This window comes from Marmota flaviventris, chromosome 5 (genome assembly GCF_047511675.1).
Source record: "Marmota flaviventris isolate mMarFla1 chromosome 5, mMarFla1.hap1, whole genome shotgun sequence".
In the NCBI taxonomy this organism is placed as follows: Eukaryota; Metazoa; Chordata; class Mammalia; order Rodentia; family Sciuridae; genus Marmota; species Marmota flaviventris.
In genome coordinates this window covers 130075572-130322232 of record NC_092502.1, presented here as the reverse complement: position 1 = coordinate 130322232, position 246661 = coordinate 130075572, and the positions used below count along the sequence as shown (strand labels likewise).

At 43.0% G+C, this 246661-nt stretch overlaps 3 protein-coding genes and 1 pseudogene across 3 annotated transcripts; all 4 read left to right on the top strand.

The window, feature by feature from the left end:
• The first annotated feature begins 14347 nt into the window (after positions 1–14347).
• Positions 14348–146839, top strand: Retreg1 (reticulophagy regulator 1). Its single transcript, XM_027954385.2, has 9 exons — positions 14348–14755; positions 54168–54274; positions 61520–61550; positions 136913–137039; positions 139277–139361; positions 141180–141317; positions 142059–142123; positions 142356–142482; positions 144625–146839. Exons 1-9 carry the CDS (start codon positions 14442–14444, stop codon positions 145116–145118), a joined length of 1488 nt encoding a protein of 495 aa, XP_027810186.2. The 5' UTR covers positions 14348–14441; the 3' UTR covers positions 145119–146839.
• Positions 146840–151067: 4228 nt separating this feature from the next.
• Znf622 (zinc finger protein 622) lies at positions 151068–167219 on the top strand. Its single transcript, XM_027954391.3, has 6 exons — positions 151068–152390; positions 153644–153904; positions 154145–154307; positions 158360–158472; positions 165643–165786; positions 166953–167219. The coding sequence occupies exons 1-6, from the start codon at positions 151766–151768 to the stop codon at positions 167078–167080; spliced, it is 1434 nt and encodes a 477-aa protein (XP_027810192.1). The 5' UTR covers positions 151068–151765; the 3' UTR covers positions 167081–167219.
• A 21485-nt stretch (positions 167220–188704) lies between these two features.
• On the top strand, positions 188705–189266 carry LOC114107096 (EKC/KEOPS complex subunit TPRKB). Its single transcript, XM_027954411.2, has one exon. It carries the CDS (start codon positions 188705–188707, stop codon positions 189230–189232), a length of 528 nt encoding a protein of 175 aa, XP_027810212.2. The 3' UTR covers positions 189233–189266.
• Positions 189267–221449: 32183 nt separating this feature from the next.
• LOC114107080 (akirin-1 pseudogene) lies at positions 221450–222029 on the top strand (annotated as a pseudogene).
• Positions 222030–246661: the final 24632 nt, after the last annotated feature.

Here is a 246661-nt window from a genome sequence, read left to right as displayed (position 1 = left end):
CAAATGATATCATCTTGAATTACTAAAATATGACAAAGACAACTCCTCCCAAACAGCTTGAGCTCCTGGATTTGTTCAGCACAGAGGAACAGGAACACCTTAGTACTTCAGCTACAGCCCATATCCATTGTCCACGACCCAAGCTGTACTCTGAATACTCTATATATACAATCTCAAAAGCCTAGATGGTTTTTCCTACCTATTCATCTTTTCCTGTTTTCTTTCTTTTTTAATTGATTTTTTATATATATGACAGTAGAATGCATTACAATTCATATTACACATAATGATTAACTTTAAAATCAGTAGACTTCGAGTAAATCAGAGATCCCTCTGTGATGAGGGTGGGCTACATCCAACCAAGTGAAGGCCTTGAGAGAGAGAAAAGACTGGATTCCTCTAGGAGAAAACTCCTCTGAGAAGAAGAAAGAAATCTGTCTCCAGACGACTTTGTATTCAAGACTACAGTATAATCTCCTGCCTGAATTTCCAGCCTGCCAGCTACCTGGTAGGTTTGGGATTCGTCCATACTCAAAATTGAGGGAGCCAGTTCTTTAAAATATCTCTCGAGAGTGGGGTTGTAGCTCAGTAGTAGAGCACTTGCCTAGCACGTGTGGGGCACTGGGTTCGCTTCTCAGTACTGCATGTAAGTAAATAAATAAAATAAAGGTTCATCCGCAACCAAAAAGTTAAAAAATAAATAAATAAATAAAATCTCTCTCTCCTTCTACACATACACTCACACACGTGCACACATATTGGTCCTCGATATCCAGAAAATCCTAACACAGGGGTTTTCTTTGTGGGGCCTCCTCCTCTTCCCGGCATTTCTTCTGTCTCATGTCCTGCTGTTGCAAGCTGTGAACACAATCCTGTGTCCACTCTGTCTCCACTTCCCCACTCTTGCATTAGGCCCTGCATCTCTCAGCTGGACTATTATAAAAGTCTCTTACTCAGACTCACTGCCTCGTTTTCCAAACCACCTGCCACTCCAACAGAGTTACCTTCCTAAGATAAACCTCTGATCTGATCATGTCACTTACCTTCAGAGTGTCCATATGGCTGCTCATCACCCGAAGGATACAGTTTGTTGTAGTTTAGATATGAGGTGTCCCCCCAAAAGCTCATGTGTGAGACAGTGCAAGAAGGTTTAGAGGTGAAATGATTGGGTTATGACATCCTTAACCTAATCACTGGATTAATCCACTTGAATGGATTAACTGGGTGGTAGCTGTTGGCAGGTAGGGTGTAGCTGGAGGAAAGGGTCATTGGGGGCATACCTTTGGGATATATATTTTGTCCCTGGTAAGCTGAGCTACATATCTCTGCTTCTCGATTATCATGTCCTTAGCTGCTTTTCTCCACCACACTCTTGCCATGATGTTCTGCCTCGGCTTAGGTTCAAAGCAATGGATTTGGCCATCTATGAAGGAGACCTCTTTAACTGTGAACCTCAAATGAACTTCTCCTCTAAAATTGTTCTTGTCAGGTCTTTTGGTCACAGCGATGAAAAAGCTAACTAAAACACAGCTCAAACTTGCACATATAACACGAAAGCTCTTTATCAACTAGCCCAAGTTAAATTCCTAGCTTCATCTCTCCTATTCCCTCTACAAGTACTCCACGTTCAAGCCATAATTAACTAGTTGTCAGTTCCCAAATACATCATACTCATTTCACACATTTAAGCTCTTATATATTCTGTCTCATTTGTTTGGGATACACAAACACACACGCACACACACACATACACACACACATATACACATATATTTGAACCCAGTGGTGCTTTAACACTGAGCCACTGAGGCTGGCTTTGAACTTGAAATCCTCCTGCCTCAGCCTCCCAAGTCACTGGGATTACAGGTATGTGCCACTATGCCCAGCTGCCTACCAATTTTTCTGAAAGCCTTTTGAACTACTCTTTAAACCATAGCTCAGAGTTACTCTTTGTTCTAAAGCTGTACTGAATACTTGGTTATAATTTTTTGAAAGTGAAAAAGGTCTTTTCATAAACCTGATATGTTGAAGTAAACATACTCATACTTCCCAGAAGCAGAGGGATTCTCAATTGGTCCCTTGTCTTATTCATAGACACTTAGTCCCAGTGTTCTGTTTGGCTCCAGTGTTTCTTGAGTGAGTTTTGTGGGTTAGTTTCTGCCCCTTGGTGGTAGAGAACATAATGTTTGTCTTTGCACCACTTATCTTCCAGGATCCTGGAAAATAGCTGACTCATAATATAACAAATTTGAATTTAAGTCACAAACTTCTGTTCTGGAGAAAAAAAAGACATCTCCTTCCTTCTTTCTTTCCTTCCTTCCTTCCTTCCTTTTTTTATTCCAGGGATTGAACTAGGGGCACTTAACCACTGACCCACAACCCCAGTCCCTTTTTCATATTTTGTCTAGAGACAGTCTCACTGAGTGCTTAGGGCCTTGCTGAATTGCTGAGGCTGTCTTTGAACTTACATCCTCCTGCCTCAGCCTCCCAAACTGCTGGGATTACAGATGTGCACCACTGTGCCTGGCAAGATATTCCTTTCTTGTTGCTGATGGAAATGTCAGCCATCACTGGATTCCCTGTTAAGGGGGCTCATGATGATTTCAGTCAAACAAGAGCTCACAAAAGGAGAAACCACTATCACCAAGGGGACAGTCTTGGGGAAGAAGGAGAATAAAACAGTCTCTTAAAAAAATGTATAAGAATTATCTCTTTCCTTCTGAATAACATTTTTTGTTGTTTTGAAATTTTTCAAACCCACAAAAGAGTTGAAAGAACAATACACTGAACACCCGGATGTCCCTCTCACAGGTTCCCCGACATCTTACCACACCTACTTCCTCTGTCTCTGTCTAGACACACACACACACACACACACACACACACACACACACACACACACTTCCCTCTTGCAGGAAGCAGGCAGCAGCTGTCATAGCATTTGATCTTAAATTCATCTTGCGCCACTCAGAACCAGGACTTTCTATAATGCCTCTTGTAACACCATTATCACCCTAAGAAAATCAACATTAATTTAACAACATCATCTGACATATGCTCTGGGCTCAAATTTCCCTAATCATCCTTCAGAATGTTCTTGATAGCTGCCATTTTTTTTTTTTTATCCAGAGTCGAATCGAGCTTCACTCTGACTTGGCTAATTTTGCTCTTCATTCTCCCCACTCATTGTTCCTGACGTTCAGCTCTTTGAAGACCAGGGCTGGTTGATCTGCAGAACATCCTACATTCCAGATTCCTCTCTTATGTTCAGGTCAAATGTTCAATTTTGTCACATGGTGTCCCTCCCATGACTGATTTCTGTGCCGTTTTGACACAGATTATTTAGTAGTCTGGGAACACGTCTTTGCTCTCTGGCACACAAGATGTTCTGAAGTCTGACCTAGGATCAGCAAATTCTCTAAGGAGTTCTGGTTCTTTTGGCAGGAAGCCAATACCTAGTCCCTAAATAAGCTTATTGCTGTGGGTTTATCGTTGATTCTAGGTTTTTTTGGTGGACAAAGTAGGTCTTTATCTTCTACTTGCTGATGGCTCCCATTCAGGCCCTAACACAGGCTTCTCCATCCCTCCCACCCCACTCCATGCCCTAGCTCACTTCACTGAAAACCCTCATTAGTTCCAAGAGCAAGACTGCAGGACTCAAGTATGGTCCTTCTCTGTGGTGGCTGAGTTTCTCACTAGGCCTGGCAGCAGGGGGAGCAGCAAGTGCCCTGAGTTCAATCCCCAGCACCACTGGCCAGCAGCTGGACTGTACCCAGGCAGTTGGCTGCCGGGGCCTTCTTGGAGTGGGCAAGCTATACAGGAGGACAACTGTTCAATTGGACATTATCCAAACACGCACCTGTGACCTGATTCTTCAGAAACGGACCTGTGGACTTTTTACATAACATCAGCTTTTGAAGATTTCCTACTGAAGAATAAATTAAGGACAAAGCTTCTTTTGTTTTTCTCTGTGAAGATGACATGTTTCCCACAAAAAGCTACTTCCTCGTTTTCCCTGGAGCAATGTCCCCTTGGTGAGTCCCTCCAACAGGGTTCTTAGTATTGTGGTTAAACCACCGCTGTGACTCAGACTGGTTTCTCTTTCTGACTTTTCACACTGCAGAGAACTATTGTGAAGTTCCATTATTGTACCAGCTTTGGTACCTGTTGCAGGATTTTCCCAAGTGGTTCAGTTAATCACTACAAAACAGCCAGGAAGAGAATCCAGATTCCCACAGGGATACTTCCACCTTGAGTCTTGATGGCTCCCATTCAGGCCCTAACACAGGCTTCTCCATCCTCCCACCCCACTCCATGCCCTAGCTCACTTCAATGAGGGTTTTCAAACCCTCATTAGTTCCAAGAGCAAGAGGTAAAATGACCCTGCAGGACTCAAGTATGGTCCATCAATTCCCACAGCAGGCTTGGGGGTTAAGTTGTCACTCCTACCATCCAGACAAGGGCATTGAGACTCAGAGAGTTTGTGTTGTGACACAAAGTTACAGAGCTACCACACTCCTCTGGATGCTTATGTTTTTAATCAACATTCCATTTCGAAGTATGTTAGAATGGGGAGGAAAAATAGGTCTCTTAAACTCAATGAAACATAGTAGTTTGTGGAGGAAGGACATCTACGGTCAACTCCAGATCTTCCTAAGAAGCCCGTGTTCTTTCTACTTATCAAGGGGTGTTGGAGTAGGTCAGAGCTAAGCAGCAGATACCCAAGGGCATGAAGAGGTTGGGAAGATGGGGAAGGGTTTCACAGCATCAGCAATATCATGGATGGGAAAATTTCCTTGGCGTGGGGCTCAGGACAGCGAATCCCACTTCAGTCAATTGTTCAATTAGGAAGCAGTGCGGAATGCTGCTTCTAGAAAGAGATTGAACCAGAGATCTGAAAGGTAGCTCATAATTACTTAGGTTTATAGTTCTAGAAGACTAGGCAAGGCTAAGCACTTGGGGGTGGGTGCTATGAGCTGAAAGCCGTGTTTTAAAGGAGAAGCACCCAGGAGGGTTAGAAGAGGAGACAGGAGGCTGCTGCCCTGCAGACAGGCTTGAACTGGAATGGCCACCTAAGACCCTGAGACTGAAGAACATGGGCTACATAGGATGTATGTAGCATTCAAGAGGAGTTCTCAGCAATTGTTGACAGATTGGAGAGAGCAGGGAAGCCCGTATAATTTAACATCCACCCCGGGACAGGTCTGAGAAAGAGAGTGAAGCACCATTAATAACCATGCCAGATGGCAAGCACCACGACACTCACCCAGGACAGCCCTGACCCATGGTTGGTTACTCCAGATAGAGGGGATACAAGGGAGTCCACAACCTCTCTGGTGATTGCCCTCTCACTATCTCTTTTTCTTGCCCTTAGGACTACAGGTTCTGGTGTTCACAGAGTCATTGTCCATGCTACCTCTTTTGCAAGGAGAGTCTCTTTGTGACCTTCACTTGTCCTCCCCTCAGAGCCTTCAAGAAGTCAGACAGCCCCACATAAATGGGGGAAGGAAGAGGTTTTGGGGGGAAAATTGGGAGGCCGAGGTTCAGTAGGACATTTCCCTATACTCCTAACCACTGTGTGCCTGGGCAGGATTCTCTCTGGGGTCAACTAGGGTGACATTTCTAAGGGGGAGCCCCTCCCATCTCATTCTCTGCTGCTTCTCTTCCTTATAGGACAGGAGCAAGAACAGCCTTGCCATGACCCCATTCAATGCTAACAGTTTGCAGAAGTTTTTTTTTTTTTTAAAGAGAGAGAGAGAGAGAGAGATTTTTTTAATATTTATTTTTTAATTCTCGGCGGACACAACATCTTTGTTTGTATGTGGTGCTGAGGATCGAACCTGGGCCACACGCATGCCAGGCGAGCGCGCTACCGCTTGAGCCACATCCCCAGCCCTGCAGAAGTTCTTTAGGGAATCCAGCTGCCTACACCTGGGAAACTTGAGGGTCTGTGAGAAGCTGTCTGGGAAGGGAACCATTGAATCTGGGAGACCCTGCTTTCAAGAGCATCTCTTGTCCCATGGAAAGGAGAGAGGCCTCTGTCCCAGACAGGCCCTTGTCTATACCCCTTGGGTGAATGCTCAAAGCCACTTCATGGGAAAGTTCTGCTCCTGCACCAGAGCACCTGGTTTTAGGTCTGCAGGGCAGGTGTGAGGGTGCTAGTGGAGTGATGTGATATCCTGATGTAATAATAAATATGTCTTCACTGTCTGTTCCTGGCACCAAGCTTCTAAATACCTTGGGAATTTCTGAGTGATAAGGGAGAGGCATATATTTTATTCACCATGAGCCCCTCTCAGCCCTACCTGAGCTTAGACTAATGAGGTGATTCTCTGTGGGCCCTAGATAACTGCAGATGGGGCCTGTAGACAGAGGAATGAACCATGCTGTTAGAAGTTGGCAGTTTCAGCCCTGCCCCCAGCAGACTCTGGGGAAGGAAATGGGACTGCAAATGAATCCATCACTACTGGCCAGTGGCTCAATCAATCATGCCCACATATTGCAAGCTTCATTAAAACTCTCAGTGAAGAGGTTTGGGGTTAGTGAGCAAATGCTTCCAGTGCTAGGAGGGTGGTGTGTGTGCCAGCTCCCCAGAGGAGCTTCTTCTGGAGACAGATGCTCCTATGTTTGGGACAATTGGGACCTTACCAAAGTATGCTGATTTGGATCCCTTATAATATCCTTTATAATAAACCAGTAATAGAATATAAAGTGTTTTCTAGCTGTTCAAGCAAATTGTCAAACCTCAGGAGGGGTCATGGGAATCCCTGATTTATAGGTGATAGGTCACACCTGGTGGGGGCCAGGGACTTGTGACTGGCATCTGAAGTGGAGCAGCCTAATGGGATGTAACTTTAAACCCATGTGTTCTGATGTTCACTCCAGGTAATTAGTGTTAGAATTGTTGGTCCTTAGTGTCTGCAGAGTTAGAGAATTGGTTATTGATATGGAAAATCCTACTTATTTGGTGTTAGAAATGTTGTAAGCAAAAAAAGAAAATGATTTAGAGGAAGAGAGACAGCTTCAATCAGTCTTTCCTTCCTTCCTTCCTTCCTTCCTTCCTTCCTTCCTTCCTTCCTTCCTTCCTTCCTTTCTTCAGTGCTGGGGATTAAACCCAGGGGTGCTCTGCCACTGAGCTATATCCCCAGCCATTTTCATTTTTTACTTTGACACAGGATCTCACTAAGTTGCAGAAGCTGGCTCCTGCCTCATACTCCCTAGTTACTGGTATTAAAGACTTGGTGAAAGCTTCAATTTTCAATGAATTATCCTACAAGCTGACATCTGTATTGTCAACTACAATAAATACAATCTTAATATTTCTTCAGTGTTTTAGGAAGCATTTGAATCTTGCAATGTTCTGACTGTGCAGAAACACCTGCTCTGCATAGCCCAAGATGCACGTGTCACACCAGCTAACTGCAGGCCTGCAGCCCTTATCACAACCTGAAATGCCACCAGATTTTGTGCCTAATTTCTAGTGAACTAAAATTAGAAACATGTGACAAGCCAAATACACACTTTGAAGGGTTGTTTGTGGGTTGTAACTTGCATAGTTATTCCACTAATCTAATTTTAGCATAGGAAATACCTCTAGAGACTGGAGGCCTGATTTGGAGACCTGGATTTGAAGATAGTCACACCACTGTTTTGCTTAGATGGTGGATGTCAAGTTGGAGTTCCAGGGACCTCAGGAGACTGGTAGTTTGATCCTGTCACTTCCTTGGGAAAAACAAAAAAAACAACAACAAAGAAACCACCAATCTCCAGAACACTCTACAGCTCATAGGACTCCCATCTAAATCTCTATGAATGATACTCAAAACTTTCTTTATCTGATCTGTTTATCCTTTCAAGTACAGAGGCTCCTTGACTTACAACGGGGTTATGGCTGGATAAACCCATCCCTGGTTGAAAATACCATTAAGTAAAAAATGGCTTGAATACGCCTAGCCTGCTGCACCTCACAGCTGAGCAACACAGTATGCCACACACTCTGAGTCGTTTCCCTTCATGATCATGCGATTGACTGGGAGCTGCAACTTGCTGCTGTTTCACACATTTCCAGCCAAGGAAAAGATCAGAAATCAAAATATGGATTCTACTGAATGCATATTGCTTTTGCATCATTGGAAAGTTGAAAAACCCTAAATTGAGCTATTGCAAGCCAGGGATTGTCTGTCCTCTGCCCCATGCAGTCACGCTGAGCTGGCCAGCGCCTCAGCGCCTTCATCTTGGTCATGCTTCTGCCAAGTTCTCATACAGCCCATTCCACCTGCCCAGATCTGTCTCTTGTTCAAGACTCCTGCTGGTGTCTGAGCTGCAGTCTCCTGTGTGTAACGACCTAATTGACATTTCCAAAGATAGCCCCAAGGAAACAGCCTCCTTCCCAAACTGGCTACATCTCTCCCTTCTCTTAGTGAATGACAAGGGAAAAATCCCCAGTGGGGTCTTACCTGCCTCGGGCTCTGTTCAAGCCAGGCTCCAGAGATATTTTTCTAAGACACACTAGCTGGGTCACATTAGAGTCCTGCTGCAAAGGCTCCTAAAGGCTTCCCTTGCTTTTGGAACAAAGACCTGGAGGCCTGAGCTGGAGGTCAGGAACATCCTGGTTTCTTCTGAGGGCCAGGCTGCTTCTCTCTTGCCTCCACGCGGAGCACCTGACTACCTTCTTCAGGTTCTTTTCTTCCTATGAGGGAAACCAGCATTTGGTTCATCTGACCATAAACTGAAAACCAGCTTCTAATGCATGTTTAATGATGTGAATGAAAAAGTTAAGAAATCATGAGCGAATGATATAGATGTGCAAGAGGCAAAAACAAGACCATAGAAAACAAACAAACAAACAACTGTAATAATAAAAGGGCTGCAGACTAGGACCACACCAGAGCTTAGGCTACTGACTCAGTTGTAAATGATAGGCCATTGCGAAGGGTTTGGGAGTTAAGGCACAGCATTGATCATGCTGTGTGTCTGTGTACTAGTAGATAGACGGGTGTCTTTTTGGGACACACTCATAGAGTGTGTTTAAATATATCCTTTAAGGTACATGTGTCTGAAACTTAATCCCCAAATTCACATGTTGATGGTTATTTGGGGGTGGGGCTTGGAAATTAGGGTTAGATGAGATCAAGAGGATGGTTCCCCCTGTTGAAATTATTGGCTTTATGAGAAGAGGAAGAGAGACATAGGCTGGAATGTTCCCTTCTTTCTCTTTCTCTGACATTTCCACCTTAATAATACAATAGGAAGGCATCAGTTAGATGCTAGCACAATGCTATCGGACTCCCCAGCATTTAGAACCATGAGCCAAATAAATTTTTGTTCTTTTTTTAAATTATTGTTTGAGTTGTAGAGAGACACACAGTATCTTTGTTTATTAATTTATTTTTTTGTGTGGTGCTGAGGATTGAACCAGTGCCTCACACATGCTAGGTAACTACTCTGCCACTGAGCTATATATAGCCCCAGGCCTTACATTTTTTTTCTTTATAAATTAACTGGTATTATGTTGTAGCAGTAGAAAATGGACTGACAGTGTGACCTCAGTTCCTTTTCATTGGCTATTTGAACCCTTAAAAAAGCCCTTGTGGGTATTAGGGAGCCATATACAAATTGGATACACAAATAGATGTCTGGGTGGCCACCTTCTTGGTGTGAGGTTGTCATTTCTGGGAAGCATATCCTTTACAGAATGCTTGTCAAATACAAGCTACTCTAGTTTGGATAGTCTCATTTGTATATGAACAACAGACATTCAACTCAAAACAGAACTAGTGAATTCCTTTTGAGGGTCAGTCACTGAGCTAGGCCTTGGAAATTCATCTGGTCAGAGGATCTTTAGAGAAAGATATAATCTTCCTTCCTATTTGCTCTGTCACTACTGTTGGGTGATGATCTTATTTATACTTAGAGTGAGCTATTTAGGGTTTCTTGGCTCAGTAAGAGAAAAATTAGGAAAAGTAAGGATAAGGAATAGAGGGTATGTAAGAGGAGGAAGGTGAAATGGCTTTAATAAAATTGTCAACACACAAAAACTCCACCTGTAGGACTGATAAACAAAGTAGCACATATACCTGGCTTCTTTCATTCAAGGAACATGGGCCTATTTAGGATCCACTATGAAATGTGTTAAGAAAAAAGTAATGATACTGTTATAAATCCCTCTCATTCTAAGGCTTAGCTTGATTTTGCCCCATGAGACCTTCTAGAGTGGGAATTAATTATTCATTATTTTCTCTCCTATTACAAGCTTTCTACCTACTTTTAGAAGAGACAGGTGAGTGGCCTCTTCTGGAGAGTTCGTGTGTGTATATGTATGACTGTTTTTTTTTTCTTTCTGCAGCTGTATTATTTCCTAAACTGTCTCCTTGACTCAGAGTTCACAAATATTTTATCTCATTCTTGTTTTTGTAACAAGGATGCACTTTATGCTTTGACTATATCCCTTTTTGCTCTAAAACTGACACTTTTTTTCTTTTTCCCAAACTTCTTCTCCCTAATTGTCTTTTCCCTGACCTTCTCCTCCCTCATCTTCTTTTCCCTGAACTTCTCCTCCCTGCTCTCCTTCCTAATCTCTCCTCCCTAATATTGGAAAACGGGATTTCTCTGATTCACCTTTAAAAAAAAAAAAAACCCTGCTCCCTTTAATGGGGAAGAATCACAGCCTCTGAGACAGGAGCCCCCTGTGTTTCTCCTTTGCTAGGAAAGAAATAAACCTTCTTTTTCCCCTTTTCTCAAAACCTTGCTTCATCATTGGATTGGCATCAGGGGTGAGGACTAAACTTTCTGTAACATCTTCTCTCAGGTATATGCCAAGTTTCCTTGCTTTTCTTAAATCTATATTGTCAAATTGTCTAGTTTATTAGTGTTTATCACTTTGTTCTCAACATACGGCAAAGCAAAATTCAGGAGGAAATCTTAAATGCTAAGGTTACCAACAAGAGTTTACAACACCCCTTGAAACCTGGGGACGAGGTTCACTGTAGTCAGCATTGACATCATCTTTCAGTTGTCTCAGTGCTGAATAAATTATTCAAGCATCACAAAGATAATTAAAGGGAAAAAACCACCCAGTCGCACCCATTTATGCATCTATGCCAGTGTCTACTCCTTCACACAATTTGTCAGTACTTATTAGAGGTCAGAGGTGAAAAAGACAGATTAGAGCAATTAGTCCAGCCTTGTATGCAAAACCATTTTGTGCAGCCCTTTCTCCATAGTAATTTTAAGACAGAGGAAGAAAACACTTCACAATGCAGATCCGTTCATGGGGAGATTTATCATTAAAGGGAGATAACAAGTGTTACAAACCACAGGTAGCTACCGGAACTCAGCTTTTATGTATCTTGGTTGCCAACAGCTTTTACTACTTCAATGGATCTTGACGACAATAATTAGAATTCAAGGGGAGCAAAGTAACATGCAGAATCTTGCAAACATGTTTCTGAAAGCACATCAACTCTGGCCTAGCCAGCGGGGATGCCTGTTTCCCATCTCCTCTGCCCTGTGTTCCCAGGACCAGCAGCAGCACAGGGTGTCTGGAGATGAATTTCAGGATGTCATAATTCTGAGTTGTCTCAAGTGCTAACCAAAGACCAAAGCATTCAATAAAGTATATTTATCGAAATTTCCTCCAGAGGGAGGACCTACATCTGTGAAAAGAGTCTTTGGTGGGAAAAGTACTTGAATGTTTTCTACATTGTTTTTTCATTTCAGTTATCATGTGGCTACTCCTAGGAAGGCAAGTTGGAAATGTCAGATATTCTGCATTGCCTTCAGGTTAACCAAATCTCCTGTCGCTAGAGGATCATTCAAGGCCCTGGGCTAATACGCTTGACCAACAGTGCAACTCCTCCTGCAACTCATACCTTCTCTCACACTGAACTCCCAATAGGAATTATTACCCCTACTCTGCCCCACCTCCACTGTACTTCCCTGTGTCTTACAAGTCAAGGCAGATGCCAGCTATCCTCAAATCCTCCAGAAACCTGATTACTCCACTACTTTTCTAATTTTTTTAGCTTCAATTAAACGTTTTTTGCAGTAGTGAAGTTTGAACTCAGGGTCTCATGCATGCTAGGCAAGTGCTCTACCCTTGAGCTACACTCCCATCCCTCCTTCTCCATTTTTTTTTTTTTTTTTTTTTTTGGTACACTGGGTTGCTTAACCACTGAGCCACATCCCCAGACATTTTTTATATTTTATTTAGAGATAGGGTCTCCCTGAGTTGCTTAGGGCCTTGCTAAATCTCTGAGGCTGGCTTTGAACTCTTGATCCTCCTGCCTCAGCCTTGTGGGATGACAGCCATGAGCCACAGTGCCCAGCTCCTTCCCTATTTTTTTTTTTAATTTGTAGTTGTAGAAGGACAGCATGCCTTTATTTGTTTAGTTTTTTATGTGGTGCCAAGGATCAAACCCAGTGCTTCACACATGCTAGGCAAGTGCTCTGCCACTGAGCTACAGCTCTAGCTCCTCCTTCCCTATTTTTTTTTTTTTTGAGAGAGAGAGATTTATATTTATTTTTTAGTTTTTGGTGACACAACATCCTCATTTTATTTTTATGTGGTGCTGAGGATCGAACCCAGCGCCCCGCGCATGCCAGGTGAGCGCGTTACTGCTTGAGCCACATCCCCAGCCCCTCCTTCCCTAATTTTTGATGCAGAATTTAAATAAGAAATCTCTTAACATTTAGCAATGCTTTTGATCACAGCAGTTATCACAATTGTAATTGCTGCCTTTTTGGATTGTGAGCCTCTGTAGGTAGAAGCCGTATCCACAGAGCTTAGTAATGCATGGGCACACAGTAAGTGTTTATAAACCTTTGAGTGACCTCAAAGGGCATATATCACTTTTAAATGCAACATGTTTTACACAGGTAAGAGCCCACATCTACACTGCACAGATCATATGCATACACAGAGGTATATAATGACCATCCAGATGAGCATGAGCATTATAGAATATTACCCAGACTCCTTTGTTGAAGTAGTATGTGTGTGTGTGTGTGTGTGTGCGTGTGCGCGCGCGCTGGTGGAGATTTAACCCAGCAAGGAGGTCTACCATTGAGCTACACCCCCACCCCCCAATCTTTTTTTGGTTCTTATTTTAAGACAAGGTCTCTCTAAGTTGTCCAGGCTGGCCTTGACTAGCCTTCCCATTCGGTGGGATTACAGGCCTGTGCCACCACCCTGCTAATGGGCGTTAATTGCTTGGGAATGAGCCCAATTCTATCCATTCTGTGAAGGCAGGCTGGTACAGGGGAGGACGTGACATGCCCTGATTCTTCTGCAGGTAGAATTCTCAGGATTGAGGAAAGAGTACTTTATTCTAGAAAAAACCAAGAACGGGATCACAGAGGAGGCGATTTTCAACATGCAGACGGTGAAAAGTGAGCATTGAACAATTATTTTGCTTTCCCCTTTCACCACACTCTCCCAGGAGTACCAGCCCCAGAGAGACCTCTGAAGAGGAGGTTTCAGAATTCTGTGTCACCTCCCTGATACCCACTTGACGCCGAGACCATAGTGACTCTTAAGTAACCACCGTCCAAGCTTACCACACCTAGCTGGACACGTGCAGAGAGTTCAGAGCACCACGTCCAGGCTACGAAGAAGTTTCTTGCTTCTCGGCTACCAGCTCAGTGTACTTTGCACAGAGTAACCTGCATTTCTGACCCAAATCATAGCCCCAAGCTAAGAGGAGGAGCACCCATCACTGAGGCCTGGCGTTTCCTAACTAGTAAAATCAGAGGGCCGGCAACTCTTTAATTGACCCTAGATGTTGTTGATGTTTTTTTCTTCCTTTTTAAATCCAACATTTGTATCGGCTGTTATTCCTAGGGTGCAGAAGACCTTTGCTATGGTTATGGTTATGCATGCAGGCGTCCCAGAAAGGACACCGGGCGGGGCTGGGGCTGGGGGATGGGTCCTGGGGACTGGAATGAGCTGCCAAGAAGGGAGGGGAGTTCGGATAATGTCCTCAAAGACCATAGGATGGGCGATCGGTGGCCCTGGCTTGAGAAAGTGAGTGTCCCATTTATTTGACCCGTAGCCCGGACTCCCTTTTAGATAAGCAACCCGGCAGCGATCCTCTCCTTGGCCCTCCCCCGCCGCTGGAAGGGAAAGGGGGTTATTTTCGTCGGATCCCGGCAAGGCTATCCAGGGGACTCGGGCTCCCCGGGGCCGCCGCCCAGCCAGCACCCACCGCGCACAGGATGCCGCCCGGCCCCTCGGCGCTCGGGCCCCGCCCCTGCGCGAACTTGACCGCACCCACTTCCCCCGGGCTGCGCCCCCGCCGCGGCCCGGGCTGACGTCACAAGGCACCCAGCCGCTGGCGCCCCGCGGCGAGCACCCCGCGCCCGGACTTGCCGCCGCCCGCCGCTCTCTCGTGCCGACAGCCAGGCGCGCGCGTCTCTGTCCCCGCCTGGTAGCACCGCTGAAGATGGCGAGCGCGGCGCCCCAGGAGAACGCCGAGGAAGGATGCCCGGCTCCGGCTGCCGGGGAGCTGGCACTACAGCGGCCGCCGCCCCAGGCTCCCCTGGAAGAGGAGGCGCAGGAGGAAGCCCCGGAGGAAGGCGCGGCGGCAGCCGGCGCGGGGCCGCAGGTGGAGGAGGCCGCGGGCCGGGTGCCCGCCGCGGTGACCTGGCTGCTCGGGGAGCCGGTGCTGTGGCTGGGCTGCTGCGCCGAAGAACTCCTGAGCTGGAAGAGGCCGCTGCGCAGCCTGCTCGGCTTCGTGGGTGCCAACTTGCTGTTCTGGTGAGAGCTCGGGCTGGGTAGGGGCGCCAAGGAGGGCAGGTGACCTTGGGGCGCCCGGGCAGGGAAGAGGGGGTGCCCAGGGCCGGGTGCGGGGCCGAAAGCCGTATACTGCGGTGGACTAAGTGTCAACCCTGCTTCACTTTCTCACCCAACCTTTCTCAAACAGGTAGATACTTCAACTTTCCTCAAAGACTCACTTGCCTGTACAGAGTTGTCACCCCCGTGTGTGCATCCAGGCTCAGAGGCGAGGTGGTCTGCAGTCCACACGCACCTGTACCTACAGATGTTCCCAGCACACTTGAAAACTTAGGCTTTCTGAAACTCACAGGTCTTGACCTGCTCTTCCATGCATGCAGGAGCAAAGGTGTTTGAACTTGTGTTCGTTCTTGCACGCCAGAGGCATATCTGGACCAGCTTAGGTACACTCTCAAGACTGCTGGCTTTATCAGCCACCAGGGATGGGCACTGAATGATTTGTTTTTCCTTCCCCTCGAGGGTTGGATTTACTGTCTTTGCTCCCTGGTGAGAAAATAGGAGGCAAACAAACAGGTGGATTATGCACATCACCCCCCCCCCCCCCAGGTGTGCCCAGTGTGGAAAACAGTCATATTTCCAGGTAAAGTCCCAAGAGAATACATGGGCATGTTCTTTTAATAGCCCTGAACAATGGATCTGTTTCTCCAAAAAGCCATCTTCACAGGTGAGAAGGGAAGTGTCTGACATGGAAGGCCCCTCTCATCTGTTACCTGTGTGACTGAGGGCAGAGAAAAGCTTTCTTTGCAAAGTGCAGAGTAAGCAGTTTTACTAACAAATACCTTGTTACAGGACATAGATTTCTTAACCTTAAATTGGGAAATAAATAAATGCACAATAGAGACATAGGCTGTCATTTTTCTAGATTAACTTGATCACTGTGAAGATTTTTCTGCAGATTCATGCTAGCCCTGGTTTTCTCTTAAAACAAGCTGTGTCTTGTCAGGGTTCCTGAGTCTTCTAGCCACTGGTGTTTCTCCAGTTTATTCCAGGTCTATTCTATCCTCTTACAAAGTTGCCTGAACCCTCAAATAAGGAGGATGTGCTGTATTGTGCTAGGCTGGACAGTGGCCAGTAGTCTTAGGGCTGTGTCTTACTCATTGCACCAAAAAACACCCAACATTTGAATTTTTTAAGATTTTCTTTCTTAATTAAAAAAAATATATTTATTTAAAAAAGTAACTAATACAGTTCCTCAGTTAAAAGTTCAATAAAAAAGTTTACTTTTTTATTTATTTAAAAAAGTAATCAATACAGTTCTACAGGTACAAAAGTGTAAGCATTTTGAAAATGTCTTTCCCACGCTAGTCCCAGGCCTCCCATTTTCTTCCAGTGGCAACCAATGTTGCCAGTTTCCTGAATATCTTTGCAGATAAGTTCATATTTCAGCAAATACACAATTTTCTATGCAAATTATGGAATGTCATATGGGCTGCTACTCTTCTTTCATGGTGATCCCTTCCATTTTCTTTCTCAGATGCATAGAATTCTTTTGTTAAGTATGTCTCAAATATTTAATCTGTGTCCTATGGAGTCACTATGATAATTTCCAAGCTTTTGCAAATCCATTGTTAAAACTAATGGTCTTTTTCATACATCATTTTGCATGTGTACAAGTGTTTTTGAAGGTTAAATTTCCAGAAGTGAAGCTGCTGCTTCTGAGGGGTTGGGCACTTGTAATTTTAAAGGATCTCACCATATTGCATTTGCTGGGGTTTTACCAGTTTATACTCCTACCAGCCGTGTGCCTGTTTCTCTATACTCTTGCCAAGAATATTTTATGAAACTTTTTGATCTTGTAAATCTTACAGGTGGAAAAGGATATCCCAGCATGATTTTTAATTTGCATTTCTCTGAGATCAAATATTTATTTTATTATGTTCAGGAGCTACTATAATTATGTTTTGACTACATTATCTGTTTATAAATAACCTTCATCTATTTTTCAATTGGGCCATTTGTCTTTTTCTTATTGACTTTTAGAGCTCTATTAATATTAAAGACTGTAGCCTAATTTCTGTAACTATAAGTTATAAACATTTTTCTGTGATGTGTTCTTTTTGTTTGCAGTGCTGAAAATTGAGCCCAGGGCCTGGTGCATGCTAGGCAAGCCCTACCACTGAGCCGTATCCCAGCATTTATGAGGCATTATTTAATAACACCTATTGAAAATAATGGTTTTGACATAAAATAATTGAAAGGCATATTTGGTATTATGCAGTGATGTCTTCCATCTGTATACATATATTTTAAATAAAAACTGTTACAGAGGCAAACAATGGCCAGACATTCAACCTAGTTATAATCTTATTTGTTTTATTTCTTCTTCTATTTACAGTATCTGCATTCCAGGTGTGTATTTTCTTTGACAGAAAGATAGCAATACTGCTCTTTAAATTCTTTTTTTTTTTTTGTACCAGAGGTTGAACCTAGGGGTGCTTAAGCACTGTGCCATATCTGCATCCCCTGGCCCCTTTTTTAAAAAATTTTTAAATTTTGAGACAGGGTCTCTTTAAGTTGCTTAGGGCCTCACTAAGGTGCTAAAGCTGGCTTTGAACTTGAGATCCTCCTGCCTCAGCCTCCCAAGCTGCTGGGATTACAGGCACATACCACTGTGCCTGGCCTGCTCTTTAGATTCTGAAATATTTGTTGCTTTTGTGTCATAATTCACTGGAGTTTGATTTCATTAAAATTTTGAAGTTTCCCCTCCTTTATTTGCCCATCCAGGTTTAAAAGGCTATTCAGAGTCGAAAGATTTTTTAAATAGTGTATTTCTTATCAAATGATCTTAAATTGTATAATACTCAAACATTTTTTTCTCCTAGGAATTCTAAAGCTTGCATTTTCTGTGAGAATAGAAAAAAGATCAATGTTAGAAATATGAAGAACCCAAATCCTATCTTGATCAACAGTGATTTTTTTTCACCTTAATTGGTGTTGTTTCATTTTTGTGGAAATTAACTTTTTAAACATATAATTTTTGAATGATTTAGTGCCTGTGCCAGCAGTTACTGGAAGGACTTTCATCACCTACCCATTACCTGCAAGATTTTAGTGCCAAGCACTAGAAAGACAAAAACTGAGACATCACCATAACAAGAGGCTGTAACTCAAGTCAGCATGAAGCAAATGTGGTAGAAGCTTCTGGAAAGGACAGTTGTGGGGACTTTATAAGGAGATCTCTTCATGAGGAGATCATGCTTAAACCAGACCTTAATGGACAGTAATGGCTTGGGTCGACTTGGTTCATGGGCAATAGTGGTCCAGCCCTAAGGAATAAAACCAGGGGGAGAGCACCTTGAAGGTGTGCTGAGTATTTCAGCCATAGCACAAATAAATGGATGTGATGGCCACATGAGCTGGCAGAGAGCAGTGAGGGGACAAGGGACATGAGGCTGTCTAGGTGACAACAGGACATGTTGGGGGGACAGTGGTGCCTGAAAAGTTGTGCCGAGTGTTTGGATTTATTTTTGCAGTAGGTGATGGGGGCAATAAAAAATGCCTTGTAAAAGTATGGAAAATATTTTTTAAAATATATTTTTAGTCATCAATGGACCTTTATTTATAAATTTATTTTTATGAGGTACTGAGAATTGAACCCAGTGCCTCACACTTGCTAGGCAAGTGTTCTAATGCTGAGCCACAACCCCAGACTGGAAAATATTTTAATGACTAAGTAAATGGTTTGTTCATTTCTACCATGGATTGCTGTAGAAGAGTAAGATAGACAGTAACTGAAGGCAGCCACCGTGGGCAGATTTTACAAGGGTTATTTGGGGCAAAAGAAGCACAAAATAACATTAGCAGAATGATTCTTTTTTTTTTTTTTTTTTGAGACCATGTTTCTCTATGTTGCCTAGGCTGACCTTAAACCTTAAACCCCTGGGCTCAGGCTGTCCTTCTGCCTCATCCTCCCAAGGAACTGCCTAGCTGGCACTGTAAGTGAGCACACACCACACCCAGCCAGATGATTCAATTTAAAAGTTTAAAATGTCCAAAAAGTGCACAGAATTGATTAAGGATACATCCATAGGAGATAAAACCACCAAAATGATTGATCATTCTTGAACAGATATACACACACACACACACACATACACACTTATCTATGATATGTTTATGAAAAAGCCTAAAATATGAAAAAAAGCTAAAACATTGATATTCACTCACAGACCACACAGAGTGCCCATCTCAAAAATCAGGGTTTCCGCAACTGGAATAGATCCGGTGACAAAGAGTTCCTCAGTCCCAGGGCAGGCAGGGCCTCACCCGTTGCTGGGAATTGGTCCGTGGGAACTGGCAACTGGTCCCTATAGATTAGATTTGTCTTTCCTAAAGTCTCTGTAAGTGCTACCTTGCAGCCTTATGCTGTTTGTTCCCGGCTTCATTAATTCAGCCTAACATCTTGAGATTCACCCCCTTTGACTGCTCAGTAGTGTGCCACTTCAGGATTACAACACAATTTGTTTATTTGCAAGGTGGCTTTATTGACTATTTTTATTATTGAAGCTGTGGGGAAAGTTCAGGCATAGATCTTGGGGTGAAGGGTAGGTTTTTGGTAAGGGAGTGGTGAGCTCTAAGCCATGCCTTGTATGGTCATGTGATGATTGCCTCAGACTGGCAAGGAATGGAACAAAAGGTCCATCTTCTAAGGCTTCTTGCTGATCATGACTTTGAAATTTAAGGGCTTATGATTCAGCCACTCTTTGGGGGTACATTGCCTCTGTAGCCTAGAAAGCTACTGATGTGATGGAGTTTGAACTCACTAAATGCAGAGAAGCCTATGCATGGCCCTTTTCCCCAGCCCATCTGGCACTCATGACCATACTGCCTTCTATTTGCCTAACTGTTGGAAATGCAATGCACTGATTTGCCTGCTGTGACTACAAAGGGACACGCCTGGCACCTCTGGCTTTCGAAGATCTAGATTAGGCTGGACACTGCAGTGGGAACACCAATGGGACCCTTGGAGCACCATCTGTGAAGTTGGTTTGAAAGGTTACAGGGACCCACCTCCCACTTGGGGTCCAACGCCCCTTCTCTCCCAGTGCTGGTGGGTCCTCCAGCTTGTGTTTCTCCTCACAGTGTCCTTCTAGACCCAAGACATTGACATCTGCATCATCTGGGCCCCACCCCACACCTACCGAACCAGTATCTCTGGAGGTGGGATTGAGACACTTGGGTTTTCCCAGCTCTCCAGGAGATTGGATACACTGATGTCTGGGAAGTGCTGTGTTTGAGCTCTTTCTGGGGTCATGAACTCTCTTCCTCATAAGGCAACGTTTCCTTTGTAGGACGATTCTTAACTAATCCATGTTTTCTATTTGTTGAGTTAGTGATTTCTGGAGCTGCCTAAGGATTCAGGTCCCATCTGAGAGTAGTTCTCTGTTTGTTTCAAAATTCATCGCATTCTTTTCCCCAGCTGAGAAATCCTGGACTCCATGACTGCTGGATTCTTAGATGGCTTGCAGATTCTTCTGAGCATGGTTCTGTTTCTCTCCATTCCTTCTTACATGCAGCAGGCTTCCCTGGGAAGGAGCACTGGATTCTTCTGGCCACATAGCCTAAGATAGCATTTCTTATTTCAGTTACAGTAGCACACTTCAACAGCCATATTATTGTTGCTTGTGAGACACTTGCCAAACTATGTAATTATCCTTTTAGTAGTTTGTCAAACTTCAGTTACTACATTGATCAATAAGGATGTTCACATTTTGCATTCATAAATCCTATAGTAACCCAGTGAGTTATGTGTTCTATTTTGCATGAAAGGAAACTGAGGCCCATAGAAGGTGTTTGAACTATCAAAGATGACTTCAACCTGTCATGTTCCATAGAATATTCATGATGGTAATTATTGTACATTTTCCTTGTCTGGTACGGTAGCCAGTAGGTTCTAGTGACTGTTGAGCATACAAAATGTGGCTGGTGTAACTCAGGAAATACATTTTTACTTTTATTTCATTTAAATTCACATTTAAATAACCACATGTGGAGAGTGGCTAGAGTTAGCACAGTCCTAGATAATAGGCATGGGGCCAGCTCATGAAGCCATATCCATTTTCCATAAGTTCAGTGTTTTTTTGGTCTACTCTAAAGAACACTAGGAGACATCCGGGCCTTACATTTTCTAATATTACAGAATCCTTTATGATTCTAGCATTGAGTAAAAATAATTATGTTGGAAGAGGCATTGCTTCTTTTTTTATTGTCACATTATTATTTATTGGCAAAATAGTGGGATTAATTGTGATGCATTTATATATGCCCACAATATAGTGGGGTCCATCATTACCCAGCACCTCCCCCTTTTCATTCCTCATCCCTTCTCTTATCTCTTTCCTCTACTGGTCTCCCCTACCCACGGCCCCCCTTTTTTCCATGAAATACTTTTTCCCCTTCTTTTTTTAATCTTCCACATATGAAAAGAAGCATGATCCTTGGCTTTCTGAGGCTGGCTTATTTCACTTAACATGATGTTCTCCAGTTCCATCTGTTTTCCTGCAAATGATATAATTCATTCTTCTTTGTGGCTGAGTAAATCTGCATTCTGTAACTACCCCACATTTTCCTCATCCATTCACCTGCTGTCAGACCCTGAGGCTGGTTCCATAACTGGACTGTTGTGAATCAAGCTGCTATAAACATGGGCTTGCATGTTCTGCTATAGTCTGGTGACTTCAGTTCTTTTGGATAAATACCAAGAAGAAGTACACCTGCGTCATATAATGGTTGTTTTTTGCTCTATCATCAATCCAGTCCAGGTTTCTTATCTGTGTTCCATTTGGGTAGTGGGCAGATGTGGATGAGTGTCTACTCCATGTTCAGCATGGTGCTGGGTGCGTGGAATATACCAGAAGTCCAGAAGTCTAAGGTCTGGACTTGTTTCCGAGAACTAACTCTCTGATTTAAGAGACATGACTGGTTCAGGGGATTCTGAAACAATATATCATCATGGTTCTGAATTGCATATCCCAGTCTCCAGAGTTTTGGGGTGTAGGATGAAGAGGATCTGGGACTTTGGAATTATTGATGAAAGCTCTGTGCGATTTACTGATAGATTTAGAAGAAAAGGTATAATTCTAAAGTGAGTTTAATGGCAAGGGCTTCCACAGAGGGATGAACCCAGGAATAAATGGTGGAAGAACTCTGAGCACTGTAAGAATAGGGAGGCTCACCCACTCCCATGGGGAATAAGTTTTAATGATCAAGGAATCAATCTGGTTAGTGTAGGATTTGAAAGGAAGATATTTAGAAAAGTTTGGTGAACAGAGTTGAAATGGAGAGCTTCCTCTAGCCTAAATGAGGTAGGAAGGTTTGCAAAATAGAGAGGACTTCATTCATTAAAAGTAACTGTCCTCTTCTGTACTGAGTGGTAGCCTTGGGTGCTGACTGTCAGATACCAAGGTTCCCCATGAGTTCTCACATGGGCTGTTCTCTCCAACGTTAGTCCTAGCACCAAGTGGAGGACCCAGGAAACAGCTGTTGGTACAAGTTGAATGCTCATTCTTAAAATTCTTCAGGTCTTCCTTCCTCTCTGCTGTCAAAACTGTAAACCTCAGAGCCAACTCTCAGTCCAACTTAAGGAACTGCACAGTTTTATGGTTGTGCTATTTGGGCAACAGCTTTATCTCAGCTTCATTTTGCTATCCGGTCTTCATCTTTTTATCCTATTCTTTTTTTAAAAAATTATTTTTTAGTTGTATTGAACACAATATCTTTATTTATTATTTATATGTGGTGCTGAGGATCGAACCCACGGCCCCGTACACCCTAGGCAAGCACTCCACCGCTGAGCCCCAGCCCCAGCCTCTTATCCTATTCTTGTATATTAATGTTGCCCAATTGATGCCAATGAGTAGAATAAATGAGGTGTATCATTATTCCCAGTTGCTGAGAATTAGTGATGACTAGGACACATTCAGATCCCTGGAGAGAGAAACGGGTTAGTAAGCAAATAATTTTAATATGATTGTGCTTTGAGTGCTAAACTGACAATTGGAGGCCAACAAGAACCAGTGTGATTTCCTTAGGCAGCAAGTGAGCAGTCCTGTGGCTGGAGTGTGTCCCCTAAAAGTTCATGTGTTGGACACTTAACCCTTAAATTTATGTTGGTGGGAGGTAATCATATTAGATGAGGTCACAAGGGTGAGACTCGTCCTTCTAATTGCATCAGTAAGAAGAGGAAGAGAAACCTAAGCTAGCATCCTTGCTGTGCCTCACCCTAATGCAGCATGAGGCCCTCACCAGATGCCTTGACTGTGAACTTTAGTTTCCCAGGCTCCAGAACCACAAGCCAAATAAACCTCTGTTCTTTTTTTTTTTTAATTTTATTTTTTTATTAGCTACACATGACATTACAATGATCTTGGCAATTCATACATTTAAATCATTGGGGTATAATTTCTCATTTTTCTAATTGTACAGATTGCAGAATCACACTGGTCTTAGAGTCACCTATATACATACAGCAATCATAATGTCTATTCTATTCTGCTACCTCTGTACTTTATAAATGATCCTATATGTGGTATCCATGTATAGCACAGAACACAGACTAAGACAAAGACATATGGGGATTGGGGAGGAGTCAAGATGGTTAGAATGTGAAAAGTAGGAGAGCTAATGATATCGAGTAGCTAATATATAGTAGGTCTTCAGTTAATCTATGGCAGTACACAGAGGGTAGACAGTATATTCATAAATATCATGTATAGGACAGACAAAGACAGAGAAATACAGTAGTTTTTGTGCTGGGGAGTTACAGAGATGAGGTTAGAAAGAGAAAGGTAATTGGGACCAATTTATGAAGAGGTTGTTGTTGAATCATGCTGAGACATTTGGCCCATATCTAATAGGCAATGTGGACTTTATATCTTATAGGGTATCTAAACTTCCATTAAAAGTGTAGCCAATGGGCTGGGGTTGTATCTCAGTGGTAGAGCACTTGCCTAGCATGTGTGAGGCACTGGGTTCAATTCTCAGCACTACATAAAAATAAAGATTTATCCACAACTAAAAAATATATATTAAAATATATATTACATATATATAAGTAATGGGCTGAGGTTGTGGCAGAGTGCTTGCCTAGCATGCGTAAGGCACTGGGTTTGATCCTCAGCACCAAATAAAAATAAAATAAAGATATTGTGTCCGCCTACAACTAAAAATATATATATTGAAAAAATGCAGCAAGTATTTACTGAATCTCTATGGTGACACTGTTCTAGGTGGTAGGGAGACAGCAGTGCACAAAAAGATAAGATCCCTGTTTTCATGGAGATTGTGTTCTGGTGTTGGAAGTAGTAGAAAAAAAGACAATCAACAAATATAGGCAAGGTGAGGAGGTGCTAGATGTGAAGAAAACTAAACCTGGGGCAAGGAACATAGAGTGACAAGAAGGTGTGACTTTGCCAAGGGTCATCAGGAAGTGACCTTAAACAGACACACCCAAAGGATAAGTCAGGGAGTGATCCTAGTGGATAATTCTGGAGTGGGATGTTCCAGGGAAAAGAAATGGCATGTGCAAAGGCCCTGGGTTGGGAGTGGGCTTGGGGTGTTTATAACAAGATCGGTGTCTGAAGCCAGGTGAGCAAACAGGAGACAGCATTAATGTAGCTTAGAACTTTGTGCCACAACCCTGCCAGATTCTGCTTGTCAGTTTCTATCAATTCTTCCAGATGAATTAGAGGAGCGAGAGCTGTCAGCCAGGGACCACCAACTAGGATGCCACTGCAGGAGCACCTGGTGGTGAGCAGGGCTGACTGAAGGTAGTGGCAGTAGGGATGGGGAAGAGGAGGTGGATTCAGGGGAGACTCTGGCAAAACTGGAAGAGTTGGTGGATGGGGGAGTGACTCAGACCATGAGGGTAAATGACAGGTGGCTGGGACTGTTATTATTGAGCTCCAGGGTCACAAAGTTGTAGACGGAGCTTGGGGGTGGAAGGTGAAATGCCCAGTGTGGGGGATGCTGCATTTCTGGGTCACTGCCCACGGGGTGATTGGGCACAAGGTCGCTGCAGGGTTGGTGCTGTAGGCTGCCGTGCAGGGCACGGGTTGAGTGGTAAGGTGCAGTGAGATGCTGGGTTTGGTTCTTGAGGGAGGGTGGAGTTTGCTGGGGAGCATTTGTTGGGGACAAGGAGACGAGCAGGGAGGGAGTGTCAGGGAGGCTGACATGACCCAGGTGATGACTAGAAAGAGAACCAGAAAGCAAGGAGAGGCAGCGTGGATGTGGATGAGCCCCTGGAAAGAGGTTTTCTGCAGAAGCCACAGAGCTACTGCTGATGTCAGCGAACATCCAACTTGCAATTACTGCTCCAACATGTGGGGGAGTAGTAGGAAGGTGCCATCCTTGAAACAGGAAGGGAACCCCCACCAGAAAGACTCCTCAGCTCCTAGAAGTGTAAGAAATAAATTTATGTTATTTATAAGCTGCCCAATTATGAGATTTTTGTTACAGCAGCACAAACCAACTAAGACATTCTCCTTGATGCTGCCCGGCTTTCATGCCCAATGGAGTGCCATATTTTGAATGTCAGGATCTTTCTCCTTCTGTAGGGTCCTCCCCACTCCTGCACCATGACATTCTTTCCTCTTTCTCCAGAGTCCTAGAGAAGTCAGGATAAGGACTTTGAAGGACAGTGGAATTTCTGATGAAGGGGACAACAGAGAGACAAGATTGGTGACACAGAGGAGGGGATAGAGGAGGGGATAAGTGACAACATGAGGCTCTAGGAGAGGCTGAAGGGGAAGATTAGAGGTCCCTTTTTTGTTTTCTTTTTTTGGTACTAGGGATTGAACTCAGGGGCACTTGACCACTGAACCACATCCCCAGCCCTATTTTGTATTTTATTTAGAGACAGGGTCTCACTGAGTTGCTTAGTGCCTCGCTTTTGCTGAGGCTGGCTTTGAACTCACAATCCTCCTGTCTCAGCCTCCTGAGCCGCTGGGTGTGCACCACCATGCAGGGCAGAAGGTCACCTTTTCCTCTGATATTGAGGAGGAGGGGAAGGACAGTGTGCTTGTGAGTTTGTAGGTGAGTGCAGGACATCACATGCTGCCCCAGGGTGTGTGCTCTCTCTGAAGGAGGACAATGGCATCTGCCCAGCTTGGCAATGAGGCGCCTGGCTGTGGCTTTCGTGGGGAGGAACATCAGCAAACCACACAAGCTAACTGGGGTGGTGGGGTGGTTCGATTACCCTGTTTTCTTGACCTGCCTATTGTTGGCCATTTTTTCAGTGAATAGGTTTTGGATGAGGTTCCTGCGTCTTCATCTTTGTCCTCACGGACTTGATTTTTTTCAAGGAATAATTTTAATGGAAAGGCATGAAATGTCGTACTCCGGGACCCCTATTTATATTTGATTTCCTGTTGCTAAAGGTGAGCTGAGTCCTTGACAGCCACACATCACTTCAGGTGTGCTTTCAGAAGCCTGCAACTCAGGTATTTGCAGAGATCCTGTCAAATGACTCAGGGCTGTGCTCCTTGTCCTGCTGGTCTCAGTTTATTTGGAGAAGTTTTGGGGTCTGAGCTAAAGAAAGCAGTACCTGGGTGAAGATGTGCTGGGTGAGGTGTGGCCACTCCCATGCTCCTGAGGGTGACCTTAGAACCAAGGGGGAAGAGTGTGACCTACCCATGGGCAGTGGCCTCCTTCTCTTCCCAGATGTAGAGGGACCTCCCATTGAAAGACAGACTCAGATGACACACAGAACTCCCTCAGGCTGTGGCCATGTGGGATCCTGGGTTTCTAGTAAACCAATTTGGCTGCTGGGTGGTGAGCAGGTCATCTTCTGGCAGATTCCCGGGCCAGCGTTCTGTGTGATTTCTCCTCTTGACTCCTGCAGCGGCCATTGATAATAGCAATGACCGCGTATTGGGCTCCACTTTGCTGGGCACTTGGTAGCATCGTCATTTAATTATTAGCAGCAAAGTGTCTTTGGCCTATTTGACAAAAGGGATATCGAGGCTCAGGGTAGGTAAGTAACTTGTCCCCCAGTAGCAGCATGTGGCGAGTGGGGATTCCGACCTGGTTTCCATAGGCTCATCCCCCAGTGAACTGCCCTGCAGGGTGGGGGTGCAGTATACAGTGACAGCAGGACTCCAGTGGCCCTTCACTCTGTGCCCAGGAGGACAAAGTTAAGTCACTTCTCAAATTAAAGCTTCAGCTGTCTCCTGCATAACTTGCTTTCTCTGTCTACTTCAGAGAAACAGGTCAACTGATTTTTCCGACTAAAATTTCAGCACCAGCCCCAGCTCATCGCTGCTGAGGTGCCCCTGCCACCTGTTTTTTTTCTGTTCTGGGCCTTCGTTTTCCAGCCTGGGTGTGTGCATCTTTGAGTTGTCATGTGGCCCAGTTTCCTATCTCACTTCCCCTTTGCAGCTGCCCTCTGACCCAGGGTGGCTCTTCTTAGGTGAAAAATCTCACAGATCCCTGCCTTTCGCAGATGGCTGCACGCTGTGTGGTGCACGGTGGATCGTGAAAGATGTGTGGTACAGGATGCGGGCCTGGGCGGCCCTCGCGTTTTGGGAAGTGACCTGTTGACTTTAAGGAGGACATGTGCGCACTGTGGGTGGAGTCGGGCAGCCAGGCTGGTGTGCGTGAAGTCTTTATTGAAGAAGCACCAAGGGAAGCAGGAGAGCCCATGTCAACTGCCTCTCCTTCTTGTTCACTTGGCAAAGCCAATGAGCCCTTTTCAGCTCCTTTTGCCCCCTGGGCCTGCACCCTCCTCTTCTAAGGCCCTGGTGTTTTCATCTTCCCTTCCCAGCTTCCTCTTTGTCCTTGGGTCTTAACACTCACATCCTCAACAAGGTCATCCCTAGCCACCTTCCTTAGATCTTGCCTATTGCCCGAGTCCATTTTCTGCTGCTATAACAAAATACCTGAGACTGGGTAATTTATAAAGAAGAGATTTATTGGCTCACATTCAGGGGTCTGGGAAGTCCAAGGACATGGTGCCAACAGCTGGCCAGGGCCTTTGTGCTGCATCACAGCAACATGGAAGGTAGAAGAACAGGAGCGAGGCCAGCAAGGGAGGGAGGGGGCCAATCTCGCTTTTATATCAAACCCACTCCTGTAAAAAGTAACCTGAGATAACAGTGTGAATCTGTCTTTGAGGATGGAGCCTTTGTGACCAAAGTTGCTTCTTATTAGGCCCCAGCTTCCAACCTTTTGCATTGGGGATGAGATTTTCAACACACAGTCTTTGAGGGACTACGTTCACACTGTAGCCCCTGCAGATTTCAATGTCGGAGGTTCTGTGTTCTTCAGAGAACTTGGTGCAATTGGAAGATATTGTGGTTGTTTTTTTGTGTGTTCATTTTTCTAATATTTAGAAAATTATTAAAACTCTGTCATATATACCACTTGGGTCAAAGGAAAAAATAAAGAAAGAAAAACTCACACTGCAATTCCAGAACATGCAGTAAGTGAAACGCAAATATTTCACGTGGAAATGAGCCCCTTCTTACCTTGGTATCAACTGAGTCCACTGGGCCGGCACTGAGAGGCAACTCTGGTCCTGTCTCGCCTGCTTCCCAGGCGTTTTCACAATAACCCCTGTTAATGTTGATGCTCTTAAAAAACTTTAAGACTTAAAAAATAATAATCTTGAAATGCCAGGTCATGACGTAGCCATCTAAGACATTAATTTCCTCCTCACTCCCTAATTCCACGAACCCTTCCAGTCGTACTTCTGCTTTTATGATATCACCGTTTTGGTTCGATCATCATGACTGTGTAAATACTACTCATACCTGAACTAAGTAGAATGCCTTGTTTATATTTTCTTTCTCATACAATTTTATTTTGTTATCACTCTTAGCATTTTTTTTCTTTTATCTTTTTAACTCTCTAGCATACCTGAAAAATTCCTTTTGATAAAGGACAAATATCAGGACATGTCTATCTCTCTGACCCCCTCGACCCCTTGCCTTCAAGAAGCCCTCATTCTTTCTTGTCCTATAGTCCCTTGGGCATGCTGTCCACTGAGGACATCTGTATCTTTCTCTTTTTCCTTCTCTCCTGTGTGGGAGCCTCTAAATGGACTCAGACTGAAATTGGGGGACAGGAGAAAGTCAGCATCTTGAACAGGGAGGCCCCATTTCCTCTCCTGGAGAGTATTCATGATAACTTAAGGGTTTCCTATGATTATTCTGGTTCCTCATTCCTGTGTGTTTTGCAGTCTGGTCGATGTTGGAGGCAGTGTGAAGTATTGAAGGGGCCCTTAGAGTCCTGTTCCTGTTACAGTACAGCAACCCAGGCTGACTGGAGTGCCGTGTGCCGGCTGAGGTGTGGCCACTCCATGGGATCCCTGTGGCCCAGCAGATGAGGCCCCACCCACACAGGGAGCCCCAGGGTGGGTTTTGGGGATTGTCTGGTTTTGGCTGACATGCTGACATCTCTGTGGTGGGCAGGGCAGGTGGGAGGAGAAGCCTGACTCTGTGCCAGGAGCTGACCTAGAGGGTGGCAAGGAGGCAGGAGCCCTAGTCTTCAGCTGTTAGCTGTACGGTTGACACCACCAGAGGCTGAGGCCCTCTGCTCTCATCTCTGAGAGTAGGTGGGGGTCCTCGCTCGCCCTCTTTGGGTGGGTGGGGAGATCTCAAGTTCTAGGGGTTGTGAATTTTCAGAGTTCTCTCTTCAGACCTGTCCTCTCCCAGGGCTGTCCATTCGGAGATGCTCTGGGGTCTTCAGCACAGTGGACTTGCTGTGAGAAGGACTTACCTTTGTGTCAGTGATGGGCATGTGGGTCTGCATGTTCTTACCCTGCCTGCCGACTGGGTTGTCAGCCTGAACCTGCCCTGTCTCCAGAACCGTGCTGCCGTCTTGGCTGGCTCCTCCCCCGCTTCCTGTCTCTTTTGGGTGTGTCTTTGCTCTTATTTTAGCTTATTCTAGCCTGGTGAGGGGATGGGGGAGAAAGCCGTGTTCAGAGTACCCAGCTGGACCACAGGGAATCCTCTCCCACCTCAGAGCTGCCTCCAGGGGTGGCATATGCTAGGTCAGTGGCTTTAGCTGTGAGTCCCCAGCACTGTAGCATATAGTAGGTGCTCCATAACTGAATGGGTGAGACCGCAGTGACTCTTTTCAGCTTTTTCATCTGTTTCCTCATGATTCCCGTGATATGGGAGACAGGTGTGCAGTCCCGCAGGTACCTCCCTGGAGAAGGGTAAATCTGCTTTTCCCGTGTTCTTCTCCACATACTAACTGCCATCATGAGAAAGCTTCCCAAATCCAAGTACAGCACTTTGTAGATTTTATATTAAAACCTGGCTTGAATGGTACTTTATTACTGAGCAACTCATATCTAGGATATGAATTATTTTTTTTACAAAGTATAATATTCATGAATAAGGTATGTCAGACTAACTAGTTTTATTAGCATGAAAATGGCACTTTACGGCATATTATTTTATTTATAAAAATTTTTTAAAAAACTAAATAAGTAGAACACGATCTGGTACCTAAAGGGGCCTCATATATCAAACTCCAAATCCCAGGTGTCTCTGGGGCACTTGGTGGGATGGTGAGCTTCAGTGTCGTGGGTCCAGATGACTCAGCAGGGTCTGTGGCTACGCAGGAGTGGGCAGGATAGTTCAGGTCCCCCTGCCACCTGGGATCCACCAACAACAGTGGGTCTTGGAACTGAGAGTCTCTTGGGAGAGGTGACAAGTGAGCAGGAAGTACCCTGGCTGGTACCGACGTGGCAACAGGGTTTCCTCCGCGAAGGCGCACTTGTGCTCAGCGTGGGATGATGACAAGTGGTTTGGGTGAGTGACGGTGGGAAGGCCTTCCAGGCCGAAGGAGTGTCAGAAAGCGGATGGGGGAGATGGGCAGTGGGAGATAGGTGACCGTCAACGACGCATCCCTGGTCCTTTCCATTAGCAAACACTCACCAGGGACAAGGATGAGTCAGTGGAAGTCGCCTTGCTGAACTGGGACGCCATGCCTTCTTCCCTTGTACCCTCCCTCGGGGGAAGAAGCTGAGGTTCGAGCCTTTCTGGCCTGTTCCCGTCAGTGCTGTGCCAGGCTAAGTAGGTGGCATGGTAGTGCAGTTGGGGCTAGGAAGGACCTAGAGGGGATGTTGCTTGAGCTGGGACCCCATTAGGGGTTGGTGGGAATGAGCTGGGTTGCCAGGTGTACAGGGGCCAGGGTTGTTCTAAACCCAGTAGCGCAGCACATGGGAATCCAGAGGGAAGGGCATCTGCTTGGGGAGCAGTGCAGGGTGAGGCCAGGCAGGAGAAGAGACACCCGAGTCAGGCGGGCAGTGACGGAGTGAGGGCCAGCCCCAGCAGAATCAGGGTCTGCCCAGGAGGCCCCTCCATAGTTCCTTACCTCCAGAACAAGGAGATGGTGTCTGGCAGGGCAGGAGCTGAGGGGGCGGAGTTGTGTCAGGACCCAAAAGGTCTCAGGCACTAGACCAGGGACAGGGAACCTGCAGGCCCGGGAGCCAGTGGGGCCTGTAGATAACTCTGGAGCTCACATGGTACATTCTGTTACAGAAAAGGCAGGGGGCAGGAAGGAGCGGGTGTGGGTGGCCACTTTGGCATCTGGAGAGGACAGAGTGAGGAAGAAGCCTGTGGGGACCCCTCATTCCACAGGGACCCGCTGGTCATAGTTACCCAAGGTCACCTGGTGGGTGGGAGAGGCCAAGGGGCACTGCTGGTTTGAAGTGGCCTTCTTCCCAGTGTAGGGCTCTGACAGAGTCTGCAGCCAGGCCCAGCCCTGGAAGCTCCCTGGGGTATGCAGAGTCCAGCAGAGAAAGGCAACAGCATTTTTTGGCACCCAGGTTAGGGCTTATCAAGATTTGGTAGATTTTGGCTTTAACGATGAAGACCCAGTGACAAACCTGTGACTCACTAATGGGTTAACTGCTTACCCTGTTTAGGCCGTTCCTCTGGAGCATCTCTGGTGAGGAGGTGGCATCCTCACCACGTTCCCATCTTACAGAGGACACTGAAGCCCAGGGCGGTGAAGTGACTTGCGGAGGCCGGTCATGGGGGAATGTCTGCAGAGTTTTCCTTGACTTTTTGGCTCCTTTTGTCCCCTCCTCAGGGTTGGCCAGCCCACTTGTTCAATATTCTCTCTCCGTCACGTGGTAAAGATGAACTGCTCTGTAGTTGGTCTAACGCTGACTTACAGCTTCTAGAGTCTGAGGTATGCAGAAATCATGCTGTTATTTTTCATGCTTGAGCTCTTCAGGGCAAGCTTACAGCGTTTCTTCTTGTCTTTTGAGCACCTAAGACCCCACTCTTGCTTGCCGTGTGCAAGGTGTATTTTAATTTCCACGGTCTATTCTTGAGGAGGATGGAGTTTGCTTGGGGCTTCTGTGCTGTACATCCACAGAAAACAGCACTCGCGGACCCCCTGAGTGGTCAAGGAGGCCGCCCTGGCTGGGCCTGGTGGGCCTTGCTGGGTTGTGCCCTGGGGGTCAGGTGTCAGACCGGGCAATTGGCCTGGCTTTGGGGGAACAGTGTGGGATTCTAGAGTACGATGTGCCTAAATGAACAAAAAAGGCTGAGAGAAACTCATGCCCCGCCCTTGGTGGCACGGTATTCAAGACAAATATTCTCATCTGTCACTGACCAGGATACAACCAGCTGAGATCACGTCGTTGCTATTTACATTTTAGGCTGGATTTGGAGCTCAAGGTCATAGAGGTGTCAGTATCCCCTGTCCGCTTCCAAAGGCTACCCTGGCAGTTTCTCTCGTGTCTTGTCAGTCTGTGAAGTGCTGAAAGAAATGTGTCTGAGATAAAGCCGATTTTAGCTGAAGATTCACAGGAAGAATTAAAATCATCTGGGACCCTGAACTCTGCCCAGTGCTTTGCAGGTACTAACCTGTTTCCGGTATTTCAGCCTGGGAGATACTTATTCCTGTGATTCAGTTGTACCAGTCTGGACCTAGTAAATCAGGTTGTTTGTTTTGTGGGCAGCTAAATCCTTAAAAAAAAAAAAAAAAAAAGACATCCGCATGATGAAATAAAAGAGAGGAAATCTTTGTTCCAGTTTAACAACCTCATTTTATAGCTGAAGGAACTGAATTCAAGTTCCTTGTCACCCACAGTGAGCTGGTGACAACATGGCTGGTGTCAGAGTCTCTCCATGGTGTTTCTCCGGTTGCTCAACTGTGTCTTGGGGGAATCTTCCAAGGGTCTGCAGTGGGTGTAGGGACAGATTTCCTGAAGCTCTGCCAGGACCTTTAAAAGCTTTCAAGCATAATCCTCAGACTTTTGCCTTAGATGTCACCATCCCTTGCTACTTTCCTGAAAAGTGAGCCAGAGTTTGTGAAAAGTTGCTTCAATAAAAGGAGGCAGAGGAGGGCTTCTGCTTGCCCACAGTAGTTCTGACTTGCGTTTGGCCACATCTGCTTGATATAAGGTGTTTGGCTAATGGTCATACAGCCTTTCAAATGACAAGAGTGACTACGTCCTAGGAAATCTTTCATGGAGGGGATTCTTGGCAGTTAAAAATTCATTTCCTGTTCACAGGAAACATTTTTATGTGATCCTTAGTGAGAAATCGATACTGGCGTTTTATACTAAAACACCAAGACCTGTTAAAATGGACATGGTCACTTTAATAGTTGTATTAGTTATCATAACACAACTTTAGGAGATCTCTCCAAAAGAGCATTTTACCTTTTGTCATTAAGAATCATCCCTAGCTATGACACGCATTACAGGTGTCTGCAAACAAGAAAACATACATTCACTCAGTGCTCAAACAAATCAGAACTTTGTTGTGAAATACAAACAAAATTTAAAAACAAGAGTCAGAGGATCCATTAGAATAGCATGGTTTAGGGCGGTATAGGCTTGAGCTCACCAGCACCCTGCCAGGGGAGTTTCACCAGGATTCAGAAGGTGGCTTCATGGACTGAGTCATAGTTGCTCAGAGTTGCATCAAATCAAATCCATCTTTGTAAGTGGAAGAAATGGCTCACGAGCTAAAGGAGGGGCACCACGACTGTCCTCATGTAGTTGATTCCTGTAACCTGAGTGGGTAATGTCTTGGGGCATTGACTGTATTATGGAAATCTTACTTCATCTGTTTCTTTACCTTTATGGAATGAATGTATATCTTCTTGACTTACCTTTTTTCTTTTTGGGAGGGGGGGAAGCTACTGGTAATTGAACTCAGGGGCACTCAACCACTGAGCTACATACCCAACCCTATTTTGTACTTTATTAGAGACAGTGTCTTACTGAGTTGCTTAGTGCCTTGGATTTGCCGAGGCTGGCTTTGAACTCTCAATCCTCCTGCCTCAGCCTCCTGAGGTGCTGGAATTACAGGTGTGTACCACCACACCTGGCTTGGCTTACCTTTGAAATTAACTTCCAAGTGCCTTTGAACAAATTAAAAATAGCTTGCATCATTATGTCATCTATAACTTCAAGAATTTTTAGGAGAGACTTTTAACCAGTTTATTATCAGAGACTATGAAAAATGATGTGTTAAACTTTTAAGTTTTTTTAATATTTATTCTTTAGTTGTAGTTGGACATAATACCTTTATTTTATTTTTTATTTTTATGTGGTTCTGAGGATCAAACCCAGGGCCTCACTCTTGCTAGGCGAGCGCTCTACCACTGAACCACAACCCCAGTGTGGCTTAACTTTTTTTTTCTTATAAAAGTTATCTAAATATTGAAAGATATTTAACAATGAAATTTCACTTTTTGCTCAAGTCCTAAGTTTATTGGAATAGATTTTTAAAAAATATAATTGAGTGGGAATGAAAATGTGATTTTAAAACTGCTTTTCTGTTCTTTTTAATTAACCAGTATACACAAATGATAGCTTTTGCTTATCAAAATGGAAATTTGGCTTCAGGAGAAATTTTATTTTTAATAACAACATTGAATATAGCTGAAAAGTTCAGCCTGCTTATCTACTATTCTGTGTATGATGGAGATATTTAGTTCTGTGTATATTCCATCTTTCAGCTCTGATGTTGCCCAGAAAATCTCTGCTGTGCGGGGGTTTTGCCTGAAGCAGAAAGGTGGATATCTTAAGACTTTTGAGACCATGTTCTATGACAGTCTTGCCACCTGCCTGTGACATTCAAGAGCATGGCTGTGGCCAAAGAACCTGGGCTACAGAATGTCAATGACGATCTTCGGCTTTTAGTTAATAAAAGTATCAGATGTTTGGAAAGACGCCCAGACATGTACATTTACACACACACACACACACACACACAGATATAGTATATATTATATTTATATAGTATTGGGGTGTTTTTCACAGCTACAGAGCTACAGCTGCATGTTAGCTACAGCTCTGCTGGTGATGAGTCGTGAACCCTGCCCTCTTGACCTACCCAGTTGCCACATAGCTTTAGCATGGGGCAAATTAGGGAGAGCTAGATTAACTTTTTGTGATGCTGTAGTCTGAATATGATTTGTCCCCTCTGAAACTCATTGACATTTTATCTTCATTTTGAGATATTAAGAGGTGGGACCTGGTGGGATCTTTAAAGGTGATTAGGGCTCTGCTCTCAGGAATGGATTAATCTACTTATGTGCTTAGTGGATTAATGGGTTAATGAGTTATCTGGAGAGCAGATAGGCTATAAAAGCCAATTTGGCTAGGACTCCCAAGATCACATTTCCTGTCTTGCTGCCTGACGCCCTGAACTGCCCAGGGACTCTGCCATCAAGAGGGTCATCAGCAGTTGCATCCTCTTGACCTTGGGCCATGACTGTGACCAAAATAAATCTTTGTTTATAACTTACCCTGTCTATGGTATTATGTTATTAGCAACAGAAAATAGACAAGAAGAATGGGTAATCAGAAGCTGGTGCTTCTGTTAAAGAAGAAATAGTCTAAGGCAAGACCCAAGGGCCTCTCATGTTGTGCATTGCTCCCCACAATGTCTTCAAAAATAATATGGAGCTGGTATGGTGGTGCATGCCTGTAATCCCAGCAGCTTGGGAGGCTGAGGCAAGAAGATTGTGAGTTCAAAGCCAGTGTCAGCAACTTAGTGAGGCTCTAAGCAACTCAATGAGACCCTGCCTCTAAATAAAATATAAAAAAGGCTGGGGATGTGGCTCAGTAGTTAAGCACCCCTGGGTTTAATCCTCAGTATAAAAAAAAAAGAAAATTGTAATTTTAGTTTTACTTATTTTTATTTTTAGTTGTAGATGGACACAATACCTTTGTCTTGTTTATTTTTATGTGGTGCTGAGGATTAAACCCAGTGCCTCACATGTGCGTGATCTGGACTACATCCCCAGCTCCAAAAAAGGAAATTTTAATGTTCCCTGTACATTTTTTTTTTCAATTTTGCAAGTGGTTACTGTTATGATAGTGTGCTGTAGAGAATTCACAATTAGCCATTACATTGATTACACGAATGATTAATGAATGGCTTAACTGAATTGTTCACTCACTGAACCCTGAATGACAACCCCAGTGGCCCAGGGCTGGGGTGACACTGGCGAACAGGGAAGAGTGGGTCCTGTCTTCGTGGGAATGCCTACTTTTGAATGGAAGGAGTGGTAGTAGACAGACGAACAGGCAAGCAGACACCCAGGTGGGACTCCAGAGTGTTGGGAGCAGAAGCATGCTCTGGGAGCCAGGGGAGCCCTGGTTGATGGCAGGCTGCCACCAGCCTCGGTTGGGTCTTCCTTGCTCTGCTGCTGCCAAGCTGACCACTATGTGTGGGGTGGTCAAGAATTGATTGCTGTCCCTTTGCCAAGCCTTTGAAAACAAACTCCTTTTGCCCAAGAACCAAGGTTTTCATTTATCAAAATGGGCAAGGCCTTTTGGGCATATGGATTTAAAGTTCTGATATAGCTGAATGCATGATTTGGGATTTTCAGCAGATTTGTTCCACCAAGGGCATTCCTCTGTCATTATTTGTAAACGGTTTCCCCTCCCATCCCCTCCTCATCTGCTAGAGATGTAAGCCTGTGGTTGGAATGAGGCCAGGTTCTGGTTCTGATTGTGGAGTTGAAACTCAAGAGGAGATTTCTTGCTCGTGTTTAATGTTGAGTGTTCTAAAGACTGAGGCTGTGCTGCTCACGTGGAGAGATGAATGAGAAACCGTCATCTTCTGTATTGTGTAGTCTTTTGTTCCTGTTCCCTGTATTGTTTTCCCTGGGCTTTGTCTGCCTTGCTTGGAGAGTTCATATGGTGCTGGAAGTCTCAGGTGGAATTATCTAGAGAGGCATATGTTTTCCATTGGAGCCCAGTTAGGGCCCGTGCTAAGGGAGGGCTTTGTCTCCCTTGTTTAATTAGAGAACGCTGTTAGGCTGTTTGTGCTGCTGTGTCCTGCACATGTGTGCACACGAAGGGGACAGAATTGGAGAGCCTGCTGAGCCAAGGTGGCTTCTCCTAGCAAGCGCACGTCAGCTCTTACACAGTGCGTGTTGGAGGGGATGACTGTGTTCCTCCCCGGAACACTTCTAACCACCATATCTCTTGTTCGGTCCTATTTTATAGCTGATTTTTGGCAAACAGTGAAAAAAAAAAAAAAAGACACATTAAAAACCAAGCTCCCCAGAGACTTCCTTTTAGCAGGTCAGTGTGGCCTCGCTGTTTGGCTCATGATTCTGCGCTCAAAGTGAGCTGGGGTTGGTTGTCTGTGACATTCACTTATTTTATAGTCTTGCTGCGCTTTATTGATTCTTTTTCTACTAAGAAGATGTGAAAACTTTCCCAGTGTTATTTTATCTTTTCCTATTGAGCTAAAAGAGCGTTTGACAATCAAGTTCTTACCCTGAGGGGTCATCTGGGAACCAAATTAGTGGCTATCTTCTTTCATTGTAACACATGGCTTGAATTCTTGAGGGCTAAATTTCAACTTGAGTCATCCTCTTTTCCTTGGTTTATTTTCCCTTTACCCAATTTCCTTATTTTTTAAAGGATCTGCTGTTTGTTGTCATTGTTAAGGTCTCCATTGTGGTTTGGACTGAGGTATAGTAGAAATGAATGCTTCTGGAGGCAGCAAGGATGTGTGTGTGCACAAGGTATGTGTTCTTGTGTGTGCACATGTGCGTGCAAGTGTGTGGCTGGTGAGGAGGGGTTTCTGGGCACAGGTGAACCAGCTTGCCTAGATGAAGCCAGTCCAGGGATTAGATCTTCTTGAGCTGTGGTTTCCCCTCACAGAACAACAGCGAGGCCCCGGGAGACAGGCCTTCTCCTGCAGCTCTCCTCCAGTGTGTGGGTGCAGGCCTGTGCCCTCACCCCAGGGTGCTTTTTAAGAAACAGTTTCCAGGGTAGGGGTATAGCTCAGTGGCAGAGTGCTTGCCTCGAATGTGTGAGGCACTGGGTTCTATCTTTAGCACCACATTAACAAACAAACAAACAAACAAAAAGTAAAGGCATGCTGTCCATCTACAACTACCAAGAAAAAAAAAATTAAATAAAAAGCAATTTTCAGCTTCAAGATGCATCATTATTTTTTTTTCTTTTTGTGCCATTTACTGAATTTTACTTTAAAAATAAAATACAACAAGATATTAAAATAGAAATAAAAACACTTTTACGCCTCAAAGGCAGCCTGGTTTGCAGTTTAACTTGTGCTTTGAGGTCTAGGTTCAATACTCTGTGTGCAGGGTTGTGGATAAGACCACATTTCGTTACCGCAGGAGTGGTCTCTCCTGAGGGCTTGCTCACAATCTCCATCAGTGTGGGCGATATAACCTGTGTGAGTGAGGGGACTGAGGCTGGGGACCCTAAAGAGTTCACAGCCTTTGAAAGTCCATTCGCATCCTCATCTGCTGAAGATGTAAGCCTGTGGCTGGTCCACTTGTGGTTTAAAATGTTCTAGAAATGTAGCCATCTATGGAGCTTAGAGGAGTGGGGTTCCGGAGGCAGCTAGTTCTTCCTCATGCCTATGCCCACCTCCCCATTTTGTCTTGTCTTTTAATTAGACCTATAGGAAAAACTCAGTGTTTTCCTGCCTGGAAGGAAAGAACATACTCTCCCTGGCCTTGAGGTGGCTCTGCCAATCAAAGTCCAACTGGAAGTTGGCCGTTGGCATCAGGCCCAGAGTGCCATTCCTGATATCTAGAATTAGATATTGGCCAACACTTTGTCCTGTCTCAGGGTTGGCCACAGAACAGCAGGCAGTTGCGGGTCCCCATGCACTGGAATTGAGGGGCCGTGGTTCTCCCCTTCCGTGCTAGTATCTAAAAGGATGTCCCTGGACAGTCCACAAGCTCTTATTTTTTCTCTTGATATCATGGATTGAACCCAGGGAAGCTTAACCACTGAGCTACATCCCCAGCCCATTTAATTTTTTTTGAGACAAGGTCTTGCTAAGTTGCTGAGGCTGGCTTGGATCCTCCTGCCTCAGCCTCCTGAGTTGCTGGGATTATACGTATTTGCCACCACACCCAGATTGTATGGTTTCCTGATCATTTCAGCATTAAATAAGATATAAAGGTGGGTGATATTTTCCAGCAATGCCTACTGGACATGGTATTCCAGATATTAAAGGGCTGTCTGTGCAGGAGGCTGCTCACACATCCAGGGAAGCTGTGCTTGTGCACAGAGGTCTGTGCTCATAAATGTGACCAGGTCAGCTCTAGTGGGCAGTGCAGCTCCATTATGTTGATAAAGGACACTTGATCTTGGCCTTTAGAAAAATGGCCCTCCTAAAATGATATAGTTACTGTTTACTGCTCAGCATATTTTATATTTTGAGCTTTTAAAACAAATTACTAGCTTCTTTGTGTCATGTGTTCATTTAGATCTTAAGTATAGTGACCATGTAATTTATCATCCAAACCTAAGTAGGTCAGGATGCTGTGTAAACTGGGCTATTATGGCCTCTCTGATCTTGAGTAAACTGTTTGTTCTAATCTGCAAGGTTTCTTATGACTTGTCCAGCTAGTCCAACTATGTTCTGGTTTTGTTTACTGTGTGGAGCAGCCAGAGAGAAGGGCTCCCTTCCTAGCAGGGAGTTTGGGAAGGGAGGGGATGGTCTTCAGTATCGTGGGGCTGGAGGGCCCATTACGGGAACTTGTTGACTTGGACACTGGAGTAGACCTTGGAACAGACAGTTGAGTGACCCAGGTATTTGGTGTCATAGCCTGAATTTTGTCTTCCCCAAATTCACGTGTTGAAGTCCCAGCTCAAAATACACCTCAGAATGTGACTATATATGTGGAGATGGGACTGTTAGAGAGGTTGAATGAGGTTGTTTTGCGTCCTCATCAAGACCAAGACACCTGGGATGAATCCACTCAGAGGAAAGACCCTGAAAGGACACAGTGAGAAGTCAGCCATCTGCATGCTGTAAGAGAGGCCCCAGAAAAAAACAAATTGCTGGCTCTTAGATTTTGGACTTCCAGCCTCCAGGACTGTGAGAAAATAAATGTTAAGCCATCCAGTCTGTAGTATTCTGTTATTAGCAAACTCAGACCCTTGGCCCAGGAGATGTAAAAAGCCTTAGACCTGGTTTTAAAAGTGAATACAGTGATCCCAGACAGAACGTGTGAGAGTCTGGGCAGTGTGGAATCTTACTGGTGAGTCCGGGGACTTGGTCAGGAATGGTCGATAACAGTAGGTCTATCTGACAGGGCTGTGATCTTGGACACTGGGTTATTTGGTGTTTTAGTCAGCATTTTTTTTTTTTTTTTTTTTTGGTCATGGTAACCAAAAGACCTGACAAGAAAAATATAGAGAAAGAAAAGTTTATTTTTGGCTCATGGTTTCAGCTGTTCAGTCCATAGTCAGCCAATTTCACAGCTCTGGGCCTAAGATAAGACAAAGCATCATGGCAGAAGGGCATGGTGGAGAAAAGCAGCTCAAGACATGGAAACCAGGAAGCAGAGAGTTCTTTGCTCACCAGGGACAAAATATAAACCCTAAAGTCACACTCCCTGTGACCTATTTCCTCCAGCCACACCTGCCTACAGTTACCGCCCAGTTAACCCATCAGTGGATTAATCTCCTGATTAGGCTATACTTCTCAAAATCATTTCACCTCTGCAAATTCTTGCATTGTCTCACACATGAGTTTTTTTGGGGATACCTCATATCTAAACCCTAACAGGATATGACCAAGATTCACTTACCTGGAAACGGGTTGGCTGGATCTGGGTAAGCAGATATACAACTGGTGAGGAGGGGAATGAGAGGGAGCAGGGGAGGGATGGGCTGGAGAACCAGGCTGAACAGTTGAGCACAAACAAGCAGGTGCCATGTGCATATGTTAGGGCCAAAGTCCTGTCATTTGCATCCTTGGTTCTTTTGGAGTGAGGGAGGAATCTTCTGTGGCTGTGGCAAAGCCATCAGTCTCAGAACTGAGGAGTGACTGAATTCCTTTTGTGGGACTCCAGACGAGGACATGTACATTGGAGTAGGCTCTTGAACAGACTGTGAACATGAACAGCTGATGGGTACAATTGATTGGAGATCGGAAAGGCAGGAACCAAGTTCAAAATTGCTTTTTCAAAACTGCCTCTAGAACATTCTGGTACTTTAATATTGATTGATGAAAGCATGATGCCAAGGGATTTCACAAATGGTTGTAAATAGAGTAGTGAACTTGGAGTCAGGAAGACTCAAGTTTATATCCTGGTTGTCACTTATAGGCTTCATGATTTTAAACAAAGTGTTCATCCTCCTCTATTTATGGACATATAACTTCCACATACCTAAGTCCATCATATTGTTTAGTGAGATAGTATTCAATGCCACAGGCCCTCATTATACATCAACTTATTTCTTTCTTGGGCAGGCCTGTAAAGGTTCACTCAGTTCATTAGTGTGTGCCTTGCTCCTCTGCTACCTGTCCCCAAGGGCTATTCTTAGAAGACTCTTTTGGCATCTGTCATTATTCTTTACATCCAGTTGCAATGAACTTTATGTTTATGTCCCTTGGAATTTTTATGTTGAAATCTAATCTCCAGTGTGATGGTATTAGGAGGCAGAGCCTTTGAAAAGTGATCAGGTCATGAGGGTGTAGTCCTCATGAGTGAGAAAAGAGGCCTGTGGGGGAGATCACACCCTGTGCCATGTGAGGACACAATGAGGAAGTGCTGTCCATGAACCAGAAAGCAAATCCTCACCAGACACTAAACTTGCTGGGACCTTTATTTTAGACTTCTCAGCCTCCAGCACTGGAGAAATAAATTTCTGTTGTTTATAAGCCACTTGGTCTATGGTATTTTGTTATGGCAACCCAAATGGACTGAAACACCAGTAAAGGTATTTATTTATTTCTGCAGGAAGAGGCTCCTAGTTTGATATTTGAGTCAGTTATACGGCAGTCCTCTAGAACTAGGGTCTACGGACTCATAAAATGTTTGAGTGAGAAATGCCCACAGGGGGCTTTGTAGTCTAGTGGTCCATAAACCTGGCTGTTAACATGTGGGTTCTGCACCTCTTGGCTGAGAGTTCTGACCTACAAGGTCCAAAGTGTGGCCTAGAAATCTGTATTTTTAAGAAGTGCCTCAAGTAATTCTGAGGGTGATTCATTGAACTCTGATAATTCTTGCGGGTGCCTCAGTTTATACATGAAAATTCTGAGGTGGAGGATAGAGTGCTGTTTCAGCCATCTGGCCTCTGTGCACAGCTGTAATTTGGGCCCCAAACCCTTCTGCTCCTATGGGAGGGACACACAGAATATCTCCTTGTCATTGAATGAAAACCCCAAAAAACTGACTCAACTGTCGTCCCCGCCTCCCACCTTTCTGCATTTCTTTCTTCTCTCTTCTTTGCACCTCTTAATCACCTTTCCCCTTTACCATCCTGCTCTTTGTTGAATGTGTGCCTTTGACTGATATTCTTTTTTCCCTCTTAACTCCTTCCTACGACTAAATCTGGCGGTTGGTGTTAACTTACTGGGTTGCAGAGGGTTGCAGCGGGTGACTCACCTGTCCCTTGTTGGTGTCTCCTTGACTGTCATGACCCTGCTGCAGGTCAGTATTTGTGGGCAGGTATTCAGCTTTTCCCTGGGATGCGCCTGACTTGACTTACCCGTGGCTTTTCTTACAGTCCCAGTGCTGAGTAGTAGACGGTGCCCGATGGTGCTCTTCCTGCCCTTAGATGGGCTCGGCTCCACTCCAGCCTTGCCCTTGGCTTCTCCCCTTCACGGGCTCAAGCCTGCACACAGCGCAAATCCCCTCTGCGCCTCCCGCTGTCTTGTCTCTTTCTCCACTGCGCTTGCTGACCTGGGCACATTCCCTGAATTCACTGGATTAGCCAGACCTGTTTCTGCTGGAAGGAGCCCTCCCTCCTCCGCAGCAGCAGATGTACTGGCAGCTCTCCCCAAGTTTTCTGGTCAGTAATCCTGGGAGATTCTTCATCTCCCTGCAGAGAGAAGCCTGCTTCCCCGCCCTCCCCCCAATTCTTCTTTCATGCTTCTCATTCACTTTTGTGGTCATTATGACTAAGGAGGTGCTTCTCTAGGCCAAAAGATTTCTGGGTTTCATTTGATATCTGGTTTGTAATAATTTTTAAAAATTCTTTCTTTATCTTGCTCAATTTTACCATTAACTTCTTTTCAAATTATTTTAAAATGTTATATTTTGTTGATTTTTTTTTATTAGGGCATTATACATTGTATTTGGGTTCATTTTGACAAAATAATACATGCAAGGAATTTGATTTCAATCCACGTTCTTCCCCTTCCTTTTCTCTTCCCTTCTCCCTCCCCCTAATCTTTTGTTGATTTTGAAGAAAGATATCCCCTCTTGCCGACACAAGTGCATATTTTAAGCAGCTCTGAAAATGAGATGTACATTTCAATTCAGAAGGTCATAATTTATTTGGCAGCACTTTTTTTTCCTTTATGGTACATAAGTCATCTTCAGTCATTAATTTTGCAGGATTTATATAAAAAGATTCAGGATATTTCTGATATTAAGGTAGATGTTTACCAGTATTCCTAACTCTTGACAGTTATCTTCCAGTAGATCATTTCAACTCTCATATCTGGGGAATCATTACATCTTATGAGACCCTTCTTTCTTTTATGATTAGAGACACCATAATATTAGATAAAGCTGGCATACGTTAAGGACTCTATGTCGGCTCAGTCTACAGCTAGAGTTCAGTAAAGGAAAGCAAAATCTCACTTTTAAATCTCTATATTGAGAGTTACAAAGCAAGCAATGCAGATTAATATCCATATCAGAACTATGCAGGGCCCAATGCTCATATCCAGAGACCTTCTTTCTCTGAAGACATTGTCACCGTTCATTTCATAGTATAGAGAGGGCTGCGCGTTACCCAGAATGAATGTTAAGTGTTTTACACACGGGAGAACTGAGTATTGTCCTTTGCATTTATTGTCTGAGAAATTTATTCTTTTGCTGTGTGTGTGTGTGTGTAACTGAGGGGGATGGGGACTAACATTATTAGTTCTTTCTTTGCCTGAAAAGAAAAAGAAACATGTACCATGGAGTCATGGGATTTGGCCTTGCAAAACTCATCATGGAGTAGGAAATGTAGACTTTTCCTTGTCAAATGGATACACAGCTAGTCAGAAACATCACTTACAGGTAGCCATGGAGTGGAATTCTATAGAAGGCTGTCCTGGAATTTTGACCTTCCTTTTTCATGGAGTAAATCATCCACATAGCCCAGGGCCTGTCCCCACACCCTGACCAGCATGGCCACTTGCTTTGCTGTGACTTCCTCCATTGCCCAGTCTAAACAGTCACCACCAGAGCCCTTGTGTATGGAATGCTTGAAAGTCAATACAGGACCAAGGAATAGCAGTGACCTTGGCAGGTTCCTGAGTGATTCATGCACAGAGACCTAAGGCTGTGTGTTACCCAAGAGCAATCTAGTTCCTGGCCTCACTTTCTGTGTTGAGCATCCTCACGGAACGCCTGCCCTGACTCTGCAGTAGCGCAGGAACAGTGAATGCTGACTAGCTTCGATATTAGAGTCTGTGGTTTGGTAGGAAGAATCTCTGCTTAAAATTGTTCATTTTTGAAATAATATAACCATTATATAGGCCCCTTTGTTGACTTTCCAGGCTTTGAATCTTTCTCTGGATCTTCATCTGTTTTCCTTTATCTCCGAGTATGGGGATGGGGTATCATTCTTAGCTTGACCCAGATATAATGGACATCAGTTTCATAACTATCCCAGCAATGAAAAGTGAGAGAAGGCAGCTGATTGCTTGAAAAGAAGATTAAAAGCCAAAATAATGTTACTGAATCTGGAAATGGAATAGAAGAAAGTAGAAGAAAAAAACCAAATGGACAAATTAATCCAAAATGAAAATGAATCAGAAATGATACTGTCCAAGCATGGCTAGAAATCATCTGTGGGTTGAGATAATCACATCTGGGTGATATGGCATGTTTTGAAAGCAGTCACCACATTGGGATGGAGAAATAGGCCACATCTTGCTAAAATAAAGAGTTCACAGTAATTTACAGATCTGTGCTTTTCCAGTGACAGCTAAACCACACAGGGTGTCTTTGTAAGATAAATGAGGTAGTATTATACACAGACAACTTTATGTTTTTACATAGCATATAATTGTTATTTGTAATGTTTGCTTAGCACAATATATATGTATAAACATACATATATACATATTATGATCATCATATATAATATTAGCTTGTCTTGGTTTTCTAAATGTGAAACATACATTGTCAGATAAAAGTAATATTTTACATCAGCTAAAGAAAAATGTAACTTTTTTTTTCTTTTTGGTACTGGGGATTGAACCTGGGGACACTTTACCACTGAGTCACATCTCCAGACCTTTTTATTTTTTATTTTGAGACAGGGTCTTGCTAATTTGCTTAGAGCCTTATTGAGTCACTGAGGCTGGCCTTGAACTCATGATCCTCCTGCTTCAGTCTCCTGAGTCACTAGGATTATAAGCATGGGCCACCACACCCAACAAGAACATGTAGCTCTTTTGGTAAACAATTGATATTTTAATTAAAAAATGTGTACTTATTTATTCTTTCAGTTGATGATAAGAAGCTTGACAATTAATAGAAAGATGTTTCAGAGAGCTGGAGACTTAAGCTGGTGGAAATGGCTTCTGAATTTCCTTTATTCTGGGACCCATTGATGTGTGATCATGGATCCCTAGGCTAATTTGGATAAAGATGAGTGTCAGTGATTTTTTTGTGTGTGTGTGAATTTTAATAACCATTATTTTAAGCAAAAGAAAAGCCTTTGTTGATCACTGTGCTGGGGACCTTATTGAGGGCAGGGCTGGCTGTGTTGGGAGAGTGACCTGCACAGCTGCATGGAGTGGGGACTTCAGAGGGCCCACACTGGGGTTCATGCACTGGTTGCATCTTACAGTTCTTAATACTTTCATCTTCGAATCTGTTTTGTAAGTGAAGCTCAGTGGGCTGATGGAGCTGTTCAGGGGGCTTGTGGACTTATGCAGTCCTTCCTGTCCAGGTTGGGTTATGGCTACCTGCTCCTTGTCACATGGTGCCCAGTCCCTCCCTCTCAATCTCACTCTGTGTGACTGTCCAGGGCAATGGCTGATTGCAGCAGTGGGGAAGACTTGTGTCCCACTGTGGCTGTCTGCTCCTCATTGGGACATCTGAGCATGAGGGCCTGTGTTCTTCACAGCTGCAAAACAGATGGTGAGCATCCTTGTCGTGGCTGGCAGTGATGTGGGTGCATTCAGGGTGATTGGGCGGGGGCTTCTCATCCATCTTGGATTCACATTCCAGAAGTGGCCTGCAGCTAAGGAGCAATATGTTTGGGAGCTACTATTTGTCTGGGTTAGGGCAAGAGTAGGCTGGGAAGGGAATATTGACTTCTGCAGCCCTGATGAGGTCTCTGCATTTTCACTTTGCCCTGAGTCTTGAAAATTTATGAAACCCCCTGTGTGAGGATAGTGCACATCCACAGACCCTTCCCTTTAAGGTCTGCTCTCACGACCTCTTGGACACCCTCTGTTTTGACCATAGACCCTCTTGCGATAACTGTTTTGTAGCACCCAAGAACCTCCTGACAGCCTGTGTGCCGCAGAATTCACCCGGGCCAGGTGTTTACCACATGCTTCTGTGAGTTCCGAAAATGGGTAGATGGGCAAGGTCACCCTGGGCCTTTGGCTCAGGACATGCCCCATGATATTTTGGGTCTAATGGTATTTAGTTCCTCTACAGGGAACTATCACATACCTCAAAGTAGTTCTCAGCAGTAGCCAAGCCAATTAACACTTTTAGACATTTAGACCTCAGGATTACAGCAGGTCTCAGCAGAGTGCTTACAAAAATCTGTTCTTATGGAGTAAGCTGCATGGTCTGTATTCATGAAGTGCTGATTAATGAATCTAGGTTACTCTGCTAATGGGGCATGACAGATTCCAGTGCTGATCAGTATCTTTGATCAGTGGTGAGAATGAGGACTGATGACATGCAGATATGCCATGTGTGGGTGTCCTGGAGCTGGACAAGAGAGCAGAGATATGATCGATGCCACCATTAAGGTCTGTCAGTTTGAATGACAGGCTGTGTCACAAAGAACAAATTTGATAGGACATGCTTAGATTCAAAACTGCATGTGAAGAATGGAATCCTTGGGGGTTTTAACTGTCTGTAAATTGAATATAAGCCAGCACGATGATGAAACTGTTTTAAAAAGTCTGTCTTGAAATGAGTTGGAAATGTGTGTGTACAAAAAAAATCCTACATGTGAATGTTAATAGCAGCTTTATTCCTAATTGCCCCAAATTGGAAGCAATCAAGATGTTCTTCAACAGGTGAATGGCTAAATTTTAATAACGTACAGTGGAATATTATTCAGTGATCAATAGAAATGTGCCCTTGAGCCACACATGCAGAGGGATCATCAATGCATCCTGCTAAGTGACAGAAGTCACTGGGAAAAAGCTGCACACTGTGTGATACCAACTATGTGACGTTCAGGAAAAGGCCAAACTATGGAGACAATACCAAGACCAGTGATTGTCAGAGGCTTAAGACAGGAGGAATGATAGATGGAGCACAGGGGATTTCAGGGCAGTGAAACTATTTTATATAACTCTATAATGGTAGATACATGGCATTATGCATTAGTCAAAATCCATAGAATATATGTCACACAAAGAGAAGACTAATGTAAACTAAGAATTTAGTTAGGAATCCCATATCAGCAGTGGTTCATCAGATGTTAGAAACGTACCATATAGTAATGCAAGATATTAATAGAGGACACAGTATGTAGGGGAGAAGGTACGTATGGGGTCTCTGTACTATCTATTTAATTTTTTTACTGCTCTAAGATAAAATCTAATAATTAAATGTGAAGAAAGCTGTGAACTGATGACACCCAGCCAAGCTTTTTCATGTGATAGTGGCAGACGTGGAAGAAGCCTGCACTCATTGGGAGGCATTTGACAGAGAGGTGAGAAGAGATCTCTGGGCCAGGCTGCCTGCCTCACTACCCGGTCCTGCCTGTTCCTTGTCTTGCAGCTGGGGCAGGATTCCAAACCTCTCCTTGCTCATCTGTACATCGGGGATATTGGCAGTGCCTTCCTGGTGGCTTGTTTCAGGGGTAAAATGAGGAATACGTATGTAAGTGCCAGTGCCCACAGCAATAGAGCTGTTTGATTCACCTGGTGCTTGGTTCTGTAGGCCAGGTCAAGTGCCTGCAGGGGCAGAGGGCCAAAGATTTGGGGTGGACTCCTAAGTCTGAGACTCAAGTCTCATTTGCTTTGTATACGCGGCTCCCCCATTGGACCTCAGGTCTCTTTGCCACCTGGCCAAATCAAACGTCTTCAGGAAGTCAGAGTTTGGAGGCCTCCTCGCTGGAGAGCTTCCTCTGACCTTGTGCAGTTGGCAGCTCTCTCCTGCTCTCGGGGCTTTCTGAACAGTCTGTGGTTCAGGGTGGTACTTTGCCTGTGTGTTTTCTGGGGCAGGCTAGGATTCAGCCGTCGGTGTCTTCCCAGTGTTGGACACTCTTGTCAATGGAGAGAAAGTGGTGACAGTAAAATATCACAGGAAACTGGATGCAGCAAGGCCTGTTGGTCTTCCTGGCTGAGCAGTGTTGAAGGAGAGCTGGGCGACTGCACCTCAGGGGTTCGCAGATCAGATGAAAGCACCTGAGCTCCATCCAGATGGGTGATTCTGTGGCAGCAATAGCGTTTCTCTGGATGGTGAGAGAGAGCCCCCATGTCCAGCTAACAGGGATTTTTTTTTAAGTGTTCCATGTGACAGTTTTCATATAAAGATTAATTCAAACCAATTCATTTAGTTACTTAATAAAAAATAAATTTATTTTTATTAAAAAATAAATTTTTATTTCATAAAGTTCCAAATTCAAAACCCACATATTTTCTTTGAGCTCAGTTTTAACTGACAAAACATTACTTTGTTTATAAATCTGGCAAATTTTATCAAGCATTTTCAAGAGAATTTTAGGTGAATGATTGGTTTCAATACAAAGTAAGTAGTGCCCCTTTGGACATTTCAGACTGCATTTGTAGATTTTATATTTTCTTTTTTTTAATATTTATTTTTTAGTTGTAGTTGGACACAATAACTTTATTTTATTTATTTATACGTGGTGCTGAGGATTGAACCCAGGGCCTCACATGTGCTAGATGAGTGCTCTACTGCTGAGCCACAGCCCCAGCCCAGATTTTATATTTTCTATGTCCCTTTATAAGTACTTCATTATCAAAGATTACTAAGGTTGTCCCTAAAAGGGCTTAGGAACCACTAGCCAAGATGGAACAGATTGAGGGTAAGGCTAATGCTACTGTGTATTGAAACCATGAATTTTCAGATTCTTAGTTCTTAATAGCACTAATTTTAAAAAAGGAATGAAGAAACAGCCTAGTTTCCTTTGGAGGGTACTAGGAGATGCCTCATTGTCTTGAGGGGGAAAACCTGGTAAATAAAAGGAGTCAAGGCTTGATCCTGTCTTTCTTATGAGCTTTGTCTTCGAGGCTAACCACACATCACCGAGGAGTGAGACCTGATATCTGGAGCAGGAATGAAGGACCATCACTCCCAAGTAGCCCCCAAGGAGTTAAATGCTAGGCAGTGACCTTTGTTGGCTGCTCATGTCATCAAAAATAGACCCCAGACACCCCAGTAGTAATACATACCTCCTGATGTACACATACACCACCACCTGTTAGGGGGTTTTACAGGAAAAAGCAAGGAACCTAAATCTAATCCAGCCTCCATATCCAACCTCCAATTTTCAGGCTATACAAAAATACAGGAAAATATCAAACTAAGCCACAAGCATAAAATGAACAGTTCCTAGAATCTGGAATTTAATTTTAATTGGTCGAATGAGTGTTTCTTCCACAAAAAATTCCAAGAATTAAAAAAGAGAAGATGCAGCAGGTCTAGAGAAAACAATAAACAAAATACCCATGGACCGATTTCAGTGTGTGACTTTTCAGATGCTGTTTCATTCTGTGTATATGTATGTGTATACATGAGTGTGCAAAGATGAATGAGAAGATATGGACAGTGAGGATATTTGATGACGTTAAGAGTGAAACTATTTTTCAGGTCTGTTGTTCCCTCTGTTAAAAAGACTTTTTTGGGGAGGATAATTGGCAATATTTGCAGATTAAATTATATGCTATTTGGGAGTTACTTCAAATAATCTAGCTGGGGAGGGAGGGAGGGAGGAGCTTAGTGGGTGGGAAACTAGAGAAAACAAGATTGACCATGAATGGAGAATTGTTGAAATTGGGTTCATTATACTCTGGCCTTCTTTTTGTGTATGTTTGAAATTTACCCCAAATTTTTAAAAAACAGCTTCAATTGTAACAGCTCAAGCCTTCCCTAATATTAGGTAGCTCCCCTAATACATGTAAGAAGACGCAAAGGATTTGACTCTACTTTGTGTACAACCAGAGATATGAAAAAGTGTGCTCTATATGTGTATAAATTGTAATGCATTCTGTTGTCATATATAACAAATCAAAATTTAAGAATAAATAAATAAATTTTAAAAATATATTTTTAAAAATGTATTTAACTCATAAGTGTTTCTAAGATTGTAATTACAAATCACAGGTCTGAATTACTCCACTATGTACTTTTAAAGTAGAACCATGAGACAAATCATCTCAAACAGTATTTGAAATTAAAATGCCAAATACAGATTTTTCTAAACACAATTCTTTTTTTTAATATTAAATTGTATTTTTTTAAGAGAGAGAGAGAGAGAGAGAGAGAGAGAATATTTATTTCTTAGTTTTTTTCGGCGGACACAACATCTTTGTATGTATGTGGTGCTGAGGGTCAAACCGGGCTGCACGCATGCCAGGCGAGCACGCTACCGCTTGAGCCACATCCCCAGCCCCACACAATTCTTTATCTCAAGATTTGTATCTCAAAACATTTTTAACTTAATATTTGGGGCTGAAGGTGCTCACCTACCAAGTAAACAGCCAAGGAGCCTACAGTTTGGGCATCATTTTCCCAAGCAATTGTTGGTGTTGCCTTACCAGCAATGGTGGACTCTTAATGACCAGTAAGACCCTTGGCAGAGAGGCCAGCTGGGCCCTTGCCCAGGACACAGAGGGGGGACATCCATGGTGTTTGTTTGAGTTGCTATGTCAATGACCTCCCAATGAGGTCTAAGCTAGGTCTACAGGTTGAAATCCTGTCATTACCTAATTCGGTCTACTGGAAATTTGGAACTTCCATTAAGAGAATAACTAATTGCTTTCACTTCTTCAGTTGATTTTGTGTTTCTTTCCTTCTTTCTTTCTTTTCTTTTTTTTTTTTTAAAGACACTTAAATGGCTTTCTGGCTGGCTTAAAAGACCTTTAAACTTAAGGGAACTTTTGTCTCTTCTAGGGCTTTACCTGACTCTACAAAGGGGGCCATTCTAGTGACATTAATACTTGCAGGTTTCTTTGAATGTGGTGTGAGCCCATCTGTGACTTGCAGCTCCTCAGTGGGTCACAGTCAGCAGTTAATCAGAGAGAGAGAACTGAGTGGAAGATATCAAAAGGCATTATAAGTTGTGAAGATGAATACTGTTTTTCTGAGACTTTGGTTTCATTTGTTTTTTGATGTGAATAAATATCTTGCTGTGGATCACTGTCAATGATTTAAAAATTGCCACTTTAGTATATGATGTGGAAGAGCTGGGACAGCCGAGCATATGGATAACAGCAAGAGTTAATCATAAACTGCTGGTAAAGAGATAGGCCCCCAAAGAAACAGCCCAAAACACACCCTGGGCTTAAACCAACCTAAAAGTTTAAATCAGTCAATCAAGCAAGCAACTATGCGGTGGCCCCTTAGTGGAAGGATACTTTTTTGTTGCTGAAGACGCAGAGGTTGGCATGGTGGATTGTTTTTTGGTGTCCGTTCCTTCCCTCCATGCTCCTTATTCACCATTTATTGCCTTTTGGTAGCTCAGTGTTTGGTCTACCGTAGGTAATACATCCATATTTATCAGGTATAAATACTAGTAGTCAAGACACCTGTTTCAGAGAATTGGGGAGGAGAATTTTTGTTTTAACAAGCTTTCCATGTAGCTAACCTGGTGGCAGTTGCAGACCATTATTTAGGAAGCATAGACCTAGTCCATCTGCTCATTCCCTGGCCCAGGTCACACATGCTGTTAGCATTTGAACCATGCTAAAAATCGGGTCGCTCCTCTTCTGGTGGAGGGCTTTACCTACAACTCCTGGCATCTCTTACCAAGTTCTCTAAAAACATTCCATGGCATTCTAGGAGGTGGCATGGATTCCATACTCCTTTCTACACCACCACATTCTCCCAAATGACTCATCATTTTATTTTCTTGCTCTATAGCTTTGGCTTTCTTTCTGTGGCCAGTAGCAGAAAGACATGGAGCAGCATATCATTCAGAACCCACCAGCATCTGTTGCCCTCCTGTCCCTTCTGTCTCTTCTCTCTCTTCCAATCTCCCAACTCTCTCCTTCTGCTTTTACCTCCTGCTGGGGCCACCCCAGGCTACCCGGGAAGCCACAGACAACTAACCTTCACCAACTCTGGTCTTCTGTTCATATGTATCCACCAGGTGGAACAGCCTCTATTTTTCTCTGAATAACGTCCACCCTCCCAAACCAAGTTCAAGTGCCACTTTTATAAAATCCTCCTTGATTTGGAGTTAATCACTCCTTCCTTGATGCATCTTGCTCTTTGTCCCTATTCTGCTACAGCCCCTAAGAGTGCTGTAGACTTGTTTATCTTCACCCATGTTTGATGGGAGAGTAAGCTCATAGAAGGCAGTTGTTACTGGAGTACCCAAAGGTTCCTTGGTTGAAGGCTTGATCCCTAGTGCAGCCATGTTCAAAGGTGGGGTTTGAGAGAGTGATTGGATCCTGAGGGCTCTGACCTCATCAGTGGATTAACCTTTTGAGGAATTAAAAATGTGAATGGACTCAAGGTGGAGGTGGAACAAAGTTGAGGGGGCAGGTCCCTGGGGACATATCCTTGAGGGCTGTATCTTGTCCCTGTCCCCTTCCTGGATGCCATGAGGGGACAGCTATCCTCCACCATATACTTCTGCCATGGTGTTCTCTCATCTCAGGCCCAAAGCTATGGAGCTGGCTAATCATGGACTGAGACCTCTGAAACAATGAGCCCAAACAAACTTCTCCTCCTTTACGTTGTTTTTCTCAGCTATTTTGTTCCAGCGACAAAAAGCGACACATCATGCATGTGTCCTTCACTTCACTGTACACCCTTGTCACCATTATTAGACGTTTGTTGAATTGATTTTTGTATGAGTTCTGATGACACCAGTGTTAATATTAACGGGCAGCATGGCCATTTAACTTGTGTGGAGTAGGAGCTTCAGCCTCCAGTCTCAGATGAAGGCTCGAGGCTGCTTGTGACTTCACTGTCATTCCTTTTCTTCTTAAACCCAGCCAAAGACAGTCCTGCCAGGTTTGCGACCTATTCATGGTAAACAATATTTAGTTTGTTTTTCTTTGGAGACAAGGTGGACAAGGAGGCTGGCATCTTGAAGAGGAAGTATTAGCAAATCTGATCCTCAGTGCCATTTATAAGAGATGGGAGAAGGGGAACTCAGGGCATAGACGAAAAACCTCAGAGAACTGTGAGACAAGGGTGTCCAGCCATCCTGTCTGTGGAACATCCTGCCTCTCAGGCTCTTCAGCCAGCACAAGAGTGCTTCAGGTCACTACCGAACGTACCTGCTGAGGGAGAAGCTTGTCACTGAGGGTCTTGCTGGCTCATTCCCAGGAGAGCAAATCTCCTGCCTGAATTAGAGGTGAGCGGAGAAAGCCCAGCGCAGGATGCATGTGGATCAAGGGTGTTTATTTTGCTGGCTTTGGTATTAAATAATTTTTGTGCAGTTACATCGGCGTGGTTTTTGAAAAGAAAAATCATTATTGAATGCATTTTTTTTATGTTGTTTCGTGGTTTTGGACAGGCAGAAAACCTAATTCTGTTAAAAATGAGATGAAAATCCTCACATTGAAATAATGATGTTTCTATGTTACAGGTTCCTTGCATTGACTCCATGGAGAGTATATCATCTGATTTCGGTCATGATCCTTGGGCGTGTTATTATGCAAATAATAAAGGATATGGTTTTGTCTAGAACAAGAGGTAAGAACACTCAAGATTTAATTTTTATGGCATTTAATTCTCTCAACTCTGAATGTCTGATTCTTGTGAGGGCACACTAACCAATTATTCCTTTGAATATTCCTTTGAACAGGAAAAGCAATAGATTGTATAGGTATTGATTTTGCTATTTTCAATATAGTAGTTTATTTAACTGATTCATAGCTTCAACTACTGCCTTTCTATTGGCTCTAAGTGCCATTTCAAATACCACTTTGATATGTAAGTAGGCTGCAGTGAGGATAGCAGTTAAATATTTATTACATCCTACTTGATGAAACTGGTCCACTGGAAAATGGACACGTTTATATAAAATTTTTTTCTGCCTCAATGAAGAAAAACAATTGAGGATTTAAAAGCAAATGATAGAGAAAATTTTAAATGAGTAAACGATCATGAAAAATGAATAAATTTCAAACATTAATTTTAAAAGTGAGAACTTACAGTATTTTAAATTTTGCTTAAATTTTTGAGTAGGTTAACTATATTATAAATCAAGCTATCCATAGTTGGAGAATGCTCTTCCATGAGTGTTTGAGCTATTTTTTTGTAAGTGGACAAAAATCCCTCCTGGAAGTAATTGAGTCCCATGAAGCCAAATGGAATAGATAGATTTGATCAAAATTAGCCCAGAGGAGATTGTAATCAGGCATTTAATTTCACTGAATATACCCCAACTGGAGACAGAGTTTTGGTTGAGACCCATGTGGACCAATGTGTTTAAGAACTGCCCAGATGTCTCATCCTGGTGGAGATATTGAGGTCCTTTTTGCAGGAGGCATGTTCTGTTCCCTAACACCCACATGAAACCAAGAATGCACACAGTTACAGGTTTACCATTGAGACATTCTGTGGATTTGCTTTAAATCTGGTTTACTTAACATCTTTCTTTTCTTAAACTAAATCATTGTGAAAACAATTTTTAGGAAGTTTGCTTTACATTAGTGTGTTTCCAGATTTGGAAGCAATTCCCTCTTGCTTAGCATCTTGGAAGGTGAACACATTTGTTTTTGTTCAGTTAATGTGTTTCATGAATCTGAAGATTTCGATTATACTCTTGTACACATACTTCCCTTTCTCCCTCTCTCTCCCTATCCCTTTCTCTCAGAGAGCAGGCACTGAACTGCCTCAGCTTCAACCTGAGCAGGTGCTCACTCTGATTCTTCCTGCTTGCCACATATGCACTGAGGTCACCTAGAGGCAGAGCATCTATTTCCTTGATTTTGTGCAAGGCTTTGTTGGGTGGTCTACAGCAACCCCTTTTTTCTTAACCATTTTCTCAAATAAACTTTTATAACATGTTCCCCCTCTAGAACCTCTGGGAGGGGAATCCTAGAAGTTATAGCCAGTTGCAAGTTTTTTCAGCAGCCATATTATCTTGGTAGACCCAGCTGATCCACAGAGGAAACTGAGCATCTTGGTGCTTTGAGTTGTATGACAAATCTGGTCCTCATCTGGGCACAGGTTATAAATTGTAGACAAACATGGAAGACTAAGACTTGATCTCTGTGTGAGGGGCCAAGTGTGAGAAAAGGGCAGTTAGGGTGTCTTTCTGCTTCCATTCTGTGGACCTACGAAGATCTTAAGTTTCTAGTTTGACTTCCTGACTTGATGGGTTACACAAAGGCAGAAACTTCCTTCTCATGAATTATAGGAAAGCTGTACATCACAGAGATTCAGTCCTTTAAAATATTATGGAATTGAAAGAATGCCAGCCTAAAGAGTCTAATTCTCATACTGGGTCACTCATTTCTAGCTGTAGAGAAGCCATATAACAGACTGTGTTAGTTTCCTGTTGCTGCTGTAACAAAATACCACCAACACTGTGGCTCAAAACAAAGAAAGTTCTTCTCTCGCAGTTCTGGATGCCACTTGTCCAAGTTGGTATTGTTGAACCAAAATCAAGAAGTCAGAGATCTGGATGCCCTCTGGAGGCCTTAGTGAAGAATCTGGCCTCTCCTAGCTTCTGGTGGGTTCTGTCTGTCATCTATCCTCCTCAGCCTGTCTCTACCAAGTGCACTTGTGATTGGATGGCCTTTGGTGCCCACCCGGGTGGCAGGTGATCTGCTCATCTCACATTCCTTAACCCAACCACATCTGCAAGGCTCTCTTTCTGTATGAAGTCACATTCCCAGATTCCAGGGATGAAGATTTGATATCTTCAGGACGGTGACTCGGCCTACTTTACCACCAGAACCTCTTTATCCTGCTAAATGGGGGAACCATCCTCACACCAGGGGGTTGTATGAGGGCCAGTTAAGAGCATGGAACAGAAGTACTTTTGGCACAGTGGCCTCTCCTCTGCTGGCGGACACAGATTCAGGATAGCACGGTGTCTGTTCACTGGTCAGTCATTCTGGGTTGAGTTCCTTCTCTGCCAGGCACTGGCTTCCATGGGGATCCAGACACGCCAGGCTCTCTGCCCAAGCAGAGCCCTTATGGTCTGCCCTGGGGGACCTGCCTTTGTCTCAGGCCTGTCTTTCTCTCAGGGTTTTCACTGGGTGACATTGCTTTGAATATAGCATTTCTCTGCAAGAAAGAAGAAAAAGGAAGATGGAATTCATTACTGTGCTTTCCCAGAGCTCCCCAGTCTGCGACTGAGAAACCCTGGTGACTCCTCAGACTCCTTTAGAGAGTCTTTAGGACAAAGACCCCATTGAGCTGGTGAATGGCTGGCTGAGCCTGTCGGTGGGGGCTTCCAGCACAGCGCACTGCCATGATGCCCAGTCCCAGGGAGGCACAGAATCACTCCAATGGATGCAGATGTGGTTCTGGTAGTTCCATGGCTTCAGTCAGAGCCGTCAGCCACTCTTGGCAGATAGCTGGCTTGTGTCCACCACAACACCGGGGAAGACTAGGCCGCAGGGCCACCGGGCAGCTCTGCTACTTCCCCCTCTCTCAGTCACATTTGTGACTGAAGATATTCACGATCTTAATTGAACTCCTCTCCCAGTTGTTATCTTCTTTAAACCCTCTGACCAAATTTTCAAGTGCCGTGTTATTACCTTGGTGCATGTTGCATAGCAGCTCTGGCTGGGACTTTTCTTGATGACTGAACATCTGCACCTAGTGACTAGTCCCCCATCACCTTCCCCCTAGGACTTGGCAACTACCTTTCTTTCTTTTTCAAAAATTTTTATTGGTGAGTCTTAATTATACAGATTGGTGGGTTTTATCGTGGGATGTTTGTACATACATAAAAATGTAATTTGATCAATTACCACTCTATTTTCTACTTCTGTGAGTTTGGGTACTCCTAGTTATTATGTTTGGTACCATCCTAGGTGCTTAATATGAAATAGAAAGCAGTTGGGATGGGGGAGCAGAGTTATCATCAAATGAATGAGCTTTTGTGAAACCTAAGGGAACCCACATCCTATTGTGAGTGTCTGGTCTGAGTAGGCCATGCTCTGCAGCAGATCTCTCTCCTTTCTCTCTTTAACAGGCTCCTTGAGCACATGTGCCCCTGTGTTAATCCATCATTTCCGCTCTGGGGAATTCTTCTGTGCCATGGAGAATTCTTCTCCCATTCCTAAACTTGATCATGACCACCTTTTCTTTCTCCCCTTTGCAGTAGAACCAGCCACTTCCACCCCAGGCTCTCTTTAAGATCTTTAGCTACAGCTCTGTGGATAGGAAGAGGGCTTAGCCAGTGTTCCCCTCACTCCCCAGGGCTACCAGTGGGAAGCATTTGCAACCACTATCCCTTTAGGCCTTCTCCCTTCTGCAAAATCTGGACTATCTGTTTATGCCACTTTCTGAGCATTCTTGCTGCTATGGAATAGGGATATGTAGGGCTTGTGGTCCACTTAGATCTTCATGTACTTTCCATTGATTGTGGTTCTCTCTGGCTCAGATGATGGCTGGATGGTCACCTGCTAGGTAGCTTCATCTTTGATCTTAGCCTTTGGAAGTACTGTATGTCCACCATTTATAAAGTCTGAAATTCCATTGCCACTGCACCCTCCACCTACCCTCCCTGGCCCCTTGCTCCTGCTGAGCTGGCTCGGGGACTCTTGATTTACTCTTCCTGCTCAGCCCCTTGCCTCTCATACACTGTCCCCCAGCCCCTTCTCTGCTTATTTCCCCAGTCCATGCTCAAAGACTGTAGAGATTCTGACCTTGCTATTCTAAGTGTCCTTGTTCTCTTGTCCACCAACCATACTTATTCCGCTAGGTTAAATAACAAGACAAGCAAAGCACTGTCTGCCTTCCCGACTCTTGGCTGCAGAGTTGTTATGGAAATGTCATGTGTTAAGGTGTGCTGATGTCTGTAGAATTGAGTCCATCCAGCTCCCAACTCTAGTTGGGACCTCACTATTGCTCACAATTGCCTGGGTTCTCTTGAGTTGTTGTTGATTTGCTTTTATATGCCACCTAACTCCAAAGAGTTTGAAGGGACATAAAACATAATGCTGTTTACAAGAGGTCGATGAGAGGAGCAGAAGTCTAACAGAGTAACATTTCTGAGCAACAGGTTTATCCCTTTGCTTACAGGCAACCAAGGCAAAAAGGAAATCAGATTAATTGTTCAGTTCTCCCATGTAAGTACTAACCAGGCCTGACCCTGCTTAGCTTCTGATATCAGACAAGATGGGGCATGTTCAGGATGGTAGAGCTGTAGACTTAATTGCACAGTTCTGGTGGTCTGAGGAAATGCAGAAAACAGTTTTGAGAAACTTTTTCCTGGAAGTTAACTTATCACCTGGACCTTTGATAGGGGATTGTGAAGAACATAAGGACAACACCTTTGACCCTTTGTCTGATTGACCATACAGAAATGTTCTCATGGCCATTTATTATTTTGAGTATAATATCAAGACTCAGTCACCAGGTGTGCTGGCACATGCCTATAGTCCCAGGGACTCTAAAGATGAGGCAGGAGAATCTCAAGTTTGAGACTAGCCTCAGCAATTTAGTGAGACTCTCACTCAAAAAAAAAAAAAAAAAAAAAAGACTGGGGATAACTCAGTGATACAGCACCCAGGGGTTCATTCTCTAGGGCTGCAAAAAACAAACAAACAAACAAAAAATGAGCCATTGAAGACAGTCACTGGAGATTTTAAAAAGCAAATTATATGCATGTCTATATACTTTCATTTGTGCCTAGACATAAGCTTGTACCTAAAGAAGACTAGATATAAGGTAGTTGTAATTTTGTGGATTGGTCTCTGTGTCCTCTATTCTATACCACTGGTCTACCCGCCTGTTTTGGTACCAGTACCATGCTGTTTTTGTTACTATTGCTCTATAGTATAGTTTGAAATCTGGTATTGCTATACCACCTGTTTCATTCTTCCTGCTTAGAAAAACTGGAAATCCATATGCAACAAAATGAAACTGAATCCCTTTCTCTCACCATGCACAAAAGTTAACTCAAAATGGATCAAGGAGCTAGGAATCAAACCAGAGACTCTGCATCTAATGGAAGAAAAAGTTGGCCCTAATCTCCATCTTGTGGGGTCGGGCTCCAAATTCCTTAATAAGACATCTATAGCACAAGAGTTAAAATCAAGAGTCAACAAATGGGACATATTCAAACTAAGAAGTTTTTTCTCAGCAAGAGAAATAATAAGTGAGGTAAATAGGGAGCCTACATCCTGGGAACAAATTTTTACCCCTCACACTTTAGATAGAGTGCTAATCTCCAGTTTTTTAAACAACAAAAAAACAAATAACCCAATCAACAAATGGGCCAAAGATCTAAACAGACACTTCACAGAGGAGAATATACAATCAATTAACAAGTACACAAAAAAATGCTCACCATCTCTAGCTATCAGAGAAATGCAAATTAAAACCACTCTAAGATACCATCTCACTCCAGTAAGAATGGCAGCCATTATGAAGTCAAACAATAACAAGTGCTGGTGAGGATGTGGGGAAAAAGTACACTTGTACATTGCTGGTGGGACTGCAAACTGGTGCATCCAATTTGGAAAGCAGTATGGAGATTCCTTGGAAAGCTGGGAATGGAACCACCATTTGACCCAGCTATTCCCCTTCTCAGACTATACCCAAAAGACCTAAAAAGAGCATACTACAGGGACACAGCTACATCAATGTTCATAGCAGCACAATTCACAATAGCTAGACTGTGGAACCAACCCAGATGCCCTTCAACAGATGAATGGATTAAAAATGTGGCATTTATACACAATGGAATATTACTCAGCATTAAAAAATAACAAAATCATGGCATTTTCAGGGAAATGGATGACACTAGAGCAGATTATGCTAAGCGAAGTTAGCCAATCCCTAAAAAAACAAATGCCGAATGTCTTCCCTGATATAAGGGAGGTGACTCAAAACAGAGTAGGAAGGAAGAGCATGAGAAGAAGATTACCACGAAACAAGGAAAAGAGGAGGGAGGGAGAGGGAGGGAGAAGGGGAATTGCACGGAAGACGGAAGGAGACCCTCATGGGTTCACAAAATACATATATGATGGTGGGAGGGGGAAGGGAAGAAAAAAAAGAGAGAGATAAATGTCACAGTAGAATGGGTAGAGAATAGTGATGGGAGAGGAGGGGAGGGGGGATAGGGAGGGCAACAGAATACAACTGACACTAGGATTGCTGTATGTATACACATGGATGTATAACCAATGTGATCCTGCAATCTGTACACGTGGAAAAATGAGAATTCATACCCTATTTGAATCAAATGTATGATATGTCAAGATCATTGTATTGTCTTGAGCAACTAATAAAAAAAAAAAATGACTAGATAAAAATCTCCCTTTTCCAGTCACAGTTGTCTCAGTTTGCCAGGATGGTGCCAAGACTCACCTTCAAAGCCACCTCTATTATTCATGCTCCCTGGAGCAGCCACATACTCCCCCCCCCCCGCCCCCACCCTCATGGTTACTCCTCTTGTGCGGTTCCTGCTCTGCCTCTCTGGGTTCACATTTACTGGAGCACACATTTGGTCTGCCACATATGACAGTGAAGCCCCTGAGGCAGGGACTGTGTGTGCTGGAGCGTTCCATCCCTCAGGGCACCTACTCAACTGTTTTGCATGTAGTAGGATTTCACTAACTTTTTTTTGTGAATTAACTGCCTGAATTAGTCGTGGCACCAGCAGTATACATCATAAGATCTGATAGTCTGCCGCGCTTAAAGATCTCAATGTTCCACTTTACATATCTTGTAATATTTTTAAGTTGGGAAATGCCTCAGGAGAGCACAGCTTGGTTAAGTCTCTCATTTTCCTTCTCCCTCTTGCAGGTGCACAGTTGTGGAGAAGCCTCAGCGAAAGGTAGGAGACTTTCTTTCAATGATATGACTAGTGGAGGAGAGGGTGCAGGGGAGGGTGACGGAGCTGCCCGGACGTGGCTTTGACATCATATTTTTAGTGACAGGGACCTAAGTCCTATAGTAATTTACAGGAGTGGAAAAATAAAAATACAGTGAAACTGAGAACAAGATAAAACTGGGACTCATTGTAGGAAATGCTTCATATTTTGTCTTAATATTGGGGACCTTGTGTGGGGAGTGCATCGTGCATCGGGGTTTGGAAGTGAAGGGAGGGAGGCATTTCGCTTTGGGACTTCCTTTGAGGCTTCATTTTTGGGGTGTGGACAGTGCTACAGTGGTGGGGATCGAGAACTCTGCTGGAATGTTCCTGAGGGTTAGACATGCTGTCCATCTAGAGGACTTTGGAGTGGGGGAGAAGATGGGGAGGGGTGAGCGGCTGGCAGGTGAAGCGCAGTGGAAACTGAGCAGCCGCTGACCACTCGCCTGCCACGGCCAGACCTCGACCCAATTCATTTAGCATCATCTGCTGGCAGCAGGAAGGGCCTGCTCCAGTGGACGAGGACAGGGTTGTTGCAGGTGATGAGGGTTCACTTCACCCCTTGGACACGTGGGAAGCAGGAAACTAAGGACAGTGTGGGGATCAGTCTGCAGGGAAAGGAATGTGTGTAGGGATTGGTTTTTTTAAAAACCCATTCTGCCTTAAAATACATATTTGTGTGACTTAGAAAGGATGGTTGGGGTACTGGCCTTGCGTCAAGTGGACGTCATGAACTGGGTGTGTGAAAAGGAGGACAAAATAAAGTCACAAAACTCCTACACAAAATCATTGCTATTGCCAGGTGCAGGCCCCGTTGCTGACATCTGGCTTCAGCATGGAGATAGGTTTCAGGTCATGAAGCAGAGCCTGTGTGCTCTGATGGACCTGAGTCCCTGCCTTGTTCAGGGTCCCTTAGTTCCTACCTAATGCTGCTTTGTGGTTCCAGCATCCCACGTGGGACGTCACGCTGGGCTAGCGGTTCTGTCTCCTCAGGCTCTTCTGGGCTATGATGTCTTTCAGACTTTCCTTATTTTTGCTGATCTTGATGTTTTTGAGGAGCACTGGTCAGGTACACCATAGGAGGCCTGTTGTGGTTCCCCCCAGAGCTCACGTGGAGGCGATACAAGAAGGTTTAGAGGCGAAATGACTGGGTCATACAAGTTTTAACCTGATCAGTAAATTAGTCGCCTGATGGGATTAACTGGGTGATGAGCAGGCAGGTAGGGTGTGGCTGGAGGAGGTGATCTCTGGGGGTGTGCCTTTAGGGTTTATATTTTGTCCCTGGCAAGTGGAGCTGTCTGTCTCCCTCTGCTTCTTGGTGTCATCTCCTGAGTCCCTTTCTCCCCCACCCCCTTCTGCCATGATGTTCTTCCTGACCTCTGACCCACAGCAATGGAGCCGGCCATCTGTGGACTGAGACCCCTGAAACCCTGAGCCCCAAGTAAACTTTTCCTCCTCTAAAACTGTTCCTGTCTTTTGGTCACAGCAGCGAAAGAGCTGCCTAAAACGAGGCCCCTCTTGAAACCTGTCTGCTGTGTTTCTCGTGGCTGGACTGGGGTGACATGTTTGGGAGGAGGCTGGAAGCCAGGGGCCATTTTCATCACACTGTGGCAAGGGGACATGCTGTCAGCAGGATCAGGACTTGACTTTAGCCTGATTGCCTGGCTGAGTCCTGGTGCAGCTGCCTCCGGCTGGTTCTCTGTGAAGCCGGAGAATCTATTTGGGAAGGGAAGGTTAGATCAGAAGGTGGCAGTGAGAGCACAGCCAGGGAGCAGAATCCGAGTGTAAGGACAGTCCATGGAGGTAGCTCTGGGCACACCCTGCCTCCCCAGCCTGGCCCCAGGGCCTGCTCCTAGTCTCGCGCCCCCCCCCCCCCCCCATGAATGTGCTGGGCTGTCCTGGGTCTGTATCTTAGGCTCTCTGTACCTGGGTTTTCCCATTCATCAGATGGCAGAACTGAGGCTTGTTCTCTAGTTGTGGTTGGGAGAAGGTTAGACCAAGTGAGCTGCTTGAATTAAGGATTTAAAAAAAATAAAAACAAAAAAACCTGGGGCTGGGGCTGTAGCTCAGTGGCAGAGCACTTTTCTACCCTGTGTGAGGCACTGGATTGAATCCTTAGTACCACATAATAAGCAAACAAAACAAAGACATTCTGTCCATCTACAACTACAACAAGATTAAAAAACAAACAACAAAAACCCGTGATTTTCAGATGCAAAATCCTTCCAGATTCACGTTTACTCAAATTTGGCCAGTGTCATCCCTTGATATGATTTGAACGTGTCCCTTAAAGTTCATGTGTCAGAAACCTAATCCCCAGTGCAACAGTGTTAGGTGCTGGGACCTCTTCACTGGAGGAGCCTAGGTCACAAGGCCCCCACCTCAGGAATGGCCCTATGCAGCTAATAAAAGGGCTTGAAGCTGCAGGTTCCTCCTCTTCTTCTCCTTTGCCATGTAATGACACAGCAAGAAGCCCTCACAGGATGCAGCCCCTCATCTGGTGAATGCTTCCCAACCTCTGGAACTATAAGAAATAAATCTCTGTTCTTTATAAATAACCCAGCCTTAGGTATTCTGTTATAGTAGCACAAAAGGGCCCCTGATCTCTCTCCTTCTTTCTTGGAGTCCTTGCCATCCACAGTCCTTCTGAACACACGTACAGCTTGTGTTGAGAATTTTTACTGTGTGTGTTCTTTTAATAGAGAAGCCATTTTATTATTTGATAATGATTTGGGAAAAAAAAATAGTAATGAGCACAACAGGACCACAGGACTCACTCTACTACCAGTTAGGTTTGGTCATAGAGAAATAACTCCTTTTTCTGTGTCCTTTGTTAGACAGATAATGTTTTGCTCCTTAGGGAGGGTGCTCAGGCATGACAAAGGAAATAGCCTTTTAGGAAGGGTCTCATTCACTGTCCCCTGGGTGTTTTTATCCTTTTCCCACCCTTGAGGCTACTGATCTTGCCAAGGCCCACTCCTCTCCTGGCCTCAGTTAGGAGGGAAGTAAGATTCAGTCATCTCAGATGTCCTGCCCAGGTCTATTTGCGGGTCTGTGCAGTCTCTTCCATATTGTTGTCTTCATGTTTTTCTGTGGTCAGTGACTCTCAAACTGATTTAATTTATCCTGGAATGAAACTTGTCTGTATCTGTCCTCTGTAGTCTACAACCTGAAATACCATTCTCCTCGTTGGAGGTGTGAAATTAAAATGTTTGTGCCTTGAATTGCTTTGAGGATGATTCGGTGTGTTGTGTACAGGGATCCTTAGCATCTGGCCCTGGGGAGAGCTTATGTTTTTAACAGTGAAGAAGTAAGAAACTCTTTAAGGATAGAACACAGCGGCTGATCAGCAGATCCTTGGCAGCAGAGGGAGGCGCTGCTGTGCTCTTGAGGACTGTGTGGGACCAGGGTCTTTTCACTTTCCATCTGGGATGCCCATCGGGACCCTCACCCTCACCTCACTGGCAGTAGCTGGGAATCCCCCTGCGCCCATGGGCCCAACAGCTGAGGCTCTCAGTTAGACAGCAGAGCCTGTCCTGCCTCTTTCCAGCGCTGCACTGGATCCATTTCAGCTGGTGCTGGACCATAGAGTAAGTCAGGCCTTCTGCCCCTGTGCTTTCCATTGCAGGAGGAGCATTTAAGGAATGTCAGTTGCATTAATTTCAGTTTGAAAAGTGGATCCGAGCACTGCACTCACCACTCAGTGCCATTAGAAAGCTTTTTGAATTAAAAAGAAACTTCTTCCTCCCTTCTTCTCTACAGTCCCGAGACTTGTCCTTTCACAGAGTGTTATTTATTCTTTGGGAAAATGTGCTTTAATCATCATCTAAACTAACCTTAAAATATTCAGGAAGGTGGTGACAGCTCCTGCCCAGGAAACAGCTCTTCTGGACACTTGGGGGTATCCGCAAAGTTCTCCATGTTTCACTGAACCAATACATAGTACTCAAGCCAGGGTCTGATTTCCAGTGGTCTCATCAACAATAAAAATCAGATGATTTTAATCAGATGCCATTCACAAGTCAGACTATGTACACGGAAAACTCATTTGTCAAAATGTAGCTGTCGGTGGGTGTGTCCTGAGAAGGGCTCCTGCGTGGCCTCCTTCTTCCCCAGGCACTACCAGTAGGATCTGAGCAGGATCTAGTCAGAGCCATCTGTCAGCTGAACCAAATCAACATCTTTTATGGTTCATTCCTAGCACTGACTTGAAACTTGGTTCACACTATCATAGTAGCTTTTTATTTCTGCATGAAACTACGGCAATTGATTGAAAAATCCTCTGTTTAAGAGAAAACAAGAGTGTTACCTTGTCCCGCATGCGTGTCTTCTAAAAATGTAAAATTGCCTTCAGTGTGTCCAGGTACTTCTCAGTAAGTATGAGTTACAAAGAAACATCTTCACTTATATATAACAATCATTCAAAATGACTCTACTAGTTCTTTAATAGTTTGTTCATTGTCACCCAGATTAAGAGATGGGTTGTTTTCATCTTAATTTTTTTTTTTTTTTTGATACCAGGGATTGAACCCAGGGGCACTTTACCCCTGAGCCACATCTCCAGCTGTTTTAGTCAGCTTTTTCTCTGCTGTGATTAAAAGACTCGACCAGAACAATTGTAGAGGAGGAAAAGTTTATTTGAGGGTTCATGGTTTCAGAAGTCTCAGCCCATAGACAGCCAGCTCCATTCCTCAGGGCTTAAGGTGAGGCAAGACAACATAGTGGAAAAGTGTGGCCGAGGGAAGCAGCTCACATTGATGATCAGGAAACAGAGAGAGAGATTCTACTTGCCATCAGGTGATTAATTCACTGATTGGGTTTAAGGCTCTCATAACCCAATCATTTCTCCTCTAAACCTTCTTGCATTATAACACACATGAACTTTTGGGGGACACCTTACATCCAAATCATAACACCAGCCCTTTTTAATATTTTATTTAGAAAGAGGTCTTGCTGAGTTGCTTGAGGCTTTCCTTGAATTTGAGATCCTCCTATACCTCAGCCTCCTGAGCTGCTAGGATTATAGGCATGCACCACCACACCTGGCATATATCTTATCTTATTGTTTAGTACCAGTTTACAAAAAAAAGTTTTCTTTGTGGCAATGAAATACGAAATTTCAAAATTATGGCCGAGAGCTGTGGCATTTTCTCACAGATATTCTAGATATCCAGATGCTGCTAGCAGCATGCTATCTGCAAGAAGAGGGTGGTGACCTTCCAATAGTGCAGATGGTGACTGGTGTTTGGTGGCCTCCCCTTGACTGGACTCTTGAGAGTAGAGTACAGAATTAACAGGGTAGGTCTGTCTGGGGCCAAAGGTCCAGTGAGAGAGCCATCAGCCTTTTACTCTGGCGTGGTTGAATCGCAGGAGTTCCTCCCGGCTCTCTCACTCCCAGTCACTCTCTCTCTGTGTTCTCAGAGCAGCAGTATGTGGCCCAATTCTGAGAATGAAAGGCCCTTTTGTCTGGTGGGCTTCACCCTAACTGCCAGCCAAGCATCCCGGTGCTTGTGGATTTGGAAGGGCAGAGAGAGAGGATCCAGGAATCATTGGATGTAAAATCCAAGTCCTGGTGTTGTCCCAGTGCCTAGGCCCCGGGCAGATTGGAGCCATTGAGTCAGAGGTGACTAGGACATTAAATCCCAAGGTCAGCATTATACCACCATCACAAGTGACAGCCATCTAGCCTTCACCAAATTGTCTCCTCTGAGAAGTGGAGCTTAGAACTCTGTTTTACATTCCGTCATCTCATCATTCATATCAGAACCGTATAACAGGCTGGCTGACCTGGATTCCCACAAAGAGTTGATAGCCTGAGAGCTTCACTCCCTTTCGTGTTAGTACAACAATAGTTCTGACTCTCAAGTGTTGAAAACTATAGAATTTAGAGTTTTAATTTTTCTAATGTGACTTAAAGTCCCCTTGTAACTTGCACATTGTAGGCCTGGACCTTGTACCTTGCTAGTAAGCATAGTGTGGGAAAGCTCTAGGTTTTAGTTTTATGATTGGTGACCTATAAAGAGGGAGTCACAACCATGAGTTTGTTTGTTTTTTTTTTAAAGAGAGAGAGAGAGAGAGAGAATTTTTTAATATTTATTTTTTAGTTTTCGGTGGACACAACATCTTTATTTTATTTTTATGTGGTGCCGAGGATCGAACCCAGCACCCCGCGCATGCCAGGCGAGCGTGGTACCGCTTGAGCCACATCTCCAGCCCTCTCCATGAGTTTTAAAAGGAAATCTTGTAGTAAAGTAAGCCAAATTTGATTGGGTTAAGTAGGAAAAAAAAAAAAGAAGAAGAAGAAGAAGAAAAAGAAATAGCCAGTGACCTTTGGGATCCTCTGGCCCCGGGCATAAGCACATTGTGCCTGATCTGTCTCTGGCTGGGGATGCCTGGGGAGTCCAGGAGCTCAGCACCACTTTGAAAGCCCATCCCTGTCAAAATAAAAGCTCGAATAGGCCTTTCATTCCTTTTTTAAAAAATAATAATTGAGCACAATTCTGTAGTCATCTATTGTACAAGGGAGAGTCAAAGCCCTTTTCTTTCTTCCTTACAAAAGAAGGGACCCATTCATCGGCACACAACAAACCCTTAGCAGGGCTGCAGGAATTGGGCTGCAGAGTTCCCCATCCAGATTCTGATCTGTTGCATTCATTTTTTGAAGTTGCACTTTGAAAATGAGACCTGTTGAAGATAAGTGTGAAACAAGGGACCAGATTTTAAAGCTGCTTTGGAGGAAACTGATATGGAGAGTTATACTAATTATCCCTCATTATCAATGATGTATCTCCATAAAAAATTAACAGGTTTTTAAAAATGTTTCATGCCAGACACTTAAGGCCCACACTTTTCCCTCGGAATCTGTCAGACCAAAGTCAGCACCTGCCTAGGATGGAAGTTCAAGGAAAGAGCCCTCTAGAAGTTGATGTGGATGTTCACTATGGCAATGATGTATTTCTTGAGGCGTTAAAAATAAAGGGACCCAGGAGTAGTGGTGCATGCCTATAATCATAGTGGCTCGGGAGGCTGAGGCAGGAGAATCCCAAGTTCAAAGCCAGCCTCAGCAAGTTAGCAAGGCCTTAAGCAACCTAGTGAGACCTTGTCTCAAAATAAAAAATGATGTGGCTTAGTGGTTAATGACCGACTCCTGGGTTCAATCCCTGGTACCAATGAAATAAGTAAATAAATAAATTGATAAATGGACGGATGGATGGATGGAAACAGAAGGTATATTTTGGATCACACCTGCTGTGTTGGCAAGGGGTAAGTTCTTACCCTCGTGGCTGGCTGCATATTCCCTTCACAAGTAATACATTCCCCTTAATATAGATTGATGGAGCCAAACATTGGCAGAAGACAAGGGGCACAATAAGATTTTTGAGCAAAGCCCTGAGGGAGGGATATTGAGAATCATGTCTGGGTGAAGAGAATCAAGGCAGAGGGAGTCTCAGGTGCAAGGGCCCTGAGGCAGGAGCCCTGTGTGAGAGGACTGTTGTTTTACACCAGGAGGTTTAGTTTTTTACTATTGTAGTTATGCGCTGGAAGCAGTGGAATATTATGTAGCCAGTGAAGACCACCATATAGAAGATGTTTAGGGATATGAAAAATCATCTTTCATTGCTAATTTTTATTAAAGATTGTAGATTTAAAGTAAGCACAGTGAAGTACCCGGCACAACTCTAAGCTGGTAGCTATGTCCACCCGTGGAATGTTAAGTGGTTTGAATTGTTTTGGTCCTTGATCCTCATTACATTTTTTTCCCTTTAACTGCACATGCCTTTATCAAGAAGGGAAGCAAAAGAACTTGGTGAGTGGGGATTTTCCCAGCAGCCTGGTGGCTGTGGGGAGGTGACACTGGGCCGCAGCATGGCCCAGGGATTTAGCTTGCCTTCGTGCCCAAGGGCTCTGGCTCCTGTGCTGCTGTCCAGAAACGGCTCTGGTTCAAGGAGGAGGCTGGCGCTGCCCAGTCATTGGAAACAAAGATGGGGCCCAGGTCCAGAGAAGGAGACAGGGCAAGGAAGTAAGTGCCATTACAGGTGGGGCCAGCCAGCCCCGCGCTCGACACACAGCCCACAGCACCAGGATAAGGAAAGCCGAGTCGTTCCACAGTCAGGTGGAGTCCCCAGGAGTGGCGAGTCTCAGATGCAGGTGATGGGTCCAAAGGCATGTTCTCATGATCTTAGTTATACAACCGAGAATGTTTCAAGTCAGTATTCAGAAACTGTGTGTCATCCACGGTCAGATGCACACCTCGACCCCACGCTCCAAACCGTAGACAGTTCAAACAGGAAGGAATCTGAGAGGACGCGGGGTCCTGTCTTGACAGCCTGTCGCTGACCGTGGTAGGCTGGTCTGTCTGCCTACACACACCCCTTAGTTAGAGTTTAATGATCGTGTTTGTTGAATCTACACAACACACACACACACAAGCTAAAAACACCATAATCAAGTGAATATGTATGAAGCACAACCTTGAATTTTTGTATTCTTCCTTCCTTTGCTTTTAAAAAGATCTACATCTACATATCTATTTAATATATATGTGTATATATGTAATATTTGTAATTATACACTTTTATGTAAATATTTTACATATATTTATATTTTATATTTAATTATATATACGGATTTTAATTACATATACATGTAAATAAAATTTGTGGTTTGAGGTCTATAAAAATGGTACCATATTTGCATACTCTCTTGTAGGACTAATGTCTTACGACATTTTCTAAGATTAATCATGTCGCTGTATATAGCTGTGGTTCATTTATTTTTTCTGCTATATAATATTCCATCACATGATTATAGCACAACGTATTTATCCACTCTGCTTTTGTTGGGCTTGGCGTTTTGTTTGTTTTCTATCACACTGTCCATTGTTTCCGTGGTTTCTGAGTTCACTCTGTGGCAGTACCAAAGATCAATGCAAGGAAAAGAGTAAATGCCTGATGCTTGAAGTGAACAGTTTCCAAAGCAAGAGTGCTATACATTTGAAAGGTTGTGTAAAATCTACACACATTAGAAACATTTCAGGCGTCCCCGCAAGTTTTGCTTGTGTCTTTAGACAGAGCAAGCCCAGCAGTGTTCGGGAGCTGGCTGCCACTAGGGGGAGTGGGAGAGGCAGGCAGTCTCAGCTGTCAGAAGGTGGCCACTGCACAGATACAGCAGCATGGCCCCCAAGTGGTGGTGGACTTGCACATTTTAGGAGGGCAAGAACCTTACTATTGCTCCGGTTACAAGAAGAAATCCAATTAAAGGCTCCTTCATCTCTGTGGCACAGAGATGCATGGATAATAAATCTTAGTGAAGTAGGGGGAGTGAAAAAATAGGGACTAAGAGAAGTGATAGGATCCATCATTGGAGAAAAAGAAAGATGGTGAGGGAGGAAATTCACAAACCAATGGCATAAATCAGTGACAAAGGGCTGTGCGCCCTAGTTTAGAAATGAACTAACGATTTGCCAGGCTCTTAAGAACTCAATGCCACTTTGAGTGCCGGACCCTTTTACTGCTCGTTTTTGTCCAGGGACTTATAAAGTCTTTTGAGAGTTGTTTATTGTGTATTCTCAAAAATCTTTCCTTCCACCCTTGGTCCTTGACTTGGTGTTTTTCTCTCTTGGAAAAATGAATGAAACTTCATGGATTTCTCCCCCTCCCACCCCCCAACTCTAACCTGAAATCATGATTCCCAGAAAATAGCTTTATTTGTGTGTGGTTAGATGGAGAGAGGATGTATTGGTGATTCTGTTAAATATCGACAGCAAAGGTCTTTCCTTGTTGGAAAAGCTTACAGTTCTAGTGTTTGAAGCAGCATGTTTTTAGGAATTTGGGGTTTTTAGAGTAGACTTGGTAAATACCCTCCTTCTCCACCAAACAGGTCCATATTCTGACTCCCAGACCCTGTGAATCTGTTACTTTAAATGGCAAAATGGGCCTTGCAGATGTGATTAAGCTAAGGATCTTGAGGTGGGGAGATGATCCAGGGTTATCTAGGTGGAACCCAACACTGTCCCACCAGTCCTTGTGAGAGGGAAGTAGAGGGCTGGGGGTGTGGCTGCGTGGTACAGCACTTGTGTAGCCTGCACAAGGCCCTGGGTTCAGTCTTCAGCACTGGGGGACAAAAAGAAGGGAAGTAGATCAAAGAGGAGAGAAGATACTCGGCTGCAGGCTTGGAAGATGGAGGAAGGGATGCACAGGCCGAGGAATGCAGGTGGCCTGCAGAAGCTGGAAGAGGCAAGGACATAGACTACCCAGAGCACCTAGAGGACCCAGAGACCACAGCAAGACAATGAGGAGAGTCACGAGTGGAGTTTTAAGCCATCAAATCTGTGACCATTTGTTACAGCAGCAATAGGAGACGAATATATTATTTTTTTTAAAAAAATATATTTTTTAATTGTTGATGGACCTTTATTTTATTTATTTTTATGTGGTGCTGAGAATTGAACCCAGTGCCTCACGCGTGCTAGGCAAGCGCCCTACCACTGAGCTACAGCCCCAGCCCTAATAATAATATTCTTGATTGTGTGAAAGACTTTTTGACTTTTGTTAGAAAATGTGGAGGGCAGTTTTACTAAGTCAGAACTATGTCCACCAAAGAAATGCAGTTTGACGGGGTTCATGGGGAAGTGCATCCTGAAGGGGTCAGAGTGGCGCAGGACGGAGAGGAACGATCACCAAGGCAGAAGGAAGGACAGGTAGCCATGCGTGGGGCAGGGAGAATGTTCCCGCTGGGTGGAGGAGCAGAGGCTCTGAGAAGGGAACCAGCACGGCTAAGAGTGTCCTGAAGACGCTCTTCCTGGAGGCCTGGGCAGCCGGCATGCCACCAGCTGGGAAAGGCCATGGTTGTATAAAAGCGTTTGGGGAGACCTGTGTGGCTGGTTCTCTGCGATTCTGTTGATGTGGGGGGGGGGGGGGGAAGGAGGTCTTCAGGAATGAAAACCCAAATTTTCATTGCTGTTGCTTGAACTTTTCTTCTTCTTCTTCTTCTTCTTCTTTTTTTTTTTTTTTGATAAAACACACATAATGTCAAATTTACCTTGAGTGGCACTTAGTGCATTATAGTATTGTGCCACCATCATCACTGTCCAGTTCCAGAACCTCCCATATCCAGAAAATCCCATAACCATGCACAGTCATTTCTCTTTCCCCCTCCCCAACCGGCTCCTGGCAACCAGTCTGCATTTCTCGGCTGACTTGTCCTCTTCTGAATACTCCATATAAATGAATTGCATGGTCTTAAATGTGTCTGGATTCTTTCACTTAGCATAATGACTTCAGAGTTCTCCCATGTTATTACTGTTTTTAGTACTTCATTCCTTTTCACAGCTGAATACTATTCCATTGTCTGGACATAACACTAAATGTCTATCAATGGATAGTTAGATTATTTCCATCTTTTGGCTAATGTGAATAGTGTGCAGCTGGGTTTTATCTTATTGGGTTTTGTTCTCATAATGGAGAGATGTGACCACGTGGGTGAAGGAGAAGAGATGAGCCGCAGGGCCTGCCGGGAGAGTCAGGTCTGGCTCTGGGACAGATTTCGTCTTGGAGGAGGTGGAGTGGCTTTGTTCATCAGCCATAAATCTCTACTGGAAAACTGAAGATAGCACGGGGTAATGAACAAGTGCACCCGTGTCCACTGGGGAAGTTGAAGTCCAGGAGGTATCAGTACTCCCCAGCAGCGAGGGTGTCACTTCTAAGGAAGAACCAAGAATGTGCCCTTCCTCTGTCATTCAAGTCATGTTTCCATTTTGATTTGTTTCTTTAAAGAGGAGGAATAAACAGTGTGGAAGGGTTGGTGCTGCTACTGAGAGGGCTTGGGTAAGAGGAGCCCTCGGTGGTGCAGGCCCGTGGCTCATGGCCTGTGCTCCTGGATGTTTATTAGTTCTTCTGAAGGCTATTCTTACTTGTGCCTGTTTTTAATACCTGAACAACTGGGAGAGAGAACTTATAATCCTGCAGTCATTTGGCTTGTATTCTTAGAGAGTATTTTTAAACTAAAACATTCAGAGCCATCTCGTGTCATTTAAAGACCAAAGAGCACTTACAATGTTTATTTCTCCTGATCTGCAAGCTTTAGATTTTGAATACTATTTTTTACTCCCACAGAAAATACATCAAAAATCTTTTCCTTGATATTGGACTTATTTTTAAATCAGTTTAAATCATTATCTTTATAAAAACGAGTGAGGATATTTTTCAACCATGACTCAGGAATCATCTGCTGTAGAAAGAAAACTCTGTATCCCCAAACTGATGAAGCTAAACATTCTCAACTCAGAAATGGGGCTGTTTATGTTGGCAATTTGCACATTTAGATACCCACCTACCCCCCCACCCCCGCCCCCGTGGGGTTTAAGCTGGAAGTAAATCATTTTGCTTGAAGGGACTTTTAATGGATACACCATGCTTGGGTATAATGAAGAGTTAGAAACTGAATTTTAAAATGAAAAATCATCTTGTATTTTTAAATTGAGAAACAGATCTAAAACTGATTTGGGGCTAAAAACAGTACCATCCTGGGGTCCTCATGAAACTGGAATAGAGGAGACTGCCCTTCTCAGTCAACAGGTATCTAGGGATTGAGTTAGGTCCTTTGCCAAATGGAAAGGTGAAGTGATCTTGGCTTGAGGAATGGGTGCTTTCTGTGTAGGACACCTAGAAATTACAAGTCTATCATGTTTGTCTTTGTTTCTCCTGTGGTGAAAGAATACGCAACTTGTAATAAATGAATTTTCTCATGCTGGTTAGAATGTGAGATTGATAATGCCATCAATAGCAGAAAGGCTAAGTTCTGGAGAAAGCTTCTCCTCTAGATTCTGCCACCTTACTTCTGGACTAGAAGCAAAGCTATGTTCTTGTAAACAGGTGAGTTCAAGCAATGGAGGGAGGCAGTGGGGAGGGGCTGGGTGCTGCAGGAGGCTTAACTCTTGATGTCACGTCATTAAGACGTGGGTTCCCACTGCCACTTTGCATGACTCTTGGCCTGGGATTCTCTTTGTCTTAGTTTGGGATGCTATAGTGGAATGCCATTAAGCATTAGTTTCTCACAGTCCTAGAGGCTGGAAATCTGAGATTGGGGCACCAACATGGTTGGCGCTTGTGGCGGGCTCTCTTCCTGCCTTACTGAGGGCTGCTTTCTTCTTGTACCCAATGTAGCAGACACAGGTCACTCTGACCCTTCATCCCCTTATCAGCACACAGGTTCCATCATGCAGGGCTCCATCTCCATGATCTCATCTGAACTCACTTATCTCCCAAAGGCCCTCATACCCAGATGCCATCATTGGGGGTTGGCACTTCCACATGTGAGTTGGGGGACACAGACATACATCCCACAGCACTCTTCTCTCTCTGCTCCATTTCCCCCTTTAGAATTCAATAATGAGGGTGAGTGGAGGAATTGGGTTGGGTTAATGCAACTCACAGAAATGCAGAACTACAGTCAGATGAACTTACCGGTGATTCAGCCCCTGAAGAGATCATAAGACACCAAATCATAAAGACCTTCAGTTCTGCATTTGGATTCCTGGAGAAGGCATTGTTTGCTAATGTCTTTGCTTTAATAGTTTCAGTGTTTCATGAATCCCTTAGAAATAAAGAGGAGCTGGTCACAGTGATCATGCCTATAATCCCAGTGGTTCCAGAGGCTGGGGCAGGAGGATCATGGGTTCAAGCAAGCCTCAGCAACACTGAGGCACTAAGCAATGTGGTGAGACCCTATCTCTAAACAAGTACAAAACAGGCCTGGGGATGTGGCTCAGTGGTTGAGTACCCCTGAGTTCAATCCCTGGCACCAGAAAAAAAAAGGAAAAAAAAGAAAAAGGAAAAGTTCTTTCAAATTATTTTAGATTCTTTCCCCTCCTATTACTATTAAGCTCTGGGATCCCTGAACTATGGGAGTTATTTCAAGGGTTGTTGTAGATACTTAAGTTTGGACCTCAGAGGACTTAGCCATTTCCAGTTTCCTACTCATTTATATTCTGATACCTTTGGAAGATAGCTTTGCAACTACTAACATGGGTCTAACTTTGTGGTAGGTGTTGGGTGGGAAGTGTGGGTCACATGGCCGAGTCATTTAACATCAAGACAGTATCAGAGTCAGAGCCATTAACCAATCCTGGTCAACCCTGGAGTCTGATAGATTATCGTTCTTCATTCACGTTACAGGAGGATAGAATCCAGACAAAATAGAAAAATGGCTTGTCTCTGTATGCTTCTGCTGCTGTAACAAAATACCCGACGCTAGGTGTGTTAGTTCACTTTCCATTGCTGTGATAAAATACCTGAGAAAATCAACTTAGAAGAAAGAAAGACATTTTGGATCATGGTTTCTGAGGTTTCAGTTCATAGTCACTGCTGCTTTGGGCCTGTGGCAGACGAGTACACTCTGTAGGAGTAGATGCTTGAGAAGGCTATTCATGTCATGGCAGTGGGAGGCAAAGAGGGGTAGGGGAGGGAACTGGACTCAGTGTCCCCTTCAAGGACAGGCCCCAGTGACTTCCTTCTAGTAGGCCCTTCCACTCCTTCCAATAGTGCCACAGGCTGGCAACCAGACCTTTACCATGTGGGCCTCTGGGGTCCACGTAAGGTCCAACCACAGTTCCAGGTAATTTATAAAGAACAGATGTTTATTTGGCTCCTGGTTCTGGAGAGTGAGAAGCCCAAGAGTGGGGTGTCTACATCTGCTCCACCTCTGGTGTGGCCTTCTGGCTTCCCCATTGCATGATGGAAGGCACCACATGGATAGCCAGAGCCAACATGCAGGGAAGTGAGCTCACTTTTATAACAAACCCCTCCCATGGTAGTGACGTTGACCCATGCAAGAGGGACAGCCAACATGAATCCATTTATGAAGGCAGAAGGAGTAGATTTCCAACACAGGCACTTTGGGGGACACATTGAGACCATACATTCTGTCGCTGGCTCCCCAATTCATGACCTTCTCACATGCAAAACACTTTTAGACCCCACTCTGCCAAACATGCCAATAGATCCAAAGTCTTACCTCATTTATATATAGCACCAACTCAAAAGTCCAAAGATGAGAATCTCATCTAAGTCAGATATGGGTGAGACTCAAGGCAGGGTTCATCCTGAGCCTATAAAATCAAACAAGTTCCCCATAGTTCTTCCTATGGGTAGATAGGCATAGACATTTCATTCCCATGAGTGCCTTCGCAATAACAGAGAAATCAAGCTTCCAACACATGAACTTGGGGAGGTCCATAGTGTGGAACTGTATAAAATGTCTTTGGTCAAAGCTTATAACACAGTGTTTCAAGATCCTTTAAAATTCTTCTTTATCAGCCATGGGTGTGAGACCACCAAGAAACAGGCTTGGCAATGCAGGCATCATGACCCCCTTGTTTTTCATGTATTATTGTTATTTTTTAATTGCGTAAGGACTCATTGTCCAATGTTGCTGTGTTACCAAAACCAAGTTCTCTGTGGCATAAAACGTGCTACCTGAGGCATGTTATTCTCAAGGACAAAGGCAGGAGGACTACAAGAGTTCAAGGCCAAACTTTCAAGCTCTACTGGTTCATGTCTAGTCTGCCAGAGCGAGTCACATGGCCAAGCCCCTGGTTAAGAAGGGGGAGATTCATCTGTGTGACATGAGGTCATAGTGGGGTGATAGACATCACAATGAGGCAGCAAAGAATTGTGCCTCATAATTTAACCTGGCATTGATTTTTTAAATTACTAAATGGGATTATTTTTCATGTAGTTATATAGGTTTTTATTTTGTATTCAGTGCCTTTCAAACTATTCAGCTCTTCAGAATAGTTTTTTTTTTTTAAAATGTGTGTGTATGTATACATATTTTTACTTACAGGGTATAAACTTCTGAGTCTGATCTCCCTATTGATTAATTGATTCATTTTTTTGGAAATAGTTCTCACCATGTTGCTCAAGCTGGCCTCAAATTCCTGGGTCCAAATGACCCTCTTGCCTTAGGTTCCCTGCTAGCAGGGACATCAGGTGTATACCACCAGTACTCCTGGATACCCTCCACTTAACTTTTTTTGGGGGGGGAGGGGGTACTGGAGATTGAACTCAGGAGCACTTGGCCACTGAGCCACATACCCAGCCCTATTTCATATTTCAGTTAGAGACAGGATCTCACTGAGTTGCTTAGTGCCTCGCTTTTGCTGAGTCTGGCTTTGAACTTTCGATCCTCCTGCCTTAGCCTCTCCAGCTGCAGGGATTATAGGCCTGTGCCTCTTTGAACGGTTCCATTTATCTTTGAAAATAGCTACTTTAAATACTTTTATTCTGACCCCTTTTTTACAGGTATTGCTTGAACTTTTTTGCCATGATTATAGTTTTATCTAATACCCATTTTATGGAATTTTCTCAATCTTATTATTCTTCCCTCTTTCAAAACCAGTACAGTTTTACCCACTAATAATTTTGGGATATAAAATTGTTGGCAAATTTGAAATCCTAATGATGCATTTGTGTGTGTTTGTATACTCAGAAGTAAAGGACTTTGGAATGTCAACTGCAGTGTGACTCTGAAGACATCATGTTGCTTTATATTTTTAGAAAGGCCCCATTGTACGCATTAAAAGGGAACTGAAAACACACACACACACACACACACGGAGCATAAATAATCCTGCTAAAACTTGAATTTTTTTGGGGGGGGGGATTGTAATTAAATTCTCATTATTGGTAACACTCATGGTTTTTTAGCAAAAGGTAACAGGGCCGTTAGTTCAGGGCTCTGCAGGAATAGAGTTGAAAGTGAATGTGGAAGCCAGGTTCACTGTTTCTGTTGAGCAGTTCGCCAGCGTCTGTGTTTTCCCTTGATGAAGTATCTTTTATCTTGGGCCTGACTCTGAAATTCTTCACTTGGATTTTTTGGAGATACAATTTGTAAGGGGATAAAACACTTTGTGAATGTCGTCTTTGGGGCTGTGAATAGAGAAAGGGAGGTGATGCTTTCCACAGTCACCCTGCTGGTCTCTGGTGGAGCTGCTGTTTTGGATTCCTGCTTTATTTGGGGGCCTCCTTCTTTGTGGGAGTCTGCAGCTCCAGCCAGAGGATTCATTCTCCCAGCACTTACTGAATACCTGCCATGCACGGGACGGACCCTGCAGGATGCGCAGCACCTGTGCCTCATGGTGTCAGGGCTTCGTTCCCTTTCCCTTGATGTCAGAACACAGGGAGGAGGTGTCAGGAGTCAGCAAGGTGGAGCACAATGAGAAAGCTGCGCGCTGTTGGGCTTAGTGGAAACCATGTGAATTCACCTTTCAAACCATTCTAAAGAGATTCCACTGCTGTTTGCTCTTCATAAAGAAACAGCCCGTGTCTCCAGAACAAAAATAACTGGAAGCATTACATCATCAGAAAAAGTTTTCATTGGTACTTCAGGCCTTGGGGGGAGCAAAGTCCATGGTTATATTTAGAATGACTCCTTTTTGCTCATTGAAGTGATAATTTTAAGAAAAAAGGTAGGGTGTGGGATGACTGGAGAAGGCCGCCAGCTTTATTTTGTACACACTGATTACTACTTCAGAATTGGAGTCTGGCCTTCGTTTTTATTGAAACTGCATTGTCACCTTGTTTTCTTCCTATTTTTCCATCACCTGTTATAATTAGGAAAATAGAAAACTGACTTGTTGCCTCTAGGGACTTGTCTCTTTTCAGAGGTTGAGTGTTTATCTCAGGAATTGAGACATCAGGATCTGGACAGTGGACAAACAGATGTACTAAAGGAACTTGGTTACTTCCTAGTGTTCTTTTTCCCTCCTGAGTTTCCATCTTGGTCCATCACCACTAAGCTCTCTGTGGCGGGTGTAGAGTGGACTTGCTCAGACTCTCCCATTGAGAGAAGGGGTCTCCAGCTCACCCCGCCATGCCGAGCTGCATCCTGTCACAGCTCAGTGCTGTGTCTGGCCTGGACTCCTTCAGCTGGCGGGTGGAGCCATCTTTCCTCGAAAGCTTCTGACGTCACACAACACAGGGATCCTCTCCATCTAGCATGAGGAGGAATTATTATTTGGACTCAGGACATCTCTTAGAAGCTCTGAACAAGAAATGCAGGGAACTGGGGCCAGGAAGTTACCCAGAACAGGAGCAGTTTAAATCCTCCCCAGGAATCCATGGAAAAATGGCAGGAAACTTAAAGTCCAATGAGGGGCCTTGTGGGGTGGGGAGAAGGAGGATGACGATGATGAGGATGGTAAAGAGCTCAAGCAACTGTCCTCCCTGAGAGCCTAGCCCCTGCCGGCACTGTGCCTGGTGCCTCCTGCATTAACTAATCCATCCTCAGAGAGCTCCACGAGGCAGCGATGATTAGACAAGAGCAGCAAAGCTTGGTTTCAGTGGCTTGACCAAAGTGACAGAGGGAAGACCTCACCACTCACCTATCTCCTCTCCATCGAAAGTGGCCTTGGCCTCAATGCTTCTACTGCATCCCACGTCAAGTAGCATGTATTCCACACCCCCCCCCCACCAGCCCACCCTCCAGGACATAGCTTCTTAAATAGTATTTCAGAAAATAAAGATATGGTTAGGAATTAAAAACAAAATTTAAGATGTTTTCATCACATGCCCTTGACTGGAAAGCAAGTGGAATGTAGGTGTCGTCAGCATGTAGGGAGCATGTCGTCAGCAGTGGTCAAGGCCCATGGGGACCTCAGCTGGGAGGGACTAACCCCTGACCTTGGGGCTCTCCAGATGCTGGGGAGTCAAGGGAAACTTTTTGTGAGTGACATGTGTTTGCTGTTAAAAGCTTATCTTAAGTAGGTTTAAAGCTTGCTTTCATCACAAAATGAGGCTGTATTTTTAGCAAGATTAGGTTGATCTGTCATATTAACTATTTTTTTCTTGGCATAAATTTCTCCTTACTTGTAAAAGAATCTTAGTAGATGATGTAGCACTGATGAAATAACAAAGGACTGAATAATCAGCCCTGCCCTCTAGCCTCAGTTTCCTTATTGGCTAGAACAAATGAGTAGGCTTCCTAGAACACTGTGGTGAAGATAGTGTAGCCGATGGACTAGGGTGTCTAGGAAGAGACCCCATGTACGTGACACCTGACTTTTGACAAAGGCCCAAAGTCAGGCCAGTGGAGGAAAGATGGACTTTTGGAATAATAATGCTAGAAAAATTGAATATCCAATTGTAAAAATATAAACTTTAATCTGTACCTGTACCACATATATGAATTAACTCAATAGGAAACATAGGCCTAAATGTAAACACAAATCTATAAAACTTCTAGAAGAAAACATAGGAGAAAGTCTTTATAGCTCTGAATTAGGAAGATTTCTTTCTTTCCTTTTTTTTTTTTTTTTTTGGTACCAGAGATTGAACTCAGAGATGCTTAACCACTGAGCTCCACCCCAGCCCCACTACCCCTTTTTCTATTTTATTTTTAAATTTAGAGACTGAGTCTCACTAAGTTGCTTAGGGCCTGACTAAGTTGCTGAGGCTGGCTTTTTAAAAGAATTTTTATATATTGATGGACCTTCATTTTATTCATTTATTTATATATGGTGCTGAGAATCAAACCCAGTGCCTCACACATGCTAGGCAAATGCTCTACCACTGAGCTACAGCCCCAGCCCCTGGAGGCTGGCTTTGAACTTGTGATCCTCCTACCTCAGCCTCCCAAGCTTCTGGAATTACATGTGTGTGCCTCCATGCCCAGCTGGGAAAAAATTTCTAAATGATAGGTTTGACCCATAGAAGGACAATTTGACTTCATCAAAATTAAAAATCTTTAGGAAGATTTTCTTTAAGGGAGTGGAAAGACAAGCTGCAGGCTAGGAGAAAATGTTTAAAAAGTCATATATCGAACAAAAGATTCCTGTCCAGAGCATATATAAAAAAAGCTCTTAAAATTAATAAGAAAACAACCCAATTGAAAGAATACAAAAGATTTGATGAGACACTTAGCATAGGAGAAAAATGTGAAAAGCCGCTCAGCATTATTAGACGTTAGAACTTCGAAGTAACAACAGTACAAGCCCACTGTACCTATTTGAATGGCTAAAATTTAGAAAGATTGTCAGGCCTGGTGTTGGTGGCTGAGGTGTGACTGGAACCCTCAAATGCTACTAGTGGCAATGGAGGTCAGGTGAGGTGGCACAGCCCTTCTCTAAAGCAGGCTGTCAACTTATTAAGAAAAATAAACGTACACCTACCACATGGTTCAGCTGCTTCTGCTGGTAGGATTTGCCCAAGAGAAAGGAGAGCATATGTCCACACAAAGGCTTGCACGTGAGTGTTGGTAGCAGCTTTATTTGTAATAGCCAGAAACTGACAGGTGGAATCAATGGTGGTACAGACACACAATGGAAGCTGTTAAAAAATAAAAAGTAATTATTGATGTACTGGAAAATGAAACAGCAGAGGTGAATCTCAAAGTGATTATGCTGAATGAAAGAAGCCATGTATTTATTGTATGATTCTGTATAACATCTTAAAAATGCAAATTGGTTTAGAGAAAGTAGATCAGTCTCTGCATTGGAAGGAAGGGCTTAGTGCAGGGAGGGATTATTTAACAGGAGCACTGGAAAATTTGGGGGATTATGGAGTTATTCACTGTGCTGATTTTGGTGATAGACTCATGGGTATAAATGTCACTTTAAATATATGCAGTTTATTATATGTCAATTATCTATCAATCAAGCCATTTAAAATGAAACAGGAATAGTAGTCAATATAACTACATGTCTGAGAACACAGATACTTTCTTGTTTAGAAGCTAGTAGGAATTTTGTTAAACTGTCTACAGATAATTCCAGAGCAAGTTCTGACACCTTTTCATATTGCTGTATCTTTTGCATGTGATACGGCATGTATTTCTTTTAATCAAAATAATTAAATGGGCCTTTTACTCTTGAGAGTAAATTATTTTCTCCAGATTCCCCTGGAGTTTCATAGACAAATGTAGGCCTCAGCTGTGAGCTGAGTTTATTTGGCATGGCTTTTATCTTTCGTGTTAGCTTTGTATTGCTGTGACAAAATAACTGAAGTAAAAGACTTATAAGGAGGAAAAGTTTATTTTGGCTTACAATTTCAGAGATTTCAGACCATGGTGACTTGACCTTGGAATATCATGGTGAGAGTACATGGAGGAAGAGACTGCTCACCTCATAGTAAGCAGAGAGAGAGAAAGGGAGAGGCTTGGGTCCCAATATCCCCTTCCAGGCCTCGTTCCCAGTGACCTAACTTTTTTCCCTAGGCCCCGCCTCCCAGAGGTCTCACCACCTCCTAGTACTGTGAGCTAGGAACCAAGCCTTCCACATGGGACCATTTGGGAGAGGTTCAAGATCCAAACTAGAGTGACTTTCTTGTTTTGTCATAAAAACAAAAACCAAACCTTTTGCCTCTTTTCAAGGTGAAGACTGATCTACCTTCTCTCTATAAATAAGTTTGCATTAAAATTTTTTTATATGAACAGATTCATACAATACAACTTTGCCTGGAATCTTTCATTCAGCATAATTATTTTGAGAGATTCATTTCTGTTGTTACAGAACATCCAAAATTACTGTTTATTTTTGAGCAGTTTGTTTTCTCCCTGGAAAGCCGAGCAGTGGTTGCCTCCTGGAGGGAGAGGTGGGCTGAGGAGCCTGTGGTAAGGCAGGTGGGCTGTGGTATTGGGATTGCTTGTGTCTTAATGGTGGTAGTGATTTCATGAGTGTAAACATGAGAAATGCATCAGCTTTTGTGCTTTAAGTGGACACAGTTTAGGGGCTGAGGTTGTGGCTCAGCCGCAGAGCTCTTGCCTAGCACATGCAAAGCCCTGGGTTCGATCCTCAGCACCACATAAAATAAATAAATAAAATAAAAGTATTGTGTCCAACTACAACCAAAAAATAAATATTAAAAAAGTGGACACTTATTCCATGTGAATTCTACCTTGACAGAGTTGTTATTTAAAAACTTCACGTAGCTATGCCCTCGGCCCTCGGTGACTGTGGACACAGATAGCAAGAGAACAATTGCATAATCGCATCTCTGAGTCATTAAAGACCATCTTTTTGTTGCTGTTTTCCACCACAGGCATCTCTGGGATGGGATCTCCAGGGATCTCCAGATGTGCTAGAGGCTGGGTCCTCAGTGTGGTGGGGGGCCTTTAAGAGGCGGGGGTAGTGAGAGGTGGCTGGGGAAGCCGGCCTGGCAAGCCATCAGGTGGTTCTCAAGAGAACCTTCCTTAGTCCTCCTGAGTGAGCGTTGTTGTAAGACAAGCAAGCCAGGTCCCTCCCTCTGCCTCTGGCTGCCTGCCTGGCACAATAGTCTCTCCTTCCTCCATGTACTCTGGTCATGAAACTGTCAGCTGCTGTGCCCTCACCAGGGGAAGAACCAAAGGGCTACCCAGTGTTGGACTTTAGCCTCCCAAACTGTTAGTTAAATGAGCCCCTGATTTTCACTACTATAACAAAATGCCTGAAGATGGATAATATAATAATAATAATAATAATAATAATAATAATAATAATATCCATCTTCAGGCATTTTGTTATAGTAGTGAAAATCAGGCTGACAGATATATAGATTAGTTTTTATTTTTAAACTTGCATACTATTTCTTTATAGCTGCAAAGTCAAGGGTGAAATTGAGGCGGTTTGTTTTAGGTTATTTTCTTAATCCACTTGGGTTACTATAACAAAATACCTTAACCTGGGTGATTTGTAAACAATAGGAATTTATTGTTGACAGTTTTGGAGGCAGGGAAGCCTAAGATCAAGGTACAGATTCAGTGTCTGCTGAGGGTTTGTCCCTCACAGATGGTGACATCTTTCTGTGTCTTCATGGGGAAAGGGCAAGGCAGCTCCCTTTACCATCTTTTATAGGGGCACTAATGCCATTCACCAGGGTGGAGTCCTTGTGATTTAATCACTTCCCTGAAGCTCACATCTCTTCATACTATCACATATGATAGTATATGTTGTAATACAATGTATGAAATTTGGGAGCATGCAAACATTCAGATCATAGCACTATATAAATATGAAAAAAAATGTGACTAAGGGCTGGGGATGTAGCTCAGTGCTAAACCATTTGTCTGGCACGCATAAGGCCCTGGTTCAACCCCTAGAACTGCAAAAAGTATTAAAAGAAGTATACATGTTAGTCATGTCTGCTCACACCTGGAAGCTCTGAGGACCCTGGAGGACCAAGCTGCTGTTCATCTGGGGTCTTCCTCTCCAGCAGAATAATGCTTGTCTGTTGACTGAATCCTTGCGTTGGCGGGGGGGGGGGGGCTCCCCCATTAGTTGGTCTGAATCACCACCTGACAAATCCTCTCCCCATAGTTTCATAGATGTGTGGCCAAAAGACACATGGGACAAGTCAGCCAGCCAGAGAATGTGGTCACAGTGTGTTGTGCATTCCTGTCCTGTTTTGTGCTGTGCCCAGGGGCTCAGAGGCCTGTGGTTGTTGTGAGAGGGACCCTGCGGTTTCCTGTTTGGGTCTTAGCAGGGTTCCAGGTTCTGTCTAAAGTCCTTCCTGTGCTCATTGAATTTGTATAGAAGTGAAACCACTATTTAGCCCTGGTGTGCACCTGTGCAGGGTGGGTGCTCTCATGTGACAGTAACATTAACCTGCTCTTCACCCATGTGCTCCCAGGAAGTAGTGAGTGCAGTACTGAGATGCCATCTCCTTTTCCAAGTTCATCACTTGTTGGCTTTATTGATAACTCTGCTCAATCAGCGAGGCTAATAAGATAATCAACTGCTCTCAGGAAATTTACACATGCACCAATAGCATAGAGACCATTGCCACAGAAAATGAAAGTGCTTTGGCGATGTTGGTCGTCTTGGTAATTTTGAGTTGGCGGATCCAGGCTTAATGTAAGAAATGCATTTTGGACTTCTAGATCCTCATCAAGAAATATTCCAAAAGGGTTGAGAGTGTAGCTCAGTGGTAGAGCACTTACCTAGCATACACCAGGCCCTGTGTTCCGTCCCCAGTGTGAACTCAAACAAAATCAAACCCCCAAAAAACAGTTCCAAAAGAACAACTTTTGATAGAGTCACTCATGGAGTGTGTATACCCTTTTTTTTTTTTTTTCTTGCAGTGCTGGGGATTGACCCCAGGGCCGTGTGCATGCGAGGCAAGCACTTTACCCACTGAGCTGTATTCCCAGCCCATGGGGTACGTTACTCTTATCATTGGTCGAATCCTGTGTCTTAAACAAAAAGCACTCAGGAATATAAATAAGATAATAATAAGCCTTACATTTAAAAGTTAATTTGAATGTGTTCAAGAATTCCTAATTAGGGCTAGAGCTGTAGCTCAGTGGTAGAGAGCCCACCTCGTACGTTTGAGGCACTGGGTTCGATCCTCAGCACCACATAAAAATAAATAAAGATATTGTGTCCAATTACAACTAAAAATATATTTTAAAAAAAGAAGAATCCCTGATCATTTCAACTGGGTGTGGTATCACACACCTGTAATCCCAGTGGCTCTGGAGGCTGAGGCAGGAGAATTGCTGAACCAGCCTCAGAAACTTAGCAAGGCCCTAAGCAACTCAGTGAGACCCTGTCTCAAAAATAATATAAAAGAAGGGCTGGGGATGTGGCTCAGTGGTTGAACACCCCTGGGTGAAATCCCAGGTACCAAAAAAAAAAAAAAAAAAAGAATTCTTAATTCATTTAAAATGGCTTTCCCGTTGGCTACAAGGAGGCTGTACTGCTTTAAAAATTATTAGATTTAAATCATGTCATTCAGCTCAGTTTGCATTTGCTAAGTGGAGAATAGGTACCAGTAATCTTCTGACGTCCAAATGTCTGGTGAATAAGCTCCTCATTGATTTTTGACAGTTACTGAAAACGTACTCAAGGCAAATAGAAGGAAGCCATGACAGTAGCTGCCATCGCATGAGACCTGTCTGCGGGTGTTGAGGTGGTAGCAGGGCCCAATGCCCGGACCCTCCATGGGAGGGACTCTGGGGCTCTGGATGTGACAACAGGCAGGGAGAAGAGTGAGGGGAGTGGGCAGGAGGCTGCCCCGTGGCTGGCCAGGCTGGAGTAGGGCTGCCTCTTGACCTTTCCTTGTCTCCTGGCTCGCTCTGTCCCCAGCCCTGGATTACGAAACATGTTCTGGAAATTATTTCCAGAGGGCACACGTCCCTTTGGTGACAGCTTATTTCTGGATTCCTGGTGCGAATGCCTGGACTCTGATGACATTCAGGGGTGTGTGTCCCAGCCCATCAGCTGATTAGTCACCGAATGCTCGGACTCTGCCTGCTGGCGTGGGGGTGAGCACGTGAGCACAGAAACAAAATAGCTTGTTTATTTCCTTGTTTATTTCTAGCAAGTAGGCCTCCTTCCTCCCTGGTGTGCCCCTCTGTATGGGTGTCCCTAGTCATTTAAGTGAAACTCTGGCCCTTTTCAGGGAATGGCCTCTGAGGCAGAGTTCTTTGAAATTCCTTAGTGATGTGTGAGCCACCTCTGAAATATCTGGGAATAGAAAATGAGACTGTAATGGATTCTTGGGACCATCACTCAGATTTATTTTGAGTCCAAGTCCTTTGTTCCTTGCAATTCTGAGCTTATCTTCGACTGGCCGGTGAGGTCCCCAGTGTCTCAGAAGGCCTGTGGTTGTGCTGGGGGGCAGGGACGTGGTGGTTAGGATAGACTTGAGTACTAAGAGCAGCACCCTCACTGCGCTTTGGGAAGGATTACCTCTAATCCTCCATGGGGCATTTAACACCGCGTCTGGTGTGTGTTCATTCGGCTCATTTTAGTGACCCCCCTTATCGCCGTCTGTCCTTATCCTCATTTTATTTGAGACATGAAGAGCCCCTGATCTGAAGCCACTTCCACGGTAACGGGCAAGACACCAAGGGGAACCAAGATCGAGCACTAATCCTGCAGCTGCTGGGAGCAGTCACATCACAGGCTCCTCCCGTCCCCAGTGTCTCTTCATTTGTTCCTCTGAGGCTGGCACTTGGTCCTCACAGCCAGAGCCAGGCGCCATCTGCTCCTCGTTTTTTAGACAAGATGGGTGGGGTGGAGGGGTTGCATTTCTGCGTTTCTCCAAGGCCCGGGGTTGCACCGCAGCTCTGGAGATCTCGTTCTGACTTGGGACCTACCTGGCAGATGTCCTTTACTCTCCCTTCTGGGCTGCAGTAAAATGAAGGGAGCTGGCTATGGATCCTAGTTCCTTTCCCCCTCAGATTCTTTGGTTCTGGAATAGACTTGATAGCTGAGAATTCCTGCACGACATGGGCTTTGTGCGCCTGATATTGGCTCTGACAGCTGTGGACCTTGATGCAGGATGAGAGGGTAGTCTGGGCAGGTCACCACTACAGGCTGTGAACATGGGCACCATGTGTGGGAGTGGCGTCATGCCAGGGTCAGACCCTCCTTCTGCCACCCAGAAATCTGCCTCCCATCATCCTTTTTCCTTTAAAAAGAATTAAAGCCTTTGATCTGTGGCCAAATCTACCCTGCATACACAGTCCACTTCCACCTCCTGCACTTTTACATGGGGCAATGTTTGCAGCAGGTGTCTTGCTGAGCCCCCGTGCCTGGTCCTACCTTTTAGAGATGAATCACTAACAGGATGGGCTCTAAGGCTCAGGCAGGGTTTCAACCCAGCTCTCGCTCTTGACATATACCTGACCCTGGGCAAGTCTCAAGATCTCAAAGCCTCATTTCTTCCCTTTTAATATGTGGCAAATGGTGTTTATGTCAGGTCAGAGGAAGGATGAAGTACATAGAAGCCTAAAACATGATTGGCACAGTGCCTGGCCCTTGGTAGGGGTGCCATGAGTGGGGCAGTTCTTTGATATATGCTTCTGACTCACACAGACTCTTGTTGTGGTAAAATATTGGACAGACAGGGTGGGATTGACATGGGGCCAGGCTGATCAGGTGGAGATTAGGGAGGGGACCTTTTGTTTACCCCTCTTGCCAGTGGGAGCTGTTATGGTTTGAATGTGTTTCCCTGAAAGTTCATGTTTTGGAAATGTAATCCCAAATTATGTGTTAATGGTATTTGGAGGTGGGGCTTTGGGGAGATAATTAGGGATAGATGAGGTCATGAGGGTGGGACCTTCATGATGGCATTAGGGGCATTATATGAGGAGGAAGTGAAACCCATGCTAGACCCAGACTCTTGCTCCATCTCACAATAAGATGCCTTCTGCCATATTATGATGTGGCAAATAGGCCTTCACCAGATTCCATGCTGTGCTCTTGGACTTAACCATCTGCAGAACCATAAGCCAAATACACTTCTGTTCTTTATAAATTACCTGGTCTCAGGTGTTTTGTTAAGCAATAGAAAATGAACTAAGACAGTAGCTCTTGCCAGCTATGGTGGCATGAGTTGCAAAAGAGGGCCCATTCTTGGCCTTTGAGTATGCTCTTCCCCACGCTCAGAGTCTGTCTCTGATGGTCCTCAAGCTGTTAGAAAGACATGATTTTAGTCTGCCAGACTGTTCCTGTGAGGCAAAAGCAAGAGATGAACTTGGGATCTCATAAATTCATGAAGCACCCCAACTCTAACCTCCATTTGGTCTCAGTCATCCCTTGACTTTGGTGCCATCCATGCCTTGCACCAATTTCCAGCCTGTTGGCAAATAGCTGTATCATCCCACCATGAGTCATGATTTTCCTACTCATATCTGTGGAGTTCGTGTTTCCTATTGGATGGGACCAGAGAATAAATGTCAGAGAGTTCAGAAAATGAAATGGGAGCTAGGTGTTTGTTTTGTGTCCTTGTGGCTCTTGGTGGCTCCTTGGGAAGAGAGTTAAAATGTGTTGACATGTGGTGGGTTTGGGTCCAGGAGGTGAACCAGGTTGGCAGTTCATGTTTTGTGAGGTGACCCAATTATGCTGACCATTCTTGCGGTCACCATAAGTAATTAGATTCTTGGTGTTTGCAGACATAGGAGTAAATTAGGGCTTTTCTCAACACCATTCAACTTCGGGGCATTCTGGCAGAGCTTGTCTCAGGGAGTCAGTTGGAGGGCTGTCTAGTTTCAATGCCACCTCTGGAAAAATGCAGCTTTCTTCCTTGGTAAAAGCTGGCTTGAAAGTTGTGACCAGTCTCCCTAGCACCTGCAAGACAAGGGAAGTGAGTGGAACTTAACCTTCCTCCTTCTAGGGGCAGAAGGGAGGTAGGCTCCAAAGGAGATTAGAACTCATTGAGTTCTTGCTTTGTGTGTTCTTGTGAGATGTGCCCCAGGCAATGCACATGGTAAACTCTGTGTCCGCCCAATACAGTATGCACCCAATAGCCACAGCTCCTGTGTGTGGAGGGTGCTCTCTGAACTTGGCATCATGGAGATCAAATAAAGCATTCTGATCCTAGAAGTCCATGAGCTACGGACCATGTCTCTTTTAATTACCTCTGAGTCTCCAGGGCCTACCACAGTGCCTGGTACTTAATAAAAATAATTGAATGAACCACTGATCTGGCTCTTGCAAAAGAGACCATCACTTAAAGAAGAAAAATGGTAGTAGAAGCCATTTCCTTCTGAATTTTGGCAGAGATATGTTATTTCTATAGCAATCAGTGGCACAGAGTATAATTCTGAGGGGCTTCTACTCTTAGCAAATTAGTAAAATAGAGACTAGGAGCCTCATGTGGAAAGAGGCTTGTGAACATTCAGGAAAGGAAGGTGGAAGCTGGCTGGAATTGACATGTGAGTGTTGATGGGTGCAGAAGTGCCCAGGCTGCCCCATCTGGTTGAGTCACACATTATCACTTAATTGCTCTGGCCTTGGTGAGGTCTGTTCAGTAAGGATGGTAATCTTGCCTCTACTCTGCTCTGCATGGCCTCACTCCTAGGTGAGGCTGGACAAGTGGGGAGCCCTTTGCACTTTAGGACGATAACCTTGGGGAGCTCCTCTTTGGGCTTGCCCACACCGCTCAAATCAGCCAGTCACTTTAGAGTGTGGGGATGATACGGTTCTCACACAATGTGAGTCTCGGCTCCTCTGAACATACTCGGATACTGGGGGTTTGGTGGTGGAACGTTCCTTGTCGTAAATCAGTTGGGTAGAGGGGAGCATGTGTCATTCTTTTGGCTGCCCAGATCTTCTGAAGGCTCCTTGGGAAGAGAGTTAAAATGTGTTGGGTTTGGATCCAGGAGGTGAACCAGGTTGGCAATTCATGTTTTGTGAGGTGACCCGATTATGCTGACCATTCTTGTGGTCATCATGAGTAATTAGATGTAATTAGTAATTTCCTGTGAAGAGGAACTCTCTGACTTGAATCCATGCCTTTCTAAAACAGAGATGGAGCTCACTTTCCAGCCTCCCTGGAAACAAGGGAAGAACCTCACACCCTGGGCTCTATCATCCGGATGCGTTCTGGTCACACTTGGAGTTAGAAATTGGTAATGAGAAAAGTAGGCTTAAAGGAAAGCATTTAGGCAGGAGCTCCCTGTTGGAACTCTGCTGGTCACCATGGAAGGGTCTCCATTCCTGAGCTTCAGTTGGAAAAGGCTTAGGCCTGGAGACGTTCCGGTTGGTCTGCCTTTGGACTTATTTCTTCCTCACTTGAAATTTGGCATCTCTCCTGAGAAATGGGAGAAATGGAGTTGTGATTAGACTCTTGGGCCAAGCATTAAGAGAATGTTAGATCCACCTATGGTGTTTATATTATCAACACCTAAAGTATGTATTTAAGTCCTTTGTGAATTTCCTTCAGCTCTAAAGTCTAAAATCCAGGGCAGGCATCTTCCTGAAAGGTTGTTCTTCCTGAAAGGATGTTCCTGGCTCTTTCCAAAGGGCCACATATCCCACATTAAGATAGCAAACAGTATTAATTTACATTTGTGCCTATTGGGATTTGCAATTTATTTTGAGGGATGAAATGATTTTTCTAGATCATCTGTCTTCAAAGTTGTTGTGTTAAATTTCACCAGAGTCTTTTGCGTGAGCTATGTTACATGACCTCTGATTGTTTATTAGCATCCTTGCTTTCTAAACTATCAAGGAACCCAGCTGGCCTCCCAAGACTAACTCGATTGTGGTCACTCAGACTAACTTCATGTGGAGAGTTCCTGCAGTTACCTACATGCACTGGAAATTTGGGAAAGTTTTGTTTTTGAAATGTGCAGATAATAGAGGCATACTTTGTAAAAATTAAAAATGGCATCTTGGTAATTTGCTTAGTCTTTCCCTTTTTTGCCTGCATTCCAGCAGGAAATAACCAAAAGAGCAAAAACAAAGAAAATACTATTGGGTCTGCGTTGGGTATTAGGAAATATCATTTCATTCCCATGTGTGGCTTCCCGTTTCTATTACTCGAGGAAGATTTCCAAGGCCAAGGAATCCTGGGTCCTTTTCCTCCATCCTGGCCCCCTGAGCGCCTTGCCTGGTGGGCACAGCCCCAGTTGGCCTGACATGTTCCTGGACCTCGTCTAACTAATGCTGGTGTAAAGGAACATAGAAGTGAGACACCACATCTTCAGGCCATGGGCTATGAAAGACAGGGAACCACCCACAGCCCACGGCCTGATTTGTTACAGGAATCTCCTGTTTAAGCCTGGTGCCTGGGACCTCCTGTGCCCCCTTCAGCTCTGTCTCTCCTCTCCCCACCAGGTCCTCAGATGTGCTGTGGACTGGGTCTGGCTTCTACATGGAGTTCTCCCCTTCCAAACTCAATGAATCTTTTACCGTCCCCTTCCCCAGTGACCTCACCCCTCCAAGACTGTTCTGTGCTCAGTCTGCACATTTCTGTATCCCTCTGCTTTCCCTGCTCTGATGCCCTTGGACCCTGTACTTTGTGATTGCTCATCCATCTGTCTGTGTCCCCACCAGACTCCAACTGGTCAGTGCCCCATACATCTCTCATCTTTGCCTTCCCAGTGCCTGGCCTGCAACTGGCCATGAACACATTGTTGCTGAATGAGTTTAATGACACTTTAATCAGTGAAATTAATAAGCATCTGTGAGGAGTGGAGAATTGTTCTATAAGCTATGGATGATTCAAGAGAAATAAAATAGCCATTGCTCAGCCGTTTATAGGCCCTGCGACCTTGGACTAGTTGCTTCACTTCTCTCAACCTCAGTCTTCTTCCCTGTAAAAGGGGGTTAGAACACCTTCCTCACTGTGAGGATTATATAAAACAACATAGAGAGCTTAGCACCTAGTGAGAGCACCTTAGCTGCTGCTGTTGTCATTGTCATCAAGGGGACACACTTGGGCAGCAGGAGGGAGCCACTAAAAACGAAAGAACAGGAAATCTAAGAGTGTCCCTCCTTCTGTCCCTCCCTCCCTTCCTTACTTTCTGGCTTTGCTTTCTTTCTGTTGAAAATCTGGTGGAAGTCAGAGAAAGGAAAGGTCATTGTGATAGCAAACAGCAAAAAGGAAAACGGAGGTTCATTCTCCTTCTCTCTTGGGTATTTGGTAAAGCAGACACATAAGCAGGACAGTCAGTATGCCAAGCACCATTCTGTGTTTTGCATAGGATTCCATTAACATGCATTCTATATATTCAGTCTAATTCAATCCTATACTTAATCTACTTTACATACATTTTCATGTTTTAAGTTTTCACAACAACTATAATGAAGTATAGTCGTCACCATGTTACTGGTGAAGAAACAGGCTCAGAGAGGTTGAGTAACTTCCCCAAGATCACAGAGCCAGTAGGTTGTAGAGCCAGCATCAGAACTGAAGCTGGCTAGCTCCTGGGATAACCTGGCATGCTGGGAGCACATGCACTGTGCCCACAACAGTGAGAAGACTGGAAGCCAGAGGCGCTGCCCCTTAGGGGTGGTCTGTTCAGGCAGAGTTACAATTGTACAGAGATGTAAATACAGTTTGAAAACTGAAGAGGTTTACAGGCAGGGTGGGTTCCCTGGAAGTAGATCTGAGGTAGAGATGAGCAGGGGGACGTTTGTGAGAGTCCACACCCAAGGAGGGAGGGACAAGAGGAAGAACACAGAGGGGAAGTGGAGCTGCTGCAGTCTGGCCTCCTGGGCAGGGGACTATGCTGAATGACATGGAAGGTGAAGGGCAAAGCTATTTGTACTTGGTCAAGCTGCATCAGGCGTCACTTGGACTTGACTCTCTTTGAAACAGCCTGAAAAGTAATCCAACAACCATGCAGGATGGCCCAGATGAGAAGGGCCTGGGAATAGTATTTATGCACCAAAGAGACACCTAGAGTTAAATGTCACGCTCTGCCCCATTCTGCAGTGATTTGGCCGACACAAGGTGCGATGATTCGTTTAAGGATGTGAAAACAATTAGCCAAACTGGCCAACAGAACTAAGAATCGAACACCCAAATGTTTGGTTGACACCAGGTGAAGCTTGCTGTTGAACAGTGACACAAAATAACCACAGCAGAGCCTTCTGTGGGATGGTGAGGACAATAAATCAGATGCTGATAGTTGCAAACAGCATTTCTGATTTGTTGAATTACCACATTAACAGCAAGTGCTGCTCCTTTGATATGCACCTGATATGATAAGAAGCTAATTATATGACAGGGTGACCCACGTGGCAGGGCAATTTCAGTCATAGCAACACAATATTTATTTGGAAAGCAAAGTCAAGCTGCTAATCCAAGATGCAATCTTTTCCGGAGACTCAGCCAATGCAATAAAAAACAAACCCTCTGGGTCTAGGAAACACAGCTATAAGTTATTTTCTTGTCAGCTACTGATTTGGAAATGATGTTCCAGTGACCCTTCTGATAAATATTTTCATATTAAATGGCCTCAATAACAAAGTACGACCCACAACAGGACGCACAAGCAGAGCATCCAAGACTTTGTTTCCATTTGTCAATCTTTAAAGAGAGTATCAGACTTTGTTCTTTACTTGTAGATCTTACCTGCTTACAAAAGGAATCCATAGGTAAGGAAAATTTTGAAAATAAAGCATGCCAAAGAAAGAATGATAGCATTCATCTCCATTCCTAGTGATAGGACTTAATTGAATTAATAGCCTAAGGATGTGAACAAGAAATAGCTCTATGGCTGGGATCCTAACACCCAAACGCTTGTTTACACCAAGGTTCAGCTGCTGGCAAATAGTGATGCAGAATAACCCGTGTCTCTTGGGTGGGATGGCAATACCAAATTAGATGTTGACATGTGAAAACAGTTTGAGGTATGTAGCTCCTCCCAGATAGTATTAAAAATCAGTTTCTAGATAGGCAACATGCTTTTTTTAAGTTGGTAGGAGGTGTGTATGGAGCACAGGCACAGGCTATGGTCTGTACCCATGTGTGCACGTGGCCTGTGGCTGCCCTCATGCTCTGCATCAGAGCTGGGCACTGTGACAGAGGCCATCTGGATGCAGACTGGATGCTCTTATTCTCTGGCTCTTTCCAGAAAACTTTTCAATCTCTGGATCTGTGGCAAATCTACATAAGGTGACCGTGAACATGAAATGATTGTCCCCTTAGCTCTTTCCACTGCCATGATCTAGGAGAATCTGTGGCCACTTTGAGTGTATGGGCTTCTAGGAATAGAAATTTAAAAGTCACAATTTCTATTCATGCTAATTGTTCTCTCTCTAAAATTACTGCTTGCTGATTTAGCTGTGTTTATATAAAAACACCTTATTCACATATTAGTTTTAAAATTCTGCTTTTCCTTTTATCTGTTTATGCCAGATTTATTGGGAGTAGGGCATTTTTGAGTCTTAACACATCTTCCTGAAAAAATTGTCTTCACTGTTGAGATAGAGCACTTTAAAAAAATTAGAGTTGTTAAAAATTGTACTGAACTATAAAGTATTTCGATTAATCATCGTCACATGACCACTTAGTATATCACTTTTTTCCCATTTTTTAGTAGATTATAATTCTGCATAATGGTGGATCTGTTGTTACATATTCATACAGGCACACACTATATTACTTTTGAAGAAAGTTTTGAAAGGCTTATTTATTCATGTAGCCTTTTAAATTGTGAGTTCAACTCTCCAATAATTATGAAATTTGTAATAAAATTTTCTTTTAAATTGTTATTATCATCAATTCTATCAGGTAGCCTCTGTGACATCTAAGGGCTCCCAAATTGGCACTGATTGATGCCATTTCTGCCTTTTCTCCTTCCCCAGTGCTTTCTGATTCAAAATAAATTGAATGTTCAGCCAGTCCTGGTACATGACACATTTTGTAAGGTCACAAACATGCAACCATATCTTTTTTTGAGGGATAATTTTCAGTAAAACAAAATCAGAAAAACTTTGCTTTCAGTTCATATTGATAAGATGAAACCTGATTTCCAAACAGACCTATAAAACCAGGTTTCCACCCTGAAGCCAGCTGGCCTGGGTTTGAATCCCATCTCCCACAGTTACTGGCTCTTTGCTCTTGGGCCTTGGGCAAGAGCCTTCTGTGCTTTGTTTGTCTAAGGACCCCAGGAAGCAGCTTCTGAGCTAGAGGTGAATAACTGTAGTGAGGTGTGCTTTGTCACTGTCAGGAGGGGAGGAAGAGGAAGTAGGACGGCACACTGGGAGAGCTGAGCTGTGACAGAGTCCCTATAAAGGCCTCCACTGATACACAGGGAGCCCTGGAGCTGGGACAGCCCTGCGGAGTTGTCCTCAGTTGGGGCGTGGAAGCCTGGCTTTTACACTCCTGTGCTAATCAGTTGCTGGCTGGCCCTGGATGGAGGCGTGACTTTAGGAGAGGTAGTTAGTTTCCTTTAGCCAAGATGGTACCCAAAGAGGACTGAAGCTGTAAGCTGTCCCTGTAGTGCCTCCTGCCACTGGAGGAACAACTCTTTCACCACCCCCCTGGTGGGGAGGGGACCTGGAGGCACATCACTTATCCTAACATGGGGGCAATAATTATCCCTTTCTCACAGGGTGGAGCATGATGTTTAAATGGGTTAATATAAATAGAAGCATCAGATCAGTGTCTGACTCCCAGAAACTGACATGTGTTTCCTAAACAAACTAAAATTAAAATAGTGGACCTCCTGTTTCATCTGCCATTGTCTTTTAACCAGACTGTTCTCTTAATGGTTTCTACACTCTGTTTCGGAATATGCCAATTTCCCTTCTAATTTAGGGCCCTTATAGTTATCCCTGAAACATCTCCCCTGGGTTCCACATTTTCCCAGGTCATGCAGGTAGGAGCCTTTGAGAATGGAGTCTGTAAGCCCCCTTCCTGCTTTTGCCCCTCCACGTAACCCAGGCCACTGATGCTATAGCCGGTCCTTTAACCTGTTACGTTGCATGGAATCTGCACAGAATACACTTCCAATAAATATTTGACGAGTAAATGAGGCTTTGGGTGCCGCCCCTGACCAGCTCGGGCAGCTAAACTAAAGATTGCTAAACTAAAGATTGCTAACTAAAGTGAATTTTCTGGGATACCAAATAAAACACAGACACACATTTTACCTTTAAATCAAGCTTCAGGATGCCTCAAGCTCCCCAAATGGGAGAACGAAGAAAGAGGCTGGTGAGAGATAGCTAGCATGTTCGGAAGTGAGCTTTTATTGGGGGACCCTCCTTCTTTAGAAAGTTCCATCCAAAAAAGGTTAAGAGGGGTAGGGTTACAAGGACAGGTAAGGTAATTCAACCCCTGGGGCTGCAGGAGGCAATGTATATGCATGAAGACACATTCTGCTACTTCGAGGATGGGGCAGTGTCTTAGACCATGTCACTACGAAAGTGACTGATAGAGCCTCTACTAATCACGGGAAGGAAAATGCAAGTCATTCAGCATGACAGCCCCCCACATTTGGGTTTTCTTGTCTGCTCAACAATGTGCCCATAGGTCAACATTCATTGATTTTTCTCAAAAACAGAACATGTGTTTCTACAGAATCTCCTTGATCCATTTGAAACCCACAGCAGTGTGCCTCCATGAACGTGGGAGACCACCCTAGTGTGATGGCCGAATCTGTGTGTAAACTCAGCCAGGCTGTGGTGTCGGACTCATTTGACCAAACACCTGTCAAGATGCAGCTGTGAAGATATTTTTCAGATGTGATTAGCTTATCAGTAGACTTTGAGTAACGCAGATTACCCTCCATTATGTGGGTGGACTTTCTCCTGTCAATGGAAAGCCTTTAGAGTGAAGACTGAGGTGCCCTGAGGAAGGAATTCTGTCTCTAGACGGCCTTCAGACTCAGGACTGCCACTTCTGCTGGAGTTTCCAGCTCGCTGGCCTCCCTATTGACTGCAGACTTGCCATCCTTCACAATTCCATGAGCCAGTTCCTTAAGTTAATATCTCTGTATGAAAATCCTTTTGGTCCTCTTTCCCTGAGGAGTCCTAACACACCTGGGAACTCAGCGTTTTCTCAGGCTCTAGTTCCCAGCTTTTACGTAAATTGCTGCCATGCCCACCTGGGAGACCACGGCCTGACTTCTCAGCAGGCTGCAGAAGATGCCATCTCATCTACTTATGCCTATTCCTCAATTGAGCCACTAAAGGGGAGCCTTGCTTTGCCTTTAGGGTTCGTACTTCCGGTTGTGAAAAACTAGGAACGGCCTGTTCTCCTTTTTGGGAGGGCCTCCTGGTCTGTCTCCTCACATGAGGCCAGTTGCACTTTCCTGGGGGAGGACACTGATCATTCTGCAGGATGCATGTAAACATGGCGCCCCCCCCCCCCCTTGTATCTGTCACAGATGGTGTGGACACACTGTTTTCTGGCTTCTCTTAAAGCTCCTGACACAGCATGTCCCTTTCCCTCCACTTATATTTAGGACTGAAGCAGTGTTTACATTTTAACTGCTTATGGCGGGCACAGGAGCTATGTCGGTAAGAGTCTTCAACAGGTCACCACCCTCTACAATTTAGAGCATGGTTGGTGATTTTATTGTCTCATTAAATATAATATAAAATCAAGTTGGATATAAAAAAATTCACATTAGTTATAAATAAGCAGGTCAAAAGTGGCTTCTGGCAGTGAGAATCCACCATGAAAATTTATGATGCCCTGTGTGTATGACGTTGCCATGGTTTGATTCTAAAAGTAGGTGCATGTAAAGAAGAAGCCAAGTCTCATTTCTATTTTTAAACCATGGACTTCCTCTAATACTTAAAATAGAGAAGAGACACGAAAGGTAAGGACTAATGGCATACATGCAAAGGAAATATGGACACGGTTTAAGTCTTAGAGAGTTTATCAAGGTGAGGGAAAATGGCAGCTCGTCATTCATGGCTTTCATGAGAACACGTTGGAAGTGGTTCACACTGCTCAATTCTGTGGACACTGGTCACAGTGTTGAGAGGCATACATGTGTTCCTGTGTCATGTGTTCATGGAGAGGGCTGCAGATGTGGGGCACAGACATTTGTAGTTCTGTTGTGTCCACTCACCCTACTTCTGGGTTCCTCCTGGTGTTGCTGCTTGGCTGGTACTTATGTGGGGTGGGAGTCTCAGAGAAAACTTGGGGTCCTGTAGTTCATTCAGAGCTTAGCTACAGAGGGTGGGACAGGGTCAGGCCAGGATGGGGGAGCCATGCCAAGAGTGCTGAGAGCAATACTGAGGCAGAGGTGGCACCTCCAGTTCACACCAGGGGCTGGAGCTAAAGCAAGTTTGCAGTTGGAATGACTGCAGCAACAAAGCAACCCTTGTGGGCTGGAGTAGAACCAGAGTGCAAGGTCACCTCTTTAAGAGGTGATGTTAGTAGGTAACTGAATGAATAAGGAAGTGGAAGAGAGAGGCAGACTTTCTTCGTACAGAAGAACCCCAAACTATGTCAATACTCCGCTCCTAGGAGTTGAGAGTTTGGTCCCTTCGCCACCCACTTTAACTCTGTAAGGGTGGATTGGATTGAGTGACTTGCTTTCAAGAATAGAATGTAGAAAGGAAAAAATAGTAACTCTCAGTGGGCAAACCTTGGAGACACTACTGTATCTGAGTGATCAGATTAACATTGTCAGTGAGAAGTCCTGCAGCCCCTGACGTGCCGAGAATGACACTTCTCACGGTGTTCTTCTAGCTCTTGGTGTAGTCTAAGAAAACCACCAGACAAATGCAAACCTGGGGTATCTCAAGATACTCCTCAAAACTCTCAAGGTCACAAAGACCAAGGAAAGACTGAGCAATTCGCCTAGGCCATTGGAGACTCAGTAGATTTGATGGTTGAATGCCACGTGATGCCCTGAATGGGATCCTGCAAGGGAAGAAAGGTGTTACCTGGTGAAATGAAATGGAATCCAGAGTTTGGCTCATAGGAAGGTGTCAGTGTTGGTATTTAGTTTTTACAACTGTACCATGGTAATGCAAGAAAACCAGGTGAAGGATACATAACAGCTCTCCTTACTGTTTTTGTAACTCTTCTATAAATCCATAGCTTTCAAAAATGAACATTTTTAAAACTAAAACAAGTTTGTGTAGGCTCCCAGGAGACAGGAGACAGCTGCTGGAGGAAATGTTCATAAGGCATTGTGACGGGGTCCCCTATGCAGGGGATCAGGCATAGCACCCGTAGGGGTTCACTGGACCTAGTTTCTCTGCTGAGGTTCTTTAAGATTCAAGTTCTGAGTTTGTTTTATACTGTTTTTAAAGCTCACTGATTTTTCTAGTCATCAAAGGGTGGGTGCTATGGTTTGAAGCTGTCCTCCAAATTCATGTGTTGGCAATTTAATCTTCAAGTAACAGTGTTGAGAGATGGGACCTCTTTAAGAGGTGATGGGTCACAAGGGCTCTGCCCTGGAGAATGGCTTAATCAGGGTGAAGAGTTAGTTACCAAGAGAGTGGCCTCTTGATATAAGGATGAGCTTGGCTGGCCCCCTTCCTCTTTCACTGGGGCGTGTTCTCTGTTCTCTTACCCATCTGCCTTACACAATGGGAAGATGCAGCAGGAAGGCCCTTGTCAGATGTGGGCCCCTTGACCTTTAACTTCCCAGCATCCAGAAGTAAAAAATAAGTGTTTGTTCTTTTTAAATTACTTAGTCTCAAGTGTTTGGTTATTGCAGCATAAAATGGATGAAGACAGAAAGGTTTTGTTTATAACTTGGAAGAAATGAGGCCACGTATAGGACACCTTCAAGTTGCTATGTTATTTGGAACCCTGAAGTGGCCTAAGGAGATAAGCTGCGTTGCTGAGAGTCATAGGTTGTCGGTGATGGTGGCAATAGGAAGGAATAGCATGTTAGGTTATTGGAGGAATCTGCCCTTCAAGAGAAGCACTTGTGAGGTTTCTTAAGTTAAAGCCCTCTCCTTCCCACTTTTCAGATCAGGAAGGTACCCAGCTGTTCTTGCAGCAAATCCCTCAAAGGGGCTGGTTCCACTTTGGAAATGCCTGGAGGCTGGAGGATGTGGGTCTGGGAGCATAGTTCCTAAGCCCCAGTATCCAGCGGAGAAGTTTCTTCAGCATGTGAGGATGTTTCATCCAAGGCTGGGTCAGCAGGTGGAGCTCACCAGGCCACAATGTTGCCAGGTGGCCCATGGCAAAGACAGACTCGGAGGAGGCTTTCTGTCACCTGAACCACACCCTCAAAACAAATATGGAAATAATGATGAGCTATTAGAGTTGTTGAGCTGAAAAATCTCCTTTTAGTTTAGCTTCTCTATAAAATAATGGGCAAATGTATAGACAAGAAGCTTCTTATCAGTTGCTACTCAAGGAATGAAAATTTTTAGCATTGACCTAAACAAAATGTAATAAGCAAGATCAACAAGTAACCAAAGCATTACATAACCAACCCATCATTAAACAGAATTGCCCCATGTCACATTGTGTTTTTAAACTCAAGTGATAAGGTTTGTTTTGAGCTGTATGTCATACTCATTGAGACACTCCTATCTTTACTATCCACAAAGACCTCTGTCTGTATGACTTCTGGACTTGGAGAATTTTCATTTCCTTATGCTTCTAAGAGTGGGGCAATTGGCCAGTGTCCTCTCACCTCTAGGGCTATTTGTTCTAAACTTCTTGGAACAAAAGATTCTCTGTCAAGAAACTTCACCCCTCACATACACATTCAGCCTTAGAAAAGAGCTTTCAATAGAAAGCAAGCAGGAAGATCAGGCAGGAACAGGTGTGTTCTGTGGATAGCAGCTTGGCCCAACTGGGCACTCTGACACCCTGGGAAATTTGGTTTCTGCAGGTGTCTGAGCTCCTGAAGGAGATTTACGGAAGTTTTTTTCAGGGTGAGTGTGTGAATAGGAAAAAGATGGGAAGGAGGAGAAAAAGAAAGAAATTGGCTTGTAGAAGAGGCACGTTAGCTATGTTTAAAGGACAGAAGGAGTGAGCAAGTGGGAACAAAGCCAGTCCAAGGTGACCAACAGGTCCTTCGAGAGGGAGTCACAGTCAGGTTTGTGGACAGCAAATTCAGTGCAGTGAGATGGGTCTCAGTAATCGCAGAACAAGACAAGAAAACAGATCTGTGACGCGGGGTGGCGTGTGCATGAATCTCAGCACCTGCAATTTTCTTCTCCCCTTTCCTCAAGCTGTTGCCAAGCTGCCTCTTCTTCCACTCTTGTGTCCTGAGGCTCCTCCTATACTCTGCCTCCTGTCACTTCCTGCTCTACTTCTTCATTCACTATTATTTCACCCTTCTGGAGCCACACCACTGAATGGAACAGCCAACAGCATATTGTTGGCTTTACCTCCTCTTTCGATGGACTCTATCTCCCAGACATCACAGGCCAAAAATTAGCAGCCTGCAATGAACTTTTATTAAGAGACATAATATTTGATCAGAAAGCCAGAGGATGAAGTATTCCACCACAGAGATCATATGACAAGCTATCCCTGGAAAAGACCACAGCCCTTGGAGGCTGGCGAGCTTCCCCAGGGCTCTGCTGTCCCTTTTCTCTCCCACTTATGTCTGACTTCTCCCAGGTCTCTGCCCTTCCTCACACCCCCTCCCTCCCTTCCTCACATCCTCCAGTCCTTACCTTTTCACTATATGCACTTGGCTTCTCCAGCATCCCTCTGGTAGCTGTTGTACTCTGTCCACAGCATGATTTCCACAGAGCTTCACTTCAACATCACTTCTTGGGGGAGCAGTTCAACCACAACAGGGCAGGTGAGACAATAGGTGTGACTTGGGCAAAACAGGAAAGGTGTGAAAGGGATTTAGGGACCAAACTGAGTAGTCTGTTGCAAGAATGTAGCTCCATGTGGGTCCCAATTGAGACCAAATTGTGTGATGACTGAGATGTGACAATTCAATACAAATGAACAAAATGCAAGTTCTGACAATGCAGGGTAAGAAAATGGGCATATATTGGGTTACCCTACTATGTTAGGCCTAGACAGGGGCATAGCTGAGTGTGAAAGGAATTGTTAATAGTTATACCAGAACACAGGTGTAGCTGGGAACTGTCCAGACAGAACAGGGAAGGGGAGGGCACAGACCACCTTAGTTTATGATCTGTTGCTATCACAGAATACCATGGACTTGGCAACTTACAAGGAAAGAAGTTGATTTAGTTCACACCTCTGGAGGCTTGGGAAGTCCAAGGGCATAGGACAGCATCTGGCCGGGGCCTTCATGTTGCACTGTAACATGGTGGAAGGCAGAATGACAAGCAAGCATATGCAATAGAGAAAGCGGGAGTACAGACTCAAGACTCGCTCTTATAAGAGCCCTCTCTCACAATAACTAATGTACTCTGGTAATCACCAACCCCTCCGCTGTCTGAGATTATCCCTGCAGGAGGGCTCCACCCTCTAGACCCAGTTGCCTCTCTTTAGGCCCTACCTCCAATGCTGGAATATAGGAGATACACCCAAAAAGAATGGAGGAGTTCAACAGAGCTTGGGGTGGGAAGCTTCAGAAGCTCAGTGTGTTGGTTTTAGAGTGCTAGCTATTTTGGGATGAAAAGAACTTTGTGGGAAACACTCCATGTGCTAAGCTTTAAAAAAGGTAAAAAGATAAAATGAGTAACTGGGTTAAGTCTTATCTTAATTATTATGAGAAGAGACTGAGAAAAAGGTTTCCCACTTTCTCTTTTTTTCTGGCTGACTGGCTGATCTAGGCCACTGTCATCAACCTGTTATCTTGTATGTGGATTTCCATGAATCTAACAGTGGGGCTCCTTTGGGAAACTGAGCCCACTATTCAGTGCCTTGTACCCTTCTACACCTATTAACTCTTCTTGGTTTGGTGGTGATTGTATCTTTTATATATTAAGTTTGGCATAACATTGCATTTGAAAGGGAAAACAACAACACACTTTGTATTGTTTTAAAAACCACTGATCCAGGGTAAATCTCAGTATGATTCCACCAACTGCAAAGCAAGAGAGAAGGTATCATTGCTCCCATAGTGATTATTAGTCAGATGGCGTTATTGAATGGCATTATTGATACCACATATGTATATGCAAAGTTAATCCTTTGATTTTTTTTTTATCTTAGGGAAAAAGAACATTTTCTTTCACTCAGTTTAAGAAATATGCTGGATTTGATACTAGTGCCACGCCTGCATTCTACTGTTGTGAAGTGCTTGTATAATATATACTCGGATTTTCATAAGAAACAGATTTTGGGTCAGTATCATTAGAAGACTTTGTCAGGCTGTAGGAAGGTGGAGAAGGAAAATTTTTATACTTTTGAGTAAAAATGCTGAAAGTATAAATGTCCTGTGGGCTCTTCTTTCTCCCACCCTGTTGATGCCTTCTGTATTCTCCATCTCTTCAAGGAATTCTGGAAGTGTTTCTGAAACAGTTCCTAAGATTGTATTAGCCAATTAGCTCTTGCTGCTAATTTTCATTTTGTCTAATTTAGACAATTTTGGTACAGAATTAAAGCTCTTGAGCTATGCTGCCAAAGAAATATAATGTAAGTACATATATAATTTTAAAATTTCAAGTATCCATGTTTTTAAAAAAGCAAAAAAGAAAGAGATGCAATTAATTTTCATAATTTAACCAATATATCCAAAATATTATCATTCAACATGTGGTCCATATAAAAATTAATTAATGAGATATTATCTTTCTTCTTTTTCGTACATGGTCTTAAAAATTCAGCATGTACTTTACACTTGAAGCACACCCCAGTTCAGAGTGGCCACATCTTAAGTGCTAGGTGGTTACAGGTGACTAGTGGCCACCATCTTGGGTGGTGTAGCTCGGGAGAGTCCGTGCATTTTGTAGCACTAAATGCTAATAGAAAAAATTTATTGGGAAGTGACAAAAACTCTCCTTGATTAGACTCTAGTCAGGCTCCTCTGAGATTCTTTTCAATGGGGCTATGTGCAAACAAGCTCTCAAAAGCCCAATTTTAGAAAGAATCCTATTGGGTTGGTTTAGCAAAAATCCCTTCTTGTCAATATTTGATCCTTCCTCCGTATCTGACCAAGTTCCTCATCCTGTTAATTCCCCAGATGATGTCTAATCACCCCGGCCTCTTTTCAAGACTTTTTTGTTGGTTTAACTGAATACCTCAGGCTGAGTAATTTATACAGAATAGAGGTTTATTGATCATGGCTCTGGGCCTGGGAAGTTCAAGAGCATGACACTGGCATCTGATGAAGAATTCAAACTAGTTTCCCTTGTGCTGAAAAAGCCTTATGGTGTCATGTCTCAGTTGCTTGCTTTTCCGTTCTTCAAAAATTTTTCTTCTCCAAGGACATGGGCATGGCCTAGCAGACTGTGTTAAAGGATGATCTGGGTGTGGATTCTGCAGCCACCACTTCCTGAGTGGGTGAATTTGGGTGAGGTGCTCAACCTGTCCCTGCCTCAGGGACTCCCCAGCTTACAGGGATCTTGCCTGTTGCACACCAAGCACTTTGTGTTGACCAAATGGCAAGCAGTGGAGTGCTGCTGTTTTTGTTATTTTTGGTATTATTGAAGGTTCTCTGTCAATGTCTATTGGTTGAGTGATGGGTTGGTAGGTTACTTCAAATTCTGAGTAGTGGTCAGTTGGTCAAACTTTCTAAAAAGGCCTCTAGGGGAACATTAGTTGAAAATCCCTGATATCAATATATTCAGAGTTAACAAACTCTGCTACCACCCACAGATCCTGAGTAGGCCTTGCATGTTCTGGGCCTGACTCTCCTCAGGGCTGTACCTCAGGGTAGGATGTGAGGTAGCTGCAGAGGCCCTTGTTCTCACAAAGCAAGTCAGTGACTCTTAATCCAGTGTTCACAGCCATCAGGACTGTGGTCCATGGGATCAAAACCTAACAATAGAGACTAGCTCAAGAAGGTGGGAACCTCTCGAAAAGGTCATGCAGTAGCCAGCAAAGCCAGCAGCTGGAGCCAGGTGTGCCACAGGGTGAGAGCAGATGTCTTTCCTTTACACTTGAAGCACACCCCAGTTCAGAGTGGTCTTCCTGTTGGATGTGGGGATTCTGGGGTGTTTATAGCTGAGTCAGGGAGGTTCAATCTATCCTCAAGGCCCTGTCCATTCTCATCCCCCCTCAGAGGCTGCAACCAGGTGAGCTCTGAGTGTACCTGTGCAACATGCTTTGTGTGGCCTGAACCTGGGGCCTGGTCACAGACACCTGTCTTCAAGGGAATCTCCAGGAACTTCATGCAGGCATAGGTTTGGATAAGAGCAGCTCTAGAGGATTCTCAGTCATCTCTGCTCCTTAGTGCTCAGGATTCCCAGGCCTGTCCCTTACAGTCAAGGGGATGTCCTGGAGCTTGGCTTCGATCAGGCTGCCAGCCAGCAGGGCCTCTTCTGGAACTCTTTCAGCAGTCACTGTTTTTATTGGAGACTGAACCCAGGTCCTAGTCAAGCATACTGTATGTACCCTGAAATGCATCCCCCAGTTCCCACCCCTTTTTATTTTGAGTTGCCCAGGCTGGTTTGAACTGGTAGTCCTCCTGCCTAAGCCTCCAAGTCACAGGGATTACAGGCATACGTCACTGCGCCTGGCCAGAATTCTTGAATAGGTTCCCCCTGGGCTTGAATACCTTGAACATCTTCCCTCCTTTAATTTCCCACACTTTATCTCAGATCTGCCCTCTGTGGCCCTGTATAGCAGATTGAATCATTCTTTAGCAGGAGACACTTTAAATATTTGAGTAGAGCTCTTGTGTCACTACTGTCTTTTCTCTAAGTTGTTCTTATGAAAATTATTACCTTTGTGATTTAATTCTCTGTTCTGGATCTTTTCTATAGCAGACATCTTAAAAACAATCAAACCAAACCAAACCAAAAACTCCACCGACTACTAGGATTGTCATCAGGAATCAATCTTACCATGTGGGGACCAGGCAAGGGGGGCATCCATCCTTTCATTCACACACAGAGGTTGATCTCACCTTGTGACCTGAGGTGGAAGCCTGTGCCCTTTTCTTTCTTTTTTTTTAAAAATACTTTTTTCAGTTGTTGATGAACCTTTATTTATTTTATGTGGTGCTGAGGATTGAACCCAGTGCCTCATATATGCTAGGCAAGTGCTCTACCACTGAGCTACAACCCCAGTTCTCCTTTTTGTTTTAATAGTCATTGCTTATATTTGGGGGGAAATAATTTAGTTAGGATTAATTTGGGGCACGAGTACAGTAGTCCTCTCTTATCTGTGGGGAATACACTCTGAGACCACAATGGACTCTTGAAGCTGAGAGTAGTGCTGGACCCTATGTGCTCTACTTTTTTTTTTTAAATGTATGTATGTACCAGTGATAAAGCTTAATTTATTAACTAGGTGGAGTAAGAGATTGATGACAATAACTTACCCTGGATCTTATCGACCTGAACATATAATTCTTTCCCCCACTCTTCTTATTAGATCAAGAACTTTCCCCTTTCCCCTTAAGGGAAGCACTTTGCCACTTCTTTGGCATATCTGGAACGCCGCCATCTCTACTCCCATGCTCTGGGGCCACTATTAAGTGAAATAAGGAACATAGCCCCTGCAGATGCCTCAAGAGTCAATCTGATGACCAGGACAGCTCTTGAGTGAGTAATGGGCAGGTGGTGTACACAGCATGGACATACTGGAGCAAGCTTTGGTTCAGGTCGTGCGTGGGACAGGGCAAGACAGGACAGTGTGAGATAAAACTTATGTTATTTATTTTTTGAATTCTTCATTTAATATTTCTGGCCCATGGTTAAACTCAGGTAACTGAAACCATGGGAAGCAAAACTGTGGCTAAGGCAGGACTACTATAATGGGTCTCAAAATAACAGTGACATGAGTGACCTTTATCTCTCTTTCACCTACAAGCTCAGAGGTAGAATGTGTCTGTGACTGATGACTATCCTCAACATCTGTCATCCCCAGGCTTCTTTTCTCTTGAGCTCTGCCATCTTAGTCTCCATCACACAAGTCACCTCTTCCCCAAAGTAGCTTCTGGGGATCCAGCCATCATGTTTTCATTCTATCTATCAGGAAAATGGAAGAGGTGAAGGGGGTGAATCAGGCATTCTTTAAGGAAGATTCCTGGAGTTGCCACATCCCTTCAGTCAAAATTCAATGTCAAGGCCTTACTTGGCTCAAACAAGGCTGAGAAATCTAGTCTTTATTCTGGAAGACCACACATACAGCTAAAAACTAAGATTTCTGTTAACTGGCAAAATCGGGAAGGGATATGAGGTGATACCCTGTCTGTACAATAGCATAAGCAGTTAGTTGACCCTTCATTGTTCATATTGCTCTTTGACTTGTAAGAGAAGGGGAGGGTCCATCCTAGTGTCTTCATAGAAAGTTCTAGATTGTAGAAAAGATAGAAACAAAACTTCTTAGGCCATGATTGTGTGAAGAGGAAAAGGACATCATAAAAAGGAGACATTTAGCTTTGAAATGGCAGTGATTTTTCTTAGACCATGCTCTATGATAAAATTGCAAAGAAAGATTTAAAAATTCCATTTAAAGTACATTACCAAAATCAAATGCACACTGATTTGTTAAGTGTGGACACAAAAAAGTATAAGCCACGGAAGTGTGTGCACATGGGCTTTGGCTAGAGTGTGTGGGCTCTGCTGCATCTTTGCCTGGAGGAGGGAAAGAACACTCAGTCAAGGGACGGTGAACCTGGAGGCTGCTGGCTGTCACCAACAGGATGCCTAACTTTGCTGGTCCATAGTCTCAGCTCTGAATATCTGGGTGATAGTTTCAGTGGGCTTCAGGGCTTTTAAAATTCTGAATGTCCACTAGATATCAGGTCAACAATGGTGAGGGAACCCTTAGAACCTTAGTCCCCAGCAGTTTTGGAAGGCCATGTCTATGTGCGCAAGTCATGTGTACAGCCTGGTGGGAACACGCTTAGTCATGCAGCTACACTCGGGTGTTTGTTACCCATGTTGTCCTTCCTTTCCACCTTGTCCTTGTGAATGTCACAGCTATATCTAAAGGAGAATTTGTAGTTAGAGCAAGCAATTTTGAAATGTGTGGAGTACTGAAGGGAAATATAGTGAGTGGTTCATGGTACGACTTCACCAGTTACCACACTTATCAATAAATGACAATTCAGGGGACTGGGGCTGTGGCTCAGCGGTAAAGTGCTCATCTAGTACGTGTGAGACCCTGGGTTTGATCCTCAGCACCACATAAAAATAAACAAAATAAAGGTATTGTGTCCAACTATGACTAAAAAATAAATATTTAAAAATAAATAAATAAATGACAATTCAGTTTGTGTTATCTAATAGCTAAGTTTCATTTAGATTCAAAAAGTGGTAAACATTAGAGCTTAAGAGAAACACAAGATAAAATTAAGGGGATATGATTAGACAGAGAGATAATACAATTCGTATTTTGTGCTGTTAAGGTTAAATGCAAATGTCAAGATGTTATCATGGATAATATTTTCAGTATTTCATTTTTTAAAAAATTCTTCAAACCCCTGGGATTTCTAACAACATAGAACATTGCTTTGTTTCTAGGAGGCTCTGCCTGCTCTGCCCCCATCTGCAGAACTGTATGACTGTTTCCTTTCAAGGTCTCTATATCTGGGTTCTACAGCTGAGTTCATGAACTCATAGGACCTAGGCTTTGAAGTGTCTAAAGTATTAGGTCTTGTATGAAATATGGAATCATTTAGACAAATCTCTAATTGTGATGTGCACACCTCACAAAATGGCTAGCATTTTCCAAAATAAAGCAGATAACTATATTATTTGTTGTGATGTTTCGATTCTTTAAATGATCAAGAAAACCACTTTGAGGAATATAACATGTAAAATACAGTTAAGAGAAGTATTGTGCTAGGTTTAGCAATAACATGAAAAAGTGAAAAAGTATATTATTTCCTAATAACTAGATCTTGCTTTCTGCCTCCCTAATGTTTCCCAGTCAGAGAAAGAGAAATGGTTACTTACAAGGTGTTTGTTGAATCTTTCAGGTTGATTCCTAAAAGCATCTCAGTAATATCTTTACTGGCTTTTTGGAAGCAAGAAGCTTTGAAGTGGTTTTTTTTTTTAATTTTTTTTAACTTTAGTCTTTAAAAAAGTCAGCACAGGAGAGTGGTAGTGATTTGAGAGCCCCCATGCTGTGTGGAGGCAAGTTAGACAAACACCCGGACCCACAGCCTGTTTGTGCTCTGTGTCCAGCTGCCCCTGACCACTGGGCAAGCTTTGGGGGAGAAGACACTGTGTCCACACAGCCACATAGGCTAGGATCCCTGCTCACCCTAAGTTGAGCAATCTAAATGACCCAAAGAAAGGTTTTCTTGCAAAACAATATCCCCCCAAACCCAATTGCTCAATGGACTTTGCTTTCTCTTTTTTGAGTCAGGGACTGTTTTGCTGAGTGGCCAGGCACTTCAAGTTACCAAGCGTCTGTGCTCTCACAGGTACAGCCCATTTCTCTCTCTGCTCTCCAACTCCCTCCTGTGACTTGAAGGAGGAGATCTGATAGCTCAGGGTGAAGTTGCAACCGCCTGGCAGCTGCTCTACCTTTGGTGGGTGCCCAGTCACACCAGGAAAAAAAAAAGAAAGGGCAGGCTGGCCTCGGTGAAGTCATCCTGTAAGGGTGGTGACACCTCCTCACACGACTGTGGGGAAAATGCTGGGTGTCGGGCAGAGCTTGCTCCCAGCTGCCTGTCAAGTGCTGGGAGTAAGAGGTGACCTCTTTATTTTTAGAAAGGGGCTGTCATAATAACCCCGCGCTTAGCTTCATTCAAGGCAGGTGGCAGCATTTTGGAAGTTTGTAAACACCAACTTTCGGAGTAAGGGAGGAGTGCTTTTTTTCCCCCCCGAAAAGGAAAGATCTTCACTCCTGGGGCTTTTCTCCCTGGACCCTCAGAGTTATTCTGGAAAAGACCCTGTTGTTCAGCTTCCCTGCTGTGGCAAGCAGGTGTGACAGCTGGGCCATGCTAAAAAGGGCTGAAATGCCTGAAGATGAGGACTTTGGACCAGGCAAAAGGTAATTACAATTTATACTTTCTTTACCTGGGGTGTTTTGTTTGCTATTTTTGGTCTTAAAACTATTATGATTAGTTTAAAAAGGGCTTTAAATGAAAATAGTTTTAAAAAATTAGGAATGCCATTCCTTGATTCCAGGAAACTGAATTTTCTTTGGAATGTACTGGCCTTAATGAGACAAAATTAACTTAATGTCCTCTTAGAAAAAAGTACAAAGAAGGGATGAATGGCCTGAAATTTAAAAAAAAAAAAAAGGTTTTCCAGGATACAAAGTAAAGTCTACTTGAGTTTTTCTATGTTTCATTTTTAAATTGAGATGATAGTTGTTGGAAATCTAAGCTCATGAATAGTTTTTTCAATATTTTCATTTTAAAAACTTGCTGGGCAGTTTTAAAGGTTAAATATTGGGCCAATTTTACAATTTTTATATTTCAAAACAATTTTTTTAACCACAAATTTTTATTTTTGGAGGTGTGATAGGTTGGGCCAGTGCATACTACATTAATTTTATCAATTTTTAAAAAATTATTATTAATATCTACTTCTAAGAAGTGGGGAACATAGAGGGGAAAAGATGCAGACATTAATTCCTACTAATCTGAGTCTAACTGTGCCCAAGTGGAAAGTCTCCGTTTTATCTCCATTACTGGTAACAAAACTTGTATAAATCAGGTAGAAATTTTCATTGGAATTCTAGTTGGGGTAATTGACCTTTGTATATAAAGAAGTAGAAAGGAACTTAGAAAGGGATCATTGATAATTTTATTACCAAATAAAGTAAGTGGGAAACTGGTAACCCTCTAAGAACAAGAGTACCAAACTGTATTTTTGAAAGCCATGGTTATGGGGTGGTTTGTGTATAGTAATTATAATCAATCGTAATAGCATCCTTAAAAGTTACCTTTCCTCTTTAGTTTTCTATTTTCTTCCAAATTCTCTCAGTACATGAAAAGAAACATTAGGTTGACATTTAATTCAACAATGAAATAACTTTATAAATAAAATGAGACATTAAATCAAGTACTTGAAGATGACCTTTATAAAAAGTGCCTGGAGAGGTATATGATTAGCCAACTAATTAAGAAAACATTTTCAGAGAAGGTCAAATGTTGGTTTCCAGGTGATGGGTAGTTCCTGGGTCATGGCATGGGTATATCCCCTCCTGCACAGCTTTACATTTCTGAAAGCAACACTTTCTCTTTTCTCGTGGCACCTGGGCATCCCCACCACCTCTCTGTGTACAGTTTTGCACACAGTAGGCTTTTTATACACATATTTGTTGGATGAGCTATATTGATAAGCTATTTTACACCTGTAGTACCTATCTGGGGCACCTGATCCCTTTAGGATTGAAGAGGGAGAGATTTGGCAGAAATGTAATAATAGGTTGCTTTAATGAAATGCAACATTAACAATTAAAAAGTAATTAATTGTTGATAGTAAATTATTTTGAACTAACAGTTTTGGGTGTCAACTAAGCAATTTTTTTTTATAAGTAAGTTTTACTGGGTAAAAAGAATAAACATATAAAGAGGAAAGTGTATAAATATGCACAGAGACATAAATATGTATTAGACACACATAGAATTATTATCACTAATAATATATTTGAGGGAAAGTGGAAGTTCCCTCTCACTCCTTTGAGGTAGCATACCTCTGTCCCCCTTTTTTTATTTTGATGGGATAACTTCCAGTTCTTAACGGTTGGTAGTTTTTATACTTGGCTTTACCTCATATATTTGTTTTCCTATCTGTTCAGAAAGAAAGGGCATTCTGGATGGGGGAAAGTTTAGAACCAAGTTATAAATTAAATATTTGCAATTGAGAGTGAATATTACTCTTGATAAATTTAAGATTAAATGCCTGGAGGACAAGTCCTTTAGTGCCATGTCTAAAAGAGAAATTGCTATTATAAGTCATGAATCTGCTGACAAAACGTGTTCTCAGTACTTGATTGCAGCAGGTTCTGATTGACTATCACATTAAGGCTTATTCATGTTACTTGGGTGTCATTTTTGGAATGTGGTGTCCAAGGGTTGCTCTATAACTTCCAGTGAATCTGAGTTTGGTCTTTTTAAAAAAATCAGTGGAATACGAATGATGGGAAACCTCATTATTGTACTGGGGTGTGCACTTCAGGCATCCCTGGTGCCCACTGCTTGGTTTTCTCCTGGCCGAGCCTATGGCTCCAAGGTGCCATTTTATATTCATCAGATGGACAACAGGGAGGGGGCAGGCAGGGGAGAGACCCTCCTCCCTGTCTTTTGTCTTCTGCAACTAATGAGCATGCTTAGTAAGAACCTGAGGACTGTGCCATTTCCAAGGTCAAGGGAGAGGGCAAGAAAGCCATGCTGAGCAGGCTCAGAAAGGCACAGACCCAAGAGGAAGCACTGGGGCCAAAGAAGAAGAAACAAACAACCCAATGCAGGAACTAGGAAAGCAGAGAAGATCAAGAAATAGGAGGAAAATTATACCCTGGCCTGATGCCTGGCTTGAGAGTGGCTCTATGTCCCACTTCATTTGGCGTTGTACCTTGGAGCAGCAGCAGATGGCTTTCTGAGAGGCCTTGATAGCCTGAGTGAGAGGGCTGTGGGTGGATGGCACATTACCTGTGACATTCCTTATTCCAGATATCAAGAGGGAGGTGGGCCAGCATTAGGACTGAGATCGTAATGTGGCTGTCCTAGAAGCACTTTCATAGCAGATGACTGTGTTCACCCAATGGTCTGTTCACTGGGTATTATCAGGCTCTGAATCTAAGCCAGTAGCTGTGTAGGTGATAGGGTCGTGGGTTAGGTCCCTGCTGTCATGGAAATGCAGCTGGAGTTGGGGAGACAGGCCACAAAGTAGAAAACTAGTAAATGAGAGTACTTCAGATGGTAAAGATTGAGGAAATGAAATTTAAAATGGTAATGTGGAGAGTACCTGGTATATGTGGGGGCTGGAGCCAGGCAGGTACAAAGCAAAATGGTGGTAGTTCGGGGCTGTGTGATACATTGATATTCAAGTTGTCATATAATAAGGACTTAGGAGTTTGTTTGAAAAGGCTCTATAATTGTAACTTTGTGACGCTAATTTCGGTGCTCTGGAGTGGTAAGGTGGTCAAGTACAGACTCCAAACTTAGGAGTGTGGTTCCAAGAAGTGCTTGGAACCAGAAGGGTTTTGGATTTTGGCTGTTTTAAGTTCTGAAATATTTGCATGTACATAAGGAAATGTTTGGGGATAGGAACCAAGTCTAAACACAAAATTCATTTTAGAAAGCAAATCTGAGCACAAAATTCATTTATGCTTCATATCCGTTTTATACACATAGGCTGAAATAAGTTTTATAAGATATTTGTAGCATGACTGTGTTTTGATTGTGACTTATCACAAATGAGGTCAAGTGTGCAAGTTTCCACGTGTGACATCCTGTTATTACTTAAAATACTTTGGATTTTGGAGCATTTCAGGTTTCAGATTTTCAATTTAGGAATGCTCAACTTGTTTTTGTTTCTGGATACATGAAGGGTTTTTGTATTTAGAAAAACCAAAGCAATTGCATTGAATTTTATTCCCTGAAGGTTTCAAAGAAACTTTCAGTATAAACATGTTCTGTAATCAGATGTTTTATTAATTCAGATTGGCTACATTATGGGATTAATTTAAATTGCTGGTGAGGCCTGTCCTTTGATAATATCATTTCTTTACAGTGCAGGGTGAGAGTAGAATTGCCTCACATGGACACATGAGCAGGGAACCCCAGCTCAAGCTTTGTGCACCTTTGCCTTGGGTTAAGCGGATTCCTGTGAGCACATGTATTCATGTTTTATGTGTCTGAAAAGTCTCTATGCTGCCTTGTTGTGGAAATAGACACAGAGAAAACAGATAAACAAAGGCCACATAGCCATTGAGTGAAGGAGTTAGGATTTGAAGGATTTGCCTTAGACACATGTATAATCATTGTGTGGTGAAGATGCACTAGGGTGGGTTAACATTCAGAAGCAAGGCTGGTGTGAGCTCAGAAAGGTCAGGTATGGTTAGTACACAGGAAGAAAAGGGACTGGCTGGAGATAAGTGGGAGGGGTACATACAAGCCTCTCATTTGAGCCCTGTTGGAGTGGGGTGCTGGTAAAGCTTCAACAGCCAGCTCTATGGAGGAGGGAAGTCCTGATCTGTATGTACCACTAGCTGATTCTTGTGCTGTAACTCCTTGCACTGTGGTCAATTTCAAGCTACCTATACGAGATCACTGAAAGTAGAATTGGAAAGAGAATTGCAGTATTGGCTCTCATGAGCCTGTGGAGGTCAGCCATTGTATACAAGTGATTGTAGGCCAAGATAAGAGAGCTAGCATTCAGTTCTAAAATGCTATGTCTTCTTTATCTATGTGTCTCTAAGCCATCTGTTAGTCAGCTTCCCATAGATATGACAGAATACCTGAAAAAATCAATCTAGAGGAGGAAAGATTCATTTTGGCTTCATAGGTTTTAGTCCATATCTGGCTGATTTCATTGCTTCTTGGCCTGTGATGAGGCAGGACATCGTGGTGGAATGGTATGGTGGAACAAAGGTGATCACATCATGGCAGTTAGGAAGCATCAGGTGGAGTGGGTGGCAGAGATTGAGGTGGAGAGAGGAGGAGAGGAAGGGGCCAGGGAAAAGATATCGTCCAAAGGGGAAGGGGAGTGTTCTAAGGACCTATTCCATTTAACTAGGTCACACTTCTTTCAGTATCCACCACTTCCTAGTAGTCCCCTTAGCTATGAGTCCATCAATGGATTACTCCATAATACTATCATAAGCATTCAATAAAGGTTTGTTGAAGGAATTAATGATTATTTTTCTTCCCCTTTCTCACATAGTCATGGGAAATGTCTATCAGGAATGGAAATTGTTTATCGCTTTTGAAATCCTACTTCGAGCCAGCTGGGTTAATATTTGAAACTGATTAAAAACATGTAGAACAATGCGATCTGTCCTTGTTGCAAAGAGAGTTTGTTTTGCGTGAGCTATTTCACTCACGGTTAACATGCACATTGCTTCCTAAACCTCTGCAGCTCCCAGGAAGTTCTGGGTGCACACACCCTTGGTAGAACCAATCTCTGACCTATAAGCACAGGGCACCTGATTCTTCCTAAGACTGTGATGCAGGTGTCTTTAGCGGGGGTGCTGCAGCTCTTGAGTGGTGGGCTGTGGGCAGGTGTACTCTGGTGACCAATAGAACAAAACATAAATATGTGGGCATCCCCTCACCCCCTGCTTCTTGGCCTTTTATGGAAAATTGGTGCCTGAATCCATTTGGTTGTTTTGCTACTTCTCAATACTGTGCTGATCTGGGTCCTGCAGAAGGCACAGGGGTGTGAAGGTTTGGCCAAGGGGTGATCTCATATACTCTCATTCATATTTAAAAACAACATCCCAAACAATTTTCCCACTATAGGGTGTTATAGCTGCTCATTTGGGGAAGTAAAGGTATCAGGAAGAAAGAAGAAAGAATAAAATAGAAAAGATTAACTATAGTGTATTACCCTAAAAAAAAAAAAAAGAAAGAAAGAAAGAAAAAAGAAAAAAAACATATTGTCTTCTAGTTCTTCTTGGTTGTGTTTTCTTGGCAGTTGTAAGTAAATGGTCCATGTATTTTTTATGCTGTTTTTTTTTCTCTAATCAGCATTTTCTTATAGCATTTAAACATTTCAAAAGCATTTTTAAAAATTCCTGCCAAAATATTTTATCCTTTGGATTTGCCCACATTTATTGGTCATTGTTACTAAAAATAATTTTGCCACTTATAAATGTGAGTAGGGTACATTATTGTATTTTCTTCATTTGAGGGAAACAAGAGGTAGAAAGTGGGAAGTAAACACTGCCAGCAGCAGCAACAGCTGCTGCTGCTGCTGCTCCTCCTCCTCTTCCTCCTCCTCTTCCTCCTCCTCCTCCTCCTCCTCTTCCTCCTCCTCCTCCTCCTCCTCTTCCTCCTCCTCCTCCTCCTCTTCCTTCTCCTTCTCCTTCTCCTTCTCCTTCTCCTTCTTCTGCCAGGAATTGAAGTCAGAGGCACTCAAACACTGAGCCACACCCCCAGACCTATTTTGCATTTTTAAAATTTAGAAACAGGGTTTCACTGAGTTGCTTAGCACCTCGCCCTTGCTGAGGCTGGCTTTGTACTTGTGATCCTCCTGTCTCAGCTTCCTGAGTTGTTGGGATTACAGGTAGTGTGCACCACTACCCCGGCCACTGCCAGCTTCTTAAGGACTGGGTTCCACAACCAATACAGCATAGTTCCCACCATGTTCTGTTCACCAAGTGGCCCAAGAGCCCCTATTGGAGGGGAGGGGACATAGAGCCCACCTTTTCTTGGGAAGACTGTCAAAGATTTGGGGGGCTAAGAAATGCTTAATTAATATTTGTTGTTATAAAATATTTGCCAGTTATCCAAAAAGATAACCCATAGCAAAGCTTGCACTGGCTTTCTCTGCTGAGAAGAATTGATGGCCCTTGACCTTTCTCCCTATCACAGTAATGCTCCAGTTATCTAGTCGCTTGATGAATAAGCTCATTTACATAGGATAACTCTGTGGTTCATTGAAATAACATCTTTAAGCATAAATACTTAACAATTTTAACCGTTCTCCATGGTGACCATTGTTATGGGCTCTGGAACAAAACAAAGCTGTTTTCAGTTCTGGCTGAAAATCTCAGCCTCATCATGTATTAGCTGGGTGGCTAATATATGGGCAAGTTACTTAACCTCTCCAAATTTCATTTTGTTACAGTAAAATGGGGATTCCTATTTAGAGGTTTGTTTTGTAGTTTAAATATGGTAAGTCACATTAAATATTTAGTTTAGTGAATGGCTCATTCTTTTTTTAAGATTTTTTTTTTAGTCACAGATGGACACAATACCTTTTATTGATTTATTTTTATATGGTGCTGAGGATTGAACCCAGTGCCTCATGTGTGCTCGGCAAGTGCTCTACCACTGAGCTACAGCCCCAGCCCACGAATGGCTCATTCGTAAGCACTCAAAAGTAGTAAGTAATGATATATCAGTGATCCATCTCCTTTAGCAGTACAGAATAAGTTACTTTTGAGTGAAAAACACCTCAACCCTTTGTGGTCTAATCCTTGTGCATATCAACAGACGCAGCACACAGGGAGGATCCTAAGCATGTCACAGGAAATCAGGGAGCTGAAACTCCAAAGCTTGGTTCTTGTGTTCCGATGAAAGAAAATTTAGACACCAAAAGCCATGCAAGAAAACTTTAGTATAAATGAAAGTAAAGAGAAGGTGAGGTGAAAGTAAAGTAAAAGCAAAGTGAGGCTCAAGCAGAGAGCACTCTGAGAGAGAGTGGACAGTCTCAGAGCAGAGAAAAACAAAGGAGACAAGGTTGTCTCCAGATTTATTACTGTTTGAAGAACTGGGGACCATCTTCTGTATTCTCTGCCAATCAGGTGTTCAATTCCTCCTTCGCATTAGATGGTGGAGTTTTTACCTTAGTTGGTCCTCTCTGAAACTGTCATGGTGGCCATCCTATTTAGTGGAGGGCTTCTTCTACAAGTCAATCCCATGTTAATGTGGACCCTGGGGTCAATAGCTGGTCAGAAATTACCTTAGTGCACCTGCACTACTAAAGGAATCTTCCTTCTGAGACAGATGGAGACACTTATAACTATAGTTCCTAGCTTCATACCAACCTCAGTGGACCCTGTCAAGAGTTAGTCCCATTAATCCTTTTCTCTTGATGTGTTTTCCAAATAGCTCCCTTGCTTTTGTTTATTTTCTGCATATTAACTACCACCACTTGATTTCTCGTCCACTCTTAAGATAGTTTAAAGAAGGATCCTAAAGTAATTTAAAGAACACTTTGTGAATTTGCAATGCATTTCACTACTCATTGTTAGGTACCACCTAACAAGCACTGCATCTACCCCTTCTAGATGGTGGTCTTGCCCGGGGATAGAGGCAGAGTTACCTGAAACTCTCACCCACTGAACAGCTCTGAGGAGCGTTGCTGGTTGGTCTAGTCTAGATGGTCTGTCTGCTCTTTGTGTTTGGAGTAGTGCATGCTTGGTTGTTTTGACCCTCCCTAGGATGACTTAAGCTGCATGAGCATTGGTGTTATGCTAGACTGTGTTGAGTGAATGAAGTTCAGTTCCTTGGCATCTAGAGGGATGTGTTCCAGGACACCTGGGGGATACCAAGTCCCTCATATAAACTGGTGTGGTATTTGTATCAACTTCTGTGCACCTTCCCATCTACTGTCAATCATCTAGTTCACTTAGAATACCTAATGCAATGTAAACATTATGGAAATAGTGTTGTGTGCTATATTGTTTAGGGAACAATGCCAAGGAAAAATTCTGTTCATGTTCAGTTACAGTTGTAACAGAATATTTTCAATCCAAAGGTGGTTGGATCTTTGAATGCAGAGCCCACAGATATGGAGGGCTGCCTGCATTGACCCCTCTGTGGGGAAGCAAGGATGCCCACCCAGTGCTTCTCACAAGAAGATGAAGGTTCACAGGAGAAAATTCAGGCTCAGAACATGCAAGCATCTCTCCACAGTTGGTTGGCTTGGTTTCATCTCAGGGACACTGTAAATCTTCTGAATGATTGTATTTCCATCTCTGATTGAGCCCTGTGGAAGTTTGGTGCTAAACATACAATTTCCCTCTAGCAAGTGAGCAAAACTTTCTGGAACATGCCTCTGGATGCTCTTCTTCCACATGGCTTTAAGATTGTCTTTGCCCTCTGACCACTAATCAGGCTCTGGCCCCAAGCAATTTACCCTGATTCATTTGCTAGCTGACAGGTGCCATTTCACATGTTGCACAAATGCATCCTGTGGCCAGGAGAGTAGCCTGGGATATACACAAGTTAAATGGGGGATGGGGGTGGGAAATAAGTGTCCCATTCACCTAGTTTTTAAACTTCAGACTAGGGGACCAAAACAAATTCAGTTCTAGAGGTCTGCGAAGGGTTGGAGGTATGGGGAAAGAAGTATAATATCTCAGTTCATGTTTGAAAAAGTTGGGCCTCAGCATCATCAGCAGTAGGGCATGGAAGGCTGCTTTGAAAATTGGTATTTTCTTCAGCAATCAGACTTCTCTTTCAACTCAAATCCAGTGATTTTCGTTCATTTATATGGCTGTTGGCCCCACCGCAGCTTACATTCTTACTATATAATGAAAGCCAGACAAGATCTTCAGGCAGAAATGAGTTATAAAACTCTGCTTATGTGTTCCCCCCACCCCTTTTCAGTTGTTCTTCTAAAAATACCAGCTAACTCTGAATGAGAAATTAAAAATGGCCTCACCTTGTCAGGAATATTGTGTTCAGGTCTTGGGTCTAAGTCACTGATGCAGTGACTTCTGTGAGATGAAATCAGGCAGCACAGTCTGCGCCACAGGCCCCATCTGCGTTTTTTTCTAATTTCTCTCACATACTCTTGCTCACCCTCAGGACCTCTCATCATCCTCTCTCTAGTCTCTCTCTGCTCCCCTCACACCCTCACACTTTGGAGCTGCCTCTCAAACCCATAGACCCTGCCATCTTGGAGTCCCAGATTGGCAAAGGCAAGGGGTGAAACCTGGATGTAGCAATGCACCACAATATACCCAGGTCAGAGTGTCCTGATGAGAAATTGGGAAACCTTGGGTAGGGAATGTCCCAGCTATCCCAGGAAACACAAGGTATTGGGTGCCTGAGAGGACAGTTGTGTTGCCCTGCTTCATGTGGACCAGACAACCCTGTCATCAGGGACACAGATGGAGTGATAATCCTAAGAGAGGCTCCTCAGGTCTTCCAGGCTGGGCCAGCCCACACCCTCTTTCCTGCTACAGTGTCCTTTTTGCAGAGTTGGCCTGCCTTAGGAGTAATTGTCACCCACTGGGTAAATACCATCGAGTGCTATTCAGATTTGGCTCTGTGGCCTAATAGTATCTAGGGGAGACATCACCAGACTGCAGAGTCTTTGCCTTAAAAGGGAGGACTGCAATTGTGAGCACCTGTTATGGAACGAGGTGATGGAAAGGCCAGAATGTTCACTCTGCCTGGCAGCAGTGTTCTGTGGAAGGTTCCTGCAATGCAAGTGTTTCATGGGTGGAGACTGGTGCTCCTGGAGCTGGGCAGACACCCACACACGATGGTTGTTAATGAGTGTCATGTAGTAATTACCATCATGGTGGGGCCTCCTACCAGCCATGTAAACAAAACAGGAGCAGCTGCACACCAAGTCACCCTGACTCAGGAAGTGACATTTCATGCTGGTGTTTTATGTAAACTATAAGCAAGTGCTTTATTTTGAAAAGAAAATAAACCTACCTATCAGTGGAGGATCTCAAAATTATGCCTATAGAATTATAAACTCCATTTTTAGATAAGGCGAGGGAATTACAAATGTACTTAAGTTTCTTAGAGGCTACTAATTTCTATCACTTTGAGGATTCTATGTAAGAATCAAATTATGTGCCACATGTACCTTGTGTCTGGAGTAGCTTGTAACATTAGTGGCAGATAACTTTCCCTTCACAATTGGAATAAATAGAACACAAATTCTAAAAATCCATAGTTTTTGCATTCTGAGATACTATGAAAACTTGCTCTCTATAAAATAAACAGATACATGGAGAAGTTGTAAACCTAGAATTAATTGCCTTGCTTGCTGAAACAAGAAGAGAATTGCTCAGTAAATCTAAGACACAAAAAACACTGACACTGATGATATAGGAAATAACTAATAATGTCTTCTTGGGGCTCAGCAGAAGGGGAGAGGAAGGCTCTTATGTCCCATAAGAGTCCAGGGTTTGATGGCACATGGCTTCGTTCTCTGTTGTGAACTCCTATAACCTGGAAATGGTTCCAGGAGCTCTGATAAGGATCACAAGGCCTTGTTAGGAAGTTTCTGGAAAGAATGCTGTGATGCATTATTGTATGTCCTCTGCCATGTGTGGGGAAGATAGAGTGGTCCCACTCATATCTGTTCCAGAGCAAGGATGGACTTTGAATGACTCTGCAAGTGTCCAGTGATTTTGATGGCACCTTGACTTATAAACCCCCAATTAGCTGCCAGCATTCTGACACTTAAGACCTTGGCAGCTTGTTCAGGAAAATCTGAAGGTTAAGTGCCTCCTTATTAAAACTAGGATAAACTTCTACCGCAAAGGCTATTCTTAAGATTACAGAAAAACTTTTGCTACTGTAATACTTTGTAAGCCAAATCTGCACAGTGGCTTTGCCAATGATATAGAGAGATCCCTGTGCATATGTTTCACTCTTGTTAGCTGAAGGATGATTTTTCATCCAACTTCCGAAGAAGAACATTGTTTCATCTAGAAGAGAACAGGCTTGGGAAGGTAGTGGCTTGGAGCTGCAGAGTGTGTTCTAATCCTGGTGCTGCCCCTTGGCTGTGTCTGCTGGTCATCAGAGGCATTTTTTCCACCTTGTCAGGTTGTTGTGGGGACTAGAGATAGTGTAATTAAAGCTCCTAATGTAGTTGCTGGCATCTGGTACATGCTGTCATAGAGCAGCATCTCTGCTAATGGTGACTAGATAGCTTGCTGGGTTCACCAGTGGCCTTGGTCACCTTGTATAGCCACATGTCTGAAGCCAGTGATACCATGAATGAGTAGGCCACTGAAGCTTGGAGGCCCGATCCACCCTGCAGCCTGTTTTGGTAAATCAGCCATGCTCTTTCATGTTTATATTGTTCATGGCTCTCTTCTTGCCACAATAGCATAGTTGAGACAGACCAGCCATATGGCCAACGAAGCTGGAAAGTTTTACTCTATAGCCCTTTCAGAAAATGTTTGCCTACCCCTACTCTAGAACATAATTGTTCCCACCATTGGAGCTGTGTACTTAGTTGTAGTTATTCTCACATCTCTCTGTGTTCTTTGTTGTTTTTGTGATTGTAATCACATAACTTAACTATAAGTTATGTAAATTGATGAAATAAGAGTTCCAAAGAGGATTTTTGTGGCAGATTCTTCTAGTTGCTCCCAAATACCCAGCCTCCCTTTCTTCTTTGGGGACTAGAATCCCAAGTTTTATCTGATCACCAGCAATTGAACTGTTTCCTAGACTCTCTTGCAACTAGACTCGGCCAGTCATTATGTTCCAGCCAGTGGGAAGTGGGTGGACCTTATAGGCTGTGACTTTAAAGAGAAAGAAGAATGCCCTCTGCTTCCCTTTTCCTGTTGGTGACAAGGTGGATAAGGATATCAATAGCTGCAGTAACTCTCTTGGACAATGGGGTGGCTAATTTGAGAGTATCTGAGCAACAAGATGGAAAGGGCCTGGGTCTGCAGCATTATGGAGTGCCATATCAATCCTGGACCTCTAGGCTTTGCTGTCACAGGAGGGAGAAACAAACTGTTCTCTTGTATAAATGACCATTGCTTTGACATTTGATATAGTAGGTGAGCTTGTATCTTCATATATACAATTTTTTATGTCTGTGAAAATTAAGTCAAAGCCAGCAGAGGGAGTCAGTAGAGGGATATTGCCAATATTGTATTTTTACAAAAAGTATGGAAAGACAACTTAAAAGGGTGGGATATAAAAGTTTAGGAAGATTCCAAATTTGATTGTGATTAAGTTCTTGCTCTTCTTTAAATAAACAAAACTAGAAATCATGCACAATATATTGCGGTGTGTTTTGTTCAAGAATATCAAACTGTTCCAAGTCCTAAATCAACTGGGAGTTTGATAAGTCCCTTACCACTTATACATAAGTTAATATTGATTGTACTGAATTGAATGTTCCAGAGGTAGTATTTAGTTTGTTAATCCTGAGTCATCATTTAAGTTATACCATGAATTTAAAAACATTCATACCAATTTCTTGTTAGTATGTTTTGGGATTAAAACATAATTTATATCATCTTGGATAAGGGAAGAGGGGGATGTTATCTGATACTGAAAAAGCAGGTCACAGATGACCATTACTTGCATATATATATATATATATATATATATATATATATATATATATATATATACACATTCCTTTTAAATCCCTTAATAAAGTCTGAGAAAGGAAGATATAATTGCTTGTGGGCCTAATGTTTAGCATCACTCAACTGTTTTTGGTACCTTTGCCTTTACTTTCTAACCCTCTCCCTGGGATCTCCAGCTCCATGTTTCCAATGAAATCTGAGGTCTTTGTCATGATCAAACACAGAATTTCTAGATCTCCATTTTACTGACTTTGCTAAACAAAGATAATGTGTTGATGAAGAAGGGAGCATGGAGGCCACCCTCATGGATCAGCAGGCTGAGTGTGGCACACTGGCAGGGCAGTCTTGAGGGCCAAGAATCAGCCTGAGGCATTATTAGTCCATTGTGAATGAGAGCTGAAACTCTTTATGGCTTTAAATTTCCCCATTACAGGATCACAAACATGTGCATACTGTGGGTTGGACATTTCACATTTTAATATTCTCAGCATCAGCAAATGAAAGTAGACTTAGCCTTTTCAGCTGAGTAGGAGGCCTGTTGGCTGGAAACCACTTTGGGCCTGAGCTTTGACACTCTGACAATACTTGAAGGGTCATCTTTATGTGAGAAAGTAAATGTCTATTTCGTAAAGTAGAGGACTTAAAATATTCAGTTTTGCTGGATTCAGATTTTCAAGTAAATGTGAGTGGGTAGCTCCTTCTAGAATATAACATCCTCCTACAAAAGGTGTTCTTGGTGATACTCAATACAGGGCTCACCAATATTTCATAGGGCACAACAATCCAAAAAGTGTTAGCAATCCAGTCTCATCCAGCAGATACAGCCAGGTTTCTCCTGTGGACTGGCCAGACCTCTGGCCTCCCAGTCGTGTTGGTGGAAGTCATGCTTCTGATTTGCATGTCACTGACTCTCTGCATTCTTCAACATAAATTGTTTAAAAGATGAAATTTAATTGTTCTTATGATTCTAATGAGTTTATTCGTAACAAATTTCACAGAGATGATTCATTCCTGCCCTGCCCATTTATTGAATAAAACATTTATAAAAAATTTAATGTAAAAGTTACATGAACCCAAACACAGACTCAGTCACTGACAGTGGTCTCTTCTGGCTAATAAGTAGAGGGGTTACTCAAGTGATGTTGGAACTGGATAGTTTGATTAAAGACTACACAGATTAGAAGATACCAGACTCATGTTGATGGTGAGAGAAGCCATGGCAGATATCTATCTTCAAAAACAACTACCTTTTACAAACCCAGCATTTTATTTTATTTTATTTTGGTACTAGGTATTGAACCTAGAGAAAGCTCAACCACTGAACCTAATTTCCAGCCCTTTTTATTTTTCCTTTTGAGATAGGGATTTGCTAAGTTGCTGAGGCTGACTTTAAATTCACAATCCTCCTGCCTCAGCCTCCTTAGTCACTGGGATTACAAGCATATGCCACCATGCCGGGCTAAAATTCAACATTTTGATGAGCTATTTTTTTAATTGAAAATGCATGAACAAGGGAGAAAAATCAGGAAAATGTACCATAGATTTCCTTCTGATCAAAATATAACTCAAAGGATAACATATTTTTCAAGGTAGTCATCAGGGGATATATTGACATCTCTGTCTTTCATGACATGTTATTTAGAAGAGCCATTGTTCATTAATAACAGGGGTTTTCTTTAGACCAGCTGGCCAAATTGGTTTCATTTTCACTTCCCTGAATACTCATTATAGCTGTCATCTAGAGTAAGGAGTGCCTTTATAACTGTCACCTAGAGTTAGGTGCATCCCAGTCGGTTAGGATAAAATATTTATACCACCTAATTAATCTACTTGCCTGGGTGAAGATAATCCTGGGATGCCTAGGCTCAGTGAAGTGCTACTCTACAGAAGTTCCATTCTTGTGGTTCTGAATGCTTCTATACAGGCAAAATAAATGAGGTTGATTAAAGAGCTATCTTACCCTACCACAGGATCTTATCCCATCCATTTCATGTTACTGAAATGTGGGGTACAAACAGAATTCTTATTAATCAGTCCATGTAACAAACAGAAGACATTTACAATCATGTCACTGCCTGGAAAATCCAGTAAGCAGGCCCCTCCGCAAGACAGCAGGAAAGATCAAATACCTACCATTGTACCTGAGGAACTGGTAGGTGGGAATATGCACATCACCTTCCTGTGACATCTGATTTGGGCAAATTTCTTCCTCAAAATGGCCTTGGCTGGAAGATAATCAACAATAAACTGCTTTGGTAGTCATAAAGCACAAGTAACAGCCATTAGATTCTACTGAACACCATGGACAGAATCTTGAGCCAGCTGAGAACTCTGGCAGCAGAAGTGGATATGTGGGACAGGCAGAAATAAAGGGGGACCATGTGGATGGGCAGGTGGCTCTCACTGGTCTTGTGAGTATTAGCCTGTACTATCCCAGTCTTATGTATTTTCACTGCATTCCACTTAATAAGGGGATGCTAATTTTTAAAAATGAGTTTTCCTGAGCAAATAAAAAATGTGAATGGAAATGAAATGTTTATAGAAACTCCTTAAATCATATACAGAGTATACAATGACTCTTATCCTGGTAAGTAGAAATACTTGAAGGCCTAATCCTTTTCTTTCAAATTCTGGTTTCCATTCATGTGTGTAACAAAGTAGAGGAAGTATATTCCTGTAAACAATGCTCTCTAAATCAGGCAAGCTGTATTAAGTTTTATAATTTTATTTTTCTAAAGATCCTATCATTAAGGGAAATAATTTCTTTTGGAATTTACCCTCACTCCATAATGTCAGCCACTGCTCATCCACTCCAGGAAGTCTCCTCCATGGTAAGACATTTCATATTTCTCTCCTAGGCATCCCTTGCCTCTCAAAACCTATTTCCAGACTCTTGAAGTGCTTTGAAACACAACCTTATACCGTCCTCTTTCTTGTTTGTCCCCTCTGCACCCCTTAGATGACGCCCCACCTTCCTTGCATGGTGTTGAGAATTGCATTAGGCTAGTTTGCCATTAATCCATGCACTATCCACACAGTAGCCTATTGTCATTCTGCTTTGGAAGGATGGTGATGGCACATTTAGCAAGCACTGAGACATCACAATGAGACTTATTTTTTCTGTGACTGATGAGGATGTGATCCTCTTGTTGAGGGCATATTCCTTTAAAAGCCACTAATTGCATCATGTTAAGAGAAACGAGAGATGTACTTTTTGAAGAAAGGATTAAGGTGGGAATATGGCCTCCAGTTCAGCAGTCTTGCATCTTGGTTGACTCTTTCTATGAGTGCTAGTCACACCAGGTTTGTTATACTCCAGGCTATCCCTTGTTAGTGTAAAGTCTGACAGCAGATTCTACAAACAAAATTAATTTGAATTGACCTTCATAATAAAGGCACTTTGGAAGAACTTGGCAATTCAGTCTGTTAAGACTATATATATCCCTGCTCAGGCCCACTGAGATTGGCACAATCTCTAACAAGCAAAATGAGGAACTATATTGTGAATATTGTTTGCAGTATAGAAACATGTTTTAAAATATCACAATTTTCTCATAATTAGGACAAAGGTAAAAAAAAAATCGGGGGGGGGGATATTTACTTTTGGGTCTAACTGCAGTAAATCCTGGATTATAGTTTATTGAAAATTGTTTCTCAAATAGAATAGGAAGGCTAATATTCAAGTTAGCAAATTTGCTTCACAATCACAATTTCCATTTTCCTCGAGGAATGTTTCTTGACTCTATTATCTTTCCTCAAGGATAAAGTAGAAATCTTTTCTTCCCCAGAGAAACTGTTTGGGGTAGATGTTGGCATTCACAGATGAAAGAGTGTTTCATCTTCTGCCTGTGTCAAGTAGGTGCCTGTCCTGTCTGCCGTGGAATCAACACTGTTGATGCCCTGGGCTTACAGAAGTCTAGTTATTAAAAAATTAACAGAAGTGCATGTTGTCAGCTGCTTGGCTGGCAGCTGTTCAGTGTCATCCTTCCAAAGGCTCCGGATGATTGGTGGACCACCCAGGGAAGCAGCAGTACTTACTTTGGGACAGAGGGGGATAAGACAATTGCACAAAATAAGTAACTGATCTCTGGTTCATTTCAAAGTCAGTATAAAAAGAGAGAGAGTACCCCAAATAGAACACCAAAGTACCCCAAAGAAGGTGGGGCTCAGCTTCCCTGGGCAGCAAGAGCAGGCACTCACTGGTGCCTGTCTGTCCCTGGCCTTGAGAGGAGGAGCTGCTCACATAGCTAATTGGTCTGAGAAAGTGAAAGCTTCAAATTGAGTGCTATGTAATTTCTTAATCTTGTGTTTGCTTATTTAATACTCCAGTTGACACATCCTATTTGCTTTGTCATGGTTCTAATTTGGTGAGTGTTTATGCAGAGAAGTATATCCCTGTTCTTATTTTTTCTCCTACATAAACTCAATCATGATGGAACATAATAAGTATCCAAAGGATTAAAAAAAATTCTAACACATTACACTTAAGAAATGTTAAAATCTGTAACCAGATATTAACTGACCTTTCTAAGAAAGATTCACAGGAATTAATATCAACAGATGTTCACTACTAATTGAGAGCATGAGACCCTTAGTCACTAGCTGAGAATGAAAGGTCTCTAAGCCAGAGCATATTTATAAGTGCAATGGTTGCAGCAGTTGTCTGCACAGTTACTAGGTCACAACTTAGGTTATAACAAATCCTTTTTCTTTTTTTTTTTTTTTTTTTGATATTCAATATGTGACGTTGACATAACTAACTTTCTAAAAAAATATTGTTTAGCCTCCATATCCACTACATATTTTTAATAAAATCACAAATAGTGTGAAGTAATGTATATTCTTGGGAAGTGTTATGCCAGAGATCTTATACATGTATTTAATAATGATTACTGCACTATGGATGGATTGTAGAAATATGAAAAACTCAAAAAATGACTAGAAAGAAGCTTGTGTGTGTGTGTGTGTGTGTGTGTGTGTATGTGGGGGGGGGGGAGAAAGAGAGAGAGGAAGACAGATACAAACAGACAATATCTGAAAGTGTTTTCAAGTGGAGTGAGATTGCCCTGCAAAAACTTGAAAAAATAAATAAAAAGGGACTTTTTTTTCTCTGTCCCATGTTCAGATTTGGGAATTGTTTATTTCACATTCTGATATCCTCAACTTAGGAGGGACCAGTTCTATTCTCCACTGGCACCACAAATGCATTAATACCCCTAGTACTCATGGACCAGGGATCTCACAAAGAAGTCAATCATTCAGTTTTGCCAGAAGGAATCCTACATGAATTAATGATTTCCAGTTCCAGAAAAATATTGAAACATATGAAGCATATTTCTTAATTGCCTAATTTTGAAGGTAGTTTAATTGCCCATTTGCAAAGAACTAGTTCATATAAATTAAATTTGGTTTCTACATTTTTAAGAGGACTTTTTGCTTATTATTTTTTATATTTTTATACATATAGAGAGGGATATGTACTAATTATTGCTAACATGTAATGTACAGAAACATTCAAATGAATGAATAAGGGCTGGGGATGTGGCTCAAGTGGTAGCACACTCGCCTAGCATGCGTGAGGCACTGGGTTTGATTCTCAGCACCACATAAAAATAAAATAAAGATATTGTGTCCACCTAAAACTAAAAAATAAATATATACATGACTGCATGACCAATGTAATTCTGCAATGTATACACTCAGAAAAATGAGAAATTATATCCCATCTGATTCAAATGTATAATATGTCAAGATCATTGTACTGTCATGTGTAACTAATTAAACAAATTTAAAAAATAATATATGTAAATTTAAAAAAATTTTAAAAAAGAGTGAATAAAAAGCATACAGGATGTCATTAACTACTAGTTAACATTGTTAACTATTTTTGATATTTTCGTTTTTGGATGTTTACCACTTATAATTCTTTTATTCATTAAATTTTTTTTTTTTTTTTTTGGAATTGGGGATCAAAACCAGGGCCGCTTTTTACCGTGGAGCTACATCTCCAGCCCTTTTGATTTTTTTTTTTTTTTAATTTTGAGAAGAGTCTCATCCATTTGCTTAGGGCCTCATTAAATTGCTGATCCTCCTACCTCAGCCTCCTGAGTTGCTGGGATTACAGACATGTGCCACCATACTTGGCTCATTCAATGATTTTGAGGGCCTCATGGATGTCAGTCTCTATTAGCTACTGAAAACAGATCAGCATCCAAGAATTCCTTCATGCTTCATGGAATGTGAAGTCTGATGGTGAGTCTACATTGAAAACAGCATATAAATCAGTTACAATAGACAATTGCTACAGGAGAACAACACAGGATGCTATGGAGATCAAACAAGGAGATTCTTCCCAGCTATTTTTTCTTGGGTATAATGGAGAGAACAGTAGTCCTTCTTGCAGGGTGTTGTAATGGCTGGGGGGTGGAGAGGGGATCTTAGGAAACAGTGCTGGGGTGGGGTACACTGTTTGATGTGATACCTGGTACACAATGAGACCTCAGCAAATAGCAGCAGAAGTTTTGACTGCCATGCACAAGTACAATAATTTAGGCTCGAGAAGCTGGGCTCAGATTATGAAAAGCTGATGGGCTTTAAAAGAAAAAATACGAATCTAAACTTCTGTGCCCAAGTTTTACCAGGGAACGAAGGCTGCTTTTTTGATCTTTCTTTTTCTACTTATTTAGCTTAGTTGACCCCAAACCCTGTTCATGTTACAGCTCTGAAGTTCTTTCCCTCTGATTCCTACACTCCAGTCTGGAGTGTTTTCCTGCCTCTCACCACACAGTTGCGTTCTAGTTCCATGGATCAATTCCCTATTCCATTGTGTATTAGTTCTGTGACCTTGAGCCAATTAGTCAATGAATTTGGGCCTTTATCTCATCTGTTAGTCAAGAATAATAAGTAAAACTTCACTCACAGGTTGAGGATTGATGAGATAGGAAGTTTATAAGAGGCCCAGCAGTGCCCCATGCCTGGAGAGTGAGCCATTCTTATTTCATGCTGCCTGTGACCCCCTTTACTTGAATTGTTAATAAACTGCTTTTATTTTAATAAGTATTCAAGTAAGCTGTTTGCAGCTTTTCTTTCAACTAAAAATTGCCACCGAAATGAAAGAGTCGTGCTAATTGGTGCAATTTTAGCCTGTAACTTTCTAATAGTTATCTTTATCTCATAATTAATATAAAGTTTTCCATTGTGTCTGCCGAGAAATGCAGCAATAAATATACTTTGTGTCACAAATGCCAGAAACCAAACTGCCGAAAGCTTAAGGCACACAGAAATTGACTCTAATCATGGGGGTGTTCATGGATGGATTTGCTTTTGCACCTTGCCACTTGGGCCTAACCACACCATCAGGATTCATTCATATGCTCTCTCCCTCACCTGCATCCACTTACTCCAGATTGTCTGTCTTTTGTAATTATTTTCTCAAATGAAAAGTTTAAGAATATGTGAAAGAATGTGAGCAGCCAATTTGGAAAGCGGTATGGAGATTCCTTGGAAAGCTGGGAATGGAACCACCATTTGACCCAGCTATTCCCCTTCTTGGACTATACCCAAAAGACCTAAAAAGAGCATACTACAGGGACACAGCCACATCAATGTTTATAGCAGCACAATTCACAATAGCTAGAAGGTGGAACCAACCCAGATGCCCTTCAATAGATGAATGGATTTAAAAAATGTGGCATTTATACACAATGGAATATTACTCAGCACTAAAAAATAACAAAATCATGGCATTTGCAGGGAAATGGATGGCATTAGAGCAGATTATGCTAAGTGAAGTTAGCCAATCCCTAAAAAACAAATGCCGAATGTCTTCTCTGATATAAGGGGGGGTGACTCAAAATGGGATAGGGAGGAAGAGCATGAGAAGAAGACTACCACTAAATAGGGAAGAGAGGTGGGAGGGAGAAAGGGAGTTGCACGGAAGATGGAAGGAGAACCTCATTGTTATACAGAATACATATATGATGTTGTGATGAGAAAAAGAAAAAAAAGTGTGTCACATTAGATTGGATAGAGAGAAATGATGGGAGAGGAAGGGAGGAGTAGGGGGGATAGGAAGGGCAGCAGAATAGAATAGACATTATGATTGATGTATGTACATTCCATATATGTATTATATGTCAAAATACATTCTGCTGTCATGTATTGACTAAAAAAAATAAAAATAAATCATGGCAAAAATAAATAAATAAATAAATAAAATAAGAATAAAAAATAGGACAAGAAAAAAGAATTTGAACATTGATATATTTAAAAAATATAAATTTTGCTTTGAAAAATAGCTTTCAGCTGTTTATATTACTTGGACTTTTAAATTCACTAGGATATGACTACACAATTCATTTTTCTGTATTACCTGTAAAATGTACTATAATGAAAAGATCTTGTATTTAACAGGTTCCCTTCACATATCCAATTCTCAACTTAGTTTTCAAATTTATTTTTCTTCAATAGCACTAGATACAATTAAGTGCCATTTTAAAAAGGTAAGTTTCATATATGAGAGTGTATGCACACATGCACGTTTTGAATCATGCTGGGTCACATCTAGAAATAAGTGTATTTTTTAGGGCTGTGCCTTTGTCATCTCTAAATATCTGGAGCTAGGAATGGTAACAGTTAATGTACCTAGTAACAGTTAATGTGTCTATTTATTAAATGAACAGAAATGAAGTGAGGGGATACCAAGAGACATTATTTTTCCCCTACCAACATTCATCTGTTTCAGCATCTTTTTCAAGTGCTCAAAGACACTTGGAGTGAAAGAGAGGAATCAGGCTGCTACAATATGTCCTCTCTTACAGAATGACAATGTGTTTTTAAGGAGTACAACTGTCACATTTCCTGGTTGTTTAGCTTCCTCTAATGGACAGTACTGTGCACTGCATTCTGAAACTGGACAAAGTGCCCAAGAACTCATGTGTGTAGCTATTAAACTACAGAGAAACAAATCTTTTAATACAATATTTAAACGTCAGTTTTGGTAACTGTATCTTTCAGTTTTGGTAACTGTATCTTTAAAGTACAATGATTTAAAAGAAGATACACATGAAAGAAAAAAAGTAAAATCATTCAGATCCCTATTTGACCATTGAGTTGTTTGATTTATAACAAAACCTACCACTTTGTATTCGTGCAATGTATTCATACAAATGATGGTTGAATTACTTAAAAAATAAGTTTTATTCTTTTGGGGCTTGCTTTTAAGACTTGCTAGGTGGGACCAAAGAAGCATTTAGTTCAAAACTGATTATTCTGTGCAATGAGACATGACCCTGGTGAACACTCCACCAATATCCAATGAGGTTTTCCAGTATAGTTGGTGGGACAAGGAGTCATTCTTGGCACAAGCACTGATCCTTCTGGTCCTTTCTAATGGCTTTTTTCCTGGCTTCCTGGTTCTTCAAATATGTATGCTGGTCAGTCCTCATTAAAGGCTCCAGGGGCCACCCCTGCAGATCCTGCTCTCTGCACAGCATCTACTTCCTCATCTTGTGTTGTGCCAACTCTGGTCTCTTGGGTGTTCTCTTTGGACCCTCAACTCTGTCTCCTCAACTCAGGGATCTGGTGGGTTTCACTTATCTGAGGCCTGGAGGCCTGGAGACCTGTAGGGCAGGAGCTGGTCTCAAGACTCCCTCATTGGTTTCCTGTCCCTCAGGGGTCACTGTCCTTCCTTGTATAAAGCCCAGGGTCCTCAACATCATTGCTTCATCTGTTTTGTCTGGTTTTTTCCTTTGTACGTGTTTGGTTGTTTAAGGAGGGAGGGTAAACCAGGTAGGTCCCTGCCACACCATCTTGCCTAGAAGCATGTTTCCCTACTTTTTATTTGTGAATGGGAATTCGATGATAATTTCTCTCAGGTGTTTCTCACAGTGACTTTAGGGTAAGGCACATGTGCCTCAGAACCTCCAGGATACTTGTTAAAAACGAAGGTTTCTGATCTTCACCCAGGCCTGCTCCACCAGAATCTCCTGAGTAAGGCTCAGACAGTGCTGTTTGAATAGCTCCGTGTTACACACACCCAATTTTATGAACATCACGAAAGGCCTGCTTTGGCCAAACTACCAACTAGCTGTATTCTAACAGGGATCTGCAGAAATTTTACCTGAAAGCTGAAGTCCTTTGTGTGGATGCAGTGAGGCTGCTTGCCTGAGGAGCGACCTGACTAATTTTTATTTCCTTAGGCAGGTGACCATGTTCCTCAGCCACTGAAAAAGGACTTTGCCCTGGCTTGGGTTTCTTTGGTAAATAATTGCTTATGTTGATTACAAAATGTCCTTTGTCAAAAACACCTGACCAGTTTTTCTTAAGAAGGAAAACAACCAAATGGCCTCTGCTAGAGCCTTTACTGGGAAGCATTTGCAGCTGCTGGTACTTGGGCAAAGGCCACATGAAAGCTGGTGCGGCCTTAAGGAGGCTGGAGCTACAGGAACTTCTCCCTGAGTACCACGGAAACTGGACTCACTGAGTATGATGAGTTGTGGTTGGTGGCCATGAATGGTGACTCCTGTGTCCTTATCTTGTGGCTGGAGCGTGCAGCAGTTCCCTGCTTAATGAAGGCAAGAGTGTGAGTGTGAGAGGAAGTTGGAAGGAGGGTGAACAGAAGGGAAGACCTATGAGAGCATGAGCCTCATTTCTCTTTGCACTGAAAATGATATGTCCCCTCTGAAAGTAAGGAGGCAATGTTAATAGGAAACAGGATTTTCTCCCTTAGATGAGTTTCAATCACAGAGAACTTGTACTTTTGGTTAAGAACTTGGTAAAAATCTCAAACTGTTTTGAAGGCTAAAGTGTATTTTATTTCCTTGTTACTTGGGCCTTGCATTATAGACCAATTAGTGCCAAGGATGGTGGGAAGATAGCCACATGCCATGGGAAAGACCTGCTTTCCAAATCTTGTCCAGTATTCACAAGAGATCCTTTCTCTGGTTATGTGTTTCCCAAGCAAGGCTCTCTAGGAAAACCTAGAGTCCCATTATGGAGCAACTCTGTGCGTGTGCAGACGTCATCTGTATTAAACGTCAACCAACCACCAAGCACAAATCTTAGTTTCCGCTGAGTATTTGGATTCTGCACATGAAGTGCTGTGCTTTCCTGGAAAGGGTTGGTCCTACGTGATGCCACGTTGGTCAGTCACACCCCATCCCCCCTTGTTCTAGGAAGGAGCAGGAAGAACATCTAGTGTTCCTTCTCATTCTGAATTACAATGTGGTCTCTTTGAAGGACGCCTTTGAGTTTATTGTTTCTTTGAAGAGAGCATGTTTTAAAATGAATAGAATTGTACTGGGAATCAGGAATCTTTAAAAGATACTTTAAAATAATCTTTAAAATGTTTTGATACTCAAAACCTTTCATTATGCTTTTAAATGATTTTGGTTAGAATTATATATTTGCCAAATAGTTCAGTTGGACCTTTAAATGTTCCCAATACAGAAAGCAGAAATGAAGAATTGTGGCCCACTGACCTGACCAGTAGCCAAGCCTATGTATATACATACCCATATGTCTATGCATATGTCTTCTTCCTGGAGTGGTTGTTTCTTGCTTTTATCTCACTGAGATTCTCATGTAAAAAAAAATGCAGGGACACACATAGCACGCTCAACAGGATCTCACAATGCCCCGTATTTCTGGAGTCTGTGCCGATTTGTTGTCTAAGAAGAAAGATGACAATTTAATAACTTTATATTGTCTTTGCCATGCAGTTCTTGCTCTCCAGTAAAATAAAAATCCTTTCCCATGAAGCATATATATATATAGGCAAGATTTTGTTACAGACAGTGGCTTTTTAGTCATGCATTCTTATTATTTCAGGAAGTTTGAAGTCACTAGGAATGCAAACCTGGTGCATATTTGACCACCAGTTTAAGTAGCATGCTTAGTGATTCCAGACAGGGTAGTGCTGATGCTTACACAACACTCCTGGGCAGTGAGGCAGCCCCAAAAGGTCATTTCTCATGACAGGCAGGAACTCATTTGACAAATCCCTACCTGGTGGAATAACATCATTCTGGAAAATTGATAGTTCAGTGACTCTCTGGCAGAGCATCAATTGAGGCAAAGGCAAAGGGAAAAAGGAATATATCGCCCCCCCTGCCTTTTTAAATTTTATTACACTAGGATTAAAATTTACACTTCAAAAGGAATTTTAATTAATTTGCAAATTGCTTTACTATTCAAAATATATTTAAAAGTAACAATCTATGTATATAGTTTCTGTGAGGTTGAACATCATGGGCCAAGGTCACTTTGATTTGTTTTAGAGGTATTGGGGTTGAAGCCAGAGCTCGGCCTCATCCTGATGCCCTTACAATTGTAACTCAGATGAGAGTTCACTAATAGTTCTTGGAATATTTAAATGGGTTACTATTGCAAGAATCCTTATAATTTTAGGAACTTGCATATGTCTTCTTCCTGGAGTGATTGTTTTTTGCTTTTAGCTCACTGAGATTCTCATGGCAAAACGAGTTCAGGGACACACACAGCACACTGCCTGGTCTCTGCATCACATTCAACACATTCTAGATGATGATCAGGAAAAGATACTTCAGAAATACGGGGCATTGTGAGATCCTGTTGAGTGTACCAGTTGTCTATGTAGTTGACCAACTACCATACATACTGAAAATATATTATCGGTATTTAGTATTAATAATGATTATATGCTTAGTACCTAAGTTTCTTTAAAAGTACTGTGTCTTTCTGATCTGTACAGTTTAAAAGTTTCTAACAAACATATAAGGCCTTGTATGATCTAGCTCATCTCCTGCTTCCTGAGCTTTATTTGTTATATTTCTCCTGACTTTGTTGGATCCACAGTAGGGTTAGTAGGGTGGCACTTTAGCCCTTTCCCATTCCAGCTCTTTCTCTACATATATCTACATTTTTCTATCTGAACACGGGGGTAAACTGCTAATCCATTTCAGATATGAGCTCAAAACTGACTTCCTTGGTTAATAATATCCCAAAGCCCCAACCCTGTCCTCCTCCTCTCTTCAGTGTTTCCCTTATTGTAATTAGATGATTTATTATCTCTTGGCATATGAGCTTCATGAGGCAAGTATCTGACTGGTTCATCTCTGAATTCACAGGGCTTTTCCAGAGAGTAAGGCCAACAGTAGATGCTCAAACAATATTTGCTGAAGCCATGGATGTTGAGTAAATCATCTAAAGCTTGTACTTTTTGTTAAGAACCAAAAACATTTTTTTTTTTTGTTTTCGTCTCCTTAGCTGGGAAGTCATCAATTCCAAACCGGATGAAAGACCTAGACTCAGCCACTGTATTGCAGAATCATGGATGAATTTCAGCATATTTCTTCAAGAAATGTCTCTTTTTAAACAGCAGAGCCCTGGAAAGGCAAGTTTTATAGTACAAGAATGTGTTCTAAATGTGCAATGTACATTTATCACATGCTTTTATCATAAACATTCTCTAATTCTTAATACACAGGGAACATATGGCTGAAAAGCTGGAATCAGCAAGGCTCAGTAACTTTAGTATGTGCCGGGCCGTGGTGGTACACAACACCTGTAATCCCAGCAACTCAGGAGGCTGAGGCAGGATTGAAAGTTCGACACCAGTCTTAGCAATTTAGTGAGATCTTGTCTCAAAATAGAAAATAAAAAGGTCTGGGAGTATAGCTCAGTATTAAAGCATCCCTGGTTCTACCCCTAGTACCAAAAATTTTTTTGAAATTATATATCATATACATTTATTTAGCTTATTAATTGAATGGTGATTAGTCTGTATCAGCCAAACCAAGAAGGAAAAAAAATGTCTTATTTAGAATTTCATTCATGTTTAATGGCCCATTTTCTGAGGTCAAAGGGACATGAATTGAACACACAGTCCTTTAAGGTACTTTCAGAGGTAACAGTGTGTCACTTTCATTCTGAAAATTGGAGACTTGTATGGTTTATTTATCAAATAAAACTTTTGGCCAAAACATTCCTTACGATTATGTAAGTGGAACAAGTGTTTTCCTAATTTAAGAAAAACCCCACTGGGTGAGTCTAAAGGATTGGAAAGCAATATCCTGAGCAAGAGCAAACAACCTCGGTTGTGACTGATAGTCTTTGTAGTCAGGATGAACTGCAGAACCACTGACAGGCCTTGTTAGATATTCAAGGGTGGTTGGAATGAAGAGTATAAGTGTCAGCATTTGTGATCCCTGTCATTGTACTATGTATAGAGGTCTCGTGACTTTGCTATTATTGAATAATAGAACTGTGCTTGGAAAGAATTGGAGCATATTGGAATGACAGTGTTGTCTTCCATGGGAATTTTTAATCATTGAAGGTAACTTTAAGAATAGATATCTATTAGGGGCATGATGTATTTTTGGCGGTTATTTTACTCAACTGATTAAAGGTATTTCAGAAGATTCTAAGCTTTAAACTTCTGCCCTGCATTGTATCAGTGTACCTCAGGTCCATCAACTGAAGATGATGATGCTACAAAATCTAAGGGATAATAAGAAATTGCTTTGCGAAACTCAATTCTGGATATAGTTACGCTATTATATTTGTTCCTTCAATTTCTGCAGCTCTTCCTCAAACATTTAATTTTAGAATTCCACATTTCTTCTAGGGCCCTTGATGTTTCAGAAATTGCTGTTAATTTTATTTCACAAGTAATTCTATACTCCTTTTAGCTAGTTAACTTATAAACACTATGCCAAAGAATGGAAAAACAAAGTTAGCCTGAAATTTAGACTCCTTGCTTTCTCTTATTCAGTTACTGAACAGAGATTTGTATTTCTTCCTCCCATGTCTGTTTTCCTTACTACAAAGTCCACTAATGAATTTTTCTTGCTTATCAACTTAATTTAATACCTCCATTTAAAGATAAAGACATAAGAAGAGGAAGATTTTAAGACTGGAGTGTGTAAATCAAGTGAAAACTTTAATAAGAGATTTTTTTGGTCTTGATCTTTCTAATGGGAATTAAGGAAATCTTCTGTAGATTTAAAAAACAATTTTCTTAAAACAACCAAGTTTTTTTTTTAATTGACAGAAGGAAAGTGATCAGATTCACAACAGGAGTTTCATTTCATTTGTAGTTGGTTCCTAGGTGTCCTAAAAGTGGATAAAGTCTATTAGGAAGGAGGATCACAATGACCATAGTTTATCTTAGTTTACCAGCTGTGAAATTAATTAGATTGGTGTAGATGCCTCTAATTTCTGTAACATGTTTTGCTGTGTTTATAAATTTGGATGGGCTTACAGTTGTAGTTTAAAATTGCTGACAGTTATCTGACTGCATTACTTCCATTAACTGAGGCAGAGTAAAAGAAGTTTCTAGGATAAGTTCTCTTTAGATCTTTTGCAGCTGGCAGTAACACAGTCACAGGCATGAGTAATGACAGTCATCATTTTCAGGGCAAAAAATTAACTCCTCTGCTCTCAACATGATATATTATGAGTGTTAAAGTGAACTAAGGATGTTGAATGTCTGTGTACCAAGAGTGCTGTTTGAAACCATTTGCCATAATCTGATAGGTCACATATAGATAAATGATAGCATGTGTATTCTGTGCTCCAAATGTCTTAGTTTTGTGCATAACTGTTCCCTGTTATTTCTATTACTTCTAGTTTTGTCTCCTGGTCTGCAGTGTGTGCACATTTTTTACAATCTTGGGAAGTTACATTCCTGGGGTTATACTCAGCTATCTACTGTGTAAGTATAATAGAACATTTGGCTAATTTATATGATGCACATGTCATCATTTAGAGGTCAGTAGACCTCCCAAGTTTGGAAGAGGAGGGATGAGTTCTTCCTTATAAAACAAGATGATTATCTTTAATCTCCTGCACAAAGTTTCTCTTATTTTCCCCCCTAGAAAGGTATTTATATTTTAAAATTGGAAGAATGGCTGCAAAAGCCAGGATCATAAGTAATTACTTATTTTTATGTTAAATTATGTCAGTAAAACTGTACCCCCCCCACAATATACCAACACTTTTTTTGCCTTGTATGAGTTCTGTGGTTCAAAAAAATAAAAGCACAATGAGATTTCATTGACCTCCACCAGAATGGCTAAAATTAAAAATACTGACCATATCAAGTATTAGGAAGGACACGGAGCCCCTGGAATTCTCATTAACTGTGGGTAGGTACGGTACAGTCACTTTGGATAACAATTTGGCAGTTTCTAGTGTATGACCCAGCTGCCCCACAGATAGGTGTTTATCCAAGAGAAACAAATGTTCATAGCAGATTCATTTGTAGGAGCCAAAAGTGGAGTGTAATCTATATGACCATATGACCAGATGAATGCATGAACTGTGGTATATTAGAATAAAGAATTAACTAAAAATCGATATATGAAACACTATGGATAAATCTCAAAATAATTAGGTTGAGTGGGAATTATGGTGAGTTGACTGTATGATTTTATTTATATATAATTTTAGAAAATTAAAGGTAACCTTTATTGGCAAAGCTGGTTAGCAGTTGCCTATGGTCAAGTTGTGTGACTGCAGGCAAAAGAGAAGGTTCATACAAACATGAAGGCACTTTGGGGGTAGTAGTTACGTTCACTATGGGTTGTGGTGATGGTTTCTTAGTGTACATGTATGTCAGAGCTTACCAAGTTGACAAATATCTAGCTGGTACAAGTCTTTGTATGTCAACTATATTTCAAAAGTGCTGCTACAGAAGTGTAGATTTTCTTCTTTTCCTGAAACATGAAGATCTGTCACTGCTGCCTTTTGATAGGGCAGGCACTCCCTACTTATTTTCCCATTTTATTACACTGGCTTTTAAAATTCACATGATTCCTCAGCATTGAGATATTTCCTAAGAACAACAGAGAAATAATCACTAAGGAATATAATACATTCAGTTTGGCAATCCTTTTTTCTTATAGTATTTCTAATGTATAACACAAATGGCAAATGATTGGAACTCAAATCCAATCTTCCAAATAGAACTCTCAGAAAATATCAACCACTGGATCAGCATTGTTTAGGAGGAAAAGAAGACAAGTGCTGGGGAAGGAGGAATATGGGCAAGGTATTTTTCAGAGGATTTGCACTCATCTTTTACTGCACAACGACCCAAAGCAACACTATTAGTATCAGTGCTATTGAGGCAAGGATCATAGATAACAAGAACCTTCCCATGGTAAAATGTCATTAAATAAACAGAGGTGAAGTTTAACTCAGGACACTGCCTGAAAAACATACAACCTTTCTATAGGTTTTAAGATAAAAGGATTAAGGTGAGGAAGTTGATCTGATTGCAAGTCTACAAGACAGTGCCTGTGTGTGTGTGTGTGTGTGTGTGTGTGTGTGTGTACATGTACGTACTAAAACATATTTCATGACAAGGAAGAATAGAAATTAGGAAATGAACCTAATTAGGAAAAGGCATTATCCTAAGAAAAAGAATTCTATTTTTCAATAAAGAAAACAGTATTTTGTGAAATACTAAGATGTAAACTTTTGTAAGGAAGTGCATTTTACCCATATTCTCTTCCTTCTTATATTTCAGTACTGTTTGCGTTTTTGTGTCCACTGTTTAAATGTAATGATATTGGACAAAAAATCTACAGCAAAATCAAGTCAGTTCTGTTGAAACTAGATTTTGGAATTGGAGAATATATTAATCAGAAGAAACGAGAGAGATCTGGTAGGTAAAGTTTGAATTTTAGATTCTATGCATCAAGTAAGACATTAGCAGGCTACTTGTTACAAAATTGCCTTTATACATTTCAGGGTGCATTTAGCCTTTTACTAAATATGATTATAGAAGCTAATCCCCCAAAATAATATATGTGGTCTTTTCCTATTTAGGCTTTATTCTTTTCACAAATACACAATTAACTTTGACTTTTTAATCAAAAATTTTAAGAGAGGGAGAAAAGATTTCCTTATCTTGCTATTTATTATATGTGGTGAACAATTGCAAATAAAAAAAATGCCATTGGTAGGGATAAGAGTGGAGTGAAATAACAGGGGAAGGAAAATAGAGAAAAAACCAATATGATCATTTTAAAATTTTAACTTGGTATATGACCTTATAAGTTCTCAAACTATATTGTGCATCAGAATCACCTGGACAAATTGGGGAAATATAGATTGTGGGTCCCAACCCAGAATTTGTGAATCAGTAGACTAAGAATCTGTATTGATAAAAAGTTCCTAGAGATGATGATGATGATGATTTGGTTCATGCTATGAGAACCACTAGTAGGTACTGTTTCCTTTGAAAAGCAAACACTTGCAAATATGTGAAATTTCTTAAGCAAACATTTAATGGTAGGGAGGCATTGGAGAATAAGGGGAATATGGGGTAAGAATATATGATAAAATAAATACACTAAGTCTAAGCTTGACAGGAAACTGAAAGCTTTCAAATTTTTTTCAACAGAAGCAGAAAAAGAAAAAAGTCACAAAGATGACAGTGAATTAGACTTTTCAGCTCTTTGTCCTAAGGTATTTTTGTTTAGTTTTCAATATGTTTGTGTGGTTTGGTTGTACATTTATTTACATGAATCAAGGCTGAATGATCTCCTGATAGACTCTTCCTATTTTATTTGAACAAACTCAAAGAAAAGTACTCATAACTTTGTTTTTATTATTATGGCATTTCAGGGGTTAGTGTGGGTTTTTCATAAGATTTTCCTTTGCAGTTTAAAATGTGCTACTGGTATGTCTATTAATACAGATTAGCCTCACGGTTGCTGCCAAAGAGTTATCTGTGTCTGACACAGATGTCTCAGAAGTATCCTGGACTGATAATGGGACCTTCAACCTTTCCGAAGGTTATACTCCACAGACAGACACTTCTGACGGTATGCTCATATTTCTGGATACTCTTCTTATTATGGAGTAAAAGTAAAAATATTTAACTTCTGTCAATCATGAATGGATAAATAAAATGTGTATATCTCTACAGTGGAATCTTACTGGTCTGTAATAAAGTAATGTACTGGGCTGGGGGTATAGCTCAGAGATGGAGTGCTTGCCCAACATGGGCCCCAGGTTTGATTCCCAGCATTGGGGGCGGGGGAGGTAGATAAGCCAGACACAAATGGCCACATATTGTATGATTCCATTTACAAGAAATGTCCAGAATAAATAAGTTAATATATGAGAAAGTAGGCTAGTGGTTTCTAGGGACTAACAGAGAGAAAGATGGTGTTAATTAGTAGGTCTTTTTGGAGTAATACAAGTGTTCTAGAATTAATGGTGATGATTGTACAGCTTTGTGAATATACTAAAAAAACACTGCACTGTATATTTTAAAAGGATGAATTTTATGGTATGTGAATTACATCTCAAAAATGGTTATTTTAAAGAAACATGAGAAAAAATGTCTATGCCAAAATCTGTCTTTATTTTGAAAATTATGTATATACATAGTTTTTTAAAAAATATATATATTTATATAATTTTTTTAATATATAAATTACCTTATGAAATGTCTGGCAGCATTCCTTGTAGCATTAATGGGAAGAGGGAAAGAAGAAAGCTGATTTTATATATTTGGCCCTGGTATTTATTAAAAGAGATTTAAGTATGGAGGGCAAGTTCCCCTGAGTAAAGCCAATTCCAGAGTTTCTCATGTTTATCTTCAAGGTTAATCAAGTCTCTTTGTTTTTTATATCTAGGTAAAATGCAATTTAAAGTAGTAGAGTAAAAATTGAATTTAATAATATAAATTCCATCCATAACATAAGTTGAGTCAATGCTTGTGCAATAACTTAACTTTTGCTAGTCTCATTGAATTAATTGTCCAATTGGACCTTCTTTTCAATGGTCTCAGCCATATACTGAACATATGAGCAGATTATATGGAAGAGGATAAGTAACCTGGTTTTATAATTACTTTCCCAAAATACATGTTCTATAGGAGGGAGGGAGGGAGGCTGTGAAGTGTGTGAAAGATGGGTTTGGAGGTTGGGAGACCCAAGTGTAGTCTTGCCTTGCTAGTAGCTCACTGTATGACCTTAAACAGATGACATAATTTTTGTGGACCTCAATTTTGTCGTATTTAAAGTGCATTAGAACAAGAGGAACAGTGAAGTTCACTTAAGGTCTATAAGCTTTTGGTTCTTGTTCACTCAAGGTCTGTAAGCTTTTGGTATCTACAACTGAGGTCATATTTTAAAGAAAAGAATAACAATCACTTTGTTTTAACCATCCCATCTCAGATTTATGTAACAAAAGGGACAACAACCATCCAATCAACATATAGGGATTTCATTAATAGATTTGATTTCCAACCACTTTTGCAAGGAGTTCACTGTTACACTGAAAGATTTTCTATGAAAAGTAAATCAGTCTATCCCTCATGTGACATTGCTTACAAATATCATGAATCTTGGCATGGCCAGTTTCAGCTATATTGATGGAGAGCCAAATGCTTCCATAAGCTCTTGGGTTGAACTGGAACAGAGAGGGCAGGAGCTTCTTTTCATTGCTTTAAACAGTCACAGGTTATAGATATGGAAGAAAATCTCCATGTATGAAATGCTCAGGCTGGATAATAACCAAAAGGTGATGTATCAGAATCCACGAATACCTCCAATTCACATATTTTTAAATTTTGTGATCGTGCATATTCCCAGTGGCTTAAGATAATTCCCACTTTAGGGGCAGGATGGAATTTTTACGATGAACACCTGAACTTTAGTCAAATCCTAAAGCTCATATTAGACAAGCTGAATATTAAGTGATAATTGCAACGTTTTGTGCTTAAGAGGCAAGTTAAAAGCTATAGGTGGACATACAATATTTATGGACTTGTGGAGAGCTAGTGTCACAGATTTGGGAAGGGTCCAATACATTGTTAAATTGATTTAGGTTGACTCCAGAGGCTAGATTAATGTCAAGGTTGCCTGGAAAGTTCAAATCAAAGTCAGATTTTAGACAGCTCTTATTTTAAATTTGTTTTGGTGCTTAAATACGAACTTCTATTATGCACTTCACAGATCTTGACCGGCCTAGTGAGGAAGTTTTCTCTCGAGATCTTTCAGATTTTCCATCTCTAGAAAATGGCACGGGAACAAATGATGAAGATGAATTAAGCCTTGGCTTGCCCACTGAGCTCAAGAGAAAAAAGGAACATCTGGAAAGTGGTCACAGACCAAGCAAAGAGAGACAATCAGCAGCTGGTCTCACCCTTCCTCTGAACAGTGACCAAACTTTCCACTTGATGAGCAACCTGGCCGGGAACGTCATCACAGCTGCAGTGACTGCTGCTATTAAAGACCAGCTAGAGAGTGCTCAGCAAGTACTTGCTCAAGCTGCACCCAGCCCAGGGGAGGACACAGACACTGAAGAAGGTGATGACTTTGAATTACTTGACCAGTCAGAGCTGGATCAAATTGAGAGTGAATTGGGACTTACACAAGACCAGGAAGCAGATGCACAGCAAAGTAAGAAGTCTTCAGGCTTCCTTTCAAATTTCCTTGGAGGCCATTAATCTGGGAATCAGCCTCCAGCAGCACAGATAAACCACCAAAAAATTTCAAACAAGACAAAAAAAAAAAAAAGGAAAAAAAAAATTGAACTGTGAGCTTTAATGATTACTTTAGATTTTTATTTTCCCTTCTGCAGTGAATTAATTGGATATATATCAGCTGACACTGATAGATTGATATTTCTGATAGTTATTTTTACGTAATAAGCATGGAAATGAACTTTATATATATATAAATATATATAAATACTGTGTTGTCAGAAAATATTAGGGGTTGTTTTTAAAGCATAAAGAAAAGAATACCCAAATACCAAATTATTAAGATCCTTCTATATAAGTATTCTCTATTTTTACTTATAATTAATTTTTAAGCATGCAAAATTTTGTTGTCACTGAAAAATATTAATAATTGTGAATTCATGTTGTATCCGCTCCCTTACTCCTAATACTTGCAAACAGTTAAAAAATAAAACCTGATAGACTTCAATATAAAAAAGACAAATTATCAGGATGTCTTTAGTTGAAGGATTTGGGAAATACTATGAAAATTAATTTCCTAGGAAATATTTTTAAAACATACTTAAGCGCTATGGGTAAGCTGAAACATTTCCATGTTCTCTCTGTAGAACAGAGGCTTAATTGTAAGGTGGCATTCTACATTGTAGACACAGGCTTAATTGTAAGGTGGCATTCTACATTGATTGCCATCTCTAGGCTTGCAGTGGGTGGTATTAACCCATAGAGAGTGAGTAGTTACGTATCACATAGATGGTGGTTATGATGCAAACAGAGATTCAGCTGTTTTATTGTTCAGTTTTGTCATGTTTGTAATAGGAGTGTTGTAAGTACAGGTCTATTCTGCCTGTTTAGACTTAAGTTAAACCTTCATCTTTTATATTGTTTCATAGAAAGAGTCTCCTAAAATCGTGAAACTAGTTCTTGATATGTTCTATGAGTGATGTGGTCATCAGCAATAACAAAAGTGACTTTTTCTTATTTGTTAGATAGAAGAGAGGAACTTGCTTGGCTTTAAAGTGTATTTATTTGCCATTGAAGTCTAAATATGTAATCTGTTTCTTATTGGGAAGTTAAATATATATTTTACTTAAAATTTTTTGGTCACCTATAATCAAATTTGACTTGCAGTTTAAAACAAAGGACTAAAAAGCAGAAACCAAGATAGCTTTTGTTTTTGTGATACAGACTTTTAGTAGTGTTGAGGGACCATGTCAGCAACTATCTATAAACTCATAAATCTTCAGTTAGAGCTGGCATTTCTGCAGATGCACAGACATCTGAGATCCTCAGAAAGGAAGGATAATCTAAGAATATAGGAAATCAGCATTCCCCTCCTTTCATTGTATCTCTTATATTTCTAAAAATGAATTATAGGTTTTAATGTAGAATCTTATTTATTTTTTCTTTCTGAGGTATTAAAATATCTAGACTGAATTTTGCCAAATGTTAAAGGGAGAAAAGCTACTGAAAACTTCGAACATTTGCTTTTTGTGACTAAGCTTATGTTTCATTAGTGCCTCATGACTGTGTTTGATGTCCCTTATTGATACTAAGTGAGCCTGTGCCTTCATTATCTTGCCCATTTTGGTACAAATGTCAACCTGTGTTAGAAAATCTCTGACTGTGGGTTTTGGAAGAATATACCTGAATTCTACTCAATAAGTTTCTGGACATGAAGAAAAATACAGTCACATATTTATAAAATAGTTGTTACCTGGATTCTTTTTTTTATGTGTGTGTTTCTTAAAAAAAAATTCTTGGTCATGAAGTCAAAAGGTTTAAAGGCCATTTCAATTTCTTCACTGAAAAAAAAAAAACAAGAAGAATTTAAATTTGAATATCCAGGAAATTAAACTATGTAAGTCACTGAATAAGCCTATAAGAAGTACAATTCAAGGGCTAGTAATGTGTAATGGTATGAGCAATAGATCTATAACAAAATGTTACAAACTAAAAAAGGGTTCGGGTATGGGAAGCTGGTAGGGTAGAAAAATGTGTCATCAGCACTATAGAGGAAACATACCAGCTCTTTATAGACCATAGCATTATAACCACAAATGTAATTTAATAGTATTTTTACAAAAGTATATGAATACAAATTTACACAATACATTAATGGTACTTTTTACAAAACTTTTAATGCAAACACAGGGGTGTTGACAAGGGTTTTGTGTGTGTGAATTTTGGAGAAGGGCACTTTCTGCTTTTAAGCTATAGTAACAAATAAACCCTGCAACTGATCCAGTCTTGTGGGGGTGACATATCTTTTACCATGAAATCCATAAAAGATGCAATATTTCTTCAATATCTAAAAAAAGAAAAAAAGAACTGACAAAAAAAATGGCTTGTAGTATCTACGTGGAATGAAGTCATTAAAATGTGAACTGTGGATTTTTTTCTTTTCAAATTGTAGAGGAGCTGTCAAGAAGTTTTGCTTACTTCCAACAGAAAGTGCTGAGCAAAATCATAAAAGGGAATAGCATATATTTATCACGTATTTTGATCTAAAACAATAAAGCAGTGCTCAAAAAGTTGGTTTGCTTTGGAAGCAAAGGCTTGGACAGGCTCATTCTACAATGCCTTTGCTTTTGCCTTACCCTAAAATCTTCAAAAGTGATTTTTAAAAACTACCCCTCCCTAATTTAGTAGAATTAGTATTTTATTTTATTTACAAGGTTTTTGAAATTAGCAAATATTCTCAACATATTTAAGGCATCTCACTCTTACTTAAAACAAGTGCCTTTCTTCCTTTAAAAAAGTGGCAAATGCCAGCATGTTGATTGTAGACCCAGAAGCAAAGTGACACTTAAGTGATTTTAACATTTTTATTTTCTGTTTATAATTTACATTAGTGTATTTCTTTTCTTTTTTATATATCAAGGGCTTTACCACTGAGCCATATCTCCAACCCTTTTTTCAAATATTTTCTTTTGAGCGGGTCTTGTTAAGTTTCTTAGGGTCTCGAAAAGTTGCTGAAGCTGGCTTTGAACTTGCAACCCTCCTACTTCAGCCTCCCAAGCCGCTGGGATCAAAGGCATGCACCACAGTGCCCACTAGTGTATTTCTTTATACTGTTCCATTAGTGTTAGTTGCAAGACAGGAAATCATTGTGAAAACTGTTACTGGGGGTGGGGTTGTAGCTCAGTTGTAAAGCGCTTGCCTTGCATGTGTGAGGCCCTGGGTTCGGTCCCCAGCATCACATAAAAATAAAGATATTGTGTCCATCTACAACTAAAAAAATATTAAGAAAAACTTAGTATATTTACAAAAGTATATGAATACAAATTTACACAATACATTAATGGTACTTTTTACAAAACTTTTAATGCAAACATTACTGTTGTAATATCTGTTGTCACAGATCATTTGTATCATAGTCAAGTTAGAAAGTCTCAGAATTATATTTTGTGTATTATTCCTCCATTTCCACTGCAGCATTTATGTTAGAACAGAATGTTGGAAACAGGAATTCTGGTTCTAATGTTAAATATTATGGCTCTAAAACACAATGTCAAAGTCATACCATGTCTCCAAATCATGATTCAATTTTCCTAAACATACAATAAAGAAGTTAATTCTTCCCTTTTCACACTGGGATGTTTTAAGAATAAATGGAAAAAAGTATCTGAAGTAATTTTTTTTGGGGGGGAGCTATTTTTCCTGCCTGTGTCCCAATTAAGCCAATGTTTTAAACATTACAACAAAGGCAATCAGTAAGTTTACAAGAAAATTCTGTGACGTTCTTATGATGGGTCTAGCACTATAGTGGCCTCATAGTCCAATAAATACCTGTGGAATAAATGTATGGAAATGCGACAAAAAATACCTATTATTTCAGTTAATTGGGCACAATGTGTAAGGTTCTAAACTAGCCCCACTGGCTTTGGGGCTCTGGAAAGTTCACCTAACAACTCTGTTTCTCTAATTTAACAAAATAAAGATAAAATAGCTAGGTTATGTTTGCTAAAACTGGAAAATCAGTGATAATAATTGAGTGGTAGCCTATCTCTGAAAATGGTCCTGAAAGGCCATCTTGCCCCACTCCTCTGGTATCCATTCCCTGCTGTAGTTCCCTCTCACATTCAATAGAGCTGACCTGCATAATTGCACCTTATGGAATAACTGTGTGTGACCAAGGCCAGGTCACAAAAAAGACTCTGTGACTCTACTCTGTGCTAAGGGGATACCGTACTCAAGTTGACCTAGGTCTTCCTCTTGGTGAGAAACCAAAATCTCTTGCTATCAAGTATGTAAGTGAACCATTCTTGATGGGACTCCATCAGCCACAGACAAATACTAAACCTTCAGGTGGCTTTAGCCCTGGCAGCAGGTTCACTGCAACCTCATAAGATGGAGTCAGAACTACCCAGCTAAGCCACTCATATCAAGATTTGCAGAAATTTGATGCTGAATTTTGGAGTAATTCAATACAAAGTAATACATAACCAAATAGTATCATAGAGAACTTTTATTCTGGTAAGGACTTAGAATAGAGGTGGGCACTATTTTTGACAAAGGATTTAGATAAGCCTCTCTTCTGAAGATACTCAGATTGTTACTACATGCAGTAGGGAGAGTAAGAGGTTAGGCTTTTTAGTACTCACAAGACTCCACAAATATTATAGGGTCAAGTTGGCAGGAAAATGGTTATTTGAAGCCAACTTTGAAGGATTATGGAGGAGATCTGTTTTTGGTTTTTGCCTCAAATCATCCAGGGAACTCAAGGACAAGGAAATCTTATTTTTTTCTTTTTGGTACCAGGGATTGAACCCAAGGCACTTTACTGCTGAGCCACATCCCAAGCCTCCCTGCTCCCTACGTTTTTTTATTTTGAGACAGGGTCTCACTAAGTTGCTTAGGGCCTTACTAAGTTGCTGAGGCTGATTTTGAACTTGCAATCCTCCTGCCTAAATCTCTTGAGCTGCTGGGATTACAGGCATAGGCCATAGTGCCTGGCTCAAGGAAAGCTTTCAAAAGAGGAGACAAGGGCTGGGGGTTGTAGCTCAGTGGTGGAATACTTGCTTTGCATGTGTGAGGCACTAAATTTAATCCTCAGCACCACATAAAAAATAAATAATGGTTTTGTGTCCACCTATAACCAAAAATATTCTTAAAAAAAGGCAAACAGACTAAAGGCAGAAAATATACATATGCAGATTTAGCTAGGTTATGTTTAGCCAGAGACTATATCAGTTTTAATTTACTGGGAATCTGTCAGGCCAGGGGGACCAGCCCCTCAGCCTCTATTCTTGAAATGAGGAAAAACAGAATGCAGAAAAACAAGTTAACAGGAGGTTGCCCTAATTTCAGAGAAAGTCTATTTCAAGATTTATAATGTGAGCAAGAAGATCAGAGCAGAATAACAGGAGTTCTAGAACAATACCAACAAAAGACGCTTGCTTAGCTTGTTAGAATAACATCAAGTGTCACTGTGACCAAAGTAGGTTGAGCAAGGTAGAGAAGGTTGAATAGATCAGAAGTAGGGGTCCTCCTGGTAGCAGATCTTGTAGGACCTAGAACACAAAGGTAGGTGTTTGCAAAATCCTTCAATCTGGCCTATATTTTAACAACGTGTCTTCTCTTGGTGCTATTGGCAGCTTGGATTCTGAAAAAAATCTGACTCTGGTTCTACTCAACGTGTAGATAAACCTATGAACTTCCCCAAGTTTTTAAAGTTCATGTTTTCCTATAAAACCGTGCATATATATATGTGAAGGTACATAAGCAACTGACCACATGAAATGGGGCTAGTCTAGAGATGAGCTATGGTTGCAAGATACAAGATTTCCAAGATTTAATACCAAGAAAAGAACGTAAATTATCTTTTAAAATCTTTTCTACTGAAAACTTAAGAACAAACTATATCACTAACAGCGATTTCACCCATTTTTACTTTTTTAATAATACGGACACAGATTTAACATTACAGATGTGGCTTGGATTATATTTCCATTGGACAGTGGTTTGGCTGTGCTTTGGGCACCTCGCAGGAAAACGTTTATTCGTTTAAGAGCTTCGCCTGCGCTCTTCCCTCGCCCTAAGACGAGGCTCGGGGCTGAACTCTCGGGTCACTTGGTGAATCAGTCCAGCGGGACGGGCTGGGGTGCGAAGGTCCCAGAGGGCGTTTCCCGCTTTCGCCACCTGCATTCACCCGGCTCGTGGGCAAAGCATGCGGGTGTCGAGGACCCCCGACCTCCGTTCGCCGGCCGGACCTTCCTCGAGGGTTCCCAGGACCGGGAGCAGCCCCGGGCACCCACATCACCCTCTACTATAGCCATCGCCCGGACCGCGTCACACATCACCGCACAACCGCGGAGGAAGGTAACAGAGAGGACGCGGTACCTGACAATCAACACCCACACCGCCCTCCGGCTGGCTGAGTGGATCCAGGAGCTGGTCAGACGAACTTCCCTCGCCTTCCGGGGCGTGGCCCCAGGCCAAGAGGCGGGATTTCCCTTCCAGGTGTGAATATCTTCCGGCGTGTACCGGAAGTTCCCTCAGTGAGAAGCAGGAAGTTGGAGCGCCGAGTCTGTCTTCCTATCTCTGCGTAAAGCTAATCGCTAGCGGACTGTGGGACCGGAACGCTAATCGTTAGATTCTTGGCTAGGTCGCCTCTTGTTTCTCGCCTGGCCATGGCGACATACACCTGCATCACCTGCCGGGTGGCGTTCCGCGACGCGGAGATGCAGCGGGCCCACTACAAAACGGACTGGCACCGCTACAACCTGCGGCGAAAAGTGGCCAACATGGCTCCGGTCACCGCCGAAGGCTTCCAGGAGCGAGTGCGGGCGCAGCGGGCCGTGGCAGAGGAGGAGAGCAAGGGCACGGCCACCTACTGCACTGTCTGCAGTAAGAAATTCGCCTCCTTCAACGCCTACGAAAATCACCTCAAGTCCAGGCGGCATGTGGAGCTGGAGAAGAAGGCGGTGCAGGCTGTGAATCGGAAAGTGGAAATGATGAACGAGAAGAACCTGGAGAAGGGGCTAGACGTGGACAGTGTGGACAAGGACGCCATGAACGCGGCCATCCAGCAGGCCATCAAGGCCCAGCCGTCCACGTCTCCCAAGAAGGTGTCCACAGAGGAGTTCCGGAGTGCGGTGGCCGTCGCTGCGGGTGGACGTGGAACTCACGACCGAGACCCGGCAGAGAAACCGCCCCGGCTCCAGTGGTTTGAACAGCAGGCGAAGAAACTGGCCAAGCAGCAGGGCGGAGAGAGTGAGGAGGAGGAAGAGGAGGAGGAGGACCTGGATGGAGAAGGTAATGGCCTTGTCTGGGGGCGGAGGGCCAGAGGAAGTTGGCTTCCCTTAAGTTTCCAAGTTTATACTTAAGGGGTGTGTGGATATGTGTGTGTGGGTGTGTGAAAATGATCATTAGATTTCTGAAGTGCCTTCTGTGGCCAGCGTCCTCACAAGGAGTTTTCTCTGTTTGGTTCACTGCTGTACATCCAGGGCCTAAAACTTCACCTGGAAGAGGAATAGATGTTTAGTAAATATCTGTAGGATGAATTGACGCGTTCTCTGTTTCGGATAAGTTTTTCACATACGCATAGAAAGACACGTTATTGTCACACTGGCTGCTGTAAAATCGATTATTCTATTGGACTTCATGGTTCTAATGGGTTTTCACTTAGATTTGTTGATTAGAACTGAACGAGGGGCTCCCAATCAACTAGCAAAACTGGTGTGGAGCTTGAGCTTCATGAACTATTTGGTCTCTCCTTCCCTCATGCCTAGTCCTGTTAACATTGTTAATGTATGTCTTAGTGACTTAATTCATTTGTGTCTCCATAGCAAATACCTGAGACTTGGATGGAAGTTTATAAACAGTATCATTTATTTTCCCATAGTTTTGGAGGCTGGGAAGTGTAAAATCAAGGCATTGGCAGGGCCTTCCATAAGGGAGTTTGCTCGTGATTTACTCAAATGATAGAAAAGGCCGAAGATAAGGATTGTGTCCTCCTATAGCAGAAAGAGCAAAAGGCCAAAAAAAAAAAAAAGCTACTCTCCTCCTTCCCTCACCCCCTTTATTAGGACACTGATCCATAAAGTCTCCACCTCTTAGTACTGTAACTGTGGTGATTCAGTTTAAACATGAAAGAGCACATACATTCAAACGACAGCAGCAATTTGAAGCACAATACCACCATACCACCACCACATGCATGGCACTGTAGTACTCGTGTGAAATCCTAGATGTTGTTATAGTACTGAATAAGAATATCCGCCAAATGAAACCACAGACATAGGAAAGAAGTGTGACACTAATTCAGGGATATTACCATATACTGGAAAGCAAGATTAACAAGTTTCTTACCCATACAAATTTGTCTGTGGTAAATAAATAGTTAAAATTGAGATCTTGAAAAAGGATTTTTTTTTCCCAGGGGGATGCAGTTGCCATTCTGTCTCCCCAAACATAGGTATTCCTCTTTGTGTGAATCATTGTGGTGTCTTTGATTGTGGTTACTACTCTTTAAAGTTAACTTTGTTTATCAAAACTCTGGCTTGAAGATTGGGAAGATATTGATTCTGATGAAGAATTGGAATGTGAGGATACTGAAGTGATGGATGACACGGAGGAGCAGGATGCAGATGAGGAAGAAGCTGGGCATAGCCCACCCCTAGGTGCCATCCCAGTAACGGACTGCTTATTTTGTCCCCATCATTCAAGTTCCCTCATGAAGAATGTGGCTCATATGACTAAAGTCCACAGCTTTTTTATTCCTGATATAGAGTATCTTTCAGACCTTAAGGGTCTGATAAAATATTTAGGTAAGTATAATAGTTTTCCTTTTAATGAGGAAATACCATGTTATTGGGGTGGGCAGTTGTCAAGGGAACATCAGTTTTATGTTTCTCATCAATCTTTGATTTAATTATTTAGTGAAAATTAGAAATGAATGCGGTTTTTTTGTTTTGTTTTTGTTTTTGAGTTGTGGAAATAAATGTTGAGATTTAATCTGGCTGCAAAAAACTGCTTTCGTATTTTTTTTCCTCAAATTATTTAACCAGGAGAGAAAGTTGGTGTTGGGAAGATTTGCTTGTGGTGCAATGAGAAAGGGAAATCCTTCTACTCCACAGAAGCTGTACAGGCACATATGAACGACAAAAGCCACTGTAAGCTTTTCACAGATGGTGATGCTGCTTTGGAATTTGCAGACTTCTATGATTTTAGGTAAGTCTAGGAGTTCATAATGTGAAGTGAATTGAGGTGGTATTCAACAATATATTCTTCCCCCACCCCCAGCACCAGGGATGGAACCCAGTGGTGCTTAACCTCTCAGCCCTCTTTCTATTTTATTTAGAAACTGGGGCTCTTTAAGTTGCTTAGGGCCTTGCTGAATTGCTGAGACTGGCTTTGACTTTGTGATTCTCCTGCCTCAGCTTCCTGAGCTGCTGGGATGCAGCACCACTCAATATATTCATTATATATATGTATATTCATAATAACTCTTGTAGCACCTCTGTATAGGTTAAGAAACTCAGTTTAGCACATTTAGGAAAGAGAAGATTAAGATTTCAGGCACAAACTGTAGTTTGTCTCACTTGTTTTTGTTCTTTGTAGTTAAATGATCAGGAGTTCAGTTTTGCCAATTACCTTGTGAACAGAGGTGAAGAAATTAGGTTTCATTCCTCGAGGGACCTTGAATCAAGCTGTCTCCTAAAGGAGTTGAGATGGTTGCTAAACTAGGATGATCATAATACTAGATCATGGTATTTGGTGGTGAGATTATCCCATTGATGGTTTAACCCTAACTGAAATCTCAAGTAGTTCTTACATCATGCAACAAATGGATGTTAGGTGCTCATGAAAAACTAAGATTTTATTGTCAGAATTCCTCCAATGTAGTAAAGGAGAGAAGCAGGCATATATAATCATCATACCAACCATTCATAGCTGAAGTGATACAGGAGCTCAGAAAAGTCATCTTCTGTTAAACTTCATGTTTTCTCCCTGATGTGTCCTTTTGCAATTGAGGACTTTGTAGTTGTGGGCATAAGTAGGGGGTTAGAGGTGGTGGCAGTCAAGAAGACAGAATATCTGCTAAAAGTGGAGAGCATCCTCTTACAGACAAGAGACAGTATTTCTCCCTCTCAGGTTTCCTGTCAGCAGTGTTTATTACCTTTTAACTTAGGTTGTTCTAATCAAAGTGCTCAAAGCCAATGATTGAGTCAAGAGGCTGTAGCTAGCAGCTGGCTTAGAATGCTGCAGTGTTGGTTTTCTAGCCCCCCTATCCATGCCTTCTTATATATTCAGGATCCTACCTAGTCTCATAGATTTTAGTACCTCTTGTAGGCTCATGTCACCTCAATTTTTCTCTCTACTAGAGCATTCACTTCAGCTCCAGGTTTATGTATCCAGCCCTCCTTGATGTTTCCACTTTATTCAAAATCAAACTCCTGCTGTGCTTGCTAACTTGATCTTCCTTAAGTAAATGACAGCTCTGTCCTTTTTAGTTACTTAAGCCAAAAAGTTTGCCATCATCTTTTCTGTTTTATTTCATGCTTACATTAACTCCTTTACCATTCCTGCCCCGCACACCTTCAGAATCTAACTACTTCTTACTTCCTACACTGCTGCAACCTGGATCCACGTCCCCCTTAGGTTTCACTGAATTTGCTGCAGTACTTCCCTGCCTGCTTGTCTCCTAACTTTCATTTTTACCATCCCTTACATTCTATTCTCAGAGCTAGCCACAGGGATTCTCTTAAAATATAAGTCAAATCAAATTCCCCTCAAAATCTTCCAAGGGCTTCCTGTCTTACTCAAAGCAAAAGCTAAAGTTTAATGGTCTACACAACCTTTTGTGGTTTGGCTGTCCTTATCACTCTGGTGTTTTCTGTTTCTTGCTTGTTCCATTCCTAGCTATTCTTCTTCTTCTTCTTTTTTTTTTTTTTTTTTTTTCAGTTGTTGATGGACACAATACTTTTGTTTTGTTGATTTATTTTTATGTGATGCTGAGGCTCAAACCCACTTCCTCACACATGCTAGGTGAGTGCTCTACCACTGAGCCACAACCCAGCCCTATTCCTAGCTATTCTAAAAACAAAAATTATGTTTCTCAGTTCCTTTGTACTTTCTGTTGTCTTTGCCTATAACCTTTGCTGAAATATTCATATGACTTGTTCATTCACTTCTGCAGGGTTTGGCATAAATTCCACCTTTTCAGGGTGGCCTTCTATGACCACCTTTCATAAAATCACAACACCTACCTGATATTTTTTAATCCTCTTTATTTTTCTTAATAGTTTTGCTGCCAGTTTGCATATTATTTATTTATTGTTTTTCTCCTTCTAGAATCTAAGCTTCAAAAAAAGTAAAGGCTTTTGTTGTTGTGTTGCTTACTGGTTGTTGTGTGGACTATTTGTATTAAAATTAATAACTGATGTAAATGGTTCAAGAAGTGAATTTTCTTTAATTCAAATAATGCTTTTTTGAATCTGTACAGAGTTTATTGTGTGAATTCCTAAAAATGAGAAATGGTGTGAGCCTTTATAAAAATGAATATTAAGTGGCTTATTTACATTAAAAAAAAAACAAAAGTTGATTGTGCTCAGTAAAGAAAACTTGGTAAATAGAAAGCCTTACATGCAAAGCCAGCACTGAGTACTTACTGCCTGCCTGACACTGTTTAATAAGCTCTTTATGTGGATTCACTCAGATAAAAAATGACCAGTTGCCTATAATTCTCCCTTCCTCTAAATATAACCAATGTTAACTTATTTTGGACTTAAAATTTTTTATTGAAGAATAAACTTATAGAAGGTGCATTAATGTGTGTACAGATGAGATCATAATTCACTTTGGTGAAATTGTATATGGTGAGCATCCAGATCAAGAAACAGAACACTAATGATACTCTGTCGTTTCCCTTGTGTGTATTTTCAGGAAGTATCCCTCCAGTCTTGAAGAATAACCACTGTTCTGACATAGAACTGAGTAGTTGATTTTGCTTGTTTTTGTACTTACATAAATGAAAGAATATACTCTTTTGGGTCACCTTCTTCCTTACATCTTCCTTTACACCCATACTAACTTATACAGTTGTAGATTATTGGTTCTAATTGTTGTAGAGTATTCTGTTGAATGCATCACGGTACCTCACCTACTGCTGGTGCACATTCAAGTGGTTTCTAGTTTGGAGCTATCATCAGTAATGCCCCTGCATAATTCTGGTATATGTCTTTTGGCAAAAGTATACATATTATATGTTGATATATATTTAGGAGTCTGGCCAGAGGATATACTTATGTTTAATTTTAGAAGATGATGTCAAATTGTCTTCCAAAGTGGTTATCTGTACTTCCACTTTTGGTGAGGGAGAATTTTTTATTTTAGCCCCTTGGCAGTTATGTAGTCATTTTAATTCTTCCTTATTATGAAACATGTAATTGAGAATGTTTTTATTTATTTATTTATTGGCTGTTTGGAGATCTTTTTGTGAAGTGTCTGATTAAATCTTTTGTTCATTTTTTATTGGGCTGTCTATTAATATTTTAATGTGAGTTTTCCATGTACATGTGTAAATATGAATTTATGATAATTTTTAGGAATGTAGAGATTCTTCCAGAATTGTACTGTCAATACAGTAATTACTAAGTGTTCCCTTGTGGCTATTTAAATCAATTAAAATTATAAATTAGGGTTGAGGTTATAGCTCAGTGGTAGAGCGCTTGCCTCGCAACCTGTGGGGTGCTGGGTTCTATCCTCAGCACCACATAAAAATAAATAAAAGATATTGTGTCTATCTTTAAAAAAAACTTTAAAGAATATAAATTAAAAATTTAAAAAATCTATTCTTCAGTCACAGTACCCCATTTTAAATTTCAGTGCTTTGAAACCCACACGTCTAGAGCTACTGCGTAGGACGCACACATATAGAACATTTCTGACATTACAGTTCTGTTGGATAGCACAGTTCTAGAATTTGTTTTTACAGTGGTTAAATTGACTAGAGCTCCATGTCCAGTCTGTATTATCCTCTTCCTTAGCACTTACTTGGTAACCTTCTGAAGGAGAAACAAATAAGAGGAAAAATTCTCCTGTTAGGACATTTGCTCACTTCTACTGAAAAATGCTAACAAGTTGTTTTTCCCCTAAAACCTTTCAGCTGGCAGTTCATGCAGCTGTTTTTTAAATAGCTAGCAGGTTGACCACATTTGCAAATACCATTTTTATTTTTAATTGAGGTAATGTGTTTATTAACACCTGTTCGCTGTTAATAGGAGCAGCTACCCAGATCACATGGAAGGGGAGGACCCCAGTGAGGCTGAGGAGTTACCCTCAGAAAAGAACTTGGAATATGACGATGAAACTATGGAGCTGATTCTGCCTTCTGGTAAGTGTTTGTCAAAAATAAGTGACTTGCTGCCAGTGGATTGTGAAAGAGGCATAGCTGAAGAAAATAGAACATAAATTCAAGTGTATGTTTGCATTCTCATGTACATATGAATTCAGAAGGTTGCTGCCTAGCTCTAAGTTGGTTCTTTTGTTTTAACTGGGCCAGTGTTTTTGCTCATTTCTTTTATGGTTCAGAACATTTTGATTAGGCATTTCTTTTTTTTTTTTCTTTTGGGTTTTAAAAAATATGTGGACACTTTTTATTCTGTTCATCTTTTGTTGTTATCGCTAATATTGCTTTTACTCTAATTCTTTGAACTGATTACTGTGTCTTTATGTTACTCAGACTTCCAAATGGTAGTCTTGGCAAGTATGTGTCTGACTGATATTCCCTGTGTTGCCTTTCTGTATTCTGGTTGTAGGGCAGGCTTGGAATTTCAATTCTGCCTTCTCTGGGAAATAGGATTCAGGGTGGAAATTCATCCTAGATATGAGAAGATGAAGAGTAACTACAAATATGAGAGGTGTCAACTGTTGTTTATTGTGTGGAAAGAAGGAAGTGTTGTAGGGAAGCTACAGAGGGCATACACAGAGGTAAAAGGAAAGGAAATAGTAGAAATGATAAGATCCTCATAATTCCTGATATTTACTGTGCAGTTATTAGTATGTTCAGGCTTTACAATAAGTCTTCAAGGAACTTAGAGAGGTTGAGTAATTTACCCCAAACCACACACCTAGTTAGTGAAGCCTATTTCTGACTTTCCTATATTAACTGGCGAATGTAGTAATGGTGGGGTGGGAGCAACACATTGCCAGTGGAGGTGTCTGATGAAGAAGCAACCCTGTAGTATTGCTTTCCATATGCAAAATTTCTGTGTTGGTACAGACAGCCATCTTAATTCAGAACCATAACTTTTGAAGGCTAAGGGCAACTTTAGGATGTGACAATAGAAAGAAAGGGCAGGCAGAATGTGTCTTGAAGATAAAATTCTTCCTATAGTGATATGGAAGTTAATTGCAATATATTATGTCTTTACCAATACAGAATATAAGAAATATAGTCAGTTCTCTATATCAATGGTTTTTGCATCTGCAGTCAACCAAGAAGTAAAAATATCTGAGGAGAAAATTTTGTCTGTAGTGAACATGTGTAGGCTTTTTTCTTGTCATTATTCCTTAAACAACATGGCATAACAATTATTTATGTAGCATTTACCCTCTTGGGTATTAAAATTAATCTAGAGATGATTTAAAGTATTGGTTGTATGGAAGTACTGTACCATTTTATATAAGGGACTGATATCCCTGGAGTCTGGTATTTGAAGGTAGGATTCTGGAATCAGTCCCTCCCAGATACCAAGGATTGACTATGTTTAATAATTTATTTTTCGTGACTCTTTGGCTTTGTGTCTTTTTAGCTTCCACTTATCTGTAGGATATGATAACGGCAGACCTTAAATAAGTTGAGAAAGACATCCTTATAAAGCAGTATCTGACATGTTGTAGAATCACTATACTGTTCACTTTATTTTTCATCTACTTTAGCACACTATATTGCAAAAAATATACATCACAGTGAGCATGTCATATATAAGAAATGTAGCATATTTGAAAGAAGTTTTCATCTGGACTTTAAATTTTTGAAACTTGAAAAAAATGGAAACTCCTCAGCTATATAGAAAACACGATGTCCTAGGGTGATTGAGTTTTCTTAGATTAGCCAAAGCCAAAAATGGCTATCATTTTAGGATACTCTTTTTCTCCCACATTCAGGTGATTTGGCAACTCCTAAATATCTTTTGAATACTTTTTAAATTTTTTTTCTTTTTATCTCTTTGTGACACTATTATAACTTCCTGTCTGGCCTTCTGTAATCTGTTTTCCACATGCATACCAGAACATTTTTTCTAAAACTTCAGTATACTTTACCTTCTGGAATTCCTCTGGTGGAGCTTTTGCCTGAGTTTTTATAGCTTCTGGTCCTTCAGGTGTCTTGTGCTCTTCCTCTATATGCCCACTTACAATTTGTTTGCTCCTCTGGATCTTTGCATGGTGGTGCCTCTATTGTATTCCCACTCCTCCTCTAAGACTCATCTTCTTTGGGTTCACCCCGCTGCCTGGAAAGCCTTCCCTAATCCCTCTACTGTCACTTTATTGAGTGACAGAAATCTCCTTTGTTCCCAGGATGCTTGTATATCTGTGATAACATTGACTTTACTCCTTTGTAATTATTGGTTTGCTTGCCTGTCTTCCCAGGTTACTTTTTAAAAATGTATATGTGTGTATTTTTTTAAACGGACAGAGACTAATTGTACATGTTTATAGAAGACAGTGAGACATTTTACATGTATACAGTGTGTAAAGGGGATAATTGGCATATCTGTTACCTCAGACAAAATACCATTTCTTTGTGCTGGGAGGATTCAAAATCCTATTGGCTATTTTGAAATAGTCAATTGTTGTCAACCATAGTTACCCTGCTGTGCTATAGAACCTTGGAAGTTATTTTCTCTAACCCCCAATCACTTTGGAGAACAGATTATTTTCTTTCATCTTTTCATCTCAGTACAGGGTCTCAGACACATAAAAGACAGATAAATATTTGTTGACTGAAAGGGTAGAGGTGATATTTTTAAAAGTAAAGCAAGGTTGATTCCCTGGAGCCTATGACAATAAAGGAAAAGGCAAGCAGAGGGAGTTTACGGGGGCTTAGAATCTTATTTGTCTTCATTACCCCCTAAGTCTTTGGAGAAGATTGCTTTGCCTGTGTGTAATATAGTCAAAGAAGAAAGTGACCTGAGATTAGCTGGAAAGTCCATTTTCTCTTGGTTTTAAAGCCTTTTTTTCCTTACTCACAAATATGGGCCCAGTAGTTGATTCATATTATTTTAAAGTACTGGATAATAGTCTCAGTAATTGGGTGACAGAAGTCTCCTCTATTCCCAGGATGCTTGTATATCTGTGATAACATTGACTTTATTTCTTTGTAATTATTGGCTTGCTTGGAATCTCAGATTGCTCTTTGATGTAGTCCGAGAAGCAGTGAGGTAACTGGTTTGGTAGTCTAGTATTGCAAAATACTGTACTTTTAGGCAAACTAGCTCAGGAAAGACCTAGCCAACAACCAGAAACTGTCTACTCCAAGTAGTCTTAACTAGACTGTGCCCTTTTTTTGGTGTGTGGGAGTATGTGTTTTTCTTGAGAAAGATTGTAGTTTTGTGACCTGGAGAAGATTTGGGGCCATTAATAAGAATATGCAAATACAAATCACTACTCATCACAAATAATGGTTTTGTCTAAATGGCAACAAATCAAAAAACATTGTATTCTGAAATTTTCTCCATCTGGACTGACATAGTGCTTTTAGTGTTGCCTGTACTTTATCATCTCAGATTTTAAAAGCCAGTCATGCTTTTGTCAGTCATGTTTGTAGTGATACCTGACAGTCCATTGGTTTGTTCTTGTGCCTCAATATTGGTTTAAAAGGGAGGGGTTTAAATGGCTCAAGAAAATAGGAACACTCTAAAAAAAATTGTAAAAATGTAGCAGCATCATTGTTTAATTACCTATTTATCTTTTTGAAGAACATAACCTTTCAGAAACTTCTTCAGATATGCTCATCTATATGACTGGGTTAGCATGGATGTTAGTTAGCTTAAAGCTAATTTGGAAATTATTTTAAATCTAGTTACTCAAGATTGTTCTCCGTAAAATGCAAGCTGATGATCCCAGAGCCAGTGACAAAATTATCCAGTAGAGGGCACTATTAGCATGTCTTTTGCAGATTGTGGTCTGGCAGGGTTCCTTGAATTTCTTTGTTCCTCAGTTCACTTAGAGGAAGCTGGAGTGAAAGACACATTCCTCTAGCTGCTGACTAGCTACATGAAACTGTTGTTGAATCCATAAGAAATACATAATTAGTCGCCTTATTAATCATCAAAACTAGAGATGGGGATGTTTTCTTTTACAGTATCTGTTGTTGTCAATTGCATGGCTATTTGTTAAGAAGGAGCGGATAGTTTTGTAATGTACATGAAATTTAGATGGACAGGTTGTATGCCTCACCATAAATCAGACAAAACCTATCTGTTGTTAATTGGACAGTCACACAGTCCCTAAGGATACTTTACCATGATGAAGGCTTTCACGTTGAGCTGTTCTTAGCATAGTATACTTGGTGCTAATGTCCTGTGCTCATTGCCACCAACACATCAGTAACTCTAAACACTGTTTTTACTTCTCTCCTGCCAACTATTGGAAACTGTAGAATGTATTTCCAAATGGTGTATAAAAATATAAACCAGCATTATCATATAATGGTTTAGGAATAATCATCATGCAAACCTGGAACTAGAGCACCCTGACCTAATATTGCAAATAGAAAATTACAGTGAATGATGCTGGGATTTTTCTGTTAGGCTTACACTTTAGCTTGAGTCTCTTTCCATCAGATACATCTCACTTATTTCTTGTTATTTTGGAGGTTTGTTAACTCTTGTGCTGCCTGAACAGTCAAGTTCAAGGGAAATAGTTTCATTCCTATTGGCAAAGACTAGGTCTTTGAGATGGAAGGTTCTTTTTGTCATCTCTTTGAGTATGATCATAAAACCAAAAACAAGTACTTTTCCATGTCTGTGTTGCAAGGCAGTCATTTTCCAGTGTCTTGCCAGGTATAGGGATTTAAAATAACCTGACAACATTTTTTTAATGTGAATTAAAGGTCTAGATCCCAAAAACAAATACAAGCTTGTACACATACAAGCTTCTACATTTAGTATCCCATTCATGGTCTTTCTAATCAAAAGATTCTGAAAGAAATAGTTTTACATACACAAATATAAAACTTTTTTAGAAACTATACACAAATCTCTACTTTAGCTTTATTTATTTGTTTGTTTGTTTGCTTATTTATTTATTTGGTGGTTGGTTGGATTTGGTCCTCTGGTGACTCCTTGATTATTACATCAGCTATAACATCCTCTTAATAGGAATCTTGGATTGTTCCTCTGGTAAATATCTTTTCTTCAGTTTTTTATTAGACTAACTACAGAAATTCCAAAGCTTTTGGTGGTCAATAAATTTGTTCCATTTTCTTTTTTAAAATCTTTTTAGTTGTAGTTGGACACAATACCTTTGTTTTATTTATTTATTTTTATGTGGTGTTGAGGATTGAACCCAGTGCCTTGTATCTGCTAGGCAAGCGATCTACCTCTGAGCCACAACCCCAGCCCCGGGAACAGTTCTCGTTTGAAATATAGTATTTTCCCTCCACACTGTGTTATAATTGCTGAGGGGCTTATATATACAATTTTATATTGTAATGACATCAAAATTTGTTGAAAGTTAGAAATTAGTTTCTGAAAGCTTGATTGACCCACAGAATTTTATCAGTTTTTTCTAAGTAAATAAAAATCCTCTGTAGAGAGAATTCAACTTAATCATCTTTTAAAATTCTAGTTCACTAACTGATTCACCAAATGTTTTTTATCATTTGGGAAGTAATAGGATTTTAAGCCCTGGTACTATTGATAGTTGGGTCTAATAATACTTATTGCCAGGTGCTATCCTGTGTGTTTAAAAGTTTAGGAAGTATTTCTGATATCTACCCACTAGATGCCAGTAGCATGCCTCTAGTTGTAACAACCCAAGATGTTTCCAGTCAGAGCCAAATGTTCCCTGTGGGATAAAATTACCTCTGTTGGAGAATGCAATGGAGAATTTAGGTAAGGGAAAGGTGGATTTCTATTGTGGACCCTGACTGTGGTTCTTAGGTCTAACTATCAGGATTGTTCTCTGTTTAATCTTCGTATTAAAAAAAAAAAAAAGGCTAAAAAGTCCTTATTTTCTAGGGCCCTTTTATCTGTTTTAGTAGGAGTTGCTATGGGGAGTTCTTGGGAGGCATATTGTAAGTACAAGATTCTGAAATTTTGCTGAAAAGTGATTTACCATTCTCTCTTTGTTTTGTACCAGGGATTGAACTCAGGGGCACGCAACCACTGAGCCACATCTTCAGCCCTATTTTGTATTTTATTTGAAAACAGTGTCTTACTGAGTTGCTTGTCACCTTGCTTTTGCTGAGGGTAGCTTTGAACTCGGAATCCTCTTGTCTCAGCCTCCAGAGCTGCTGGGATTACAGGCATGTGCCACTGTGCCCAGCCCATTCTGTCTTTGTTTCCTCTGCTTTGTCTTTATTTAGTAGCTAGAACACTGTTTCTTCTGACATATCCATTTTCCAGCTAGATCTTAAGGATTGATTTGGGAAAGCCCTTGCTTTATAATTCTACCTTGAAAAAACTATCCAACTCAGTGTTTAAATATTGCTCTTTGTTGGGTATAGTGGTGCATGCTATAATCCCAGTAACTCAGAAGGCTGAAGCAGGAGGGTCACAAGTTCAAAGCCAGCCCTGAGCATCTTGGTGAGTCCCTGACTCATAATTTTAAAAATAACTGAGGATAAGTGGTTAAGTGCCACTGGGTTCTATCCCTATTTTAAAAAAGAGAGATGCAACCATTCTGGAAAGCAGTATGGAAATTCCTCAGAAAACTTGGAATGAAATCACCATTTGACCCAATTATCCCACTCCTTGGCATATACCCAAAGGACTTAAAATCAGCATACTGTAGTGACACAGCCACATCAATGTTTATAGCAGCTCAATTCACAGTAGCTAAACTATAGAACCAATGTAGGTGATCTTCAAAAGATGAATAGACAAAGAAAATGTGATACATATACACTATGGAATATTACTCAGCCATAAAGAAGAATGAAATCATGGCATTTGCAGGCAAATGGCAGGAACTGAAGACTATCATGCTAAGTGAAATAACCCAATCCCAGTGTTTTCTCTGATATTCGAATGCTGATTCACAATAGGTGTGGAAGGGTGGAGTTTTACTGGAATGGACTTGGGGAAGGGAGTGGGCATGGGAATGGGAAAGATAGTAGAATGAATTGGACATAATTTTCCTATGTTCATATATGAGTATACAACCAGTGTAACTCCACATCATGTATAAGCACAAAAATGGGAAATTGTACTCCATGTATGTATCATATGTCAAAGTACATTCTACCATCATGTATAATTAAAAAGAACAAATTAAAATTTTTTTAAAGTATAACCATAAGTAAAAAATAAAAAAATATCATTCTTTTGAAAAACAGGTGCCAGAGTTGGTCATCGCTCCTTGATGAGATACTACAAACAGCGATTTGGCTTGTCAAGAGCTGTGGCAGTTGCTAAAAATCAGAAGGCTGTGGGCAGAGTACTCCAACAGTACCGAGCCCTAGGGTGGACTGGCAGCACAGGTACATCTGTTTACAGTTATTGACCAGCCCAAGAACCTGTACTTGTAGAAGGGGCTTGGGTGATATCATTTCTATTTATATTGTCATTAGAAGCCTGATTTCTTAGTTGTAGGGTTTTCATTATCACTTAGTTATAGTGAAGCCCAAGGCTCCACGACTTAAAAACTTCATATTCCTGGTATAATAACTCTATATACGCTATTAACTTTTTCAACAGACAATACTTAGAAAAAGAATTATTTAGTAATCATCCCAGGCTGAAATTATCCTGGAGGCTACACAGAAGAATTGAGTTATAAATAACTTGGTGGTTATAAATAGTTTAGGCTGTGGAGTTGACCATGACTTATATGATGTACTTACAAGTTCTTATGTGATGAACATGAGTAATTTAATTACGCTTCTTTTTCCTTGTTTATACACTGAGGATGTTAAGGGAAGGGCCTACCTTTTTGAGTTGAGAGGATTGACCTTCATAATGCATGTGTGATACAGGGTGTGCAAATAGTAAGGTTGGCTCTCAGTCCTCTTCTTATGATCTTTCCATAGAAAACTTAGAATATTCAGATAGTAAAGCTGGCCACTGAAGTTATTAAGCTTTGAAACTTCATCAATATGATGCTATTTAAATCTACTCTGATGTGTGGACTGCATAAAGCTGCTTATCTGTACATCTTCAGGGAAAACGGTCCAGCCAGAGGCACGTGGAGAGGGCAGGGGGAGAACTGCCTCCTGATGACTTAGAAAGCGCTGGTGCCTAAGATCCATTTTAAACCCTGTGTTTATATGCACCTGTTACCTTCATCATGGCTGCTTGTGAGTCATGAGGCCACTTGAATCTAGCAAAAAAAGAATTATTGTCTGACTCAATTTATAGCTCCCACCTTGTCCTCTTAGATCAGTGGAGCCTATAATCCTTTCAAGATTATAAAAATTAAAGAAGCTAATACAGAGAAATGTGTATTTACAAAAGTTCTGATCTGTGGCTGGGATACACTTTACCCTCTAGGCTCATTGGTGGGAAACCTCAAGATAGCATCTCTTCTTTAAGTATAAAAGAGCCCATTCTTCCCAAATTAACTTTGCCATTCTGTACAAAGATTGGGCTTTCACTGACCATAAATAACTGAGCTTCCGCTCATTTTTAAACTTCTTTCCAACCACAGGAGCAGCTCTTATGCGAGAGCGGGACATGCAGTATGTCCAAAGGATGAAATCAAAATGGATGCTGAAGACAGGAATGAAGAACAATGCCACCAAGCAAATGCACTTTAGGGCCCAAGTGAGATTCTGAGAGTCTGCTGGATTGAGTGATTGTCTCCTGCACGAGTTTCCTCCTTGCCTGAGGACCAGTGGAACCTGGCTTGTGGGATACGCCCTTTTGCTGCTACTTCACTTGTTCTGACCTAATAATAAAATCAGACTCATGTTGATTTTCAGGTGGCATTTGTGAACAGTGTTTTCAGCTTAATTTTACATGGTGTGTGTCTGCTGCAGTCTGATACCTGCACTGCTTCGTGGCAGTCACATTATTGCCTCACCTTTCAAGCGATATCTGGCTGTCAGCATGATAGGGGAAACTTGAGTGACTTGTCTGCTCCAAAATCAGTTTAACTTTCAAAATAACTCATGACATGAGGGCACTAGGACATATTTGAGGGGGCTTTTTGAGACTTCTGTGGGAGAAAAATTGTCACTCATTGAATATGTTGTGGTTCGTGTGGAGGTGTGTGTCTCTGGCATTGATTAAATCCAGCAGAGGTAAAGTGGGTTATTGTTAAGTTTTTCTATTTCTAAATGTGAACACATGAAGAATGATAGTGCTGGGCACTTAGACTTCACTTTCAGTGTTGCCTTTATGTGAATGGTTAGTTTAGGAGAAGAACAAAGGTAAATGATTAATATCATCTTAGAAAGACTATCTCATGATTAGCTCTCTGAAGAGATGATTAGCTTAGGTAGCCTAGAGGAAGGCACTAATAAATTGGAAATGAATCCAAAAGTGAAATCTATAGCCTTTGAAATACCTTGATGACTTTGGAAAAGTGACTTGATTTTTTACATCTGTAAAATGCAGGTCTATGTCATCTCAAAGATTGTAGGGCTAAATAAATCTGCCGAAGTTCCTAGCACTGAATTAGTGCTTGAAGTTCTCCCTTGTAGAGGAAATTGGTGGCACATAAGGCCAGTGTCCTAGCCAGCACACTATTCTGAGAAGTGTACTCAGGATGCCAGGGAATGCAGTTGCCCTCACCATGTATTAACCAGTCTTCATTTGCTCTCATCTATCCTTTAAACTTTGGATGCAGAGTCGAATTAATTTTATTTCTTTAATATACAGGTTCACTATTATCCAACAATAGAGGGCTCCCTGGTTTGCACATTGGTCCTTCATCCTCTTTCCTAACATTTCCCCACATCTTTTAAATCTGTAGCCTGAGAAAATGGTATAGTGTGTTGCATATGTTGTGGTTTTAATTTATACTCAACCAGTTGTACATGATACCATGTTATTGCTCTTCTCAGTTTCATTTTTCAATCAACATTTTTTTCAGTTAAGTAGCAATATCTAGTTTATTGCTTCTGCTGGCTAGGGTTCCAAAATGGGTGTCTACCATGTTGTAGTCATCTCCTGCTGTAGTGTCTTAATCATCTCCATTCCACATTACCACTTCAGCCCAGCACTGATAGCTTGTATCTCATATATACATGCTGTTTTAAGTGGGGGTAGTGGGAGGGTAATATATTTTCTGACCTCTAAGATACTACTGTTGCCTGTATTTGTTTTATTAGCCGTGTCTTCTAGGCTTTGGGAGACAGCTTTTTTCTAATTTTGAGTTTTTGAAATAATCTACTTTCTCACCTTATTCACATCACAATTTATAAAATTCAGTTTGTTTGCCTTTCTGGCTTGTGTGATGTCTTTCCTCCTGGGAGTATTCCTAGGACCAGATGGCTGTCACAGGATGGTTTGTCTGGCTTTAGCTTGAGTCATTGAGACTGGGATCAAAAGTGAGAGAACATAATCTTGTTCCCTCTCCGTGCATGTTGAGAAGCTCCTGGCAGCCTGGCTGGCTGGTCTCACTGCCCATTTTCAGACTAGACATGGCACTGATATATTCTTTCTGCTTTGTGTACTATGAATTTGTGTTTAACTGAATATAATCACATTTTATGATTCTCTGCTGTGAGGTATAGGTAGTATCACTGTTTTATAAATGAGGAAATCGACTTAGGAAAGTTCAATTATTTTTAAGGAGACAACAGAAAGTAGCCAGATAATTTCTGGTACAGCATCTTAACATTGCAACACATTTGTGCAGTGTCCTTAGCATCATCCCCTCAAAGGGAGAAGATGGGGCTATAAAAATACACTCAAGTCCATTAAATTTGCAGTATCTGGAAAAAAGCTCATAAATCTACATACTGTCTAATCTTCACATTAATACATGAGAGAAAGCATCACCTTGCCTTTAATGTGAACACATTTTGCTCTCAACCAGTTTTGATTATCTGTGGATTCTTAATTGTTAAGCTGTTTTCCCCTACCTTGGTTATCATTTCTAATCTATTAAGATACAATCAGACATTAATTTGGAACTCACAGTAATTCATATGCAGTAGTCCAGGTGAACTCTCAAATAGGTGGATTATTTTTTTTTTTTTCAAGAGAATTGCTGTCCTACAGAAATCTGTAAATGCTTTCAAAAACATGTCATTTGGTTCAGATTCATTTGCAGTTGGCGTCTTAATTTGGGGTGATGAAATTGGTGGAAGTTAAGGTATCTCGATTAGCTTGTTAATACTGCAAATGTTTGGATATTATAATGATAATTACTCATCATTTGTGGGGCAGACTATTGTTTCCCTAATCTGTTGTCTCCATCCTGAGAATGTGGCTTTCAGCCTGGGACTATATTTCCTAGGCTCCTCTCCAGCAAGGTGTGGACATGTGGCTCAATTTGGGCCAATGGTTGGGAGTAGAAACATCATGGATGCAATTTACTGCAGATTCCCTCAGATAAGCTGCTTTTCTAGATCTGCCTCTGTGTCTCAGAAGTTGGAAGTGAGGTGCTAACCTTGCAGATAAGGTCAGTGTCTTAGGGGATGGCAAAGTAATAGCATGGAAGGGACCTGGATTGCTAAATTATATCAAGGAGTAGAGCTACCTACCAGCCTTAGTTGATTGTATTGTTAATGTGAAATAATTGAAGCCATCATGCTGAGTTTCTGTTAGAATAGCCTAGTTTACAATTTAATAAAGTAAAACCCCATGATATTGCTAATGTAAATTGGTATAATGCAAATTTGTTTCAGATGCAATTGGCAATTGTGTTACCTTCCCCAGTGCCCTTGTTCTCAAAAAGATGGGCTAAATTCTTAGGTGAGGTTGGGTTTAGAGACATTAGGAAGTAAGTGCCTTGGAAGTCATTTGGGATTTTTTTCAGGCAACATTTTCAATTATTATTATTTTGTAGACAGTACAGACTAAAAATATTTTTATTAATCTTATAGGGCAACTTTACAATAAGCCTGCTAATTCTTTGGCACTCCTACCCTAGAGAGGTAGGGTCAGCCTCCCCTTCCCTTGGTAGTGGATTAGCCTTAATTACTCTCACAAGTAATAAAACTGCAGAAGTAATGCTGCCAGTTTTCCAGCGATAGTCAGGAACTGCAATTCAGCTCACACCTTTTCTTAGACTCTGGATCATGTGAATAGTCTGACTACCCTGAGGAGGTCCTGCATATGGACTCCCGGGCCACATGGAGAGATCACATTTAGGTTGACAGGCCCAGCTGAAGTACCAGTTGACAGCATCAAATGCCAGCATCTGAGGACACCTATTTGCATGACCAACCCAGTCAAGTCTTCAGCTCTCTGTTACTTCTGACTGCAACCTTATGACAGACCCAGGCAAGAGCTGCCCAATGGAGCCCTTCCAAATTTCTTAGTCTATAGAATTAACGGACATAATAAAATAGTTGTTTTATACCACTGGATTTACACAATATGAAGTTTCGGGGTTCTATTTACTACCTTGAGGAATTTCCCTGTTATTAATGGTAGTAAGGGCAAGGGCTTTACGTACATTCCATCATTTTATTTAATCTTTACAACACCATTAAGAAGATACAATTATCATTTTCATTTTACACCTGAGGAATAGACCAAGGTCATACTGCACTTAATTGCTATCCTATTGTCTGCTGAAAAATGAGAGCTTTCTGGAATTGTAGATTTTTAGACTTTGATGACACATTGTGACTAACTTAAATCACTTCCCACTATTCTGCCTGTACCCTCTTGTCATGATTTCATACCAGAAATGTAATCTGGTAATGACATTGACAGCTATTAAAAAAAGAAACTATTGACAGCTATTAAAGAAAATCTTTCAGTATAAACTATTACTGAGTAAATATGGTGATTTAGAGGAAGAGAATGCATCTATGTTTAACATATATCTAAACCTACATTAAAAACATTACAACTACTAAAAACATCAGATCTGTATTTCTTAAAGGAATCTATAATTTTGATTTCATTGAATAAGAACTCCAAAATCTGACCTAAATCAGATGTGAGACTCAACGCATGACTCATCCTGAGGCCAGTTCTCCAGCTATGAGCTTTTGAGATCAAAACAAGTCCTATGCTTCTAAGATACAGTGGTGGGAAATAGGAAGGACGGTTCCTTTTTAAAAGGGAGTGACAGGCAAGAAGGAAGGAGCATAAGTCCCAAAACTCAGCAGAGAAAATAATAGTCTTAAAGCTTGAGAATATCCCCTAGGGCTTCATGTCCCACATCTTGTGCACACTGGGGTGGGTGTTTGATCCCCAAAGCCTCCAGGCAGCCCTGTCCTTATGGCTTAGGTGGGTTCAGTCCACCCAGCAGTTCTCTGGACTTGAAGTCTCATGCCTGCAGCTTTCCCAGGCTACCATTGCATGCTGGTGGACCTTTTGTTCTGTGGCCTCAAAGGCTGCCTCAACTCTCAAGGTTCCAAAAGGCATTACCCTAGTGAGGGCTCTCTGCAGTGGCTCTGCCCTGTGATCTCTTTTCCTGTCCCCTTGCCCTCCAACCAGTCTGTGATATCCTTTGAAATCTAGGTGGAGATTACCATGGCCCTGTAGTTCTTGCATTCTGTACACTTGCAGAATTAGCACCACATGGTGGACTCTGGGACTGCTTGAGCCACAACTTAGGGGGCATTGATTTGGAATTCAGGAAGTGGAGAGCAATTCAGAGCAATAAACACTGATGTCCCACAGGCACCTCTCCGGATACCTTGCCCTAAAGGTTATAACTTGCCTCAAGGATCTCAAAAATGTCTTCATGGTCATTCTGTTGTTCTGTTGAATAGAACCTAATTTTCTTCTGTTCCTATTAACCCTTTAGTAAATAGTTATTTGAGAATACTACGACCTTAGTATTCTTTCCCAAACATACTTTTTTATTCTTTACATGCACTAGGTTGAGAGTTTTTCAAATTTTTCCATTCCGTTTTCCTTTTAATTATAAATTACATCTTCAAATAATTCCTCTCTTCTCTCATTTAATTTTAGTCAGCCAAAAGAAGTCATTATAGTACCTTGAATGTTTTTCTGCTTAGATATTTCTTCTGCCAAGATACCTAGTTTATTACTCTTAAATTCCATTTCCATTTAGCTCCAGGGCATGGACACAATCTCACCAAATTCTTTGCTACTTTGTAACAATGATTGACTTTACTCCAGTTTCTAATACTTAGTTCCTCATTTTCATCTCACACCAGATTAGTATGGCCATGACCATCCATATTTCTACCAAAAGTCTGATCAAACCACTTAATTCCTAAGAATTCTTAATTCTTTTGTCTTCTGAGCCTTCACCAGAGTTGTCCTTAATTGCTCCATTCACAGCAACACAGGATTTTTCTAGGTAACTCTTCCAAATTCTTCCAGCCTCTACCCATTATCCAATTCCAAAGTTTCTCACATTTTTGGATATTTTTTATAGTAGCATCCCTCTTCTCATCTTTTCTGTCTTTTGTCTATTTTGTATTGTTATAACACAGTGCCACAGATTGGGTAATTTATATAGAATTATATTTCCTAGAGAGTGAGGAGTCCAATATTAAGGTGTCAGCATCTGGCAGTGCCTTCTTGCTGTGTCATTCTGTGATGGAAGGCAGAAGGGCAAGAAAGAGAGGCCTGAACTCAATTTTATAGCAGACCCATTCTTGTGGCAACAAACCTTTTTGGGATTCATGAAAGCAGAGCTTTTATGGCTCAATCACCTCTCAAAGGTCATACCTCTCAACATTGTTGTATGGGGTATTAAGTTTTCAATTCATGAATATTGGGGGACACACAGCATAGCATACATTTTGCAAATCTCTTTAATATAAGTCTATATTAAGGTAACTGGATTGCTATATCTGCTTCTGTATTCCATCTGCTATATGAAACATGTCATGTAGACCCTGAAAACTCTTTTGTTCTATAATGGGAGAACAAGGATGAATGGGCATCTTAATATTATTACAAAAATAGTTTTGGTTTTACAAATCCCCTGCAAGGGTCTCAGGGACATCCAAGGGCCCCTGAATTATACTGAGAACATTACACTACATGTCACTACTTAGTACATAGAGAAAATGTCCTGGCTGGGTTCTAAGTGCTCCTTAAGAAACAGTTTCTTCAAGTAAACCCCAGCCTGCTGTGGAAGGATGAAGAGAAGTGGCTATTCATGGTCAGAGACTAGGGTACTACCATGGGAACACTTGGTAATTCTTGACCTTCATAATGTCAATTGTTTCTCAGATTCTTCATCTTTAAACTAGGGCTTTTTATGATTCCAAGAAATATGTCACAGGGTGACACAGGATGCCTGACCAAGGGTTGCTTTTATTTCAGATTGGCTAATGATGACCAGAGGAGGATGTGGCAAAGCCAAAGGATGTACAAAAATCTTCTGTGTTCAGCACTCTGGGGATTTGGGATTATAGATAAAATATGGTGGACCTTCTAATGCAACTGTTCCAGTACCAGTCTAGGAATTGTGACCAGTGTTAATTCATTTAATTCTTTCAACTCCTTGGGCAAGAAGCACACATCTAAGGATCCAGAAACATCCTTGTCTGGTTTTTGCCTTTCAGTCAGTTTTATAGGATCCTAGGTTTGGAGTGGTGTGTCTGACTCTGCCTGTGGCTATTGCCTGCAATTTAAAGACTAAACATGTATTTTGTTGGTGGTGGAGGGAGGAGAGTTAGACATGTGAATTATGCTTGTGGGTGTATTTCCAAATGAACCAATGGCATTAGCAGATATTTTAATGAATGCATATAAATTTCATATTAAGCTTGTTGGAAAGCCACCTAGCTAGGAACCTAATATCCTGAAGAACAAATATAAGGTGTGATGATATATTTTGAACACCAGTAAGTGCCAATGAGATCAATTACTCATTACATTTATAGGGATATAAATGGAACAAATGGCAACATTTCAAAATCTGTAAAACAAGAGCCCACACTGATTGTTTCATGTGCATAATTTCCAACTTATAGAATTTCACAGAGAAATAAACCCTAAAGTTGTTTGAAGATAAAATGTCTTGCTATGAATGAATTTTGAACAAAAAGAAAGGAAAAAAGGTGCTTGGAAGTAAATTTATAAAGAATTCATCAGAATTTGAAATTACACAAATCTTATGATGTTATGCTCAAATTCGGGACCCCCCAAAAGACCACCAGAGACCAAGATAGATGTAAGCAGCAAAGAGGTGTTTATTGCTAGCTAGCTCGGTCCTCCGCGTTCACACAGCAACTGGTGACGCTGAGAGGCCCCGAGCCCAGGGTTTGCAGCAGTTTTATACATTCTTTGGAGAAGGCAGGGACCCCCACATACATCATAGCATCTCTTAGCAAATCATCACACACCGCGGGAAAATCAAATAACAACTCTAAAACATGATTAGCACATTCACTGGCGGGAACAAGTTGGGTAGGGGTGATTGGTTACTATAAGAGGGGGATTCGTTTGAACTGATTGGTTTAGGCCAAGAGGGGTGTAGTGCTGAACTACATGGTTTCCCAACAAGTTATCAACCACCATAAACTACTGGGAGGGTCATCTGGCATCCCAGGTATTTCCCTGTCTCATGCTGATTGGTGGCTGCTAGGGGGTTGCTATGGATCCCCACCTGGCCTGACTGAGTCAGGGACACCTGGCGCAGCAGATCTCTCCTGTTATTTGTAGATAAACAACTTAGCAGGGTGGGAATGTGCCTAGGAGTGCTCTGTGGGTCTTTCCAAGGACAAAGGTGATGTCCCTTCCTTGGACAGGCTTTGCTCTGAGGTAGAGGCTGGTTTTTCAATGACAATGCTTGAAAATCTTGAGAAACCATTTCAACTATTGGTTTCTGTGATATTTTATCATCATCTATAACTTCAAAGATAAAATAATTTAAAATTACGTTTTCTAACGTTACCTACAATATCATTTAGACTATAGGAACAAATAAGTGGCATTAATTTGGGGATCTATACATGGCACACATATAATGAGCACTTAAATACATATATATTTTGAAATTGTGATAGACCTATTTAAGTTTGCCACTGTCATGGATTCAGAATATGGAAATTCTGTTAGGTGCAGGACAGGCCGAGTAAACTGTCTGCAGGGCATGCCAAACAAAGTTAGCTGCAGGATGACCTGGCTTCTCTAACCCTCCGTCTGATTCTTTATCACCTGTTTGATTCAAGCCCAAGTGCCCAAGCCCCCGCTCAGGGCTGAGCGTTTCGCCCCCCTGCTCAAGGCTGAACACTTAACCTGCTTGTGTGCCAACAAGGTAGCTTGCAAACCCAGAGACCCTGTTAGATTTAGGCAGCACAGCAGAAGGGCTATAAAAGCCTTCCCCAGCTGCCCCCTCCCACTTCTTTCCTTCTTTCTTTCCTCTTTGTTGCACTGCTGCAATAAAGATCTCTTGGTTGCTCTGAGTGTTGTGGTCATTTTTCTTTCAACTTCAAATGTCCCCTCCCCAGCCATGCTAGAAAGCAGAAAATGTGTGAAACAGAGAAGTACAGTGGTGATGTTTGCCTTGTAATCCCAGCTACTCAGTAGGCTAAGATGGGAGAATCAAAAGTTTAAGCAACATAGCAAGACCCTGATCTCAAAGGAAGGGGAAAAAAAAGCAGGGATGTAGAAAGACTGTGTGTGTGTATATTCAGTTAACTAGATGTGTCTTTTGCATTGAGTTGGGAGGACTTGAGGTTTCTTCTTTTCTCCTTTCCTTCCCTGTTTCCTCCCTTTCTTCTTACTTCCTCCCTTTTCTTTTCCCTTCTTTCCTCTCTTCTCTGCCCTCTCCTCTCTTTCACTTTTACCTGACTGTCTTCCCCTCCCCACCTTGCATTCTCCTCCTCTCTGTTTCTTTTACCCTTCAAAAGTAGGTTTTAATGTTTGTATATGCAATGAACCATTGGTACTTTCATTACTTAGAATTCCTTTAAGAACAACATGACAATAACGATTAGTTGAGCACAGATCTTCTCCCAAGATTCCATGCAAGGGTAAAACTGGGCTCCAGGTTGCCTATCTGATCTGCTTACCATGAACCTCCCCTCCCAGAGGCACTCATTCCACAGCTGCCAGGAATGCTGGCTTTTGATGCCTCACAGATCAGTTCCTGTGGTGGAGGTAACGGCCCTGCCTGGGGCCACACTCACCCTGCACTGCGGTGGAGGTTAGGGGCAGCCTGCATCCTGGGTGGCTCCTTGCCCTGACAAGAAAAAATCTTAGGTAATGCATTGGATTTTCCTTATTGCATGTGGATCATACTTCAACCTGTCCCTCTGCACAATCCTTTTCTACTTACTTGTTTGTAAATATGGGTCCTGAAAGATCTCCCCAGTGAAAGTCTTGCATGTAAGTTACATCAAAATTTGTTTTCATTTAAAACCACTGGTACCAGAAAAGGTCCAAGCAAGTGGACTTTAAAATGATACTTCGGCTGGACAGCCGTCAACAACCCCATCGCTGAGCTTGGCCCTTGGCTCCCCATTCCCTGGCCTGGCTCCTCACTTGAGCCTCTGGTGGCCCTTCTTCCTCCATGTGAGTCCCTGGGGTTTGACAGCTGGTGCCTGGCTGAGGCCACTACCTTGCTCCTCTTGGCTTCCCTGTACTGCAGTACCCTAGTGCAGCCCCTGCCTTCCTGGCCCTGCCTTTCCCTGCTCTCCCCTGGCCTGGGCCCTCCTCTAGGTCCACTGCCTGGGCTCCTTGCTGGGGTCCTGGCCCCCACCCCACCCACACCCGTCCTGTGGCCCTTCAGGCTGTGTCCTCCTTCGACCCTCCTGTCATTTCTGTCTCTGCCAGGCCCACTTTCCTGATCCCCTTCCCTGGATGCTCACCCGGGCCAGGGGACTTGACCTGGCCTCTTGGCCCTGTGTGCTCCATTGGGAAAACGTAGCCCTGCCCCTTGCCTGGGCCCTTTGGCCTCCCTCAGCTGGGGCCCTTCTCCTGAACCCTGACACCCTGCAGTGGACCTGGGCCTTGAGCCTTTCTCCCCCTGTGCCACCTGCTCCCCTTTCTCCCCTCCTGCCCCTCCCCATCCATGTCCCTTTTCATTCACCCAGGCCCAGGTGCTAGCACTTGGCTCTCCATTAACGGGCCCGGCTCCTTGCTTGAGCCCCTGGCCGTCCTTCTTGAGGAACCTGTCCCTGTCCCCTGGTTTCAGGCCTCTTTTGCCAGCCCCCTCCTGTACCTCCCCTCTGTTCCCCTCAGGCTGTGGTATCCTGGCACTGCCCGGTCCCTCCGCTCCCCCTGCTTCTCCCTAGACTAGGCTCCTCGAATGGGACCTGAAGCCCACCAACAAACCACCACCTCCGCATGTCAGGTATCCCTCACAGTACCCTCTTTTGCTCCTCCTTTGGTCCAGGTCCCTCTCTGAGGATTTACTCACCTGGGGCAGAGGGGCGAAATTGGCTGGCCTATCCGCCCTTAATGGTCCGTATAGAAAACAGAGCCCTGTCACTCACCTGAGTCCCCTTCACCGCCTGAAACATGAGGCCTGGCACTTAACGTGGGACTTGCTCCAACCCAGCCCTGAGGGATCCCCTCCCTTCCTTCCCCTGCCCTCTCGCCTTGCATGCTGCCCCTACCCCAACCCAGCCCTCCCTCACCCTGACCCTTTGTGCTCCAGTCCCAGGGCCTGGGCACTCACTTGAGCTCCTGACCACATTCCTCATATCCCTTGGCATAGCATGGAGTCTCTTCGTGTTGGGTCTGACCTGGGGGCCCTTTGCTTGGGCCCGCCAGCGGGCTATTTATGCTAGGTGCCCCTTGCGCTATCCTGGGTCTCCTGGTCCTCCTGCAGCCCCTTTCTCCCCTTTCCCTCACGCTTTCTCTTGGCAGTCATGGGTCTCCTGCTCCTTGGGTCTCTCATCACCATGGGTCGGGTGGGTTCCTTGCCTGGGCACCTGGCTTGGGTCCTGGCTCACGCCCCTCTGTGCAGCCACCCCGATCCCCCGCCGTCCCCTCCCATTGCCCTCCTCCTGGCCGCCTTCCCTTGCCAGGTGTCCTTTGACACATCCCTGGCCCTGAATTCTCATCTGAGCCAGGGCGCCTTATGGGAAACATAGCCCTGCCCCTCGCCTAGGGCCCTTGCTCTCCTTGGGTGCTTGGTCCTGCACCAGGAACCCTGACACCTCGAGGTGGCCCTGGCCTGGAGCCTGATTGCCCCCTGCTGGATCCCCTGCATTCCCTCCCGAGTCTTGTCCACTGTCCTGAGCCCCCTGCTCAAGCCCTGGCCCTTTGCTCTTCGTTCCCTGTCCTGCCTCCTCGATTGGGCCTCTGGTGGCCCTTCTTGCTCCATGATTTTCTGGGCTTGGTCTGAGGGCCCCTCGCTGGGGCTGCTTGCCTCCTCCCCTTGGCTTCCCTGAATTTTAATACCCTAGTGCAGCCCCACCTTCCCAGCCCTGCCCTTCCCTGCTGTCCCCTGGCCTGGGCCCTCTTCTAGGTCCCTAGCCTGGGCTCCTTCCTGGGGTCCTGGCCCTCACCTCACCAACACCCTTCCTCTGGCCCTTCACGCTGTGCCTTCCTTTGGCCTTCCTGTTGTCCCTGTCCCTGCTGGGCCCCTTTTCTAGATCTCTTTCCCAGGATGCTCAACAGGGCTAGGGGCCTAGAACTGGGCGTTTGGCCCTGCGGGCTCCTATTGGGAAAAGGTAGCTATGCCTTTTGCCTGGGCCCTTTGGCATCTCTCGGCCTGGACCCTGCTCCTCAAACCTTACACCCATAGTGACCCCTTACTTTCCGGGTCCTGGCACTTGGCTCTCCATTCTTGGGCCTGGCTCCTTGCCAGAGCCCCCAGCCGCCTTTTTGGAGAACCCTGTTCCTGTCCCTTGATATCCGGCCCCTTGCTCGGCCCTTCTCCTGTGCCTCCCCTCTGTTCCCTTTATACTGTGGTATTTTGGCATTGCCCGGAACCTCCCCTCCTTCTGCACCTCCCTAGCCTGGGCTCTTCCAATGAATGCTGGCTCCCCACCGACACTTCCCCAATCTAGGATCAAAAGTATCTCTCACAGTCCTCCTTTGGCCCTCCTTTGGTCTGGTCTCTCTGTGAGGATCTACTCAACTGGGGCAGAGGAGTGCAATTGCCTGGCCTCTGGGCCCTGAAGGCTCCTATGGGAAACTCAGCCCTGCCCCTCACCTGGGCCCCCTTCGCTGCCCAAACTTGACACCTGGAAGTGGAAGTGGGCCTAGTGATGACCTTGCCCTGGGCTAACCGCTGCATTCCCTCCCCTGCCCTCTAGCCTTGCAAGACACCCGGAAGCCAACCCAGCCCTCCCTCACCCTGACCCTTAGTCCCCAGGCCTGGCTGTTGGCCTGAGCCCCTTACCGCATGTCTTGTGTCGCTTTGCTTTGTCTGGTGTTTCTTTGTATTGAATCTGACCTGGAGGCCCCTTGCTTTGGCCCCCCGTAGCGCCATTCCCCTCTGTGCCCTTTGCGCCTCCCGCTGTCTCCTCATCCTAGCAACGCCCCTTTTTCTCCTTCCCCTAGTGCTTTTTCCTGGAGCAGGGGCCTCCTGATCATTGGGTCTCTAATATCTTTTGGTGGAGCCAGTCCCTTGCCTGGGCTCCTTGATTGGGTCCTGGCTCTTGCCCCTCCCAACACCCACCGCCACCCCCTACTGTTCCCTTCCATCGCACTCCTCCTGGCCGGCGTCCCTTGCCAGGCCCCCTTGGCCTTGTCTTTGGCCCTTGATTCTCATCTGAGCCAGGGCGCCTTATGGGTAACAGAGCCCTGCCCCTCGCCTGGGGCCCTTGCTCTCCCTGGGCCCTTGGAGTTGCACCGGGAAACCTGACACCTAGCAGTGGGACTGGGCCTTGAGCCTGCCTCCCCACTGCTGGAACCCCTGCCTTCCCTCTCCAGCCCTATCCACTCTCCTGAGCCCCCTGCCCCAGCGCTGGCCCTTGGCTCTCCATTCCCTGGTCTGGCTCCTCTCTTGGGCCTCTGGGGGCACTTCTTGCTCCATGCTTCCCTGGGCTTGGACTGTGGGCCTCGCTGGGGCCACTTCCCTGCTCCCCTTGGCTTCCCTGCACCTCAGAACCCTAGTGCCACCTTCCTGCCTGGCCCTGCCCTTCCCTGCTCTCCCCTGGCCTGGGCTCTCCTCTAGATCTCTAGCCTGGGCTCCTTTCTGGGGTTCTGGCCCTCACCCCACCAACACCCTTCCTCTGGCCTTTCACGCTGTGCCCTCCATCTGCCCTCCTCTTGTCCCTGTCCCTGCTGAGCCCTTTTTCCAGATCCCTTTCCCAGGATGCTCACCAGGGCCAGGAGTCTGGAACTGGGCATTTGGCCCTGCGGGCTCCCTTTGAGGAAAGGTAGCCATGCCCCATGCCTGGCCCTTTGGCCTCCCTCTGCCCGACCCCTGCTCCTCAATCCTGACACCCAGCAGTGAACCCTGGCCTTGAGCCCTGCTCTCCCTGTGCCAATAACTCCCCTTTCTCCCCTCCCCAGCCCTGTCTGTTTTCATGGGACCCAGGACTGGGTCCTTGCACTTGGTTCTCCATTCTTGGTTCTGGCTCCTTGCTGGAACCCCTGGCCGCCTTTCTCGAGGACCCTGTGGCCGTCCCTTGATTTCAGGCCTGTTGCTCGGTGCTCCTCCTGTGCCTCCCTCTGTTCCCCTTGTACTGTGGTATTTTGGCATTTCCAAGACCCTCCTCTCCCCCTGCTTCTCTCTAGCCTGGGCTCCTCCAATGGGTGCTGGCTCCCCACCCACACCTCCCATTCCCAGAACAAAGGTATCCCTCACAGTGCCCTCCTTTGGTTCTCTTTGGTCCTGGTCCCTCTCTGAGGATCTACTCACCTGGGGCAGAGGAGTGAAATTGCCTGGCCTCTGGGCCCTGAAGGCTCCCTATGGGAAACACAGCCCTGCCCCTCACCTGGGCCCCTTTGCAGCCCAACCTTGACACCTGGCAGTGGACATGGGCCTAGTGATAACCTTGCCCTGGGCAATCCGCTGCCTTCCCTCCCCTGCCCTCTAGCCTTGCAAGCTGCCCAGAAGCCAACCCAGCCCTCCCACACCTTGACCCTTTTCCCCACAGTCCCCAGGCCTGGCTGCCGGCCTGAGCCCCTTACTGCATTCCTTGTGTCTTGTTACTTTGAGTGGCGTCTCTTTGTGTGGGGTCTGACCTGGGGTCCCCTTGCTTTGGCCCCCTATCCTGCTCCCCTCTGTGCCCTTTGTGCCACCCTCTCTCTCCTCATCTTAGCGACACAGCTTCCTCTCCTTCCCCTCGTGCTTTTTTCCTGGAGCGCAGGCCTCATGATCATTGGGTCCCAAATATCTTTTGTTGGCTCAGTCCCTTGCCTGGGCTCCTTGGTTGGGTCCTGGCTCTTGTCCCTCTCTGCACCCACCGTGACCCCCCACCGTGCCCTTCCATCGCACTCCTCCTGGCCTCCGTCCATTTCTTCCGGACGTGGGGGGTGTTGGTGGGAAGCAAGGACACAATCAAGGAGCCCAGGACCCTCCCCTCCCCCTGTTTCTCCCTAGCCTGGGCTCCTCAAAAGGGTTCTGGCTCCCCACGGACCCTTGCCCCCAATTCCTAATGCAAGGTATCCCCTTACAGAGCTCTCCTGTGGCCTTCCTTTGGTCCCTGTCTCTCTGTGAGGTTCTAATCACCTGGGGCAGAGGAGTGGAATTGACTGACCTCTGCACCCTGAAGACTCCCTATGGGAAATACAGCCCTGCCCCTCGCCTGGGCCCCCTTCGCCTTCCAAACATTGACACCTGGCAGTGGACCTGGGCCTTCCACTGACCTTGCCTTGCACAATCTTCTCCCTTCCTTCCCCTACCATCTAGCCTTGTATGTTGCCCCTACCCCAACCTAGCCCTCCTTAACCCTGACATTTCGCGCTCCAGTTTCAGGGCCTGGCTGCTTACCTGAGCTCTGAACCGTGTTCCTCGTGTTGCTCGGCATCATGATGTGTCACTACATATAGGGTATGACCTGGGATCCCCTTGCTGGAGCCCCTTAGTGGGCTCCACTGGGTGCCCTTTGTACTGCCCTCTGTCTCCACATCCTAGCGCCAACCCTTCCTCTCCTTCCAAGAGCGCTTTCCCCCGGAGTGCTGGCCTCCTGCTTCTTGGGTTTCTAATGCTCTGTTGGTGGGATCGGTCACTTGTCTGGGATCCTGGCTTGGGTCCTGGCTCTTGCCCCTCTCCGCACCCACCGAGACCCCACACCATGACCTCCCATTGCCCTCCTCCTAGCCCCCATCCCTTGTCAGGCCCCCTTGGCCTGTCCCTAACCCTTGATTCTCATCTGGGCCAGGGCACCTCATGGGAAAGAGAGCCTTGCCCCTCGACTGGGCCCCTTGCTCTCCCTGGGCCCTTGGTCCTGCACCCAGAACCCTGATACCTGGCAGGGGCCCTGGGCCTGGAGCCTGCCTCCCCACTGTCGGATCCCCTGCCTTCCCTCCTCAGCCATTTCCACTTTCCTGAGCCCCCTGCCGCAGCCCTGGCCCTTGTCTCTCCATTCCTTGGCCTGTCTCCTCACTTGAGTCAATGGTGGTCCTTCTTGCTCTGTGCATCCCTGGACTTGGACTGCAGGCCCATTGCTTGGGATGCTTCCTTGCTCCCCTTGGCTACCCTGCATCACAGAACCCTAGTGCGGCCCACCTGCCCAGCCCAGACCTTCCCTGCTCTTTCAGGATGGGGCCCACCTCTAGGTCCCTAGGTATCCTTGCTGGGGTCCTGGCTCCCAACCCACCAACAGGCGTCCTCTGGCACTTCCTGCTGTGCCCTCCTTGGGGCCTCTGTCTCTGTCCCTGCCACGCCCCTTTTCCTGATCCCTTTACCAGGATGCTCACCTGGGCCAGGGGACTGGACCTGGACTTTTGGACCTGCGGGCTCTCTTTGGGAAAATGTAGCCCTTCCCCTTTTTCTGGACCTTTGGCCTCCCTCAGCCCAGGCCCTGTACCCCAAACCTGACACCCATCAGTGGACCTGGGCCTTGAGCCTCCTCTCCTTGTGCCACCCACTCCCCTCCCTCCCCTCCCTCCCCTCCCTAGCCCTGTCTGTTTTCATGGGACCCCTGCCAGGGCCAACATACTTCACTCTCCATTCCTGGGCCTGGCTCCTTGCTCGAGGCTGCCCTTCTTCAGGACCCTGTCCCTTTCCCTTGACTTCAAGCCCCTTTATTGTGCCCACTCCTGGGCCTCCCCTCTCTTCTCCTTGTATTGAAGTGGCACCCCCTTTCTCCAGAGAAAATTCTTTTTTTTTTCACCTTCTATTTTATTTTATTATTATTTTTATTATTAGTTGTTCAAAACATTACATAGTTCTTGATATATCATATTTCACACTTTGATTCAAGTGGGTTATGAACTCCCATTTTTACCCCATATACAGATTGCAGAATCACATCGGTTACACATCCACGTTTTTACATACTGCCATACTATTGTCTGTTGTATTCTGCTGTCTTTCCTATCCTCTCCTATCCCCCCTCCCCTCCCCTCCCCTCCCCTCCCATCTTCTCTCTCTACCCCATCTACTGTAATTCATTTCTCTCTCTTGTTTTTTTTTCCCTTTCCCCTCACTTCCTCTTATATGTAATTTTGTATAACAATGAGGGTCTCCTTCCATTTCCATGCAATTTCCCTTCTCTCCCTTTCCCTCCCACCTCTCATCCCTGTTTAATGTTAATCTTCCACAGAAAATTCTTAACCTGGTTTCTCCAGAAATCTTCACCATGGCTGTTTTTAGGACTGTTAACAAAAGAGTTCAATGTAGATAAACTTCCTCTTTTCCTGTCGCCCTCTTACTAGTTTTTCACAAACATAGTAGTTTCTAGAAATGTGCAAACAATGCCACTGGCATTGAGCTGGGCTTCACAGAGATATCTACATTTTTAAGATAAGTTACCAACTGGGCTCCATGGTAACAACTGGCAGGGAGAGGAAAAAAATGGAAAAGGAGCTCTCCCCTTCTCAGGTGTTGTCCTTGAAGAGGTAACTTGCCCAAAACAGTGCAAGAAAAAGCTGTTTTATGTGAACTTCTGAGCCCCTCCCCTTACATGCTGGATATAAAATTCTGAAACTATCTGAACTCGGGGTTCATGGGGTTGATTGATTACAGAAAAAGCTATGCCCTCTGAGCCTGGCTGCAGCCAAATAAAACTGTTTCCTGCTATGTTCGGTGCCTTGCCTCATTTGTCCCAACAACAGTACTGTGGTATCCTGGCACTGCCTGGACTCTTCCCTCCCACTGCTTCTCCCTAGACTGGGCTCCAAGAATGGGTCCTGGCTCCCCATCAACCCCCCCAATTCTGGACAAAAGGTATCCCCTCACAGTGCCCTCCTTTGGTCCAGGTCTCTAAGGATCTACTCACCTGGGGCTGCGGAGTGGAATTGGCTGGCCTCTGCCCCCTGAAGGCCTAGTGCCGACCTTGCCCGCCCAATCCCCTCCCTTCCATCCCATGCCCTCTAGCCTTGCATGCTGCCCCTACCCCAACCTGGCCCTCGTAACCCTGACTGTTCATGCTCCAATCTCCAGGCCTGGCCACTCATCTGAGCCCCTGATGGCATTCTTTGGGTCAAGTGGCTTCTCATAGAGTCTCTTGGTGTCGGGTCTGACCTGGAGGCCCCTTGCTTGGGCATCCTAGTGCGCTCCCCTCCTTGCCCTTTTCACCACCCTCTGTCTCCTCATCCTACCACCGCCCCTTCCTCTCCTTTCCCTAGAGCTTTCCCCTGGAAAACAGGCCTCCTGCTCCTTGGGTTCCTTTCCTCTTTGGTCAAGTTGGTCCTTTGCCTGGAATCCTTGCTTGGGTCCTGGCTCTTGCCCCTCTCCGCACCCACCACAACCCTGTGCAATGCTTTCCCATCACCGTCCTCCTGTAACTTGTCCCTTGCCAGGACCCCCTTGATTCTCATCTGGGCCAGGACACCTGGTGGGAAACAGAGTCCTGCCCCTCACCTGGGACCCATGGTCTCCCTGGGCCCTTGGTCCTGCTCCCAGAACCATGACACCTGGCAGTGGCACTGGCACTCGAGCCTGGCTCCCCCCTGCTGAATCCCCTGCCTTCCTTCCCCAGCCCTGTCCACTGTCCTGAGCCCCCTGCCCACACGCTGGCCCTTGGCTCTCCATTCCCTGGCCTGGCTCCTTACTTGACCCTCTGGTGGCCCTTCTTGCTCTGTGCACCCCTGGGCTTGAACTGCGGGCCCCTTGCTTGGAGTGCTTCCCTGCTCTCCTTGGCTTCCCTGGACTGCAGAACCCTAGTGATGCCCTCCTACCTGGCCCCAACCTTTCCTGCACCTCCATGGCCTGGGCCCTCCTCTAGGTCCCTAGCCTGGGCTCCTTGCTGGGGTCCTGGCGCTTACCCCACCAACACCCATCCTGTGGCCCTTCACGCTGTGCCTTTCTTTGGCCTTCCTCTCATCCCTGTCCCTTCCAGGACTCTTTTCCTGACTCTTTCCCCAGGATTCTCACCAGGGCCAGGGAACTAGACCTGTTTTTTGTCCCTGTGGGCTCCCTTTGGGAAAATGTAGCCCTGCCACATGTCTGTGCCCTTTGGCCTCCCTCAGCGGAGCCTACGTCTCCAACCCTGACACCCAGCAGTGTACCTAGCCCTTGAGCCCTCCAATCCCGGTGCTACCCACTTACCTTTCTCCCCTCCCTCCCCTTCCCAGTCCTGTCCCTTTTTATGCAACCCTGTCCAGGGTCAAGGCACTTGGCTCTCCATTCCTGGGCCCGGTTCCTTGCTGGAACCCCTGGCCGTTCTTCTCGAAGACCCTGTCCCTGTCCCTTGATTTCAGGCTCCATTTTCGAGCCCCTGCTGTGCCTCCCCTCAGTTCCCCTTGTACTGTGGTATCCTGGCACTTCACAGACCCGACCCTCCCCCTGCTTCTCCCTAGCCTGGGCTCCTCAAATGGGTCCTGGCTCCCCCTGACCGACACCCAATTCCCTAAGCAAAAGATCCATTCACAGTGCCTTCCTTCGATACTCCTTTGGTCCTGTCTCTGAGGATCTACTTACCTGGGGCAGAGGAGTGGAATTGGCTGGCTTCTGCGCCCTGAAGGCTCCCTATGGGAAACACAGACCTGTCCCACACCTGGGCCCCCTTTGCCGCTGGAACCCTCTCCATGCACCCCACGTCTGTCTGAGGTGCATCTTTCTCTCTTTCTTTCTGGAGGGTGATGTGGGCACTGGACGGCTACTTAAATGCAACTAGTGCAGCTGCCACTCTTCAAGACTTGGGTGAGAGGTTTCCCGGCCTAGGAAGCTCTCAATCACCTGTTCCATACAGAGCAGGCATGTTGGGTTCTGCCAAAGCCACTTCCCACTTTTCTGTCTGGGCCTGGAGAACAATTGGCGTGAGTACACAGTGTCCCTAATTCCATCTGCTTTGGATGTGTGGAGGTGGAGGAAGGAGTTTGGGACACCTGCAGAATTCCGGTTTGGGCTACACTCAAAAGGATTCCTAAGGTTCCTTTCTCTTGAACCCCCTCCTGACTGCCTTAAGGTGTATCTAAGGTGATCGGTAGATGAATGGCACTGGGGGAAAGCCCCAATTACATTTGCCTGTATATGGGCTGGGCAACACTCCCAACCCCACATCCATTCCCTCCTGGATGCTCCCCTTCCTTCGCGGGTCAGAAACACTAGCAATTCAGGTTGTAGGACTGAGAAAGATATAGGATAATTAGTAAAAAGGTGCCCAGGTTCCCCTCATGCGCATAGGTAACTTTCACTAGTCTGTGTTAAAATTTCCCATTACTGCTCCGATGTTTAAAATGTTCTGTGTTCTCTTTAAGCTGCCAGAGGGAGGCATTTTTAGAATCAACTCTTCTGGGAGTCCCTCTGATAGAAAGTGCCATATTCCTTACAACCAGTGATATCCCTCATCCCCAGGAGATTCCTTGAGTCTTTGGGGCAAAAAGGCCACAAGAAGAGTAGGCGATTCTCTTTTGCTGTGGGTTTTATAGTGGCAGGGAAGAAGGCAGTAATGCCCTTAAGTCTGAATCCTCCCAGAGTCTCTGGCACAGGGCACACTGGGAATCTAGCACTTTGCCAAAGGGGACCAGAAACACCCTTGGCAAAGCAAGGTGAGAGACAGGTTTTCTGGACCATAAGGAAGCTCAAGCTTAGGGAGACGTTCCTAATGAGAACAGTTTTCTCCAGCGTGGGTGCCTGAGTCCTGTTTTTTCTCTTCTCACTCAGATGGGAGCTTCTCTCTCCAATAGGCTAGGTCCACCACTAACCTGCATATTGAAAAATTGGGAGAAATTTGACCCATAGACACTCAAGAAAAAGCGCCTCATTTACTTCTGCCGCCAGGCCTGGCCTCAATACAAACTCCCTGATAAAGAACCCTGGCCACCGGAGGTAAGTATCAATTTTAATACAAATTTACAGCTTGATAAATTTTGCAAAAGGGAAGGGAAATGGTGTGAGGTGCCATATGTCCAGGTTTCCTTTGCCCTAAGGGAAAACCCCAAATTATGCCAACAATGTAAAGTAGACTTAGCTATGATATCTGCCATGAAGAGAGAAAATCTTAAAGAATCACCTCCTGAGGAGAAAGGATGAGGAGGACCCACACAATCTCCATCTCCTGTTGATGTGCAGCAGTGGCCCTCCTGTCCCCCATACCCTGGCCTCTACCCTGGCCTCTCTACATCTGCCCCAATAGACAGATCAAATATATTACCTCTCCAGGAGATGCTAGGAGGAGAGTTTGGACCAATCCAAGTACATACCCTCTTCTCCCTTCAAGTCCTAAGGCAGATAAAAATAGACTTAGGGAGATTTTTGGAGGACCCAGATAAATATATTGAGGTATTTCAAAACTTATCCCAGGTGTTTGATCTCACCTGGAAAGATTATGCTATTACTCAACCAGACTTTGACTTCCAATGAGAAGGAAGCAGCCCTAAAAGCAGCTGAAGAATTTGGGGATGACCTACACCTTGCTCTTGCCCCAACAGCACAGACTAGGAGCAAACCCAATTATCCATCTGGAACACAGGCAGTTCCCAGAAACGATCCTGACCAGGACCCAAATGATGAACCCAAATGATGATACTTGGAAAATTAGACATTTTCAAATGTTGGTCCTTGAGGCCCTCAGGCGAATCAAGCAAAAGCCCATTAACTATTCTAAGGTTTCAGAAATTATTCAGCGCCCCCAGGAAAGCCCTGCTATTTTCATGGAGAAACTCAGGGAGGCAATGAGAAAACACACCACTGTGGATCCTGAGTCCACAGAGGGCCAACTACTTTTAAAGAACAAATTTATCACTCAGTCAGCCCCAGACATTCGGAGGAAGTTACAAAAATTGGCATATGGCCCCGATTAATCTTTAGATAACGTCCTCCAGATCTTTCCAGTCGGACCAGGACCAGTTGGTTTTGTGCATACAATCCTGTTTATCTATGAAATGCAGTTAACATATCAGCTGGACCTATTTCCTGAATGCAGAGTGACTCTTCTGTTATTTAAAGATGTAAAAAATGCTGGAGACTTGAGAAAAAAGGCCATGGAAGGCACCATTGATGGTGCATTGATAAATCCTTCAGTGATTGTTGATCCTTTTCAGATACTTGTGGCAGCAAATAAAGCAGTTCACCTCTACAAACTGGGAAAAATGAAGACGAGAACTCTGTCTACTGAAATTATTTTCAACCTTTCCCCAAACAACAATATTTCAGAGGCTTTGAAAAAAATTGGTATCTCAGCAGATAATACTTCAATTTTAATTGTTTACGTTGAAGAGGGAGAAAAACAAGTAAATCAAAAATACCTAATATCTCAAGTAGAAGGTGACCAGATTTCTCTGAAAAATCTTCCTGAAATAACGAATATTTCTGAAGTCAAAAAGATATATAAAGTGTCTTCACAAGAAGAAAAGATTGGGACATTATTGGGTGGTATCATTAGCAGAATGTCAACAAAAGATGTTTTATAAAATGTTAGAAATATTAACAGAAATTTTCAGCTTTAAATAAAACATTGGTTTTTCTTTCCTGATTATAAAATTAAAATGTTTATAATAGAAAAAATTTTTTTTTGATCCTAGGACCTTGTGCATGCTAGGTAAGTGCTCCACCACTGAGCTTCCTTCTAGCCCTATAATTTTTTTTTTTTTAAATCACAGAATGAGATTTTAAAAAACCCTCATAATCCTATCATTTTTACTAATACTGTTACTATTCTTGTTGTCTTCTATTTGTATTCAAACATTTTATTTTTTATATAATGGAAATAAAAATTGCCAACACTTAAAAAAAAAACAAAACATCCTCCAACTTGCTACTTCCGTTTTTTATAATAGAGATCAAGAGGAAAAGAAGGAGAAAGAGCTCAAAGACAGATAAAGGACTGAAGTGCTTGTATTCACTCTTAGAGGAGTAAGCTCCCAGGGTGAAAAAGGAGGAAAATGAAATGCTCCTCAATCCACAAAAGGAACTTGTTTCCATTGCGGAGAGAAAGGACATTTCAAACGGGATTGCCCAATAGCCAAGTGACCACCCCAAAAGCCCTTCCCTAAATGTCAAGGCAAACACTAGAAGAGTGACTGTCCTCAGGGGGTAGGTCCTTGAAGCCAGACTCCTCCACACAGCCTGACGGAGCCCGGGCTCAATTCTGGCTCCCGTAACTCCTATCACTGCATGTGAGCCCCAGGTATGCTTCTCCATAGAAAGCCAAGAGGTCAACTTCCTCTTAGACACTGGTGCCAGTTATTCTGTGCTCACTTCTTACCCCAGAACTCTGTCCTCTAATACTATAACGGTACAAGGAGTGTCTGGATGGCCTATTACCAGAAAGTTTACTCCTCCACTGAGTTGTGAGTGGGACGGGATGATGTTTTCTCATGCATTTCTGATAGTCCCAGAATGTCCTACCCCTTCATTGGGAAGAGACTTACTTTCAAAACTTCAGACATCCATTACAATGAATTTCAGACTGCAAGGACCATTATGTTTGCCTTTATTAGAATGTGATATAAACCCTGAAGTGTGGGCTACTGAAGGCAAAATTGAACGGGCAAAAAGTGCAGTTCCAATCAAAATAGTCTTAAAAGATCCTTCTGTCTTTCCACATCAGAGACAATATCCTCTGCCGGGTTTCTGTTCTCGTGACTAAAAGGCTCAGGAGTCACTCTAGTTAAATTAGGCTAACTGGGCTGCACGAAATAAGCACACAAGAGACACAAATACCTTTTTCTTTGGGGTTGCTGTGACAGCTCCTCTGACCTTAAGGGTCCGCAGAAAGAGAGAGCGAGAGAGCACGCACTGACCCCTTTTATTGAGGAGAAGCTATTCAAATGAGGCAATGGGTCAGGTTTCAGGGAGCTGAGTCTATCTTCATGATGTCCACTGTCATCAGGTTGACTGATACCTGGGTAGGCCACACCCAAGGGCACAGTAAGAGGAGGGGACACACACAAGGCACTTCCATGGAAGATTCTATCCTAAACAGGGCAAGGGGTTATATTACAAAGGAACAGGTGAGCATAGCTTCACTCTTGGGGCTATAGCAAGACACAGCCATTTCTGTGACTGAGCGCCTCAGCACCCAGCTGGGGAGTGTAACTCAGTCACCCATAAGGTTGGCCTCCCACATATTCCCCCTTTCTTAATATAAAAAAAAAGAATGTAACTGGGAAATTTTCTTTCAGTCACTTGGCTCTTGGTCCAAGGTCATCACAATCTGCTATTGAAACACAAAAAGAATTAGTAGAAAACATATTATCTTTATAACAGTTAACACAATAATCTGGATTATTATTACCTTGCCAAACACTCATCAGAAGATTTTTAATCTTTTCCCAATTTTATTGGGATGCATTGTTTTTGGCCATAGTAACAGACATTTTATTGCCATGGCATTTAGGCCTCTCCATAAACCATAGAGCAAAGGGCTCACTCACATTATTCATTACATTGTCTTCTAGAACATCATTACTTAGTTCTCATCCTTCCATCAGCACTTATCTGACCATGAAGGAAGTTGGATGTAATTTAAGTCAAACATTAAGAAAATCCATACATTGTAGGTTTTAAGACATAGCCACAAAGGCCAAAATTGAATAAGCAAGGAATAATATTTAAAGTAGTCACTTTAGGGATTATGAGACCAGCAGTTTGTGTAGGTCTGGTTAATAGACATACACCTGTTTCAAAGCCTGAATATTAACTTCAGCATATTATAGTTCTGAAATATTAGCTGGCAATAATTAATGAGGCAATAAGTTGTATTTTTATAGGCTACAGGATATTTATCATTTTTTCTCTTTACTCTCATATTTAAGGAGTTAATTAGGTCTGTCAGTAATACAAATACCCTTGGAAAAATCTATTTTAATAATCTTTCCAACAATTGTCCATAAAGGTAAATGTAGTCTTAGTCACTAAAGTCCAGCATAATTGGCTGGCTTGGGTTTTTTATCTGCTGTCTAGCATAGGTTTCTGTCACTGGTGTGGTCAATTTGTTGCTCAGCTATTTGGCTACCTCGTCATGGGAGCTGGTGATAACTGACTGGTGAAAAACCTCAAGTCAATGTCCTGTAGCTCAGTTTCTTTTTGGAATGTACACAACTGTTACAGGGTTTGAGTGGGTCGTGCCTGACAATCTACATTTGTTAGAGTCTATAAACAAGTCAAGATGGCGCCTGGCATTTTGCAGAGGGAGTGGTTTGTGAAGTAATGCCAGCGAGCCATTAGTGTGGAGATTCCTTATTGGTTGACTGCTGTATCTAGTTTATGTTAATTAAGATAAGCTGTGTGGAATGTATATATACCCCTCCTGTCCTACAATAAACGGCTCCCACTCCTGTATCAATGTACACAAGTTGTTTGTCACCCCCCCCCCCCGCCCGGTTATTTTGCTGCAGCCGGACTGCGGCATACATTAGCAAGATAATATCCATAAGCCAATCATCTTCTGCCTAATGTAACCATACTGTGAGGAAACTCTGTATGCTCCTAGCTGTTAGTTGCAACTGAAGGCTTTTTTAACATTTTCTCCTCTTCTATTAAATTTATTGTCAAAGGAGAATCCTGATGAGAAAAGAAAGGAAAAGGAAAAGCATAGAAAAAAAATGAGAACCAAGAAAGAGAAAAGCATCCAGACATGGCCCATTCCTGTAGCTGCATTTGTCTCCTGCTGTGGTGAGCAGGCAGTCACTGTTGACTAGTCCTCCAGGCGACCAGCACGCTGGTTTCATTAAAGAGGTTCGTGGCATAGAAGTTAACTAGTGAGATCAAAATAAAATACACAGACTCAATTACCTTTTTCTATGACCAGGTCCAAAACGGCTCTCACCTGGAACCACCAGGCAAGCAAGGCTTACTCAGGGCTAGCAGGAGAGAGAGAGAGAGAGGGAGAGAGAGAGAGAGAGAGAGAGAATGCCAGGGAGTGGCCTTTTATTGGGGAACAAGAAATTTAGGGGAAAATTTCATCCAATGAAGGTCGAGGGGGGCAGCATTCCAAGGTCAGGGTCAGTGGTCACTCACACCCCCACAAGGACAGGCTCTCACACCTGGAGAGGGTGGGGAAAGCTCCGACACAGTTTAGCAGAGCGCCTCACACCCAATTCTGGAGGTGCCCAATCACGTGCGAGAATGGCTTCCCACAGACTAGGTCTCTGTCACTAGGGTTCTGATCTGAGCTGGATGTGGGGAGCAAAGCAGCCATGGGGCAGGAGACCTCTCTCAGAAGGGGAGAAGAATTAGGCCTTTGCACCAGTGGGAGGGTGAGGTTCTTTGCCTCATCTCTGTTGGCCCCCAAATTTTCTCCTGATGGCCCCTCTGCGACTGTGCCTGTCTTAGGTTGTCCCTCCCTTAAGGAATCTTACCCGTCATTGACTAACCAGCCATCCTCCGGGGCCAAACAGGGTGATGTGGAGTATGCATGGCATTGTCCCCAAGAGGGCTCTCTGTCTCCTTGATAGATAATGCCCCCGTGGCCTCCACACCAGCATTTACCCTAGGCTCAGCAAACTCAGGTTTCTTCTCCATGGAGGGCCCAGCTCACAGCACTGGGCTGGTAGGGATGCATTCAGGAAGGAAGGAGACAGGCCATAGACAGACAAACAGTAATATAGTGACAAAGCTGAGAGAGACAGATGAAGAGGAGATCCCTCATACAGAACTGGCCCTTAATTGGTGTTACTCACATCTGGTCCATAGCCGCCATCCATACGGATGCGGAACAATCCATTATTTCAATGCTGTCTTTTTCTCAAAAGATACTTCCAGACAGTCTGTTTACCATAGAATCAATATATAGGTATAACTGACCATTACAGTTAGGACAATTAATCTAGTTTCATGGGTGGACTTTCCAGTCCACACTGCAAGACACATTAAAGGTGGACCTGGGAAATGGGTCCATACAAGTCTTTTCATAATTTTTATTTACCTGACAAGCTCGTGAAGCTGCATGGCTATAAACTCTGTAGCTGGAAATTTACCTTCCTGTGCCAGGTTTCTCAGTCATTATAATGATGACTGGTTTAAACTCTCCTTTGATATCTGATTTAGTTTACTGAATCATGTTCAGTAACATTAAGACTCTCAATATTACAATTTAAGAAAAAACTTTTAAAGTATTTTGTAAAATCTAGTGTCTCTCTGGGATCCTATATTCCCCCTTTTCCTTATTTAATAAAATTGAGTAAAGGCTTGGCATAAATCATAGTATTATTAGTTTAAGTAATAGGTAATAGTACAAGTATTTAAATGATTAAGAATATAGGGCTGGGGATGTGGCTCAAGTGGTAGCGCACTCGCCTGGCATGTGTGCAGCCCGGGTTCAATCCTCAGCACCACATACAAAGATGTTGTGTCCACCGAGAACTAAAAAAAATATATATTAAAATTCTCTCTCTCTCTCTCTCTCTCTCTCTCTCTCTCTCTTAAAAAAAATAGATTTACCTTTTATTGATTATTAAAATTTTTTAATATAGACTACTTGATCCATCCTAACAATTTAGAAAGAATCCTCAATCTTTTTGAGAGAAGGTCTCAAAATCTCTATATTTTAGATTATCCTTTAAATAGGTATCTCTTAATTGCCTTTAAAAAATATGATTAAGGTTATTTTTTGTGTAGGGAGCAGTGTATAAATCTTACTGTATTTTTTATGGACAATAGATCTAGTCAGAGAACTTATATAATATCAATGAATTTTTTTAAGTTTGTAACCTTTATTGTTTAAAATTAATATATAACTTTAATTTGGAGAAACTTAGTCTTAATAAAATGGTTTTTTTTTAAATTTAATAATTATCTAACAAACAAAATATGTAAAAATTAGTATCTCAGTGTCTTAGAATCAATCAATTTTAGTCTCTAAGGACAATTGTTAAAATCAGGATTTAAGTTAGTAGTTAAATATACTTAATGTTTAATCAACAATGTGAATTTATTTACCAAAATTAATCTTTGTCTTAAACAGTAAGAATTATTAGGCAATAAGGATCTTTCTTTAAAGAAATAAACTTACATTTTAATAGGTGCTTATCATGTCAAAATATGGACAAAATCTTAGCTCACATTAGTATAGTTAAATTAGAAAATAGCCTGAAATACCCTTAAATTAATTATAGTTAGTTTAGTATATATAAATCTCTTTTTTAATCATTTTAACTTTTTACATCATTTGTTTAGATAATAATATAAAAATCTTTTTTACTTAGGAAAATACTTTTATCATTGAAATATGAATATAAAGACCTTGTTTTACCCAAAGATGATTTCTTTCTTCTTTTTTAGGATCCATGTGTGCTTTTTCTTTGTTGAAGCATCTTTTTCTTTTAGAAAATTTTTTTGGTTATACTTTGGAACAATTTCTGAAAACCTTAGAATCTATAAACAAATTATTGTACTTTGATAAGAATTATCAATGAAAATATAGTTAAAATCCTTAGATATTTTGTAGACATAATTATAATTATTTATCATCTTATGAGTTTGAATAGTAACTTTGAGAATTAGAAACTACTTGAAGATTGTATTTTCACTTAAAAGCAAATTTATAGTAAACACATTTATCTCAAATATCTGTAACTGAAAAGGCAGAGTATCTGATAAATGTAAATATAAAACATAAATTATGGGTTTTCTGTTGAAGAAAAACAATTAGGCAAATATATATTAACTAATCAATTAGGCATGTGCTAATTATTTTATAGATTAACAAATATGTTATCTAAATATCTAAAAAATATATTTTAAGAATAAGAACATAACTTATAATTGTATTAACTTTATGTAACCATGTGGTCTTAAAATATTTGGATCCATTTTAATTTATTTTTAACTAGGAGTGCACTCTTCTATGTGAGTCACTTGATGTAACTGAAATAAGATCCTTGAGTATACATATTTATTTTTTATAGTTAGGAATGAGAATAAGGATTTTTTGGTCATCACAGGAACATTGCTGGCTTTGTTCCTGTGGCGAGGGCGAGCAAATGCATCCTCATTACCTCCAAAATTTAAAGTAAAATATAAAGAAGCATGTTTGATATCTCTCAATCAATAGAACATTATTTAGTAACACAACTATAGAGAAAAGTCAGGTTATTTAATTCAGAACTAACTTAAATTTAGGACTGCAACATAGAAACCTGTGGAATTAAATTTTGTCTGAAAAAGATCTCTTTTGTTAGCATTTATAGGTAGGCATTCTTAAAAATACAGGCTCTGAACAGCTCCAGTAGAAATCTGAAACACAGTAGTACAGGTTAGTGGCTGGAAGGCGGGACTAGAAGTCCTGAGTGACTGTGGAAGAACCAATCGGAAGCCCGTGAAAGTGTGGGAGGTGGGACCAGGAAGCCCGCTCTTCCAGCCAGGCACCCCGTGGTTACCATGGTGATGCAAACAACATGGAGTCCACTGCCCATTGTCGGGGCAAAAGTTCCCCAAGTTTTCCTAGCGGATTGTATTTTGTTTGATTTTGTCTGCATTTTCCCCCGCCTGGCCAAGATCCTACTGTGGTAGCAGCTTGCTCTGTCTCTGCGACCTGCGGTTGCAGCTCGTGTACATCCTGCACTTTTTTCTGTAGCACGTGGGTGCTCCAAAGGTTTTTTAGCAGCAAACGCTAGCATTACCATCAGATCTTAAGTTAGTCTGTGTTTGGCATTTAGGTCAAGTAATTCAAGGGTTAAAAGCACTGCTGGAAAAAAAAAAAAAAAAAAGCACTGCTGGCCGCAGGGGCTAGGACCCCATAGCGAGCAGCAAGCAGCCGCAGTTAAGTCTCTTGTCCCCAGCAGCTGAGTTACAGCCATTCTGATTCATAGGACAATCTTGTAGTAAAAAGGTCCGTACATACTTTCTGAGTATTGACAAAAACAATAGAAAATTGAAACTTATTTCTCTCCAGGTAAACATCACAATTTCTCTCCCTTTTTCTCACTCTCCTAGCGCAAACTTCTAGAACATAAAGGCCAAAAAAATCTCTTTTTTTTAAGCTTTTTTTTTTGTGTGATGCTAAGGATTGAACTCAGGTTCCGCCCATGCTAGGCAAGCACTCTACTGCTGAGCAACAATCCTAGCCCCCTCCCCCAAATCTTTTATAAAGATTTATAAAAACAATTTTTTATTTATTTATTTTTTTTTTATAAAAACAATTTTAAAAAATCCACAAAAGTGCGCTTTCCATGGAGAGGACTCAACTCAACAACATGGCCCATCAATCATCTTAATAACTATATTTATTTAGAGTCTCTACAATTATACCCCAATATTAAAAATTTTAACGTCACAGATTTTCCTTTTGTCTAATTCACTTACTTTCTACAATTCTGCCCACAATACTCTGCAATCCTAAGCATGCTTAACTTCTGGAGAGAACTTTCAACTTCACTAACTTTCTTTAATATTTAAATTGGAGTCCCCTTAGGAGCCAGCATTTGTAGCTTTTGTCCCAGCGGCTTAAAGACCTTTCGGCCCACTGTTGGACGCCAATTGCCGGGTTTCTGTTCTCGCCTTCCACCATCCACACCATCAACATGTCACAGATATCAAGATGGTTACTATTAAATTTGGAATGGAGATTCATGGCTCAATCCCACTATTGGGCATTTAAACCAAGAAACCCCCATCTGTTGGGAACAATGAAACCATACCTATGACAAGAGGCCTAATGCTACTCGAGAATTAGGATGGACCCAGAGTCACTATGCCAACAAATTATAATTTTACAAGCCAATGATTGGTTTGGAACTGACTGGCTCTCTAGACCTAAAATTATTTGGCCAGCACCCAATGGGACTCAATGGATATGTGGAACTAACTTATGGCCCTGGCTTCCCCCAGGCTGGATAGGGATATGTACTATTGGGTACCCCTGGGTGCAGGGGAGATGGACCCCAAATATAAAACAGCCAGCAAACCTCCCCAATCTCAAACATAGATCGGGACAATCTGTGTTTCCTTGGTATGATCATCTAGCTTCATTGTTTATCCCACTACTTGGTTTGGAAGATGTATGTGGCATGTAGAGACTTTAAACAATTATACTCAAACTGCCCTCCACGAGGTTGAGGAAAGTATCTCCTTAACGCTGAAGTAACACTTAGGCCATCTTACAAAACCAGATGGCTTGGATTGGGGCTGTGGCTCAGAGGTAGAGTGCTTGCCTACCATGCATGAGGCACTGGGTTTGTTCCCCAGCACCACATACAAATAAAGATATTGTGTCCAGCTATAACTAAAAAATAAATATTAAAAAAAAAAAAACGGATGGCTTTAGATGACCTCGCTGCAGCTCAAGGTGATACTTGTGCCATTATTAAAACTGAATGTTGCATTTACATCCCTGACAATTCTGGCAATGTGACTAATATCCCTCAAGATTTACATGCTCAGATAGAAGCCATGTCCTCACCGTAGGAACAATTTCTTATCTCCTGGTTCTCTGGTACTTCCTGGTGGAAAACATTGTTAGTCTCTGTCATTATCTTTATACTCATTGGCATATTCCTATGCTGTGGCATTTATTGTTGCATTAATCTCATTCCAGTACTAATAATTTCTTGTTCCTCTTATAGAACAGCCATCACTCAAATGGTCCTCCAGCCTGTTACTTCTCAATCAGACTTCTATCATGGACCACTTGATAGACCTGATTTTTTTAAAAAAGGGACTCCAAAACCGCTTACTCAACACCGCCCCCTTTCAGCTCAAAGAAGCCAGAACGGTCATCGCCCTCTTTCCTTACAGCAGTTAGGAGTTCCCAAAATTAGAGGGGGGAATGAAGCCATCTTTAAAGATAGGTAGTTAATGTAGTTAGGTAAATCGGGTCTAATATCTAGTAAGATAAATAAAATGGAGGCCATTGCTGAGAATGGAGTCTAGGAAACCAGAGCAACACTTAGGGAAATTGAATTGTTACTCTTCCCAAGGCCCAGAGCCCATCCTAAGGAAATGGTAATGAAACAGCTCCCAGCAAACAGGGAAGTGTTAAACTGCCCAGACCCTTCCTGCCCTTATTACTCATTCAGCACACCTATCCCCCACATTTTGGGCCTTCCATCTGCATTCTATCACTGCAAGATAATGGGAAACAAAGGACAGGAGGATGGGAAAGCTAAAAGAAGACCTTAGCTATAAAAGAGGGAAGACCATGCCCTTCCATGGATTCCACATTTTGAATCCCCTTCTTCCTCCAGGGAGAAGTCTTTTCTGCTGTCCTTTAATAAAGCTTCTACTTTCCACTCTAAACTTGCCTCAGCATGCTTCTCTGGTGTTTTACTTAAGCATTCAGGGAAGGAAGGAATCCTCACCAGTAAACAGCAGTAACAGCCTCTTGGTCCTGTGTGCTCCCTTTGGGAAAACAAAGCCCTGCCCCTTGCCTGGGTTTTTTGGCCTCCCTCAGCCTGGGCCCTGCTCCCGAACTCTGACACCCTGCAGTGGACCTGGGCCTTGAGCCTTCCTCCCCGTGTGCCACTCAAGCCCCTTTCTCCCCTCCCGCCCCACCCCATCCATGTTTCTTTTCATTCACCCAGGCACAGGTGCTAACACTTAGCTCTCCATTACTAGGCCCTGCTCCTTGCTTGAGCCCCTGGCTGCACTTCTCAAGGAACCTGTCCCTGTCCCTTGGTTTAAGGCCCCATTTGCCAGCCCCCTCCTGTGCCTCCCCTCTGTTCCCCTCATGCTGTGGTATACTGGCACTGCCAGACCTTCTGCTCCGCCTGCTTCTCCCTAGCCTAGGCTCCTTGAATGGGTCCTGGCAGCCCACTGACTTCCCCCCACCTCTGCAACCAGGTATCCTCTCACAGTACCCTATTTGCCCATCCTTTGCTCCAGTTCCCTCTCTGAGGATCTACTCACCTGGAGAAGAGGAGCAAAATTGGCTGTCCTCTGGGCCATAAATGATCCCTATTGGAAACACAGCCCTGCAATTTGCCTGAGTTCCCTTCAGAGCCTGAACCTTGAAGCCTGGCAGTTACCACAAAACTTGCTCCAACCCAGCATTGAGTGATCCCCTTTTGTCCCTCCCCTACCTTCTCACCTTGCTGCTGCCCCCGCCCGAACCCAGCCCTCCCAAACCCTGACCCTTTGCTCCAACCCAGCTCAAGTCCCCAGGCCTGGGCACTCACCTGAGCCCCTGACCGCATTCCTCATGTCCCTTGGCATAGCATGGAGTCTCTTTGTGTTGGGTCTGACCTGGGGGCCCCTTGCTTGGGCCCGCCAGCGAGCTCCCCTAGGTGCCCCTTGTGTTTCCCTCTGTTATCTGGTCCTCATGCATCTGCATCCCCTTCCTCCCCTTCCCCTCGTGCTTTCCCCTGTCGCTCCTAGTTCTCTTGCTCCGTGGGTCTCATCACCATTGGACAGGTGAATCCCTTGCCTGGGCGCCTGGCATGGGTCCTGGTTCTCGCTCATCCGTGCAGCCACCCCAACCCCGCACTGTGCACTCCCATTGCCCTCCTCCTGGCTGCCTTACCTTGCCAGGCCTCCTTTGACAGGTCCCTGGCCTTGGATTCTCTTCTGAGCCAGAGTGCCTTATGGGAAACAGAGCCCTGCCCCTCGCCTGGCCCATTGCTCTCCCTGGGTGCTTGGTGTGCACCAGGAACCCTGAAACCTAGAGGTGGCCCCTCGCTGGGGCTTCTTGCCAGCTCCCCTTGGCTTCCCTGTACAGCAGTACCCTAGTGCAGCCCCACCTGATTGCCCCCTGCTGGATCCCCAGCCTTCCTTCCCAAGTCTTGTCCCCTGTCCTGAGCCCCCTGACCAGGCTCTGGCACTTGGCTCTCCGTTCCCTGGCCTGGCTCCTTTTTTGAGCCTCTGGTGGCCCTTCTTGCTTCATGATTTTCTTGGCCTTGTCTTTGGGCCCCTTAAGGCTGCTTGCCTGCTCCCCTTGGCTTTCCTGTAGTGCAGTACCAGAGTGCAGCCCCGCCTTCACAGCCCCGCCCTTCCCTGCTCTCCCCTGGCCTGGGCCCTCCTCTAGGTCCACTGCCTGGGCTCCACCGCACCCATACCCATCCTGAGGCCCTTCAGGCTGTGCCCTCCTTCAACCCTCCTGTCATTTCTGTCTCTGCCAGGCCCCCTTTTCTGATCCCCTTCCCAGGATGCTCACCAGGGCCAGGGGACATGACTTGGCCTCTCGGCCCTGCGGGCTCCATTGGGAAAACGTAGCCCTGCCCCTTGCCTGGGCCCTTTGGCCTCCCTCAGCCCAGCCCTGCTCCTGAACCCTGACACCCTACAGTTGACCTGGGCCTTGAGCCTTCCTCTTCCTGTGCCACCTGCTCCCCTATATCCCCTCCTGCCCCTCCCCTCCATGTTTCTTTTCATTCACCCAGGCCCAGGTGCTAGCACTTGACTCTCCATTACTGGACCTGGTTCCTTGCTTGAGCTCCTGACTGCCCTTCTCAAGGACCCTGTCCCTGTCCCTTGGATTCAGGCCACTTTTGCCGGCCTCCTCCTGTGCCTCCCCTCTGTTCCCCTCACACTGTGGTATCCTGGCACTTCCCAGACCCTCCGTTCCCCCTGCTTCTCCCTAGACTAGGTTCCTTGATTGGGTCCTGGCAACCCACCAATCACCCCCCACCTCCACACTCCAGGTATCCCCTTACAGTACCCTCTTTTGCCCCTCTTTTGGTCCAGGTCCCTTTCTGAGGATCTACTCACCTGGGGCACAGGAGTGGAATTGAATGGCCTCTGCACCCTGAATACTCACTATGGAAAACACAGCCCTGCCACTCACCTGAGTCCCCTTCACCTTCTGAACCTTGAGGCCTGGCAGTTAACATGAGAGGAGCTCCAACCCAGCCCTGAGCAATCTTCTCCCTTCCCTCCCCTGCCCTCTCACCTTGAATGCTGCCCCTGGGCCTTGAGCCTTCCTCCCCCTGTGCCACCTGCTCCCCTCCCCGCCCCGCCCTCCACTCCCCTCCCCACTCCTCCACTCCCCTCCCCACCCCACTCCTCCACTCCCCTCCCCACTCCTCCACTCCCCTCCCCTCCCCTTCCTCCCCTCCCCTCCCCTCCCTCCCCTCCCCTCCCCTTCCTCCCCTCCCTTCCCTCCTATCCCTCCCCTCCCCATCCATGTTTCTTTTCATTCACTCAGGCCCAGGTGCTGGCACTTGGCTCTCTATTACTGGACCTGGCTCCTTGCTTGAACCCTGGCCACCCTTCTCCAGGACCCTGTCCCTGTCCCTTCGTTTCAGGCCCCCGTTTCCGGGCCACCTCCTGTGCCTCCCCTCTGTTCCCCTCATACTGTGGTATCCTGGCACTGCCCAGATCTTCCGCTCCCCCTGCTTCTCCCTAGCCTAGGCTCCTCGATTGGGTTCTGGCAGCCCACCAACCACCCTCTCACCTCCACACTCCAGGGTGCCTTATGGGAAACAGAACTTCTCAGTACCCTCTTTTGCCCCTCCTTTGGTCCAGGTCCCTCTCTGAGGATCTACTCACCTGGGGCATAGGAGTGGAATTGGCTGGCCTCTGCGCCCTGAATGCTCCCTATGGAAAACATAGCCCTGCCATTGTCTGAGTCCCCTTCACAGCCTGAACCTTGAGGCCTGGCACTTAACATGGGACTTGCTCCAACCCAGCCTGAGTGGTCCCCTCCCTTCCCTCCCCTGCCCTCTTGCCTTGCATGCTGTTCTTACCCCAACCCAGCTCTCCCTAACCCTAACCCTTTGCACTCCATTCCCTGGGCCTGGGCACTCCCCTAAGCCCCTGACCTGGTTCTTTATGTCCCTTGGCATAGCATGGAGTCTCTTCGTGTTGTGTCTGACCTGAGGGCCCCTTGCTTGGGACCGCCAGCAGGCTCCCCTAGGTTCCCCTTGCATTTCCCTCTGTCTCCTGGTCCTCATGTATCCCTTCCTCCCCTTCCCCTCGCGCTTTCCCCTGGCGCTCTCGGGTTTCTTGATCCTTGGGTCCTGGTTATTGCCTTTACGTGCAGCCACCCAGACCCCCCACCACCATGCCCTCCTGTCGCCCTCCTCCTGGCCTCGTTCCCTTGCCAGGCCTCCTTTGACAGGACCCTGGCTCTGGATTCTCATCTGAGCCGGGGAGCCTTATGGGAAACAGAGCCCTGCCCCTCTCCTGGGCCCATTGCTCTCCCTGGTGCTTTGTCCTGCACCAGGATCCCTGAAACCTGGAGGTGTCCCTGGGCCTGGAGCCTGACTGCCCCCTGCTGGATCCTCAGCCTTCCCTCCCAAGTCTTGTCCACTGTCCTGAGCCCCCTGCCCAAACTCTGGCCCCAGGCTCTCCGTTCCCTGGCCTGGCTCCTTTCTTAAGCCTCTGATGGCTCTTCTTGCTCCATGATTTTCTGGGCTTGGTCTGAGGGCTCCTCGCTGGGGCTGCTTGCCTGCTCCTCTTGGCTTCCCTGCACTGCAGTACCCTAGTGCAGCCCCGCCTTCCCGGCCCTGCCCTTCTCTGCTCTCCCCTGGCCTGGGCCCTCCTCTAGGTCATTGCCAGGGCTCTTTGCTGGAGTCCTGGTCTCCACCCCTCCCACACCCGTTCTGTGGCCCTTCAGGCTGTGCCCTCTTTCGACCCTCCTGTCATTTCTGTCTCTGCAAGACCCGCTTTCCTGATCCCCTTCCCAGGATGCTCGCCAGGGCCAGGGTACTTGACCTGGCTCTTGGCCCTGTAGGCTCCCTTGGGAAAAGGTCGCCGATTCCCGCGCCTGGCCCCCTTGCTCTCCCTGGGCCCTTGGTCCCGCACCCCGATCCCAGATACCTGGCAGTAGACCTGGACCTCAATCCTGCCTCCCTCTGTTGGTACCAGCCCCCCCTTGTCTCCCCCGCCCTGTCTACTGTCCTGAGCCCCCTGCCCTGGCCCTTAGCCCCTGGCTCTGCCTTCCCTGGCCTGGCTTCCAGCTTGAGCCTCTGCTGGCTTTCCTGGCTCAGTGCACCCATGGGCTTTGACAGCCAGCCCCTTGCCTGGGCCGCCTCCCTGCTCCCCTTGGCTTGCCTGCACTGCCCTGTACTAGTGCTGCCCACCCAGGCCCTTCCCTGCTTTCCTCTTGCATGGTCCCTCCTCTAGGTGCCTAGCCTGGGCTCCTTGCTCGGATCCTGGCTCCACACCCCACAGTCCCCCTTCAGCACCCACCACGACCCGGTACTGTTCCCTCTTCCCTCTCTTGGCCCTTGTTTGGTCCCTATCCCCGCCAGGCCCCTTGGCTTGATCCTTTTCCCAGGATGCTCCCTTGGGCCAGGGCAGTGGAATTGGCCTCCCGTCCCTGCAGGCTCCCTAAGGGACAAGGTAGCCCTGCCTAGGCCCTTTGCCCTCCCTCAGCCCGAGCCCCCGTCCCGCAGTGGACCTGGACCTTGACCCTACCTCCCCCTGTGCTATGCCCTTCCCTCCCATCCCTCTCCAACCCTGTTTTGTTCCCATGATCCCTGGTCTGGGCCCTCCCACCCCCCACATATCTCTCCATTCCAGGGCCTGGCTCCTTGCTTGAGCCCCTGTTGCTCTTCCGGAGGACCCTGTCCCTGTCCCATGATCTCAGCCCCTATGCTTGGGCCCACTCCTATACCTCCCCTCTGTTCCCCTCATGCTGTGCTTGCACCATCCCGTCCCTCATCTTCTTTTGTTAGATGCATGGCAGGCTGAACTAAGTTGTCTACAGGGTACAGTGAATGTTAGCTGCAGGATAACCCAGGCATTCAAACCCCCACTTGGTCTTGTCTTTTATCACCTGTTTGTATGTTGTCTGAACACTCAACCCCACAAGGCTGAATACTCGACTCCCACCTGTCTGGTGCAAGGAAACCCACATCTGACCCATGGCTTTTCTGTGTGAAAGCAATTACTTATGATCCAATCACTGTATGCCAACAAGGCAGCTTGCAGACCCAGACACCCTATGAGATTTTGGCTATAACACCTCCCTCTTCTGCGCCCTCTCTTGCTTTCTTTTTTATCTTGCTCTCTCTCTCTCTCTCTCTCTCTCTCTCTCTCTCTCTCTCTCTCACCTTTGCTCTCTCTCTCTCTCTGTCTCTCACCCCCACCCACTCTCTCTCTCTCTGTTTTCTCTTTCCCTTCTCTCTCTCTCTTTCTTCTTCTTCTTCTTCCTCTTCTTCTTCTTCTTCTTCTTCTTCTTCTTCTTCTTCTTCTTCTTCTTCTTCTTCTTCTTCTTCTTCTTCTTCTTCTTCTTCTTCTTCTTCTTCTTCTTCTTCTTCTTCTTCTTCTTCTTCTTCTTCTTCTTCTTCTTCTTCTTCTTCTTCTTCTTCTTCTTCTTCTTCTTCTTCTTCTTCTTCTTCTTCTTCTTCTTCTCTTTTGCCCTGTTGCAATAAAGATCTCTTTGTTTCTCTGAATGTTGTGGTTATTTTCCTTTCTTCTGTTCTTGAAACCCAGGAAGAGTGTGAAAACCCATTTTTTGCTTCCCTCTTCCTTCGGAAGTGCCACTTACAGGACGGCCTGAACCCGTTTTCTCGACCGCCAGAACTACATCTACACCCTGGCCTTCGATTGATGAGTTTCCCCTTTCTGGAGTCCTAAACCCAATGGTGGTGTCAGGAGGATTTGACCGTTGATTGTCTGGCAAACCTCTTCACCTACCTGCAGAGAGCAAAGCACCCCACCACAGCCTTCAAGGCCAGGTGGACCTCAGGGACTCCCTCCTCCAGCAGATTCGACTCTCGGGTCCAAAATTATTTTTTCCCCTTCCCCAGCATAGGATTTATACATCATCTTCAAGGGTCTGTGTAACCTCTGGGAACACGTAACAGAAAACTGAAAATCACATCTTACCCAGCCCTTCATGGTTGTGGTGATCCTCATAAAGTCCTCTCATCTTTAAGACTCAGCTGCTAGAGATATGCTTACCCTCCCCTTCCCTTCTCTTCTTTTTGGCCCTGGGAGTCTCTGGCCCCTCCAGGAGGGGTCCCAGAAAGCCTTTGCCAAAGTGTCCCAGGGCTCCAGCCCCATCCAGGATGGGAGCCTCGAATGTCCGGATTTGGTGACGACCAATCTCTGCAGCTCGAACCTGCCACTAGGCACTCCTGATTTTTGGCTCTAGTGGGGATGCCCCTTTTGCCAATAAATCAGTTCCTTCCCCCTCTCTTATACTACATTTGCATCTCCTTCCTTCTCCCCTGTGCTGCGTCTGCTTCCCCTTTCTTCTCCCCTATGCTACCTTTTCGTCTCCTTCCCTCCCTCCCTTATACTACATTTTTGACATGTGTAATGTGTCCTCTCTGCTGGTCAACTCTCCCTTACAATGCCTTTTAGACAACCTCAAAATCCTCTTCTTGACACCAGATATCAAACCCCCTAAAATTAATCAAATATAGCACCCAGGCTTGGCCCACTTATCCCCTAGACAACTAAAGCAAATGGACCCCCTTTGGGTCTCTGGATCCCTCCATTCTAAGGGATCATAACAATTACTGTGAGCATTCAAAACAATGGGTAGAGATCGCTTTCTTCTTGCTTCAATCCAATCCTGTTCTCTGCACCTCTTGCAAACCTCTACAAATTCTTTTAGTTTGCAAACCAATCCCCCCAACCACCGATCCCCAACCTTATCCTCCTCTGGATTCATCCAATGCTTTTGACCCTGTGGGAGGCCAACCTTACGGGTGACTGAGTTACACTCCCCAGCTGGGTGCTGAGGTGCTCAGTCACAGAATTGGGTGTGTCTTGCTACAGCCCCATGGGTGAAGCTATGCTCACCTGTTCCTTTGTAATATCACCCCTTGCCCTGTTTAGGATAGAATCTTCCATGGAAGTGCCTGTGTGTGTCCCCTCCTCTTACTGTGCCCTTGGGTGTGGCCTACCCAGGTGTCAGACAACCTGCTGACAGTGGACATCATGAAGATAGACTCAGCCCCCTGAAACCTGACCCCTTGCCTCATTTGAATAGCTTCTCCTCAATAAAAGGGGTCAGTGCGTGCTCTTGCTCTCTCTCTCTTTTCTGCGGACCCTTAAGGTCAGAGGAGCCTTCACAGCAACCCCAAAGAAAAAGGTATTTGTGTCTCTTGTGTGTTTATTTCATGCAGCCCTGTTAGCCCAGTTTAACTAGAGTGACCCCTGAGACTTTTAATAGCGAGAACAGAAACCCGGCAATGACTCTGCTTATGAACCCCCACCCTATCGCCCGGCTCCAATAGTCCTTACCCTCAACCTTCTGCCCCAGCCCCTCCACCTTCTCCCGTCTCCCCTGCCTCAATAACCTGCTTTCTCCCCTCCAATTACTAGATCAAAAACCCAAACCACCGCCCTTCCTCAGACCTTTGCCCCCTTGCTGAGATAGCAGCTACTGAAGGTATCCCTCCATCCGCTCACTCCTCTCTTCTCCTGTCAGTGCCCATACCTGGTCCCACCAGGCCCTCTTACCAGCTAACCCAAAGCTCAGACGAGCTAAGGAGAGCCCTTGGACCCCTATCCGAGATCTGGTGAAAATGACTTTAAAGTTTAAAGTTGCTTTGCCATCACTGAAAACAGGTTACTGAGAATTCAAGTCCCTTACAGGCTTTTTGGGATATTCGCTCCTGTCTTCGCCTCTGCTCTACCTGTTCTACTGCTCAAGTTTTCCTTTCCCAAGTCCCTTTCCCATTATTCTATAACATCTCCTTCCTCATTCTCAGATCCACCCGAGCTGCTCTCAGCCCCACCTTCCCATCTTCCCCCTCCCTACCCAGGCCCATAGAAGAGTCTTAACTGACCTTCTCCAGAAGTCTTCACCATGGCTGATTTTAGGACTGTCAGTAAAAGAGTCTCTACAAAAAGTTTAATGTAGATAAACTTCCTCTTTTCATGTTGCCCTGTTTTACTTGGCCACTTTCCACTGGATAGAAAAAAATCAGCACTCCAAATGCTAGATACCCCTTTATTAGTTTTTCACAAAAATATGTAAACAAGGCCTCTGACCTTGAGCTGGGGCTTCACAGAGATTGCTACATTTCTAAAATAAGGGAAGTTACCAACTGGGCTCCATGATAACAGTTGGCAGGGAGAGGGAAAAAGAAGCTCTTCTCTTCTCAGGTGTCCTTGAAGTGTTAACTTGCCCAGAACAGAGAAAAAAAAAACTGCTTTTATGTGAACTTCTGCAGACTATGAACTTCTGAGCCCCTCCCCTTACATGCTGGATATAAAATTCCGAAACTACCTGAACTCGGGGTTCAGGGGATTAATTGATTGCAGTAAAAGCTGTGCCCTTTGAATCTGGCTACAGCCAAATAAAACTATTCCCTGCTATCTTATGTGTCTTGCCTTGTCCATCCCTACAACAGTATAATTCTATATACTTAAAAATTGTTTATGTTTTCATAAAATGGTAAACAGATGTGATTAGCTGTATAATGTAAATAACAAAATTTTTCTTATCAAAATGGAATAATTTACCTAAATTCGGAAATTTACAAGGATTGTTTCAAAATGTGAATAAAGATGGGAAAGAGAAATTAGAAGGTTCTAGGTATGGATTTAATAGAAGGGAGAAAAAGGTAATTCTGGATTAAAAAAAAAGTCTATATGATTAAGCAAACAAGAGGGTTTAAGTAAGTGACAAAGAAGGTCTGTGTAAGTTGGTTATATATGTGAGTTTTTTGAGCAAGTAATCTTGAAGGAATTAAGGATTATACAACTATGGGTAAACAACAACTGTTATTTTCCAATATTATAATATGTTATTTCTTTAAAAGCTAAATTTGATTAATATAAAAACATTAATGTAATGGTGGTACTATTACTCTTCTTTATATATTAAATGTGTCCATATTTTCCAGGTATATAAGTCTTTAAAGTAGAAGCTTTAAAAGAGAATTATATCAAGCTGATGTTCTCCAAAAGTTTGCATGGTAATTTTAGATTTATAAGAATAACATTGGAGATTTATTTTATCATTTAATGTTCTATAACTGGACCTGTTATCAATAATATTAATATAAAGTTCTATACACTGGGGTACAATTTAAATGTAGTTTCATATTGTGTTAGCTAGTATTCATGTGACCTCAAGCAACACTATATGTAAGCTTTATAAAATGATATTTATGAAGCAAGGATCAGCTTCAGTGCTAGAACACTTTACCTAAGATTTATAGAGCCCCGCCTTACCTGAGGTAAGGCTCTACCTCCTATCTTACTACATGTCAGAATGACTCCAAAGTAGGCCAGACTTTAGTTAAATCCCAGTACTCTTATTTTAAAACTGATGAGACTGACTTGCTAGAAGTTTAAGATCAAGACTTAAAATTAAAGTTAAATTAAAATGGCCAAGAAAACCAATATTTGGCGCTTATCCCCTGAGTCGGTCTGAATCCAGGAAACAGGGAAATTCTCTAAAGAGCTTTGCAACTCTGGGCCACATAACCTCCTGATCAGGGAGATTAATGAGAACACTGGAGAATGAAAAGCCAATCAGTGCACTTGCTGTAAATAGCGGGATCATTGGAAAAAGGAGACATCCCTGATGCTTCCAAGGGAAGCCACATGGTCAAGCAAGACCTGGACCCATCCCAGCGCCAATGGAACTAGCAGAACTAAGAAGCTGCTCTCAAGTTCCCCCAAGAGTGACCCCTATGAGAACTCAGTTGACTCTTAACAATAGATAGAAACAAAGTCAATTTTTACCAGCTTGGTCTTGAAATTAACCTAACAAAAGCAGTTAAATCAAAACACAGTCATTCCTGGGGTTAATGAAGGACAAGATCAAACAATTATAAGAATAACTAGAAAAGAGGAAACAGCAACTAGGCCAACAATTTCCATGGGAAATGTTCAGTAAAATATGGCCTTGGCTCCTCCTCCTCATAGGACCCCTATTAATCCTCTTTATGTTTCTCCTAATAAGACCAGGTTTATTAAATTGCCTACAAAAGTTCCTACAAGATCAGATACACAAATTCACCAATCAGTTAGTTGGTCAATCAACTACTTCTTCAAGACTACCAGCCCCTGATACCCAAGACGGAGACCTACGACTCATGACCAACTCCTCCAGCTCCAGACACTCTGTCCCCATCTAAAGCCCTCCCTGACCCTTTTTCCAGTTTTTACAACCCCTCTTTTACTTCCTAGGAATGAGAACTACTCTCCAGCAGGTCCAATCTGCTTATTCTGTCTGCTCTACAGTATCCCCACAAAGAAGCAACAATGTAAACTTCTCATGCATTAGATGAGGAGTCACCAGCCAGGTGAAGACTGGAAGATCAACTTCACTCACATACCTAGGCACAAAAAGCTTCACTATCTACTTACTTTGGTTGATACTTTTTCAGGTTGGATAGATGATTGCTGACACCGTCACCTCCATCCTCATCGAGCAGATCATTCCCAGGTTTGGACTTCCCGCCTCCATCTAGTCAGGCAACAGTCCAGCATTCACTTCTCAGGTCGTTCAACTAGTCTCCAAAAGCCTCAACATAACTTGGAGACTCCACATCCCCTACTGACCCCAATCCTCGGGTAAGGTTGAGAGGGCTAACAGCATTCTTAAGGATCATCTCACTAAACTTGCTACTGAACTCAGGCTCTCCTGGCCCAATCTCCTGCCATTGTCCCTCACCCCAATTCAGGCAGACCTTAGAGCTCCCTCAGGCCTTAGCCCCTTTGAGGAACTCTATGGGTGCCCTTTCTTAACTAACCAAAGCTTTCCAGTTACCCCTCCTCCCCTTGTGTCCTTCCTGCCCAATCTCACACTTCTACACAAACTCCTAAGAGAACACGCAGACCAGTGCCTTCCTGTGCCATTCATTGCCTTAATCCCAGCACAATCACAAACCGAATCAGACCCTCTTCAACTGGGTGACTCAGTATTACTTCAGGAACTGCATCCTCAATCGTTGGAACCTCACTGGACAGGACCTCATACAGTCATACTTACTACCCCAACGGTGGCCAAGCTGTTGGGCTACTCCCCCTGTTACCACGTCTCCCGCCTTAAAAAGCACCTGTTCCAAATGTCCAGTACTGAACTTCCACCATGCCCACCAAATTCAAGATTTTTTGCCAACCCTCTTCTTCTTTTACTAATCATTAATCTCTCTCAAATTTCTATCTCAAACCACAGATGGCACTTCTACATCCAAGCAACATGGTACCAGGATGACACCACCCACTCTCAGTTTATGGGTCAAGACTATTGCCCTTCCACTGGCTACAATCGGGCAGTCACCCTCAACATTACTGGATTAAACCAAGCCACCTCTGATATTTCCTAGAGTCCCTACAACAGGACCAATGACTGATACCCAGGATCTCCACTGCTCAGGAATGATTTGATGCCATTTACAACCTATGGCTTCAAAGAACCTTTATGGACTTTTTCCCTTCTGAGATAATTGTCTATAGCCACTGGACATTATCTCTAGCCACCCTGGTATTCACAAGCCCGTCCCCAAACATACCTCAGCTCTCCCAGGTAGGCCCCACACTGCCCCCTCTCAGCAGAAAGTAGCCAGACAAATTTGCACCGCCCTCACGTCACTTAGAAAAACAAAAAGGGAGAAACATTAGGTGCAGGGCAGGCTTAATGAATGTTAGCTACAGGATAACCCAGGCACTCAACCCCCCCCTCTGTCTGGTCCTTTATCACTTGTTTGCATCAAGTCTGAACACTCAATGCCACTCAAGGCTCAACACTCGACCCCCACCAGTCTGGTGCAATGGAAACCTACATCTGACCCTTGCCACATCTGCCTGAAGGCAGAAGATGACACCTTTAGCAACTACTGTATGATCCAATCATTGTACGCCAACAAGGCAGTTTGCAGACCCAAAGACCCCATTAGATTTTGGCTATAAAAATTCCCTCCTGATGAGCCCCTCTCTCTTGTTCTTCCTCTCTTTCTTCTCTTATGCGTAATCGCTGTATCTCTCTCTCTCTCTCTCTCTCTCTCTCTCTCTCCTCATTTCTCTCTCATATCTCCTCTTTTAAACTGTTGCAATAAACAAATCTTGATTGCTAAAAATGTTGTGGTCACTTTCCTTTCACCCCTGTTCACCCCTAGCCTGGGCTCCTGGATTGGGACCTGCCCCTAAAAGCACCCCGAAGGGGACCCACTGTATCACCACACAGTGCCCTCTTTTGGCCCTTGTTTGTTCCTGGTCCCATTCTGAGGACCTACTTCCTCGGGACAGCGGAGTGCAATTGGCTGGCCTGAGTGCCCTGCAGGCTCCTTACAGGAAATAGAGCCCTGCTCCTGGCCTAGGCCCCCTTCTCTGCCGAATCCTGACACCTGGCAGTGGACATGGGCCTTGCACCAACCCTCCCCTGCCCTCTGGCCTTGCGTGCTGTACCCCATCCCAACCCAGCCATCCCTAAGCCCGACCTTTCACACTCCAGTCCCCTGAGCCCCTGATCTCATTCCTCGTGTCCTGTGGCGTGGCGTGGTGTTGTGTCTTAGCTGGGGGCCCCTTGCTTGGGCCCCTAACCGTGCTCTCCTAGGTGTCCCTTGCACTGCCCGCTGTCCCCTCATCCTCATGCCACCACTTCTTCACCCTCCCTGCTCTCCCCTCGCACGGGCCTCCTACTCCTTCGGTCCGTGGGTCGGTCAGTGCGTGGCTTCGGTTCCTCATCGTTGGTCGGGTCGGTCCCCTGCCTGGGCTCCTTGCTTGGGTCTGGCTCTCACCCCTCTCATCCCCCACGGTGATGCCAAGACGAGCCGCCCTCCCATCGCCCTCCTCCTGGCCCCCGTCCCTTGCCAGGCCTCCTTTGCCCGGTCCCTGTCCCACGATTCTCATCTGGGCCGGTGCGCATTTCAGGAAACGGAGGCCTACCCCTCGCCTGGGCCCCTTGCTCTCTCTGGGCCCTTGGTCCTGCACCCAGAACTCTGACACCTAGCAGTGGCCCTAAGCCTCCATCCTGCCTCCACCCCCACCCCCACCCCACCCCCCTGCCGGATGCCCTGCCTTCCTTCCCCAGCCTTGTCCACTGTCCTGAAACTCCTGCCCCAGCCCCAGCCCTTGGCTCTGCATTCCCTGGCCTGGCTCCTCGCTTGAGCCTCTGGTGGCCCTTGTTGCCCAGCGCCTCCCTGGGCATTGACAGGGGGCCTCTTGCCTGGGCTGCTTCCCCGCTCCCCTTGGTTTCCCTGCACTGCAGTCCACTAGTGCCACGCGCCTGCCCGGCCCTGCCCTTCCCTACTCTACCCTGGCATAGGCCCTCCTCTAGGTCCCCAGCCTGGGCTCCTTGCTGGGGTCCTGGCCCCCACTCCACCAGCACCTGTCCTCTGGCCCTTCACGCTGTGCCCTCCTTTGGCCCTCCTTTCGTCCCACTTGGCTCTCCATTCCTGGGCCTGGCTCCTTACGTGAGCCCCCGCCACCCTTCTCCAGGACCCTGTCTCTGTCCCTGTCCTGTCCCTGTCCCTGTCCCTTGATTTCAGGCCCCTTGCTCACACCCCCTCCTGTGCCTCCCCTCTGTTCCCCTTGTTCTGTGGTATCCTGGCACCGCCCGGACCCTCTGCTCCCCCTGCTTCTCCCAAGCTGGGCTCCTCCAGTGGGTCCTGGCTTCCCACCCACCCAGCCAGCCCCGTCCCCAATTCCAGACCAAAGATATACCCACACAGTGCCCTCCTTTGCCGCTCCTTTGATCCCGGTCCCTCTCAGGATCTACTCACCTGGGGCAGAGGAACGGAATTGGCTGGCCTCTGCGCCCTGAAGGCTCCCTATGAGAAACACAGCCCTGCTCCTCACCTGGTTCCCCTTCGCCGCCCGAACCTTGATGCCTGGCATCAATTACTTTTTTTCTTTTCCCTTTATCTGTTTTCACCTTGGTTGTTCTTTAAAGCACTATTGAATTAATGCCTTCTGAATTTTTACTCTCCTTGATTTCTAGGCACCATGCAGCAGTAGATGATCTATGAAGGCTTTTTTTTGACACACTCATGAAGACATTTTCAAATACTAAAACTAAAACAGTGTGTTTTTGTGAACTGAATTCATGTGACCTGTATGGCATGTCCACCACAGTTTTCATCAAGTTTGTCCTGGGCGCTCAATTAGAACTAGACCAGCTGATGAAGATGAGAGTTCTTTTTTCAGCTTCTTCTCACCACAAAACCAGATGGTAGCTAATGGGGATTTCTGCCAGGACAAAGCCAATGATAATATGAAAATTTTGGTTAGATGCAGGGTTGAAGGACTGTCTGGATAGATGGACCAGCTATCTGAAGACAAGGCTGAGAGTATTCCAATTTGCCTGTTGACACCTTGCTGGCTACTGGAAGATTTAATTCCCCTACCTGAAGGAATATAACAGGGCTAAAATTACTCCTTACGAGGATGAAAGTGGCCAAATCAATCAAGGGTAATACCAGCCCCACAACATCCCCATTATCCTCAACACCATGGACATCTCGGTGGTACCTCAAGGAAGGATTTTATGGATGGTAGTCATGGAAAATTATGAGGTCTAGGACCAGCTGGGCTCCATCCCTCTGAGCCCTCAGGTTCCTATCATCCTAATAATTATGGGGAATATCCCATGGACTTTATGGTGAACAGCGGGGTTCACCATTCCATGGTGACCTCATCTGTGGGCCCACTTTCAAATAAGTAGACCACAATTGTGGTAGCCACTGGCTACAAGGCTCATCACCATTTGCCAATACCCTGGAACTGCAACCTAGCAGGTCACAAAGTGATCCATGAGTTTCTGCACATGCCAGATTGCCTGGTGTCATTGATGGGTTGAGACCTGATGGGAAAGCTCTAAGACAGATAACCTTTGATGCTAAAGTTCAGGTAGTCCTGTCATTGGGAAAACCTGATAGAAAGGTTCTAACCCTTACAATTCTCAGGGAAGATCATTAGCGACTCCTTGGCTTGTTGTATTGGCACTACAACAGGGGCCAAAGCTCCCTTTCCTAGTACCAGGAGTATTGACTGGGGACAATCTACCTGGACTAGCCCAGAACATCCCCTGATGTGGTGGAATTTAAACAAGGAACAATAGCGGTCTGCCTAAGAGTATTAATACTATATTCCTCATAAGGCACAACTTGGAATTCAGTAACATTTCAATAGACTTTTACAATATGGAATTCTCTAGCCTTGGCAATTACCATAGAATGCACATCTTTTGCCTGTCAAGAAACCAGGAACTGATGATTACTGGCCACTATTTACAAGTAGTAAATCAGGCCACAATCACCTCACATCCTATGATCTCCAATCCATATACTCTCCTAAGTCTGCTCCCTGCTGAGGCAACCTGTTTCACATGCCTGGATCTCAAAGATGCCTTCTTCTACACTCAATTGGCACCTCAGAATCAGCCATTCTTCACCTTGCAGTGGGAAGACTCTAATGGGAACAACGACCAATTGACCTGTACCAGGCTGCCACAGGGCTTCAAAACCTCACCAACCATCTTTGGGATGGTTCAGGCCTCTAATTTGAGGGCCTTTCTTGAACAACAGTGTGGATGCACATTGGTCCAATCTGTAGATGATATATTCCTGGCCAGAGACACCTGAGAATACTGCATGAAGGGGACATGACTCCTCATTCTCCTACGCAAAGCTGGTTACAAAGTGTCAAATAAGAAAGTCCAAATATGTCAAGAAAAAGTCAAGTACCTTGGTTTCTGTCTAACTCAGAGACAACAGCAACTGGACCCCAAGAGGAAACAAGCAGTCTGCTCAATTCCAGTCCCTAAAACCTGCTGCCAGTTCTGAAAGTTCCTGGGTGCTGCCAGATTCTGCTGGATATGGATCCCTAACTTTTTAGGTATGGCCAAACTCCTCTATGAGGCTACAAAGTAGGGAGAACTGGAGCCTCTGATGTGGGGAACAGCACAACAAAAAGCATTTGATGATATTAAAGAAGCACTCACCAGTCCATGTGGACCAGGACTCCCTGACCCCACAAAGCCTTTCTTTATGTATGTCCATGAACAGTCTGGAATAGCCATAGGAGTCCTAACTGTACATGCTGGGGACATGGCACCATCTAGTGGCCTATCTTTCTCAACAGCTGAACTCTGGTTCAAGGCTGGCCTCTTTGTCTACGGGCCCTTGCAGCCACACTGACTATGGGAGAGTTCAGGTACCCTACTCCATACTGACACTGTTAGAGTACAAATGACAATATGGCTACTCATGAGAGGATGATCAGATACCAGGGCATGTTATGTGAAAATCCACATGTCCACATTGAAGTTGTCAGCAACTCTGCTGCCCACTGGGACCGGACAGCCTTATCACAACTGCATTGAGCAGCCCCTGAAATACCTTAATGTGCAGTACTTCACAGATGGAAGCAGCTTTAATAGAAGGCAGAATATGTTTTGCCAGATATGCATTGGTCACTCTGGACTCCACTGTTTAGGCAGAGCCTCTGCTTCAGGGAACTTCAACACAAAGGGCAGAACTAATTTCTCTTACCTAAGTACTCTAAATGGCAGCAGGAATCTGTGGGAATATCTGTGGACTCAAAATATGCCTTCACCACTCCTCAAGTTTACAGGGCCTTACATAAGGGAAAAGGGCCAATTAATTCAGGAGGAAAAGCCATAAAATATGGCCAGAAAATTCTTTTTCTTTTAGATGTAGTAGGTGCACCAAAAAAATTATGGTTATAAATTGCCATGGCCACCAAAAAGGTAAACACTATGGTTGCTCAGGGCAAACAAAGAGTAGACCAAGAAGCAAGATTTGCAGCTTGTAAAAGGCAGACAGAACACTTAGCTCCTAGTCTTCAACATTGCTCTTCTCCCTAATCCTCTAACAGAATGGGAACCAAAATAATCTGTTAGAGGCCGACCATGAATTATGGGGGATTTGTGCCCTCATAAGGCAGGGGGTTACTTTTTTTGGAACTCCCATTGAGAATCCACTGGTTCAAGACTGCTCAGATCAAGTTGACACCCTACCTTAGTTGAACAGCCTTAGGTTAAAACGCAGCTGCCCAGAAGTTGAGACACTGGGCCTAATGTGCTAAGCTCCAACTGAGTTGTTTCTATCATCTTTTTTGCTTCCTCATGAAATTCTTTACACAGAATCCCATTGGTATTCCCATTTGGGGGAGTTAGACCCAGTCTCCATCAGAGCTAGTCCCCATAGGATCCCACTGTTTTACTTATTTTCCTGTCTTGTCTTTATTTCTTAAATTTCTCATACCTTTAATATTTCTAACCTGACTCATTGCCCTAGCTCAGGGAAAATGAGTAAACATCATGTGGGCCTTGACAATATTCTCAGCAGGAAAATAATTGGTTTAAGATTACAAAGGGATGGTGGAGATTTTCTGATGCTGAATAGCCATCCCTAAGAGTCTAGTTCCTGCCTTCATCAGATAGTTCCATAGGGGAACACACATTGGCCAAAAAGCACTTGAGACTGTTCTAAGTCAGCATTTCTATGCCCCCAACCCATCCATAAGCATCTCTTGGGTGATTTGTGAACAATGGGAAATTTTTGCCTGCAGCTACCCAACCAGGGGCCAAGGTATCAACTAGAAATCCAAACTGTAGGAGGAGCACCTTTTGAGGACCTAGAAGTAAACTTTACTGATATATCATGTTCACGAGGCTATAAATATCTTTTGGATTTTGTGTGCTCTTATTCTGGCTGGGTGGAAGCCTTTCCAACTAGCAATGAAAAGGCTGCTCCTCTGGGAAATTATTCCTAGATTTGGCATCACAATAATCATTGACTCAGACAACAGATCAGATTTTGTATCAGAGGTGATACAATTATGGGCAAAAGTTTAAACATTAGATAGAAATTACATACTGCCTCTAGGCTACAAAGTTCTGGTAAAATAGAATCAATGAATAGCACTTTAAAGGCTCAGTTGGGTAAACTGTGTCAGGAAACTCACCTCCATTGGGATGAAATCGTCCCTATTGCACTGTTGAGAATTACATCCTCTTCCATTAAAATGCTAAATTCTCTCCCTATGAGATAATGTGTAGGAGACCTCACCTACTTATCAGGGGATTGCAGGAAATAGGAGAATTAATATTAATACAACAGCTTTAAGCTTTAGAAAAAAAACCTTACAGATTCTCAACCAGTGGTCAGGGAAGGTTGCCAGTAAGTTTGAACACAGATGCACATTCCTTCAGGCCTGGAGATTCATTCTAGGTCAAAGAATAGAATATTCCACCCTTAAAATCTCTTTGGAGCGGGGTGCAGTGTCACACACCTGTAATCCCAGTGGGTTGGGAGGCTTAGGCAGGAGGATCACAAGTTCAAAGCCACCCTCAGCAAAAATGAGGCACTAAGCAACTCAATGAGACCCTGTCTCTAAGTAAAATACTGGGGATGTGGATCAGTGATTGAGTGCCCCTGAGTTCAATCCTTGGTACAAAAAAACAAAAAGCAAAAAAAAACAAAACAAACCACAACACTATTTGAAAGAGTCCTTTCACTGTTTCACTCTTATTTTATCCACCCCAACTACAGTAAAAGTTGCATCTTCAGGCCCTTGGATTCATTATACCAGGGTCTAACCTGCAGCCATGGACTGAAAGTGCACTCCAGACCCCACTGTACCCCTTAAGCTGACCATCTGGAGGACGGAAACACCAGACAAGCTTGAGGATCAGAAGGACAACAGCCCTGCTCTAGTCACTCCGGAAGCTGACTAGTCTGCGCATGGCTGAAGCTTGAGGAAACAACAGCCCTGCTTCAGCCTCGTAGGGGGTAGTTCATCAATGTACGGTGAAAGAACAAGCAAACAACAGGACAAATGAACTGTTTCATCCTCCAAGACAGTTCTTATACTGTGATGCATTGCCACCCCTTGCTTTTTTTATTTTTTATTTACTTTTCTCAGTGGAAAAATTATTATTATTTTTTTTTATTAGTTGTTCAAAATATTACAATGATCTTGACATATCATATATCATACATTTGATTCAACTGGTGTATGAATTCTTATTTTTCCCACGTGTACAGATTTCAGGATCACATTGGTTATACAGCCATGTTTATACATACTGCCATACTAGTGTCTGTTGTATTCTGCTACTCTTCCTATCCCCTTCCTAGTCCTCTTCCCCTCCCCTCCCCTCCCATCACCTCTCTCTACCCCATCTACTGTAACTCATTTCTCTCTCTCTTTTTTTCCCCTTCCCCCTCACAAGCTCTTATATGTAATTTTGTATAACAATGAGGGTCTCCTTCCATCTTTCGTGCAATTCCCCTTCTCTCTCCCATTCCCTCCCACCCCTCGTCCCTGTTTAATGGTAATCTTCTCATGCTCTTCCTCCCTGATCTGTTTTGAGTCACCTCCCTTATATCAAAGAAGACATTCGGCATTTGTTTTTTAGGGATTGGCTAACTTCACTTAGCATAATCTGCTCTAATGCCATCCATTTCCCTGCAAATGCCATGATTTTGTTATTTTTTAGTGCTGAGTAATACTCCATTTTGTGCATAAATGCCACATTTTTTTTATCCATTCATCTATTGAAGGGCATCTAGGTTGGTTCCACATTCTAGCTATTGTGAATTGTGCTGCTATGAACATTGATGCAGCAGTATCCCTATAGTACACTCTTTTAAGGTCTTTAGGGAATAGTCCGAGAAGGGGAATAGCTGGTTCAAATGGTGGTTCCATTCCCAACTTTCCCAGGAATCTCCATACTGCTTTCCAAATTGGCCGCACCAATTTGCAGTCCCACCAGCAATGTACAATTGTACCCTTTTCCCCACATCCTCGCCAGCACTTGTTGTTTGACTTCATAATGGCTGCCTTTCTTACTGGAGTGAGATGGTATCTTAGAGTGGTTTTAATTTGCATTTCTCTGATTGCTAAAGATGCCACCCCTTACTTCTACCATATATATGTAGCCCTTTCCTTGGTCTTTGCTATAGGACTGATAAAAGCAACTCCTATGCTTTTTGGACACTTGGTAACAAAAATTTCATTCGTACTGTTTTACTTTGATTACATAGGTTTCCTAGGATTTATTTGGTGTTGTTAGTTTGACTTTATTGACTTACACAGTTAAACCTTTGCTAGCCAAAATGTTAATAAGTGATAATTTGGTGTGGTTTTCCTTTCATAATCTTAGAGGACCCTTCCCCACCATGGCCGCGTATTTTGCCATCATGTGATCCATGTGTCCAACTAATTTATTATAACCAAGGGACATTTTGAAATATATATTCAGGACCTGCCCCACCAGAGAGATGCTATAGTTCAGAAGCCACTTGTCTCTAGAAAGTAAAAAGTCAACATAGTTAGGGTCAAATCCCAATATGTGGGAGACATAACTTACCCAGGAATTTTCCCTCCTACTAAGGGAACTTGGTATTGCTGGCCACTGGACATTCAGCCTCTAACATGGAATAAGAATTTTGATCCAAAATCAACCACCCTGAGCCTTACAACAAGCTGCTAAACTATATGAGGGTTTGAGCCCAAATCTTAACCCTCCCTCTTTGGGAAAGAATTCCTTTCTGAACTTAGCAGAAAGAATAGCCAAAAGTCTTGGGGTTAAAGATTGTTGGGTCTGTGGAGGAGCCCTCATGAGTAAAGAATGGTCCTGGACAGGAATAAGTTTAGGTGCTTATTTCCTAATTAGACCTTCATTGAACAAGAGGGTGAAAGATCCCTCTTCAAAAGTACCTGGAAAGAAATATATTGGCAGATTTGGAGCCCACCACACCCAGTGAAACACCATGTAACAGAATATTATTCTGGAATACCACTTTGTGGCCAAAGAAAATTACTTGGTTTTGAATAGATAACTATATGGGCTGAGAAATAATGGTCTCAAAGGCAAAAATCCCCAAAAGAAACTAGCTCTTTTTAACTGCACCAGTTCAGACACTAACCAGATCATTTCTTTTCAGGGCATCACTGAGATCTATAAATTATGGAGTAATCCAGCCCATTCTGAAGGAAAGCACCATATGGGATGTTTGGGGTCTGTGGGAAAAGGTATATACCCACCTCCCAACCAATTGGAGGGGTACCTGTACTATTGGTGTTATTACATCTTTATTTTTCCTACTGCCAAACAGAATTGGAAAAGACTTAGGGATCTCCTTGTATGAAGACCTAGAGTCAAAAAAAAAAAAAAAAAAAAAAAGGAGTCCATTGGAGATGGTTAGATTTGAGTTAGATCTCAGAGGTCAACAACCTTGGGGTAAACTGGCCATCCCCAGAGAATAATTGCCACTTATCGTCCTGCTGCCAGGCACAGTACAGTAGTGGGGGCTATAGAACTCCTGTCTGAGTGCTAATCTAGATTATTCACTTACAAGCTGTACTGGAAATTATAATTAATCAAACGGCTACAGTATTTGACTCCTAGCCACACAACAAACCCAGATGCAGGCATCTATCAAAACTAATTGGCATTAGATTATCTGCTGGCTGAAGAGGGAGGAGTTATGTGCCAAGTTCCACAGTTCAAATTGTCCATTATCATCTATTTGGAGATAACAGACAGTCAAAGACATGGCTAGCAATATCAGAAAACTAGCACATGTAGCCAGTTAAAAGCTGGAAGCGTATTAGGCTTGGGATCTAAGCTCACATTTTGGAGGATGGTTTTCTACTCCTGGTGGATTCAGAAGTTTAGTTGGCATAGTAGGTTTTGTGCAGTTAACTTGTTTATTGCTTCCATGTTTGGATCTCTTTGCATTAGAACTATTAGGTCTCCCTAGAAGCAACTGTGGATAGAAAGACTTTTAAGATGAAACGATGGGTCCTGCCCCGGGCTGGAGGGCCTTGGGAGCCGGCTTGGCTCCTGCGCCCGCTGAGGACCCAGAGCTTGGGCGACGGCTGCCGCCGCATGGGCCCCTTGGCCCTGTCCCCTCAGTGGCATGGCGTGCGGCGCGACGCTGAAGCGGCCCACGGAGTGCCAGGAGGCACTGCTGAGCCCCGGTTCCCCAAAGCGGCGGCTCTGCGCCCCTCTGCCCGGCCACACTCCCGCCTCAGGCCCGGGGACGCGGAGCCACGGCCACCGCTTCAGGAGCAGCCGCCGACTTTCCAGCAGCCCTCCCCGCCTGGCACCAAGCAGCTCCTTCTCACTCCGGAGCAATGTTTTCAGAACATAAAGCAATATGATTGTTACCGAGGTGGAAACATTTAGAATTTGAATTTGTTCTCAATTTAGAATTTGTTCTCAATCAGAAATCAGAAAGACAGCCTCATTCCTCAGCACTCACAGCACCTAATTCTCCAGGTTCCCCCTGGATGAAGAAGGACCAGCTCACCTTTATCCTTGGACAAATTGGAATAATATGTGAGAGGCTCTTAAAAGACTTTGAAGATAAAATTCGGGAGAAGAATGAGCAAATCCTCAATACCAAACTAGCAGAACAGTATGAATCTTTTGTGAAATTCACATATGATCAGGTTATGCATCAATATGGGACAAGACCAACAAGCTATGTATCCTGAAGGTTTCTTGCTTTATCTGGGTACCAGGTTTGATCTCAAGAGATGGCTGCTGTACACTTTTTGCAACTGGTTTGATATCATATTTCAGCTCCAGACTATGCATACTGAGAACAAGTAAACGTTTCTGCAGGTCCATTTTATAAACTTCAAAGACCTTAAAACTTTCCGGTTGCCACAAGCATATCTTTCTTTTCTGCTCACCCCATGAACAACTGTGCCCTACTGTGATGGATTTTCCAAACAAAAATACCTGGAGCAGCAGTTTAGCAAAATAGAACTTCAGTGGCACTAAACAAATGGAGTTTCCCCAAACATGGTTCTACAAGAAGTATGTGTGACAGTGTGTATATGCGTGAATGTATATTTTAAGTTATTATTTCTATTGTGCAATATTTTTTTGATTTGGGGGATTTTGGCTCTGAATTAGATGCATGACAATTATCCTTAAAAACATTTGATTGTTCTACAGAAGATCATTAATGTTTTGTGACCATAAAAGTTGTAACAGTTGATTGTTTTATGTATAGGTATTATTATTAAATACAGGGACTGTTTCCAGGGACAGAATATGAATCATGCATTAGAATTGACATTAGATGTGATTATGATGATACAGCAAAGGTCTCTGGTCCTGGATCTATAAATGTGGGTGAGAAATTAGAACAAACTGGAGACAGGACATTGACCTGTGGACTCCACCTAGTCGTGTTAGGGAAAAAAAAAAAAAAATCTGTGATTCCAAGCCTTAAAATACACCATGGAGTTGGTGCTCACCTCATTTATACAAAGAGCTCCCTGGACACTGAAAGGGAAACAGTCCCTCCTGGAACAGAAGCATTAGGGTTTGCTCAGGAGCATAGAATAGTCGAGCAAGGAACTATGCCAGGCCCCAGTAGCACTACTATTTGGGAGGGATGACGTCACCTTTGTATCAGTTATTAAAAATATAAATCAGATTCTTTGGACATATTCTTCTGAGCTATCCATGTTCAACTGCTTGAGCTTTGTTTTGGCAACCCCCTACCCTAAGTTGCTTATAGGCTGTTCTTTACTTTGTTTCCAAGGCTGCAGAGCAGAAGGTAGTCTCTCTTTTGAGGAGGAGGAGTTAAGTATACATGTATTTTTTACTCTGACTTATTCAGAACCACATTTTACAAAATACCTTGTTTCCTTTATTATTGTTTTTGGAAAGGAAAGTTTTATTAAAATTGTTTAATTTGGATATAAAGTCATTTTTAAATTATGACCTATTTTGAAAATGTTTGAGTTTAATTCAAATGTATGCTAAAACATTCCAAAGTAAGGTAATATTCATATAGATTCAGTATATTTGTTCTTATCAGATGGCTTAGAGAAATTTCTGGAATATTCTCACTAGAAGATTCCTTATTAATGAATGTCTTTGACTCAAATATAACCAAAAACTGCAATACTATTCTTTGTTCATTTTCATTATATAGTGTTAACAAGCTTAGTTGTAAATAAAAAAGCTACTTGTTAAAAAAAAAAGATGAAATGATGGTATTCTTTGATTTAAAGGATTAAATAGTGAGCATCAAATGGGGGAATGATGTAGCCCCAACCAAAAACCTTTGCCATAATTAAGCTTCTCCAAGGACTCCCACCATAAATGCAACATATAATTTTCTCTTGTAGTCAATAAGATTTCCACAAAGAATGTCAGCAGGATCTTTGTAGAGAGTCCATTATGGTTTGAAGCTTCCTCTTCTAAATGCCAAGTTAGCAGACAAATGTTGTAATGGATTCTGTCTCAAAAAGAGTTTGCTTTGCAAAAGTTACTATTTGTTTTCCTTGGTAAAAAATTATGAAACTTCTGTCTAACCTAAAAATATGAGACCATGAGTAACTGCTATGTAACCTCCCACTGGATGTGGACCCCCACTGAGTATAAATCTAAAAGAATTTTCAGACATAGAGTCTAGAGATTTTCAGGCATTAGCCCCTCTGGACCACTGCAACTTAAATAAACCTGCTTCCTGAAAACTCCTTGGGTGTCCAGCATCATCTATCCTATATCAGCCTCTTCCCCTCTCTCTGTTTCTTGCACAAAAACAGTGTCGCAGCACTCCTCCATCACGTGCGTCTACCATGATATTCTGCCTCATTTCGGGCGCAGAGCAATGAGTCAGTCCACCATGGACTGGACTTCTGAAACTGTGAGCCAAAATAAAGTTTTAGTTCTCTAAGTTGTTCTTGTCATGTATTTTGGTATCAGCCAGAAAATCCTGGCTAACACAGGTCTCAAGCCTCGCCAAGGGGAAGAGAAGGACACAGGAATGCATGGATTGAAAAGTGCCTCCATAAAGGGCCAACCAGTAAATAATTCAGCCTCGAAAGTCATCCACTCTGCACCACTACTCAACTCTGCTCCTGTGCCAAGAAAGTAGCCCTGACTGTGTTCCAATAAAACCTTACTTAGAAAAACATATGGCAGGCCAAATTTGACCCACAGGTAGTCATTTCTTAAATGAAATAAAGTTCAAAGTACAGAGGGAAATGCCATGATTGGGAGGTTGGATGGATCTGTCAGAAAAAATAATAATAGTAGAGGTTTTAAAAATAATAGTGACCAAAAAAAAAAAAAAAAACCTGAAAATAATGCCCTAGGCTGGGAGTGGTGGCTCATACCTGTAATCCAGCAGCTCAGGAGGCTGAGGCAGGAGGATCATGAGTTCAAAGCCAGCCTCAGCAACTTAGTGAGATCCTATCTCTAATTAAAATATAAAAAAAATGGCGAGTATGTGAATCATTAGTTATGGGCCCTAGGTTCAATCCCTGGTGCCAAAAGGAAAAAAAAAAAAAAAGAATGACCCCCCAAATTTCAACATACTTCACCTATTTTCCAGGCACATTTAAAGAGGTCACAATGACCAACTAGAGATAAGGCCACAAGTGTAAACATTAGGAACCTGCATCTAATATTGACCTCATAGCCTCAGAAACACATTGTATAAGCTCAACTTGAACTGAATACTATTTCAACACATGTACAACTGAATTCTGTAACCAACCTTATGGCTACTAGCTAAAGGTCAGAAGCACTCAGAGACAAGATAGGAGTGCTGAAGAACATTAATACCTGGTGGCAGCTGTTCATTTTACACAAAGTCTCAAAACAATTATTTTATTTTATTTTATAGTTGTAGTTGGACACAATACCTTTATTTCACTCATTTAATTTTTATGTGGTGCTGAGGATTGGACCCAGGGTCTCACGTGTGCAAGACAAGCGCTCTACCGCTGAGCCACAACCCCAGCCCCTATTTTTTTTTAAATCAGCAATAACCTGAGTATAAGTGGTAAAATTCAAATCCCTTTCACAGTATACATAAACACTTCAAGTCCACACGAGCAAACTTAACATAAAAAGTATGTTCAGCCAATTTCAATGAGGGACACATGCAGTGACTGAAGTGAACATGCACTCTATATGGGGAAAAAATTATTTTGAAAACAAGATATAATAAATGTAGGTTTCATCAATATCACAAACTTTCAGGGCAAGGTTAAGTTGTTGGGAAAGATTTTTGAAGAGGTGTGGGGAGGAGGCCAACCTTGTAAAGAGTAGCTGTGATCAGTGGGAACCTGGTGTAAATGCTCCATTTCTAGACCCCACAGTCCTGCTAGCAAGAGCAACCAGGCTTTTTATTTGGGGGAGAGGAGGTGAGGACAGTACTGGGGATTGAACCCAGGGCCACTCTACCATGGAGCAATACCCGTGGCCATTTTCATTTTGAAACAGCATTTTGTAAGTTGCTGAGGCTGGCTTTCAATTGGTGACCCTGCTGCTTAACCCTTCCCAGTCACTAGAATTACAGGCATCGGCCACCAGGCCCAGTTTCTTCTTCTAAGAACTCATTCTCTCCACCTACTTTAAAAAAATATTTATTATATTTTTAGGTGTAGATGGGCACAACACAATGCCTTTATTTTTATGTGGTGCTGAGGATCAAACCCGAGTCCCGCCTGTGCTAGGCGAGTGCTCTACCACTGAGCCACAATCCCAGCCCAAAACCTACCTTTTTTACAGCTCCTGGGTAGCCTTTGCAGAATCCAGAATGTACAAAGGCTTGGGACATTGGCACTTTGTGTCCAACTGTCCATGTGTTGAGCCTGGAACCAGGGCAGAGGGTGGCTTGGTTTTGGTGCTAGGCCGTGTGTTATGTAACTATGAAGTGATTCTAAATACTTCTATAGTTTGATGTTTTGGAGAGTGTGCCCTCTTCCCTAGAGCATGATGTGTTGCCAGACCTCATATGTCCCATCACATCTTTTCAGATTCCCTTCATGTCAGCTACTGACTTTAGCTACTGAGCTTCATAAATGATCCCAACTCAAGAGTTTGACAGATACCTTGAGAGCTTAGGTTAAGGTAGGGCCACACTGTGTCATGTGAAAGCCCCCAACACTTCTCTGAAAGCCTAGAACCAAGCAGTGACAAGGCCTCATCAGCTGCAAAATAATCTCAGAAGCCTCCCCCACCAATACCACCTGCTACCAACTAGCAATTAGAGACCTTACCTGTTATCGTGACTGTCCGCTGAGGTGGTCAAGCCAGCTTCTCTGAGAACTGCTCCTATACAGGAAAACCTCAGCTTCAATGAGACTTTATTTTTCACAAGGCCTGTTTCCACCTCAATTGAACAAGTAGGCTTTAATAATTGTGGAAATCATTACTATGTGGTTAAAGTACTTAGTCTCCCTGGTGTATTCTATGAGATTTTTCCACATTATTCTCTTCCCTCTGAGCATTGTAAACTTACATTAAAATTCTCATTGTACTCCAATAAACTTTGTGATTCACAAGATTATGATATCATCTCTTCTTTTCTGCCATATACAAAAATTGGTAGTCAGCAGGATTTTGCAATGCAGATGGGAATGGTTGAATAAATTTCAAATTCAAATTATAATTTGAATGAAAATATAGAGAAGAATAGAAATTGTATAGCATTCTCAATATTCTCCTGCATTTTCAACTTTGATGACCTGGGAAGAACTTCTGAAAGTGACACAAACTATAAGAATTCTGTACCATGCCCACAAATACTTCTTTCAAATTAGTTAGGTAACATAAACACATTCTCACTATAAATTGTGATATATGTGCTATTCAGTACCTTAGGAGACCTTGATCAGATGACATAATTCTGTTTTCTTGACCAATAAATATATAAGGGTAAAAGAATACATTATCATTCTTATTCCTTATATTTTGGGATTTGGATACTATTCTCTATATAACAAACTACCAAATTTTATATATTGATATACATAAAACTATAGGTGGAGGCCAGGCATGTTGGCACATGTGTGTAATCCCAGTGACTTAGGAGTCTGAAACAGGAGGCAAGTTTGAGGCCAGCCTGGGAAACTTGGTGAGACCCTATCTCAAAATCAAATTTAAAATAACTGGGGTTAGGGGCTGGGGTTGTGGCTCAGCGGTAGAATACTCACCTAGCATGTGCGAGGTGCTAGGTTTGATCCTCAGCACCACATAAAAATAAATAAATAAAATAAAGGTATTATGTCCGACTACAACAAAAAAATTAATATTTTTAATAAATAAATAAAATTAGCAGCAGAATTCACAATAGATAAATTGTGGAACCAACCCAGATGCCCTTCAGTAGATGAATGGATGGGGAAACTTCAGTATATATACACAATGGAACATTACTCAGCATTAAAATAGAATAAAATCATGGCATTTGAAGGTAAATGAATAGAGTTGGAGAACATAATGCTAAGTGAAGTAAGCCAATCCCAAAAAACCAAAGGCTGTATGTTTTTTTTTTTTGATATGAGGATGCTGACTCATAATGACGATGGGTGGGGGGGGACATGATGGACATGATGCGGAATGGAGGAATTTTAGATAGGGCAAAGGGGAGGGAGTGGAAGGGAGGGGATAGGGGGTAGGAATGATGGGGGAATGAATTAGACAGCATTACCCTAAGTACATGTATAAAGACACAAATGGTGTGAAAATACTTTGTATACAATCAGTGACTTGAAAAATTATGCTCTATATGTGTAATGTGAAATAAATTGCATTCTGCCATCGTGTATAACAAATAAGAATAAATAAATAAAGTTAAAAAAATAACTGAGGCTATAGTTCAGTGGTAGAGAACCCCTATATACCCAGTTTGGCAAATTGAAGCATGAAGACCTCTACTAACTAGTAAATTAAAGACAAACAGACAATTTCAGATCATACAGATAGATTAAAAGAACCTGTCTATATCTCAAAAAAGGTTTGTGCATGTACCTTAGAAAATTCTTTTCAGGTTTTGAATTGTCATATGCTACCATGAATCTACCATTTAGACATCAAGACAAATTAATCTACCATTAAGAAATCAACACATTAAGACATCTACCATAAAAACAACAAGAGTACACACTACATTTTATGAAAACCCAATAACAATTGAGTATTGTGAAGGCATTCATTTTACAGGAAAAATTTACACAATCATGAAATAAAAATGGAATTTCCATCTTGTTTTATATACTACTACTTCAATGCTTTGCTTAAACAAAAGCTTAGATTGCTTCCTAAAATAAAGGCAAGGACCAAAGTTCTATAGCAGGCTATAAAATCATTAAAAAAATATACAGCCACGTAGGTTGGTGCACACTTGTAATCCCAGCAGCTCAAGAGGCTGAGGCAGAAAGATTGCAAGTTCAAAGCCAGCCTCAGCAACTTAGCAAGGCCCTAAGTAACTTAGCAAGACCCTGTTTCAAAATAAAATATAGTAAACCAGCTGGGGATATGGCTCAGTGGTTAAATGTCTCTGGGGTCTATCCCAAGTACCAAAACAACAACAACAACAACAAAAAAAAAAACACATACAAAAGTGACACTCCTGGGAAAGCATTACTACCAGCACCAATCACATCTTGCTATACATAAGATTATGATTGATTATCATAAACAGTTGAAAGAAAAAGCCTTAATTAAAAAACAGGGTCAGGCACATCCTGGGCAACCTAGACATTCTCCCAAAATAAGCAATAAGAACTGCTGGGTTCAATCCTTAGGATCAAAAAGAAACACACACGCACGACAGAATGAATGTCCAGCTGGTTAAAGAGGTATACACCTTTAATTCCAGCAACTCTGCAAACTGAGGAAGGAGGTACCAAAATTTGAGGCCAGCCTCAGTAACTGATGGAGACTCTGTATTAAAATAAAAAGTTAAAATGGTTTGGGATTTAGCTCTGTGGCAGAGAATCTGAGTTTTACCCCCAAATTCCTGCTACAGAAAGAAAATGTTATTTCATGAGTGCAGCTCTGAATTAAATTCACAGTACTGCCAAAGATAGAGCATGTATATTATCATTTATTAAATTGTTTAAGTCGTAAGAATGCTAGAAAACAAATCTTTATAAGCAATAATAACCAGTTAGAACACAATGGGAAAAACTCAATAGGAATAGACATGGGGCTGGGAGTTGGTACTATGCTGCATGTGCATGCTAGAGATTAAACCCAGGGCCTCCACACATGCTCATCTTTCACTCCATACTCTCAGCACAGATAACAGCAATTGTTAAAAATATGTAACACCTAGGAATAAACGCATATGTAAACTCTTCAGTTATAAAACTACAAAACTTTCCTGATAATTTTTTTAAATGATGAAAAACCTCACCCAACTGGAGTCAAACTTCTATTTGGATAATCATAAAGAAAATAATTAAAAGACAAATGCCTTAACCTGGATGCAGATAGTACCAGCCTGTAGTCCCAGCTTCTCAGAAAGCTGAGACAGGAGCCTGGATAACATAGGGAGACCCTCTTCTGCAGGGAGCAGTGACTTGGCTCAGGATCTCTAAGGGTCTCAAAGCAAGAGCCTGTGCCAGAAACTTCCTGTGCAAGGTGCAGGTCAAGATTGCCCAGTTGCTATAGTGATGCCCTGCTTAAAGAGGTTTTGTGCAAGGCACAGGACTATCAGTTCAGACATCAGCTGCCAGGCATAAAGTTCAAACCTTTAAGACTGACTGGTTTGAAAAAACTTTCTCACAGAAAACTCTTTTGATGATAAAACCTATATAATAAACATGCTGAGCTAGCTCTGGGTCATTGTTCCTTCATGGTAGGATGGTGTTCCACCTGGTCTCAGATTTCTCATTCTCTGTCTTTTCTAATCCCCCATTGCCCCTTGCTGGTTTCTGAATTAAGCCATGCAGGTTGCAGCCTTCTTTCAGAATCAGAAAGAAAACAAACAACAACAACAAAAAAATAAAATAACACATCTCTACTCAGGAGGTGAGGCAGGAGGATGAGAAGTTCCAGGCTAGTCTGCCTCTGTGATAGGGGATCTCCTAGAACAAAGAAAAGGCAACATGTCACACTTAGGGTGCATACCAACTCTGTGATAAATCTCTCCTGACTCTGTTTTAACTCAATGATGTATGATACTGTCACATCTTCGTTGCAACTCTAGAGCATAAGAATACCCAGTCAGAATGTGCATTACCTTTTACAGGAGACAAAGAGCTTACAGGAGGTATATAAGGAGGTGCCTCCCAGTATTCAAGGCTCAGCATATGGATGTAATTCTGCCAAGTCTGTGCTGGCCCAAAGTAAACAGTGCTTCCTATTGAACAATCCAATGCCCTGTCTCTCTGTACAAATCCTGCTGCACCTCTAAATAAAAAATTAAAAGGACCAGGGATAAAGCTCAGTGGCAGAATGCCCTGGGTCCAATCTGTAGTACCAGGAAAACGAAAAGAAAAAAAAAGCCATAAAGCAGTTAGTAAACAACAGGACAGGCTGGGCACAGAATCCCAGCAGCTGGGGAGACTGAAGCAGGAGGATCAGAAATTCAAAGCAAGTCTCAGCAATATAATGAAGCCCTATGCAACTTAGTGAGACCCTATCTCTAAATAAAATATAAAAAATGGGCTGGGCATGTGGTTCAGTGTTTAAGCACCCTGGGATTTAATCCCCAGTATCCAAAAAAAGAAAAAAAAAAAGTCAAAGTTTTCACCACTAGGTACTGAAAGAAATGCAAAGGAAGTCTACCTACTGAACTGGCAGAAATGTGAGTACTGACAACCTTGGTCTGGACCTTGGGCACTGACCCAGTAACTTCACTTTCATGAACTCATTTTGAAGGATTAAGGCCAATTCAACAAATATATTCCATGAACTTGCTTCAATAATGGCAAATAAGGCTGAGCAAACTGATGCATGCCTTTAATCCCAGGGACTCAGGAGGCTGAAGTTGGAGGATATCAAATTCTAGGCCAGTCTCAAGCAAGTTATGGAGACCCTGTTGGCTCAGAATAAAAAGTTGTAAAGGTGGGGTGGGGGTGGGGATGTAGCTCAGGTGGGGATGTAAAATAATCCTGGGTTTAATCCCATTAGCAAAAATAGTTTAAACAAACAATGGCAGAATACTGTAAGGAAATATCTGCACATTGGCTCATCCAGGGTTCTAAAACAAAACCCTGGTGCCTCTGCATCTTATGAACAACAGGTTATTTCTTACCATTTTGCAGGGGTGGAAGTTGGAGATTGAAGACTGCTTCTAAATTGCTTAAGAAACCTCCCTACAGGCTCCTCACAAGAGGGAAGATCACTGTAAGGACTGTAGCCATATCCTGTCGTGGGGACTCCACCCTCATGGTCAAAGGCCCCTCCTCGTAAGGGGAAACTGAGCCTTGTTCTTCCAACTTTTATTCCATTCAAGCCACCATTCTATTGGACGGTGCTGCCCACACTTAGGGAGGGTGTCTACTTCAGTGCACTCTCCCACATGCCAATTGTTCCAAGACACACCCTCACCAACACACTCAGAAGCCTCTTAATCATCAGCATCTCTTAATCCAATCACGTTGACAATTCAAATTAACCATTACAGGGGGCAAGGTGGCAACAGCAGAATCTTTCAACTTTTTTGAATACCTAAAATGTTCCGTAAATGTTTTTTAAGTTATTCGTGTTTCCTATTTACTGACATGAAAAACCTTAAGACAAACTGTCATGTAAAATAGCAGGGAGGGGCTGGGGATGTGGCTCAGCGGTAGAGTACTCATCTCGCATGCGTGAGGCACTGGGTTTGATCCTCAACACCACAAAAATGTAAAATAAAAATATTGTGTTCACCTATAGCTAAAAAATAAATATTTAAAAAAATAAAATAAAATAGCAGAGAATGATCCAGGTACAGTGGCACATGCATATAATCCCAGCGGCTCAGAGGCTGAGGCAGGAGGACAGACATTCAAAGACAACCTAAGAAACATATTGAGGACCTAAGCAACTTAGAAAGATCCTGTCTCAGAATAAAAGATAAATGGGCTGGGGATATGGCTCAGTTGTTAATCATCCCTGGTTTCAATTCCTGGTACCAAAAATATATAAATATAATTTAAAAAGTAAAAATAAAAAATAGCAGGGAATGGAATGTGAGTTCATTCAGGTACATTTATGTATTATATATGCATATTTAAACACAAATCTAGTAGGGTATCCTCAAACTAATTATGAAAACATTAATAGTAGAGTCAAATTAGAATATGATTTCTTTTTCTTTTGAGGGGGAGGGAAGGTACAGGGAATTGAACTCAGGGGCACCCAACCACTGAGCCACATCGCCAGCCCCATTTTGCATTTTATTTAGAGACAGGGTCTCACTGAGTTGCTTAATGCCTCACTTTTGCTGAGGCTGGCTTTGAACTTGTGAGCCTCCTGCCTCAGCCTCCTGAGTGGCAGGTCTTACAGGTGTGCGCCACCACACCAGGCTAGACTATGATTTCAATGACTACTTTCTGATAATCCTTTTTGTCATGAGCCATCCATGGATTGTGTGTGGGTCACCACACATCGAAGCCTGATAGATAGAAACATCTGGTGCCTGGGAATGACCAGTGGACTTTTTCTCTGGTCAATTGCCCAGGGACAGTGTGAATTTCTATCCCACTGTGCCATGTCCCACCCAGCACCTGAGATGATAACCTGGCAACATGCCAATCAACCTGCTGACTGCAAGACATCATAAAGCAAGACTCTGCTCTTGAAACTTTATTCCTGCCTCTGTTGTAACCCCTTAAATAAACCACAGTTACCATATTTCCCTTGTCTGTTTCCAGCACCCATGTGGGCTAGATCTATCAGGGGCTCTACTTTATGTAAATATATTTCTGACTATTTGTGTTTTGTTCTTCACTAATTATTTGAGACTTTAAGTTTTCAGGTCTCTTATACCCTTCTCAGCAGGAAGAAGAACCCTGCAATGAGATGCTGGCTGTCGTCCCCGTCATCTTCCTACATCACTTGAATTTTAATACAAACCCTTTATTTTCACAATTAAATAAACCAATAAAATGATTTCATTTTCTAAATGTTACAAGATCTAGGGTGCTGGGGCACATCTCAATGGTAGAGTGTTTGACTTAGGGTGTTGAGGCATTTTTGATCCCCAACACTGAAAAGCAAAAAAAAAAAAAAAAGATAAAGGACAAACAAGGAGGAGGTTAAAGCTGCAGACCTAAGGTCAAGACCCAAGTCTCATCCACAGAAAAGAAGCCAAGAGACAGGGAAGGGCAACAGAAGCAGGTGTCCTTATACAGACAGTGGGCAGAGCAGCACAGTTCAGAGAACCTCAGACCAGTCAGAGCCAGTGGGAGGAATGGGGGAGGGGAAAACAGACTTCTCCTTCACATGACAAAAATAACTAAGAAAAGAAACAAAAGGCTCCACCCATGTTTGGCAACAAAATATCCAGGACCTAAAGAGAAAAACCTAAGGGGTATAGCATACTACATAAGCAAGGTAAACTTCAAAAGCCCCAGGTTGCATGGGCCCGAAGTGGCAACAGTCAGGGTCCCTCAGAGAGACTTCCAGCAGGCTATCGTTTTAGTGTGTAGTTGAGGTCATAAACACTCTGGTTCAGCCTGTGTACTCAAGGTCATAAACATTTGTGTGTGGGCATGCACCCACGGAGGTATCCTGTCAGCAGTGCGCCTTCTTTGTCAAGCCTGCATTAAAAAAAAAAAAAAAAAAAAAAAACTTATGGAAACGGCACTGAGGCCTGGCTAGGGACTATTCTCACCTCTGAATAAATAGTGACTACTATCCCAGCTTCATCTTGCATGTCTTTCAACTGCATCTTCTTTTCCATTGCTGGAGCCCCAAACCCTGCTTCCTGGGCCTGAGCCTCAGCATGACCCTCCAGTAAAGGGGTTGAGCACTGGTCTCATTCTAGGGGAAGGGCGAAGTTCTTCTGGATGTTTCCAGAACAGTGCAGGATACCCACAGCATTTCTCATAAAGTAGGCAGCTGAGACCCTGAGGGATAAGGGTAGTTTTCATCCTATTGCACCCACCAAGAGGGTCACAACAAAGGTTAATCTGATGCCGAACAATTTACACTATAATCCCTCCACTCTGCTGCAGAAGTGCACGCTGCAGGCACCACTGCCCTTGTGTTCATAAGGAAATGTAAGGTCAGGAGTTTGTGCTGGAATCAGCATCTATCCTTCCACTAGACTTAAAGCCCTTCTTACAAAGTCACCCACAGGCCAGGCACAGTGGCACAAGTTTGTAAGTCAGCCATTAGGGAGGGTGAGGCAGGAGGATTGAAAGTTCCAGGCTAGCCTGGGCAACAATAGTGAGATCCTGCCTCTAAATAAAAAACAAAAAGGGCCCAGGATATAGCTCCATGATAAAGCACCCTTGGGTTCAATCCTTAGTACTGGGGGTAAAGGAGGAATCACCCACAGAGCCTGAGACTTCTGCTCTAATTTCAATTACAAGCCACTGTTCTGTTTTGTTTTGTATACTGGAGATTGAACCCATGGGCACTTTACCACTGAGAAATATCACCCGCCATATTTTAAATTTCAAGCAGATCTCACTAAGTTGATTAATTGCTGAGGCTGGCCTTGTACTTGCAATCCTCCTGCCTCAGCCTCTGGAGTGGCTGGGATTACAGGAGAGCCTCACCATGCCCAGCATCATGATCATTTTCACACCTGCTTTTCCGCCAGAAAAATCAAATGGTATAGTGCTCTACAATAGGCACATTTCAAAAGAAAGTTTTATATATTTACTTATGTTCCATGTCCTGGGGGAAGATCTGCATCCCAAGTGGTACCACCTTCTCTCAAGCTGCTGAATGGTGGAGGGGCAGGAAAGAACAAAGCCAAGGCAGGAACAAGAGCACATGGGAGGGCACATAGGATTTCATTTATCACTATGTTGTGCACCATAGGACAGGATTTCACATTCTTTATAAAGATAGGCTAGCCCAGAACAAGATGGGCCGTACCACAGTATACTTCTTCTCCATTTTTTTTTTTTTAAAGCAGAATCACTGGTGTATTTAATTGCTGTTTTTGTTGGCCCAAGGAAGGAATGTTCAAAATCACAAATTAGATTCTGGTAACATGGCATAGCTGTATTGCAGCTATTCAGAAGCCTGAGAAGTAGGAGGATCACAAGCTCTAGGCAAGCCAGGCCACATAGGCAGGCCCTACCACATGAAAACAAAAAGAAAAAAACACTAAGTATCATAATAAATAACACCCAAATGAGGGCTGATAATGGGGGTAGGAGCAGAATCATGGCCCTACTACATCCAACACCGAAGATGAACGAAGACAGACTAGTATCATTGATCATGTCAAAGAAATCACCTCTACACTAATGATTACTTATCCCTTTCTATCACTCCCCAAAATGAGTTGGTTATTGCAGCTCCAATGGGAGTCATTTTCCCATTTGTTAAAGTTAAAACCATCTGAAGAAATCATTACATGATGCTCCCCTCCAGGAGGTCTGGAAGAGCTCTGCTAACCAAGTCTGCAAACCAGGAGCTCAAAGCTCTCTGGAAGTGCAAAACCCCAGATTGACTAACATTCCGGCCCTGCCCTTCTCAAACTGCATGTGTGCTGGGGAAGGGGAAGAGGAAGAGGGTACATTCAGGTATCCCAATCCCAGGTAAAAAAAGATATTTAGTACATAGCCATCTCATTCCTTAGGTTACTTCTTTGGAGAATACAAAGGCACACTTTTTTTTTTTTTTTTTTTTTTTTTTTTTTTTAGTACTGGGGATTGAACCTGGGGATGCTTTGCCATTCAGCTACATCCCCATCTCTTTTTAAAATTTTGAGACAGGGCCTCACTAAATTGTTTAGGGCCTCACTATGTTGCTGAGGCTGGCCTTAAACTTGTCATCCTCCTACCTCAGCCTCCCAGGTTGCTGAGATTACAGTTATGTAGCACTGCATCAGGCAAGGTATACTCTTTTAAATAAGGTGTCTGAATATTGAAAGGGCAAACATTCAAAAGAAGTGATAAAGTAATAATAAACACTAAAAAAAAACTGGATTAATAAGTACTTAGATCCATCTAAAAATACACCAGACCAAAGATAGCTATGATGGTATAACTAGTCTCCAAACTGGTGCTCAAATTTAGATGTTGAGCTCATCCCCTTAAATACTTCCTTCTGTGGGAAGCCACCTGTGAATTACATGAATCTCTTCTCTCAGTATGGTAGCCAGGGAGATTCAGGTTTGGCACTGAGAACTATCTGTGGCTCTCCCCTGGCAATAGATTGCCCAATGCGTGTGACCTTTATCTCCACTCTGCTAGGAAGATCCCATATGGTAGCTCTGGAGATGGGTGTAACCCGTTGGGAACTGGACAGCCCACCTTTAACCTTTTTTGGTGAAGCACATTCTATGGAAGGCCTTTGATGTTTCCCAATATAAATAAAGCAGGCGCAGGCTCCATTTTGTCATAGTATAGAAGCTTGATTGGTATGATCGGCTTGCCCGTCCTGCCCCCACTTTTGAAATTATTTTCTGTGTCCTGTGATTATTTTTTATTGTTCTAGTTTTCCAGGCAGCCCATTCCACTAAAGGGAACCCCATTTCCACCGCCTGTGCAGGCAATGGGCAAGATCCTTCTTCATGCTTCTTCCCTACAAAATATGGTGGGGTTCTATGAAAAGAGGTAGCATAAGACATTTTAATTGAAATCCTGATTTGTCCTAAAGGGCAAAGAAACAGCAGAGTCTGAAAATAAGACCCATCTAAAGTACTTTAGTGATTACTACTTACTGGAAGACAAATTGTAACGCAATCCCTAAAAATATGTGACAGGCTATCCCTTATGCTAAACTGCAATCATTTACCTCAGAAGTGCCAAAAATATACCAATTCTTGTTTTGGACTTATGTCTTAGAGAATCTAGATGTTCACACCAAATTTAGATAAACAACTAGTTGACCAAGTGGGGGAAAACCCACTTGGGTTATCCATACTTAACATTAATATTCAGAGTATATTTTTTAGGTTCCTATTAAAGTGAGTTCATATTTCCAACTCTTGATAAATAACAGATGGAAACATAATATTAATATTTTTCTGTCCATGATGGACAAAATTTAATCCATTGAGTTTATAAGGAGTGGGTGAAAATTAACAGAAAGAAGAGAAACACCTGAAAGGAGAAATGAGCAGAAGATAGGTAAGACAATTCAAAAGAGTTGTCATGCTTTAAAAAAATATATTCATTTTCAACTCAAGAAAATTTCAACTTAAATAGGATGCAATTAAAAATTTCACCTATCCAGCTCACCAAGATTTATGGGCTTTTAAGTTGTTATCAAATCAGAAGTTGAAGAGGGAACTTTAAAACAGGTGCTTTTCTATAATCCAATATTAAAATATAACTTAGCACAATCATTTGGAAAACAATATGGCATTATTTGTCACTGACATGCTGCGTGTTTGAGCATGCATATGTACATATGTATAAAGGTATTTATATGCCCAGTTACACCTTCAAGAATTAATCCCATGGATTTCATGTATTTATTCCAATTTGAGTGAATTAACTGGGAAACCACGGGAAATCCTCATCATTGGCGCACAGGGTAGCTAGTTAGGGATCATCCACGCCCTGGAGGACAGGTGCTCTCCTAATTCCAGTACCTGATTTACCAATCCACAGACATTCTCCACTCTCCCATAAAACACTAGTGGCTGAAAGGACTCTTGAACAATCTGTAAAGTCAGCAGGATGTCAGTCAAGACGCAGCTACATTCATCTTAAACACCTGTTTATGCCAATGGTATTTATTATTTAAAAATGTAGAGAAACATGAAAACAATCTAGGAGGACACATTCCGCATCTTTAAAAGCTTTTACATTTTCCACTTTTCTCGACAAATTGAAACTGCGTAGTATTGGTATGATCTTTGAAAAAACTACAGTAACTGGTCCCATTCTCCAAGCAAAAGCTTTCAGTTTTTTTAATGTTCATTTATAAAATATATATTTTTTAAAAGCTTTCAGTTCCATGGCAACACCTTTGAATTTAGAAATTAATGTTGAGCTGAGCATGGTAGCACACACCTGCAATTCCAGCAACTAGGGAGATTGATACGGGCGGATTGCAAGTTACAAGCCAGCCTTAGTAACTTAGTGAGACTTCATCTCAAAAATAATAATAAAAAAAAGGACTTGAGATGTAGTTCACTATTAAAGCACTTTTGTATTTAATCCCCAGCAGCAACAACAAAAAAGTGAAGTACCATTTTTTATTTTATACATTAACTCCCTGTTCAGTAATCAGTGACAATTTTCCAACACATCAAATAAATGTGCAACTCCTATGAACATGGTAGGGAAACAAGTGACTGACATGAAGAAATAGCAACAAAACACAAAAGGGCAAAGGCAAATTAGAAGTAGGATGTACACAACATTCAGGTTTATAAATTTCTCTTTATTATCTATAATTAAATATTCAATGTGAATAGCCCACAAAATACTAACAATTGCTCTCAGATATGAGCCAAAATATGACTGAATTTTCTTCCTTTTGCTTTCCAAGAATTTTCCAAATAGTCTACAAATAAAATTAATTTTATAATCAAAAGATCCATTGTTCGGGTTCTAGTACTTTAAAATGTTCTGTTGTGGAAATTCTACTAACTCTCTAATCAAGCAGAAATGGAGAGAGAAGAGCCAATTTGTGTCACAGGACATCACAGGGAAGATATTTAAAAAGAAAAGTACTCACTGGCCAAGCATGGTAGCTCATTATAATCCCAATGACTCCAGACACTGTGGCAGGAGGATCTGAAGTTCAGGTGCAGCCTGGGCAACTTAGCAAGATTCTGGCCCAAAGTAAAAAACAAAAATGTCTAGGAATGTAGCTCAGTGAAGGGCACCCCTGGGTTCAATCCCTAATTATGGAGAGTGGAGAGGCAGGAAGAACTCTGAGTTTCAGCTAAAATAAACTGATTTCAGAACAAATGGATCTGGGAATGAGTAAATTTCCTCTGCAGGATGAGTCAAGAAGAACCCACGGGACATCTGTCACCTGGGCAGGTAAATACCCTGAAGAAACAGCACAGCGAAGGATGCAGAGGCCAGCAGGGTAGAGGTAGAGATAGTTCTGGAAACTTCCTTCCTGGGGTTTCCTTGGTTAGATTTCTGATTAGTTTCTTGCTTATTCACCCTTTCAGAGCTGCCTACACTATCTCTAGAAATCTCTGTACTCAGGGGGAAAGTCTCAAGCCCACTAAGTAACAAGTTGAAAAGGTTAAGAGAGAGAAATTTACATATTCTAGTTGGCCCAAAGGTCAGGAGGATAAACAGGGTGGCAGATTATGAAAGTGGGGGTTGGGGCTGGGGATGTGGCTCAAGTGTTAGCGCGCTTGCCTAGCATGCTTAAGGCACTGGGTTCGATTCTCAGCACCATGTAAAAATAAAATAAAGATATTGTGTCCACCTAAAATAGAAACTAAAAAAATATTAAAAAAAAAAAAAAAAGAAAGTGAGGCCTGGTGCTTTTTGATGGTAGCAGAACAAATAGAAGATTCAAAAGTGGCTCAGTATGTAGAGGGGCTGCTGAGACCCCAGAATTTAAGGACAGTTCAGTGGACCTCCTGACAATATTGTTAAGTACTGGCGCAGCTGAGTCTCACCAGCATGGCTGCTAGCCAGGCAGTTTCCCTGCTTCACTGCCAGTAACAGCATCAACACCTAAAGTTAAAGCAGAATCTGGCTGGGCCAGTTGTCCACGTCTATAATCCCAGTTATTCTGGAAGCTCAGACAGTAGGATCAGGAACTTCAAGGCCATCCTGGGCAACTTGACAAGAACCTGGCTGGAAATAGGAAAAAGGGGCTGCATAAGTGTAGCTTGGTGGTAGAGCATTTGCCTAGCATGCACAAGGCCTGGGTGGAATCCCTAGGACTACAAAACAAAAAGCCAGAATCTGGCTCACTTCGGACTTTAGTGTGAATTGAATTCTTGCCTGTTTTGGAGAAGGGAAGGCAATAACCAAAATTTGGAAGTGCAACATGCACCCTCTTTCTCGATTTTTTTTTTTTATTACCTAGTGTTCCCCTAACCACTGCCCCACCTTTCCCCATGCTGGAGGGTGACTGTTATGAGGATCAAATGAATTAATATCTGTACAGTGTTTAAAATAATGTCTAGCACATAAATTTTTGGTAAGCTAGAATAGTGCCTAGCATGTAGCAAGCACAATGTAAATATTTATTTTTAAAAAATGATAATTAATATTTACCACAAACTTACCATGTGCCGGGTTCCAAATTTACTGCTTTGCACGAATTATTGTTTTTCATTCTCCCAGGATCCTATAGGAACTGCTATTATTTAATCTCCAGGTTACAGATGAGGCAACCTGAAACCCAGAGTGTTTAAGTAACTTGTCCAAAGTGGCACAGCTAGTGGGTAGCAGAATTGAAGTTGAGTTAGCCTGTCTCTATCAAGAAGATATTTTACTACCCACCTCACTTCCCTGTTGCATCTAAACCATTTTACTAACTGATCAAGTTGATTCTGTACAATTTGGGATCCTCTATAACCCTAATGATTTGCATAAATATTCAACTTTGTCATTCTCTTCTAATTTTTCGTAACTATTAAGACAAACCTTAATTTATTCATTTTTTATATTCAGATATACACATTTTTTGAGATAGTGTCCTCCTATGTTTTCCAGGCTGTTCTCAAACTCTTGATCCTCCTGCCTCAGTTCTCTGCTGGCTGCCATCCTGGCTTAGATATATTTAATGGCAAACAAAATGCCATGGCTGTATTTAGTAAGCATATAATAACAAAAACATTGTTAGGCTCACAAACATTCTGTTTCTGCTCTTAAAAATATTACCTCAATAATTTTATCTATTACTGAATATTTATTCATATGACCTCAGATTGAATCCTCCTAAATTAAAGCAAGGCCAGGGATCTGTATATTCATCCATCCAAGGATTGAACTCAGGAGTGTTTAACCACTGACTCATATCCACAGCCCTTTTTATGTTATTTTGAGATAGAGTCTCCCTAAATTGCTGAGAACCTCGCTAAATTACTAAGGCTGACTTCAAACTGGCAATCCTCCTGCCTCAGATTTCTAAGTAGCTGGAATGGTGGGCCTGTGCCATCTCACTTGGGAAAGTTCATATATTTCAAGAAACACTGGGGTCATTAATGAGGCTCTTGGTACATCGAAAAGTTAAACATAGCATGGCCAACACTTTTTAAAAATTTTTTAATATTTATTTTTAGTTTTCAGCAGACACAACATCTTTGTTTGTATGTGGTGCTGAGGATCGAACCCGGGCCGCACGCATGCCAGGCGAGCGTGCTATGAGCCACATCCCCAGCCCCATGGCCAACACTTTGAAAAAAATTTTTTTTTTGCTTTTGCTTGGAATTGAACCTAGGACCTTGTGCATGCTAGGCAAGTGCTGTAACAATGAACTACATCCCTAGCTCAGCTTTGAATGATTTTCATTTCCTTTCTTACATTTGTAAATATTTGTAATTATTGGGGCTGGGGTTGTGGCTCAGCGGTAAAGCATTCGCCCAGTATGTGTGAGGCACTGGGTTCGATCCTCAGCACCACATAAAAATAAATAAAATAAAGGCATATGTCCCAACAACAACTAAAAAAAATTTTTAAAAAATATTTGTAATTATTATAAGAGAGTTTTCAATAAATATTGCTCCATCTCAGGAAGAAAAGGGCAGGAAAAGAGAAGTCTCCTACAGACTCAAGGTGCATTCATGCAGCAACCCTCCCCCAGGAAGAGGTATTGGATGCTCCCTCACCCCCACTCCATTGGACCCAGACCTGACCCATCAGTCATTTCCCCCACTTTGGTTTCATGGTGTCTTACGGTATTGTGTGCATTGGGTACTGAAATGAGCCGACAGTGTTGGTTGCAAGTTCTGCTAGCCATTTGGTGGGGGTAGATGATGAAGGAATGACATCCTCATGGACCCCAGGGAGAGCAGTTATCACTGTCCCCTAGTACAGTCAGTGAATAATTTTTCTTGAAGGAAAGCAGAACAACTGCAGGTGATGACTCAGTTCCCAAGAAATTCCTGGGCCCAGAACCAATAATGCAATAAGCACAGAGATGCTTTCTCTGATCCATCCACCCAGGTCTTCCTGAGTGATGTGTTTCTCTCTCTCTCTCTCTTCCCTCCCACCACTCTCCATATTAGGGGCACAGACCTGAGAATGTTTTATCACTGAGCTACATCCCCTATTCTTTCTGTTTTTTATTTTGAGACAAGATTTTACTAAATTGCTGAGGGTCTCACTAAATTGCTGAGGCTGGCCTCCAATTTGCTATCCTCCTTCTTAGGCCTCCTGAGCCGCTGGGATTACAGATTTGAACCACAGCTTCCAGCTACTCTTTTCCTCCTCTTTCTTCATCTTCTTCTTCGTGGTACTGGGAATTGAACCCATGGACATTCTACTAGGGAGCTATATACCCAGTTCTTTTATTATTTTTTAACATTCTGAGATAGAATCTTGCTAATTTGCCTGGGCTGGCCTTAAATTTGTGATCCACCTGCCTCAGTCCCAAGTAGCTGGAATTAATTACAGGCATACATCACCATGCTCTGTCTACTTGAGCAATTTTTCCTGGCTTCCAGCCCAGTGAAAATTCAGCTTCCTCCTTCCCTCGTTCTTGTATATCCCATTGGTCGTAGGAAAAATGCTGCTTTTTTCCCCCCCTCTTCCTAGACTTCCCTAGAATTCTTCTTTCTCCTCTTCAAACCTAGTCTTTTTTCCTTCATGATAGAGTGAACTACATTAAACTCAGAACCAATTCCTTCCCCTGTCTTTGAGAATAGGGAGAAATTGACTATCAGACCCTTCCAAGATAGGGGGAAATCATTCTATTTTAATTGTTTTACTTATCATGGTTATAATGATATAATATAAAAATTATTTTATTGCATTTTATATTATTTTTTAAATATTTATTTTTTAGTTTTGTATGGACACAATATCTTTATTTTATTTTTATGTGGTGCTGAGAATCGAACCCAGTGCCTCATGCATGCTAGACGAGCGGTCTACCACTGAGCCACAACCCCAGCCCTGCATTTTATATTATTATATTTGGATATTGTTAAATTACAAATGCTATAATATTGTTATTTTTCATAACAATATTGTTATATATTTATATAATAATTTATAATATGGATGTCATATTTTAATGTGTAATATTCTTATGCTATTTTAATGTTGTAAATTTTAAAACATAAGTTTAACATAAATATAAACATTACTTTTATGTATCATTCCATCATTATTATATGAATCTAGCCTAAACATTCCTATCTTTTTTTACAACCTACTGTGAACATAACTGCCCAGATGTGGGATAATGGTGGGGAAGGTTTTGAGAGGTTATTTCTCTAATGAGAGGGTATTCTGTCATAGTTGTCTGTTTTGATCCTGTTAAAGAGACTTTGAATTGCCTCTTTTTACAACTTATCATTTAGTTAGTAGGATCAAAGAATCTGATGCCATGATTCCCTTGCTCTGTTTTGTCTACTTATCACCAGCACACTTGTCCTTCAAATATAACTCCCATTGCATTTTTAGACAGTGCTCCTCTGGAATCATGTGCATTCAATAAATGATGGGGTTCTAATGCTGATAATCTCATTTGACAGTTATGTTTTTATTTGTGTGATCTCTAATGAATGTCTACTTCACTAGACTGTAAACGATGAGAGACTGAACCTATTTTCAACTCACAGTTATGGTGAAGTTAGCCTAGCACTATGTCTGGACATAGCGTTTCCTTAATATTTGTTCAACAGATAAATGTTGCTCTATTCTGCCTTTAAAGGAGTTCTTGAAAATTTATCTACATTTTAGCAATAAAGATGAAGAAGAATATCAGCTGACCCAGGTTAAATCTTATCTTCCCATCACCCCAGGTCTCTGATTCTTCTTCTTCTTTTTTTTTTCTTTGGTACTGGGTATCTAACCAAGAGGCACTTTACCATTAAGCTACATCCCAAGCCCTCTCTCTCACATGGTGATCCTCCTGTCTTAGACTCCCCAGTCACTGGGATTACAGGTGTGCACTATTTAGTTTCTCATATTTATTTTTCAGCTTGTAATCTCTGAGAGTCTAATACCACTCAAGCTATTATTATATAAATAATTGCTTTTCTCTTGCACTTAGTGATTTTTCAATTCAATTCAGCAGCATGTACTGAAAACTTAATATCTTGGGAACACGCTGGTTGCACTCAGTACACAGATGTTTTGTTCACCACTCACTTTTTTTCCCCTTGGTGCTGGGATTGAACCCAGAGCCTCTCACATGACAGGCAAGCACTCTGCCACTGAGCTAAAACCCAGCAGCCACTACTCACTTTTTTATTTTTTGGAGAAGTTTTAGGATAACAAAAATTTTACTGCTCATTTTTAAAAGTCTGAATCAAACAGTTATTTACAAATGTAACAAACTGCAGTTTTCAAAGGAGCCCTATAGTATACACATGTATGAGCTTGAATGTGTGTGCACACACATACACACATACACACAGTCAGACCCCTCTTTGTGTGTGTGTGTGGTCCTGGGGATTGAACCTAGGGATGCTCTACCATGGAGCCACACCTACAGCCACTTTTATTTCTATTTATTTATTTATTTTGAGATGGAAACTCACTAACCTGTTAAGAATAACTTCAAACTTGCCATCTCCCCACCTCAGCCTTCCAAGTTGCTTGGGTTACAGGTGCATGTCAGCTCAGCATCCTTTTTTTAGCATTGTTGCAACATCTTCTGGCCATCACTTCTTGGATTAAAGGAGGAGGAGAAAAGCCAAAAACTTCAAAACACAGCAGGAGCATTTTTATGTTACACTATTATAAAACATTAAATGAAATTTATTGGCCAAATTCCTAGTAAGTTTTAAGCTATTAATTGCCGAAGACTCATCAATTAATATTTTGCTTTTGGAGAAAATGTTGGGGGAATAAAACTTACTCTAAGCCAATTTAAATGTTTCTTAACTGGAAGGTTTCTGAATCATTCACATAGATTAAGACAAAAGACAGTCAAGAAGAGCGCTGCATATTCAAAACACCTCCATTGTTTATCAAAATAGCACGAGGAAGTCAAAAAAAGTTCTCTCTTTGTCCCTCTCTCCCTTTCTCTCCCTTTCTCTCTCTCTCTCTCTCTCTCTCTCTCTCTCTCTCTCTCTCTCTCTCTATGTTTTACTGGAGATTTAACCAGTCAATCTCTGTTAATCTCTACCACTTACCAGCTTTTGTTGACTTGAAAACAAATGATAACCCAAGAGTTTCTAGGAAAAGAGCAAAACTTTTTCCAGGTGAACCAGTGGCTAACTTAACTGGCAACCTCTTAAGAAACAGATTCAGAAGCCAATAATGGAGTCAGTCAAGGCTTGAAACCTTGTCCAATATATCAATGAGTAATGTGCCTACATTTCACTTAACTTCTGAAAAGTCAAGACTCTGCAATCAAGATTTGAGAGTCACCTGTAGCTTCTGGAAGCAGGGGGAGAGTGAGTTCATTCTGGAGGGTCTCTGCTATCACAGGCCTTCGGCTTCAACCATCTGTTAACCAGGATAAGTAGGCATCCTCCGGTCTGTCCTCCCACAAAAGCCAAACCAGAAGTGCTTATGATATTTTCTCAAGTGAGGATAATTTTATTGATAGCAAAAAACATACAAAACTCCAGAAGGTACAACCTCTAGCATAGCACTTTAACAAAGAGAGCACTTGGATGATATCATATGTCCCCCAAGGATCATCCAATAAAGCATCTGGATGGGAGAAATCTCATTGTTCCTGGAAACTAAAAGCAGCCTGTGGAGGAAGCCGGGGTCCATTGCCTACCCGCCAGCAAGACTTTGGACGTTGAGAGGTGGCTGTCCATCGGAGGAAGAAGGCTTCTGGTCTTGGGTGTCTGCAACATAGGATTTCTCAAGTTCCAGTCATCTTCCCAGGTCAGGCAGAAGGATTAAGCTGTGGTGTGGACCTCTGCTGGTGTCCCCCTCTCCTGGAGCACCTGTGGTTCCTTTTTGGTCGCAGACATGAGTTCCCAGCCAGGCTGCTCTGCCTTCCTCCTTAGGGTGCTGTGCACTCTGGGCTGGTGTTGCCAGTGGGCCCAACTCAGAAGACCACAGGGACGAGGAGTTTCCTGTTCAAGTCCCAGCAGCCCCAAGAGAAGCAGCCCAGCTTTGGAAACAAATGAAGAGGGCAGGACCCAGAATCCCAGGGACTCGGGTTTGGCAGT

Bases quoted from the DNA above. Each gene is read 5' to 3' on its own strand.
- Retreg1 (XM_027954385.2), top strand. From the start codon at position 14,442: ATGGCGAGCGCGGCGCCCCAGGAGAACGCCGAGGAAGGATGCCCGGCT. The intron at 137,040-139,276 runs GCAAGTTTTATA...TATTACTTCTAG, and splicing joins AACAGCAGAGCCCTGGAAAG to TTTTGTCTCCTGGTCTGCAG. The intron at 139,362-141,179 runs GTAAGTATAATA...CTTATATTTCAG, and splicing joins TATACTCAGCTATCTACTGT to TACTGTTTGCGTTTTTGTGT.
- Znf622 (XM_027954391.3), top strand. From the start codon at position 151,766: ATGGCGACATACACCTGCATCACCTGCCGGGTGGCGTTCCGCGACGCG. The intron at 158,473-165,642 runs GTAAGTGTTTGT...TTTGAAAAACAG, and splicing joins GGAGCTGATTCTGCCTTCTG to GTGCCAGAGTTGGTCATCGC. The intron at 165,787-166,952 runs GTACATCTGTTT...TTCCAACCACAG, and splicing joins AGGGTGGACTGGCAGCACAG to GAGCAGCTCTTATGCGAGAG.
- LOC114107096 (XM_027954411.2), top strand. From the start codon at position 188,705: ATGCAGTTAACATATCAGCTGGACCTATTTCCTGAATGCAGAGTGACT.